The 281,665-nt window shown below is 50.9% G+C and overlaps 9 protein-coding genes and 3 long non-coding RNA genes across 28 annotated transcripts in view; 7 read left to right on the forward strand and 5 right to left on the reverse strand.

The window, feature by feature from the left end:
• The first annotated feature begins 1,747 nt into the window (after positions 1-1,747).
• Positions 1,748-8,813, forward strand: LOC120398640. The gene is made up of 3 exons (XR_005594592.1): positions 1,748-1,962; positions 3,228-3,296; positions 8,791-8,813. It is a non-coding gene; the product is annotated as an uncharacterized LOC120398640 (long non-coding RNA).
• A 14-nt stretch (positions 8,814-8,827) lies between these two features.
• Positions 8,828-22,419, forward strand: LOC120401932. The gene is made up of 4 exons (XM_039532220.1): positions 8,828-8,839; positions 10,189-10,290; positions 11,913-12,841; positions 22,358-22,419. The coding sequence occupies exons 3-4, from the start codon at positions 11,935-11,937 to the stop codon at positions 22,417-22,419; spliced, it is 969 nt and encodes a 322-aa protein (XP_039388154.1). The 5' UTR covers positions 8,828-8,839; positions 10,189-10,290; positions 11,913-11,934.
• Positions 22,420-41,563: 19,144 nt separating this feature from the next.
• LOC120398625 lies at positions 41,564-42,783 on the forward strand. Its single transcript, XM_039526174.1, has 2 exons — positions 41,564-42,300; positions 42,436-42,783. Exons 1-2 carry the CDS (start codon positions 42,025-42,027, stop codon positions 42,763-42,765), a joined length of 606 nt encoding a protein of 201 aa, XP_039382108.1. The 5' UTR covers positions 41,564-42,024; the 3' UTR covers positions 42,766-42,783.
• An 18,458-nt stretch (positions 42,784-61,241) lies between these two features.
• On the reverse strand, positions 61,242-85,443 carry LOC120396050 (short transient receptor potential channel 2-like). 2 transcript variants are annotated; one of them, XM_039520935.1, is made up of 14 exons: positions 85,343-85,443; positions 85,191-85,257; positions 79,662-80,354; positions 78,743-78,949; positions 78,125-78,289; positions 77,228-77,402; positions 75,025-75,225; positions 73,750-73,912; positions 69,668-69,760; positions 68,825-69,017; positions 67,725-67,852; positions 64,452-64,521; positions 63,300-63,432; positions 61,242-62,572 (listed from the first exon to the last, which is right to left on the reverse strand). In XM_039520935.1, exons 2-14 carry the CDS (start codon positions 85,203-85,205, stop codon positions 62,208-62,210), a joined length of 2,601 nt encoding a protein of 866 aa, XP_039376869.1. In that variant the 5' UTR covers positions 85,206-85,257; positions 85,343-85,443; the 3' UTR covers positions 61,242-62,207. The 2 variants fall into 2 exon arrangements, with proteins under 2 accessions (XP_039376869.1, XP_039376870.1); XM_039520936.1 differs by lacking the exon at positions 85,343-85,443 and having other exon boundaries at positions 85,191-85,269.
• Positions 85,444-89,088: 3,645 nt separating this feature from the next.
• On the reverse strand, positions 89,089-109,901 carry LOC120396051 (short transient receptor potential channel 2). Of its 3 annotated transcripts, XM_039520937.1 has the most exons (12): positions 109,801-109,901; positions 107,230-107,408; positions 99,355-99,472; positions 98,342-98,478; positions 97,757-97,895; positions 96,915-97,070; positions 95,407-95,564; positions 94,907-94,983; positions 93,902-94,140; positions 92,627-92,717; positions 92,174-92,292; positions 89,089-90,090 (listed from the first exon to the last, which is right to left on the reverse strand). In XM_039520937.1, the coding sequence occupies exons 4-12, from the start codon at positions 98,384-98,386 to the stop codon at positions 89,843-89,845; spliced, it is 1,272 nt and encodes a 423-aa protein (XP_039376871.1). In that variant the 5' UTR covers positions 98,387-98,478; positions 99,355-99,472; positions 107,230-107,408; positions 109,801-109,901; the 3' UTR covers positions 89,089-89,842. The 3 variants fall into 3 exon arrangements, with proteins under 3 accessions (XP_039376871.1, XP_039376872.1, XP_039376873.1); XM_039520938.1 differs by lacking the exon at positions 107,230-107,408 and having other exon boundaries at positions 109,801-109,862; XM_039520939.1 differs by lacking the exons at positions 107,230-107,408; positions 109,801-109,901 and adding an exon at positions 100,120-100,198.
• A 501-nt stretch (positions 109,902-110,402) lies between these two features.
• Positions 110,403-147,990, forward strand: RNF121 (ring finger protein 121). Of its 2 annotated transcripts, none has more exons than XM_039545077.1 (9): positions 110,403-110,537; positions 122,343-122,380; positions 123,565-123,706; positions 125,164-125,318; positions 126,013-126,120; positions 126,979-127,099; positions 136,934-137,067; positions 144,753-144,854; positions 146,500-147,990. In XM_039545077.1, exons 1-9 carry the CDS (start codon positions 110,481-110,483, stop codon positions 146,618-146,620), a joined length of 978 nt encoding a protein of 325 aa, XP_039401011.1. In that variant the 5' UTR covers positions 110,403-110,480; the 3' UTR covers positions 146,621-147,990. The 2 variants fall into 2 exon arrangements, with proteins under 2 accessions (XP_039401011.1, XP_039401020.1); XM_039545086.1 differs by lacking the exon at positions 110,403-110,537 and adding an exon at positions 112,184-112,272.
• LOC120408313 lies at positions 120,633-121,824 on the reverse strand. Its single transcript, XR_005600607.1, has 2 exons — positions 121,721-121,824; positions 120,633-120,804 (listed from the first exon to the last, which is right to left on the reverse strand). It is a non-coding gene; the product is annotated as an uncharacterized LOC120408313 (long non-coding RNA).
• Positions 147,991-149,897: 1,907 nt separating the features above from the next.
• Positions 149,898-165,243, forward strand: LOC120408318. Its single transcript, XR_005600611.1, has 3 exons — positions 149,898-150,300; positions 161,518-161,671; positions 165,190-165,243. It is a non-coding gene; the product is annotated as an uncharacterized LOC120408318 (long non-coding RNA).
• Positions 165,244-170,352: 5,109 nt separating this feature from the next.
• On the forward strand, positions 170,353-176,527 carry LOC120396055 (interleukin 18 binding protein). Its single transcript, XM_039520954.1, has 6 exons — positions 170,353-170,486; positions 171,814-171,882; positions 172,723-172,788; positions 173,348-173,477; positions 173,963-174,187; positions 176,011-176,527. Exons 1-6 carry the CDS (start codon positions 170,462-170,464, stop codon positions 176,027-176,029), a joined length of 534 nt encoding a protein of 177 aa, XP_039376888.1. The 5' UTR covers positions 170,353-170,461; the 3' UTR covers positions 176,030-176,527.
• Positions 176,528-177,200: 673 nt separating this feature from the next.
• On the reverse strand, positions 177,201-246,503 carry NUMA1 (nuclear mitotic apparatus protein 1). Of its 11 annotated transcripts, none has more exons than XM_039520942.1 (28): positions 246,407-246,503; positions 240,239-240,299; positions 231,851-231,879; positions 217,228-217,300; positions 215,381-215,466; positions 211,396-211,475; positions 210,426-210,508; positions 209,044-209,124; positions 208,384-208,468; positions 207,114-207,243; positions 206,356-206,513; positions 204,604-204,721; positions 203,358-203,475; positions 198,645-198,785; positions 196,550-196,672; positions 191,969-195,592; positions 191,066-191,107; positions 188,536-188,604; positions 187,824-187,934; positions 187,512-187,730; positions 186,537-186,694; positions 186,030-186,279; positions 185,132-185,423; positions 184,664-184,800; positions 181,269-181,481; positions 180,517-180,624; positions 180,053-180,226; positions 177,201-178,993 (listed from the first exon to the last, which is right to left on the reverse strand). In XM_039520942.1, exons 4-28 carry the CDS (start codon positions 217,267-217,269, stop codon positions 178,958-178,960), a joined length of 6,678 nt encoding a protein of 2,225 aa, XP_039376876.1. In that variant the 5' UTR covers positions 217,270-217,300; positions 231,851-231,879; positions 240,239-240,299; positions 246,407-246,503; the 3' UTR covers positions 177,201-178,957. The 11 variants fall into 11 exon arrangements, with proteins under 11 accessions (XP_039376876.1, XP_039376875.1, XP_039376883.1 ...); XM_039520941.1 differs by having other exon boundaries at positions 231,851-231,886; XM_039520949.1 differs by lacking the exon at positions 231,851-231,879 and having other exon boundaries at positions 186,195-186,276.
• LOC120396054 (leucine-rich repeat-containing protein 51-like) lies at positions 244,943-257,041 on the forward strand. 3 transcript variants are annotated; one of them, XM_039520953.1, is made up of 5 exons: positions 244,943-245,158; positions 250,889-250,986; positions 252,620-252,825; positions 255,334-255,482; positions 256,839-257,041. In XM_039520953.1, exons 2-5 carry the CDS (start codon positions 250,902-250,904, stop codon positions 256,978-256,980), a joined length of 582 nt encoding a protein of 193 aa, XP_039376887.1. In that variant the 5' UTR covers positions 244,943-245,158; positions 250,889-250,901; the 3' UTR covers positions 256,981-257,041. The 3 variants fall into 3 exon arrangements, with proteins under 3 accessions (XP_039376887.1, XP_039376885.1, XP_039376886.1); XM_039520951.1 differs by lacking the exon at positions 244,943-245,158 and adding an exon at positions 246,699-246,813 and having other exon boundaries at positions 256,839-257,038; XM_039520952.1 differs by lacking the exon at positions 244,943-245,158 and adding an exon at positions 246,760-246,864 and having other exon boundaries at positions 256,839-257,040.
• A 6,884-nt stretch (positions 257,042-263,925) lies between these two features.
• LAMTOR1 (late endosomal/lysosomal adaptor, MAPK and MTOR activator 1) overlaps positions 263,926-281,665 on the reverse strand; it is a 21,109-nt gene continuing 3,369 nt past the window's right edge. Inside the window, exons 2-5 of the mRNA XM_039519381.1 lie at positions 270,425-270,570; positions 267,399-267,476; positions 266,445-266,571; positions 263,926-264,698 (exon numbers count right to left, since the gene is read on the reverse strand). Of these exons, the coding sequence (XP_039375315.1) occupies positions 264,606-264,698; positions 266,445-266,571; positions 267,399-267,476; positions 270,425-270,570 (444 nt within the window). The 3' untranslated portion in view covers positions 263,926-264,605. The remainder of the gene's footprint in view (positions 264,699-266,444; positions 266,572-267,398; positions 267,477-270,424; positions 270,571-281,665) is intronic.

Consider the following 281,665-nt stretch of genomic DNA (forward strand, 5'->3'; position numbering starts at 1 on the left):
GGCTCCACCTAAACCAAAGTGGAACCAGACTGCTGGCACTAAACATTAAAAAGGTTGTAGAGCAGTTTTTAAACTAGGAGATGGGGGAAAGCCGACTGCTGCAGAGGAGCATGTGGATCGGACACAGACTTCTCTTAGAGGAGAGTCTGATGATAGAGAATCTCCAGGTTATAGTCAGGAGCAGAGGACGGAAGAGGATAATGTAAGGGCTGGATCAGATGATAAACAGTCACATAAAAAAGAATCTGGCACATCAGAAAAGGGCAGACAAATAAACAGGGACAAGTTTTTAAAGTGCTTGTACACAAATGCTAGAAGTATAAATAATAAGATGGGTGAACTAGAGTGCCTGGTGATAAAGGAGGATATTGATATAATAGGCATCACAGAAACCTGGTGGACTAAGAGCAATCAATGAGACACAATCATTCCGGGGTACAAAATATATTGGAAGGACAGAACAGGTCATGCACGGGGAGGAGTGGCACTATATGTGAAAGAAAATGTAGATTCAAATGAAGTAAAAATCTGTAGCAAATCCACATGTTCCATAGAATCTCTATGGATAGAAATTTCAAAGGGCAGTATGGGTTAGTAGACTATTAAACACATGAGGAAACTGAGGTACAGAGAGGTGACTCATCCAGGCTCATGCAACAAGTCAGTGGCAGAGCTGCGACTGCACTGAGGTTTCCTGACTGCCCAGCCAGTGCTCTGCCCATTGGAACACACTGTCTCCTCGATAGTACATTATATTCCCTGAAAATAAATTCTGAATAAGGAAAGGAGAGCATTCACGACCCAGTACATTCAGACATCACAAGTCAGGCCTCCCAAATCATGAGATTCCAAGATTCACAGATCTTGCTTTCACAGATTCCAAGGCCAGAATGCTGTATCACACAGGCCAGAAAACTTCCCCAAAATCATTCCTACAGCAGATCTTTTAGAAAAACATCCCGTCTTGATTTAAAAGTTGTCAGTGATGGAGAATCCACTACAACCTTTGGTAAATTGCTCCAGTGATTAATTACTCTCACCAATATCAATGTATACCTTATTTCACCAAGGCTCTGTTCAAGATGGTTTCTCTCAGCCACAGTCTCCCAGCAAAAGGGTGACTGGCTCTCCCCTTGCTCAGGCTCTCTTCCAGGGGCCCAAAGGTGCTGGTGCTTTTGTTTTCTTAGGTGAAAGAATGTGGGGTTGTCTGCCTCTTTCTTTTCTAGTCCCTTGAGTCTTGGAAGCTGATTCTTCTAAAGCAGTGGTTGTCAACCAGGGGCACGGGTACACAGAGGTCTTCTAGGGAGCACATCAACTCCTGTCGATATTTGCCTAGTTTTACAGAAGGCTACATAACAAGCACTAATGAAATAAGTACAGGTTAAAATTTCATACCGACAAAAGGAGAAAGTCATCAATTTGTCAGTAGGAGTGTGCTGTGACAGTATTTTAGATCTGATTTTGTAAACAAGTCGTTTCTAAGTGAGGTGAAACTTGGGGCTACACAAGACAAATCAGACTCCTAAAAGGGGCACAGTAGACTGAAAATGTTATATCCTTGGGGGCAGCCGGATTAGGAAGAAATCACTTGAGGCCAGACAGCAGACAGCTAACAAAACTACCATTTTATTTACAGACACAGAGCTCACTCAACCGGCCAAAGCTGGCCGGGCTATCCCCTAATAATCTAACTCAGTTGCCATAGGAACAAAAACCATGACAACCAAATACACAACAGAAAAGGTTGAGAGTCACGGTTCTAAAGGATCCCCTCAAAGCAAAGTTTATCCAAGCTGTGAGGAAGGCGACCTGAAGTCTGGTGGTGAAGGCTCCGTGTGTAACCCACACACCTCCTGGGTGTGGTGTCCTGTCCTGTCAAGTGGCACCAAGCCCACTTAATGAGAGGGAGATAAAATGAGCCTGTGCTGCAGCCTTTTAGCTCATGCGGTAGAGATTCATGCGGTAAGTTCTAGGTTCAATCCCGCTTGCCACCAACGGGGGTCTGTCAATGTTACAAGTGGGGGCTTGTCTGGGATTTCAACCGGGAAGTCTCTGAGCTCGGGACGTGCTTCCTCAGCGAGGGGAAGTCTGTATCCCACACACCTCCTGGGGGTGGTGCTCTGTCCTATCTAGTGGCACCGAGACCATTTAGAGGCAGTTCAATGAGTCTGCTCTACAGCCCTCGCTAACAGCTGGTTGGCTCTTAGTTCATGCAGTTGAGGCTCATGCACTAAGCTCCAGAAGTCCCAGGTTGGATCCTGCCTGCCAACAACCAAGGTCTGTCAACATTATTCGTGCTCTTCTCCCTCCCCCTCCCCCCACTTGCATTTGCTGAGATGTAAATTGCTCTGTTCACTACCATCTCCTTCCCCTGCTGTCTTAATGCCCCTGTTTGCTGCTTATCTAAACCCCCATTCCTTTGTTTAGGACAGACCTCTTTAACAGTGTTTGCCTAGGAGGGGCTGTCAGGTTTTCACAAGTAATGTCGTACAGGGGGAACTCATAACTCTATGTAATGTTGCATCATGATCTGATTGACCAGAGAGTTGTTAGTTTTCAAATGGTACCTCACAATCATATTTCGTACAAAGATTATTACCATCACATGCAGAGTGTGACTAGAGGGTGCTTTGGGTCACATATGCTCAGTAGGGCATCTCCAAGGGTGGAGGGCCAATTCCACTCCCAAATTTTAAAAAAAGAGGGTGCCAACCTGTTCTGCCAGTTCAGCCAGCCCCAGAGAGAGACAGCCATATCGGAAGGGCGCTGAAGATCTCTGCCCCGAGGGCTGATGTTCGCAGGCCTGCTTTGGCTACCTGCAGCAAGCGGATAACTGCCAGGAGAAGGATCCCAGCCTATTCAAAGAACAGAGTGCTTGCGGCTTGGTCAGCTCAGGAGGGTGTGAGGACATAAATGCCAAATAAGCAGCGCATGCTTTCAATGCATAGGATTAGTGGCCCGTGTACCTTTCAGTACTGAAGAAATCTGTATGTTAGATACTGTTATTTTTCTTTGACTGGTATGTGCTGTATTGCTGTAATGATAAGAGCATGTTTCAATTTATGAGGCGTCTTAGTTAATCCACAGATTGTCGTCAACAGAAGGATTTTTTTTGTTTAGTCTGAGCAGCTTTACTACACTCTGGTGTCTTTCCTCCACATCAGAGCAACTCAGGGTACTGGCATCCCCAACCGTCCCAATTTGAAGATTTGTGTTGTTCTCCACAGGTGGGCATTCCACTGAGAGAACAGACTGAACCTGCTCACTGTCCCTGCAATACAATGGAATTATTACAGGTACGGGTGTAATCAAAGTTTGGTGGGTTACACTCAGGCCAGGCCCTTGACTCCGGCTCTTTAACAGAGCCCTGACTCTGCTCTCCCAGGAGCCCCTCTCTGCCTGAACACAGGTTCTCTTACAGGCCCAGCTCACTAGGTGACATCTACCCTGGCATCCCTGCCCATCTTGGCTAATAGCCATTGATGGACCTATCTTTCATGAAATTATCTAGTCTTTTTTGAACCCTCTTATAGTCTTGGCCTTCCCAACATTCTTTGGAAAGGAGTTGACTGTGCATTGTGTGAAGAAATACTTCCTTTTGTTTCTTTTCGACCTGCTGCCTATTCATTTCATGTGGTGACCCCTAGTTCTTCTGTTATGAGAAGGAGTAAATAACACTTCCTTATTTACTTTTTCCACACAAATCATGATTTTATAGACCTCTATCATATCCCCTGTAGTTGTCTTTTCTAAGATGAAAAGTCCCAGTCTTATTAATCTCTCCTCCTATGCAAGCTGTTCCACACCCCTAATCATTTTTGTTGCCCTTTTCTGAACCTTTTCCAATTCCAAGATATCTTTTTGGAGATGGGGAGACCACATCTGCATGCAGTATTCCTACGCTTTGGTTCCTATGGTTCAGCCAGTTACTGATCCATGAGAGGACCCTTCCTCTTATCCCATGACAGCTTCCTTTGCTTAAGAGCCTTTGCTGAGGGACCTTGTCAAAGGCTTTCTGAAAATCCCAGTATGTCAGTGCACTGCAAGGCCTTCAGTGGCTTTTAAACTTTCCCATGGGGACATCGGAGACATGGTCCAGTTAACTTGTGTTCAGGCCTAACAAGAACTCAGATGCAACCTGCTGTGAGAAACTCGTTTTAACAAGGATGCCCCTGTACCAGCACAGACCACAGGTCAACATGTGTAACTTCAATAACAATGGTATTGGAATAGCCCAAAATAACCGCTACAGGAATGTAGTGACTATGACCCCTTACTTCAAATGCATTGTGGCCTAGTGGATAGAGCACTAGATGGAACTCAGGAGACTTAAGTGCTAGTCCTGGCTCTGCTACTGTCTTGCTGGGTGACCTTGGGAAAGTCACTGCTCTTCTCTGTGCCTCAATTTCCCATCTCGAAAAGGGAGCTAATGCTACAGACCTCCTTTGTAAAGGGCTTTGAGATCTACTGATTGAACATGTTAGATAAGAGGTAGGGCTCTTTATTATCTTATGACATAGGGTGCTTTTCTTAAAGCGCCCACTGCTGGAGTCAAGTGATTTCTCTGAGAATCTCTGCTCTTTCTTTTAGTTTATTTGTTAGCCAATTTTAAGCCCTCGTGGTTGCAAAGAGAAGCTGGAGAACATGAATTGAGTGCACCCTAGCGGCTCAGACACCAGAAGGCAAATGAAGAGTTCCCCAGATGAATGTTTTGTGAAGATCTCATTATTCTGAAGCCAATCTCATGATTTTGGTGGGGCCCAGCTCATGGTGTTGGAATGCTTGGGCTGGCGATACCAGGAATGTTTTTCTGCACTGGTAGCACTAGAGAATCACTTCAGGGCTGCTTCTCACTTCAGGCTGGGAGATTCTGCCTCAGTCACAGGGGTTTTAGGAGTTCCCACAAGTAGGGAAAAAATGTCCCTTGCCTAAGGGCTTGAGAGTCATAGAGCTCAGAAAAGACCCAGGGTTTTCCTGGGAAACCTGATGCCCTCTCTCCTGTCTTATTCTGAGCCCAGCCCACTTGGGCAGTTGCCCCATCCCATCTCCTGATCTAAGGACAGCATTGACACCTCACAGACTAGAGGGAGATTGCAGGAGGGCAGCCCCAATGTGACCTAGAGATGACATCAGCGCCTGCCTGATGCCAGAGCAGCAACCTGCCCTCAGGTGTAGCCTGGGTACTTGTTGCTGTTTTGAGAGTGTCTGTGTTGAGAGTGTCTTAGTGCCTGAGCCTGGGGAAATGAGTTCACTCCTCCTCTATCTGCTCTTTGTTGTCTTTTATGCTGTGATCAGGCTCGCCAGATCTGAGGTAAGTGAGACTCCTAGAGAGATGGAAAGGCTGGATTGATGCCAGCTGAATGCAGGAACCAAACAAAAGTATTTTTCAATCAGCAGGCTCGGATCATCTCCACCCAAGAGTCCTCAAAGAGCTGGCTCAGGAGGTTATTGGCCCACTGACATTAATTTTTTAACCAATGTAGGATTCTGAGGAATTCCAGAAGGCTGGAAGTGTGCTAATGTTTTGTCAATATTCAAAAGCTATGGGAGGTTGGCCTGGCTTCTTATAGGCCAGTTAGCCTGAAATAATGGACAAACTGATATGGGATTCAATCAATAAAGAATTAAAGGATGGGAATATATTTAAAGCAGGTTAACAATGTTTTATGGAAGATGGGCCATATCAAACATAGATGTGACAAACTTAGACTTGTGTAAGGTGTTGTTTTTCATAGATTCCAAGGCAAGATGGGCCCATTGTGATCTTCTAGTCTGGCCGTCCTGTCTAGCACAGGCCAAAGAACTTCCCCACAATCATGCCTAGTGCATACCTTTTATTAAAATGTCCAATCTTGATTTTAGAAATCCCCAGTGATGGAGAATCAATCCACCATGACCTTGGTCAATTGTTCCAATGGTTAATTCCTCTCACTGTTAAAAATGGACGCCTTCTTTCCAGTCTGAATTTGTCTAGTTTCAACTTCCAGCCATTGGACCATGTTAGACCTTTCTCTGCTAGGTTGAAGAGCCCATTTGTAATGATTTCTTCCCCAGGTAGGTATTTATAGACTTTTCCTCAAACCACCCTTAACCTCTTTCAGCAACATTGACCGAGCTCCTAAAGTCTATCACTACAAGGCATGTGTTCTAATCCTTTAATCATTCTTATGGCTCTTCTCTGAACCCTCTGCAATTTATCAACATCCTTCCTGAATGTTAGACACCCGAACTGGACACAGGATTCCAGCAGTGGTTGCACCAGTGCCAAATACAGAGTTAAATAACCTCTCTCCTCCAACTTGAGATTCCCCTGTTTATGCATACAAGTACCGCAGGACATTTGGATTAAAAATTAGCACTCTACAATATCAATGGAGCACAGGTTAAATGGATTGAGAACAGGCTAATGGCTAACTGACAGATCTCAAAAAGTAATTGTCAAAGGGCTCATCGAAGGTGGGTGTTTCTAATGGGGCTCTGCAGGGATCAGTACTAGGTCTGATGCTATTCAATATTTTTTCAATGACTTGGAAGTAAATACAAAATTGCTGCTGATAAAAATGTACTGATGACACGAAGATTGGCAGAATGGTAAATAACGATGAGGACAGGGCAGTCATACAGAGAGTTCCGGAGAGTTTGTTTGGCAAATGGGGCCCATTCAAACAAAATGCATTTTCACACAGTCCAACACAGAGTTATACATCTGGGAACAAGGAGAGCCTATTCAGCTTTGGATTTCACGATCTTTAGTTTTGTATCATCTGCAAATCTGGCCACCTCACTGTTTCCCCCCTTTTCTAGATCATTTATGAAGATGTTGAACAACTCTGGTCCCAGTACAAATCCTTGGGGGACCTTGCTATTTATCTCTCTTCATAAACTCACCATTGATTCCTACCTTTGGTTTCCTATCTTTAAACCAGTTACTGGTCCATGTGAAGACCTTCCCTCTTATCCCATGACAACTTACTTTGCTTAAGAACCTTTGATGAGAGACCTTGTTAAAGGCTTTCTGAAAGTTCAGGTACACTATATCCACTGGATCGCCCTTGTCCACATGTTTCTTCACCCCTGTCACATTACACCCCATATTCTTCATAGAAATATTCTATGAATATGGCATAACTAAGGTATGTTTTATGAAAGATGGGTCATGTGAGATATCATTGGAAAGGTTCTGATTTACTGAATGGGATTATCCTATTTGTATGGATTTATCATTTCTGTATCTGAAGTTAGGAATATGGGCTCTGTATCAATTACAAAAGTGCTTGCACCAGGGGAATGCCCCCAAACAGTGGGCAATCAGCCTGGATGGGCCATTAGGAAGGACAATAGGACTTTGAAAATACTAATCTTCCTCCTTCCTGAGAAGTTTCCTGAGATGCTGCTTTGACACTGCAGGGTCATGTGATCATGTCACCTCATAGAATCATAGAATCCATAGAATATCAGGGTTGGAAGGGACCTCAGGAGGTATGTAGTTCAACCCCCTGCTCAAAGCAGGACCAATTCCCAACTAAATCATCCCAGCCAGGGCTTTGTCAAGCCTGCCCTTAAAAACCTCTAAGGAAGGAGATTCCACCACCTCCCTAGGGAACCTATTCTAGAGCTTCCCCACCCTCCTAGTGAAAAAGTTTTTTCCTAATATCCAACCTAAACCTCCCCCACTGTAATTTGAGACCATTGCTCCTTGTTCTGTCATCTGCTACCACTGAGAACAGTCTAGATCCATCCTCTTTGGAACCCCCTTTCAGATAGTTGAAAGCAGCTATCAAATCCTTCCCCCTGCCCCCATTCTTCTCTTCTGCAGACTAAACAATCTCCTTTCCCTCAGATGGGCATCATTTTGGACTGGTGGTATTTTTTCACTAGGAGGGCGTGGGGGGGTCAAACTGGGAGACAAAGGATTCCTGTCATAGCCAAATCCTATTTAAGGCTTAGAAGGGAGTTAATCTAGGTTCTTCTCCACCACTTCCCTGCCCCAAAAGGAAGACTGCTGAAAACACCTGGAGAAATAAAGGAAATAAACTGTTGGGGAGGAGGGCAGGGGCTGAGCCCAGGCGAGAAAGCTCTACCCTGTGAAAGGAATACCTGGCTAGTTAAGCTGCAAGCAGTGCGGTTTACCTTCAAGAAACTTTGCAGCTCCCAGGCAAGTGGGCTGAACTCATGCCAAACTGTTATTGTTGTGTTTTGGTGTAAAAGAGCTGCCGTTTAAGGATGATATTGGGGTTATATCAGCACTTGCTTGGGTGGATTTGGATAACCCATTCATGGCTTCACCACTCAGGAGTAGCATGGCCATCCCAAATGCATGCAGATAAAACCCCGATAGTATGCACTCCCTAAATATGTATCTAGGAAACACTGTTGTCCAGAGGTCGGATTTCTCCCCCAAGGTCTGAATTCCGTGCATGGTATCTGGGGTGAGTTGCATACCCTGCAATCCTAAAACCTGCAGAGTTTTGTCATCTCTGCAGGAGAGAGAACTTTGCAGGCTCTCTCCTTCAATGCTTATAAGCTCTGCAGGTTCCTGGTACCAACAATCCCTGTTTCTCCAACCCCTGGATTGTTCCAGTGACCCCTGTTATGGGTTGTGCTCTGTGCCCTATATTGTCTGCATCACAGGAAAGCACAATGCCTACCCATGAGGCCTCAGAGTGCAATACTCTCCCAGAAGGAAAAATTTCCACATGGCCCCACATGGCAATCACCTATGGCTCATTGTTCTCCCGGGTTTATTGAGGAGTTCTCTTCTAACCCTGCAGCTTTCTCTGTGTGTGGCAGGCTTCTCCGAGGAAGAGGAGGCCCAGAAAGACAAAAAAGAAAGTGAAAGGTAAGCAGCCCCTCACCCCACAGCTGCGGTGGCAGACCCCGGCACCATGCAAAGCAGAGAAATAGGGTCCATTCCCCCACCTGCCTCCCCTCTTCCTGCGAAGGCTCAGTCGTGCCCAGAGTCGTGCAGAGGCACTGGCTGGGGCTCCGTTCACAGGCTGCCTCTGAAATCTGGGGCAATAGGCTGCTAGGAAGCACAGGGTGCCCAAGCAGCTCAATGTCTCCTTTATGTCTCACTTCTGGCAGCTTTTGGGTGCTGTGAGGAAGAGCTGGAGGAGGCTTCTGCATCCCCAGGGACGTGGTAAGCAATGCCCCCCTCCATGAATCTGCAGTGGGTCAGTCCCCTCCTTTAGCGCCATGCAATTCATCCTCACCCAGGGGCAGTAGCCCGAGTAATCCCTCCCCTGCCCCGACCTATGTACCACGCTAGCAACTCTTCTCCTTTAGACTCCTGCAATTCATTCCCACCCAGCAGAAGTTGCCATCTCTAATCCACCCCCACGCCTCATACAGTGGGTCATTCCCTTCCTCGAGCATCATACGATTCATTTAACCTGGGGCAGTGGTGGTGGGGGGGGTAGATTGTGTTGATTGGACTGGACCATCCTCCCCTCCCAAGAGGGGGAGAAAATGTTTTCTGGGAGCAGCCCCGTACACTCCTGGGAGGTGAGGTGGAGCGGTCAGGAGGAAGGCTGGGCTTTCTGGTATGGTGAGTAGGGTGAAAGGGATCCAGCAGCACTTGTGTAACAGCCCCTCCTCCAGTCCCCCGGCATGGGTTCCCAGCAGGATTTGAATCCTGGATCTTTAGCTCCGCAGCATAAAGCACCCCTTAGAGCTGAAGAGGTAGCTGCATTAGTTGGCAGCTATAGTAATAATAAAGGTAAAGGTAATAATTGGAGATATACCAATCTCCTAGAACTGGAAGGGACCTTGAAAGATCATCTAGTCCAGCCCCCTGCCTTCACTAGCAGGACCATTTTTTGCCCCAGATTCCTAAGTAGCTTTCTTAAGGATTGAACTCACAACCCTAGGTCTAGCAGGTTAATGCTCAAACCACTGAACTATCCCTTCCCCCCAGTAAGCTGTTATCCTATGTTTTGATTAGCTTCTGTGGGGGGCACATGACACACACGCTGCCAGTAGGATACACTCTCACCTCCTCAGCACTAGCAGGGCTCACCTAACAATCCTGCTAACCCCAAACCAGAACATCCAAGGCCCGGGTATTGCAGGGGAGGAGGCTGCCTCAGTGGATAATGGGACAGGGAGCCTTTCGATGCCGCCCCTCTGGGTAAAAGAGGGCCTGAGGGCAGGGCCTGCACTCAGCTATCTGCTCTCTCTGTTCCACAGCTGCCCTGTGCCCCTGGAGAAGCTCCGCTTGGCTCAGCGCCTCAGGCTCGTTGAGAGGAGGCTACAGGACGTGGCCAGACACCTGGATGAAGTTCTGATACCGTAAGGCAACTAACCAGGGGACACCAGACTGGGGGCTGGGTGGTAGGGGAGAGTGAATGTAGAGAGGAGGGAGCAGGGAAAACCAGACACTCCAGGATCCTAAAATAACAGGGAAAAAGCCACTAGGAGGCTTTAGCTTCCAAGGTGAGATACCAGTGAAAGTGAGGTGAGGGATTATCAGAAATGAAATGCAGAGACTACAAGTTGGGGTTGTGAGTAGGATCAAATCCTTCTGCAGGGCAATATCTGCCAGCAGGCGACTGTCTAGAACCTGCCCGTGCTGTGTTTGAAGGAAAAAGAAATCCAATGACACCCTGCGAGGGGGTGTCCACTCCACACAGCACTGGAAGGGGCTCAGGTGGCCAGGCAGGTCCATGAACTCCACAGAGTACACCTGCAGGAAGAGCCGGGGAGCAGGGAATTGATCCCAAGCAGGCTCAGCTGGCAGGAACAGACGGGGCCTATAAAGCCAGGAAGCTGGCACCAGACAGGGGCTGCGGCTGGGAAAGGGCAGCCCCTCCCTGGGAAGAGGGGGAGTGTTTGGAGCTGGTGCACCCAGAGCAAGGAGGGAACCAGGAGCAGTAGGAAGCAGTCCAGGCTGGGAGAGGAAAGCCCAGAACTGCTGGGTTGAGGGTCCCTGGCCTGGACCCCAGTGTGAAGTGTGGGCCCAGGTTTCCCTACCAGCCCCCGAGGGCAAGGCATGGACCGGCGGGGCAGTGAACAGGAAAACTGTCTGGGTCAGTGTGGGAGTGACAGTGATCACATGCGACAATTGGAAGGGGCATTGACCTCGAGAGCTAATCCCCAGAGTAGGCACCAGACAAGCAGTGAATGGGACACCACGTGATACACCCCAAACATGAGTCATCAGTTGGGTTCAAATCCAGGACTTTCAGGACCATAGCACAGACCTCCACCACCGGAGAAACTCCATTAACTGGAAGCAATGGTAGGTTGTTAGCCTCTAGTGTATCAGCCATTAGAACAGGACAGTTTTCCAGTGGGTTAGAATGTAAGAACATCAGAACAGCCAGACTGGGTCAGAACAAAGGTTCATTTAGCCCAGTATCCTGTCTTCCAAAACTGGCCAATGCCAGTGCAGCAGAGGGAATGACCAGAACAGGGAATCATCAAATGATCCATCCCCTGTCGCCCATTCCCAGCTTCAGACAAACATAGACTATGGGCCACCATCCCTGCCCACCTTAGCTAATAGCCATTGATGAATTTATCTAGTTCCTTTTATAGTTTATAGTCTTGGCCTTCACAACATCCTCTGGCAAGGGTTACACACACATGCTCACATCTTCCTCCCCCAAACCAATTGTTGTTAGCTAATCTTTCTATTAAAATAGCAGTAGATCCCCGATCATGCTCAAGGCCCCATTGTGCTAGGTGCTGCACATGTGCGTGTGACGAAGGGGTTATCGTTCTAGAGAAAATGAGTGCCAGCTCCCCCTCTCAGTCCTTCGTCACCCAGCTGATGTTCTTGTGTCAGGGTGTGGTGTGCAATGCATGCCTAGGCACTGCCCCATTGCACTACTGTTGGAAGGCTGTGACCAAGCCCTGCCTTTGCTCAGCAGGGCCATGTCCCATCTGTCCCTGTCTGCTCTCTCCCACAGGCCAAGTGTGTCGGCATCTGGGATGAGACAGTTCTGCTATTCCTCCATGGAATCCACCACCTCTCCCCTCTGGAGTCCCAGCTCCTTTTCCCTGAGAGAAGCCTCCGTGACTTGGTCAGGGCCCCTCTGCAACACAAGAGAGACCATGACTGTCGCAAGCTGGGAAGGATCCACTCATCCCATCCAAGCCCAGCCTCTCCCCAGGCCCCCTGCCCACAGCAGACGAGACCAGCGAGAGCAGAACATAGGTCTGGACCAGATGTCAGCCCATGGCTCAGACTTCAACATCCGACAGAAGCATCTGCAGAGCCAACTGGGGGCTCCACAAACCCCCATCCCGGGGGAGCCATTGCTGGGTGAGCAGGACACCAAGCAGCAATGGGAATTCAACACAGATCGGCCCGAATGTGGATTTCCAGCAAAGGTCCCAAAGCCCCTGAGATCCGACACCAGGCCTCAGCATGCACAGGAGATCCAGGAGCCAGGCGTCTGCCCCTGGGGACCCCTGCCCCAAAAGGCCCACAGGATCATGGCATCCCCTGATGCCATCCTGGCCAGGTTTGTGCCCACGGCGGGGGTCAAGCTGCAGGATCACGTGGCTCAGAAATGCTCGGAGATCCAAAGGAAGGCTTTTCCTAAGGTCGTGAGAGAGTCGCACAGAGATGCTCCCCTCCTGAGAGAGACTGCCCTGCCTGGGCCACTCCGCCCCCCTAGGGAGCCAGGCAAGCACAGGACAGCGGCATTCCCAACGATGGGACAACAGCCTGCCCACCCCATCGAACTCCACATAAGGCGTGAGCATCTCATCATGCAGAGGGGGCTGCTCACCCTGGATCCAGAGCCCCCGGCAAAGCTCCCTCACGCCGTCCAAGCCAGGGAAGCCAGTGTGGAGTTCAGTGAGATGGAGACCGATTTCCTGCAGACAGGAGGCAAAGCACAAGCTCCTCTTCTTCCACACGTCCTCCAACGCCAGTGGAAGATACCACCATGGAGACGGGCAGGAATGATACCGCGGCAGGAAACCAGACTAACCCAGATCGCTGCACTCTGCCAGCAGGGATGGATCTGACATCGCCACCTCCAGGAACCACAATAGCAGAGAAGACACTCGAAGCGACACTCCAGATTTATAGGAGCGAGTTGAGAAAGCCCCTTACCAGTGTGTGTGACAGCAAAGGGACTGAAGAGAAGCTGGAGCTGCACATGGAGAGGAAGGTTACCTTGGGAGAAGGCTCCTGCCTGGGGCCAGGGGCACAGGCAGGTGAGGGCAGGGCAGATCTTCCCAGGACCCAATGCCACCAGGTTGCCCCAGAGGCCCCAGGCTCTGAGCAGCTAACAAGATCCACCCTTGACTCTCTCATTGCTGGGCAGGCTGCACACGACCTGCAGATCAAGCACCTGACGGAAATGTTGAGCAGCTCCCGCCCCTTGGTGGCCCAGGTATCAGTTTGCCAGCAGTGCCGCAAGGCACATCCAGGAAAGATGAAGGGTAAGAAAACTCAGAAGGAGACATCTGCTGAGCTGCATGGTCTTCGAGACATCATGGATTCACATGGGTTCGATGGAACTGTGAATTCAAAGCTCTCCAGGGACCAGCCGCCAATCAAAATCTGCAAGAAGTGCAGTAAGCTTCGATGGAAGAGACAAGCTGGCTCTGCAGGTGCTGACTTGCCCAGAAGATCCCATGGAATTCCACAGCGATGGACTCCAGGAGACTCCTCAGCATCTGACATCAACCACAGCAAGATGGGAGTGCTGTGGCTCCTTCCAGCAGACAAGAGCAAGGCGCAGGATGGCATGGGGAAAACGGCTCCCACCAGGCAACCAAAGATGGTGTCCGTTGCTACGAGTACAACAGAGCTTTTGCAAGCTGGGGAGAAAGCAACTGGGAGTCCTGACGGTTCTCCCCCAAAGTCACCAAAGGCCTCCAGAGCTAGGACACCATCCCCTTCAAGGAGAAAAGTTCTCAAACAGATGTTAATGCGCCTGAAGCAAATCTTCAGCAAGCTTCAAAACAAAGTGAAGTCCCGAATGTCGAAGGACTTTTGTTCCAGAACACCCGACACTAAATTTACAAAGCCACCCTTTTGGAAGGAAAGGGCCTCCAAGGGTGTCCGGTTTCCATACTACTGAATCCCACCCTGCCAGCAGGCCCAGTAACAGAAGGGGCCCACAAATTCCAACATCTCCCTATCATCCAGTGGGTCAGGTAAGCATGGGCTAAAGTGGCTGAGAAGAATGGCTTGTTGTCCTGGGACACAGAGACTGATGTATAAGAGACTCTCCTTGGGGTATCACATTTAAACCCAGATTCCAAGATGAAGGGGGGCCTGGGGGTTTGGATGAGATTGAGGGTGTGGCTAGCTCACTGGATTTGTTACTTTACCTCCTGTGGTTCAAGAATCAATCCTTCCTTCAAGAAGAGCTGATACTAAATTTACAAAGCCCCCCTTTTGGAAGGCAAGGGCCTCTAAGAGTGTCCAGTAGTACTATTAGGGCCCTACCGTCAATCAAACCCAAACCAGCCCCGTGAACCCTAAAACCCCGCCCCTCGACTCCTTAAGCCCCGCCCACCTCTCAGCAGCAGCCCCACCCATGGGGGTATTACTTCTGGGGTCAAGGTGGACACATGACTGGAAGCAAAGTGTGTCATGTGACCCCTCTAAGAACTCCTCTCGCTGCCCTCTACCAATCAGGAGGGGTTTCATCCCCATAGGCCTGCCCCAAGAGGTGATTTGACCAATCAGCGGTGTTCCAAGATGGGGGGACCCATCCAGATGTGGCTCGTGTGACCCCTCTAAGAACTCCTCCCAATGCTCTCTACCAATTGCGATGAGTTTCGGCTGCATAGGACCACCCCCAGAGCAGATTTGACCAATCGGTGGTGTTCCAGGGCGGGGTGACCCACCCAGATGAGGGTCGTGTCACCCTTCTGAGAACTCCTCCCAGCGCCCTCTGCCAATCAGAGCACAACACTATCACCCCATAAGTCCCAGTGCCGGGGCAGAAGAGGCCATCTTTTACCAAGGATGCGTGCTTTAGAAATCATGGAAACATGGACTCCTTCACCACCTCGGTGAGCACTTTGGACTTTGTTTTAGCCCCGAGGGCCTTTGACTTGTGTGGAGAAGCGCTACATCAGCGACAGTTCCCACGAGGGCTCTTTGACTCAGCCGTTGATGGATACGCCGGAACCCGAAACCCAAACTCTCGTGAGGCACCCCAATGAGCATGAAGGCCTCTCATTGTTCGCCCCACTAGAGGTGGAAGGCGAACACAGCTCGGTTGAGTCATCGGAGGACAAGGTGAATGGAAAAGACATTGCGCAGGTAAATGAATGATGAAGAAGTGACTGTTGATGATGGGGTGTAATGGGGTTAGGAACCGGGGGTGGGGGGGTTGTGTATGTTTAAAAACAAGCAGTGGGAACTTACACTGTTTCTTTTCTGAAAATCTCTCAACAGCTTGATGATGCCTTTCTAGAGGACCCGCAGGCCCTGGACAGCGTTACATCAAGCAGCGAAGATGAACTGGCCTCTCCTTGTTTTTGCTCAATGCCGATACAAATTGTTGAAGAGGACTCCGAGGATGACAGCTATGAGGAGTTTATGAGGCTTGGCATGGAACTAACTGAGCCAAGGCCACGTCGTGAGAATAAAAAAGTCATGTGGTCTATTGTATGTGTTGCTGTTTATGCTGTCCTTAATCACTGCCTTAGGGAAAAGCTTTCTGAAGATTGTGAGGGCCGTGTCATAGAAGTGCCAGCCCAACGGCGCCATGACTGTGTGACTTGGACTTCAGTAGATATAAACTGCAAGCTCCGGGGCCTGTGTGCTGAGCTGTATTTGGAAAGCTTAATAAACACTGTTCTTGCCATAGGTTATGCTATGCAATGTCTGTGCCTAACCCAAGAACATTTAGCGTAAGGGGTGATCTTGATAAATGCTGTGCAATTTAGTGCAGACCCTGACCGTGTTTTAAAGAAAATGACCAAACCGGAAGATGCCTGTGTCACATTATTGACTTGAACTGGGACAGTATAGAACATGGTTGCAACCATGGTCCTGTAGTGGCACCAAATCTTATGTAAAGGGGGTCAAATAAGGGGTCTAAGACCAGGTTATGGGTTGCTGGTTATGATTATGCTGTCTGGGTGCGTGTGTCATTTTGTAGTTGAAGTTATGAATATTGGCTCTATCCTGTCTGTATTTCAAACTTATGCTATGCTTCTGGGTGACATCCCAATCGAGTTGATGTTAGCTCCTCCTAGCCTGCTTGATGGCCCATTAAGGACCATCAGCTACACAACTGACCCATTGAGAGAAGGCAGATGCGCCTTGAAAGTCAGCAAAGTATGCAGGGACTTGTCCATATGACTCCAAACTCCATTTTGCTTGTAATTTTCCACATTAAGGACAAAGAGGTGTTCTTACACCTGGAAAAGACTATAAAAGGCTGATGCCTCATCTCCATCTTGTCTTCAATCCTGTTTCTTACCTCTGGAGGGACTTTGCTACAAACTGAAGCTCTGAACAAAGAACTGATGTCCCATCCCAGCTGGGGATGTACTCCAGAGACTTCATTTAAACCTGCAGTTTATTCTATCACTGCTACAAGCCTGAACCAAGAACTTTGCCATTACTGTATGTAATTGATTCCATTTAACCAATTCTAGCTCTCATCTGTATCTTTTTCCTTTTATGAATAAACCTTTAGATTTGATAGATTCATAGATTCTAGGACTGAAAGGGACCTCGAGAGGTCATCGTGTCCAGTCCTCTGCCCTCATGGCAGGACCAAATACTGTCTAGACCAGCCCTGATAGACATTTATCTAACCTACTCTTAAATATCTCCAGAGATGGAGATTTCACAACCTCCCTAGGCAATTTATTCCAGTGTTTAACCACCTTGACAGTTAGGAACTTTTTCCTAATGTCCAATCTAAACCTCCCTTGCTGCAGTTTAAGCCCATTGCTTCTTGTTTATTCTTAGAGGCTAACTAAGGTGGACAAGTTTTCTTCCTCCTCCTTATGACACCCTTTTAGATACCTGAAAACTGCTATCATGTCCCCTCTCAGTCTTCTCTTTTCCAAACTAAACAAACCCATTTCTTTCAGCCTTCCTTCATAGGTCATGTTCTCAAGACCTTTAATCATTCTTGTTGCTCTTCTCTGGACCCTCTCCAATTTCTCCACTCTTTCAGTACCTGTTTCCCCTCAATTACAAGGTTTCATCCTGTGAGTTTATCGACGATGAAACCGCGTGTGTGTCTTGGAAGCATGCAAAAGACCGGTACTCTGTCTCGGGCAATACCAACATCTTCATAGCCTGTTTCACCACCGCTTATGCCTGCTTAGAACTATACAACCTCCTAGAGAGGTTGCAAGAGTGGTGCCTGTACCACGACACTGTCTTAGTGATATTTGTGAAAAGGAAGAGTGAGTGGAATCCCCCTCTGGGGGATTATTTAGGGGCAACAACCGGTGTTATTTTAAACCATCTCCGTAAGCCATTTTCCATACCTTCAAAGAATTTGAAGGGTTAACATCAGCGGGTCTGGTCTGTATAGTTCTGTGAAACTCTGGTTGTAACTCTTTAAAGTCAGGTAACACATCAATGTAGCAAAAGGTATTATGGGCTGTAAAATAATTCCACATCCTAGTTCTTAAAGTTCTGTTAAATCGCTCTACAACCCCTGCTTTGACTTCATTATTACTAACAAGATGGTGAACTCCATGCCACTTTAATAATCTGCTTAAAGGTTTGTTTAAAAATTCTTTCCCCCGATCGGTTTGTAATTTTTGAGACACGCGAACTTTGCTGAAAATAGCTTGAAAGACCTTGGATACTTCAACACCCGTCTTGTCTTTTAGGCCTAAGGCCCAGGCATATTTGGATAGAGTGTCTATCACTATTAAGATGTACTTAAAACGGCTGCTGCATTTGGAGAACCGGTGCATATCCACCAAATTTGCCTGCCATTGCACATCCACATCTGAAACAATGGTCTTGTTTCTTTTAAAACGTATTCGAGCCGGTTTGTGTAAAGTGAAAAAAGAACAGGAGGACTTGTGGCACTTTAGAGACTAACAAATTTATTTGAGCATAAGCTTTTGTGGGCTACAACCCACTTCATCGGATGCATGCAGTGGAAAATACAGTAGGAAGATCTATAGATATACAAATATACACAGAGAACATGAAACAATGGGTGTTACCATACACCCTGTCAGGAGAGTGATCAGTTAAGGTGAGCTATTATCAGCAGGAGAGAAAAAGAACTGTTTGTAGTGGTAATGAAAATGGCCCATTTCCAGCAATTGACAAGAAGATGTGAGGAACTGTAGTGGGGGGAAAAATAAGCATGGGGAAATAGTTTTACTTTGTGTAATGGCCCATCCACTCCCAGTCTTTATTCAAGCCTAATTTAATGGTGTCCAATTTGCAAATTAATTCCAATTCAGCAGTCTCTTGTTGGAGTCTGTTTTTGAAGGGTTTTTTTTGTAATATTGTGACTTTTAGGTCTGTAATCAAGTGGCCAGGGAGACTGAATTGTTCTCCGACTGGTTTTTTAATGTTATAATTCTTGACGTCTGATTTGTGTCCATTTATTCTTTTACGTAGAGACTGTCCGGTTTGGCCAAAGTACATGGCAGAGGGGCATTGCTGGCACATGATGGCATATATCACATTGGTAGATGTGCAGGTGAATGAGCCTCTGATAGTGTGGCTGATGTGATGAGGTCCTATGATGGTGTCCCCTCAATAGATCTGTGAACAGAGTTGGCAACAGGCTTTGTTGCAAGGATAGGTTCCTGGGTTAGTGTTTTTGTTGTGTGGTTGCTGTAGGTTTGGGGGCTGTCTGTAAGAGCGGACTGGCCTGTCTCCCAAGATCTGTGAGAGTGAGGGATTGTCCTTTAGGATAGGTTGTAGATCCTTGATGATGTGCTGGAGAGATTTTAGTTGGGGGCAGTGGCGGATTAACAAATTTGCCGCCCCTAGGCCCTCAAAAATTGCTGCGCACCCCCCCACGCACCAGCTCACCTACCCTCCCCCACGGCAAGCCCGGGAGGGAGGGGGGAGAAGGGGAGTTGTGGCGCGTTCGGGGAATGGCGGCGGTGGAGCGGAGATGATCTGGGGCGGGGAGCGGTTCCCACCCCCACCCCCGGTTTACTCCCCGCACCCGCGGGCTGCAGCTCACCTCTGCTCCACCTCCTCTGAGTGCACCACTACTCACTTCTCCCTCCCTCCCAGTGCTTTCGCGTGGCAAGCCTGGGAGGGAGGTGGAAGGAGGGAAGTGCGGTGCGCCTGGGGGACAAGGTGGGCCAGGGATTTGGAGAAGGGGCAGAGTTGGGGAGGGGGGTGAGCAAATTTGCCACCCTAGGACTAGGCTTTGTTGGCCTAGGCGATAATACACCGCTGGTTGGGGGCTGAAGGTGATGGCTAGTGGCGTTCTGTTACTTTCTTTGTTGAGCCTGTGCTGTAGTAGGTGACTTCTGGGTACTCTTCTGGCTCTGTCAATCTGTTTCTTCACTTCAGCAGGTGGGGATTGTAGTTGTAAGAACGCTTGACAGAGATCTTGTAGGTGTTTGTCTCTGTCTGAGGGGTTGGAGCAAATGCGATTGTATCGTAGAGCTTGGCTGTAGACAATGGGTTGAGTGGTGTGGTCTGGATGAAAGCTGGAGGCATGTAGGTAAGTATAGTGGTCAGTAGGTTTCCAGTATAGGGTGGTGTTTAGGTGGCCATCGTTTACTAGTGCTGTAGTGTCTAGGAAGTGGATCTCTTGTGTGGAATGGTCCAGGCTGAGGTTGATGGTGGGATGGAAATGTGTAAAGTGTAAGTGTCCTTCTCTGAAAGCCAAACTGTTACCTGTCTTCTATTTAAAGTTTTACTATGCTTTCTGGCCACTTGAGAAAGAGGGTTCACCCCGCCGATGCTCCCTACTTCCCCGGCAATGTAATATATTTTCTTTAACAGAGCTGCCTGTGTAGAAATGACTGTTACTGGTACTGTCTTTTACTAACACAAATATGAAGGGGGACACATTCATATTGACACATTTAAATAAATAAGTTTCATTAATTGCCTGCTTTAACACGACTTTTTACAGCCGCCTGTAAAAATGGACACCACGACCCCTACCATAAGGGAGTCTGAGCTGGTTCATTCTTCCATTTTGTCCTTTTCCGGATTTTCCTCTTGAGATCTGTGTCTCAGACATGAGCAAAAACAGCTGATGCACGTAGTGGTGAGCTGGAGCCAGTTCCCACTGGTTCGCAGGAACTGGTTGTTAAATTTAGAAACCCTTTTAGAACCGGTTGTTCCAGGAAAACCAGTTCTAAAGCAGCTTTTAAATTTAACTAAAGCTTGGGCAGCTATCCACCCGGCCCCCGGCCCCAGCTCACTTCCCTCTCCTCCCCTGAACACTCCGCCCTCCTTCTCCTCCCCCTCCCCTGCTTCCCGCGAATCAGATGTTCGCGAGAAGCCTGAAACAAGCAGCAGGCAGGTAAGCTGGGGGCAGGCGTGAGGAGGGCTCCAGAGAGGCATGGCACAGCCCAGTCCGGCTCAGGCCGAGCGGCTTCCTCTGGCCTCGCCCCCGGCCTGCCCCTGGCTGAGCTCCCCTGCTCAGTCCTGGCCAAGCTCTGGCCCCAGTGGCATCGGCCCGGCTCGGGTCCCGCTGCGCCGGTGCCGGTCCCGGCCATGCGGCTGCGGCTCGGCTCGGGCCCCGGGCCCGTGGTGCCGGTCACGACCGAGTGGCTCCTGCCCGGACCTCGCGGCACCGGCACCGGTCCCGGTCCCGGATGAGCGGATCCGTCCGCTGCTGAGTGGCTCCAGGTAGCGCGGTAAGGGGGCAGGGACCGGGTGTTGGAAGAGGGCAGGGGAGTTTGGTGGGTTGTGGGGGAGTGGATAGGGATTGGGGTGGTCAGAGGGCAGGGAACAGGGGGATTGAATGGAGGCAAGGGTTCGGGGGGGCAGTCAAGAAGGAGCAGGGGTTGGATGGGGTGGTGGGGGGCAGGAACAGAGAGTAGGTGTGGTTGGATGGGGCAGGGGTCCCAAGGGGCCCTCAGAAATCAGAGGAGGGGTTGGATGGGGCGGCAGGGGACAGTCAGGGGACAGGGAAGGGGGGTGGATGGGGCAGGGGTCCCGGCGGGCATCAAGGAAAATGGGGTGTTGGATGGGGCATGACCCCCGGGTGGGCACGACCCCCTCGTGGGGTGAGGAGGAGAGAACCTGTTGTTAATATTTTGGCAGCTCATCACTGCTCCCACGAGACTACCGATGTCAGTTCTCAAAGGCCTCTAGAAAGGCATCGTCGAGCTGTTGAGAGATTTTCAGAAAAGAAACAGTGTAAGCACCCCACTGCTTGTTTTTAGATTTACACAACCTCCCGGTTCCTAACTTCATTACACTCCATCATCAACCGTCACTTCTTAATCATTCATTTACCTGAGCGACATCTTTTTTGTTCACATTGTCCTCTGGTGACTCCCCTGAGCTGCGTTCGTCTTCCACCTCTAGGGAGGTGGACAACGAGAGGCCTTCATGCTCATCGGGTTGCCTCACAAGGGTTTGGGTTTCAGGTTCTGGCGTATCCATCAACGGCTGAGTCTAAGGGCCCTCGTCGGAACTGTCGCTCGTGTAGCGCTTTCTCCACACAAGTCCAAAGGCCCTCGGGGCTAACACAAAGTCTGAAGTTCTCACCAGGGCGGTGAAGGAGTCCATGTTTACATGATTTCTAAAGCACGTGTTCATGGTAAAAGATGGCCTCTTCTGCCCCGATTGCTGGGATTTATGGGGTGATAGTGTCGCGCGCTGATTGGCAGAGGGCACTGGGACGAGTTCTTAGATGGGTGACATGACCCTCTTCTGGGCAGGTCACCCCAGCCTGGAACACCACTGATTGGTCAAATCTGCTCTCAGGGTGGAACTGTGTTGCTGAAACCCATCGTGATTCGCAGAGGGCAGTGGAGGAGTTCTTAGAGGGGTCACACGAACCACTTCCGGATGGGTCACCATGCCCCGGAACACCCCTGATCGGACAAATCTCCTCTCAGGTTGGGCCAACGGGGAAGAAACCCCTCCTGATTGGTAGAGGGCAGTGGGAGGAGTTCTTAGAGGGGTCACATGACACACTTTGCTTCCGGTCGTGTGTCCTCCTTGACCCCGGAAGTAATATTCCCCATGGGTGGGACTTCCAGTGACAGTTGGCCGGAGCTTAAGAGGTCAAGGGACAGGGTTTAAGCGGCCAAGGGGAGGGGTTGGGTTTGATTGATGGTAGGTCCCTTATACTATTTCCGGTTTCCATACTACTGAATCCCATCCTGCCAGTGTGCCCATTAACAGAAGGGGCCCACTAATTCCACCATCTCCCTGGCAACCAGCAGGCCTTGTAAGCATAGGCCCAAGTGGCTGAGAACAATGGCTTGTTGTCTTGTGACACAGAGACTGATGATGTTATTGACTGTGATGTCCGAACAAACCAGCTTTATGACGTCCTGGTGTAGGCAGTAGGAATGGGAGAGGACATTGGCTCGAAAGAATCGGAACTGTTTCAGGAGAAAGGGGAGTGGAAATATTACTGCCACTGCTCTTAGCATAAACACCAGTCCCATCTTGGCTATTCTCGGCAGGGTTAAGATGGAGGCATATCTCAGCGGGTTACAGATTGCGATGAAGCGGACAAATGCCATCAACAAGAGCACAGGATTCAATTAATTGCAGAGAGTGGATGAAGAACATCTGGGCAAAACAAGCATCAAGGCTGATCTCTCTAGAGTTAAATAAGAATAGGCCCGGTATCGTCGGCATGCTGGCTATCAATAAGCCAAAGTCTGTGAGGGCCAACATGGAAAGGAAAATGTACATGGGCTCATGGAGGATTGGATCTGTTTTTATAATGAACAGAATGACTGAATTTCCTACTATCGAAATTTCATACATGAAGCAGAAGAGGACAGAGACCCAGAGATGGACGTCTTCCTGCCCAGGTATCCCAGTGAGAAGGAACACTGCAGGTGTGAATTTGGTGTCATTGACAGCTGACATACCATACTGGGCAGGTCCGAGAAGTTTTGAACTTTCCTTCCTGAATGGAAAAAGAACAGGAATGTAGATGATATTTAAGGAGACATCTTTCTGCTCTGAGTGCAAATCTAGGATTCCCAGAAGCTCAAGGAAGATCAGTAAAAACATAGATTTGGATTTACACCCCCAATAGGATATGCCAATAGGAAGATAGGCACTGCCAGACTGTTTCAGACCTGCAGTCCCTCTAGCCCAGTAAGCAGTTACACATGCGTCAGGGGAAGATGGAAGAATCCCTGCAATAGGGAGCTATGAGATTGACTGCTCCAAGGGAAAGTTTCCCCCAGGCACCCACTAGTTAGACATATTTTGTGGTGTAAATCCAGTCCCTCTTTGAATCCTGCTAATCCCTTGGCCCCATTGATATCTTGTGGATCAGAGTTCCACAGCCTACTTGAGCACTGGGTGAGTTTGCAATAATGACATTCACACAGACACCCTTTCTGGCCCTCAACTTCAAAGTGTGGCCCATTGTATCATGACAGGTGTGTACACATATGGCAAGTGCATGGTGAAAATGGTCATTGTGTTTATCTGTCCTGCATTTAAGTTATTCATAAACGTGTTTCATTGCCTCATTATATACATTATGTTTTTATTTTCTCTGCTCCTGTGAGTTCAAATTATGCCGCTGCCTCTTTGCAGCACATGGGATAAATTTTCAGGGTATGGTTCTGAATTCAATAACGGCATCGCTCCAGCCACATTGCGCGGTAGCCCAGGGCCCAGTCTGTGAGTGGGAGAATGGCGGGATTTCACCCCATGAGAAAGGAGGCTACAGAGCCTGACATTTGGCCCTCAGAAACCAGAGAAGGGAAAGAGATGAACATAGCCCTGTAATTCTGAGGGGTTTCTTCAGGGCAGAAGTGCTGGAGCCTTCAGCCAGTCAGGAAACAGAAATACAGGCAAGTCGCATCTTAGGCACATTTAACATGTGCGAATTCAGCTTTGTGCAGATGGTGAAAACAGGGGAAAAAAAGAAAAATTACAATATAAAAACTGCATCTTTAGTGCGGGCGATTCCTTCTGCCATTCAACTCAATGAGTGTTTCAGTAGACGTGGTTTTCCCTTTATGCGCTAACCGTGGAACGGAACCCTCGCATAAAATGAGACTTCCTTGTATGCCCACAGAGCAACACAGCTCTGAATTCCTGCATCCACAATCAAGTCAAAGAATAAAATTGTTGAAAATGCATTTGCTGATTAAATTTCCAGCAGCAAATATACCTGATACGATTTGGGAAGGAGTCACTGATATTCCGTGGGGTCTCTTCTTCCTCAGCCCCTGGCAGGATTGGGCCCAGAGCACATGGAACGTCTAAAAATGGGACTCCTTGAGAAAATCGTTACTTGGGGCATCAGGGTTTTAACACTGCAAGCTCGCTTTGAATGTCAGATTTCTGTGTAGATTAAAATACTCACCATGGAGCATGGGCAGATGTAGTCATCGGAGAGGCTGCATGGGCAGCAGGCAGCGTCTGTTCAGATAGGGAGGCTACTGTCTTTAAGAAGCCTGTCTGCACATTCCCTTGGGGGCCACTTGGCCAGCAGGGAACCTCAGCTGCTTGGCTTCGTGTGCACCAGCTTTAACCCCTGTGATAGCCAAGGGCAAACTGCAGGAGGCCAAATCACAGGGGATGTGGGGTGATGCTATCCAGCTGAACTGCAGTGGCAGCCCTGCTGCAGGCTCTATTCCTTATGGTTCCAATCAGTCACAAGGAACTTGGGGGTGGCCGAGTGGTAACAATGATGTTGTCACAGCTGTGATCTCGCTGAAATAAAATATAATAAAATATAATTATTATAATATAGGACCAGATTTTTCCCCAGCAGTCCCCTCTCCTCCATTAGAAACCCAGGTTTCAGGGCAGGCCAGGGAGATTCCACAAGGCTCCGTATATGGAAATTTCCCTCAGATTTTTCCAGGAGAGGAGGTCCCTTTCTTCTCTCTGAATGTAAAGGGGGACCAAGGACCCAGGGATCTCCAAAGTTATGCACAGATCTCAGTGATCCACTGGAGCTCAGCCCACCCACCCACAAACCCTGTGCCTCCACAACTGCTTTAGGACTCTCACCAGCTCCCTGCTAGCACAGGTTTATCAGAGATGTGCTACCAGGGCCTGTCCTTGAATACTGTGTGCAGATGTGGTCACCCCACCTCAAAAAAGATACATTGGAATTGGAAAAGGTTTAGAAAAGGGCAACAAGAATGATTGGGGTATTGAACAGCTTCTGTATGAGGAGAGATTAATAAGACTGGGATTTTTCAGCTTGGAAAAGAGGCGACTAAGGGGGGATATGACAGAGGTCTATAAAATCATGAGTGGTAGAGAGAAAGTAAATTAGGAAGTGTTATTTACTCCTTCTCATAATACAAGAACAAGGGGCCACCAAATGAAACTAATAGGCAGCAAGCCTACATGTACTACAACCACCGGCTCCTATAAGTCTGTCTAGGTGCCTCGAGAGATCCGCAACCTTCGCACCAGGCAGGCAAGTCACCATACGGTTCTCCCGGTTATCACAAACCCAGCTATCTATCTATCTAATAATCGAATCTCCCATTACTAACACCTGCCTTTTCCTAGAAACTGGAGTTCCCTCCCCCGGAGTGGTAACCTCAGTGCGAGAGGCAACCCCAGCACCATCTGGAAGGAGGGTCCCAACTACGGGAAGGTTTCCCATGCTCCCATTGACTGCTCTGCTTCCCTGGGCCATTCTTCCTCCTCAACAGCGCAGGGGCTGTCTGAGCGGAGGTGGGACAATTCTACAGTGTCCCGGAAAGCCTCATCAACATACCTTTCTGCCTCTCTTAGCTCCTCCAGTTCCTCCACCCTGGCCTCCAAAGTCCGTACATGGTCTCTGAGGGCCAGGAGCTCCTTGCACCGACTGCACACATATGCCACCCACCCACAGGGAGGTAGTCATACATGAAACACTCAGTGCAATAAACTGGATTGACCCCACTCTGCTGCTGGGCTTCTGCCTGCATTGTCTCCTAGTTAATGGAAGGGTGGGTTACAGAAAGAAGTTTTGAAATGTTGTTTGGCTTATAGGTTTTAAGGGGACTGCAGGGGAAGGGTTAGGACTGACAAGGGACTCCCGCTCCCCTCCCACTCCCTTTCCAAACTCCCTTGCAAAACTCCCTGTTTCTCCCTGTTAGCAGCCCCTGTTCGCAAAGCTCAAAGACATAGGGAAGGGTAGGAGAGATGTCCTGGAAGCCAAATTTAGGCTGCTAGGGAAGAGACTGAAATCCAGGACCTCTATGGTGGCATTCTCAGAAATGTTCCCAGTTCCACGCACAGGGCCGAGTAGGCAGGCAGAGCTTCAGAGTCTCAATGCGTGGATGAGACGATGGTGGAGAGAGGAGGGGTTCACGTTCATTAGGAACTGGGGAAACTTCTGGGATGGGAGGAGCCTATACAGGAGAGATGGGCTCCACCTAAACCAAAGTGGAACCAGACTGCTGGCACTAAACATTAAAAAGGTTGTAGAGCAGTTTTTAAACTAGGAGATGGGGGAAAGCCGACTGCTGCAGAGGAGCATGTGGATCGGACACAGACTTCTCTTAGAGGAGAGTCTGATGATAGAGAATCTCCAGGTTATAGTCAGGAGCAGAGGACGGAAGAGGATAATGTAAGGGCTGGATCAGATGATAAACAGTCACATAAAAAAGAATCTGGCACATCAGAAAAGGGCAGACAAATAAACAGGGACAAGTTTTTAAAGTGCTTGTACACAAATGCTAGAAGTCTAAATAATAAGATGGGTGAACTAGAGTGCCTTGTGATAAAGGAGGATATTGATATAATAGGCATCACAGAAACCTGGTGGACTAAGAGCAATCAATGAGACACAATCATTCCGGGGTACAAAATATATCGGAAGGACAGAACAGGTCATGCACGGGGAGGAGTGGCACTATATGTGAAAGAAAATGTAGATTCAAATGAAGTAAAAATCTGTAGCAAATCCACATGTTCCATAGAATCTCTATGGATAGAAATTTCAAAGGGCAGTATGGGTTAGTAGACTATTAAACACATGAGGAAACTGAGGTACAGAGAGGTGACTCATCCAGGCTCATGCAACAAGTCAGTGGCAGAGCTGCGACTGCACTGAGGTTTCCTGACTGCCCAGCCAGTGCTCTGCCCATTGGAACACACTGTCTCCTCGATAGTACATTATATTCCCTGAAAATAAATTCTGAATAAGGAAAGGAGAGCATTCACGACCCAGTACATTCAGACATCACAAGTCAGGCCTCCCAAATCATGACATTCCAAGATTCACAGATCTTGCTTTCACAGATTCCAAGGCCGGAATGCTGTATCACACAGGCCAGAAAACTTCCCCAAAATCATTCCTACAGCAGATCTTTTAGAAAAACATCCCGTCTTGATTTAAAAGTTGTCAGTGATGGAGAATCCACTACAACCTTTGGTAAATTGCTCCAGTGATTAAGTACTCTCACCAATATCAATGTATGCCTTATTTCACACAGGCTCTGTTCAAGATGGTTTCTCTCAGCCACAGTCTCCCAGCAAAAGGGTGACTGGCTCTCCCCTTGCTCAGGCTCTCTTCCAGGGGCCCAAAGGTGCTGGTGCTTTTGTTTTCTTAGGTGAAAGAATGTGGGGTTGTCTGCCTCTTTCTTTTCTAGTCCCTTGAGTCTTGGAAGCTGATTCTTCTAAAGCAGTGGTTGTCAACCAGGGGCACGGGGTACACAGAGGTCTTCTAGGGAGCACATCAACTCCTGTCGATATTTGCCTAGTTTTACAGAAGGCTACATAACAAGCACTAATGAAATAAGTACAGGTTAAAATTTCATACAGACAAAATGAGAAAGTCATCCATTTGTCAGTAGGAGTGTGCTGTGACACGTCTGTATTTTAGATCTGATTTTGTAAACAAGTCGTTTCTAAGTGAGGTGAAACTTGGGGTTACACAAGACAAATCAGACTCCTGAAAAGGGCACAGTAGACTGAAAATGTTATATCCTTGGGGGCAGCCGGTTTAGGAAGAAATCACTTGAGGCCAGACAGCAGACAGCTAACAAAACTACCATTTTATTAACAGACACACAGCTCACTCAACCGGCCAAAGCTGGCCGGGCTATCCCCTAATAATCTAACTCCGTTGCCATAGGAACAAAAACTATGACAACCAAATACACAACAGAAAAGGTTGAGAGCCACGGTTCTAAAGGATCCCCTCAAAGCAAAGTTTATCCAAGCTGTGAGGAAGGCGACCTGAAGTCTGGTGGTGAAGGCTCCGTGTGTAACCCACACACCTCCTGGGTTGCCAAGTGGCACCAAGCCCACTTAATGAGAGGGAGATAAAATGAGTCTGTGCTGCAGCCTTTTAGCTCATGCGGTAGAGATTCATGCAGTAAGTTCTAGGTTCAATCCCGCTTGCCACCAACGGGGGTCTGTCAATCTTACAAGTGGGGGCTTGTCTGGGATTTCAACCGGGAAGTCTCTGAGCTCGGGACGTGCTTCCTCCGCAAGGGGAAGTCTGTAACCCACACACCTCCTGGGTGTGGTGCTCTGTCCTATCTAGTGGCACCGAGACCATTTAGAGACAGTTCAATGAGTCTGCTCTACAGCCCTCGCTAACAGCTGGTTGGCTCTTAGTTCATGCAGTTGAGGCTCATGCACTAAGCTCCAGAAGTCCCAGGTTGGATCCTGCCTGCCAACAACCAAGGTCTATCAACATTATTCGTGCTCTTCTCCCTCCCCCTCCCCCCACTTGCATTTGCTGAGATGTAAATTGCTCTGTTCACTACCATCTCCTTCCCCTGCTGTCTTAATGCCCCTGTTTGCTGCTTATCTAAACCCCCATTCCTTTGTTTAGGACAGACCTCTTTAACAGTGTTTGCCTAGGAGGGGCTGTCAGGTTTTCACAAGTAATGTCGTACAGGGGGAACTCATAACTCTATGTAATGTTGCATCATGATCTGATTGACCAGAGAGTTGTTAGTTTTCAAATGGTACCTCACAAGGCATATTTTGTACAAAGATTATTACCATCACATGCAGAGTGTGACTAGAGGGCTCTTTGGGTCACATATGCTCAGTAGGGCATCTCCAAGGGTGGAGGGCCAATTCCACTCCCAAATTTTAAAAAAAGAGGGTGCCAACCTGTTCCGCCAGTTCAGCCAGCCCCAGAGAGAGACGGCCATATCGGAAGGGCGCTAAAGATCTCTGCCCCGAGGGCTGATGTTTGCAGGCCTGCTTTGGCTACCTGCAGCAAGCGGACAACTGCCAGGAGAAGGATCCCAGCTTATTCAAAGAACAGAGTGCTTGCGGCTTGGTCAGCTCAGGAGGGTGTGAGGACATAAATGCCAAATAAGCAGCGCATGCTTTCAATGCATAGGATTAGTGGCCCGTGTACCTTTCAGTACTGAAGAAATCTGTATGTTAGATACTGTTATTTTTCTTTGACTGGTATGTGCTGTATTGCTGTAATGATAAGAGCATGTTTCAATTTATGAGGCGTCTTAGTTAACCCACAGATTGTCGTCAACAGAAGGATTTTTTTTGTTTAGTCTGAGCAGCTTTACTACACTGTGGTGTCTTTCCTCCACATCAGAGCAACTCAGGGTACTGGCATCCCCAACCGTCCCAATTTGAAGATTTGTGTTGTTCTCCACAGGTGGGCGTTCCACTGCCAGAACAGACTGAACCTGCTCACTGTCCCTGCAATACAATGGAATTATTACAGGTACGGGTGTAATCAAAGTTTGGTGGGTTACACTCAGGCCAGGCCCTTGACTCCGGCTCTTTAACAGAGCCCTGACTCTGCTCTCCCAGGAGCCCCTCTCTGCCTGAACACAGGTTCTCTTACAGGCCCAGCTCACTAGGTGACATCTACCCTGGCATCACTGCCCATCTTGGCTAATAGCCATTGATGGACCTATCTTTCATGAAATTATCTAGTCTTTTTTGAACCCTCTTATAGTCTTGGCCTTCCCAACATTCTTTGGAAAGGAGTTGACTGTGCATTGTGTGAAGAAATACTTCCTTTTGTTTCTTTTCGACCTGCTGCCTATTCATTTCATGTGGTGACCCCTAGTTCTTCTGTTATGAGAAGGAGTAAATAACACTTCCTTATTTACTTTTTCCACACAAATCATGATTTTATAGACCTCTATCATATCCCCTGTAGTTGTCTTTTCTAAGATGAAAAGTCCCAGTCTTATTAATCTCTCCTCCTATGCAAGCTGTTTCACAGCCCTAATCATTTTTGTTGCCCTTTTCTGAACCTTTTCCAATTCCAAGATATCTTTTTGGAGATGGGGAGACCACATCTGCATGCAGTATTCCTACGCTTTGGTTCCTATGGTTCAGCCAGTTACTGATCCATGAGAGGACCCTTCCTCTTATCCCATGACAGCTTCCTTTGCTTAAGAGCCTTTGCTGAGGGACCTTGTCAAGGCTTTCTGAAAATCCCAGTATGTCAGTGCACTGCAAGGCCTTCAATGGCGTTTAAACTTTCCCATGGGGACATCGGAGACATGGTCCAGTTAACTTGTGTTCAGGCCTAACAAGAACTCAGATGCAACCTGCTGTGAGAAACTCGTTTTAACAAGGATGCCCCTGTACCAGCACAGACCACAGGTCAACATGTGTAACTTCAATAACAATGGTATTGGAATAGCCCAAAATAACCGCTACAGGAATGTAGTGACTATGACCCCTTACTTCAAATGCATTGTGGCCTAGTGGATAGAGCACTAGATGGAACTCAGGAGACTTAAGTGCTAGTCCTGGCTCTGCTACTGTCTTGCTGGGTGACCTTGGGAAAGTCACTGCTCTTCTCTGTGCCTCAATTTCCCATCTCGAAAAGGGAGCTAATGCTACAGACCTCCTTTGTAAAGTGCTTTGAGATCTACTGATTGAACATGTTAGATAAGAGGTAGGGCTCTTTATTATCTTATGATATAGGGTGCTTTTCTTAAAGCGCCCACTGCTGGAGTCAAGTGATTTATCTGAGAATTTCTGCTCTTTCTTTTAGTTTATTTGTTAGCCAATTTTAAGCCCTCGTGGTTGCAAAGAGAAGCTGGAGAACATGAATTGAGTGCACCCTAGCGGCTCAGACACCAGAAGGCAAATGAAGAGTTCCCCAGATGAATGTTTTGTGAAGATCTCATTATTCTGAAGCCAATCTCATGATTTTGGTAGGGCCCAGCTCATGGTGTTGGAATGCTTGGGCTGGCGATACCAGGAACGTTTTTCTGCACTGGTAGCACTAGAGAATCACTTCAGGGCTGCTTCTCACTTCAGGCTGGGAGATTCTGCCTCAGTCACAGGGGTTTTAGGAGTTCCCACAAGTAGGGAAAAAATGTCCCTTGCCTAAGGGCTTGAGAGTCATAGAGCTCAGAAAAGACCCAGGGTTTTCCTGGGAAACCTGATGCCCTCTCTCCTGTCTTATTCTGAGCCCAGCCCACTTGGGCAGTTGCCCCATCCCATCTCCTGATCTAAGGACAGCATTGACACCTCACAGACTAGAGGGAGATTGCAGGAGGGCAGCCCCATTGTGACCTAGAGATGACATCAGCGCCTGCCTGATGCCAGAGCAGCAACCTGCCCTCAGGTGTAGCCTGGGTACTTGTTGCTGTTTTGAGAGTGTCTGTGTTGAGAGTGTCTTAGTGCCTGAGCCTGGGGAAATGAGTTCACTCCTCCTCTATCTGCTCTTTGTTGTCTTTTATGCTGTGATCAGGCTCGCCAGATCTGAGGTAAGTGAGACTCCTAGAGAGATGGAAAGGCTGGATTGATGCCAGCTGAATGCAGGAACCAAACAAAAGTATTTTTCAATCAGCAGGCTTGGATCATCTCCACCCAAGAGTCCTCAAAGAGCTGGCTCAGGAGGTTATTGGCCCACTGACATTAATTTTTTAACCAATGTAGGATTCCTGAGGGAATTCCAGAAGGCTGGAAGTGTGCTAATGTTTCGTCAATATTCAAAAAGCTATGGGAGGTTGGCCTGGCTTCTTATAGGCCAGTTAGCCTGAAATAATGGACAAACTGATATGGGATTCAATCAATAAAGAATTAAAGGACGGGAATATATTTAAAGCAGGTTAACAATGTTTTATGGAAGATGGGCCATATCAAACATAGATGTGACAAACTTAGACTTGTGTAAGGTGTTGTTTTTCATAGATTCCAAGGCAAGATGGGCCCATTGTGATCTTCTAGTCTGGCCCTCCTGTCTAGCACAGGCCAAAGAACTTCCCCACAATCATGCCTAGTGCATACCTTTTATTAAAATGTCCAATCTTGATTTTAAAAATCGCCAGTGATGGAGAATCAATCCACCATGACCTTGGTCAATTGTTCCAATGCTTAATTCCTCTCACTGTTAAAAATGGACGCCTTCTTTCCAGTCTGAATTTGTCTAGTTTCAACTTCCAGCTATTGGACCATGTTAGACCTTTCTCTGCTAGGTTGAAGAGCCCATTTGTAATGATTTCTTCCCCAGGTAGGTATTTATAGACTTTTCCTCAAACCACCCTTAACCTCTTTCAGCAACATTGACCGAGCTCCTAAAGTCTATCACTACAAGGCATGTGTTCTAATCCTTTAATCATTCTTATGGCTCTTCTCTGAACCCTCTGCAATTTATCAACATCCTTCCTGAATGTTAGACACCCGAACTGGACACAGGATTCCAGCAGTGGTTGCACCAGTGCCAAATACAGAGGTAAAACAACCTCTCTCCTCCAACTTGAGATTCCCCTGTTTATGCATACAAGTACCGCAGGACATTTGGATTAAAAATTAGCACTCTACAATATCAATGGAGCACAGGTTAAATGGATTGAGAACAGGCTAATGGCTAACTGACAGATCTCAAAAAGTAATTGTCAAAGGGCTCATCGAAGGTGGGTGTTTCTAATGGGGCTCTGCAGGGATCAGTACTAGGTCTGATGCTATTCAATATTTTTTCAATGACTTGGAAGTAAATACAAAATTGCTGCTGATAAAAATGTACTGATGACACGAAGATTGGCAGAATGGTAAATAACGATGAGGACAGGACAGTCATACAGAGAGTTCCGGAGAGTTTGTTTGGCAAATGGGGCCCATTCAAACAAAATGCATTTTCACACAGTCCAACACAGAGTTATACATCTGGGAACAAGGAGAGCCTATTCAGCTTTGGATTTCACGATCTTTAGTTTTGTATCATCTGCAAATCTGGCCACCTCACTGTTTCCCCCCTTTTCTAGATCATTTATGAAGATGTTGAACAACTCTGGTCCCAGTACAAATCCTTGGGGGACCTTGCTATTTATCTCTCTTCATAAACTCACCATTGATTCCTACCTTTGGTTTCCTATCTTTAAACCAGTTACTGGTCCATGTGAAGACCTTCCCTCTTATCCCATGACAACTTACTTTGCTTAAGAACCTTTGATGAGAGACCTTGTTAAAGGCTTTCTGAAAGTTCAGGTACACTATATCCACTGAATCGCCCTTGTCCACACGTTTCTTCACCCCTCTGACATTACGCCCCATATTCTTCATAGAAATATTGTTCTATGAATATGGCATAACTAAGGTATGTTTTATGCAAGATGGGTCATGTGAGATATCATTGGAAAGGTTCTGATTTACTGAATGGGATTATCCTATTTGTATGGATGTATCATTTCTGTATCTGAAGTTAGGAATATGGGCTCTGTATCAATTACAAAAGTGCTTGCACCAGGGGAATGCCCCCAAACAGTGGGCAATCAGCCTGGATGGGCCATTAGGAAGGACAATAGGACTTTGAAAATACTAATCTTCCTCCTTCCTGAGAAGTTTCCTGAGATGCTGCTTTGACACTGCAGGGTCATGTGATCATGTCACCTCATAGAATCATAGAATCCATAGAATATCAGGGTTGGAAGGGACCTCAGGAGGTATGTAGTTCAACCCCCTGCTCAAAGCAGGACCAATTCCCAACTAAATCATCCCAGCCAGGGTTTTGTCAAGCCTGCCCTTAAAAACCTCTAAGGAAGGAGATTCCACCACCTCTCTAGATAACCCAATCAAGAGCTTCCCCACCCTCCTAGTGAAAAAGTTTTTTCCTAATATCCAACCTAAACCTCCCCCACTGTAATTTGAGACCATTGCTCCTTGTTCTGTCATCTGCTACCACTGAGAACAGTCTAGATCCATCCTCTTTGGAACCCCCTTTCAGATAGTTGAAAGCAGCTATCAAATCCTTCCCCCTGCCCCCATTCTTCTCTTCTGCAGACTAAACAATCTCAGTTCCCTCAGATGGGCATCATTTTGGACTGGTGGTATTTTTCCACTAGGAGGGCATGGGGGGTCAAACTGGGAGACAAAGGATTCCTGTCATAGCCAAATCCTATTTAAGGCTTAGAAGGGAGTTAATCTAGGTTCTTCTCCACCACCTTCCTCCCCCAAAAGGAAGACTGCTGAAAACACCTGGAGAAATAAAGGAACTAAACTGTGGGGGAGGGGGGCAGGGGCTGAGCCCAGGCATGAAAGATCTAGCCTGTGAAAGGAATACCTGGCTAGTTAAGCTGCAAGCAGTGCAGTTTACCTTCAAGAAACTTTGCAGCTCCCAGGCAAGTGGGCTGAACTCATGCCAAACTGTTGTTGTGGTTTTTTGGTGTAAAAGAGCTGCCGTTTAAGGATGATATTGGGGTTATATCAGCACTTGTTTGCGTGGATTTGCATAACCCATTCATGGCTTCACCACTCAGGAGTAGCATGGCCATCCCAAATGCATGCAGATAAAACCCCGATAGCATGCACTCCCTAAATATGTATCTAGGAAACACTGTTGTCCAGAGGTCGGATTTCTCCCCCAAGGTCTGAATTCCGTGCATGGTATCTGGGGTGAGTTGCATACCCTGCAATCCTAAAACCTGCAGAGTTTTGTCATCTCTGCAGGAGAGAGAACTTTGCAGGCTCTCTCCTTCAATGCTTATAAGCTCTGCAGGTTCCTGGTACCAACAATCCCTGTTTCTCCAACCCCTGGATTGTTCCAGTGACCCCTGTTATGGGTTGTGCTCTGTGCCCTATATTGTCTGCATCACAGGAAAGCACAATGCCTACCCATGAGGCCTCATAGTGCAATACTCTTCCACAAGTAAAAAATTCCCCCTGGCCCCACATGGCAATCACCTCTGGCTCATTGTTCTCCCGGGTTTATTGAGGAGTTCGCTTCTAACCCTGCTGCTTTCTCTGTGTGTGGCAGGCTTCTCCGAGGAAGAGGAGACACAGGAAGAAAAAGAAGAAACCAAAAGGTAAGCAGCCCCTGACCCCACAGCTGCGGTGGCAGACTCAGGCCCCATGCAAAGCAGAGAAATAGGGTCCATTCCCCCACCTGCCTCCCCTCTTCTTGCGAAGGCGCAGTCGTGCAGAGGCACTGGCTGGGGCTCTGTTCACAGGCTGCCTCTGAAATCTGGGGCAATAGGGTGCTAGGAAGCAGAGGGTGCCCAAGCAGCTCAATGTCTCCTTTATGTCTCACTTCTGGCAGCTTTTGGGTGCTGTGAGGAAGAGCTGGAGGAGGCTGGTGCATCCCCAGAGACGTGGTAAGCAATGCCCCCCTCCATGAATCTGCAGTGGGTCAGTCCCCTCCTTTAGCATCGTGCAATTCATCCCCACCCGAGTAATCCCTCCCCTGCCCCGACCTATGTACCACAAAAGCAACTCTTCTCCTTTAGACTCCTGCAATTCATTCCCACCCAGCAGAAGTTGCTATGTCTAATCCACCCGCACGCATTGTACAATGGGTCATTCCCTTCCTCGAGCATCATATGGCTCGTTTAACCTGGGGCAGTGGGGGTGGGGTAGATTGTGTTGACTGGACTGGACCATCCTCCCCTCCCAAGAGGGGGAGAAAATGTTTTCTGGGAGCAGCCCTGTGCACGCCGGGGAGGTGAGGTGGAGAGGTCAGGAGGAAGGCTGGGCTTTCTGGTACGGGGAGTAGGGTGAAAGGGATCCAGCAGCACTTGTGTAATGGCCCCTCCTCCAGTCCCCCGACATGGGTTCCCAGCAGGATTTGAATCCTTGACCTTCACCTCTGCAGCATAAAGCACCCCTTAGAGCTGAAGAGGTAGCTGCAGCTCCCAGGCAAGTGGGCTGAACTCATGCCAAACTGTTATTGTTGTGTTTTGGTGTAAAAGAGCTGCCGTTTAAGGATGATATTGGGGTTATATCAGCACTTGCTTGGGTGGATTTGCCCCCGTCCATGAATCTGCAGTGGGTCAGTCCCCTCCTTTAGCGCCATGCAATTCATCCTCACCCAGGGGCAGTAGCCCGAGTAATCCCTCCCCTGCCCCGACCTATGTACCATGCTAGCAACTCTTCTCCTTTAGACTCCTGCAATTCATTCCCACCCAGCAGAAGTTGCCATCTCTAATCCACCCCCACGCCTCGTACAGTGGGTCATTCCCTTCCTCGAGCATCATACGATTCATTTAACCTGGGGCAGTGGTGGGGGGGGTTAGATTGTGTTGATTGGACTGGACCATCCTCCCCTCCCAAGAGGGGGAGAAAATGTTTTCTGGGAGCAGCCCCGTACACTCCTGGGAGGTGAGGTGGAGCGGTCAGGAGGAAGGCTGGGCTTTCTGGTATGGTGAGTAGGGTGAAAGGGATCCAGCAGCACTTGTGTAACAGCCCCTCCTCCAGTCCCCCGGCATGGGTTCCCAGCAGGATTTGAATCCTGGATCTTTAGCTCCGCAGCATAAAGCACCCCTTAGAGCTGATAGAGGTAGCTGCATTAGTTGGCAGCTATAGTAATAATAAAGGTAAAGGTAATAATTGCAAATCTACCAATCTCCTAGAGCTGGAAGGGACCTTGAAAGATCATCTAGTCCAGCATCCTGCCCTCACTAGCAGGACCATTTTTTGCCCCAGATTCCTAAGTAGCTTTCTTAAGGATTGAACTCACAACCCTAGGTCTAGCAGGTTAATGCTCAAACCAATGAACTATCCCTTCTCCCCACTAGGCTGTTATCCTATGTTTTGATTAGCTTCTGTGGGGGGCACATGACACACACGCTGCCAGTAGGATACACTCTCACCTCCTCAGCACTAGCAGGGCTCACCTAACAATCCTGCTAACCCCAAACCAGAACATCCAAGGCCCGGGTATTGCAGGGGAGGAGGCTGCCTCAGTGGAGAACGGGACAGGGAGCCTTTCGATGCCGCCCCTCTGGGTAAAAGAGGGCCTGAGGGAAGGGCCTGCACTCAGCTATCTGCTCTCTCTGTTCCACAGCTGCCCTGTGCACCTGGAGAAGTTCCCCTTGGCTCAGCACCTCAGGCTCGTTGAGAGGAGGGTACAGGACGTGGCCAGACACCTGGATGAAGTTCTGATACCGTAAGGCAACTGACCAGGGGACACCAGACTGGGGGCTGGGTGGGAGGGGAGAGTGAATGTAGAGAGGAGGGAGCAGGGAAAACCAGACACTCCAGGATCCTAAAATAACAGGGAAAAAGCCACTAGGAGGCTTTAGCTTCCAAGGTGAGATACCAGTGAAAGTGAGGTGAGGGATTATCAGAAATTCAATGCAGAGACTACAAGTTGGGGTTGTGAGTAGGATCAAATCCTTCTGTAGGGCAATATCTGCCAGCAGGCGACTGTCTAGAACCTGCCCGTGCTGTGTTTGAAGGAAAAAGCAATCCAATGACACCCTGCGAGGGGGTGTCCACCCCACACAGCACTGGAAGGGGCTCAGGTGGCCAGGCAAGCCCATGAACTCCACAGGGTGCACCTGCAGGAAGAGCCGGGGAGCAGGGAATTGATCCCAAGCAGGCTCAGCTGGCAGGAACAGACGGGGCCTATAAAGCCAGGAAGCTGGCACCAGACAGGGGCTGCGGCTAGGAAAGGGCAGCCCCTCCCTGGGAAGAGGGGGGAGTGTTTGGAGCTGGTGCACCCAGAGCAAGGAGGGAACCAGGAGCAGTAGGAAGCAGTCCAGGCTGGGAGAGGAAAGCCCAGAACTGCTGGGTTGAGGGTCCCTGGCCTGGACCCCAGTGTGAAGTGTGGGACCAGGTTTCCCTACCAGCCCCCGAGGGCAAGGCATGGACCAGCGGGGCAGTGAACAGGAAAACTGTCTGGGTCAGTGTGGGAGTGACAGTGATCACATGCGACAATTGGATGGGGAATTGACCTCGAGAGCTAATCCCCAGAGTAGGCACCAGACAAGCAGTGAATGGGACACCACGTGATACACCCCAAACATGAGTCATCAGTTGGGTTCAAATCCTGGACTTTCAGGACCATAGCACAGACCTCCACCACCGGAGAAACTCCATTAACTGGAAGCAATGGTAGGTTGTTAGCCTCTAGTGTATCAGCCATTAGAACAGGACAGTTTTCCAGTGGGTTAGAATGTAAGAACATCAGAACAGCCAGACTGGGTCAGAACAAAGGTTCATTTAGCCCAGTATCCTGTCTTCCAAAACTGGCCAATGCCAGTGCAGCAGAGGGAATGACCAGAACAGGGAATCATCAAATGATCCATCCCCTGTCGCCCATTCCCAGCTTCAGACAAACATAGACTATGGGCCACCATCCCTGCCCACCTTAGCTAATAGCCATTGATGAATTTATCTAGTTCCTTTTATAGTTTATAGTCTTGGCCTTCACAACATCCTCTGGCAAGGGTTACACACACATGCTCACATCTTCCTCCCCCAAACCAATTGTTGTTAGCTAATCTTTCTATTAAAATAGCAGTAGATCCCCGATCATGCTCAAGGCCCCATTGTGCTAGGTGCTGCACATGTGCGTGTGAAGGGGTTATCGTTCTAGAGAAAATGAGTGCCAGCTCCCCCTCTCAGTCCTTCGTCACCCAGCTGATGTCCTTGTGTCAGGGTGTGGTGTGCAATGCATGCCTAGGCACTGCCCCATTGCATTACTGTTGGAAGGCTGTGACCAAGCCCTGCCTTTGCTCAGCAGGGCCATGTCCCATCTGTCCCTGTCTGCTCTCTCCCACAGGCCAAGTGTGTCGGCATCTGGGATGAGACAGTTCTGCTATTCCTCCATGGAATCCACCACCTCTCCCCTCTGGAGTCCCAGCTCCTTTTCCCTGAGAGAAGCCTCCGTGACTTGGTCAGGGCCCCTCTGCAACACAAGGGAGACCATGACTGTCGCAAGCTGGGAAGGATCCACTCATCCCATCCAAGCCCAGCCTCTCCCCAGGCCCCCTGCCCACAGCAGACGAGACCAGCGAGAGCAGAACATAGGTCTGGACCAGATGTCAGCCCATGGCTCAGACTTCAACATCCGACAGAAGCATCTGCAGAGCCAACTGGGGGCTCCACAAACCCCCATCCCGGGGGAGCCATTGCTGGGTGAGCAGGACACCAAGCAGCAATGGGAATTCAACACAGATCGGCCCGAATGTGGATTTCCAGCAAAGGTCCCAAAGCCCCTGAGATCCGACACCAGGCCTCAGCATGCACAGGAGATCCAGGAGCCAGGCGTCTGCCCCTGGGGACCCCTGCCCCAAAAGGCCCACAGGATCATGGCATCCCCTGATGCCATCCTGGCCAGGTTTGTGCCCACGGCGGGGGTCAAGCTGCAGGATCACGTGGCTCAGAAATGCTCGGAGATCCAAAGGAAGGCTTTTCCTAAGGTCGTGAGAGAGTCGCACAGAGATGCTCCCCTCCTGAGAGAGACTGCCCTGCCTGGGCCACTTCGCCCCCCTAGGGAGCCAGGCAAGCACAGGACAGCGGCATTCCCAACGATGGGACAACAGCCTGCCCACCCCATCGAACTCCACATAAGGCGTGAGCATCTCATCATGCAGAGGGGGCTGCTCACCCTGGATCCAGAGCCCCCGGCAAAGCTCCCTCACGCCGTCCAAGCCAGGGAAGCCAGTGTGGAGTTCAGTGAGATGGAGACCGATTTCCTGCAGACAGGGAGGCAAAACACAAGCTCCTCTTCTTCCACACGTCCTCCAACGCCAGTGGAAGATACCACCATGGAGACGGGCAGGAATGATAGCGCGGCAGGAAACCAGACTAACCCAGATCGCTGCACTCTGCCAGCAGGGATGGATCTGACATCGCCACCTCCAGGAACCACAATAGCAGAGAAGACACTCAGGCGACACTCCAGATTTATAGGAGCGAGTTGAGAAAGCCCCTTACCAGTGTGTGTGACAGCAAAGGGACTGAAGAGAAGCTGGAGCTGCACATGGAGAGGAAGGTTACCTTGGGAGAAGGCTCCTGCCTGGGGCCAGGGGCACAGGCAGGTGAGGGCAGGGCAGATCTTCCCAGGACCCAATGCCACCAGGTTGCCCCAGAGGCCCCAGGCTCTGAGCAGCTAACAAGATCCACCCTTGACTCTCTCATTGCTGGGCAGGCTGCACACGACCTGCAGATCAAGCACCTGATGGAAATGTTGAGCAGCTCCCGCCCCTTGGTGGCCCAGGTCTCAGTTTGCCAGCAGTGCCGCAAGGCACATCCAGGAAAGATGAAGGGTAAGAAAACTCAGAAGGAGACATCTGCTGAGCTGCATGGTCTTCGAGACATCATGGATTCACATGGGTTCGATGGAACTGTGAATTCAAAGCTCTCCAGGGACCAGCCGCCAATCAAAATCTGCAAGAAATGCAGTAAGCTTCGATGGAAGAGACCAGCTGGCTCTGCAGGTGCTGACTTGCCCAGAAGATCCCATGGAATTCCACAGCGATGGACTCCAGGAGACTCCTCAGCATCTGACATCAACCACAGCAAGATGGGAGTGCTGTGGCTCCTTCCAGCAGACAAGAGCAAGGAGCAGGATGGCATGGGGAAAACGGCTCCCACCAGGCAACCAAAGATGGTGTCCGTTGCTACGAGTACAACAGAGCTTTTGCAAGCTGGGGAGAAAGCAACTGGGAGTCCTGACGGTTCTCCCCCAACGTCACCAAAGGCCTCCAGACCTAGGACACCATCTCCTTCAAGGAGCAAAGTTCTCAAGCAGAGGTTAATGTGCCTCAAGCAAATCTTCAGCAAGCTTCAAAACAACGTGAAGTCCCGAATGTTCAAGGACTCTCGTTCCAGAACACCCGACACTAAATTTATAAAGCCACCCTTTTGGAAGGCAAGGGCCTCCAAGGGTGTCCGGTTTCCATACTACTGAATCCCACCTTGCCAGCATGCCCACTAACAGAAGGGGCCCACAAATTCCAACCTCTCCCTATCATCCAGTGGGTCTGGTAAGCATGGGCTAAAGTGGCTGAGAAGAATGGCTTGTTGTCCTGGGACACAGAGACGTATGTATAAGAGACTCTCCTTGGGGTATCACATTTAAACCCAGATTCCAAGATGAAGGGGGGCCTGGGGGCTTGGATGAGATTGAGGGTGTGGCTAGCTCAATGGATTTGTTACTTTACCTCCTGCGGTTCAAGAATCAATCCTTCCTTCAAGAAGAGCTGATACTAAATTCACAAAGCCCCCCTTTTGGAAGGCAAGGGCCTCTAAGAGTGTCCAGTAGTACTATTAGGGCCATACCGTCAATCAAACCCAAACCAGCCCCATGACCCCTAAAACACCGCCCCTCGACCCCTTAAACCGCACCCGCCTCTCAGCAGCAGCCCCACCCATGGGGGTATTACTTCCGGGGTCAAGGTGGACACATGACTGGAAGCAAAGTGTGTCATGTGACCCCTCTAAGAACTCCTCTCGCTGCCCTCTACCAATCAGGAGGGGTTTTGCCCCCATAGGCCTGCCCCAAGAGGTGATTTGACCAATCAGGGGTGTTCCAGGGTGGGGGGACCCATCCAGATGTGGCTCGTGTGATCCCTCTAAGAACTCCTCCCAATGCTCTCTACCAATCGCGATGGGTTTCGGCCGCATAGCACCACCCCCAGAGCAGATTTGACCAATTGGTGGTGTTCCAGGGCGGGGTGACCCGCCCAGATGAGGGCCGTGTCACCCTTCTGAGAACTCCTCCCAGCACCCTCTGCCAATCAGAGTGCAACACTATCACCCCATAAGTCCCAGCGCCGGGGCAGAAGAGGCCATCTTTTACGAAGGATGCGTGCTTTAGAAATCATGGAAACATGGACTCCTTCACCACCCCTGTGAGCACTTTGGACTTTGTTTTAGCCCCGAGGGCCTTTGGATTTGTGCGGAGAAAGCACTACATCAGTGACAGTTCCCACGAGGGCTCTTTGACTCAGCCGTTGATGGATACGCTGGAACCCGAAACCCAAACTCTCGTGAGGCACCCCAATGAGCATGAAGGCCTCTCATTGTTCGCCCCACTAGAGGTGGAAGGCGAACACAGCTCGGGGGAGTCATCGGAGGACAAGGTGAATGGAAAAGACATTGCTCAGGTAAATGAATGATGAAGAAGTGACTGTTGATGATGGGGTGTAATGGGGTTAGGAACCGGGGGTGGGGGGGTTGTGTATGTTTAAAAACAAGCAGTGGGAACTTACACTGTTTCTTTTCTGAAAATCTCTCGACAGCTTGATGATGCCTTTCTAGAGGACCCGCAGGCCCTGGACAGCGTTCCATCAAGCAGCGAAGATGAACCGGGCTCTCCTTGTTTTTGCTCAATGCCGATACAAATTGTTGAAGAGGACTCCGAGGATGACAGCTATGAGGAGTTTATGAGGCTTGGCATGGAACTAACTGAGCCAGTGCCACGTCGTGAGCATAAAAAAGTCATGCGGTCTATTGTATGTGTTGCTGTTTATGCTGTCCTTAATCACTGCCTTAGGGAAAAGCTTTCTGAAGATTGTGAGGGCTGTGTCATAGATGTGCCAGCCCAACGGCGCCATGACTGTGTGACTTGAACTTCAGTAGATATAAACTGCAAGCTCCGGGGCCTGTGTGCTGAGCTGTATTTGGAAAGCTTATTAAACGTTGTTCTTGCCATAGGTTATGCTATGCAATGTCTGTGCCTAACCCAAAAACATTTAGCGTAAGGGGTGACCTTGATAAATGCTGTGCAATTTAGTGCAGACCCTGACCGTGTTTTAAAGAAAATGACCAAACCGGAAGATGCCTGTGTCACATTATTGACTTGAACTGGGACCGTATAGAACATGGTTGCAACCAAGGTCCTGTAGTGGCACCAAATCTTAGGTAAAGGGGGTCATATAAGGGGTCTAAGACCAGGTTATGGGTTGCTGGTTATGATTATGCTGTCTGTATGCGTGTGTCATTTTGTAGTTGAAGTTATGAATATTGGCTCTATCTTGTCTGTATTTCAAACTTATGCTATGCTTCTGGGTGACATCCCAGATGAGTTGGTGTTAGCTCTGCCTAGCCTGCTTGATGGCCCATTAAGGACCATCAGCTACACAACTGACCCATTGAGAGAAGGCAGGTGCGCCTTGTAAGTCAGCAAAGTATGCAGGGACTTGTCCATATGACTCCAAACTCCATTTTGCTTGTAATGTTCCACAGTAAGGACAAAGAGGTGTTTTTACACCTGGAAAAGACTATAAAAGGCTGATGCCTCATCTCCATCTTGTCTTCAATCCTGTTTCTTACCTCTGGAGGGACTTTGCTACAAACTGAAGCTCTGAACAAAGAACTGATGGCCCATCCCAGCTGGGGATGTACTCCAGAGACTTAATTTAAACCTGCAGTTTATTCTATCGCTGCTACAAGCCTGAACCAAGAACTTTGCCATTACTGTATGTAATTGATTCCATTTAACCAATTCTAGCTCTCATCTGTATCTTTTTCCTTTTATGAATAAACCTTTAGATTTGATAGATTCATAGATTCTAGGACTGGAAGGGACCTCGAGAGGTCATCGTGTCCAGTCCTCTGCCCTCATGGCAGGACCAAATACTGTCTAGACCAGCCCTGATAGACATTTATCTAACCTACTCTTAAATATCTCCAGAGATGGAGATTTCACAACCTCCCTAGGCAATTTATTCCAGTGTTTAACCACCTTGACAGTTAGGAACTTTTTCCTAATGTCCAATCTAAACCTCCCTTGCTGCAGTTTAAGCCCATTGCTTCTTGTTTATTCTTAGAGACTAACTAAGGTGGACAAGTTTTCTCCTTCCTCCTTATGACACCCTTTTAGATACCTGAAAACTGCTATCATGTCCCCTCTCAGTCTTCTCTTTTCCAAACTAAACAAACCCATTTCTTTCAGCCTTCCTTCATAGGTCATGTTCTCAAGACCTTTAATCATTCTTGTTGCTCTTCTCTGGACCCTCTCCAATTTCTCCACTCTTTCAGTACCTGTTTCCTCAATTACAAGGTTTCATCCTGTGAGTTTATCGACGATGAAACCGCGTGTGTGTCTTGGAAGCACGCAAAAGACCGGTCCTCTGTCTCGGGCAATACCAACATCTTCATAGCCTGTTTCACCACCGCTTATGCCTGCTTAGAACTATACAACCTCCTAGAGAGGTTGCAAGAGTGGTGGTGCCTGTACCACGACACTGTCTTGGTGATATTTGTGAAAAGGAAGAGTGAGTGGAATCCCCCTCTGGGGGATTATTTTAAACCATCTCTGTAAACTATTTTCCATACCTTCAAAGAATTTGAAGGGTTAACATCAGCGGTCTGGTCTGTATAGTTCTGTGAAACTCTGGTTGTAACTCTTTAAAGTCAGGTAACACATCAATGTAGCAAAAGGTATTATGGGCTGTAAAATATCTCCACATCCTAGTTTTTAAAGTTCTGTTAAATCGTTCTACAACCCCTGCTTTGACTTCATTATTAGTAACAAGATGGTGAACTCCATGTCACTTTAATAATCTGCTTAAAGGTTTGTTTAAAAATTCTTTCCCCCGATCGGTTTGTAATTTTTGAGGCATGCGAGCTTTGCTGAAAATAGCTTGAAAGGCCTTGGATACCTCAACACCCGTCTTGTTTTTTAGGCCTAAGGCCCAGTCATATTTGGATAGAGTGTCTATTACTGTTAAGATGTACTTAAAACCGCTGCTGCATTTGGAGAACCGGTGCATATCCACCAAATTTGCCTGCCATTGCACATCCACATCTGAAACAATGGTCTTGTTTCTTTTAAAACGTATTCGAGCCGGTTTGTGTAAAGTGAAAAAAGAACAGGAGGACTTGTGGCACTTTAGAGACTAACAAATTTATTTGAGCATAAGCTTTTGTGGGCTACAGCCCACTTCATCGGATGCATGCAGTGGAAAATACAGTAGGAAGATCTATAGATATATAGATATACACAGAGAACATGAAACAATGGGTGTTACCATACACCCTGTCAGGAGAGTGATCAGTTAAGGTGAGCTATTATCAGCAGGAGAGAAAAAGAACTGTTTGTAGTGGTAATGAAAATAGCCCATTTCCAGCAATTGACAAGAAGATGTGAGGAACTGTAGTGGGGGGAAAAATAAGCATGGGGAAATAGTTTTACTTTGTGTAATGGCCCATCCACTCCCAGTCTTTATTCAAGCCTAATTTAATGGTGTCCAATTTGCAAATTAATTCCAATTCAGCAGTCTCTTGTTGGAGTCTGTTTTTGAAGGGTTTTTTTTGTAATATTGTGACTTTTAGGTCTGTAATCAAGTGGCCAGGGAGACTGAATTGTTCTCCGACTGGTTTTTTAATGTTATAATTCTTGACGTCTGATTTGTGTCCGTTTATTCTTTTACGTAGAGACTGTCCGGTTTGGCCAAAGTACATGGCAGAGGGGCATTGCTGGCACATGATGGCATATATCACATTGGTAGATGTGCAGGTGAATGAGCCTCTGATAGTGTGGCTGATGTGATTAGGTCCTATGATGGTGTCCCCTCAATAGATATGTGAATAGAATTAGCAACAGGCTTTGTAGCAAGAATAGGTTCCTGGGTTAGTGTTTTTGTTGTGTGGTTGCTGTAGGTTTGGGGGCTGTCTGTAAGAGCGGACTGGCCTGTCTCCCAAGATCTGTGAGAGTGAGGGATTGTCCTTCAGGATAGGTTGTAGATCCTTGATGATGCGCTGGAGAGATTTTAGTTGGGGGCAGTGGCGGATTAACAAATTTGCCTCCCCTAGGCCCTCAAAAAATTGCTGCGCAACCCCCCACGTGCCAGCTCACCTACCCTCCCCCACGGCAAGCCTGGGAGGGAGGGGGGAGAAGGGGAGTTGTGGCGCGCTCGGGGGATGGCGGCGATGGAGCGGAGATGATCTGGGACGGGGAGCGGTTTCCACCTCCACCCCCGGTTTACTCCCCGCACCCACGGGCTGCAGCTCACCTCTGCTCCACCTCCTCTGAGTGCACCACTACTCACTTCTCCCTCCCTCCCAGTGCTTTCGCGTGGCAAGCCTGGGAGGGAGGTGGAAGGAGGGAAGTGCGGTGCGCCTGGGGGACAAGGTGGGCCAGGGATTTGGAGAAGGGGCAGAGTTGGGGAGGGGGGGTGAGCAAATTTGCCGCCCTAGGCCTAGGCTTTGTTGGCCTAGGCGATAATACACCGCTGGTTGGGGGCTGAAGGTGATGGCTAGTGGTGTTCTGTTACTTTCTTTGTTGAGCCTGTGCTGTAGTAGGTGACTTCTGGGTACTCTTCTGGCTCTGTCAATCTGTTTCTTCACTTCAGCAGGTGGGGATTGTAGTTGTAAGAACGCTTGATAGAGATCTTGTAGGTGTTTGTCTCTGTCTGAGGAGTTGGAGCAAATGCGATTGTATCGTAGAGCTTGGCTGTAGACAATGGGTTGAGTGGTGTGGTCTGGATGAAAGCTGAAGGCATGTAGGTAAGTATAGTGGTCAGTAGGTTTCCGGTATAGGGTGGTGTTTAGGTGGCCATCGTTTACTAGTGCTGTAGTGTCTAGGAAGTGGATCTCTTGTGTGGAATGGTCCAGGCTGAGGTTGATGGTGGGATGGAAATGTGTAAAGTGTAAGTGTCCTTCTCTGAAAGCCAAACTGTTACCTGTCTTCTATTTAAAGTTTTACTATGCTTTCTGGCCACTTGAGAAAGAGGTTCACCCACTTGAAGCTCCCAACTTCCCCGGCAATGTAATATATTTTCTTTAACAGAGCTGCCTGTGTAGAAATGACTGTTACTGGTACCGTCTTTTACTAACACAAATATGAAGGGGGACACATTCATATTGACATATTTAAATAAATAAGTTTCATTAATTGCCTGATTTAACACGACCTTTTACAGCCGCCTGTAAAAATGGACACCACGACCCCTACCATAAGGGAGTCTGAGCTGGTTCATTCTTCCATTTTGTCCTTTTCCAGATTTTCCTCTTGAGAGCTGTGTCTCAGACATGAGCGAAACCAGCTGATGCATGATATATTTACTCCCACGTAGTGGTGAGCTGGAGCCAGTTCCCACCGGTTCGCAGGAACCGGTTGTTAAATTTAGAAACCCTTTTAGAACCGGTTGTAAAACAGCTTTTAAATTTAACTAAAGCTCGGGCAGCTATCCACCTGGCCCCCGGCCCCAGCTCACTTCCCTCTCCTCCCCTGAACGCTCTGTCCTCCTTCTCCTCCGCCTCCCTTGCTTCCCGCGAATCAGATGTTCGCGAGAAGCCTGAAACAAGCAGCAGGCAGGTAAGCTGGGGGGCAGGCCTGAGGAGGGCTCCAGAGAGGCATGGCGCAGCCCAGTCCGGCTCAGGCCGAGCGGCTTCCTCTGGCCTCGCCCCTGGCCTGCCCCTGGCTGAGCGCCCCTGCTCAGTCCTGGCCAAGCTCTGGCCCCAGTGGCATCGGCCCGGCTCGGGTCCTGCTGCGCCGGTGCCGGTCCCGGCCGAGCGGCTCTGAGCCGGCCCGGCTCGGGCCCCACAGCATCGGTGCCAGTCCCGGCCGAGCGGCTGTGACTTGGCTCCGGCCCCGGGCCCGTGGTGCCATTCATGACCGAGTGGCTCCGGCCCGGACCTTGCAGCACCAGCTCCGGTCCAGGTCCCGGCCGAGCGGCTCTGGCCGGCTCGGCTCGGTCCCCGCAGTGCTGGTCCCAGTTCCGGCCAAGCAGCTCCTGCCCGGACCTCGCGGCACCGTCACCGGTCCAGGTCCCGGCCGAGCGGCTCTGGCTGGCTCAGCTCGGGCCCCCCTCAGCGCCGGTCCCAGTTCCTGCTGAGCGGATCTGGCCACGGCAGAGTGGCACCAGGTAGCGCAGTAAGGGGGCAGGGATGGGGTGTAGGAAGAGGGCAGGGGAGTTTGGTGGGTTGTCGGGGAGTGGATAGGGGTTGGGGTGGTCAGAGGGCAGGGAACAGGGGGATTGAATGGAGGCAAGGGTTTGGGGGGCAGTCAGGAAGGAGCAGGGGTTGGATGGGGTCGTGGGGGGCAGGAACAGAGAGAAGGTGTGGTTGGATGGGGCAGGGTCCCAAGGGGCCCTCAGAAATCAGAGGAGGGGTTGGATGGGGCGGCAGGGGACAGTCAGGGGACGGGGACGGGGGGTGGATGGGACAGGAGTCCCGGAGGGCATCAAGGAACATGGGGTGTTGTATGGGGCATGACCCCTGGGGGGGCACGACACCCTCATGGGGTGAGGAGGAGAGAACCTGTTGTTAATATTTTGGCAGCTCATCACTGCTCCCACGAGACTACCGATGTCAGTTCTCAAAGGCCTCTAGAAAGGCATCGTCGAGCTGTTGAGAGATTTTCAGAAAAGAAACAGTGTAAGCACCCCACTGCTTGTTTTTAGATTTACACAACCTCCCGGTTCCTAACTTCATTACACTCCATCATCAACCATCGCTTCTTAATCATTCATTTACCTGAGCGACATCTTTTTTGTTCACCTTGTCCTCTGGTGACTCCCCTGAGCTGCGTTCGTCTTCCACCTCTAGGGGGGTGGACAACGAGAGGCCTTCATGCTCATCGGGGTGCCTCACGAGGGTTTGGGTTTCAGGTTCTGGCGTATCCATCAACGACTGAGTCAAAGGGCCCTCGTCGGAACTGTCGCTCGTGTAGCGCTTTCTCCACACAAGTCCAAAGGCCCTCGGGGCTAACACAAAGTCTGAAGTTCTCACCAGGGCGGTGAAGGAGTCCATGTTTCCATGATTTCTAAAGCACGTGTTCATGGTAAAAGATGGCCTCTTCTGCCCCGATTGCTGGGATTTATGGGGTGATAGTGTCGCGCGCTGATTGGCAGAGGGCACTGGGACGAGTTCTTAGATGGGTGACATGACCCTCTTCTGGGCAGGTCACCCCAGCCTGGAACACCACCGATTGGTCAAATCTGCTCTCAGGGTGGAACTGTGTGGCTGAAACCCATCGTGATTCACAGAGGGCAGTGGAGGAGTTCTTAGAGGGGTCACACGAACCACTTCCGGATGGGTCACCATGCCCCGGAACACCCCTGATCGGACAAATCTCCTCTCAGGTTGGGCCTACGGGGGAGAAACCCCTCCTGATTGGTAGAGGGCAGTGGGAGGAGTTCTTAGAGGGGTCACATGACACACTTTGCTTCCGGTCGTGTGTCCTCATTGACCCCGGAAGTAATATTCCCCATGGGTGGGACTTCCAGTGACAGGTGGCCGGGGCTTAAGAGGTCAAGGGGCAGGGTTTAAGCAGCCAAGGGGAGGGGTTAGGGTTTGATTGATGGTAGGTCCCTTATACTATTTCCGGTTTCCATACTACTGAATCCCATCCTGCCAGTGTGCCCATTAACAGAGGGGGCCCACTAATTCCACCATCTCCCTGGCAACCAGCAGGCCTTGTAAGCATAGGCCCAAGTGGCTGAGAACAATGGCTTGTTGTCCTGTGACACAGAGACTGATGATGTTATTGACTGTGATGTCTGAACAAACCAGCTTCATGACGTCCTGGTGCAGGCAGTAGGAATGGGAGAGGACATTGGCTCGAAAGAATCGGAACTGTTTCAGGAGAAAGGGGAGTGGAAATATTACTGCCACTGCTCTTAGCATAAACACCAGTCCCATCTTGGCTATTCTCGGCAGGGTTAAGATGGAGGCATATCTCAGCGGGTTACAGATTGCGATGAAGCGGACAAATGCCATCAAAAAGAGCACAGAGGATTCAATGAATTGCAGAGAGTGGATGAAGAACATCTGGGCAAAACAAGCATCAAGGCTGATCTCTCTAGAGTTAAATAAGAATAGGCCCGGTATCGTCGGCATGCTGGCTATCAATAAGCCAAGGTCTGTGAGGGCCAACATGGAAAGGAAAATGTACATGGGCTCATGGATGATTGGATCTATTTTTATAATGAACAGAATGACTGAATTTCCTACTATTGAAATTTCATACATGAAACAGAAGAGGACAGAGACCCAGAGATGGACGTCTTCCTGCCCAGGTATCCCAGTGAGCAGGAACACTGCAGGTGTGAATTTGGTGTCATTGACAGCTGACATACCATACTGGGCAGGTCCAAGAAGTTTTGAACTTTCCTTCCTGAAAGGAAAAAGAACAGGAAAGTAGATGATATTTAAGGAGACATCTTTCTGCTCTGAGTGCAAATCTAGGATTCCCAGAAGCTCAAGGAAGATCAGAAAAAACATAGATTTGGATTTACACCCGCAATAGGATATGCCAATAGGAAGATAGGCACTGCCAGACTGGATCAGACCTGCAGTCCTTCTAGCCCAGTAACCAGTTACACATGCGTCTGGGGAAGATGGAAGAATCCCTGCAATAGGGAGCTATGAGATTAACTGCTCCAAGGGAAAGTTTCCCCCAGGCACCCACTAGTTAGACATATTTTGTGGTGTAAATCCAGTCCCTCTTTGAATCCTGCTAATCCCTTCGCCCCATTGATATCTTGTGGATCAGAGTTCCACAGCCTACTTGAGCACTGTGTGAGTTTGCAATAGTGACATTCATACAGACACCCTTTCCGGCCCTCAGCTTCAAAGTGTGGCCCATTGTATCATGACATGTGTGTACACATATGGCAAGTGCATGGTGAAAATGGTCATTGTGTTTATCTGTCCTGCATTTAAATTATTCATAAACGTGTTTCATTGCCTCATTATATACATTATGTTTTTATTTTCTCTGCTCCTGTGAGTTCAAATTATGCCACTGCCTCTTTGCAGCACATGGGATACATTTTCAGGGTCTGGTTCTGAATTCAATAACGGCATCACTCCAGATTTACGTGTGTAAATTCAATCAGAACCAGGATCTATTAACTTTCCCTTACCAAATGCTCCCAGTGATACACTCTGACCCCCAAGAATCCCTCCAAGAGAAGCTGAAGTGCTTTGCCCGGCCTATGTTGACTGAATCCAGAGAGTTTGATCATCCTACAGGTTCCCTTTCATCCTCACAGGACCCGCATCTGCTCCCCCTGCAAGGGATTGTAGTTATCTGGTAAGTTACATGGTAACATGGACAGTTACTTCAGCTGGATGAGGGAGAGGTTGTCATCGCAAATGAGTGAATTGTGCAAACACTAGGTTTGCACTAATATCCAGTTGAGTGTGCTAGTTACTTCAGCCATGCTTTTTTAACAGGTGATGGAGGTAAATTACATAAAAAACTATTACACTGCTCTTTCCTGCACCTCAGCTTTACCCTTTGCTGAAACACAGACCAGCGGTTCTGTTCTCTCAGGACTTTTTGGAAAGTCTTGCACAGGTATTGTAGAGTTACTGTGTGCATGACCCTGAATGTAAGTATTACAAATGGCTTCTGCTCCATTAGCAGAGGAGAGTACCATACAGCTGTTCACTGAACAGAGAGTTCATAGCACAAACCCATTGCAAACAGTATGTGGGGTACTTCTGAAAAATTTTCTAAAGCAAAAGCCGTTAAGCAGTAAAGTTACCACTGCTCCTTCCTGTAGCAATTCCAACAACTCTGCCGCTGGCTTTCAATATGCATCTATGTCATGAAATTTTTGTTTGTAATATTTGTATTACAATGAAAAGTTTTGGCATAACATTTACACAGCTGTACTTTGGCACACACATGCCAGCCACAGGTACAAACCCAGCCAGACCTATTGAGCAGGCACAGTGCTCAGTGCTCCAGCCACATTGCGCGGTAGCCCAGGGCCCAGTCTGTGAGTGGGAGAATGGCGGGATTTCACCCCGTGAGAAAGGAGGCTACGGAGCCTGACATTTGGCCCTCAGAAACCAGAGAAGGGAAAGAGATGAACATAGCCCTGTAACTCTGAGGGGTTTCTTCAGGGCAGAAGTGCTGGAGCCTTCAGCCAGTCAGGAAACAGAAATACAGGCAAGTCGCATCTTAGGCACATTTAACATGTGCGAATTCAGCTTTGTGCAGATGGTGAAAATGGGAAAAAAAGAAAAATTACAATATAAAAACTGCATCTTTAGTGCGGGCGATTCCTTCCGCCATTCAACTCAATGAGTGTTTCAGTAGACGTGGTTTTCCCTTTACGCGCTAACCGTGGAACAGAATCCTCGCATAAAATGAGACTTCCTTGTATGCCCACCAAGCAACACAGCTCTGAATTCCTGCATCCACAATCAAGTCAAAGAATAAAATGGTTGAAAATGCATTTGCTGATTAAATTTCCAGCAGCAAATATACCTGATACGATTTGGGAAGGAGTCACTGATATTCCGTGGGGTCTCTTCTTCCTCAGCCCCTGGCAGGATTGGGCCCAGAGCACATGGAACGTCTAAAAATGGGACTCCTTGAGAAAATCGTTACTTGGGGCATCAGGGTTTTAACACTGCAAGCTCGCTTTGAATGTCAGATTTCTGTGTAGATTAAAATACTCACCATGGAGCATGGGCAGATGTAGTCATCGGAGAGGCTGCCTGGGCAGCAGGCAGCATCTGTTCAGATAGGGAGGCTACTGTCTTTATGAAGCCTGTCTGCACATTTCCTTGGGGGCCACTTGGCCATCAGGGAACCTCAGCTGCTTGGCTTCGTGTGCACCAGCTGTAACCCCTGTGATAGCCAAGGGCAAACTGCAGGAGGCCAAATCACAGGGGATGTGGGGTGATGCTATCCAGCTGGACTGCAGTGGCAGCTCTGCTGCAGGCTCTATTCCTTATGGTTCCAATCAGTCACAAGGAAACCTTGGGGGTGGCCGAGTGGTAACAATGATGTTGTCACAGCTGTGATCTCGCTGAAATAAAATATAATAAATAATAATTATTATAATATAGGACCAGATTTTTCCCCAGCAGCCCCCTCTCCTGCATTAGAAACCCAGGTTTCAGGGCAGGCCAGGGAGATTCCACAAGGCTCCATATATGGAAATTTCCCTCAGATTTTTCCAGGAGGGGAGGTCCCTTTCTTCTCTCTGAATGTAAAGGGGGGCCAAGGATCCAGGGAGCTCCAAAGTTATGCACAGATCTCAGTGATCCACTGGGAGCTCAGCCCACCCACCCACAATCCCTGTGCCTCCACAACTGCTTTAGGACCCTCTCCAGCTCCCTGCTAGCACAGGTTCATCAGAGATGTGCTACCAGGGCCTGTCCTTGAATACTGCGTGCAGATGTGGTCACCCCACCTCAAAAAAGATACATTGGAATTGGAAAAGGTTTAGAAAAGGGCAACAAAAATGATTGGGGTATTGAACAGCTTCTGTATGAGGAGAGATTAATCAGACTGGGACTTTTCAGCTTGGAAAAGAGGCGACTAGGGGGGGATATGACCGAGGTCTATAAAATCATGAGTGGTAGAGAGAAAGTAAATTAGGAAGTGTTATTTACTCCTTCTCATAATACAAGAACAAGGGGCCACCAAATGAAACTAATAGGCAGCAAGCCTACATGTACCACGACCACCGGCTCCTCCTCAGCACTACACATAAGTCTGTCTAGATGCCTCGAGAGGTCCGCAACCTTCGCACCAGGCAGGCAAGTCACCATACGGTTCTCCTGGTCATCACAGACCCAGCTATCTACGTTTCTAATAATCAAATCTCCCATTACTAACACCTGCCTTTTCCTAGAAACTGGAGTTCCCTCCCCCGGAGAGGTAACCTCAGTGCGAGAGGCAACCCCAGCACCATCTGGAAGGAGGGTCCCAACTACAGGAAGGTTTCCCACTGCTCCCATTGACTGCTCTGCTTCCCTGGGCCGTTCTTCCTCCTCAACAGCACAGGAGCTGTCTGAGCAGAGGTGTGACTATTCTACAGTGTCCCAGAAAGCCTCATCAACATACCTCTCTGCCTCTCTTAACTCCTCCAGTTCCGCCACCCTGGCCTCCAAAGTCTGTACATGGTCTCTGAGGGCCAGGAGCTCTTTGCACCGACTGCACACATACGCCACCCGCCCACAGGGCAGGTAATCATACATGCAACACTCAGTGCAATAAACTGGATAGCCCCCACTCTGCTGCGGGTTTGAAAATATTGATCACAGCTCCAGCCCCGACAGCCCCAGCTAAATTTAATCCCTGGTACAAAGCATTTCCCGAGTGAGGGCATCTGCTCTGCAGTGAGGTTCCAGAGGAGACTAGACTAATCCAGGTCTGACCACCATTAGGAAACACAGACATACCTTCCTCTTGGACAGAACTTCTCCACCAAACCCAGGACAACATTCCTAGCGTCAGCCAGCCCCTTCTACCTCCTCCAGTGCTCTCCGCACAAATAAACCAAGAGAAAACCCTGATCCAAACAGAGCTTTCTATAACCCCAGAAGAGAGAGGAGCCAGAGACTCCAGGAAGTCCCCCAAGGGACCTCACCATTGACAAATTCTTTTAGATGGAAAGTTGTCAGATACTAGGGTCAGCACAAAGATACATAACTAGATGGCATTGGGTCTCACCAACATTACAGCATCGATTGAGTTACCTGAGGGATGTCCATCAATGTGTGAGCGCAAAGGTAAGTCACGGTGATCAGCAAAAATGTCATCTTCATCTGGGGGACAGGAAGAAAATTCCACAAGACTCTCAACACCAACCAAGAGAAATGCCTGCCCTGGCTCCCTTGTTCCAAGGTGATTGGGGTCATCTATGGAGACTCCCCTGAGCCACCTCAGGAGAGGGATGGGTATCCGGAGAGCAGCAACCCTTGTAAACAAGCAAAGACCTTTACAGGCTGGGGAAAGAGTTGGGCAAAAACTTCCCTTTGTTTCTTTTTGAAGTTAAAATACAGACGTGTTTCATTTCCTTAGGACTAAATTTTGAGAAGTCACAAGTGATTTTTAGCAGTGTAACTTGAGACACCTTCAGAGCCTCCCACCCCCGAAGATCTGACCCCTTTCAGTTCTTTTCAGTCGGGTCTCCAAAAATCGTGGCTCCCAAATCACGAGCCGCTCTTAAAACCCTAGGTCTGAGTGAAGAGACAAGGTTGACCTGTCGCCATGCTTCCCCCCAGGGGGCTCACCCCAGGGATGGACCTGACCCAAAGAGTTAAAGATGTGACTGTACCTGCAGGTCCAAAGGCTGGATGGCCCTGGGAGGCTCAGAGTGAAGCTCAGACCAAGGGACTCACTCTCTTATACTGTGCTGAACCTGCAGAGACTGTTCCTGTGAGTCTACCCCCTCCTTCCTCACCCTCAGACAGGAAACCACCTCGCTACCTTTCACAGTCTCCTGTTTGTCGCAGGGGCGAGAGACCACGTCACCCAGATTCCAATACACCCGGGAGCCCAGCCAGCGCTGCCCAGGACATGCCAGTGTCAGGGCGGATCCGACAGACACCCATTGCAGCCCCTGGGAGCCTTCCCATTGATTTAAACGGGGGCCCTGGGTGGGGCTCCAAACGCACAGGCTGAGCCATTTCAATGGATGGGGGGGTCCCCCACCTCCCTAAAGTGACTATTTCCCAGGGGTCTCTCCTGCCCTTGCCAGCAGTGGAGGACACAGCTGAGCCGTTCTGAGCACAGTTCTCACCAGAGACCACCCCAGGGGAGCCCCCTACAGTACAACGTTGTCCCTTTTGGGCCCAGGGGCTAGTCCAAACATGGGGGCCCCCAGGGCATTCCAGCTGGGAGCAGCAATTGCTGGCAGTCGGGGATTCCGTGGCTGCGGGTCTGTTGATTTCCAAAGACTGTCCCAAGCCCTGTGTCTGCGAACGCACAAGGAATCAAACAGCACGAAACAATTTATTTTGCTCACAGCACCAAAAATGCTCCTTGCAGCCCATACCCAGGACCCAAAATCCTCTCTTCAGGTTTCTACCAGGGTCTGCTACCGGGCTTTCAGCTGCTCCTTTAGACTGTCCCTCTCTCCAGTCTTCTTGTCTGCTCTGTTTCTTGCCCTCCTGCCTCCTGCAAACACAGCTGACCACAGGTCTCCTAGTCCTTGCACTGGCAGGCAGGGAGACTCCCTCAGTCCATATGGGTTTGCTGCCAGCTGCCACACGGCTTCATGCCTTGGGCGCTTCCCTAGGGTGACCAGACAGCAAATGTGAAAAATCGGGACGGGGGTGGGGAGGGAATAGGAGCCTATATAAGAAAAAGACCCAAAAATCGGGACTGTCCCTATAAAATCGGGACATCTGGTCACCCTACGCTTCCCCCACCATCCTCACCTGTTTCTCCTCCCTAACGAGGTCTGCCTGCTCTTGCTGTCAGCATGGGTGTGCTCAGCACCCATTGGCTTTAACGAGGTTCGTGGTTGTCTGTGATCCTAGACCCAGCTGATGGCAGCTTTGCGCATCTTCCAGTGTAACAGTTTCAATATTTACAAGTCCTACCTCTGCCCCGTAGATGGCCACGCCTTGCCTGCAAGGTTTAAATTTAAAGAGGCGCACAGGACCCCAGGAGATCGTAGGGGTGGCAGCTGTGATGGTGAAGTTCGTTCCAGCCCTTTCTTTCACGGTAGCCCCCACAGTCTTTCCCACACAGTCTCTTGTGGCGGGCCCCAAAAGGGAACGGGCGGGTGGAATAGCCCATCCATCATTGCCTGGTCCATGAACTAAGCCTAATTTACAACACACCAATTCTGGTTCATCCACGTCCAGTCCCACTTTTCTTGTTTGCCAGGCACAATCTTCACACAGCATTTGAATTATATCAGGACACCTTTTTGTTTAGACTAATTCGGCGTGTGTCCCTTTGGCACCTTTTCCCATTAACATTTGTTGCTCTCAGTTGTTCTTACATCTCTTGACCTCTCTCACAGTTCAGCTCACAGTCTAGGTAAATTTCTAAGCCCAAGTATCGCAACACGTGTCAGCCCCCTGTTATCAATGCCACAGAGCTCACTCAGAATGACAGGGCCAGTTTCTATCAATCGTAAGGTCTCCTCCTGCTGCTCATCACTGCAGTACGTGAGCGCATCCTTCATAAAAAGTGAGGTAACAGTGACGTCCCTAGTGGCTTTCATGGAGGCTCTGTCTCTTCTCCATCTGCTGCTCTAGCTCACACCTTCACAGATTTGAAGGCCAGAAGGGAGCATTATGATCAGACTCTGACCTGTGACACTACATACAGAGTCTCACCTGGTGATTCCTGCATTGAGGCCAATCACCTGTCTTTGAGCTACAGCATGTCTTTTAGAGAAACACCCAGGCTCCATTTAAATGGAGAATCTGCCATGGCCTGTGGCAAACTGGTCCAAAGGTTAATTGCTCTCCCTGTTAAAATGTGTCTTCTTTTCTGTTGGACCTTTGCTAACTTCAATTTCCAGCCAGTGGGTCTCATCGCACCTTTGTCTACTAGATTAAATCTGGTAGTTTGATGGATTGTGTTTATGAAAACATTGATCAAATTTGGAGTGTGGAAGGGAGAAAAAAAAACATTCCAATAAACTTTGAAGGTGACTCTCAAAAGGAAAATAAGCAGCAGAACAAACCCTTTGTCATGGAGAAAGAAAGGAGGGGGTGGGGGTTATCCTTCACCTCCTCATTGGCAAAGTTTTTTCCTATTTTATTTTTATGTTGGAAATTCAGGTTTTGGCCACAGGAGAATTGGGAGATTTCTGACAACACAAGAACCAAGGAAGTGAAATCTGATAGAGACGGTTTAAAACTCCTTTAGTCTAATTTTTGAGCTGGGTGCCCCCAACTCCATCTGAAGTCATTGGGGGACTTAATATAAAAGCTCAAAGGCCTGATTTTTCTACACCCATGTCAGAGTTCCCTCCCCACTCTGAACTCTGGGGTACAGATGTGGGGACCCACATGAAAGACCCCCTATGCTTATTTCTACCAGCTTAGGTTAAATACTTCCCCAAGGCACAAATCCTTCATTGTCCTTGGATAAGTACTGCTGCCACCACCAAGTGAGTCAGACAGAGATTCAGGAAAAGAACCACTTGGAGTTCCTGTTTCCCCAAAATATCCTCCCAAGCTCCTAAAAACCCAATCAGATTCTTAAAAAACAGAACTTTATTATAAAGAAAAAAATAAAAGAAGCACCTTTGTAAAATCAGGATGGAAAGTAATTTACAGGGCAATCAGATTCAAAACACAGAGGATTTCCCCTCTAGGCAAAACTTTAAAGCTACAAAAACAGGGATAAACCTCCCTCTTGCCACAGAGAAAATTCACAAGCTAAAACAAAATATAATCTAATGCATTTCCTTGCTATTACTTACTATTTCTGTAATATTGGATGCTTAGTTCAGATATGGTTTAGGGAGATGTATTTTCACTGCCCTAGTTCCTCGCTGATCCAGAGAGAACACACAAAGGACAAAAACAAACAACCACAGATTTGAAAGTATCTTCTCCCCTTATTGGTCCTGTTGGTTAGGTGCCAGCTAGGTTATCTGAGCTTCTTAATCCTTTCCGGGGAAAGGAGGGATTAACCTTTACAGGTAAAGGAGGGATTTTATTCTACCCTTCGCTATATGTTTATGACAACCTACTTAACTCAAATGCCTGACACACACTTGGGAGAAAAACTCTCTGTGTGAAAATCCTGATGCCCTTTCACTGAGGGATGAAAAAACTCCTACTCTAGTTCTCCCCTCCCCCAAGGAGTTCTCTAGCAACAACAACAACAACAAAAAGACTTCATATTCTCCATATTTCTGAAGTACAAAAAGAACCAAGCAGAATTTTAAAAGATTCAGGTCTCCTTTGTCCATCTTAAAGAAGCAAAAGACAAACAAAATACAAACACAGTTTGTGTCCCCCTTTGCAAGTCACCTTAAACTCAACAGCAGCAGCAAAGGTGTGAACTCAATTCCTGCCCACCCCTCTCATCTTCAGGGAGGTGTGAAACCAGTAGCCCCCACCCTCCAAGTAACCACATCCTTCTCAATGCAGTGGAAATAAGATCAATCAGAGTGGGGGGACAAGGCAGTGTTAGCCACAGACCTCTGGAAGGAGCTAACCTCTGAAGCCAGCTGCTGCTCACAAGGCAGTGACACAGACACTCAGCTGGGGTCCATTAGTTTAAAACGTTTAAGAGACATTAGAAATACTTTTGAGGGTCTGGGCCAAAGTTTTTTTCCTCTGGGAATTCCCTTGTTTGTGTTTTTAAATAGGAATAATGCAGAGCTCAATCTCTACCAGACCCCTTCTGCTCCCTGGCTCTCATGTAGAACTTAAATGCTCTGCCTCTAACTTATTTTTTGTTGTTGCTGGAGATGGACGCTGGGGTTGGTCTATTGCTCTGCACACTCAGCCTTCCCTGATCAGTAGGATCATTAAGCAATCAATTTGCAAATACCTAGAAGATAATAAAGTGATAAGTAACAGTCAGCATGGACTTGTCCAAAACAAATTGTGTCAAACCAACCTGACAGCTTTCTTTGACAGGGTAACAAACCTTGTGGATAGGGGGGAAGTGTAGATGTGGTATACCATGACTTGAGTAAGGCTTTTGATACTGTCTCGCATGACCCTCTCATAATCAAACTAGGGAAATACAACCTAGATGGAGCTACTATAAGGCGGGGATTGAACTCACAACCCTGGATTTAGCAGGCCAATGCTCAAACCACTGAGCTATCCTTCCCTCCAAAGTCACAATTAATCGCACTGTAAAAAAGATAAACAAAAGAAAGAGTAGTTTTCAGTTCACCTCATACAAGTCCACTCAGTCCTACTTCTTGGTCAGCCAGTTTCTAAGACAACAAATTGTTTATATTTACAGGAAATAATCCTGCCTGCTTCTTATTTACACTGGTGCCTGAAAGTGAGAACAGGCGTTCGCATGGCACTGTTGTAGCTGGTGTTGCAAGGTATTTACGTGCCAGGGATGCTGAACATTCATGTGCCCTTTCATGCTTCGACTTCTAGGCTCTAAAGTTTTACATTGCTTTGGTTTTGAGTGCAGTTATGTAAAAAAAAAATCTACATTTGTAAGTCACACTTTCGCGATAAAGAGATTGCACAACAGTACTTGTATTTTTCAATTCCCCTCCCACTATTTCTTTTATCTTTTTTTACAGTGCAAATATTTGTAATAAAAAATAATATAAAGTGAGCAGTGTACACTTTGTATTCTGTGTTGTAATGAAATTAATGTATTTGAAAATGTAAAAAAAAAATAATCCAAAAATATTTATAATAAATGTAAATTGGTATTCTATTCTCGTTTAACAGTGCGATTAAAGCTGTGATAAATAGCAACTATATGTTTTTAATCTCACAATTAACTGTGATTATTTTTTTAATCGTTTGACAGCCCTAGTGCTTACATACAATGTTCTTTGCGGCTCTTAAAGCTCTTTACAGAGGAAGGCAAGTAGCAATGGGGGGAATAGCCGCAGAACTGATGGGACTTGCCCCAGTCACCCAGTAGGCGAATGGAAGAACCGAGAAAATCACACACGTCTCCTGATTCCCAGCCCTGGGCCCTCACCACTGGACCTAACTTGTCGCTCTCACAGATCCTGCATCAATCTGCTCACAGTGGGTCCCAGCTGAGCTCAAAGGGTTGGGAGATGGTCTTCCAAACCAAGCCCCCGCCTTATCCCCCAGCCTCCACTCCCAATGGAGATCTCGCTTTAGGACTGCAGATTTCACTTCTGCAATGTTAGACTCTTCCCCAGCGACGAATGACACAGCAGCGCAAGACTGGTATTTACTGGGACGAAACAATAGTTTATTCTACAATGTGAATACAAAGCGTTAAAGAAACAAAGCTGGGCTTGATTCACTCCTATTTCCGCAGTGAGATAGGATATTTATGAGCCCCTTTTCCATTGTGCATTGTTTTAAAGACCCAGGCGGAACCTACTACACTTTCTGGGCTACAAACACTAAGTTACAGATCGGAAGCCAGGACAGAGCCTGTCTGAATATTACATCTTCGAAACTTCCCGACAGCTCCCAAGCTTCAGGAATCTAGCTAGTCAATCTTCTATAGCAGACATAGCTGGGCACTAACTAAACTGGTGTGAGAAATGTGCTGAAGGCTTTGATCCTAAGCCCACTAACCTCCATGGAAATGTTCCCAGGAGCACGCAGAAGCAGAAGTTAACCCAGCTTGACATTCAGATCCCAGTGGGAATTTGCGGAGCTGGCGATTAGAGGAGGGGGGAAAAAACCCAAAGCAAAATATTCTTATCGCAAATTGAGCTGGAGTCATTGACACACAACAAGCACAGATCCCCCCTTCTGCCCCCACCACACACACAGGGCCAGTCGTGTCAGAGCAGAACCACACTTCCAGGCGGCAGCTGCCTGGGTTCATTAACTGGCTACCTCCTGATCGCAGAATTGCACCTATAACAGACTACGAGCAAGATCTCAGCTGCCAGGCCAGGAAGGCAGGGACTGGCTTCGGTGTCTCTAGGAATCCCCTTGATTTCCCTCCCAGACGGATACATGGGACAGTCTATACAATGGCTGCACATCACTGCTCAGCCTGTCTGTCCCACTCCAGCATCACATGGAGCTGGGCCCTAGAGGACAAGTCAATCCCCCGCCGAGCACCCTGCAGCACTCCCAGCCTGGCCCTGAGGCAGGGTCCCCAGCATGACAGTGCCTTGTGCTAGTCCTGTGCCACTGGGCCAGCCCCCTGCTCAGACACACTTCTGGCCCCTGCTCGCTCTCTCTTTCCACTGTGACCCAGGCAGCCCTCGGATCAAAAAATCGCTGTCAGTCAGCTGCCTCGTGGCACCCCAGAGGGGGAAGCATGTCACTGGTGGGACAGTGGGTGGAGGTATTTTCTCCAGGGCTTTATATTTAAGTTGCAGGGGCCCAGTCTGTAACACCCAAGGACTTGACATAAACACTGAATCAAAGTAAAAGAAACCCAGCTGGTGCTACAGCCCATCTGCCTAATAACTGGGCAGGGAGCTCGGCTACGCAGACACTGCTCTCTATCAAAGCAGCGGCTTGGTGGACAGAGAGCCTGACTGGGCCATCAGCCACGCTTCAACCCCCATCCCCGACCCCGTGTGGGAGAGGCAGCGAGCTCCCTGCTTGCTTGGGCTGGGGCACAAGCCAGCAGGAGCAGCATACAACGCGCTTTGGGATCCTTCGGCTGCACTAGAAGTGATGAGTGTTGCTATTATTGCTTGGCTCTGTGTCGCCGTGGAAACGCTGCCCTGAGCCACTAGAGGCTGGGGCCAGAGTCGGCTTCCTCTGCTGGACGGGAACTCGGGTCCTCTGGCTCTTCTGCTTGGTCCCCGGGAGACATCGCGTGCTGGGGGCCAAGGGAGAGCGCCTTGGGGTCGTTCCCGGCAGCCCCGTCCTGGTGCACCATCACCTGGGCGGGGGAGCCTGGGCTGGAGCTGCCCGAGGCCTGGCTGAAGTTCTGGAAGTTGTCCTGGACTCGCAGGATATATCTGTGCAGCACGCTGGCCCCATCCAGAGGGCTGGCGGGGGCAGGGTGGGTGGGCCGGCTGTGATGCAGGCGCTTCACCTCCGCATGCAGGCGCGACACCGACTTGTTCAGCTCGGTGATACGGTTCCCCAGGTCTGTGAACAAAGCGCAGGCACGGCCAGGTGAGGGCAGGGCTATGGGGAGAGCCAGCCCACCTTGCGCCCACAGCAGCCCACGGGTAACCATCACCTCTTAGGGCTCAAGAGCATTCCTGAGATTCGAGGATCCCCAGCTCTGCCCTTAGACACACCCACGTGTGGAGCTGGTTCTTGGGGTGAGCAAATAGCGTGGGCACGTTGGGCTCCAACTTCCAGGTGCCACTGCCCTTCTACCACATGGGGCGTCCGCATGGATCTTCTGCAGCGTAGCACAGACCATTACTGCCTGAGCTAAAGGAGTGACTCCACTGAATGGCAGCAGTAATAGGATATTATCCTTCAGGGCAATGGCCACTAGAAGGAGATGTGACCCACACATTGCTGGGGTGTGACACCTGCTTCTTCCTGACCCTCATCCTGCCCCCTTCTTCCCTCCCCTCCCCAGTGTATTATGGAGTCCCAGTCAGGCCCTCCTTGTTTGCCAGGGTGGAGGGGGCTCTCCAGAACTGCCAGTTAGTCACAGAATTTAAGGCCGGAAAGGACCTTAGAGCATCCAGTGTGCGCTGCCATGTATCACAGGCCACCAGCCAGACGCTAAGCCCAGCAACCGAATGAGACCAGAGTATCCCAGCCCACAGCAGACTAGGCTGGACGTGCCACAGGCAGCGAACAGGAGAGCCCGAGGTTCACCAGTGCCCAAGGCCCCGCGCAGGGCCAGGGTTACCTTTCCTCCTGCTCTCCTCGAACTCCCGCCTGGCCGTGTCGATGTAGCGCTGCACCAGAGCCTTAATGACCTGCAGCCGATAGGAACGGCGGCTCTCCCCGCCCAGGCCGACGTCCTCCAAGGCAGTGTTAGCCTGAAGAGGGTGGGAAACAAGGTTATGCAGGCACCAGGTACCAGCACGGCTTAGCATTTACCTGGCATCTTGCAACGCCGGGGGGCTCACTTGCCCTCTTCATGCAAAAAGAACAGGAGTACTTGTGATGCATGGAATGGAACATATATTGAGGAGATATATATACATACAGAGAGCATGAAAAGGTGGGAGTTGTCTTACCAACTCTGAGAGGCCGATTAAGTAAGGGAAAAAAATCTTTTGACGTGATAATCAGGATATCCCAGTACAGACAGTTTGATAAGAAGTGTGAGAATACTTACAAAATTGCCACCCGCAGGTCTGTCATTGAATGTCATTTGCAACAGAAAAGCTTCAAAAACAGACTCCAAGGAGAAACTGCTGAGCTGGAATTGATATGCAAACTAGATACAATCACCTTAGGTTTGAATAGGGACTGGGAATGGCTGAGCCATTACACACATTGAATCTATCTCCCCTTGTAAGTATTCTCACACTTCTTATCAAACTGTCTGTACTGGGCTATCCTGATTATCACTTCAAAAGTTTTTTTTCCCTTACTTAATCGGCCTCTCAGAGTTGGTAAGACGACTCCCACCTTTTCATGCTCTCTGTATGTGTATATATCTCCTCACTGTATGTTCCATTCCATGCATCCAAAGAAGTGGGCTGTAGCCCACGAAAGCTTATGCTCAAATAAATTTGTTAGTCTCTAAGGTGCCACAAGTGCTCCTGTTCTTTTTGCGGATACAGACTAACACGGCTGCTACTCTGACACCTCTTCATGCAGCCATTTTACAGTCCGTGTGGGTGCAATTCACCCAGACAGGATCTAGTCAGGCAGATGGAATTCTGGGAAGCCCCTGCCCCCTACATATCCCAGGACACGACTGGAAAAGAAGTTGTTTGCAACGGACTCCAGGGGAGCACAAGCCTGAGGATAAAGCAGCCTCACTGCCAAGGTAGCTTTCCCCAGGGCTTGGTCTGCAGACAGACAGACAGACAGACAGGGAACTTACGATGGTGGGAATCGGGGGGTAATCCTGTTGCCTCTTGGGTTTGGAGCAGCAAAGGAACCGGAAGATGCCCCTGGGGAATGCAGAAGGACATGTGTCATCGGGGGAGGGGGCTGTCACCGAAGTACAGCCAGCCCTGGGGACGCTACGCTCAAATCTGAATCCAGGTCCAAAGGGATCCAAAATCGGGGGGAGCCTGGAGCCGGTTTCTGGTTCTGGCCCAACGGAGAGATGAGCCCCAGCCACGATGTTCAGATCCGAACCGTTCCAGAATTCAAGTTCAGACCCTTCAGAAGAGATTTTATCCCCTAACTTTTAACCTCAACAGCTACCAAGCCGCGGCGCTGAGAGGGTCTGCTAGCCCCAGCTGCACTGCGGCCAACACGCCCTGAGAGCTAGAGGCCAGGGGGACACGCTTCACCCCACAGTGACTCGTCTCAGCGAGTGCTGGGCACTGGGCCGCAAATAGCAGCCTTTTAGCAACTGCCTCTGTATTAGGGTTGCCACCTTTCTAATTGCTGGTAACCAGCCCCCCGAGGACCTGCCCACCTCATCCCTTGAGGCCACGCCCCTTCTCCACCTCTTCCCCAAGGCCCCACCCCTGCCCCGCCTCGTCCCCCAAGGCCTCGCCCCATCGCTTTTCCTTTGGGGAACACTCCAGCGTTCCCTGCATTAGTTCCTTTCTCCAAACCCGTCTCGGTCTCCTCAGGAGAACTGGTGGAGAAACATTTCCGAAGAAAAACAATTATTTACTTGAAATGGTTCATGAAAACTTTCCAAATGTTCCAATTTTTTAACTTTTTTCACTTTTCCCCCCACCCTTTTCCCACTGAAATGAGGGGAAAGGGAGAGAAAGAGGGAAAAACCAGTTAACAAAAAAAAATCAATTTTCTGGTTTTCTGGGGTTTTTTGGTCAAACAAAATCTGAAAAACTTCTGAAAAAACAACCCAACATAATATTTTCCTCACAACTTTTCATAGTTGAAAAAAGGATATTTTGGGTTGAAAATAGATTTGAACAAAACCAGTTCAGCCAGCTTGGCACAGAAGTGACTCTCTTTGCAAAGTAGCTGATCCCCAGGCTGGGAAAGGCCAGTGGCTGGATGGCCTGGTGGCAAAGGCCCTGGATGAGGACTCAGAAGATATGGGTTCAATTCCCTGAACCACCACAGACTCCCTGTCTTATTGGAAACCCGGGGGTTGGCAGGCACAAGCCCCCACACTTCTAAAGCCCCCTCCCCCAGCCTAGTGGGAGGGACCACTGGACCCAGGGATCAAATGAACATGAGGGACGACAAATGAGAAAACCAGGGAGTGAGGTGAAGGTCATAGGTTCAAAATGAGGGTACCGGATGGGGACACTGGAGCAGAGAACCCCAGACAGCACCCACTGCTCTGCAAAGGTGTTGAGGGAGCCAGTGGACACTACCCAGTGAAACCCTACCCAGGTGACTATAGTGGGGTGGTTACCCCACTCCTGCTCTGAAGGGCTTAAACCAGCCCTGGGAGAGGGCAGTGGCAGGGGAAAGGCTGGGCTGATTGGAAAGCAGCCACAGCTGTGGCTGGCTTAATGAGGGCCCAGCTGGCCCTTATAGGAAGGCTGTGAGCCAGAGGCCCAAGAGGAGTCTCTCTGCAGGCTGGGAGAGAGCAGGGCCTGGCTGCCTACTGGAAGTGAATCAGGGCTAGGGAGAGCCAGGGGAGCTCCATGCTGGCAACTCCCCAGGCTGCAGGGGCTGGTCCGAGGCAGAGGAAGGCAGCAGGTCCGAACCCCCTTGTCTATGATGAGTGGTTTTTACCCTGCACTCTGCCCCAGGGAGCGGGGGCTTGATGTTGACTGGCAGTAGCCCAGACTGAGGCTGTGATGTTATGACTGTGATATAATATCTCATTGAAAGGTGACAGGGCCAGAAAGAGTTAATTAATTACTCCCTGACTGACCTGATGGGTGAGTGAACCCTTGAGGAAAGATAGAAAGATGAATAGATGAATAGATGAATGAATGCAAGTCTGCATTGTTAGTAGAAGGTGAGGGGTTTGCCTAGGGTTCTGATGTCAGCAAACAAGTGTCTTGTATATTGCTATAGTTTTAATTCAAAGATCAAAAAGAGATCAAAAATATATTTGAATTGATGATGAATGAGTATTATTTCTGTCTTGTCTCTTTGTCTAGTGTGTGTCTTCCTGAACTGTTTAATGTTTAATGGAAAACTGTTTAATGGATAAATTACTCTGTGCTAATGAGAAGATATTTGGGAGAGGGTTTTCTCAGCTGCTGCAGAAATGTAGTGCTGCTGGAATGTATCCTCCTTCATCCTCCCTCTCCTTTGGTTTCAAGAGGGGTGGGTGGGGAAAACTTTAAGCCAAAGATATGAGATCCCTTGACATTGACTGAGCCACCCTGAATATGGAAATTGGACTATGGACTACTATTATTAAAGGACTTTTCTTCTACTACAACTCTCTCTACTATGTATTTGAACCTCAGTCTGTGAGAATTGGTCTGTCTGTCTATTGATTCTGTCTCTTTTTCTTCTCTTTCTTTTTAATTTAATAAATTTTAGTTTAGTTTTACTAATTATGCTATAGCATGTATTTCTAAGTTATAATTGGGTATAACTGGGTGGTGTATTGGATGGGATTGGAAGAACCTTTTGATTTTTATTTTATAGTAAGATTTTTTGATTTTTAGAAATCATCAAATCATCACATCATCAAGGTCTGGGGAGTTGCGAGGCTGGAGGGTGAACTGCGGGAACTCGTGGTGGTGACTTCTAGTGAAGTGAGAGTAAGTTTGAGTTGTTAAGTGCTGGTAAATCTAAGTATTGAAATAACCACCAGCATAACCACCAGCATGGTTTTCTGCCCTTTTTGCCTGACCCTTGAGAGGCAAGTGGGGATTAGAGGGTTGGGGGTTTCCCAGAGAGGGGAGACCTATAGAGACTGGTGGGGGTATTGCCAGGGGGCAGCCCTCGGGTAAAGGGGCACTGGGGTCCAGGAGGGACACAGGGCCAGCTACAAGCAGGACACGAGCCTGCAGAGGGCGCCCAGGCTGGAAAAGAGCTAAGTCCCTGAGACAACCAGCAGGAGGCGCCACCAGGTGCGTCTGTGCCCCATTACAGCGACCTTGGGCAAGTTACTTTGTGCCTCAGTTTCCCACAGGTACAATGGGGATTATTCTGGCTCATGAGGCTGAGCTGACTAACATCTCTGAGGTGCTCATGTACTAGGGTGACTCACTGCCAACGCACGTGGTGCGGTTTGCGGAGCTGACATCACCTGACTGAGTAGAAGAGGGACTTTGGTGTGGGAATGATGTTAAACGGCACAGGCAGCGTCAGGCCCTCCCTGAAGTAGGACAGGTAGAGTTTGGAGCGGGCGAACTTCCACTCCACGTCCGCATCGTCCTGCAAAGCAAGGAAAGCAGGTTGTGATCTACGCTGGGGCCAATCCTGCCTCCTGCATTGGGCGGCCATCAGAGACCTTTGAGGCCGTGTGTGATCTTCCCACCCGCCCTCTAGAAGCCCCATGGTCGCTACCATTCTCTCAGAGCACGGCCAGCTGGTCTCACAACCTGCCCCATATAATGGGTGAAATGGTATTGAACGGCATCGGCACATGCAGGGGAGAGAGACAGTTCTATCACCGGGGAGAGCCATGGGGCTGAGGCTCTGGGATGGAGGCCGGCTCGGTTCCTGGGAACTGGCTGCAAAACTCATCAAGATCACAGGTGTGGCGCTAGCTGGTGTGACACCTGGGCATCCCCAGCTGGTGGGCGGGGCCTGATCCGCTTAAGGATGCACCCAGGGACCCTTCCCCAGCATGCGCCAGCCATTGTTCTGCAGCCGGGCAGGAGCGGGCTTGCTCGGTGACAGGAAAGTGCTCTCATGCCAAAGGACACATGCTAGGCCCACTGCAAGAGCTGTGCCCAGTGCAGGGTCGTCAGCAGAGGGACTCATACTGACTGGCTGCACAGAGGGGACTTTCACCCTTGTACAAGAAGGGTCCCCAGTGCATGTGTGAGGGAGAAATGCAGCCACTTCTGAGGTGGGGCACCAGACAGGGCACAGCAATACTATACCCAACAGGATTAAATGCAGCCACTTCTGGTGTGGGGCACCACAGCCCTCTCGATAGTGCACAGCAATACGACAAACAACAGGGATTGTATTTTGATGGGGGCTTGGGGGAGGAAGGAGGAGGGAGATTTAGGGGAGGCTGAATGGAATTGCCCCATTGCTGGTTATTTTAACAGGGCTGAGAGTGCCAAGGAGAAGAGAAGCTGCATAAGAGGAGGCCCATTCACCACGGGGTCACTCTGCTCCAGGGCGGGGCCCGGGGTGCAGCCACACTCTGGCGGGGCTGCCAGCAGCCCTAACCTCGATCTTCTGGAAGGAGTTGGTGATCATGGCGATGAGCATGTTGAGAAGGACGATGACCATGACGATGGTGAAGATCCCGTAGAGCGCCCGCCCCACGAACTCCACCAGGGCGTACTGGGGCATGTCCACCACGCTGTACTCCTCCATCCCAAACATGGTCCAGAACAGGAACTGGAACGTCTCGTTGAAGCTGACAGAGGGGGCGGCAAAGAGCAGGGCTTGGTTACAAGCCGGGCATTCCCCACCCTAACAAGTGTGCGAGACAGCCCCGATCCTGACCCCACCGACATCAGCAACCGCTTCCCAGGGGAGGCAGGATTGGCCTGTGTGTCCACTAGATCTTCCTGAGTGAGTCCTGACTCCTACAGGACCCTTCAGGAGGCACCTGCCAGCACCCACCTGGGCCCCCAGGAAGGTTTGACTGAGATGCAACCTATATTTTCACCCCATTATTCCTTGTTAAATCCCCACCAGCACCCCGCACAACCCTGCTCCCTCCTGAAGTGCCCGGACATCCCAAACACTGGATCACATCCCCTCTGAGTCCTCATCGCTGTCTTCAGCTTCATTTTCCCCATAGCCCACCCCCCACCGGGCTTCTTGGAATCCTCTAAACCAGGCCTCCCAGTTCCACCACAGGCTTCATCCGCAGAGCACCCCAAAGTGCTGCCCCTCGGCTCCCTGCTCACGCTACAACCCCATTCACGTCACTGGCATGTGCCCAGGGGCCAGGGATCGCCTGGATACTGCAGGGGCCTTTGACCCTTTCTCTCAGCCTCAGGCATCGCTATGCAAAGCATCTGGCCCAGCTCAGCCCTGCCCTGAGCCGGGAGGCCGTACTTCCCCAGCCGCTGGAACTCCTGGTAGTAAACGTAGGTGTTGTTGAGTCCGCACAGGAACGCGGTGAGAATGATCATGAGGATGAACATGAACCTGTGGGGGGAAAGCCCAGAGAGGAGATCAGAGAGGCAGGGAGCCGCACGGCCTGACCTGGAGGACTCTAGTCTGATAAGCCCTGTTCATAGTGGGGATGTGTCCAGCGCACAAATTCACCACTGGCCCACCCCCAGCACCGGCACCGTCTCAGCCAGACAATTATCCTTCTCACCCTTTGGTACGATGACACTATGGAGACTGTGGTGGCATACATAAAACCGGCCACACTGGGTCAGACCAAAGGTCCATCTAGCCCAGCATCCTGTCTTCTGACAGTAGCCAATGCCAGGTGTCCCAGAGGGAATGAACAGAACAGGGAATCATCAAATGATCCATCCCTTCGCCCGTTCCCAGTTTCTGGCAAACAGAGGCTGGGGACACCATCCCTGCCCATCCTGGCTAATAGCCATTGATGGACCTGTCCTCCATGAACTTCTCTAGTTTTTTTTTGAACCATATTATAGTCTTGGCCTTCATAACTGTTAGAGGGCTTTCCCTTCACCTCCTCCCCTGGTTCTTGTCATGCAGACAGAAAGCAGAAGACCAGAAGTGCGAAGTGCAGGCAATGCAACGTTTATTGGGGTTAGTTCCAAGCAAACATGGTCACAGCTCTACACGCCGGCAGAGTCTGTTCCCCAGTGTTCCGTTCCCAGCTCTGACACCGCAGAGCGTTTACCCCGTGTCCCCCTTCCCAGCTCTGACACCGCAGAGTGTTTAGCCATGTCCTCCTTCCCAGCTCCGATGCTGCAGAGCCTTGTCTGTTCCCCATTCCCATTTGCCCATTCCCTATTCCCATTCTCATTTCCCCTTTCCCTGTTCCCAACTCCTCCTCCTTAGCAGGCCCAGCTACACCTGCAATGCACGCCCACAGTCCCACCTCTTACAACTTAGAGTCATGTTCCATTTTGGGTCTGGGGTCTTCATCCCACCTCTTTTGTACCCCATGGGAGGAGTAAGGAGTGAGGTTGTGCTGCGGTCAGGGACAGGCATTTCTTTGGTCTTCTAGTGTTTTATACCTCCCCTCCCCAAAGCCCCTTTGCCCCTCCCAACTGGTTGCTTGACTTTGCCTTGAGATAGGGGTTGAGGCAACCTTAAAATGTGCTCTGGAGTAACACTTTAACTGCTCGTATCTGTTCCCATTGTACTAACAAATCCAGCTGGCTAGGCAGAAGCAACATCAGTGTCTTTGTCCCTTGTTTACACATTTTAGTATTAGAGTATCAAAAAGTCAAAACCAAAATTCTATCTCAGGATAACAAAAAGACCTATATACTAACAACAACATCCTCTGGCAAGGAGTTCCACAAGTTGACTGCGTTGTGTGAAGAAATACTTCCTTCTGTTTGTTTTAAACATGCTGCCTATTAATTTCATGTGGTGACCCCTAGTTCTTGTGTTATGAAAAGGAGTAAATAACACTTTCTGATTTACTTTCTCCACATCAGTCATGATTTTATAGACCTCTATCATATCCCACCCCCAGTCTTATTAATCTCTCCTCATACGGAAGCTGTTCCATACCCCTAATCATTTTTGTTGCCCTTTTCTGAACCCTTTCCCATTCCAATATCTCTTTTTTGAGATGGGGTGACCACATCTGCATGCAGTATTCAAGATGTGGGTGTACCGTGGATTTATATTAGGGCTGTCAAGCGATTAAAAAACTGATCGCGATTAATCGTGCTATTTAAAAAAATCGTAATTAATCGTGCAATTTTTAAAAATCACAATTAATTGCATGATTAATTATGCAGTTAAACAATAATAGAATACCATTCATTTAAATATTTTGGATGTTTTCTACATTTTCAAATATATTGATTTCAATTATAACACAGAATACAAAGTGTACAGTGCTCATTTTATTTTTATTGCAAATATTTGCACTGTAATAAACAAAAGAAATAGTATTTTTCAATTCACCTAATACAAATACTGTAGTGCAATTTCTTTATCAGAACATGCATCCGACGAAGTGGGTATTTACCCACGAAAGCTCATGCTCCAAAATGTCTGTTAGTCTATAAGGTGCCACAAGACTCTGCTGCTTTTACAGACCCAGACTAACACGGCTACCCCTCTGATATTTATCAGAACGGTTGAACTTACAAATGTAGAATTATGTACAAAAAAAACCTGCATTCAAAAATAAAACAATGTAAAGCTTTAGAACCTACAAGTCCACTCAGTCCTACTTCTTGTTCAGCCAATTACTCAGATAAACAAGTTTGTTTACATTTGCAGAAGATAATGCTGCCCGCTTCTTGTTTACAATGTCATCTGAAAGTGAGAACAGGCATTTGCATTGATGGCACTGTTGTAGACAGTGTTGCAATATATTTACATGCCAGATGTGCTAAAGATTCATATGTCCCTTGATGTTTCAACCATCATTCCAGAAGACATGCATCCATGCTGATGACGGGTTCTGCTTGGTAACGATACAAAGCAGTGCGGACCAACACATATTCATTTTCATCATCTGAGTCAGATACCACCAGCAGAAGGTTGATTTTCTTTTTTGGTGGTTTGGGTTCTGTAGTTTCCGCATCAGCGTCTTGCTTTTTTAAGACTTCTGAACGCATGCTCCACACCTCGTCCATCTCAGATTCTGGAAGGCACTTCAGATTCTTAAATCTTGGATCAAGGGCTGTAGCTATCTTAAAAATGTCACATTGGTATCTTTTTTGCATTTGTCAAATGTGCAGTGAAAGTGTTCTTAAAACAAACAACATGTGCTGGGTCATCATCCGAGACTGCTATAACATGAAATATATGGCAGAATGTGGGTAAAACAGCAGGGGACATATAATTCTCCCCCAAGGAGTTCAGTCACAAATTTAATTAATGCTTTTTTTTTTTAACGAGCATCATCAGCATGGAAGTATGTCCTCTGGAATGATGGCCAAAGCATTAAGAGGCATATGAATCTTTAGCGCATCTGGCACATAAATATCTTGCGACGCCAGCTACAACAGTGCCATGCGAATGCCTGTTCTCACTTTCAGGTGACACTGTAATTAAGAAGTGGGCAGCATTATCTCCCACAAACAAACTTGTTTCTCTTAGTGATTGGTTGAACAAGAAGTAGGACTGAGTGGACTTGTGGGCTCTTTTACATTGATTTGTTTTTGAGTGCAGTTATGTAACAAAAACCCTACATTTGTAACTTGCACTTCCACAATAAAGAGATCGCACTACAGTACTTGTATGAGGTGAATTGAAAAATATTATTTCTTTTGTTCTTTACAGTGCAAATATTTGTAATCAAAACTAAATATAAAGTGAGCAGTGTACACTTTGTATTCTGTGTTGTAATTGAAATCGATATATTTGCAAATGTAGAAAAACATTTAAAAATATTTAATACATTTCAATCGGTATTCTATTGTTTAACGGTGTGATTAATCACGATTAAGTTTTTTTGAGTTAATCGTGTGATTTATATAGAGGCAATATGATATTTTCTGCCCTATTATCTCTCCCTTTCCTAATTATTGCCAATATTCTGTTTGCTTTTTTGACTGCCGCTGCACAGTGAGTGGATGTTTTCAGAGAACTATCCACAATGACTTCAAGATCTTTCTTGAGTGGGAACAGCTAAGCTGGACCCCTATGCCACTGTGGCTCTGTCTGCATAACCCCATTGTGGAGATGAGGCTGTCAGCCCAGGAAGGGGTTTTCCGTCACCCTAGGAACACTGTCGCCCCGAGCGTTCTTCCCTGGACCTAGCTGGAACTGTGCCGGGGGGTAGGCTGGGGGGGTTCACACCCTGGCTCTGTTGTAGCTACGGCAACCTAAGTATAGACCAAGCCATGGACTTGGATCCACAGGGATGGGGCTAAGGCATCCTGCCAGGGAAACATGGGGCAACATGCAAGGCAGCTGCCAGTGGGTAATATGCAGTGCCAGCCCCCCGGGCTGCCCAGCAGCTCATTCCCCAAGGTGGGTGGGGGGGCAGAGGGTGGAAGGGATTCAGCCCCTACCGGATCATGTCGTCAATCATCTTCCCAATGGAGATCTGCAGGGTGCCCAGGGACTCATGGGCGGGCAGGATGTAGGCCAGGCGGGTGAAGCTCAGCATGCTGGTCACCGCAAACAGCACCTCGGCGACGAACTGGGGGTCTTCGGGCTGCCACTCGTGCCGTCCTGAACACGGGGAGAGGAACCTCAGAGACACAAGGCTGGAAAGCGGGGGAGGGAGGGGGCCTTCGTTGTGTGGCCTATTGGATAAGGCGCTGGGACTGAGGGCTATTCCTGGCTCCGTCACTGGCCTGCTGGGTGAGTCCCTGTCCCGCTCTGTGCCTCAGTTTCCCCACCGGTAAAATGAGGATAATGACACAGACTTACCATATAAAAGTGCCTCTAATTGTCATTCCAGAGTCACAGCCATGCTCCAGTTAGCTCCCCAAAAGCAAACCCTGCCCCCAGGGCGGGCTCCTCAACCCCCCCGCCCCTCCATCAGTGCTTCGCCAGCAAGAAATAATCACAACTACCAAGGCCCGGCTCTTACCACTTTATGCCAGATCCCCACAACCAGAACACTGCAGATTTGCTCCCTGCAGAACGGTCTGTCGCTGACCCCTGCTGGCGGCCGGGGAAATTTTCCTGGTTTATTTAAGCGACCGGTATTTTAATTTACTGTATTATAACGATCACGTTTTCTTTCATTAATGCTGTTTCTCTGCTAACATCAGTAAATGCGGGGGGGTGATGTGTTCTCAGAGCACCGCTTGGGCAGGGAATTGACGGATTCCCAGCTTGTGGGGCCAGAGAGATCCGAGTCTGATCACCCAGCTAATACAGGCCAGAGATTCCCTTCACATCGAGCCAGTGACGTGTGGGGGGAGGAAAAGGTCCAGCCATGAGCTGGAAAGGGAAATCTTTCAAAGCAGGGTATGCGGAGGTTGAACAGAGGGGATGGGACGGCTCGGGGGGAGGGGGCCTGGGGAAATGATCCAAAGCCAGTCGCCAAGCCACTGTCCCTGCCAGCACTGACAGGCCTCCTCGTTGGTAAGAGGCCAAGGAGCGAATAGGCCATAGAGAGCTCCTCTCCCCCGGAGAGAGGTGTCTCTGCAGGGCAAAGCCGAGGCCCAGCAGTGGGGCAGGGGGGAGTGAGGCAGAGCCATGCAGTAGCCGTGCTGGGGATGAACGTGGAGCACTAGACACGCCGAGCAGGAGGAGCGGGGCCGGGCCAGCGGCTGGAGGGGGCGGAAGGAGGCTGAGATCAAAGCCAGGGTGCCCCGGCGGTGGCTGCTCACCGGCTCTGGTGAAGTAGTAGCACTCCGGCGAGGAAGGGGCGTCCAGGCAGTGCAGGTGGCCCCTCCCGGCGACCAGCACCCGCAGGGCGAAGGAGGCCAGGTACAGGCTGAGGATGACGACGTCCAGGCAGTTCCACAAATCCAGGAGGTAGCTGTGCAGCCCCTCGATCCACACCTCCTTGCACTCGTACCAGAAGAAGCCTGCCAGGGCGGGGTGACGCGTGAGCACCAAGCCCCCTCGGGCTGACACCTCCCCAGGGGGCAGGTTGGATTCAGCCTCCGGGCAGAGCTTTCCCCTCTGCAAACTGGGGGGAGGAGGAGGGAGGAATCATCCTTTCTTCTTCTCCCTCGTCTGCCTTGCGTCTCTGCCCCGTCAGCTCCCGTGGGCAGGGTGTTCGTACAGCACCCGGCACAGCAGGGTCCTGATCGCAGCTGGGGCCTCCAGGGGCTTCCGCGATACAAGTCACGATGACTCCTCGCTACGGCCCCCTAAATGCTCCACCCCAGGGATCTACACCCTGGAGAGATCTGCAGGCCGCTCCCAGGCCCTAGACGACCCAGCACCCAGCCTTGCCCCCATGGGGAGGGTTTCACCCTGGACTGCAATGGATGCAGCATCCGGCCCTTAGTCCTCTTATCCCTTCCCCACGGATCGGTGCCTCCAGCCCTTTCATCCCCATTGCTGCTCTTCTCTGAATCCCCTCCCGCCGCCTGCATCCAGCAGCCCCTTGGGCACTGGGCTTAAAAACAAAAACAGCCCCGGGAGCACGTAGCCTGCGGCAGGCAATCGCTGCCGGTGCTCACGGGAGGATTCCGACCCTAGGGGCTCAGCTCAGCCGATTCCAAAGGGAGAGTGCGGCTCCCTTCACAGCTAATTGATTATCGCATCGTACCAGGGCCAGGGAAACCATCCACCCAACTCATTCCCGTCGGCTGTTCTCTCTTCCCCAGAGCCCTGGGGCCCGGCACATTCAGACAGTGTTGCCTGCTGGAGGCTAATTTCTCTCCCCACGTCTATCTGCCCTGAAACCTCCTGTCAATGTAGGAGCTGAGAAGACCTTAGGGACACAAAGCCCTTCGGGGGGCTGATTTGGGACTGAAGATTATTAACAGCCGCTGCCTCTGTGCTGGCTTCAGCGCGGGCAGTGAGAGGTCTCGGTCCAGTCCCAGACGGGCGCGTGTCCCTCTAGGAACTGCCACCAGGCCCCGTGCTGGCCGTCTCAGCAGAGGCGGCAAGAATTCAGTCAGCCCTGGAGAGGAAACCCCCCTTCACGCCTCTAGACCCAGCCCCCGCTGCTACGCATTGGGATGGGGGGCGGGGACTGTGCCCAGAGGGATTCAGAGGTCAGGGTTGCTGTAGCCAGAGGGATGGGGGGGGCTGTAGCCAGAGGGATTCGGGAGTGGGGGGGCTGTGCCCAGAGGGATTTGGGGAGGCAGGGGGGCTGTTCCAAGGGGATGGAGGGGCTGCGCCCAGAGGTATTCGGGGGCAGGGGCTGTGCCCAGAGGGATTCAGAGGTCAGGGTTGCTGTGGCCAGAGGGATGGGGTAGCTGTGGCCAGAGGGATTCAGAGGTGAGGAGGGCTGCGCCCAGAGGTATTCGGGGATGGGGGGGGCTGTGCCCAGCGAGATTCGGGGAGGCAGGGGGGCTGTGCCCAGAGAGATTCAGAGGTCAGGCTCCAGAGGGATGGGGGCTGTAGCCAGAGGGATTCGGGAGTGGGGCTGTGCCCAGAGGGATTTGGGGAGGCAGGGGCTGTTCCAAGGGGATGGAGGAGGCTGCGCCCAGAGGTATTCGGGGGCAGGGGCTGTGCCCAGAGGATGGAGGGGGCTGCGCCCAGAGGTATTCGGGGGGGCAGGGGGCTGTGCCCAGAGGTATTCGTGGGGGGAGAGGGGCTGTGCCCAGAGGGATTCCAAGGTCAGGGTTGCTGTAGCCAGAGGGATGGGGGGGCTGTGCCCAGAGGGATGGAGGGGTGGCAGGGGGGCTGTGCTCAGAGGGATTTGGGGATTGGGGGGGGCTGTTCCCAGAGGGATTCGGGAGTGGGGGGGCTGTGCCCAGAGGGTGGGATTCCCTGGGGTGCAGACAGTTGACACAGGGCCTAAGCACCCTAGTTAAGACAGCAGCAGCCACCTGCTTCTCCTTGAATCCTGTGCTTTTGTCGTCCCCTGCCAACACTCATCCCTGCCAGGCGACAGGGGCAGCTACCTACCAGCCACCCAGACCATGTGCAGGGAGTTCTCCCACACGATCTGACTGCGTCCCAAGAAGATGTGATGCTTGTGCTCCAGGAACAAGGACTCCACCAGCAGGAAGATCAGGAACCAGAGGTACGAGGCCGAGTGGAGGAGGAACTTGATCACTGGGATCTTCAGCATTTTGCCAACCTGCCCAGGGATGCACAGGCAGCGTCACACCTCAGGGCTGCAAAGAGTCCCACAGCTGCCAATGGAGGGAAGAGACCCACAGCCCCACGCTCATCCTGGCCTGCACAGGGACCCATTGAACTCACTGGGTGGGGCTGCACAGACGCAACGACTGCCTCTCCTCGGGTCATCAGCACCACCATGCAGAGCTAAGGGAGGGACTCTATTAGCAGACAGCAATAGTAGGCTGTTACCCTACAGCGAAGCAGCTGTTAGCGGAGGCCACGACACACACTTAGCCAGTGTGTTATGTAAGGATCTCCCCAAGCAGACTGGGGCTCAATATGCAACATACAGTTGAGCGAGGGGGAATATTTAAGCATAAATCTCCCCCTACCCGAGCATTTGCAGCAGCAAATCTGAAGTGCTGGAACAATGGAGAATGAACTCAGAAGGGGCAGAGATATGGTGGAGTTCAAATTCATGGGACATAGGTGGATAATTCACACCCACACATTGTTGGCTCAGTTCTAGGGAGAGAAATCAGTAGAGCTGCAATCAAGTTTCCATGGGCACGTAGGGATTGCCAACCTGGATGAGACCCGAGGTCTCTCTAGCCAGTCTCTGGTCTCTGAGGGCCCAGCACTGGCTGCACCAGAAGGAGATGTAAGAACGCTGCAGTAGCAGATGAGGGAGAATCTGCCCCCTTGTTGGGTCCCATCGCGGCCTGGAAGGCTGCTCACCCGCGACTTTGGGGCAATCCAGTACACCAGGCTCAGGAGGGGCATGGTCAGGAAGATGGAACAGGAGACAAAGAACTTCCAGAGCGTGTTGCTCCCGCGCCAGCCCGACAGGCTCCCGCACCAGATGGACGACAGCACTTGTTGGCAGATGGGATGGGCAACAAACTGATCCAGAAAGACAAGACGGGAGGAAATCAGTCAGTTGGGAACAAAAATATTTATAACCACCAGTAGCTTTCTGTTGCCCCAGCCCTTTCAGCCCCAAAGGTCCCAAAGCCGTACACAGGCACTCTCTGTTTCTAAGGAGCCCTCACCTACCAGTGACATGCAGCCACCTCTTGGGTGCCACATGGTTTAGCCGCTGCATAGCTGCACTGCACGAGGGCTATGGGCATGGGGTGAAGGATGATCCCACAGCCAAGTGATATTCGAGGGGGGAATTTAGAGAGGAACGGTGCACCCTGGAACCGGTCCCCGGGGTTCACACCCTGACTCCCAGGGATCGTTAGTGACGTCTCATCTGAAAGACTGTGCCTGCGGCGCCCCCTAGTCCTATGCTGAGGTATTGGCTCAGTGCTGAGCGCCGCCTAGGGACACCAGTCTCCTCTCTGGACTCACCCTCTTCTGGTTGTAGTTGACGGCCAGCCGGAGCCGGGCGAGGTTGGGGATGCCCTCCTCGAAGGCCTGGCTGTCCAGCTCCTCCTCCTCCTCCTCGCTGTCCCCCAGGTCGTTCAGCACGGCTGTCACCTCGCTCTGGTTACGGCACATCCCCAGCAGCTCAAAGGCGAACTCCTGGCTCAGGAGCTCCAGGCAGAGGTACTCTGGCTGCGGGAGGGGAACAAGCGGGGGCACAAGGGGACAGTACCTGAGCGCAGGTCCCATCCCCTTCTACTGCTGCAAGGATTTTCCTTGTGCTCTTTGTCTCTGGTCGGTCACGGCTTTGCCTCCTTTATTTGCGCAGGGGGCTGGAGTTGCCGACCTCTCAAGGTCCCTTCCAGCCCTACATTTCTATGACTGTATGACCGTAGTCAAGAGGGGCCATTTCTGTGGGGCCCCTGCCATAACAGCACAACAAGAGGTGCTCAGAGAGAGAGGGCCGCACATGTACATATGTAAAATTAACCTGTGGAACTCCCTGCTGCAGGGTGGGAGAGAGGCAAATATCTCAGCCAGGTTCAATAGAGGATTCGGCTCCCGTGGGTGCCAGGATGCACATGTTTGAACATCTCCCCGGAGTGGAATCAGGGGGAGGCAAAATTCATCCCCCCCCCCAACCCCTGGCTCACACTGGGGAGGGATGATGACTGTTAAACCCCCAGGGTCCAAATTCAGAGCTGGTAGAAGCAGGTGTAACTCCACTGAAGTCTAGCATGTTGCACCTGCCTCTCTTCGCTCCCTGGGTCCTGCAGACCCGTCACCCCAGGGGAGGTGGAACCCTGTATTCTGAGCACACAACCACGGCTACCCGCAGAACAAGGATGGACGGAGAGCGGAACGGAGACCCCAGCCTCAGCATGGAGACCGCGGAGAGCCTCACCTTGAACTCTGGCTCCTTGCAGGAGAGGCGCTGCAGCTCCCGGCTGAGCTTGAAGGCGGTCAGAATGGCATCCTCGCTGGCGATGGAGAGGTAGGCCCGGCTGGCGATGCCCTTGTAGGTGTTGATGCGGAAGAGGGAAAACTTGAGCAGGTCGTACTTGCGGCCGTTGCTGCACTCCAGGCAGGTGCAGGAGATCTTGTGGGGCCGGGGGATGGCGTGGCCTTTCTGCACCAGCATGTCCACGATCTCGTAGAGGTCCTTCTCGCAGGCCAGGGTGAGCGGCGTCACGCCGGGGGCGAAGCGGGCGTTGTCGATGGAGCGGTCGAAGAAGGCCATGGAGAAGGACTTGATGTCCATCTTGATGCTCTTCTCCTGGTCCAGCCGGTCCAGCAGCATCTTCACCACCTGGGGCTGGTTGGTGTCCACGGCGACCAGCAGGGCCTCGTGGATCTGGCGGAAGTCGAACTTGACGTAGCGCAGGAGGGTCCCGGTGATTTCCCCACCGCCCGTGCGGATGGCCAGGTTGAGGGCTTCCCGCCACGCGCGGTCCTCACTGTCGGCCTGCTGTTGCAGGATCCCGTCGCTCCCCTGCAGCAGCTGCCGCACCCGCAACAGGTCCCCCTCCTGGATGGCGTCGAGGAGCTCGCTGGGGAACTTCAGCTTCCTGTTGACTATCTCCCTCCAGTTGGGTTGCTGCGAGGGGCAGAGAGTGGCACAGTGGTGGGCATGCCTCTGCGTAACCCCCACCTGGAGCCAGGGCTCTGCCGCTGGCAGGCTCCCAGCACCAGCTCCTTGGAAAGGAGCCCGCCAGCTGCTGGAGCCCTGGCTAGAGGTGGGGACTGGGCGGCCTGAGAATGGCAAGCTCCTTTCTGCTGAGCAGAATTGATGTTCTCCTCAGTTTCATGCGTGCTAGGCAACAGCAGCCACAGACGGTCAATTTCACATGCATCTTTCACAAATGCCATCGTGTGGGGGGTTAGAAATGGAATTTTTAGGGCTCTCCAGTTTGCCAGGACATTTCAGTAAATTTGCTTTCATTCCAAATTGGAACAAATACCAAAATCCCCTGTGAACCCAAATCCCTGGAGCGTGGCCAGCTGCACCCAGGCGTTCTGAATTCCACCTCCTGCTCTAGCCACTAGAGCACTTTTCCTCCCAGACAGGAGCCCAGACGTCCTGAATCTCAGTCCCGATTTAGCCATCAGATCATGTCCCTCCTACGAGTAGCTAGTAGCATCCCGAGATCTGCAGGGCGGCTATTCCTGGAGAACTCGCAAACCCATGTAACCTGGATGTATCTGGCTCTCAGTTATGCTGGAGCAAAGCCAGAGTCGCTCCATTGAGGTCTGTGGAATTACTCCAGGGACGTACCTGAGAGCAGAACCCAGCCCCTCCCCACGGCTGTCAATTGGTTGGAGCTACCCAACAATGAATTTGGCTCAAGGATACGGGCTCGAGCTTCTGGCATCCAGTGGTTCTTTCCCATTTAGGGGGGCTGGGCTGGCTTGAACTCTCCCTTCTGCCCCCCATACCGTCAGCCCTTGCCATCATTGGATTGTTGTTGTTTTTTTTTACCTCAGTGCTAAGAGGCCCCCGGTGAGATCCGCCCCTCCTCTGTGCTAGGTGCTGTACGTACACACAGCAAGAGCCAGTCCCTGCATCCAAGAGTTTACAGCTCAAAGGGACAAGACGGAGAGAGGAAGCTGAAGTTTTATTCTTCCCTTTTACAGATGGGGAGAGAGATTAAGGGACATGCACAAGGTCTTGCCCCTGGAGTCTGCAGCCGAGGCAAACCCCTGTCCAGGGCCTCGCACACAAGACATCAGAACCCGAGTCAGGGAACTGAAATTCCCCCAGGTAGACAGGCCATCACAGGCCACCTCCTCACCCACCGCGCTCTCTCAGTTTGGATCCAGCAGCTCTTTTCAGACCCAGCCTCGCCCCTACGCTGCCATTCTCTCTCTGAGCAGCAGAATTGTCAGGAAAGAGAAGTATGTTGGAATGGGGGATGAGAGAGACCTGCTGCTAGCTGGGAACCCCTCTTTCCCTTACTCCTCCCCTTCCAGGCTCAGAGATTGCAGTTCCCCGCGTAACATAACACATGCCGCCTCGGGAGAAAGGTGGTGGCACTGCCTAATTACCTGCTGGCTAATTAGCTCCCCAGGTTTCATTAAGCATGCCTGATTGAATTCACAGCTTGGCTATTTCACAGCACCTCGACTGCATTAGAGCCAAATGGAGCTGGAAACCAGCCAGGGATGCTCTTTAAAGAACAAAAAACAAGGTGGGGGCTGGGTGCCGGGCTCAGGCACAGCTGCTCAGAAGGGCCCTGCCAGATACAACAACAGCCTGCGGTGGGGAGAACAGCTCAGAGCAGTCAGAGTGGCAAAGAGCTGGGAACGGCCCCTCTAGGGCAGGGGTGGGCAAACGTTTTGGCCCAAAGGCCACATTGGGGCTGTGAAACGGTATGGAGGGCCGGGTAGGGAAGGCTGTGCCCCCCAAACAGCCTGGCCCCCACTCCCTCCCACTTCCCACCCATGACTGCCCCCCTCAGAACCCCTGACCCTTTGAACCCCCCTTGCTCCTTGTCTCCTAACTGCCCCCTCCCAGGACCCCACCCCTAACCACCCCTGGGACCCCAACCCCTATCCAACCCCCCCTGCTCCCTGTCCCCTGACCCCCTCCTGAGACCCCTGCCCCCTGGGACCCCACCACCTATCCAACTTCCCGCCCCCCGATCCTTTCGGAACGTGGCCCTGCGAACGTGGGTGGAGGACTCAGGAGGAGCAGGGGCAGCCACGCAGCGGGAGAGAAGCGACGGTTTCCCCTTCAAAGCGCTGCTTCTCTCCAGCCAGCTGCGCGGCTGCCCGGTGCTCCTCCTGAGTCCCCCGGCCGCGTTCCTCGCACTCCCGCCACCTGCACCGCTCGCCTGCTCCCCTGCCTCTGCAGTGCAGCCCCTCCCCCCCTGCGGGGGGTGCTGCCAGCACGGTGAGCTGAGGCTGCAGGGGAGGGGAGACAGCAGGGAAGGGGCCAGGGGCTCAGGGGCCAGACAGGACGATCCTGCGAGCCAGATGTGGCCTGCGGGCCATAGTTTGCCCACCTCTGCTCTAGAGGCTGGTCCACCTGAAGGATAACAACCTACCACCACTGCCAGCAAATGGAGTCACTCCTTTAGCTCCAGTGGTAGGGGGCTGTGCTATGGCGCTGGTATTCTGAGGTTCAAACCCTGCTGAGTGGATGGGAACAAGCTGTATCCTTTGGTTCATATCTAAGTCTCTGTTGTGCTCACTTCCTAAGAATATGTACGAAGAACAGAAGAGGTGAAGGGGGATTGAATTCCAGGGGACTATCTGCACCAGGCACCTGATTGTGAGAGTGATGCTTATCTAGTCACGCAAGAGAAACAATGCCATGTGAGTGACTTCAACACCCAATTGGAACTAACCAACTCAGCTTGGTAACTGACCATTTGCAAGGAACTAGTTGCAAAGGAGCTCTGGCTGGAGAATAATTCAGCCTGTCACATTGGCTAAGATCAGAGAAGTCAGGAGAGCTAGGTTCAGCTCCCAGCTCCGCAACTGACTCACTAGGTGTTGTGAGGCAAGTCACATCCCTGCTCTGTGCCTCAGTTTTCCCATCTGTAAAAGGGGGGAAATGAAACTCAGAGAATGTCAGAGATCTAAATGGGCTGTAATAGCACTACACAGAAATGTGGCATAGGGAGATCATTGTAATTAACTCAGAAGGCCAGAAGGAACCAGCATGATCATCTGTTCTGACCTCCTGCACATCACAGGCCACTGAACCTCACCCACACACTCCTGTAATAGACCCCTAAACTCTGGCTGAGTTACTGATGTCTTCAAATCATGGTTTAAAGACTTCAAGTTACAGGCAATTCACCATTTACACTAGCTCAAACCAGCAAGTGACCTGGGCCCCACGCTGCAGAGGAAGGCGTCTCTGCCAGTCTGACCTGGGGGAAATTCCTTCCTGACTCCAAATAGGGGGCTCAGTTAGACCCTGAGCATGTGGGCAAGACCCACCAGCCAGACACCTGGGAAAGAATTCTCTGTAGTAACTCAGAGCCCTCCCCAGCTAGTGTCCCATCAACGGGGGGGGGGGGCTACTACTAGCAGCAGAGAAGCTCATGTGTGGCACTGTAGGCATCTCATCATCACAGACCTCCATCCTCTCCACAGTCCAGAGAACAGAAGTTGATCTCAGTCACTTGCAAATGACACAGAAGCAGGTCTGTGGGGAAGGACAGAGGTACAGTCTGGGATTCCAAAGAATGTCCTATGTTCAGGGGAGCAGCTGCTCAGATGGCTAAGCTGTTGCATCATTACCTGTTGCACAAACATAGAGCGAGAAATAGCTTTCCTGTTAGCCCCAGAACTTCTGCAGTGTCCTCTGCTTCTTTCGAGCGTGACTGATTAATATTTTCACCTCCGAGGTTGGGTTATTAACAGTAACTAAATACACGGGACAAAATATTCATTTTATATTACTAGATGCTCCTGTCCAGATCGACTCCAAAGCATGTAACATACAGCACCACTAAAATGCAGCCACCTCTGGAGTGGAGGGAAGCAGCTGAGCAGAGCACAGTACAACTGTGTGCATTGGGGGGTGGGGGATATTTTGGATAAGGGTTCCTGAGCAAATCCCCACCACTTACAAGCATGAATTCAAAAGCATGTTACTAATATCAAATCCTTAAAATTCACCCCAGGCCCGGGCAATAGTTCATTGGCCCCATTTTAGAGATGGGGAGATTGAGGTGCAAGAGAGGCAAATGATTTAGCAGCAGAGATGGGATTAGAAGGCAGGAGTTCCTAGCTCCCAGATCAACAGACTGCACCTCCCTCCCCTGGGTCCTTAAAAGATCCAGCCACACACTGTGCGCTGCCTGGAAGTCGGTACCTCTGCAGCCCCTTGGAAGGATGAAGGGCTGAGCCAGCTGTGATATGATTCAGGCCAGGGATTTGAGGGGCCAGACCACGCCTGCTGCAACTCCATTGATGGCTTGGTCTCATACTGTCTCAGACTTGGTGCAGAAACCATCACCCATCCCGGCATCATCCATGCCTCTCTCGCCCCACTCATCTTTTAAATGCCCAAGAGCGCTTCTTTAAATGAACCTCACCCCAGGGTTCTCCTGCTCTGTTCAGGTCACACACTGGTCACGGAGCTCTCACAGCCAGCCAGGGGGAAAGAAAGCAGCGGGACCCAGGAGAGGGCCTCTCACAAAGCGCTCTGAAGATCACAGTGGCTGAGAAGCCCCTTAGCACATGATCTCCATGTGCCACCCACATGCAATAGACTGGGTGAGCCAAGGACCCTCGCCGAGGAGAAGCCCCTGTCTTAAGTGGCCAGCATCATGTTGTTCAACCTTCCTACCAATTTTCCCTGCTCCTCCTCGGAGCATTACCCCACGGGGCACCGTGTGGCCCCAATGCTGGTACAGGACAGGCAAGGCGGGTCTCACCATGGCAGGGCTGTTACAGAGAGGACTCTGTTACTCACCATGATGCTTTCCATGGCCAGCAGATCACTCCGCTGCGCCGGTCGCTCCTTGCCTAGAAGCAGCCAGCTGGAGAGAGGGCAAGAGGATGCTCAGGGCCCTGGTCACCAGTGGGAGAAGCTCTGGCTCAGAGCCATTGCCCAAGGCCATTCACATTCACAAGATGAAGTTCCGAACTATGCCACGGCTCAGCCCAGGAAGCTCCGATTTCTGCCCTTCTCCCTCCACCTGGGCAGCAGCTGGCGTCTTATTTCCTTCCTCCGTTCTCCCTCCAGCACCCTGGGACAAGATGAGGTCTTGTTTGTCCCTGGCATGGGTATGACCAGGTAAGAGCAGCAGGACCCACCTGCCCCTTCCCCAGAGAGCAGGGCGGCTCCAGGCACCCAGAGGGCGAAATTAACGAGGGCAGAGGCAACTCGGCAACCGCCCTCCCACACTGCTGCGGGGAAACTACAGGTGTTTTTCTCTGGTTGTTTTTCTTTCCTCTGTCTCTCTCTCTCTCTCTCCAGCCCCTTTTCACACCTTAATCCTTTCCCTGCAGCAAATGAACTCCTTGCTTAGATCCAACAGGCCTCTCTGGAGAGCATCAAAAGAATGGGTTTGGCTGCTGGGGTACAGCCCTCACATTCAGTATCCAGGTTTATCTCAGACTCCAAGACCAGAAGGGATCATTGTGATCACCTTGTCTGACCCTCTGTACAGCACAGGCCAGAAAACTGCCTCACAATAATCCCTAGAGCGGAGCTTTTAGAAAAACAACCACTATTGATTTAAAAATCGTCAGCGATGGCGAATCCACCATGACCCTGGGTAAACTGTTCCAATGGTTAATTATTCTCACTGTTAAAAATTCATGCCTTATTTCCAGCCTGAATTTGTCTAGCTTCCACTTCCAGCCATTGGAACATGTTAGACCTTAGGCTGCTGCCAGAGTGAAGAGCCCGTTATTAAATATTTGTTCCCCACGTAGGTACTTATAGATCGTGATCAAGCCACCCCTTAACCTTCTCTTTGTTGAGCTAAACAGACTGAGCTCCTTGAGTCTATCACTATCAGGCAGGTTTTCTAATCCTTTAATCATTCTTGTGGCTCTTTTCTGGATCCTCTCCAATGTATCATCCTTCTTGAATTGTGGGCACCAGAACTGGACACAGGATTCCAGCAGTGCTTACACCAGAAGTAAAATAACCTCTCTTCTCCTACTCGAGATTCCCCTGGTTATACATCCCAGGGATTGCATTAGTCTTTCAGGCCACAGCATCACACTGGGACCTCATGTTCAGCTGATTATCCACTATGACCCCCAAATATTTTTCAGAGTCACTGCTTCCCAGGATTGAGTCCCTCAGCCTGGAAGTACGGCCTGCAGGCTTTCTTTCTAAATGGAGACATTTACATTTAGCTTTATTAAAACACAGATTGTTTGCTTGTGCCCAGTTTACCAACCGATCCAGATATCTCTGTATGAGTGACCTGTCCTCTTCATTATTTACCATGCCTCCAATTTGTGGGTCATCTGCAATTTTATCAGTGATGATTTTATATTTTCTTCTAGATCATCAATAAAAATCTTAAATTGCATAGGGCCAAGAACCAATACCTGCGGACTTCCAGTAGAGACACACTTGTTCGATGAGCCCCATTTACAGTTACATTTTGAGACCTAGCAGCTAGCCAACTATTAATCCTCCTTTAACCCTCCTTTAATTCTTTATTAATTGAGTCCCATATCAGCCGCTCCATTCTCTTTCCCAGGACTGAAGTCAGGCTGACAGGCCTATAATTACCCAGGTCATCCCATTTACCCTTTTTAAATATTGGCCCAAAATTAGCTTTCTTGCAGTCCCCTAGAACTTCCCCAGTGTCCAAGACTTATTGAAAATCAGTATTAATTGCCCAGCGAGCTCCTCCCTGATAGGACTTCATTCTTACCAGGATCAAGTGTCCCCTCGCCGCCTGCAGCCCCCTCCACTCTGATCTCTCCAGGTCTCTTTAGTTTGGGTCTTGGCCACCTGCACGTTTGCTCCCACCCCCTGATTTTGCATCATCTGCAAATTTGATCGTGGTTGGATTGATGCCAAAGAACAGCTGACAGATGTGAAGCAGCTGCTCGCAATCAGAGATGTGCTTGGTTATCTTAGTTTAGCCTCTGGAATCTTAGAGCCGTGGACTGGCCAACAGCTGACAAAAACATCCCTGCTTGGAGATGGACTGCACTACCACAGACACAGCTGCCCAGATGCCCTAGCAGGTCCCTGCAGCTCCCAGTGCTCCCCAGATCTTTCAGAACTAGTCTGTTAGGTAAAGCAAGGCTCTTAAACGTCTGGGGGCCAGCTCAGCATGGGACAGGACAAGACACAATGCTTTAGCTCTGCTAAATATCAGCACTAACCAGCCATGCCTAAACTGCATCAGCTTTGCAGTGCAGGATGAATGTCTCTCAATGCTTCCTTATCTCCTCTCTGCCAGTGCCAACCAGACATGTCAGCTCCCCAGAGAATCAGGAGGCAGCTGTGACTGTGTGTTTGCCTGTAAATTACCTATCGCCCTCCTGCAAGTGAGCAGCTGTGAAAGCAGGGAACCATTCTGGATCTACCCGTAACCACATGGGGTGGAGATCCCCTATTCCTGGGAATTCAGTTCAGTGTGACCCACACAGCAGTGCATCCTATGAGTTACATGCAGGGGATGGGAGCCATTACTATGTGTACTGAAGTGACACTTACAGGCCTCCACTGAGATCAGAGTCCCACTGTGCTAGGCACTGCACATGCTAACAAGCATTGCCCTGCCCTGAAGAGCTTTATTGTCATTCCCATTTCACAGATGGGAATTGAGGCACAGGGAGATGATGTGATAGACCCCAGGCAGCAGCACTGGGACTAGAACCCAGAGCACTGGGCCCTAGGCCAGTGCTTTAACCACAAGGCTGTCCTCCCTCTAAGTGGGCTCCCTGCTTCTGTTCCTACCTACCTGTCACCTTGGTATCTAAGGGTACATCTAACACGGCAGCTGGGAGTGAGTCTCCTAGCCAGGCAGACAAACATGCTTCGCTGGAGCCAGCACATGACAAATAGCAGCGTGGATGCTTCAAGCTAGCCACCTGAGCTTGCCTCCCATGACAACTACAGGGGGGAAAAGGAGACACTTTCCATAGAACATTCACTCCATATCTGACCTCTCAATTCCCATCCTCCAAGGAAACCTCCACAACACCTTCCAAAAGTGAGCCTGGGAGCTTAAATTCCTAACATCTTGAATAGTGTGTGTAGATGGTCGTTCCCTCAAAAAAAGATATATTGGAATTGGAAAAAGTTCAAAAGAGGACAACAAAAATGATTGGGGCACGGAACAGCTTCCATATGAGGAGAGATTAATAAGACTGGGACTGTTCAGCTTGGAAAATAGACGACTAAGGGGGAATATGATTGAGGTCTATAAAAGCATGACTGGTGCGGAGAAAGTAGATAAGGAAGTGTTATTTACCCCTTCACATGACACAAGAACCAGGGGTCACCAAATGATATTAATACGCAGTGGGTTTAAAACAAAAGGAAGTATTTCTTCACACAACGCACAGTCAACCTGTGGAACTCTTTGCCAGAGGCTGTTGTGAAGGCCAAGGCTAACAGGGTTAAAAAAAAAAAAAAACTCTGGAAAAATTCATGGAGGACAGGTCTATCAATGGCTATTAACCAGGATGGGCAGGGATGTGTCCCTAGCCTGTTTCCCAGAAGCTGGGAATGGGCAACAGGGAATGGATCACTTGATAATTGCCCTGTTCTATTCATTCCCTCTGGGGCACCTGGCATTGGTCGCTGTTGGAAAACAGGATACTGGGCTAGATGGACCTTTGGTCTGGCCCAGTCTGGCCATTCTTATGATCTTAACTTTGCTAGACATCAAAAATTACAGATTTTATAAAGACACCGGATTTGGCTCATTACAACAATCCATAACCCGCTAAGACTCCTTTGGCATGTGACTGCAGAGGTGTTAGCTGCCCACTTCACCTGGAATGGTCTCTTGCAACAGGTGTTAACTCCTTATACTCAACAGCCTGTCCCACCTTGTATTTAGCTGTGACAATGAAAGTGCCTTTCCCAGACCACCAACACTGCAAACAGGCCGCCCCTGCATCACAGGTGTATGTGAATGTGTCCATCTGCCTGGCTCTGGCTGAGTCATCATTGTCCTCCTTCCAATCCCCTCTCAACTCTCCTTTGCCGTGAGGCTGACAAAAAACTTGACAGAGGTCCGGCTACTGATGTGCTGAGACCCACGCCTGCCATGCTGGCTAATACAGTTTTTGTTTCTTTGTGCTCCCCCTTCAGTCTGTCTCTGTCTGTTGTCTCTTGTCGTATGCTTAGGTTGTAAGCAATTTGGGGCAGGACCATGGTTCTATTCTGTGCCGTACAGCTCCTAGACCATCCCTGCTGTGATCCTTCTGAAGTCAATCGAGTTGCCCCAGGGCTGAACGCATTCCAGGATGCCCATGGCATGGGGCCTGTGTCCCTGTGTCACCACGACGGCGATGGCTCTTCAGTCCAAAGGAGGCTCCAACCCTGCTGAGCAGAGTGACCTTAAGGCTCAGATACAGGGATACCTCAATACAGGGCTGATGGGGGAATAGGGGGGCGTGTGCCAGCCAGCCCTATTCCACCCACAGCCAGGAGTGGGGGGTCTCCAGGGCTCCTGCCTGCTCTCCACAGGTGCTGGCGTGCCTCTCCACCTCTGCCATGCTGAACGAGAACTCGCAGATTGGGCACGGCACCCAAGCCTCGGGGGGCTCCTCGCGCTGGGGATCTTCCCGTGGCGGGGATGGCCAGGCTGTGTCTGGAAGGGAGCCATCTTCCCCACAGGTGGAAGCGTGAACGGGAAGGAGATCTGTGCTGAAGCAGCCTGCAGCGAGGAGAGATGACAGCAGAGCTAACCCCGGCCCACCTGGACTTCCTGGCTGCCAATGTACTGCACGCCCTGGCCACCTGGGGCTTCCAGCTGAGAGCAAGATTAGAACTTGGGACCCCAGGCCCTTGCCACTCGATCTCTGTCAGCTGTTCCCAGTGTAGGGCCTACCGCATAACTGGGCAGTTCTGATTCCAGCCAGGAGAGGGCAGTAGCATGAACAGAGTGCAGTTTATTACTTTACAACACTCAACATGTATACAGTGCTTCTCATAAATTCCAAGGCCAGAGGGGACCATTGGGATCACCTGCTCTGACCTCCTGTATAACACAGGCCAGGGAACTGTCCCAAAACAATTCCTACAGCAGAGCTTTCATTCTGAAGGAGCCCAAGCCACTGTACATTCACCCGCCGTTGAAATGCAGCCACCTCTGGGGTGGCACACGGCAGCTGTTGAACAGCAGCGAAGGCTCCCATAGCCAATTTAAAGTGCTGGGGGAGAATCAGGTCAGTGGAGTGTAGTTGCAGCCTGCCTCTGAGCTCAAACCCTGGTTCCATGAGTTCGACAACTTCTGCAAACAAACCACGGGTACTGAAACCAACCTCACCTCCCTACACCCCTTTGGGTCTCCTTAAGCAGGTGTGACCGAAGCCGGCTGAACTGCTGGGCGCTTGGCTGCTCTGAAAATCAAGCCACTGGGGCACTCAAGTATGGGTTTCACTGGATACCTTTTAGTTAACCACGTTTGAATCTTAGAAACGTAGGGCTGGAAGGGACCTCAGGAGGTCATCTTTCTAGTCCACGTCCCTGCAAAGTCATGAATAAAGGTGGCAAGGCTGCGACTAAGACGGGAGAGGAGAGTGCAAGGAAATCCCTCGCAGCAGTAAAAGGTGATGGGAGTGGAACTCAGGAACTGAGCTGTTACTGGTGTTTTAAGGGCGATGTGTGAGACTTTGAGACGCCACATGGTGGTCAAATGGGTAACCATCCAGACTGGCTGTCTCTCTAATGGCCCATCTACACGGCAAGCGAAGGTGTCATTGTAGTACGGGTAGGCATGCTGTGCTAACTTTCATCCAGCTAGCCCGCGTAATAACAGTAGTGACGACACGGCAGCATGGGCTAGCAGCGAGAATACGTCCCCGGTTGTTAGCCCGTGCTGCTGGATCTTCACTGCTATTGTTACTCATGTGAGCTGGATTAAAGATGGCATGGGTCTGCCTACCCACGCTACCATCACACCTCCCCTGGCAGTGTAAACAGACCCTAGAGATACACACTAGTTCAGAGATACTCACACTGAGGCTCACAAGCCGCAACTGGCTCTTTAATGTGTCCCTTGCGGCTCTGTGCAGCACACAATATTAGAACACTGTGACTGAATTATTAATCAATCTAAGTTATTAACCCATCAGGATGCTTTTACTATGTCATTAACCAATTGTAGTTGTTAAAATAATAACATTTGGTCAGTCATTTTGCTGTGAGAATAATATATAGAGATAAAAGGTAAATATTTCCCTGTCATACTGTTTAAATCTGACTATAGTACTGAGGTAAAGGAAAAGCTGAATTCACACGACTGTAGCTCTTTTGGGTAATGTTGGTCACTAATTTGGCTCCTGAACCACTGAGGTCTGAGTACACTGCTCTAGGTCAATACCAAATTACTGGTATGACACACCCCTGGGGTGAGGTTCTTTGGCCAGTTTGCAGATCAAACTAGACAGATACAATGGTTCCCTCTCGCCTTGAAGTCTATGCTCACCCTCTTCTTTGAGTCCAGCTCTGGAGACAGAATCAGGCGAGTCACCAAGCTGAACACCCCACTGATTGCAAACCCACCAGATGGGCAGGGATCCCCTCACTCTTTTTACAACCAGCTGAGTTAATGGAGGGGCCTCCCATGCTCGACCCGAGAGCCAGCTGCATCTCAGGGGTGGATCATATGAGCTGTACAGATCCGGTGTGTGTGTGACAGACCCAAAGGGCCTTCCAAAGAGAGCGATTTAGGCAGGAGGACGTGCTCTAAGGCACTCATTATAGCTGGCAGCTAGCCTGCACTCCAGAACACTCACCTGCACAGATGGGGCATGTGCCCATCTCCCCGCCTGCCTCTCCACCATCATCCAGCTTACTGGGCCTTCCTCCCCAGCTCCTGGCTCTTCCTCCCTGGGTGCCAGGCCTGGGCATTGACCTGCAGAGAGAGATTTCAGGAGCAGCTGCTTCTCCAGTCTGCAGCATCCTTTGCACTCCCACCTCAAAGGGTTAAAGTATAGCCCAGGCTCAGAGAAGCTGCCCTGCCTGTTGAGACACACCAGAGGCAGCTGCTGGAAGGGCCAGGATCCCCCCATTCCTGCTATCCCGTCCTACGCACCCACTGGCTGTGATAGAGACCCAGAGGAGAGCCCCAGGAAGGCACTGCGTGGACTGGGACACTGGCTCAGAGAAGGAGCTGCCAGCTGGCCTCCGAAGGGGGAAATCGGGACATTTGGAGGGTTAAGGGGAACACAACAGGGCTGATCCGTTACCTTGCTGCGGTGCCTTGAGATCTTCGTCTCCTGCTTGGCTTCATCCGGACCTTCCTCAGGGGTGGAGCGTCATGGACATCCTGCACGGGGCCTGGAGAATAACCACCAGCAGCATTGTACCTAGCTCCTGCATAGAGCTTTGCAAAGCAGGTCGGGATCACTGTCCCCATTTCACAGATGGGGAAACTGAGGCAACAGGCAGGGAAATGACTTGCCCAAGGTCACCCAGCAGCCCAGTGGCAGTTCTGAGACTAGAACCCAGATCTCCTGAGTCCCAGCCCAGGGCTCTGCCCACCAGGCCACACAGCCAAGCCAAGTTGGCACCAACACATGCAGATGTGCCGCTGGCAGGCAGTTTGGTGGGACTGGAGACCGGGAGCTCCCCATGCTCCAGAATCAACAAGAAGCAGTTTTGAATGGCGATGCTGAGCCACGAACACACGGGGGAGGGACATGATTCACTGTCTGAAATGGACACCAGGTAGGCCCAGTCCATGGAGTCTGCACCAGGGGATCAGGGGCTGACGGTGCTTAGCTATCTTGGGGGGAGTGAGCTCTGCGCTAGGAGGGGCAAGACCCCAAGGAGAAAGGGGAGCTGGCTAGAGGGGGAGGGGGTTGGAATGAAGAGCAACGGGAGGAAATGGAACAGAAGCTGCTGACAGCGAGAGCTCCTCCAGTGGGACAGCCTCCCAGTGGAAAGCCCATCTCTGAGGGCTGTCGCCAGCCCAGAGATCAGAGCGGTTTCAAAGCCTTTGGTGCCTGCCTCTAGGGAAGAGATGGGCCAGCTGGCGGCTCCGCCAGAGAGCATAGGGCCAGTCCTGCCTTGGCCGTGGGGAGGGACAGCCTGGATGGGACCCAATAGTGCTCATCTACCTCGGACTCCTCTCATCCGCCCAGCAATGATGAGACCTTGTTGCTCTGTTGGCTGGGGACTGACAGAGCAGCCTTACCCAGGGCAGAGGTGGACATTCCCCACCAGCTGCCTGGGCACATTCCAACAGCCCCGGATCCAACCAGGCCCCTCGGGGTCTGTAGGCTGCACTTCCAGCAGTGGGGCCCCAAGGGTGCCTTTCGCCAGCAGGGAAAAGGGTGCCATGCCAGGTCCTCCCAGATGCCCATCGCTCTCTGGATCATTACTGGAGCAGCTGCTGATCCCACCCGAGGGGGCAGGACAGCTTTGGAGAGAGCTGCAGCGTCCCCAGCTCATCTGGGCAGAGAAGGAGCTTGAGGGATCCCACTCGAGTCCCCACACGGCTGCGACCGGCTCCCACTCACCTGCTGCTGCAGGGCTCACGGCTGGATCTTCACCCTGCTGCCCCCGGCTGCTCCCCTGTCTCTCAGCAGCCAAAGAGGTGGCGCTGGGGCCCGGCTGGAGAGTGCGGCTGCGCGACTGGGCGGCCGACAGCACCATCCTGGCTGTCCGGCTGAGACAGGTCGGGCTGCGGGGGTGAGGCCTGCAGCCGGGCTCCAGCAGCTGCAGTCGGCTTTTCAGTTCCTCCTCCTCCCCCTTGCTCCTGGGCACAGAAAGCCAGAGACCCAGTGATTCCTGCCGACTGGCCAGGGAACACCCCGAATGGGACAGACACTCCCTGCTCCCAGCCCTGGAAGGGATCTCCCCCAGGGCCAGTAGCACATCCCTAACAGCAGCAGCTCAGGGAGTGATCAGGACTTTGGTGTAGACCCCCACTCACCCCACAGCTGGGCGTGCGGGTCAGACAGTCTATCCTGCGGTGACCCTGAGCTAGGATACAATGGTAGCAGGAGGGGCTCGTTCGCGGGGAGGGGCGGGAGACTCCAGCTGGAAGGGGCTGCCATCAATGACAGCTTTGGCCTGGAAAGCATCCTGAGGGGCTTGCTCCCAATGCCAGCGGAACAAGTGGGCACAGAGCCCATGGGCTTCCATAGGCGTTTCGGGCCCTCAGCTCCTGTCCAGCTCAGGATACAGCACAGGGGTAGATACAGCTGGCGGAGAACAGCCCCCTGCAGCAGCCCCTGGCTGTCCTGCCCAGTTGATGGGGGCAGTGCACCGAGAGAGGCTGTGCCGGGAGAGGAGAGGGTTCCTGGGAGGGGAAGCAATCCTCCCAGCCTGAGCCACTAGAAGGGGGTTGGCAAGCCCCCAGCTGGGACCCACAGTAGTAGCTCCCATGCGAGTGTCACTGGCACCATGACAGCCCCAGGAGGGAGGGGAAGCCATGCATGCGACTGCCTTTGGCCCAGCCCCACAGCTCCAAGGCGCGGCCCCTCCCTCTGAAGGGTGATCGCTCCCCCAAGGGTACTTACGGCTGCACCTCCGGGAAAAAAGTCCTGCGAAAGGCGGGGCTGGCAAGCCAGGGGCTGGCGGCAGGCTCGAGACCCGTCTGGGGGAGAGGGAAACACGGCTCAGAGCTCTGCTCTCATGGGAGATATCCCCCATCACCCCCAGAGCCAGCACGCGCAGAGAACCAGTAGCAGTAGAGAGAGAAGAGACCCCCCCCCAGGTCCCATCCAGCCCACCCCCATGGCCAGTGTCCTAGAGCTCATAACACAGGAACAATCCTGCACTGGTCCCCGTCAGACAGCTAGAGGAGTGGACAGGTGTCCTCCCCCTCTGAACCTGGCACACTCGACTGCATAGGCCATGCAGCACCCAGGAGTCAGGCAGGTGGGCTGAGCAGGCCACTGGCCTATCCCCACTGTGGCCAAGGGGCGAGAGCACCAGTCTCAGCAGCAACAAGAGACCTCCTTCTGCCACCCCAGACCACCTCACCCAAAGAGCATGGGGACCCCTTGCAGGCACTGACCTGGGGCGGAGCTGGAGCCGCCTGGCTGTGATCCGGGTCCAACGGAGTGCGGATGTGGATGAAGGAGAGGCCAAACTGGGCCTGCTTGTTGAAGGGCTGGCTGCAGGTGATCCTCACGCGATCCCACTTCTCGCCCAGTGCTGCCGCCAGGAAATCCCCTGCGGACAGAACAGGAGCAGATGGGCAGCTTCACATCTGGAGCGAGACCCTGCTGCCTTCTAATGGCCTTGCAATCGACACAGGAACATGGCCCTGCCACCCCACATCCAAACACTGGGACCATCCCAACTGGGAGTCCACTGCCCCACCACACAGATCCAGTCCCTGGGACCACAGCTCCCCAGATCCAACCACTGGGACTGTCCCAACTGGTACTCCACCACCCCAGCTCTAACCGCTGGGACCTCCACTCCCCACAGCGCCAGATCCAACCACAGGGACCACAACTCGTCTCCACACCTAATCCAGCCTGGGAACACCCTGAGACATCCCAATCACTGTACAGGCACAGGGGTGACCAGTTCAGGTACCCAGATCCTATCATGCGAGGCCCGAGCTGTAGTAAGAGGAGCCCCTGAAATATAAACCTTGGTATCAGAGGCCCGGTATGAGGCCTGAGGCCTGAACTAAAGTAATGGTCAAGACTTTGCTCACATAAAGCAAAGTGAAGCTGTCAGCCAGAGGCAGGCCCTGCTCACAGAAGCTGGCAAGGAAAGGGCTGATGCTGCAATCAGAGACATACCTAAAAGGTACTGGGCACCAGATGTCAGAACATTCGCATACTTGTACACTCCACACAGATAACAAGGAACAAGCTGACCCATCCCAATGACAGGGCCAAAAGGGTACTATGATGGAGAGAGTTGTTTTGTTCGAACCAACATGTACAAGGTGAGAGGCGGCACCTTACTACGTAGAGGGGTTGTACCTTGCTACGTAGAGGGGTTGCACCTCAATTCATCAGGAGTGATGTGTAACTTGTTTGTACCTGTGTATAAGAATGCATCCCTGGGGCGGTGTCTTTGTCCAGCCTAGGGGGCAATGGAAAGTCCCGCCACTGACTGAGCTGAGTCCATTGCCATGGGGCACATACTCATAGTATGTCCTGTAGAGTAACATCTAGAGGGAACTATCATTGTGCTTCGTTTGACAATAAACCTGGCCGAAGTGCCTTTGTACCTTACTAGAGTCTGTGGTCATTGGGGGTTCTCTCGGGGTCTGCTGTGTCAGCTATCTGCGCAGAGCTGGGGCAGCACACAGAGGGAACACGCACGCAGCCGATTGATATCAACATTGAACAGAGCAGAGCACCACACCGGCAGCTTCTGACAACACGAGTGAATACATGGAGAGAAGGCAGCCCTGGAGATGGGATGACCTCCCATCATGAAATGTGATTACTTGCTATAACAGGGCTTAGACGAGTGGGCATGAGGCACCATCAGCCACGAGCCCTAATCAGTGATACCCCCAGCTAGTGACCCACGTGTGAGCAGGGCCCTCTTTACCTTCTTTAAACATCCGGACCCCGGAGCGGTTCCTGTCCAGCTTCGAGTCAGCTGGCGTCATTAGTGTAGTGCTGGGCACCACGGTAACATAGGGCTGCTCCAGCGGCCAGAAGGAGCGCCCCACGTCCACCTGGACGAAGGCACAGCCACAGTTCCCTGCGGGTGGAGGGGCAAAGGTCAGGCCTGGGCGGAGCAGCTGAACCTCCCTCAGCTCAGTGCTGCGGTGAAACTGATCAGCCAGATCTGGGCACTGAAACTGGAGCCCCAAAGAGCTGGCTGGGGAGCCACCCAGCGCAACGAGAAGTGAGCGGAGCTGTTCAGTCTCTGTGGCCTGTTCACTCTCTGTGGGGAGCAGCCGCAAGAGGCCCGCCAGGCACCAGCAACAGTGGCGGCTTTGAGGAGTGATGTTGTTCTAATCTGCACCCCAAGGACCAGTATCCCGGCATGCGACAGAGACTGACCGGAATTCACCCACTGGCACGAACTATGGGGTGAGCATTTTGCTAACAGGGAGAGACTTTCCCCTTGTGGCCAGCTAGTTAGAAAGGGGACTAGCAGTCAGACGATTTCCCAGCCCTGCCACTGTCTCACTTGGGCAAGTCACCTCCCCTCACCGTGCCTCAGTTTCTCCATCAGTAAAACAGGGACAGCTGTGACAAGAGACAAGTGCACAGTGTTACCATGGTAGTATGTGGAAGTAGCGAGAAACCTTTGGACTCCTCAGAAGACAAGCCCTTCAAGCGTAGAGACAAGCACGGTGGCACTGCAGGAGACCCCAGAGAGATGTGCAGATTAGACTGCCGCCAAGGGGTCAGGGGTCTCGGTTTCTCCCTCTCTCATACCTATGTCTATGTAGCCAATAGAACTAGCCCGTTCCAGCTGCAGCTCCACTTTCAGCTGCCTGCTCCGATCCTGGGGGCTGCTCAGCCAAGGGTGAATGCCATCATCGCGCAGCAGATTCTCCACTGGATACCTGGGGTCCTGCACCAAACCAATGGGGAGGGGAGAGAGCAGAAGCATGGTGCTTAGTAGAGGGTCAGCAATAGTTACTGTTCTCTAGTAATGATCTGAAAGCACATTACAGATTTTACAAAAGGGTCAGACCTTACCTGCTGCTGAAATGCAGCCACTGCTGGGGTGAAGTGTAGTAGATGCTTACCAGCACACAGAAACATTATACAACAGTTTATGGCAGGAAGAATACTGTATCCAATTCACAACACTTTCCAGGCCAGATCCTCAGCTGGTGTAAAGTGGGGAAGTCTGGATCTATGTCAGTTTATACCAATGGAGGATCAGACCCTCAATTTCTATAAGGATTCAAGGATCTCACAGTACTAGGGTATGCAGAGTTCTGAAGCAAAATGTAGCACCTCCTCGTGTCCAATTAAAGAACTGCAGTTGAAGATGAAAAGCATTATTATTACCTGAGAGGTGAAGGACACCACATGGTTGATTTTAACTGGAGCCATTTCTGATTCTTCAGAAACCCCCCTGCTGCCTGCTTGAAGCGTCCTCTGGGTTTCCCGGAAATACTCTCTCAGTCCATACGGTCCATCAGCATCTAGCAGAAACACAGACAGAATCTGGTTCTTTACAGAGATTGGAGCCATTTCCACTTGGTCTCACTTTGGGCACGTTTGCCAAGGGCTGTGTTTTCACAGCCAGTAATAAAAGTGGATTTGAATTTCACTGAACATTTATGATCCTCCCTCTGCTGTCACTGAAGGAGATGGATATTGTATATTACACACTGTGCTGGCCAGACGAAGTCTCAACAATGCAGAGTCAGATGCCTGTTTGTATCCCCTGCACCCTCCTTTCCACCAGATCAGAGGCCTTGTGTATATGGGACAGATGCCCCAGTTTAACTTCAGGTGGGAATGTCATGACTGGATTAATCAATTCAGTACAAACCTCCATGTGGACATTCTTATTTCAGTTTAACTTAAACTGATTTCCAAGCAGATTAAACTAAACCAAAAATAAAGCCACTCAACTGAAATCAGTGTCCACATTGGGTCTTTGCACCAGTTTATCTAAACCAGTTTAAATTTCCATCTTAAGTGAAGTTGGTCCAACTAGACAAACTGATATACTCCTTGGAATATTACTGTGATGACCAATAGGATTCCAATCAGGATCAGGGACCATTGTGCTAGACACTGACAGAAAGACACTGTCTCTGCCCAGGAAAGCTTAGCCTGAAGCCTGGGGCTACAGGTAGTCACAAGGGGCTGCCTATGTGGATCCAGCTGCAGGATCAGGACCCAAAAAGACGAGCATCATAAGAAGTTCGGGGGAGAAGGATACAAGGACTCCAAATCCTATAATCAGATCCATATGGACAGAACCCTCCTCAGAGTCCCACTGTGAAGGCAGATTGGAGGATTGAGGCCAAAGCATTTTCAGGTATGTATACTTTTAATTAAAACTGTACCTGACTGCCCCTCAATTTGTCTCCAGTTAGATGGTTAGTAGGTTTCATGGAAGAAGTAGGTCTGGAGGAGGACAGGAATTTTGTCTTCTTGTATGGATCTGCGAAGTACCACGTACACCTGTGATGGTGTAGAAATAATATGTAATTTTACATCTTTCCTTAGGCTTCACTCACTTCCTCTGTACCCTTTTGTTTCCCCCAAATCCAATCTCTCTACAGGTTCATTTCAGGTTACCCCAAGTTGATCACACAGCAAATTCTGTGAATAATTTGGGGGGAAAAATTACCTTTTTTTCAACTGCTGATTTTTTAGAACATTTGACTGTTATAGAGCACTTGAGCTATGCTTTAAGTATTTGTTTTGCTAAATAAATTCATCATGATGTTTTGATATACCGCCTCATTACATAAAGTCCCTATGTAATGTTACTGCACTGGCCTGGAGTTGTTTCAGGACATTTTAATATCCTAAAAGCAAGCAAGTCTGGCCTGTGAAAATCAGAATAAGTAATCACCTTAAGTGGTGTCTAAACAAACAACAACAAGTGAAACTTCAGCAAGGAAAAAATGACATCTAGGCTTTTCCACCAATGTTTACATGAGAAATTAATCCATCCACAGATTCAAGGATCAGTTAAAAAGCTGATGAAAATAGTTAAAGAAGCCAATTTTAATCTATTTCCCAGAGCAAATTCTACTTCTACAGGTTGTGGGAACCAATTCAATATAATCATAATAATAATAATAAAAAAAAACCTCCTCAACTGTTACTTCTTCAGGGAAAAAAAAATCAGGTACAAATTACAGCATCTCTTTTCCATAGGAACCTGAAACAGACACAAACCCTCCTTTGCTTTCACATCACCCCTTATCCCCAACAGCCCTCCTGTGTAGATGATCCCCAACCCCACATCCGCACACAATCCCCCGCCCAACCACCCCAGCACAACACCTTACCACCCATCCCCCAGAAAAGTAAGACTTTGGATCCATTCAGCTCTTTCCCTCCCAGCATTTCAAAAAGCTTTGCAGGCTGACCCCATCCCAAAGCCAGACAAAACCCCTTCCCCACCCCCAAACCCATCCAATCCCCACTTCCCAACCCCAAATTTCACCAAACTTACCCCATACATCCCCCACTCTTCCAAAACCACAATATCCTGATTCCCTACTCCCAGACCCCTAGCCCCCCAGTGCCCTAGATCCCCCCATCCCCGGCTACCCTCAAACACGGTTTTCAAAACAAACCCCAAAACAGCCCAATCCCATTTCAAGACAAGCCCAAAACAAGACCAATCCATTTCTGCTCGGCGACACCTAATGCCAACAAGCAAGCCCGAAACAAGCCCCAAACTTCAAAATGGGGTGTTTTTATAAAAATACCGTCATTTATTTTTAGCATTCAAATGGACACAACGAAAAGGTACACTATAACTTGTAACCATTCTGCCAGATAGATACTGCAGCAAACAGGAACAGGTTAAATATACAGGGGGGGTTTCTTCAACAACCCTTTGGTGGAAAACTATAAATATATGTATATAAAATAAAACATTTTGAGTGCATTTGAAGGATTTACTGAGAAAACCTCCCAACTGTGGAAGCAAGGAAAGAATTAATAAGGATTTGAAGGGGATTTTAATGCATGTTAGTCAGTTAGCAAGAGTCAGGCCATACTGTGACCCTTATGACGTGAGATTTGTAGAAGCAAGATAATGTAAGACAGAGTGAACTGTGTGAAAGTATTACGACCTTGCAATGTGCAGTCTTGCTTTTTCTAGTGAGATAGCAGAAAAGCTTATGTATAAACAAAATGTAGTTGTTGCTTTTTACTGTCTGTATTATTGCTAGAAATTGTCTGAAAAAAGGTATAAAGGCTTGATGTAATTGTTTACCAGTTGAGAGACCTGTCCAGGACCCTGTGTCCTATGGCACTCTCTCCCTCCATTGTAATTACTGGAGAAATAATAAAGTATTTGATTCTGCTGCACCCAAACAAAAAGCGAGAACTTAGTTTTTCTTCGACAATTTGGGGGCTCGTCCGGGATGGCAACGCCCACGGACCCACAGACGGCTACTACGGATCATTCCCCTTCGAACCCCATGGCGCCACATGAGAGGTATGAGACCTTTTGAAATCTCTATTGGGGTATCGGAGGAGGACTTTCCGTGAGGACGTCTGTCTCTGTTGGGCTCACGCCATCTGAACTTATTGACTGTGCAGCAGGATCAGATGCAAAGTGGTATTGGGGAGAGGCCCCAATAAGGTTAGTTTATAGCAGTACTGGGAACTGCTGAGTTGGCCAAGGAAATGCATAAGGTAATGCATAAGGTAATGCATAGGTAAATGCATTAGAATGCACCGGTGCTGAGGGGTTTTTACCGCCTCAAGAGGGGTTGTCATACCGCCTCATGGTATTGGTCCGGACCAGGTAAAGATGCATCATGGTTTAAAAAAAAAAAAAAAAAAAAAAATTAAAAAGATAAAAAGGTTAAAAAAGGGTTTAAAAAAAAAGAGGAAAGAGGCCTTGGTGTGTGTGTGTACACCAGTGTGAGTGATCGTTATCGGAAGACGCCCAGAGTACCCTGTGAAGCGGAAGCTAATGATCAGGACTGCTCTAACGCAAGCCCGGTAACTAGTGGATCTTTAGGAGATCCGACCCACGGTGGGCTGACTCAGCCTGGCATAGTCCGGCGAGGAAGCTGCCTGGGTCTAGGGGTGTGTGAACCCATCTTCCCTCCCCTTTCCCTTCCGTGTGGGCTACTGACAGTCTGATCATCTCCTTAGTTTTTGAGCCGCTAGCGCGGACAGGGCACCCTCTCTGTGTGTGTAAGTGGAGAATGGGTAAGGCAAAACTAGATTTGAATGGGTAAGGGACAGTCTAAATATTCCACCTTACCCCCTAAGGGTACCCCAGCATATTACATGTACGTACATTATGGTCCTAAAACCTGCAGGTATTTAAATGATTGGAATCTGTACATGCGTGAAAAGCCATCTAAATAATGCCCATTAGAAGGTACCTTCAATCTAGATAAGATCATATATCTCAGTGGAGCTTTAATCACAAAGAAAAACCTCTGACACAGTGTGAGCAATTTGTCTATTTTGTGAAAATACTCTGACCCACAGCTGAATTCCAATGCACTATTCTATAAATAATTTATTGAAACGTTCAACGTTTCAATAAAGAATCTCTCTAAAAAATCATGCTTACTAAAGAAAATCCTACACAAGCTTACATTTAGACCAGCTTTGATGGCTAACTGGGTCGTTATTTTAACAAACTAACATTACTTCATAATGTCTTGTCTTGGTGTGCAAATTGGAAGACATCATATTGTTAGACCAAGGTACTTAATTTGCTTTTGTTTCCGCTTGCACTGGGAATCCATTTTAGCAAAGGAGTTACTGAGTCCCAATCTTTAACATTAGTTTTACATACCCTGGCTGCCCCACCAGGCGTGTGCCTCCCACTGGTTTGGTCATCACCCTTGGCCGCTCCGCCAGGTGAGCCTCTGAGACAGTAGGACTTTTTCCCCTTGCACACCTGCACCACGGACCAAACATCAACTGCTTTGGTCCGGTGAATCACAAAGACCTGAGCCAGGAACAGAAGAGCAAGCTATGGGAGCTCAGCAAGGATGAGTAGAGTGGTGGGACTCCAACTTCAGTTAAATGTCATCCTCGCTCTCTACATCATCTGTGGTGGGATCAACTCCCTGTGTGTGGTACATTCCCATGGTAAAGCATTGAAGCATATCCTGGGGTGGAACAAAATCCTTACAGCACAGCCCCCATCATCTTAACTCGTACCAGATATGCAGTATACTGCTCTGAGCCTGTTCCGGTGCTTGGACTTAATGTTTGTCTGCAAAAACACTCGTTCTGCATCACCATTACTGAGAGGCATGGCAAGTAGAGAGAGCGCTACAGTCCTCAAAGTTGTAGACCTCCACCCAGAACTGCTCTGCTTGTTTGTCATCTGTGTTCTTCCATTTCTGGCAGCTGATGGCTTGATACTGGTTATCAAAGGCCCCCAAGTCACCTTTGAAAATGTTTACCATTGAGATCTTCGCTACTTGAGGTTTTGCCAGAGACAGAATAACCAATGGACTGAACACCGACAGAGTTCCACAGATCGACATTCGCTGGTAGTCTGCGCTACACTTGCTTAGCTGCTTCAAGAATGAAGTCTTGACATCTACCGTCTTGAACCGGTTTGTCAAGATTTGCGGCTCCTAGAGCTGTGGTGAACATTACGCCAAAATTAACAACCAGTGGCAAGTGGCTGGCTGTGTCACTCAAATGGACTTCCAGGAGTTTAGTGTCCGATACAGGGATGCTCTTTGGAAACAATATTCTAGCTAAAAGACCCCAAAAGAAAGACAGGAGGGCATCCAACATCTTGAAAGCATTACCACCAGATTCCAGTTGGAACAGTTTGTTGAGTCTGGAGAATTCCTGCAGAATCAATGTTAGAAACTGTAAATACAGTTTATTCACAGGGTCGCAATACAGAACTTCTGCTTCATAGCATCACGGCTTATCTTTGCCCAGTTGGAAGTGTAGCTTCAATGTATCCCACTGATCCAGTACACGCCCATAAGTCGTGAATGCTGACAGCTGAACAGGCTTAAGTGGCGTGTTGCCAGGATTCATTACCTGGAATAGCTGTGCATATGCACGCTGTCTCTGGGGGCTGTGAAAGAATCAGCTGTAGGAATGGGAGACTAAAAACTCTAGACTGTGTGGCAGCATTTCTGCGGCTTTACTGGCACACAGCTGGATGGAATCACATACGCATTTGATGAGACTGAGCCTGTTATTCTGCTTGAGCAGATGCATGTACATGGAATTTTTATAGCCGACCATGAGGCTACAGCCATCGGTGTCAATCCCAATAGACCTGCTGAAATCCAGACCTACACTGACAAGAAACTGAAGCAGCGCTGTGGCAATAGCTTCAGCTGTTTCACCTTCCAAACTGAATAGTCCCAAAAACATGGAGACAATCTTGCCTAAGGAGGGACTGGGATGATTTAGTTGGGAATTGGTCCTGCTGTGAGCAGGGGGTGGGACTAGATGACCTCCTGAGGTCCCTTCCAACCCTGATAGTCTATTATTCTATGAAGTACCACACTACAATGCAAAACTCCTTTACTGCAACAATGTCTGTGCTCTCATCGATAACCAGTGAATACTGGAACTCATCAATGTCTTTGATGCGGTCGTAGAACATGCAGGGAGAAATAACATGGTTGATTCATGCCCAGCGTTTTGTGCAATGGAGGTGGATATCTTTTTCAAAAGCTGATCTGGCAAGCTCACCGAAGTAACCCACAAAACTGACCACTGTGTGGCAGGCAATGTAGCAGACCAGTTTTAGCTCTGCTTGGTGCATCCGCAAGACAGTGAAATCAATATTTGTCAAGCGCATCATAGAAAATGGTTTTGTATTTGATATGTTTCTCAGTTGCTGCATGTTGCACAAGATCTGCACAATTTGCATGAATTAGGCCTTTGCAATATCTGCAAAAAGCTTTTGTGTTGTCACCAGTTGCAGGCTTCAGCCAATCTTTAAATTCTTATTCTTTTTCCCATTCCTTTGTGTATTTCTTTCCATAATTCGCCCATTTGCTTGTGCTTGGCTGCTGATGATCCATACTGCTCTCTTTTCTCTAGTGTTGAATAAGTCTCAAAATTGCCGACAAGACAGGCTAACCTGGAACATGATAGGAATTGATGTGTCAAGTGGGTGGACCAGGCCAAGAATGTCCATGATTTTGGCCCCCACCAACACCCACAAACCATGCACATTACAAGGACTCTGTGACGACTTCGGGGGGGGGGGGAGAGCGTGACTTGTTGAATGCAGCATCATTTTCTCCCCACCCCCCCACAGGGGGTTCTGGGGGAGGCCTTTGTCTGAACTATTTCCCTGCGTGCAGCAGCACCCCACTTTTCAGTCTATAGTGTATAGAGAAGGATAAACAAGTCATTTCATTCATTGTATGTATGAAATAATTGTACTTTATACTGACTTCACTAATGCTTTTTATGTACACTGTTGTAAAACTAGACATATTTGTACATGAGTTGATGTACCCCCTGGAAGACCTCTGCATACCCCCAAGGGTACACGTACCCCTTGTTGAACACCACTGCTGTAAACTGTCACTTAATAGTATTACGAATTACACCAATAGGCCATGCGCAGTTCGTTGCTAGGCTGAGGCACAAAGACCAAAGTTACGCAGAATGTTCGAATACCAGAATTTTATTATGCTCGAGCATGGTGCCCCCCTGCTAGCCAGGGGAGGACCTTGGCTGCAGGTTACAGAGGGTTTATATACCTTTTAGTAGTGCGTGCTGCCTTCGTGCATCGTAAGCTTTAGCCAATAAACAAGCCATTTAACTATCTTTAACCTATCATGACCAAATGCTTTGACGTGCTGGCTAGCGCTTAGGCAAGCAGTTATCTTGCATACCAGAACTTCCCTGAATTGTGGTGTTGCTCTCTGTTTCAATGGTTTTATTATGTTTTATTATGTTTCAGCACTGCCCTAGTGCTGACCCCGGTACATGATGTACTCGCTTTCCCTTAATGGTGGACCTAGGCCTTAAAAATGGAGTCACTCAAGCTAACTGCCCTCAACAGTCCCCCCTTTTCTTTTGTACGTCAGTAAGCTATATTGGGGCAGAATAGCCGCGGTGAAGGATTGTCGACAGCACATACTACAACACTGCAAGCATACAAAAAAGAATACAAAGAAAGAGACTACAAAAAGGATTAGGTATAAAATACGCCGAACCCACGCCCCCAAGTCTGGTAACCATGAAGTCAGCCAGTTCCAGGCCTTTTGGAATCTGGTGCTGGTATCGTCAAGGCTGATGCGATGAAATGAGGCAGCTTGCTGCATAATGGCATGGATGTTGGTCTCCACCCGTCGATGTTGATTCACGAACACACAACAGCTAGAGTTAACCAGGGCGCAAACCCCACTCTGGTTTGCAAGGAGTTAATCCAGGGCCAAACGATTTTGCCTAGCTGTCTGAGATAGCTGAGTCACTTCGGTTTGGAGGACAGATAAGATGTCTGCCGTAGCATTTCCCATGACTTCTAATGCTGTTGAAATATTTACTATAGCCTTCTCTAATTCACTTACCCCTAACCAAGGCAAAAACCAGTGTACGAAGGAATGAAAGCCCGTGGGCTGATCAGAAAGGGGATTCGAAGAGACACTTTGTCGGCTCCGCCATACAAGGTTGTGGATTTCTCCCTGGATCAAGGTTTGGTGTACTGTGACAGCAGGTACTATGGCCCCCAAGGTACACGTGCCACACCAACCCGCCGGGAGGGTCTTATAAGCCGTATGATTACATAGCCAATACCAGCCAGATCCCTCAGGGACCGGCCATGGGGCCCTGGAGTAATTGGAGGGGCTTGCCGCACCAGTATTGATCCGAGTGGTATCATTGCAACCCGTAAAGTTGCCCACAAAAACAGCATTATCTATACCCTTTTTCCGTGATATGCATAAAGCATAACTACCCTGGGCCACCATATCAATGGACCATGTCTGGATCATAACATTCCAGCTAAACGTAGTATTTATCCACAATCCGGCCTGGAGGGTTCTGTTGAGGGGGATAGGTACCCCTACTAACTGGACTCCCTGGCCTATGTGTGGGGGTATGAATGCAAATCCAGCATTGTGTCCGATTCACATTTTGTATTATAGCATGAGTTAAACTGAAGAAACTGTTACCCTCCCATCCTTGTATCGGATTTGTGAATAGGGAGAGGAACCCGCAGGCAAACCATACCAATAATGACATCCTTTCCTATACCACACAAAGAACAAAACTACCAGTGTAAGTCCAATTGATAGAAAAGCAAGAAGTCCTGGTGGAGTGTGGCGATCCCACTAATCGGAGGGTTCAGTCCACGGATTAGCAGTGACATTCATTCATGAGGTGGTTCGTCAGGAGGAGGAGCAGGTGCCGGCTTATCGTGGCTGTGATGAATCCATGAACTTTTACCTGCAACCTTTAAAGCAGAATAAGTACATAACAAAACCTGATACGGCCCTTCCCACTGGGGTTCCAGGGGATTGGTGCGGGGAATCTTTTTTACCAGCACCCAATCCCCTGGTTTAAAGGAATGGACCTGTAACCCTAATGGCGTGGTTTGGAATAATTGAGCTTCTGACTGATTGTCAGCCAGCTCCTTTTGCAACCCCACAACATACTTGGCCAGTGTTTCATCTCCATCCAAGAGGCCAGCATGTGCGGGAACATAAGTTCCCAGGACCAAAGCTGACCTACCAAACAATATTTCAAACAGGGACAGGCCCAAGGGCATACGTGGGGTTCGCCTTATGTGCCACAGGACTATAGGCAATATGTCTGGCCACTTAAGTCTGGTCTCCTTACAGTACTTTGCTATCATTGTTTTTACAGTTCGGTTCATACGCTCCACCTGTCCTGCAGACTGGGGATGATACGGGTATGCAGTTATCGAGTAATTCCCAGACACTGGTACAGTTCTTCCAGGATTTTTGCTGTAAAGTGTGAACCCCGGTCAGAGTCTATGACTTCAGGAACACCAAACTGGGGCACAATGTCTTTCATTAGAAATTTCACCACGGATCTTGCATCTGCTTTTCTAGTTGGTATTGCTTCAGGCCATCCCGAAAATTGATCCATTACTACAAGGAGGTGGTGAAACCCTGAGCTTCTAGGCATCTCAGCATAGTCCATTTGCAGGCGTTGAAACGGGAAGTTAGCCCAGGGTCTTCCCCCCTTTGAGTCAGCATGAAGCCGAGAACTTGCAGAAAAAGTCAGACAAGTAGAACAGGAACCGAGGGCCTGCTTTACAGCAGGGTAAACATAAGGCGCTGCCCAAAACTTAAGTATAGCAGTAGCCGTGCCCTGTATCCCAGCGTGGCCCAAAGAATGAAAATAACGGGCAGCTGGGAGTAGGTAGCGGCAGGGGAGAATAGGCTTATCCCCAATACGCCAGACCTTATCGGGGCCCTCAGATCCCTCCCAGCGTTCCCAATCCCAGAGTTCCTCCGGGGGCACGTCAGCGTATAACATCACCCAATCAGAGGGCGGGAAGGACGCGTCCAGGAGGAGGGAAGCCGAGACCAGGAGGGGCTGTAGGGCCGCGGCCTTTGTGGCCGCATCAGCTAAGGCATTACCCTGGGACACAGAAGTATCAGACTGCTGGTGCGCATAGCAATGAACCATTGCCAACTAGAGAGGGGCCTGTATGGCATCCAAGATACAGAGATCAAAGGGCCGTTGGCGATTTTTGTATCCGAGGAGGTCAGAAACCCCCGCTGTTTCCAGAGCTGGCCCGTGGCATGGCAAACCCCAAAGGCATATCTAGAGTCTGTATAAATAGTGACAATTTTCCCTGCAGACAGCAAGCAAACCCTGGTGAGAGCATGTAATTCCGCACCCTGAGCGCTAAAGGAGGGTGGTAGAGGGGCAGCTTAAACAATATCTCTCTGAGTGGTAACTGAATAGCCCGATACCCGCCGGCCATCCGAATAGTACGAGGAGCCGTTGGTGTAGAGGAGTGGGTCAGGATTGGCTAGAGGGGAGTCGCGTAAATCCGGGCGAGGCTTACCACCCTCAGCGATGACATCCTTACATACATGATGAGGTGTGTCATCCTCCGGGAGGGGTAGCAGCGTAGCGGGGTTGAGGACATTGCAGCGGCGCAAGGTGATGCTGTCAGCCGCCAGCAAAATCAATTCATATTTATGAGCTCGCTGTGGAGACAGCGCCTGCGTCGTACGCTGCTTCAAGAGAAGCTCAACCTCGTGAGGAACCCAGACCGTTAGAGGGGGCCCTAAAACAACAGGTCGCGACCGCTCGACCATGACGGCCGCAGCGCCGATGGACCGCACACAGGAGAGAGGAATGAGGAGGGGTTGGACGGGCCGACAGGAGGCTGTCAGGGGACAGGGATGGGGGGTGGATGGAGCAGGAGTCCCTGGGGGGGCATCAAGAACTAGAGGTGGGGTTAACATGCATCCGCATACATTACGCTATTTACGTCACATATAATTTTGTTATTATTTATATAGTCGTGGAAAGTAAATAATACCTGGAAGAAACAAAAGGGTTTTTTTTTTTAACGTGTTTTGTGTTTTTTAGTCATCTCTGCCGGGGCCCCGCCGAAGATGTTTGAATTGGGCCCCGCACTTCCTAACGCCGGCCCCGCAGCCAGAGCCAGCAGCACACACACACAATCCCCCCAAAACATATCCCACCCCCCAAACCAACAATCCCCGCCCCCAGAGCCGGGGCCTGCACCCCAGGGCAGCCTGAGGCACAGAGCCAGGCAGCTGCCCGCAAACACACAATCCCCCACACACCCCGGTCTGTACCCACCAACCCCCTCCCCCTTTACCCCCGAGTCGCACCTCAGGCAGGAGCCAAGGACTGGGGAACGAAGCCGCTATCTCCCGCCAAAACCCGCCTGACCTTTGACCTCCCGCTGGGAGCCGCGCTCAGGCCCCGCCGGGGCTGTTTGTAAATATTTTATTTATTTATCTCCCCCCCACAATTATTACGCTAATTATAAAGATGTTCCCATAATTATAATGTTTTTTTCTTCTCTCGGGGGGGCGGCCGCAGGAGGGGTTAAAGGTCAGGAGGCCCATGGGGCATGCCGGGCTTTGTAGTCTTTCCGGAGCGCCTCGTCACGTCCAGGGCCCAAAGTGAGGGGCGGGACAAGAGCAGGGAGCGTCTCCCAAGTTCAGCATCCCAGTAAAAAACGTAAATTGAACTTAGTGGAGAGGACGCTTGATCTTTACAGCGTGACGTCAGCAAACCATTGTGCTCTCCGATCCGAGAGGCGTCCGGGAAATGTATCACTTTTTTTTAAGGATTTTGCGTTTCTTTCTGGTGGTTGTAAATATCAGATGACCCTCAAACTCTGTGACAGCTCGCCGGCTGTCCGGGAGCCGTCCCGCCCCTCCATTCTCTGATTGGCTAGTGGCGGAGCGTCGTGCTCGCTGATTGGCGGACGTTAGGTCGACGTGGCCGGTGATTGGCGGGTCGGGGGGAAGTAGCTGGCCGGCTCGGGGGCAGGCAGGGTAAGATGGCGGCGGTGCTGGAGGTGGAGATTGGCGGCCCCGTCGAGCGGGACGTGGAGGAGGTGAGGGCGGCCTGAGGCGGGGGCGCGCGGGGCGGGGGAGACACCCCCGGGCTGTTGGGCGGGGAGGTGTGAGGGGCGCTGGGGGTCCCGGTTGCCGAGGACGGGTCACCCCAGGGCTGCGAGGGGCGAGCAGCGGGTGCTGGGGTGGAGGGGGGGTGGAACTAGGAGGCTGCAGGGTGGGGCCGTGGGGTTGGGTGGAGCTGGGGGTGATGTGGGGCTGCAGGAGGGGTTTGGAGGATTGGGGGAACTGGGGGTGGTGTAGGGGCTGCAGGGAGGGGCTGTGGAGGATGTGGGGGTTGGGTGGAGCTGGGGTGGTGTAGGGGTTGCAGGGAGGGGCTGTGGAGAATGTGGGGCTGTGGGGTTGGGTGGAGCTGGGGTTGGGTGGAGCTGGGGTGGTGTAGGGGCTGCAGGGAGGAGCTGTGGAGAATGTGCGTGGGCTGGGGTTGGGTGGAGCTGGGGGTGATGTGGGGCTGCAGGGAGGGGCTGTGGAGGATGGGGGCTGTGGAGTTGGGTGGAACGGGGGGGTGATGTAGTGAGCTGCAGGGAGGGGCTGTGGAGGATGGGGGGCGCTGTGGAGTTGGGTGGAACTGGGGGGGTGATGTAGGGAGGGGCTGTGGAGGATTGGGGGTTGTGGGGTTGGGTGGAGCTGGGGATGATGTGGGGTTGCAGGGAGGGGCTGTGGAGGATGTTGGGGGGTTGGGTGGAGCTGGGGGGGTGATGTAGTGAGCTGTAGGGAGGGGCGGTGGGGGGGGTGACCTGGAGGCTCTGGGAGCTTGAGGCAGCTTGGGAAGGGAACGGGGTGGGGCGTGGGTCTGGGTTTCTCAGGGGGGCATCGCAGGGCTCTGCGCCAGGAGTGGGGATGGAGGGAGCTAAGGGCTTTGTGCGGGATGAGCCAGGCAGTGAAAGTGTGACTGACCCCTTCAACACCAGGGTATAGGGGTGCTGGGGAAAACGAGTGAGCAGCTCAGACCAGGGTCTCTGGGACCTGTTGGGGAGGTTAGGGAGTCTCAGTGGGGGAGCAGCCAGAATATGGTTCTCAAGTGGTTTCAAGGCTTCAGCATGTGCTGGCAGGTGTGGTTAGAGTCACAGCTCTTTTCTGCCTCAAGAGTCGGACTGTTAAAACTTGACTCACTGAAGAGAGGCATAAGAAATAGGGTGACCAGACAGCAAATGTGAAAAATCGGGACAGGGGGTGGGGGGTAATAGGAGCCTATATAAGAAAAAGACCCCAAAATTGGGACTGTCCCTATAAAATCGGGACATCTGGTCACCCTAATTAGAAATGATATAATGTAAATTGTTTTTATCGGTGACATGATTCAGTGCTTCTGAGGTCTGTTACCAAAATAGCTTGGCTGGTCATGCACATCTGTGTGGGACTCATGTCTTTGACAGTAACTGGTGTACTTGGAAAGTATGGGCAGATTAACAGCGCTGGCAATAGTAATTGCTGGCAACAATTTTCTGTACTCTCATACAGTGCTTTGAAGGTATAGGCTCTATGCCTCACAGGTCTACAGAGTCAGGTAGCCATTATTCCCATGTTGTAGATAGAGAAATTGAGGCACAGCAAGGTTAGAGGATTGGCACCATATTGTACAGTGCTAGTATTAGAACTTGGGGATTCCTATCTTCTAGATCCCTGCTTGTTAAATCATTATTGCTGGCTGACAGGTGAAGAAGCTATGTTAAGAGCAAACTCCCTGATGTGCATTAGCTGGAGATGAGAAAGCAGGTATGCTTCCACTTTCTTCTATAAGAGAGAATTGCAGCCACAATCATAATACAGTGCTATCAAAGGGTCAGCTGCTCAGACATGATCTTCCTATCTAGGCTTTTTGCAGCCAACCTCTTACTTTTCCTACCCTATTGTCTTTTTTCAGCCTGTGAGGCAGATAAAAGCCTTTAGTCCTGCTTGGCATCTCACATTGCCACAAGCTATAGCACTCAATACAACTACCTCTTGCCTTAAAACATAGTATATTTACGTACTAACTACATATCAGGCAGATGAGTATAGCTAACGATGCTACTGGCCCTGCCTAAGCAGGGTCAAAGAGGATCATGGCAACAGATGTTGGTTCTTGCATGGTTCAATCCCCTGCCTTAGGACCAATTTTTTTCTTTAACATTGAAGAATTTTTGTAATTTGTAGGGTGTGATATTGGAAGGTGCCTTAGTACTTCCTTGGTTTCCAATTGAAATGTGAGCAGAGTGGGACTAAAGGTTTTCTGCACATGTAATAGCGGCAGCAGCAGCAAACTTTGTGCATCCTGTAGCCAATGTTCCCCCTAATTTTTTACTTCTGTGTGTGGAATGAATTTTATGTGCACCAACATGGAGGTGATGTGCGGAAGGGGTGGGTCTGAGGGGTTCGGAGTGGGAGCGGGGTTTCAGGGCTGGAGCAGGAGGTTGCGGGGTGGTGAGGGCTCCGGCTGGGGGTGCGGGCTTTGAGGTGGGGCTGGGTATGAGGGGTTTGGATTGCGGGGGGGGAGCTCAGGGCTAGGGCAGAGGGTTGAGGTGGGGGGGGGGGAATGAGAGCTCTGGGGTGGGGCCCGGAATGAGGGGTTTGGGTTGTGGGAGAGGGCTCAGGGTTGGGGTGAGGGCTCTGGGATGGGGCTGGGAATGAGGGGTTTGGGTTGCAGGAGGGGACTAGGACAGAGGATTGGGGTGCGGGGGAGTGAGAGCTCTCTGTGGGGCTGGGAATGAGGGGTTTGGGTAGCAGGAGGAGGCTCAGGGCTAGGGCAGAGGGTTAAGGTGCAGGGGGGTGAGGGCTCTGGGGTGGGGCTGGAGATGAGGGGTTTGGGGTGTAGGCTGCCCCATGGCTGCGGCAGGGAGAGAGGACTCCCCCCAGCCCTCTCTCCCTGTAGCAGCCCAGGGCTGGGGGAGAGTGCCTCTCCCCGGCTGCACACTTGCGCAGCCCTTGATAGCCTGCTGCGCAGCTCAGCGGGAACTTAGCCCGTAGTCATGATGCTCCTTGAAGCCGAGAAGGGAGGCGGCCATGCTCTCAGATGCAATATGTAGGAATGACCTGACAAGGAGTATGAGTGATGTAGCATGGCTGAGAGATGTCTCAGATTGGTAGAGTAGGTTGATCTAATTAAAATGGATCAGTTAGGCCTAAATGATCTATGTTTACTGGCATTGAGCTGCTCTATCTCTGTCGTCATTTGTCATACTTCCATGTATCCATTTGTGTATTAATAAGCCTCGTGCCTTTCACTCAGTGATACCTTTTTTCAGTCAGGCTCTCACTCAGTTGAGTGCTATCAGTGTGCTAGGTGCTGTAAAAACATGTAAAATGACAAATTCCCTCAAAGTTCTCATTGGACAGACAACGTTGCAGGCACCTAATAAGCTAGTGCTTACTATCAAGGAGAGCATGTCTTGAAGGGAGCATCATTGGAAGACCTGAGGGTAGAAAATGTCTAAGGGAAGGACTTGAAATGGAGAGGCCTTAGGAGTGGGATGTTGTCACAAGGATGTGGAGGTGCTAGGGGAGAAGACTTGAGAGAGAGAGAGAGTGGTTAGGAGAGGCATGGAAAGAATGAGAAAAGGGAGTAGATAGGGCTGGGCGGAGGAGTAGAGATGTTGGTAGGGGACACAGCTATGCAGTGCCTTGAAAACAAGGTGTGGGATTTGAGTGATTCCTTGTATGCATCAGGTTTGGCCTCTTACAGCTAGTTATTCCAGGATGAGAAGCATCTGAACTGTATTTTTAAGACTTTCTTTTTACATCTGGATAACTTCAGCAGTGGGCTGTTCATGCAAAATAAACTTCTGGGCTGAGTATTTGAGTTACAAGCAACTGTGCCATCTCAACCTTATCTAATAAGGCAAGAATAAGACCCACTGTACTCTGTATGCTGGAATCATCTCTTAAGGATTGTGGAAATCAAATGCACCCACTTCTTCTCCCTTTGCTCATGGCATCCGGTTGATCACTATATATGGGGCTTTGAAATCATAAGCTCCACAACTCTGACCTGGATAGAAGCAAAATCATCCCCTTGCTAGGGCAGTTATACCACTGAAGGCAAATTAATCAGGGTAAGCTAGCCTCTAACTGGCATTCCCACAAGCTGTTCAACTTGTTTTTTTTACCAGCAGTGGAGTGGAACTCAGGAGATATGAGACTTTTCCTGCATGTGAAACCATGAAAGAAAATCCATTGCATACTGACCTTTATAACTGAAAACCCTGTTGACCCTTCTGACTCTAAGATATTTGCAGTGCCTTAGAAATGTACTGAGAGGGCCAAACAGATCAGCACAAATAGGCATCAGCTTCTGGAAAGGAACATATGAACAATGCATATGTGAATAACCACTGTCCCTTGTACAAGCCTGAGTTGTTGAGAAGAATTTGTCTGCCCTTGTCTTGCAAATACTTTGTCTAATTGGGGATGGGTTTGTGGCATAAGCATCAGGTTTGAAATTCCTCAATTCCCTCTGAGTTCAAACCCCAGCCAGGTCAGCTCAGTCCATTGTCTTTCCAAGGCATACACAATGAATTGATAGCTTTTCATGTGTGGATTTTTCACGGGACACCTCAGATGTCTCTGTGGATACTAACAGTCCTGTAACACTTTTCATAAAAGCCCAGTGTCCTTGACCGAAATATCCCCTTCCTTCATTCCTGCTGTGCAGCATGCCATGTGCCTGGTTGCCACCATCTAACCCAGAAGTGGCTGCATTTCAATGGTAGTGTATGTATATAGATCTCGTGAGATGCTTTGGGATGTATAGTGCGTCATTGCTGTATCGGTGGGTCAGTATTGGCTATGTGCCTCATTCTGCATTGAAAAATGTGGCATTAACATTGACTTCTTGTACTCCACACTTTTCTAACAGCTTTCATTCAAGATCTCAGAGCACTTTACAGATACCTACTAGCCTCTCAACATCCTGAGAAACAGGGAAATTCTTTTCCCCACTCTACAAATAAGAGGCAAGATGAAGAACAGATTAAGGGACTTCCCAAAATCACACAAGTGCCAGAAGAGCCCTGCAAGGCAATAGGATTGCTGGATGCTCAGCACTTCTGAAGATATCAAGGTTTCACTTTAGGTACCCAGAAATGGACCTGTCTGAAAACATTTGCTGAAGCCTGAAGGAGCTAGGAATATGCTATTAGAATCTAGGCAACCTGAATGCTATTCCCTTGCTCTAACCATTAAACATCCATCTCTTCAGGCACTGAACAAACCTGTCATTTTTGGTACATGTAATACTGCAGGAATATCTTGCTTTTGGAATAGAAGGATCTATAGTTGGATATTTAAACAAGTAGCCACTTCGCCATTCTCAAGATTGGTTTCATTAGATCTTTTTTTAAGCCTACTAGTATAAAGTGATTCTGATCAACATGTTTCAGGACTTCTGCTTGTCTTTTCTCTCGCTGCCTGGACAGTACTATTGTTGGATTATAGGAAACAAATGTCTTGGTCGTTTTTGTAGTACAAATACTTGGAGCCTCTGCTGTTTTTGCTCTCCTGCTCTGAGGTTACTGGTTCCTTTATATCTTAAAATCTTCATTGTTATAATTTTGAACTGTTCTGTTAGATGTCACAGGGTAACTTTAAGGAATAGTAATAAAACCATATAACTATTGAACATAGTTGAGTGAAAATTATCCCCATTAATTAAGACAGCAGTCAAGCATGGTTTCTAGCTCTAAGGGAAGACTTTGTATTAAACAAATGCCTCAAGGATATTTGAAAACTCTTCTCCAGTCACCACCATATTTGCTGCATATACTATCAATACATTGCCTAAAATACAGAAATGAAGGATGAGTTGCTTGTCTCAAGGATTTGGCTGTGATTTCCCTAAGAGAAATGTGTACGATGAATCCTGTGAATATAGACTTTTAAAAATCTGACTTAATTGTGATTCAGAGGTCAGTGTTTTTATTAAAATACCTTTTTTGGTGACATGGTTATTAAAAGTGACTTATAAAATACTGACTTTTTGTCCTTTTTTGCCTTCTAGGTATCATGACCAGGGACAAATTTTTGTGGAATTCCACTTGACCTGGTAATCAGTTAACTCAAATTACTACAGTCCCCAGAACTCTCATCTTAAGGTTGAGAGGAAGGGTGGTCCTGTGAGACCCAGGGGACCCAGTCTTAGTTCCGTGCTCTTTCATAAACTTCTTGTGTAACCTTAGGCAAGTCACTTAGCCTCTCTGTGCCTCAGTTGCCCATCTGTACAATGGTAGCACTTCTATCCCACAGTGGTGTTGAGAGGGTAAATGTGTCCAAGATTGTGAGGTGCTTAGATTCCGTGTAATAATAGATGCTGTATAAGTATCTAAAATAGGTAACTAATGTAGAGAGGGCCTCAGTTGCTCCAGCTTCGCCATTGTGATGTCAGCCTTTTGCTGGATCTGTACTTTGTCTACAGTGGCAAACTTCTGAAGGAAAAAAAAAAACCTCGCGACTGTGCTACACCCATGTAGCAACAGTGGAGGCAAGGGTCAAGCCACCATCAGCGTTCTAATTGCCGTGTTGGCTAGACCTTAGATCAGCGGTTCTCCGACTGGGGGTCAGGACCCCAAAGTGGGTCACAACCCCATTTTAATGGGGTCGCCAGGGCTGGCTTAGACTTGCTGCAGCCCAGGGCCGAAGCCTGAGCCTCACCGCCCAGGGCCGAAGCCCAGGGCTCAGGTTATAGTTCCCTTGCGTGGGGCTGAAGCCCTTGGTCTTTGGCTTTGGCACCCCCAGGTCAACAGAGCTTGAGTGGGCTCAGGCTTCAGTCCCCCCTCCTGGGGTCGTGTAGTAATTTTTGTTGTCAGAAGGGGGTCACTGTGTAATGAAGTTTGAGATGATGCTTAGATGATGCAGGACCTAAAAGGCTGTGGGTGGGCTATACTCACTCTTCCACTGGTGGAGCTGCAGCCATTGGAGACCCCCTCAGATAATACAAATAATAGAATGGAGACCTGTCCATGGCCTTCCCACCTAGACAGGATCTGAATTTCTTTCTTTCTTTTTATATTTTTTTAACAGAAAAGGCAGGAGGGAAAACCCCGCATCTGAGATTTTTTTCAGTTCTTCTCCAAACGTCCTATTGAAGCAAAAAAGTCCATAATCCCCTTTAAAACTTGCTGTGAGCACCTTTGAGTGAATCATCTTGCTACCCAAGATCTGTCTAAACTGGAGAAAATCCTTATTATAGACTAATTCCTTTTCCATTAGTTAAGTCTCAAACAAGTTTAACAAGCTTTTGCTGGCCAGGCAAAGCACCATATATTTGGGTGAGGCTGACCCTCTTTCTGGATCAGACAACATGGACTTTTTTTTTTCCCTAGCATGGGTGAAATTTGTTAAATTACAAGGATAGCTGCATACAGAGAAGATTTCACCATCTTCATGAGATCTTTTTATTGCCCTCTTGTAGCTCCGAGCTCTTCAATTTAGCGATGCTCATTGTGTGTTCCAAACAAAAACCTTGAGCAAAGTACTTCCCACTCACCGATAGCTAGCTGAACGTAGTTTATTCAAATTAGTTTGGTTTTGTTGAATACTTGGGAGTGAAACCCTCTTGTTTAAGGATTCATTGCCTCCGCCCCTTCAGTGTAATTCTTAGAAACCTCTTAAGAACACAAGAGTGGCCATACTGGGTCAGATCAGAGGTCCATCCAGCCCAGTATCCTGTCTACCGACCGTGGCCAATGCCAGGTGCCCCAGAGGGAGTGAACCTAACAGGTAATGATCAAGTGATCTCTCTCCTGCTGTCCATTGCCACCCTCTGATAAACGGCGGCTAGGGACACCATTCCTTACCCATCCTGGCTAATAGCCATTAATGGACTTAACCACCATGAATTTATTCAGTTCTCTTTTAAACCCTGTTATAGTCTTAGCCTCCACAACCTCCTCAGGCAAGGCGATCCACAAACTGACTGTGTGCTGTGTGAAGAAGAACTTCCTTTTATTTGTTTTAAACCTGCTGACCATTAATTTCATTTGGTGGCCCCTAGTTCTTATATTATGAGGACAAGTAAATAACTTTTCGTTATTCACTTTCTCCACATCACTCATGATTTTATATACCTCTATCATATCCCCACTTAGTCACCTCTTTTCCAAGCTGAAAAGTCCTAGCCTCTTTAATCTCTCCTCATATGGGACCTAATCCAAACCCTTAATCATTTTAGTTCCCCTTCTCTGAACCTTTTCTAATGCCAGTATATCTTTTTTTGAGATGAGGAGACCACGTCTGTATGTAGTATTCAAGATGTGGGTGTACCATAGATTTTATATAAGGGCAATAATATATTCTCAGTCTTATTCTCTATCCCCTTTTTAATGATTCCTAACATCCTGTTTGCTTTTTTGACTGCCGCGGCACACTGCGTGGATGTCTTCAGAGAGCTATCCACGATGACTCCAAGATCTTTTTCCTGATTGGTCCATGTTTGTCATCTAAGAAATCCTCCAGGAAAACAGAGAGCACGATTGGATAATCCTAGGACCTCTAACAGTGAAAGGGAACATTTGTTTAAGGGGTCTCTTTTCTACATCATAAAGCAACAATGACAGACCCATTTTTCCACCCTTTGCAGGCTACTTTTCAGATATGTAATTTTTTTTTAAGTTGCCAAATGCATTTTTCCCCCAGAGGCAGCTCTCTTCTGCTCAGGTGGTACCCATTTACACACAAGGGCTGTCCGGCATTCTCAAACAACTGTTATGCTTATTGTAACATTCCCTTAAAAGCTTCTCTTGTCTAGTCGATGCATAACTCTATATGAGAAGCTGCTTGTCCCCTCTCCTGCGGGATGTTTGCAGGTGGGAACCGAAGAAATTTAGTCTTCAGTAAGAACTTTTCCATTACAGTGAGGATTAACTTTGAAAAAGCCTAACTATACTAATGGTCACATCTGGCTTTTTTACCCCATTATTTAAAATACAGTAGGGCTCTGATCCTGCAAACATTTGGTTACCTGAGAAACTTTACACATGGGTAATCTCGGAATGCATGGGACTAGTCTTATTGAATCAGTGTGTCTTGGATCACTGCTTAAATTGGCACCAACCTTTGGGTCTCTCCCATGTGTTTGCAAATTAGATTGTAAGCTACTGCAGGCAGAGATTGTATTATTGTTTTGAGTGCTGAGAAAATGAATCTGTCAGCACTTAACAGATTAAAAAAAGATGTTATGAAATCAGAGGTCACATTTGATCTATGGACTAATAGCTCATTTCCATTCTTCCTCATGTCTGCATAGGATTCTTTCCTATAGCTTATTTTCCAGTTCTCCTCTTCTCTTAAAATTTCTCAAGCAATGGGGCTTCCATCATTTGCGGGATTATTCCTCAGCCTGTCAAGGGGGTCAGATAAAACCCCATCTACACAGTTCTAGCAACAGTGGGAAACTTTTCTAAAAATTTCCCAACATAGACACTGTCAGTGGTGGGTTAGGGCACGTGGACTATATGGGAGGGACAGGAGCATACTTGCGTCAGCATGGAAATCCAGTAAGGACACTGAGGTAGAGAAGCTGCCTTGTGCTTGGTGAAGTAACTATTTTTCCAGTGTTCTGAGAAGAATGTCAGTGATTTCTACACCAGCAAAATCTAAGCAATTTAAAGCTGAGTGAGGCTAGGAATAGCAGCCTTATTCTTTTGTGCTTCTCCCACTCACAGTGAGTTGGGAACAGGTTATCTGCCGTACTGAATTTCTTGACTCTGGCTGTTTTTCGGGTCCTTACTGTTTAAACTGAATTCTGCTGTAACTAAAAGTCCTGTGGCTTCCTCTCATGATTCAATAAAATAGTATCCAGTAGTCAGGAACAAGTAGCATTGAGAGTTGCACTGATCTGAATACATCTCTTCAGCTCCTATATTAAATCTTCACCACCTACTCAGTCTCTTAAGCAAACCCTAAACGTTAAATAAAAGTTTTCTTATGGCGGTATCTTGCATTTATCCAAGTGCTTTCCAAAGCCTGCAGGGACTAAATCCCTTGTAATTCCATTGTTCTGGGGTGGAATACAGCAGCTCTTTGCACAGTGCGCGTGTGCACTGTTAACCTAGGACAAAGAAGAGATGGAAACCCTATCAGCAGAAACTACAGGGGACCCAGAATTTTAGCAAAGATGGAATTTAATCAAAACACTGGGACTCGTGTCACTATTTGATAGAGGGTCAGTGAGATCTTTAATGGTCAAACAAGTAGTTGAGCACTCAGTTCTGTATCTTGTTTGAAGGCAGGTTTATTGAGGGAAGTCAGCAGTATTGTGCAGACACGATCTAAGTGCTGTATATAAAAAGATTAAAGGGTAAAGGTTAAATCTGAACTTGGAATGTTAATCATCTAATGAGCTTGTGTGGAAAGAGGAGCTGCATGTTCATTTTTTTTTTTTTACACCGTTTGCACTGGGGAAATGCATGTTATGTCCCTGACGCGGCCTGTCTGCAGACTGAGCGGCTGTCTCTCACAATGGTGACATGTTTCATATGTACGTCACTTGGAACAAGCTCACCTGGCTGTTTACGGATACTATGATGTGAGGAAAAGCCAAGGGCCAATACAAATATCACATTGACTCCCTGACTTCAATAGTGTGCTGTCATGTACTCAAACAGCTGGCATGTGTAAACAGTTGTGTGGCAGTCAGTCGGTCTGGGCCCCAAGCAACCTGCTTTTGTTGGTTTTAACTGTTTGTAATATAAATAGAGTTAAGGATGAGCTGAGGTGAAGTCGGATCTATAGGATTTCATTAACCCAAAGTGACTTTGCCTGCCACGTCAGTGTTTGTGTTACCATAGGGGGAAACCATGCCCTCTGACCGAAGGAGAGTTCTGGATGAAGGTGATTCTTTAATCTAGCAAACAAAGGCATAAGGTGATCCAGTGGCTGGAAACTGAAGCCAGGCAAATTCAGACTAGAAATAAGGTGGATAATTTTTTTAAACATGCAGGGTAATTAACCATTAGAACAGTTTATTGAGGGATGTGGTAAATTCGCAATCCCCTGACATCTAACTCAAGATTGAATGTTTCCCAAAAGATGTTCAGGGATGATGGGTTTGCTGCAGGAATTACTGGGTGAAATTCTGTGACTTGTGTTATGTAAGAGTTCAGATTGAATGATCCTGTTGGTCCCATCTGACCCTTACATCTACAAAGCAGGGGACTGAATCATCTACTCCCTTGGGGTTACTAGGCTGTACCTGAGATTGCAGCCGCTGCTCAGAACAAACTGTCCTAAGTTGTGTATCTAGGTGAGATGTCAAGATGCATGTTTCACTCCTCAAAGTGGTGTGTGAGAGTGTACCTTAGACACCCAAGTGATCTAACAATTGTGAGGAGTGGTGCAAAGATTCTTTAGAACTTCCACAAGTGCCCAGGGTATAGGGCAGAGGTGGAAGTCCTAGGTTGCTAGCAGCTAATGTTGGGAGGATGATTGCTAAGGTGACTAATGAAGATGGCTAGAACATGGGGTTTGTGGCTTCTTCCTCTGAACCCCTTACTTGACTCTTAAGAAGTACTCTCTGACCATGATTCCCTGGGATCCATGATGACAGCCTTGCAATTAACATAAAACTTTTGCATTGCTTTCAGCCCTAGTCAGAATTCCAACATGATTACTGCGAGGCATGCACTAAGTGGTGGTTTCCTTGTTGGTTATGATCTTAAATTGCTTGTGACAGCATTTAGCCAGGGACAGTTCCTCTTACACAGAAAACAGCTTGGTTTTTTTCAACTGGTGTGTAAACAAAGTATTGCAATGATCTCCTCTGGGCTTTAACTGCCACTCTTGGACTTCAGTAACTGATTGTTTTTCCTCCCTAGGTTGATCTATCACGACTGTCCCCCGAAGAGAGATGGAGGTGAGTGGTGCATTGCAGTGGGTGTGGGAGAGGTGAACCTATGAGTAGGTCTTAATTTCACTCCAGTCTTACTATCCAGTGAGGCTGGATTGCTGTAGTTGTCAATGCAGAGCGATAGCATCTAATTGTGGACTAAAACCACTTGCCTTGCACAGTGTTACTAGATTATTTGCCCCACCACTTCTGTTAATCCAGCCAGTTTTAGTTGGATGTTTAGGATTGGCCTCACTGTACTCTCAGCCTACTTGAATTGTAATCACTAGAAATGTCCTGAAGGTTCATAGAAGTAGCTTTGTTTCATATTTTCAGTTTGCATTGTGCTCACTTGGTCTTAAGTGAACCATGAGTTAGGAGCATTTTCTCCTGCTCCCAAAGCGTGACTTGTAGCCCTGATGAGAGCAGCCATGTGCTTTACACAACTCAGTGGGGCTCATGTTTAATATAGTGGCGAGGCCCATGTAGCTTACAAGTCCCATAGTTCCAGCTTGATATGAGCTGGTAGCTGCCCTCAAATAGGAAGCATTGCATGCTGGGACCTGCAGTTTTTGAGAACTGTTCCTCTCTCAAAGACACAAGGGATGTCAAAATCTGCTGCACTTCATGCAGATGAGGTGTGAGCTGGGGCTCCTGTCCCCTTCATTGGGCAGGAGGGAGAGAGATGCCTCTTGCTATGCAAAATTGAAGTGAAAGGACATTTTGTCTATTCTGTTTGGGTCCTTTATATTTCTGCTGGGCTTCAGTTCATATCCTTGGGCCTCTCCTTCTAGCCATGATGGCAGGGAGCCCCTTAGCCACTAATGCTGCACTAGTTAACTGCAAGATTGTAGGTACAAGAGATGCAGTCTGCTTCTGCCTGCTCCCAAAGGCTGACAGCACCAAGGAGACACTTCAAACTTCATCTGTCCTGTCTGCACGGAGCTTGAGCCAAAGAAATGCCTGGCTTTTTATAGCTCTAGAATCTGTGAGAGCCAGACCAGATTTGTGTTCCTCTGCCCTTCCTATCTTGATTATAGCAACATCCTTCCCTGCTAGCCTCCCCCACACTACATCCTCCTCCCCCACATCACTTTCCATCCCCTGACATGGAAACTTCCCTGCAACCCTGCCGTGCTGCTCTATATCCCAGGTTCTTGCTGATCCCAGCCTGTGCACTCCAGACTTGACTTGCCTTGTTCTCCTTTCAGGGTCGAGCATGCTCGGATGCACGCCAAGCACCGTGGCCACGAGGCCATGCATGCCGAAATGGTCCTCATCCTCATTGCCACGCTAGTGGTTGCACAGCTCCTCTTGGTACAGTGGAAACAGAGACATCCTCGCTCCTACAATGTAAGTGTTTCCCACCCTGTTTCATCCACCCTCTGGCTGCAGGTGCTGAATGGAGCTGGCATTTACTGTATAAACAGTTGAATTAATGTCATTCTCTGACTGCCCTATGATGTTGGAATCTTCCCTGTCCAACAGTGCGCATTGGAACTGTATGAGACACATAGGCCACAAAAATACAATTTCCTTATCAGTGTAGCATATGTCAGGGGTTCTTAACCTTTTTCTTTCTGACCTCCTCCCCAACATGCTATAAAACCTCCACAGCCCACCTGTGTCACAGCAACTGATTTTCCGCATATAAAAGGCAGAACTGGCGTTAGGGGGTAGCAAGCAGGGCAATTGCTTGGGGCCCCTCGCCACAGGGGCCCCGCAAAGCTAAGTTGCTCAGGCTTTGGCTTCAACCCCGAGTGGCTGGGCACAGGGCCCTGGGCTCCAGCTTTCTGCCCTGGGCCCCGGTGAGTCTGATGCTAGCTGCTTGATGGGCCCTCTGAGACCTGCTCACAGCTCCCCAGGGGGCCCCGGACCCTGGCTGAGAACCAATGGCATGTGTAACTCTTTGCTAGTAAGGAGTTTATACCAAGTTGTGTTAGCCCTTAAGGAGGCAATGGAACAAATTGATCTCACCCCTGGTGTTACTCAGAACAATGTAAATGGAAGCTGGATTTCACCATTGTTACTCAGAATAACGCAGACTGGTTGAGCGGAAGCTGGATTTCATGGTCGCTGACCTCATTTGAATGCTCACGGATCCTTGTCCGATTGCTCGGTTTGCTGAATCCTCTCAAGCCTGTTGGTCACTCTGCTACCATTGATTTTGCTAACTTGATGCATCGGACTGTACATCAGGGAATATCGTTCCATTCAAGAACAAAGGGGATTCTCCACACCCTCCGCTCTTCCAAGCCTCATGATGCTAATTAACAGTGCCAGAAAATGGCTTGTTTCCTACATGGCGGTTTTGCAAGCAATTCCATTTGCATTGCAAAAAATTTGTGCTGGGAAAGGATCTGTATGGAATAGCTGAAGCTTATTGTGGTGAGCTCAGATCAAGTGTAGTATCTGCTTTGAGAGATGTGTGGGTAAACTCTTAAGAACCTCGAACAGGAGAAAATTGCTGTGGCCCTCTTACAAAAAATGATGAGGCAAGTATTGAGCAGATATGCCTCTTCTAGCAGAGATGAGCAAACCCCAGTAGCTCATTTACAATATTACAATGACTTCTCCCTCTGGTTTAAACCTTCCCCACAATCTGTTCCATCTCGCCCCTCGCTCAACCCACTGAAAAAACGTTGGGTAACATTATTTAATTCAGATTTCATAGTGTCCAGGGCTGGACAGCCAAGAATGTATTCTCTTTAAGAGAGGCATGGGGGAACAGCGGAGCAGCCAGTGTTGGTTTCAATGCCATTCAGTGTGAGCTCGGTCTTAGCTGAAATGCCTTTGTTTTGTTCTTGCAGATGGTGACCCTCTTCCAGATGTGGGTTGTTCCCCTTTATTTCACTGCGAAGCTGCACTGGTGGCGATTCCTGGTGATCTGGGTCTTCTTCTCTGCTGTCACAGCCTTTGTCACTTTCAGAGCAACTCGTAAGCCTCTTGTGCAGACAACTCCGAGGTTAGCATGATCGTCTCCTCATAAGCCACATGAACCAAAAACTAGGCATGGTTTTGTGCAGGCTGCCTCTGTGAGGGCAGCAGTTAGCTGCTTTATTCAGATTTCCATGCAACAGACCTACTGCTTTGCTTCAGCTTTGCAGTTCAGCTTCTGACTCCAGCAATATTCCCACCTTGTGCCGGGGGCCCTACGATGGGACTGTATTAATCACACTCCTTTGACCGTCTCACTTGGATTCTGCCCACTAATCATCTCTGTCAGGAGTGCTTCTAACATTGCTGATAACTGATCAGCTTCAAACAAACAAAATCAGCCTGTCACTGAAATATTAATTTTCCCCAGAATCTCTGCTGACCTGAGGAACAGGTGGAAAGCCTGGTAGATCGTAGCCCTGCTGGGCTATAAGTGGAGCCATGTCCTAGTGGGGGTATTTTCTATCCCTAGAAGGTCATGACATTCCATACGTCGTGATCTGCCAAGAGCCACAGGCAGAGTAAGTGCCAGAGCTGGGATTAGAACTCTGAGAATCAGCCAATGGGCAGCCCACTATCTTCCCTTGCATATGAACAGCTCAAATGGCCTAAGTGATAAACTAGATTTAGTTAGAATCTTTAAAACTCCTTCAGGTGTTCCATGAAACTCCCTTCAAAATACCTGTAAAATCACTTCACTGTTGGGTGTTTTTGTTTTACAGGCTGGTCTATAAATGGTTTCTGCTGATATACAAGATCAGCTATGCCACTGGAATTGTTGGGTACATGGCTGTAATGTTCACTCTTTTTGGTCTTAACTTGTTATTCAGGTGAGTAAATCGTAGCTGCTTAGCTCCCCTCAAAGAGTTAAAATGGCAAAGCTGTGTAGAGACAAGTGTTAGCTGTGGGGCTCTTTAAAACACATTGGGAAACAGGTACGGTCACATGTATTCCTAGTCGTGTCATCAATAAGGTAGGAGACCAAAGTGCTGACCAGTTTTTCTTTTGGCTGCAGACAGCGGCATGGAGAAGTTAGGCTCTGTGGTTTGTCTCTATTTTGTGCTCTACAGTTATTTGCCACTGTGTAACATCTCCAGCCTTGATGATCAAGGAGACTCCTGGCTATCTTTTTCTCTCCTCTTGAGAGATGTTGGTTACCTACAACAGCAGCTGAAGCCCCTGTCTCTCAGAACTACCCCTTAAATCTAGCTATGAAACACTGCCTGAGAATTCACAATTAGAACAAGCAAGGCTGTGGTCCTAGTGTAGCAGTGAAAGGTATGGACTCCATGCACATTAGGCAATTTAAGGATTGTAGATTCCAAGGCCAGAAGGGGCCACTGTGATCATCTAGTCGGACCGCCTTCAAAACAAAACAGATTCACGAGCACAAGATGCTACATTAATGCATATCACTGCATTTAGAAGATGGCAACTCTTGCCAAAATTCCCAAAGATCTGGTATTTACAGGGATTATGACATGGCAGTCGTGCATGTCACCACTATGTGTGGATATTTCAAGACTGAACGCTTACGTGGTAGATGAGGTTCCTAGTACACTATTAAATATTGCTAATGAGGCCTTTGATGCTATGTTTTACAGCAGGCTACCTTTGCATATGTTCAGTGAAGCCACTTTGTTTGACTGAAGAACTTATTTGGCGTTTTTCTGCCTCTTGCACTGCAGAATCAAACCCGAAGATGCAATGGATTTTGGTGTTTCCCTCCTGTTCTACGGCCTTTATTACGGAGTACTTGAGAGGGACTTTGCTGAAATGTGTGCGGATTACATGGCATCAACCATAGGGGTGAGTTGGCATGGGCACACCGTTTCTTAGAGCTGTGGTTATTCTCTTCAGTGGCGTGTTTAATCACCAGATGACTTCTTGTGAAGCTTGCTTCTGTAACACTATCTTTTCATGGGGAAGGGGGCTCAGAAATGATGACACATAAGAGCAGCTTCTTCAAGTTTGTCTAAAAGTGTCTAAGCACGGATGTTCCGTAAGTCTTCTGTGCCCTTCTGAAGGCTGCTGCTTGCTTTTTCTGGCATCCCACATGCGTAAAGATGGTTTAAGACATCATGTTAAGGTGGAGCCCACCGTTGATTCATACACTTTTACCATGCCTCTCAGCAGGTCCACATGGTATTACTATTAGACCTTAAGTGAATGATTTACCCTTTCCTTCAGTCTGTCACTCCAACCACTTCCCCATGTACCTGTTCCACGTTATGGCCTACAACATCTTCCTTTCTTCTTTGGTGCTCGCTGAGAAGATGGTTAGTAGTGTTGCTGAGTCAGGGTTCTCCACCTCTTAGTCACCCCACTTCTAGTAGCCAGTCCTCCACAATGAAGGTGCCGCAGGAGCCTGCACAGGGGGTTATGGGAGAGCTCTTGGCATGAGGCTGGCTCCTACTGCAAGCGATGGAGTAAATTTGCTTCAACAGACAATCTTAGATAGGAGGATGCTCATTAACCCCTTGTATTCCAATCCACAGGTTTGAGAGCTGCTGTAATAAATGGTGGAGCTGATCATTCCCTTAAGAGAACTTGACTCTTGAAGATCACAATTACAGGCAGTTTCTTTTCTACGTGAACTGAACAGGCCACTGAAGAAATGGGTAGAGTCTGTGAGTTTCCCTCATGGATAGGTTCTGTCTAATATACTCATCTATACAAGGGCAAAGAATCCCAGTAGCCCAATAAACTCTTCAGTATAGCTCCCCTCTTCCAGCTTTGCCATATGCTATTTAGCAACTTAAACAATGTGGGATGGAGTAGACCACACATCTATGTAGTCTAGTTCCTTCTCTTCAGGAATGTCTAACCTGTTCGTTCTTTTGGCATACAGCTCTGTACTAAAGTTCTGTCCTCTTTTGGAAAATGGATGGTTGTCTTTCTCCTCAGCCTCCCAGCACTAAAGCATCTATGGAGGATGCTTGGACTACTGTGGTTCTTAAGCTAGCACAAGAATCTATGGTTTTCAGGAAGTGACCTCCTACCTTCTGATCTGTTGACTCCAACGGAGGATATTCAGTTCCCACAGTGATGCCTTTAAATGTCACTCCTTCCAACCCCTTCTCTCAATCTTTGGTATATTAACCATGTCCTTAGTTTGAAAAGGAAAAAAAAAAGAGTGCTGGTTCCAAAGAATAGTTCCCCCTTTCCAGAGTTGATCTCATGGATCACACAGTGCACTAGAGCAATTCAAATTCTTTTTAGCTATGGCTCTGTCTTTGTAGTGTGAAATCCATCACTTCATGCAGCTGGCCTGAGGGCTTTCCTATCTTAAACAACACTGTTCCTTCCACTGGACTGGGAATTTAATCAGCCTTGAAAAATTCTTTGTGTCTTGGGCAAGGAAACTTTTTTTTTCTTTTTGGATGGGGCTAGTGGGTTCTCATTAGTTTCTTCTTAATAAAGGCTGCACAAGTGAACTTCTTGGGCTTGGCTTGATACGTTTTCATGGGTAGTTTTGTGAGGCTGCCGTACATCATGGAGTCTTCCACTAGCTGGCGCTATAGCTCTTAGTGAGAAGAATGAATCAGAGCAGCAGTGAGAAAAGGTGGGCGAAAGGGAAGATTTGATTTAAATCACCAGTCAGGAAGACTCGATTTTAAGCATGGATTTCTACATAAAAGTGCATTCTTGTTGGTTGTTATAACCTTAATACATATTCTTCAAAACTCAGAGATAGATGTAGGTTTCATTTTTAGAAGGTACACACTATACATTTTTTTAAACAGTGATATATTTTGAAAACTTTTTCAGAATAGTTTTACAGATATATCAGAAAATGAAAGATTGTTTGGTTATTTCATTGACCAAAGGTAATTGAAGCAGATAGTTCACCTTCCAATGACTTCATAAATATCTCCAATTCAACAGGTTCGTCATTTATATTTGGAGGGTTTTTCTTGCCATGGAGAACATCACCAGACAGACATTTCAATTCTTTTATTTACATAAAACAACACCGTTATGTCTTCTGGATTTTTTTCAACAGCAAACGTAATATTTTTACAAAACAAACATGAATTTTTGAATTTAAACATTCAAGTTTTTTAAAATCAGGTTTATTTTTGTTAAGATTGTTCTTAAAATAGTTAGATGAAGTATTTTTTAAAAAAAAAACAAATTAAATAGACTGTCAGACAGGTCAACATGAGAAACTTAAAATATTGGCTTCTGCAGCTAACTCAGTCATCTTCACCTTCATTTTCCTGTTTGTTCATAATCTGGAAAAGAAAAACAAGCTTTCCTGCTTTTTTCAGGTCCCAAACAATTTCTCAATTTGGAATGAATTAGTCCAAAGGAAGAAAATATTCTTTCTACACCGGCAGAAGCTGCTGCTGTTAAAAGTGAGATTATCACTTCAACAGTCTCTGAATCCAAATGCTTAAGTGACTTCCACCAGTTCACTGGTGTGACTTTCTTTAAAACATCGTCTCCAAACCATATTTCTTGAACGGTTCTTATGCCAAAAATGGGTCTTTCTTACGGACTGCTGCCATTATAGGTTTTCCCTCCTAGTGAGAGAATGGTATGGTAGATATCAAATCAATGATCTATTCCGCCCCCAACAACCTTCTATTCATTGAACTTTTTGAAACTGCACTTTTTAGAGAGGTAAGGAATTGACTCTGTGTACCCAAATTTGCAGAGGGACAATAGGGTTGAGGTCTGTTATCTGTCACCTCTATATATTTATTCATTTATTTATTTTAAAACATTTTTGCTGTTGTCTCTGGAGACACAAATCCACAGTTTGAGAACTGCAAAACTAAGCATCTCTGATGGTATGTTCTAGACTGAGCGCTGAGTCCCATTGAGTAGATAGATTATTTAGGTTAATCTCTACAGAAGCCCCTGGAGCCCCATAAGGTTGGGTCCGTAATCCATGAACTATTGGAACTCATCTACAAAACTTTTTTTAAACATTACATGACTATATTGTCTCCAATTCTAATTCTATAGTGTACAATCCCTATTCCATCTTTGAGCTATAATGTATCTTTAGAAGGTTTTTTCCTTAAAAAGCATTTTATCCAAAAAAAAAAAAAAAGACAAATCAAAATCTGATTTTTTTTGTTTATTTTTTAAATTATTGATTTTTATCCACCCTGGTGGATGAGGTAATAAATATCTGTTATTGGACCCGTTTCTCTTTTGAGCTAGTCGGAGCTCTTCTTCAGATCTGAAGAATCATAGCAACAGTGACAGGCCTGGAATTGAAGCAGGTCTTTTAATGCTGCTTGCCCCTCAGAATGAGGTTGGAGATGGTCAAAGAACTAACGAGTCTAGTCCATCCTCCCCGGTTACTTGTATAGACTTTATCCACTAGTGGTTTGTCCAGCCTCGTTCAGAGTGACACAGCAGCGACCCTGCCATTGTGGAATGGTCTCCCAAAGTGGACAATCTTTGTAGATTTCAACTTTAGCAAGTCTGGCTTGAAACCAACCTAAATGATCTCTCCCTTTTTGGTATTTCCACCCTACCAAAGACTTGTGGAGTTAACCATGGTTTTACATTTGTCATCAATCAGTCTGTCTAGCTCCTTAATCATGTGTTGCTCTTCTTTGAAAGATGTAGGTAAACTAGAAGGAATTTAAATACTGAAGTGTCCAGAATTAAGCCCCTTTGTTGCCCTAACACTTATTCTGCTACAGTCAGATCTCAAAAGCTGAACAGAACTGAGCTTGCTCAGTGTTTGGATTGGAACATAGGAACTGTAGTAATGGATCAAACCACTTCTTCTAGTCCATTATCCTGTCTCTGCCCGTGGCCAGTACCACCTGTCTAGTGGACAAATATAGAATAACTTAACCCCAGTAGGAAGCTTCTTTCTGGCCCCCATCAGTTAGCGGTTGCTGTATGCCTTGAAATCTGAGGGTTTATATCCCTTCTGGAGTCTTTTATGCTGTCTAGTTACCTATTTACATCTCCGGTCTCTCTTTGAGTTCTTAGTTCTCTCTCAATGATATCTGGTGGCGGTGAGTTGTATTAAAGCCCTTCTGTTAGTTTTACACTTGTTGCCTTTCAGTGTAACAGCACGTCATTTGTTCTTGGATTATGAGTAAAGAGCACCCCGTGTACCTTCTCCATACAAGTCACTATTGTGTGTGCTAGCTTATTGCCTCTTTCCATGTTTATAATCACTCTTCGTCTCTTTCTCTGAGCCCTGCTGGCTCTGTGACAGAGGGAAGTTCTTATTTCTTTTTTTAATAAACCACAGCTGGACACAGTATTCCACAACAGGGCATGCCGCTGATCTATACAATGGCATCACAATCAGTGTCTTCTGTTCTATTCCACACACATTCTAACGTCTTGTTGGGTTTTTTCCATTGAGCAGAAGCTTTCTATTGAGCTGTCCACAATGACACCTGAGTTAATTGGGAACCCAGAAGTCACTCAGCTTCTGAGACCTCCCTAAAGAACACCTGGGTTCTGCAGGGAATAGGTCTGTGAACCCTAGGTAGCATTCTTCCCTCTGAGTTGGTACCAAACCAATGTTCAGCATGGTGCTAATCTGTGCTATGCTGGAGGTGCTACTTCTGAGGGCATTCTACACCAAAAAATTAAATTCTGTGCCAAAAAACTTAAAATTCTGCACACAGTATTTTAAAATTCTGCAAGTTTTATTTGTCAGTAAATAAATGCAGAGGCTCCAGCATGGCAGTGGGGAGCACGGGCCTAATTATGTTGTAGTTTCATTTGCCTACACTATTGAGTTCCATCTCCAATCCTAAACGTGTTTCTTCTCAAAGGTGCTCCTCTTCAGTGTTGAATGAAAACCCTCTCTTGTGCTGGTGTGATGTTTGTATTTCTATTTATGAAGTGCTTTGAGGTCATGTTATGAAAGATGCTGTGGAAGAGCGAACAGTCCTAAAACCTCAGCTTCTCCAATGGATGATCTAATAACATGAAAACTGGCTGCTGAGTTTGGGGTCATAAGGGTCCCTTGTTATAAGAACCTAAGAATGGCCATAGCAGGTCAGACCAATGGTCCATCTAGCCCAGTGTCCTGTCTCCCGACAATGAGCTCTGCCAGATGCTTCAGAGGAATTGAACAGAACAGGGCAATTATCCACTGATCCATCCCCTGTCATCAAGTCCTAGCTTCTGGCAATTAGAGGCTTAGGGACACCCAGAACATGGGGTTATGTCCCAGACCATCTTGGCTCTCAAAATTAAGTCACCTTATTGAGGTGGCCTCTAACTTTATCTGGATTAGGATCTTTGGGCTGCTCTGATGGGGCACAGCCAGCTTCCAAAGAATCTAAGGGTGTTGTGCCTTTCCACTTTCCCAGAAGTATGTGCACAGACTCCATCCTCCGGGGAGGCAGACCATTCGTTCTATCACTGCATTAGGCCTTCACACCGTGAGCCCACAGAGCTAAGGAACAAAGGCTCCATCCCTTCCTTTCCAAGAAGGCCTTGCCAGTCCAGGCCTGGGCTCTGATGTCAGGTAGTCATCTGTCTGTGAAGGGACAGAAAAAGACCTGAGAGGTTTTGCGGGTGGTGCACTGAAAAAGTCTAGCTCAGTGTGCAGCCACTGAGGTTAGGATGCACGTGGAGTGGAATAAATAGTAAAACGACTGTGCAGTTGTATAAACCCGTTTTTTTGCCCTCGTGGAATAGCATGTTCAGTCGTGGGCACCTCTCACATAAAAGGGGTTCAGAGACTTAACAAAAGTAGCTAGAGGCATAGAAAGACTTCTTGTAAGAGACTGAAAAGGTCAGAACTGCCTGGTTTGGAGAGGAGATAAATAAGAGGGAACAGGGTAGAGAGAAGGTAAATTGGGCACTTCTCATAATACAAGAACGTGGGCACATTGATGCAACTGAAAAGCAGAACACTAAAACTGAGAGAAGGAAACGTATTGTACACAGAATAATTAACCTTTGGAACTCCCTGCCACTAAGACCAAGAGCTTTAGATATGACTAATCCTTTCTTGCATTCTGCTAATCTTCATTTTGACTAAAGGTTAAATTTAGGAAATGATTAGAAGGTTTACAAACCTCTCTCTCAAGATATAAGTCAGCTGCTCTCTGGTGAGGGTAAAGACTAAACTTCCTCAAGGGAAGACCATTGCATAATTGCTGCAGGGTTTCTTTCACTTTCCTTGATACAACTTGTACCCTGCTGCTGTTGGACACTAACAGTTTGCAGATTAGACAGCCCCCTGGTCTGATCCAGTCCGGCACTTCCTGTGTCATCAAACATATTTCTGCTGTTTCGAGAACTATTCTGTGACTTGGGTTTGAATGCTTTCTCCAGAGAAAGCAAAGGCCCTAAAATAGTAGTAGTCTTCCAGTCTCCGTCTTCGTTAGGGTTAGAGGCGCTGTCCGATCAGACACCGCTAAAGTGATGAACGAAGTGTGGGCTTGGTTAAAAGGCAGCGTGCTGGTTCAGGGGGGGGGTTTTGTTTTTAACCTGCCAACATACAGCTCAAGCTGTTATTTCATCAGCTAAAGAGTTGCAGGCCTGATTAGTATTGGAAGGGAGACTCCCAAGGCAGTCAGCCATTCAGATACATCGATTGATTGGTCTCATATCAACGCCTAGCTATAGCTAAAAGGGACGTCCTGTGTTGGTGACTCCTAGGCTGCCTTTTCCCTGAACTGATGCCCCGGCATGGTGCTAGGGGGAGCTGTGCTGCTGAAGAGGGGTCTGAGGTCTTGCTCAGACACTGGTCCTGCTCCCTTGTGGCCATTACAGCTCCCATGGTCCTCGCCACAGAACTCGGGGTGTCTTGCCTTATTTCCTATGTGGGTGGTCAGAGCTGCTCACAAACCCCACCTGCAGTTTCAGTTGGATTTGGTAACTGGCTCACCTCTTTCCCTAAATTAAATGGCTGCCTTATGCCAGCCTAGAGATGGCTGCCCTCCGGTAGTTGCTGGGTATGGCATTTATAAAGACCATTGGCCTTCATGTTAAACCTTACCTTCAAATAGCACCTTTTTATTTTTTTATTTTATTTTTTAACTCAGGCACTTTATATTAAATTCTAGGTTTGACCATCACTCTGCATAAGTGCCCAATTTATATTTAACCAGCCAAGATTTTTCAAACGGGACTTTGGGCAGCGTGGTCTTTGGGTATCTAGCATGACACGTGATTTTTCAGAGAGCTGATGCTTGGCATTTTCTGATAATCATGCCCCTCTAAGCTGTCTGGAGTTGGGCTCCCAAAATCACCAGTCACTTTAGATCTTGGTGCCTGCACTCTGTATAGAGTCCACAGTAGTAATTGGTTACTGCCCATCATAGAATCATAGAATCTCAGGGTTGGAAGGAAGGGACAGGGGAGGTCATCAACCCCCTGCTCTGAAAGCAACCCAACCCAACCAAATCATCCCAGCAGCCAGCTTGTTTTGTCTCCTGAAAAACCTAAGAAGGAGGGAGGAAGGAGACCTCCTAGGTAACCCATTCCAGTTCTTCACTACCCTACTAGTGAAAAAGAAAAAGTTTTCCTAATATCAACCCACCCCCACCTCCCCACTGCTCCTTGTATTGTTGTGTTCTCTCATCTTTCTTCTCTGAGAACAGTCCATAGATCCATCCTCTTTGGAACCCCCTTTTTGCTAGTTGAAGCTCAAATCCCCTCTCTTCTTCTCTCTCTCTTCTAAACTATCCCAGTTCCTCCTCCTCTCCCCTCTCCTCATCCTCACCCCTAATCATTTTGTTGCCATGCCCTGGACTCTCTCTCCAATTTATCCACATCCTTGTGTGTGTTGCCCAAGTGTGGGGCCCAAAACTGGACAGTACTCTCTTCATGAGGCCTGCAGAGGTGCAGATCATGATGATCTGATCCTCGCCTATGCCTGCCCCTACTTATACAACCCAAAAAAAACAAACCAAATGCCTTGGCAGCACAGGGCACACTATTCACTCATTCACTTTTTTTCTTTTTTTACCCCTAGCCTTTTTGCTGGTCCTTTTCTGCAGCCACTTCGGTCCAGTCCTGTCTGTAGTTCTCTTCTTCTGTCTTGCAGCTGCAGTCTGCTGCTTTTTTCTTTGAACCTCAATCATCTATTTTTCTTGGCTCATTCCTCTTTTTTCTAATTCCCTCCTCCTTATCTCCCCCCTCCCCTCCAGCCAGTCCCCTCTCCTCCCAGTCTATCAGCAGTCTCCTCAGTGCAGTGTGTCACAGATGCATAATTGCTAATGATGATATTGAACATCCTCACCTTTGTTGCACAAGATATTGCACACCGGCCTCCCACCAACCATTGATCCAACTAGACATGATACCACCCCCAAGACCCATGATCATCGACCGTTACAGCCCCATCTAGCCAGTTCCATTCCCACAGCCTCCTTTCTCATTTTGCCCAGAGAATACTACTTTGCTGCAAAGATTAAAGTGGAGCTAAAATCAAAAATAGCACATCCAATGCTTTCCCCATATCCACCAGATCCCATGCTTTAGGATAGGCCTGGTCAAAAACTTTCTGTCAGAGGTGTTTGATGGAAATTGCTTCTTTTTGACTAGATGAAACCTTTTCTGAAACGTGACTGGCTTCCATGGAAAACTGACCGTTTTTCATCAAAATACCAAACAACCACAATATTTTGATTCCAAAATGCCACTATGGTGCCTCATGCTTCCGTTCGCCTCAAAATCCAGCTGGGGAGCCCAGCCCATAATCTCCCCGATACACTGCAGACATGTTGCACTACCTCCCTTTGCCAACAGGAGAGACCGTGCTGCTTCATGGGAGATGTAATCTGACCAGTGAGTGTGAGCTGTACAGGAGAATACCGACTAGCCCATGGGGCACTGCAGTGGCATTCCAGAATCAACATATTTTGGGGGTTTGGTTTTTTTTTTTTACTTTTTTTCCCCCAATTCTACCTGCTGCTAGAAGAGAGCAGCCATGTTCTGACCAGCTCTAATGGCAATAGTGCTTGGCCTGAGGGGACCCCAGTGTGGTGTTTCTGGCAGGGAGGGTGTAACTGAGGCGAGTGTCTAAGCGTGTGCCTGCAGCCTCCCCATTTCCTACAGTAACAGTCTCTTGGACAAGGGTTCTCACAACCCATTTTTTGTTGGTGGCGGCTCTCACAGATTTTCCTAAAATACTTAATTAACTTAGGAAAAAAATAAATATGCACGTGTACGTGTCCAAATAAATCACTGTAATTTATTTATGTAGGATTTTTTTTGCAGACTCAACAATAAAAATGTCCAGTTGTATTTTTGTGCCCCTGGCCCCCGCTGCATCCCTGTGCCCCTGGTCCCGACTGCTTCCCCTCTCCATTGTCCCGAGCTCCCTTCTGCCGCCTCGCACCCCAGGCTCACCCCGCTCCTTGCCTCTTGACCGCGGTGCCCAGTAAGGCCAGACCTGCTGACGCCCGGAGCCAGAGCCCCACGGCTGGAATAGTGCAGGGTGTCTGAAGTCCACCCCTGAAGCCCCATGGCGGGGGGGGGCTGAATCAGGGGACAGGGGCTGAAGCTAGAAGTTCATATTCCCAGGTCCGTGCTGTGACCACTAGATCACTCACTCTGCCAGTTAAACTGTAATCTTGCCACAGACTCCTTTAGCTTGAACTGTAGAGGAGCAAGACTTAGTGAATGCACATTAATTCTGACTAGTTCTTGTCTTGTGTTGTCCCCTCCCGCCATCCTATTCAGTTTTACAGCGCATCAGGAATGCCAACGAAGCACCTTTCTGACAGCGTCTGCGCCGTGTGTGGCCAACAGATCTTTGTCGATGTTAACGAAGAAGGGATCATAGAGAACACATACAGGCTTTCCTGCAATCATGTGTATCCTTTTCTCTTCCTGGAGCAGCCGGAGAGCTAGCACCTCAGGTAGCCTGCTACCCACTGTGGGTCACTATTGGGATCTGGTCAGAATTACTGTTTGGGTAACTTCATTCTACTTCCCAGAATTCCCCCTTTCCTGACTTCATGTCTCTATAAAAAGAACAAACCTGAACCAGTTGCGTGGCAGCAGCTCTCTTCTGAGGTGGCTGCATTTCAGGAACGGGTTAAGCTATGGAGGAGCATACATATTTTCCAGGAATTGCTTCCCTCTGTCTCTGCTTTAGGAGCAGACACAGTGTAACTTTGCCTAGAACCAGACAGCTGAGTCACTAAGGGTTTGCCAGTGGAAGTGAGAACCTTCCACCTCTGGGTCACCAGTTCTAAACCAGCCCAAGCTGACAACAAGAAAGTCATTGCTATCTGATTGTGTGGTCATCTATGGGAAACAGATTTGGTCTTGGTCCAATTCTTAGTGAATAAGTGTCCGCACCGTCAAAACAGGCATTAAGAGACCCTCATTGTTGATGCACTTTGTCCAGAGGCCAAAGTTTGGGAATAGCCATTCAGCCAATAGAGGTTGTTCCTCAAGGCAAGTCTGAGGGGACTTGTTGGAGGAACTTGCACTGTTGCTTCTTCCCGTGTTTTGATTTTTCTTGGGCAACGGGGGCTTGTTCTACTTGCTTCTGTCATGGTTAAGTTTTGTTTTGTTTGCGTCTGATATAGGTGGTGGTTGAGGAAATCTTTAGAACACACATCAGATTGAAACCACTGTGGTTTTCAGAGCGCACCTTACTTTGCACGTAGTTAACCACGCAGTTCCCCAGTGGTGCTGGGCTTCCTGGTCCCGTGCATGAGACACTTTGTGCAGCTGTCTCTACTAAAGGTCTTCTGGGTTTTCTGCTGATAGCACAATTAAAAACCTGACCCGCTGCTTAGATTACCTAGCACAGTGTTGACCTGAACTTGATGGGTTAGTTATGGCTCGCCACTGATCACATCCAACCAGAAGATTTATAGGTTCTTGTCCAATTCAGACTACAGGGTTCAAGAACTCGGAGAGTTCTATAGCAGGAGAGGACTCTCGGGGTGCCTGGCAAAAACACTTACACTGAGAACAATACCAAAGTGACAGAAACTTTGAGATTAACAAAAGAATAATAAAAGTTATGAAACTTACAACTGCAAAACAGAATTCCAAAACTCCTGGTGGTAACATTCCTATTGTAAGTACCTTAACTTAACATACTCACACCCTTCCTTGAGGACCCGGTAATAGGAGGTGAAGGACCAGCCTCACTCCTGTCATGCCCCATAACACGATGATGAATAGTTAGAAATGCTGAGTAGCTATACTATAATGCGCAAGCTGAGTGTGATAGAAGATATTCTATAGAATATAGGAGAACAGACTAAAGGAAGAGCTAAAGACTAAAAGAGTGAGCTCAAAGAGAGCTAGAAGAAAAGCTTAAAGGCTGCTAAATAGAAAGAAGCTAGAAGAGCGCTCCAGACTTCTTCTGTACAAGGTATTTTATAGGATCCTGACACTGTAATTCAGACCCAACCTACTATACCCAATCTTATTTCTGTACCCTAAGAAATTTATGGGTACCCTTATCCTATAGGTTAGTGGATTATGACACTTAGTTTCTATATATTAATAAGGATTATCTCACTCCAAAAACTGCCAACCTAGGCTCTCTTGGCGACTTCCAAGTTGTGGTGTACCCTGTAGTTACCAACTGGTTGTAGACGCCGGATAAACCTGTTCAGTGTTTGTGTATAGTTCTCCCTTTGGTTCCCCAAAGTGCAGGGACCACTCCTATCTGTGCCAAAGGTTACCAGCCTTTATGCTGACTTACTCTTAACTGATTATACTTTTAGCTATATAGCAGATCTTACCGGATATTACAGGCCGGTAGGCTGCTTGCGTTTCAGTAAAACATCTTATTAGGAAACACATGCCTCAACACATCCTAAATTCAAATAAATTAATACTGATAAAATATAAGAATGAAATGGATTAATTCAGAAAAAGAAACATTAGTTGATATGGCTGGCTGGATTAGCAGGATATAAGAGCTAGCAAAGTAATCCTATGGGCTACACCAGTGGTTCTCAACCTATTTACTATTGTGGGCCACATCCAGTACTACGTGTATGGCCCTGAGGATGTCACATGGGCTGCAGGTTGAGAACCATTGTCCCAAAGCCAGGGTGTCTAAACTTGGCCCTAAATTAGGACCACATTGAAAACACGTCTGAAGCTATGGGCTGCACTTGTCTTTAGGCTATAATCACCGTTCTGAATTCATTTGTTTTGAATAAATGACTCTTCATCATGAGCTGAGCAGTTTGGGGGGGATCTAGGCCACCGTTTCTCAAATGCGGACACCAAGGTATTTTCTTCCTGCCACACCCACCTGGGCAGTGATTGGGGGAGGCAAAGCAGTGGTCCCTCCCCCAGGGCCACCAGCAGGGGTTGTACCCTGCCATGCACACTTCCCCCGAGGCACACATGCTGGAGGAGCAGGCAGCTAGTGAGTTCTCCACCTTCCCGGGGACAGTAGGGTTGGGCTCCAGCCCTGGGGTCGCGAGCAGCGGGCTCTGGCCACGGAGCTCCAACCCTTGGCTGCAGGGCTCCCCGCCCATTGTCCCTGGCCCCTACTGCCTCCGCGAGCCTGTCATGCTACCAGCACTCCTAGCTATCTTCAAGACGCCACTGGCTTCCCGAGGAAACTACAATGCATCAGTGATCTTCCAGAAAACACCATCCTGGCCACTATGGATGCAGAAGCCCTCTACACCAACATTCCACACAAAGTTGGACTACAAGCCGCCAGGAACAGTATCCCCGATACCACCATGGCAAACGTGGTGGCTGAACTTTGTGACTTTGTCCTCACCCACAACGATTTCACATTTGGGGACAATGTATATCTTCAAGTCAGCAGCACTGTTATGGGTACCCGCATGGCCCCACAGGATGCCAATATTTTTATGGCTGACTTAGAACAACGCTTTCTCAGCTCTCGTCCCCTAGCGCCCCTCCTCTACTTGCGCTACATTGATGACATCTTCATCATCTGGACCCATGGAAAAGAAGCCCTTGAGGAATTCCACCATGATATCAACAATTTCCATCCACCATCAACCTCAGCCTAGACCAGTCCACAGAAGAGAGCCACTTCCTGGACACTACAGTACTAATAAGCAATGGTCACATAAACACCACCTTATACCGGAAACCTTCTGACCACTATACTTACCTACATGCCTCCAGCTTTCATCCAGAACACATCACATGATCTACTGTCTACAGCCAAGCTCTAAGATACAACCGCATTTGCTCCAATCCCTCAGACAGAGACAAGATCTCTATCAAGCATTCTTAAAACTACAATACCCACCTGCTGAAGTGAAGAAACAGATTGACAGATCCAGAAGAGTACCCAGAAGTCACCTACTACAGGACAGGCCCAACAAAGAAAGTAACAGAACGCCACTAGCCGTCACCTTCAGCCCCCAACTAAAACCTCTCCAGCGTATCAAGGATCTACAACCTATTCTGAAGGACAATCCCTTACTCTCACAGATCTTGGGAGACAGGCCAGTCCTCGCTTACAGACAGCCCCCGCAACCTGAAGCAAATACTCGCCAGCAACCACATGCCACACAACAAAAACACTAACCCAGGAACCAAACCCTGCTACAAATCCCGGTGCCAACGCTGTCCGTATATCTATTCAAGGGACACCATCATAGGACCTAACCACATCAGCCACATCATCAGGGGCTCTTTCGCCTGCACATCTACCAGTGTGATATGGGCCAGCAATACCCCTCTGCTATGTACATTGGCCAAACTGGACAGTCGCTACGCAAAAGAATAAATGGACACAAATCAGACATCAACAATTATATCATTCAAAAACCAGTTGTAGAACACTTCAACCTCCCTGGACACTCAATTACAGACCTAAAAGTCACAATTCTTCAACAAAAAAACTTCAAAAACAGACTCCAACGAGAAACTGCAGAACTGGAATTAATTTGTAAATTGGACACCATTAAATTAGGCTTGAATAAAGACTGGGAGTGGATAGGTCATTACACAAACTAAAAACTATTTCCCCGTGCTAATTTTTCCCCTACCTTTACTCACATCATCTTGTCAACTGTTGGAAATGGGCCATCCTGATTATCACTAAAAAAGTTGTTTTTTCTCCTGTTGATAATAGCCCACCTTAATTGATTAGTCTTGTTACAGTTGGTATGGCAACCCTCATTTTTCATGGTGTGTGTGTGTGTGTGTGTATGTGTATATGTATATATAATATCTTCCTACTGTATTTTCCACTTCATGCATCTGATGAAGTGGGTTTTAGCCCACAAAAGCTTATACCCAAATAAATGTGTTAGTCTCTAAGGTGCCACAAGTGCTCCTCGTTCTTTTTGCTAATACAGACTAACACAGCCACCACTCTGAAAGATAAAAATGATGTCACTGGCCTAGATTATCAGATCTTTGAGGCTGGGATGGCCCAGTACTGTGGGGTTTTGGTTTAGGACCAGGACTCTGAGATGCTACCACAATACAAATAAAAACATCCTGAAGCTTGCAGACTGTAGGCAGTGTTTTGTATCAATACAGTGCATCCTCCTCAATCTAACAGCACTTGATCTGAGAGTAGATTGAATTTTCTAAGGCTTTACAAGTGAGTTTGTTAGTCTGAGTTAAAAATAAGACTGGGATCTCTACAGTTTTTGGGGAGGCTTTTTAATACTACTAGCAAATAAGGTATTGGTTTCTGAGAATACTTCAATCTCCCTGGACATTCAATAACAGACTTAAAAGTGGCCATTCTTCAACAAAAAAATTTTCAAAAACACACTCCAGTGAGAAACTGCAGAACTGGAATTCATTTGCAAACTGGGCACCAACCAAATTAGACCTTAATAAAGACTGGTAGTAGATGGGTCACTATGAAAACTAATTTCCCCCTGCTGATACTCACACCTTCTTGTCAACTGGTTGAAATGGGCCACTTTGATTGCACTGGCCTCATTAGGACTACAAAAGAGATTTTTTTTCCATCCCTTGGTATTCACTCCTTTTTGTCAGCTGTTGAGAATAGGCCACATCCACCTTAACTGAATTGGCTCGTTAACACTGCCCCCCCCACTTGGTAAGGCAACTTTTCATGTGCTGTGTATTTATACCTGCCTACTGTATTTTCCACTCTATGCATCTGATGAAGTGGGTTTTAGCCCACGAAAGCTTATGCCCAAATAAATGTGTTAGTCTCTAAGATGCCACAAGGACTACTCGTCATTTTTATCTTGGTTCATGGAACATCCCTACAGTACTATGTCCTTCTGCTTTGCTCTCTACCTGTCTTATACCTCTCCTCCTTCTCTCACCCCCTCATTTTTCTTTTCCCTGAGTTCTCAAACTCCACCTCCTCCTATCCTGCTACCCTGACTATTTTCCATGCTCTTACACATCTACAAGTCACCTGTGCCTCTCCTATTAACCGCTAGTTACAGCAGTTCTATTCCTAGCCCCGTTTTCCCTATCATCTCACCTACCTTCCATTCCCTGCTTCTTTCTAACCTTATTCCCATCCCTTCTCTGCTCCAACTGAAAAACAGTACTGCCATCAAGATATGCAAATACCCAGGTCTTAAATTCTCATATAGTATTTCCCAGAGCCCGGCACACAACCCCCACCAGGGCTCTGCCCCACACAGCTCTGACTGAATTTAAGCCCTGCAAATACCACACAATATTATTGGAATCCTCATCTTCCTTTTACCCTTTCTCCCTCTATACTGCTTGCTCTCACTCCGTGTCATGTCTTAATTCAGTTGTAAGTTTCTCTGGGCATGGACTGCAGATGTTATCTGTTCTATAAAGTGTGTGATATGCATAAGCAGTGTGGTGAACAATGGGTAAGCAAGAAGCAGCGTTCTAGAACTCAGTCATTAGAAGGTGGTGGTAGTGGGAGGTTTCAGCTACACGGAGGCATGGTGGGGTTCTGTACGTAGGCTCTAGCTGAACAGGACATGAGAGTCATCATTTATGGGTGTTGAAATGTGAAAACAAAAAGCAGAAACTACAAGGGAGCAAGCAGCACTTGACTTCATTTGGAGCTACATAAGATGTAATTAGTGATGTGGAAGTAGATGGTGTCTGTCATTAGTGACCACAGACTTACTGCGGTTGACATTGGACCGAAAGTTAGAAGGAAAAGAGAAATAAAGAATTTCTTAGAAGGAAATATTGTGCTTGTGTGGTGGGATGGAAACGGATTATACCACAGGCAGCAACCTGACCCTGAGTGACAGTTGCCAAGGTCACCATATATTTTTTCGTACTCTAACTTCCTTTCTGTAATTTAATCTTGAACTTCTAGAAATATGGGTTGTTAGTCATGGTTAGAATTTCCCCGGAGTGTGATGGTGCACTCGTGAAACCATGATGAGGGGTGGCCCAAGTACTAGACAGGCAGACTTAGAACCAGTTGATGGAGTCAACAAAATAGAAGATAAGGGTGCATCAGTAGATATAACTGGGACTTTTTAAAATCCTTTGATTAAAATCCCTCAAGAGTCTGTTAAAGAACCGATCTTGTAGGGTAAGAGGTAGAAGGCTGTAATGGTCTGGAATCTGGCTCAGAGAGTAGCAGGAATAACTAGTCAACTTTCGACATGGTGGGAGAGGCTAATGAGGTGCCCCAAGGAGCCATAGTAGAATCAGCATTTTGTTTTATCTTCTAGCTGTCCCCTGCCTCATTATCTACACTCCTTCCAAGCCAGGTGGTGGGAACTGCTGCCTCCTGAGGAGGGCCAGTCTGTACTCCACTCTGCTTCCATGGCCCACTGGGGATAGTAGTTGGCATTTCCTTCGCAGGGCTGTGAGCATGCGGGTGAACCTGGCGCAGTTCACAAGCTCCTCTCGCGTCAGGTCCATGCAGTATGGGTTTCCCAGCTAGTTGCTAGATGACAGAGGATTTGGGAATAATGGGCTCAATTCTAGGTTCGAGAGGGGAGCATTCTGTAGTGGTTCCAGGCCCTTGGCCCTCCAGCCTGTCCGTATGGCCGGTTCCATCCATGCTCAGCCTTAATTTCGTCCTGAATGATTTAGGTCTGGCGTAGTTATAAGCAACAGAAAACAGTGTTACAATGAAAACTGGGGGGCAGCCTTGACTATATGTGTCGACCTGCACCACCTGTAACCATCAAGTCATAGTGACTGTCCCACTATCTATCCCACTGTTAAACCTGTCCTATACACCAAATCCTGATGGATTAACTGGCCAGGTTTATGTTCTTGGTTCTGCCGGTGACTTGGCTACTCGGGTGGCACTGTTATATCCTAGGGGAAGGTGATGTGAGCAGTAGAGTACGCCTGCCCCAAGAGTGAGGTCAGTGCATAGCAGCAAGTCTGAATTCATGCAGAATTATTTCCCCATGTATAAATGTGGCTGCCAAAATGTATTTAAGTAGACTGAACAAATACATGGCTGCTCGTGCAGATCTGAACGGCTTCATCTGTGATTAGAGCAGCAGCTTGTGTATCTGGGTGTGCTGAGTTCTAATCCCAGTGTTCCTGCTCTTTTGCTGTGTTTTGTTTTTTTTTCCCCTCCCTCAAGAGCAGCTTCCCTTAACTTGTCACCCTTCAGATTCCATGAGTTCTGCATCCGAGGCTGGTGCATCGTTGGGAAGAAACAGACGTGTCCATACTGCAAAGAGAAGGTGGATCTCAAGAGAATGTTTAGTAACCCGTATCCTTTTCTGGCCTTGGGACCAAATCCCAGCAACTTCGTCTCTTTGGTTTGCCTTGCACCTTAAAGATTATCTGCAAACTTATTAACCAATCACCATGACAGCCCTGTGCTGGAGATGGGCAGGGACGGTTGGGTCTCCAGGAGCATCTTGCTTCTAATCCCAGCTCTTCCACTGATTCCCTGGCGTACCCTAGGTGCAGTTTGCTTTTCCTTGAAATCAATGGCAAAACTCTCCCAGTCCCTTAACCGCGAAGGAGGCACGGGGTGGAAGAATGAGCACACATGGCAGTAAGGAAGCCAGTAACTTGTATGGCCTTGGACATGACACTTCCCTGCCCTTCATCCCCCATCTGTAACTGTGATGCTTCTCTCGCTCCGTCACAGGGGTTGGGGAGAGGACTGGTGACCTTTGCCAAGTGCTTCAAAATAAAGCCCTGTGTAAGGGGGACCGGCGATATGTTTCTCCACCTCAGTTTTGCTTTCCCTGTCTTAAGCATCAACTTTCAATACTTCCCTCTCCCCCGTTGCATGCCAAGGGATGTATTGGCCACGGCTTCCTGCCCCCTCCCCCGCCATTGGCCTGGGACGGCGAACCGTGGCCAGTGGGAGCCGCGATCGGCCGAACCTGCTGACGTGGTGAGTAAACAAACTGGCCCGAGCCACTAGGTTGCTTACCCTGGTGAGCTGCGTGCCAGAGGTTGCCAACACCTGCTCTAAAAGATCCTACCTCCCTCAATGTGTACCCTGTTATCACACCCCCTCTGCAGGCTGCTCAGAGGGGTGAGGCAAGTACTTCTCTTTTTCCCCCCGCCCCCGGCCGTTAGTGCTTGTGTTTAGCTTTTATTCTGGCAGGTAAGAGTTGGGGGAATTTTATGTCTGGCTTGACTTGGTAAACATGGCCTCATCTTAGCAGATCAGCTCTACATGGGCTATTGGCTGCTTGTTCCTAGTACCATTGTAGCTGCAAAGCTGAGTTGAAAGGGCGAGGTTCTAATCATACCCTCATCAGAACAGTGCCTAAGGATATTCTACGCTACCCCGCCCAGCGCTGCGCAGCCGTGTAGCATAGCGCCTTATGGGGTGAAGACCCCTCCCCAGTACTTCCCTTGTCATTCTCCAGGCCAGAAACCCTTCCTCCGTCCCCAGGCTCCCATTCCAACACTGAGCTGTGGGGTGGGGATACCCCTCAGCACGTGGATTTCACTATTCTGAATGCCATTGCCAGGGGCTAGTGCCAGCGACTCCATCAGCAGGGCCCAGAAGGTCGCCGTTCTGGACACACAAGAAGGGTTACCAAGGGTGATGCTAGACCCCAGCCCTGCTGTTCTCCCCCACTGGCACTGCCTACCCTGAGCCCGTAGCCCACAGAAATGAAAGCCCAGCTGTATGATCCCTGCGGTGGAAGGCCCATCTTTATGTGCTATTATCTCTGGTTGTCATCTTGATACTGTGTGATAGGTCCACTTCCTCCAACCTTTCTGCCATAACCTATAATTCTGCCATCCTCAAGTCAGAAGTGCAAATAACAGGGCTGCATGCAGAAGGCTTCAGCTAGGTAAGACACCTGCCTGCAGCCTTCTGAGCCAGTCCCATGTTTCTTTCTGCTTTCCTGTTTTGCTGCTTTAACTCTTTCCGCGTACAGCTGGGAAAGGCCCCACGTCATGTATGGGCAGCTGCTTGACTGGCTACGCTACCTGGTGGCCTGGCAACCCGTTATCATTGGACTGGTACAAGGTATCAACTATATCCTGGGGCTGGAATAAATCCTGAGCGGCCAGTGAGCCGTGGACATCACAGCAGGACTTCGACAGCAGTGGCGGAAGGCAGCAGCTGGCCAGGAAGACTTGCTTGTATCATTCACCTCTCAGGATCTTACATGCCCACAACACGTCTCCGGGGACTAAGGGAAAGACTTGGCACTGGCCAGCTCCCAGCAAAGCGGGTTTATGCTGGGGTGGGGGAAGGGTATTCTTTTTTAAAACAATTATTTTAAATGAGCATATTTAAAACTTTATATTGCAGATTAAAAAGGAAATTAATGTTTGTCCCACTTCCCTCCTCCAACCACCTCTCCACTTAGTTGTCTTATTCCCCTAGAACAAAGAAAGCCAAGCTGGTTTTGGAAGCTAGCAGAAACCTCTCTCAGAAACCCACGGCAGCTTGCTAGGTACCTTCCCACCTCCTCTGGCTAAATCAGATCCCTCGCCACTTGCTCAGGTCTCTTCTTCACAGCAGTTGCCAGCGGCTCTGCTGTAAGCTGGTGGCAGAGGGCTCCTGTGGCCCTTGATCGCTGGAAAAGCCACCTGGATTCCCCCGTAGTCAGGGCAGGATTCTGAAAGAGTAAATGCAGTTAACCAGAGAAAAGGCGCCTGCTGCGAGCGAAGCTCAGAACTGTGCAGCTGGAGGCATGAGACCTAGGACTTAACAACTCATGCCCCAGCAAATGCATCTACATGCAGAACGACCTAGGAATCCACCTGGGGTTAGTGCTGCCCAGGAGAACAGATGCAGAGCGCTGGGCCCGTGAGTGGGGGGCTTGCTACAAAGGTGGAATGCAGTCAGGTAGCCGACTACAGCGAAGGGAGGGTAACGTCCCAGCCTGCATCGTGTGTTCAGTGCATGGGGGAGAGACTACACGTGGGGCATGCCGCTGCCTCCAGTGCACGACACTAAGGGATGAACGAGGACGTACTCGCCTCTCGACCTGGCGAGCCAGGTACTAAACTGAGGAAATGAACCCGCCCGTCTGACCTCTGTTATGGCCACAGTTTAGGGGGCAAGCCACCTCTGTCTGCACTCTTCCCTTTTTTGGAACGTTCAGGCTAATGTAACATTTTTCGATGGCAGTGTATTTTCTACTCGCTGCGCAGACCTGGCCCGGTTTGGGTTGGCCCCCCCGCCTCCTACTGTCATCCCAAAAAGGGGACGGCAGAACAGGCTGCTTGGGCTTGTTTGCTTTTCCCAACAGCTCAGAACAGACAAACCTACTTAAGGGATAAGTGTCAAATTGCCCCTTTTTTGAGCTTTCTCTGAATGAGGCTGGAGGGAAAAACCTGTTTGGTTGTGTTGAAATCCAAACATCCTACCAAAGGGCGTGTAAAGAGATGTTCTCTTCTTCTTTAGGAGGACAGCAGAACCTTGTTTCAGGCCGCCTGGGGCGCCCACTGGGGGCGACTGCCTTTTACTATTTGGCAAGTTTAATAAAAGGCTTTATCGATATATTCTGTTCACGTAAGGCCAGATGATGACTCTTCTTCACTAGCTGACTCAGCAGTCCCATTGAATTCAAGGGAACCCTTTGTGGTGTAATGCACTACGCATCTTGAGTCACGGGGTCAGAATTGGGCCCTGATAAGTTTCGCTTTACCAGCGGGTTGTGACGCATGAGTTACAGATTGTATAAGCAGTGGTGTCTTAGTAACTGGAGACCTTGCTGCAAGAGTTGACTCAGTCTCAGACGGGGATGAGGTGGCCACTCCTTGTACATGGCACACAGTGAGTGAGCTTTGACTGGAGCTTGCCTTACGGCATACAGATGAGCTCATGATTTAGAGAGACGTTTTCAGGAAACACAGTTCAAGCATCTTCCTGCCACATTGACTCTCTGTGAAAGCCTGGGCATGCTCAATGCGCAGCCCAGGAGTCGTCATGTTTGGTGGGCTTTCGTGTTAACTTCCCCAGCACATGAATGGGCTTGCAAGGTCTACCAACAAATCTGATGTCTGCTGGGAAAAAAGCTACATATATTATTTGTGGTGGTTACGATCCCCGTCCCTCTCTTTAAATTCTATAAAGAAATAGTTAATATCGTTGCCAAGTGTATGAATAATAAGGGACAAAGGAGCTGGGTGCAACAATCAGGTTGCAATACAGCCGCAGGAATGTTCTACAGAGGGATCTGCTAGGTCTATGGGGCCAGGTCTTTGGAAGTGTCTCTGGAACAAAAACTTTGACGTGTGTCGGAGAATAGGGACGTGGACAGCAATCCTTGGATGTATCCATCTGCCTGTGCTCCACAGCCGGACTCTGCAGTTCTCCAGGCAGCATGTGACCGGTTGTGGCAACGTGAGGTCCTGGCGTATTATGGTTGTTTAAGGCTTTGTGAATGAGCTCTGCCATCTTCCACTTCATCTTTACCGTGACGCATTTGCAAAGCGTTGATGCTCGCAAGCATGTCTTTCAGTGACCGGAGAGTTAGGAAGTCAGTCGCCCAGGCCCGTGGAGGGCTGCACATCTTTCTGTGCTAGGTGGCTTTCAGTAGATAGCACAATATTCTGATTGATCAATGGTTCTTTGCCGCATGGTTCCCCAGGCTAATGATCATTCCCATAAGACTGGCAGTGTCAGGAGAAGCGAAGGATGGTGCCGAAGGACTGAGGTACATTGGCAGATCTAGGCAAAGGTCCCAGGATCAGCAGAAGCATGGTCAGCCACAAGGGTTATTGAGGTGCATTGGCAGGGTTCTTGGGGAGAATGTTCTACTCAGACCACTGTTACTCCTTCATGGACACTCAGTTAACTCCAGGTTGGTTCTTATTGTTACATGGGCTGCATATTTACCTTACTCCATGCACGTACTGTATATATCAATAGAGCACTTCCACGGATGTTTGTTCTAACAGACATATTGTGGGGGTTTTAAAACAAAATAGTTTCTAAATCTGCCCACTGAACATGGATGTATTGTTACTTCTGGGGGCAGGGAAACCAGGTGAATTCAAATTGGGGAGAGCAAAATGGTGTCTATCAGTGACTGTCAGAGTTTACGGTGTGGAAAGAAGGGAAGTCCGGGAACAGCTGAAGCAGATCTCCCTCTGAACAAAAGCCATGGTTTTCCCCAACCTCTTGGTGAGCGCTCTGAAGCAACGTTAACTGTATCTTTTATTTGCTCTGGAAGAAATCAGACTTGACTGTAACCCTATTCACCGTTGATTCAAGGTTTTATTTATTTTTATTTTTTTTAAGTGAAATCTCAACCCTGGAAATTCTGTGCCAAAAACCAAAATAGAGTCCTTGATAGTAAGTAGTGTTGTGTTTTTGTTGTTGTTGTTGTTGTTTCTGTTCAAAGTTCAGGCAATGATAGGCCTTCGGATTGATACGTTAACCAGTTATTGGCATGGTTGGCTGTAAGCATGACCTGTGCCCACCCCACGTGTGGTTAATACTCCATTGGCAGCTAACCATATGTCTCCCCTAGTAGCAGTCTAGACTGTCACACATCTGGAAAAGGTGTCTTCCCTCTCTCTGCTAGACTGTGCTCAAGTCCCTCTGTATGAACATACTCTGACTAATCTATCCCCTACCCACGCTGGGCTGACTGGCTTTCCCCTTTTTCCTCCCATTAAACCCATGTGAACATGGTCATGCCGTGTGTAGATGCGGAGTCACAAACCCGGATGACACGTGGCTGTTACAAGAATGGTTGGTGGCCCCGACTCACCAGGTATGTGTGACACGATCTGGATGTCAAACCCTGGTTCTACTTGTTGCGTAGATGGGGGGGACGTAAAGTAACAGGGCAGATAGTGATGGGTCTAGGTCACGTTATCAGTATGAATTAGGATCTAGCTAGGTATTTACACTGTCAGAAAGGGGAGAAAATGTGGCTGTTAGGTTAGGTCATAAACACATCACCTTCCCCAAGCCCTGTGCTGCTTGCTGCTATCACAGAGTAGGTGACTGAACAGCACCTGACACTAGAGCTAGCCGGGCCGTCCCTAGGGGCATGCGGGGCCCAGGACAAATCAGCCTCCCTGCTAGTCTCCTCTCCATCCGGCGCACCCTCCGCCCGCCCACCGTTCTCCTCACTGTCTGCCCACCAGCCTCACCCCCCTCCTGCCTGCCACTCACCTCCCTGCCCGCCAAATGGCATCCTGATCATACATCAGTCGGGATGTGGGACAAAGGGCTAAATATCGGGGCAGTCCCAATTTTGATCAAAGCGTGGGGCCTGGGGCGGTCACCCCGATTCGACCGACCCGAGGGACACCTCTGAGAGCAGTTCAGACCAGGGAACGGCTGGCTTCTGATCTCAGCTGCTGGCTGAGTAACTCATAAATCCATTGTTTGGGTGACTGGGTTTGCAGCTACCTAGCAAGAGCTCTGGTGAGTACATGGGGTGGGGTCACTTGTTCAGGCCCATTGCCCCTGTCAGTTTTACTCCTGGTAAGTGAATTCCATGTGTCTGACGGTCCGGGACCAGTTTTACAGCCAGTCCTGGCTGGCTGGCTTGTCTCTGCATGTTCAGTTGCGGTAAAGTGTGACTTTTCTGAGCTCTAGGAGGCCATGTGGTATAGGGCTGCAGCAGAGGGCTGTTGGATTCTGCTCCCACCTCTGCCACGGGCTTGCTGTGTGACCTTGGTCAAGTCACTTCCTCTCCATGTGCCTCCGTTTTTCCAAGCTGTGTACTAAGGATAACTGTTAGCCATCCTTTTATAAAGCCCTTGAAGACCTCAAAGAACCAGAGCTATATAAAGTATTCAGATACTGTGTGCTACCACTTAGGCCTCGTTTTTCAAGGGTGACTAATGATTTTTGGGTTCCCAACTGCAAATGCCTTAACGGGGGCAGAGGCTCAAAGGGCTGAGCACCCAGCTTCTGAAAACCAGGCCCTGTTGAGGCATTTCCAGTGGAGCACCCAAAATCTCTAGGCCTTTCTCGAAAATCTAGACCCCTGTTTGGCCTGGTGTGGCTCCATAACACTTTTGGAATGGGGAGTGGCGGGGCTGAGGGGCTGCTCTACTCTGAAAGGTAGGAGGCAGGAGCACCCTGTGCCCTGACTGGCGTGGCTACTCAAGGGCAAAGACTAATCTAGCCTCTTTGATGGAGGCCCTCGCATCAGCATTTGAAAATGAGGCTCTGTCCATAGGAAGTAACTTAATTGTAACCAGTTCTGATACATGCCCGGTGCTTAATTTGTAATGAGACAAGTGCCAGGCCTTAAGCGATAGTTTTACATTCATACCTGACGTGACAAGCCCAGAAGTGCTGGGGCTATGAACTGCCAAGCCTAGAAGTGCCAGGGCTCAACCTGTACGCGTCCCATTCTGACGCTGATTACGCCGTCTCATGGACTCACGGAGATGGGGCCATTGCGGTCAAAAGTCTGGATCTTCAGAGGAATGTTTGCACACTCCTTTGTGCAATAGACATTGTTAAACTGAACCCCTATTAGGGAGTACTTCTGTCCGTATCTGTTCTGTGAAGCGCAGCAGATTGTAATGGTTCCTGGTGGCCTTCTATGATGGCTTCCCAAAGTGGTCCTGGTGTTACATAGACCACAGCTGGGAATTCAAGATTTAACCTTTTCCAGATCAGCTGGCTGCCTTTGGAGCCGTAAAGCCCCACCTGATCTGCTGTGTGCTTCATGGTGCATCTACCCTCCAAGGACTCATTTGGTTCTTGATACGTCAGTGTAAGCGGAAAGAGAATTGCAGGCTAAACAGTCTTTCAATTGGTATCTTGATGATCTCAGGTTTCAGAGTAGCCGCTATGTTAGTCTGTATCAGCAAAAAGAACGAGGTGTCCTTGTGGCACCTTAGAGACTAACAAATTTGTTTGAGCATAACCACAAGTACTCCGTGTTCTTTTTGATTATCTCAGTTCTGTGTCACTGGACCTAGGTAGTTGGATTTCCTGCTCTTCCACTGTCTGGTGCGGACGGGGCTTGGATGAGCAAGTGAATCCCAACGTAGGTGTTACTGGTCAGTTGTTGGAATCAGAGGCTGGTATCACCCCTGTGGCTGAGGGTAAGGGCCTGCCTGTTGTTACTCTGTCCATAGTCCAGGAGGCCCTTTGCATTCTAGGTGGCCAAAAAAGCCACAGGGGCAGCCAAGAATACTTTTTTGCCGTCTTCACTTGGCTAAGGAGGTCGACTGCTCCTATTGCACGTGGACCTCACCCCTGTGTGCCTGGGGCTACAGATGAAGACTACACAGAGACATAAGCTACTGCAGAATGCAGCTGCCTCTGTACTTAGAGTGCTGACCATGTGGAGCGTGCTACACCTGTGCACCAAAGATTGCACTAGCAGCTTATCGACCTGCTTCAGCAGCTTAAGGTGATGGGGCTTTGTAGCACAAAGCCTCTTGGTCCAGCGTTATTTCTGGGCTCCACCCCACCAGTCCCCTCTCTCTCTTTCTTCCCACCCCAGAGATCAATTGAGATACTGGAGCAGACTGTATGGCTGGGGCCCATTCTTGCTGGACAGACCTCAGCTTTGCAATTTGCTTGGGCCTTCGCAGTGCACACGCATCCCCTGGCTTTGCCAGAGCCAGAGCCAGACCTTGCAACGTGGTCTAAAAATCAATCCATTCACTCTTGGGTTTTTCCTGACAGGAGTTTGGGGTGTGGCCGAGGGAGATAGTTCAGACTGGTCAGCAGGGATTGGCTCGGCTGCCGTGTTAATGGTGTTTTTAGCTTTCTGTACATGTACCTAGTGGGCACGAGATGCATTTTTTTTTTATTTACACTGAAAAATAAAGAATGGTGGCTATCCACCCTCAACTCCAGCTGGAAATGGTTTGGCTCTGTCTACGCTAACAGCCAACTCTCCCCAGTATGTATTGAGGGAAGACCAGGAGCGCCTGTTTCTCAACAGGTCACTAGTGTGGACAAGACGTGTTTGTGGAACCATCCGGGCCCAACATGTCTTGCCCACATGCTCAGGGTTTAGCTGATCGCCATATTTGGGGTCAGGAAGGAATTTGCCTCCAGGGCAGATTGGCAGAGGCCCTGGAGGTTTTTCGCTTTCCTCTGCAGCATGGGGCATGAGTCACTTGCTGGAGGATTCTCTGCACCTTGAGGTCTTTAAACCACAGTTTGAGGACTTCAATAATTCAGACATAGGTTAGGGGTTTGTTACAGGAGTGGGTGGGTGAGATTCTGTGGCCTGCGTTGTGCAGGAGGTCAGACTAGATGACCATAATGGTCCCTTCTGACCTGAAGTCTATGAATCTGTGAACATGGTGTGCTGCTTAGAAAGGACTGCATCCAGAAAAGACGGTTACTCACCTGTAGTAACTGGTGTTCTTCGAGATGTGTTGCTCCAATCCATTCCAGTTAGGTGTGGTGCTGCGCGCGCGGCGCACGGCATCTCTTTTTTTTTCCTAGCAACCCGCGGGCGGGGCTGCTCCCCTGGAGTGGCGCGCCGCTGGCCATAATATATACCCCGCTCCCGCCCCCCCGCCTCCTCAGTTCTTTCCTGCCGCTACTGGGGAAGAGGGGAAGAGGGAGGGATTGAGTTGGACACATCAAACACATCAGAAGAACACCAGTTACTACAGGTTTCTTCTTTCTTCTTCTTCTCCAATGCATGCCAGTTAGGTGCAGTTAGGTGATTAGGCCTTAGGGTCTGGGGTGGAGGGGTCGTGGCGAGAGTGCGGAGTCAAGAGCTGCATCCCGCAAGGCGCTGCATGCTGCCTGCAGTGCGTAGTGAGAGGAGGGCGTGGCCGTAACCAGGTGGCCGCTCGACAGAGGTGGCCGATCGGGGCGTTGGCGGCCGGGAGCAACGATGAGGCGGCGCCGGCGTCGAGGGCGGGCGAGTGAGGCGGCATGGCGTGCAGCTGCATAGGCAAACTCGGTTCAGCATGGCGTCACCCAAATGCGAATTGTCTGGGAGGACGGACCCGGCACCGGCGCGCGTGGGTCGCGGACGGCGATAAACACAACTCGCGCCCGGAAAGGCTTCGGCCGCTTCGCTAAAGCTCGCGCCCGCCAGGCGGCCCAGCTGAAGTTGTTGTTCGGCGGCAGGCAGGCGTGCGCAGGCCGGGAAGACCGAGGAGAAGATCGAAGGCGGGTGGAAGGCCGATACCACCTTTGGGTGGAAGGCCGGATGTGCCCCGGGTTGTGTGCCGTCAAGGATGGCTGACGGTGGTGCATGGCCGCCGTAAGCGAGTAAGCTGGGGCTCCAATATGCGATGGGAAATGTGAAACTGACGAGAGGAGAGTGTGAGAGAGGTGGAGAGTAGGCCAAGGGCCCGACCGGGCAGGCGTGGGGGCCGGGCCAGGGTTCAAATCCGGCGTCGGGTCGGACGTTGGCGGACCGGGGGGGAAGGTTTGCGGGAGCGCCCGCGGTGGGAGAACAGCGATGGACAAAAAGATGGGGACCGAGCTTCCAGGACACGTCAGACAGCGACACTGTGTGAGGTGGTGAGTGCCCTTGCTCCTGAGGGTACCACAGGTAGTTAGGGTGGTAAGGTAGGGTAGGGAGCGAACGGATGGTAAGAGCGCTGATCGCGCACCATCACTCTGAAGGCTGCCGCACGTCTTTCGTGGACCAGCGCGTAAGGCGCTGCGGTGCACTCGGACTGGCGGAACTGGCGCCTCTCTGCTGGGTCGCCCACTCAGGTCAACCACTCCCACTGAGGGTGCATGGTGGGAAGCTGTAGGAGTCATGGAGGATCTGTTCGGATGGGGGAGGATGCGGGGTCGCTGGGTGAGGGGGTCCCCGTTGGGAGGGGAGGGGATGGACGAGAGCTCGTGGTTGAGCAGCAGGGTGCCCTGCCGCTGCTCGGCCGGCCATAGCAGGGGGGGCAGAATGACGGGCTCTGGGCGGATGCGCAGGGAAGGGGGGCAGGCGGAGGGGAGGGAGGGCGGGAGGGGAGGAGGCCAGGGAAACCCTGAGGAAAGGCGCCGCGGAGGCGAAGTAGCCTGGCCGACTGTTCCTGCTGGTGGTACTGGCTCTGAACTCTGGAGGCCCTGCTGTCTCCCTGGGGAAACCCCCCACCTCCTCGGCGTGTGTGGGGCGACGGGTGAGTGAGGGACCACACTGAGGACGTCGGGAAGTGAGCGACTGAGCCAGCGGAAAAGCGAAGGCCTGAAGAAAGGACGCTGGGTCAGAAGAGAAGTCCAGTGGAAGCATGAAGAGTCAGACAGAAGCAGGCCTGCCGCCTCAGCTGCAAGCGCCCCTGCTTGTGCTGTCGTATTGCTGTCACACATCGTCCTGCCATCGATGGCAGATGGGGTGGGGGCAGCCGAGGCGGCCTGGGCAGGAGATCGCCCACGCACTCGCGGACATTGATATATGCAGGGCGCAGTGGGGGAGCGACGGCCAGGCCTGGGGTGGAGATCGCCGAGTGGGGGCCCCGCCCGGCAAAGTGCCGCGCCGTGGTGGTGCGTGGGTGCGGCGCGGCGAGGGTGGTCGATCCCGGCACACGGTCTCCCGTGAGCCCACCATCGGACGGGACAGAGACGGGGGCCGATCCCACCACCACACCGAGGGCGGCAGGCAGCGGAGGCGTGCGGGGTGCCGAGCAGCCAGAGGAGGACTGAACGGGCGAGTGGGAGCCCGCCATGGCGCGGTGCAGGCGGGCCGCCAGGCAGGAGGGCAGGGGCCGGAGGGCGCACAGGCCGCCGTCAGGTGAGAAGGTCGAGTCGTCCATGATGAGGCGGGGATGGTGGCCGGGGCGCGCGAGGGGACCCCGCCATGTGGTGGAGGCGGGAGCCGGGGATGAACTCCGACGCTGAGAAAGGGGCGAAAGAACCACCGACCAGCGATGAGGAGGCCGGCCGGACCGAAGAGGAGAACGATCCCCCCACACCTGGCCCCACTCCATGCATTTGCCGAGAAGCCCAGCGCCCAGGAGCCACCGACCGCGCATCTGACCACGCGGCGAGATGCGGAGCGCACACGGCGGACGGCCCGCCATGCATTGGGTGGGGACCCCGTGTGGCAGCCGGCAATGGCAACACACCAATCAAAGCAAACTGGTAGGAGGGAGGGATGAGGGTATAGGAGCACATGGAACGGCGCCGAGAACATGGAAGTAAGCGGCAAACATGTCGGGGCGGAGGGGAGCCTCAGGATTCTCGGGGAATGATGGTCGACTTGGTGCTTGCCAGGAAACCATGAAAGCTTGGCAGGTCCAGGAGGGAATCAGCTGAAGGGACAAGAAATCAGAAAGAGAAGAGCCTCCTGGGGACGGGGAGGTGAAGAGGGACCTTCTGGCTCCGCTGGCACGAGGGGACAGGCAGTCTAGAGCTCTAGCTCACTGACTGTGAGAGGACTTGGCAAGAGGAGGGACTCGTGTGAGGGGGGGAGCAGAGGGGGGGAAAGGGGGGGAGGAAGGCGACTGAGAGAGGTCCCGAAGAGGGACGTGGAGGGTGAAATGAAAAAAGAAATGGGGGAAATGATGTAAGAAACCCGAAAGAAAAGAAATGGGATGGCCGAGCGGAGAATGCAAGAGGGGGAAGGGGCCCGCCCCGGCTGCCCGCGTGAGGGGCGGGGGGTTGGGGAGCCGATTGCCCCTGGGGCCGGATGGGTTCCGCTGCGCCCGACGGGCGACGACGGTTCTGGCTGGCCGGCCGGGTCTCTGCGACGGCGCGGCCGGGTGGCGCGCCGGCGCGCGGGCCGGCGGAAGGGGTTGGCGGCGGATCCGGGCGAAGCCGCGCACCTGCGCGCTGCGACGCCGGGCGCGGTGCGTTCCGAAAGGGTGGGTCTGGGGCGGAGATGGGCAGAAAATGGAAATGGCGGCGCCGAAGAGTCTGGAGAGAGGAATAGCGCCTGAATCCTCCGAGATGCCAAGGCTGAGAGATGAGCGCCTCCGCCATGCGCGCAGCCCGGTCCGAGCCCCTGAGAGCGCAGCGGTCCAGAGCAGCCAGGATAGAGGATCTGAGGGACCTCCAGCCTCAGGAGGCCCGGATAGAGGATCTGGCAGATGTTGATCGCAGAGGCGAGGGCGCGAGACGACGCCAGGATGTCAAATGGCAGGCTGGCGGCGAGGAAGGAGAGATGGTGGCAATCCAATGCGTGCAACCCGCGCGAGTAAGACCCGCCGAGTAGGTGGGTCCATGGGCGGGCGCCCTGGGGCTGCGGCATGGGGGCCCCAGCGGAGTAGGGCGCGCTCGATTGAACGACGGGGGGTGGCGAGGGTGAGTAGGAGGTACTCAGGAGTCCGTCGGGGGTCAGGCATAGACTATTTCCGAGTGGCTGTGGGAAAAGAGAAGCGGGGTGCCAGAGGGGCAAGGTGCATTTTTTGAATTATCCGCATGCTGAAAGGCCCATTTTTTGGCCTGAAAGGCCGGCATTTTTTGGCTCCCCGTCGTCCTCATCCTCCTCTGAAAGACGGTGTCGACGGCCGGCGCACTCGCACCCACGCCGCCGCCGGTCTGAAAGGCGGGGGCCCGGGCCAGCGGGGCGGGGGCCCCTTGAAGCAGGTGGGCCGGCGAGGACGGCCCGAGTGCCTGTGGGGGCGGGTCTGGCGGGGGCCGGGCTGAGGGGTGGCTGGACCCGCCTGGTTCGCGCGGTCGGAGGTGCGGGACCTCCCTCGGCGCGGCCCTGCGGAGGAGGCGGAGGCGGCGGAGAGCTCGCCTGTCTGGAGTCTGGGGGGGCGCAAGCCATCCGCCAGGGGCTGGGTGCCCTCGGGGTGGGAGGCCGAAAGCGTGGCCGCGGTAGCCTGCGCCCCACCCCGGGCGTCCTGCCCGGCCGCTGATGGAGCGAGCAGGTGGCGCACGGGCGCGAGACCGGCTCCGGGCGGCGGGAGGCGAGTGGAGCGGGGCGGCGCCGAGCGGCGGTGGGCGGACGGGCCGACAGACCGAGAGACCGGCGACGGAAGGGCGAGCGGGCGCGGCGACGGGGGACCGGGCACGGCCGGGACCTGCGGTGCCGGAACGCCGGCGACCGCGCGCCCGAGCTCGACGACCCGCGCCGAGTGCGACGGGTGATTCGGCGCGGACGGTGCCGCGATCGGCCGGAGACCGGCCGGCGCCGGGGATCGGATGTGGATTCCGCGGCGGTGCGGATCCGGACCACCGCGAGGAAGACGGATGGGCGGCGGGGACAGAGACCGTGCACGACGGGGGCGTGGGATGGGCGATGAGGAACGGGTGACGCGCGAGCGGGGTGCCGGGCCTCGAGCGACGGCCGGCGCCGCCGGACGAGCGGCGGCAGCCGGGGGGGACCCGGACTGACGGTCGGATGGCCCCGCGCGGGCGCAGCCCGGCGCCCGCGAGTCCCGGACCGCGCGGTCGCGGTCACGCACCGCTTCCCGCACCCGATGCGGTGCCGGGGCTTCACGGGGCTATGGCCCGGATTAGCTGGCGCTCGGCGGAGGATGGCGGCCGGCGGCGGGCCGGCGGGCGTCGCGGCACCGCGGGCGGCGCCGGGGGCGGGCGCCGCGGAGATGCAGCCGCGCGCGGCGACCGCGCGCGGCCGGCTCGCCGGGTGCCGCGCCGCGACGCGCGCGGGCCACTGCCTCGGCTTGCCATCTGCTGCTTCGGCGAGCCCAGGGCGCGGCTGCTGGCTGTCTGAAGGCACCGGCGGGGCGAGCGTGCTGTGTCGGCAGCACGCGGCAGGTGCGCTGGCTGCCGGCGCGCAGCACAGGAGGCCGGTGCTCCGCCGGCATACGCTGTCGCAGCGCTGGTGCGTGACGAAGGACGCGCTCCTCTTGAGGCTGCGGGACGGAGCCGCGCGCGCAAGGACGGAAGCCGGGCGCGGCAGCGCCAGCCTAACTGAGGCGGTGTCCTTCGCCCAGCGCCGACAGGAAGGACGGGAGAGCCAATAGCTAGCACAACCGGCACTGCTAACCTAACTCGGGGGCATGAGGGGGAGAAGGCCCGGGACGGGGGAGGAAGGGAACCCAGAACAACTAACTAACTACCTACTAAACTTAACCTTAACTAACCAACTAACTAACTACTAAACTAACTATAAGGAGCCTAACTAACTAACTATAGACACTAAACAGAGAAGACTCATACCAACTCACTAGCAGAGCCACGGCGGTAAGAAGGAACTGGACTGGCGAGCGGGCCGGTTGCCTGGGGTAGCGAGCAGGCGGCGCGCTAGAATCTGGGGTGCAGAGGGGGTATAGAGCATTGCCCCATTATTGGGAAGGGAGAGCAACAGCAGAAGCCAAGCTAGCTCCGGCTGCCCTTTGTGACTAGGAGCATGAGGGTACGTCCAGTGCTTTAATTTGTAAAGAAAGAGTTGCCGGGGGTCGAAATGGCAGGACCTTGCTCGCAAGTGTGGAATTGCCTGTGTTACTAAACACCACGGACAGAAGAGGTGCCGGGACTCAGCACCAGCAAACCCAGCCTGGGAGTGGGGCTTGGCTAGCACTCTAAAGATAGCGGTCTAGATCGGGTTTGGGCTGGAGCTCCGGCTCTGAAGCCCACCCCTTGCCTGTGTAGACGTGCCCGTAGGGATGGAGAGCAGTTCGGTCAAATGGGAGAATGGGACTAAATACAGGACATCATGAGGCCGGTGGTGTGAGCCGAGCTTGACTTTTATTCCAATTCCAGTCTTAATCAATGTCTAAGTTGAATTGAATATTTTGGCATATGTCTTACGTAGCCCCCTTCTACCTGACTGAATATGGGCATCACCAAACAGACCGGCCAGGCCAGGGACCTGACCCAGAGGAATGTAAAGCACAGGGTTCCAGCTACTCAGATTCTTAAACCTCTTTCATTGCCCTGTGTGTGTTAAGTGACATGAAAAAGGCTACTCATGATTCTTTCTCTCCAGTAGTAACCTGAGGGTTTTTTAATTAACTTGATTCATTTTATGTTTGCTGGGTAACGTGGTTTTATTACAGAAGGCCTGGTCAAAGAAGTGCATCTTGGGCTTAGAACAGAAAGTGATGAGGCTTGAGGCGGTGTTTAGCGCCTGTAGGAATATATTCCACAGCTGGGGACTAGCCCCAGGGAAAGCTCAGTGTCCTGCACCAATGGGCTCTCCCCTTGCAGTCGACAGCTCCATTGTGCCAGAGGAGTGGAGATGTTGATTGTGGGCCTCGTCCCAGAGCTTCAAGCGATTGTTTAGATAGCTTGGGCCCATGCTGTTGAGTGCCTTGGAGATGAGCACTGAGACCTTGAGCTTGACTCTGTCTATGGGAAACCAGTGCTTAGGGCCACGTGCTCATGATAGCAGGTGTTGCTGAGGAGCTGCCCTGGAGCATGTTCAGTATTTCCTGGAGTTTCCTAAGGGCTAATGGCTTCCTGCCCAGGTACATTGTATTGTTGTGGTCCAGCAGAGAGTTGCGTATCCCCAAGACAGGTCATTGTTCACCAGGGCGGGATGGAGTCCTCTTGCCAACCAGCAGTGGTAGAATGCAAGAGCTTAGCGTCCGCAAGGAATCCAGTCACAGTCCTAAACTATGGACTGACTTACCCAATGGTGGGTGGGTGCCTTCAGCCACAGGAGACTGCAGCAGTCCTCAAGCTCCTCAAAGGATGGTCGTTTGGGACTAGAGCCAAGGCCGGGGAGGAAGACCTGTTTTGGCAGCTGCGTTTTGTATGAGCCTGCAATGGGAGAGGAAGGAGTAAACGAGATGGGAGAGGAGGCGGCGGCTCTGGCTGAGCATCGGCTATCTAAGAGGCAGTGTGGTCTGGGGGCTAGGAATGATTGGAGACCTAGGCTCTATTCTCGGCTCTACCACCAACCTGCTGTATGACCTGGGACACGTCCTTTCCCACATCTCTGTTTCCCCTCCCACCCTTGGTCTGTCTTGTCCAGCTATTCAGTGCAGGGACCATCTCTTACTAAACAGTAGCACCTAAAGATCACAGCCGATAGCGTCTGGCCAGGCAGAAGGTGGCTGCTCTTAGAAATCTGGAGGAAGAGCTAGCCAGATGTGAACATAGCCTAGAGGTGCAACGCAATTGTGAGGGAGGTAGGGGGAGTATATTCCTCCTCACCCCCTCATTCTCTCTTCCATAGCCTGTTGTCCTCTTCAGTGAAGCTGCATCCAGCTCTTCCGCCATGTTGTAGGTGACTGCACCTCTGCTACTAACAGTGACTATTGAAAAGTCTCGCGGGCACTGGAGAAGAGCCGGAGGATTTGGGGAAGAGCAGCTGTGCTGATACTAAATGAGTGAGTGTGGTACTTACAAATGATCTAAGTTAGAGCTAATGTACAGGAGGTAATGAAACCTGCTATGTGCACACCCCTAAGTAGCTCTGTAATAGACCCGTGATCAGTGAGCAGCAGGAACCTTTTTCTGGGGGATGATTAAACTGGTTCCAGTTCCTGACACAGTGACTGGACAGCATGAAGCATTAGAATCATAGGACTGGAAGGGACCTCGAGAGGTCATCTAGTCCAGTCCTCTGCACTCGAGGCAGGACTAAGTATTAGCTAGACCATCCCTGACAGGGTTTGTCCAACCTGCTCTTAAAAATCCCCAATGAAGGAGATTCCACAACCTCCCTGGGCAATTTATTCCAGTGCTTAACCACCCTGACAGTTAGGAAGTTTTTCCTAATGTCCAACCTAAACCTCCCTTGCTGCAATTTAAGCCCATTGCTTCTTGTCCTACCCTCAGAGGTTATTAGTGTGTGGGCATAACGGGTGGAAACTAGTGAAGTATTCCATAGCTATGTGAAGTGACCACTCGACTCGGAGTATGAAAATATTGCATGGGGAAGCAGGAGTGAAATCAGGAAGGCCAAATCACACTTGGAGTTGCAACTAGCAAGGGATGTTATGAGTAACAAGAAGGGTTTCTACAGGTATGTTAGCAACAAGAAGAAAATCAAGGAAAGTGTAGGCCCCTTACTGAATGAGGGAGACAACCTAGTGACAGAGGATGTAGAAAAAACTAATATACTCAATGCTTTTTTTGCCTCTGTCTTCACAAACAAGGTCAGTTCCCAGGCTGCTGCACTGGGCAGCACAGTATGGGGAGGAGGTGACCAGCCCTCTGTGGAGAAAGAAGTGGTTTGGGACTATTTAGAAAGACTGGATGAGCACAAGTCCATGGGGCCGGATGCGCTGCATCCGAGGGTGCTAAAGGAATTGGCGGATGTGATTGCAGAGCCATTGGCCATTATCTTTGAAAACTCATTGTGATCAGGGGAGGTCCCGGATGACTGGAAAAAAGCTAATGTAGTGCCCATCTTTAAAAAAAGGAAGAAGGAGGCAGGAGCGGCGCCAGGGTTTCTGGTGCCCTAGGCAGAATTTAGGGTGCAGCATTTTCTGCGCTCCCCACGGGGCACGCGGGAGCTTCTGGTTCCACTCCCATTGCGCCGCCGAAGAAGGACCCTTCGCCGAAATGCCGCAGGCGACAGCGGCAGTCACTGAGCTGCTCAATTGCCTGCTGCTGTTTTCCGCGGCACGTCGGCAGCAGGTCCTTCGGCAGCGCGACGGGAGTGGAACCGGAAGCTCCCGTGCGCCCCATGGAGAGTGCACAAAATGCCACCCCCTGAATCCTGGCGCCCTAGGCGACTGCCTAGGATCACCTAATGGAAGCGCCGGCCCTGGAAGGAGGATCCGGGGAACTACAGGCCAGTCAGCCTCACCTCAGTCCCTGGAAAAATCATGGAGCAGGTCCTCAAGGAATCAATTCTGAAGCACTTAGAGGAGAGGAAAGTGATCAGGAACAGTCAGCATGGATTCACCAAGGGCAAGTCATGCCTGATTAACCTAATTGCCTTCTATGAGGAGATAACTGGGTCTGTGGATGAGGGGAAAGTGGTGACATGTTATTCCTTGACTTTAGCAAAGCTTTTGATACAGTCTGCCACAGTATTCTTGTCAGCAAGTTAAAGAAGTATGGGCTGGATGAATGGACGGTAAGGTGGATAGAAAACTGGCTAGATCACCGGGCTCAATGGGTAGTGATCAACGGCTCCATGTCTAGTTGGCAGCCGGTTTCAAGCTGAGTGCCCCAAGGGTCAGTCCTGGGGCCAGTTTTGTTCAATATCTTCATTAATGATCTGGAGGATGGCGTGGGCTGCACCCTCAGCAAGTTTGCAGATGACACTAAACTTGGAGGAGTGGTAGATACATTGGAGGGTAGGGATAGGATACAGAGGGACCGAGACAAATTAGAGGATTAGGCCGAAAAAAACCTGATGAGGTTCAACAAGGACAAGTGCAGAGTCCTGCACTGAGGATGGAAGAATCCCATTCATTGTTACAGACTAGGGACTGAATGGCTGGGCAGCAGTTCTGCAGAAAAGGACCCAGGGGTTACAGTGGACGAGAAGCTGGATATGAGTCAACAGTGTTCCCTTGTTGCCAAGAAGGCTAATGGCATTTTGGGTTGTATAAGTAGGGGCATTGCCAGCAGATCGAGGGACGTGATCATTCCCCTCTATTCGACTTTGGTGAGGCCTCATCTGGAGTATTGCGTCCAGTTTTGGGCCCCACATTAGAAGAAGGATGTGGAAAAATTGGAAAGAGTCCAGCGGAGGGCAACAAAAATGCTTAGGGGGCTGGAGCACATGACTTATGAGGAGAGGCTGAGGGAACTGGGATTGTTTAGTCTGCAGAAGAGAAGAATGAGGGGGGATTTGATAGCAGACTTCAACTACCTGAAGGGGGTTCCAAAGAGGATGGAGCTCAGCTGTTCTCAGTGGTGGCAGATGACAGAACAAGGAGCAATGGGCTCAAGTTGCAGTGTGGGAGGTCTAGGTTGGATATTAGGAAACACTATTTCACTAGGAGGGTGGTGAAGCACTGGAATGGGTTATCTAGGGAGGTGGTGGAATCTCCTTCCTTAGAGGTTTTTAAGGTCAGGCTTGACAAAGCCCTGGCTGGGATGATTTAGTTGGGGATTGATTCTGTTTTGAGTGGGGGGTGGGACTAGATACCTCCTGAGGTCCCTTCCAACCCTGATATTCTATGATTCTATGACTCATCTGGGGTCTACCCAAGCCACAGCCTTTCATCTTACTTCCTGGGGCCTTGGGCCAAACAGGAAAGCAGTAATGGGCAGTAAGCTCGTTTGCTCGGTGAAGGGGAAGCAGTAGCGTGACAGGGAAAGCTAGAATACTTCAGGGCTCTGTTCTTAGAAGGATTGCACCAGGCTCCCCATTCCTCTTTCATGACATTCTAATTGCACCTGGAACGCCGCCTGTTTTCTCTTGGTTTCTTTTTACTGGAAGCCAGTCGGGGTTTGCAGAAGGGAGATAGGGCTGGATAAGAGGCAGGAGCAACTGACTTTCAAAGAATGGAATTTAAATTGCAGTTGAGCTAATCAAGGGGAGAACAAGTATAAATATTTGTAGTGTATAAAAACCAGCTGGGGAGAGGAACTGCTGGGGGTGACTCCAGGGCATGGAACTGGATGAAAATGAGTAACAGGAAACTTAGAGTCCACACTGGAAAGCACGTGAGTGGCGACATCGTGGAATATCTCCTCTAGGAAATGGTGGAAGCCCTAGTGCAGCAGGGCCTGGACAATCCCCTGGAGAACACTCTGCAGAGAGTGAGGGAGATGGGGCGTCTCAATAGAGACAGAATTTATCCCCTGCCAACTCTACACCAGCAATAGACCAGATTCGTGTCAGGACCAAATTCCTGTGGAGAGGCCCCAGCTGCTGTGCCTCTGCCGTGACGTTAAGCACTCACGACTTCCCTTTCTTTCCCCTCTCTTGTGCAAGCAGAAGCAAATCCAAAATACAGGCACACGTACCACTCATCTTCGCTGCCAGTAGTCGTCGGTATACACAGTAAGCCTCGTGACCCCCTATAGATATTATCCTCCTCTTACAGATGGGGAAACGGCAACTTGCCCAGGGTGGATGCTTGCCATGGCAGAGCTGAGAAAAGAAGGCAGGAGCCCAGATTCCCAGCCCCCCGCTCTAGGGCAGGGATCGCAGTCGCTCTTTCCACCAGGACCTGCAAGACAGCAGCTGACGGTGATGATAGCAAGGAGAGGTGGAAAGCACCAGTTGGGTCACCTGGGTTCCATTCTCCATGCAGGATTGTTCCCTGCATTCTGTTGTAAGTGCTCAGAGCAGAGGGGGGCCCCATCCCCAGCTTCCCACCCAGCCCTGGGCCCCCTTGCCCCTGTCCCCATCCCTGCAAGTCACAGCCACACTCCTAGCCCTGGCTCCAGGGGGGCATGGACCAAGGGAGGGGCGGCATGCCCCTCAAAAGGGCTAGATAGTCTGTTCGAGCAATGGCGCTTCGGTGTGTTTGATGTTTCTGATATTAGTCCTGTATTTCCCATTGCTGGGATAGTTCTCTCTCCTTGAACCAGACTAAACCCTTCCCCTCCCCCTGTAATACTTAGTATTTGTGTAACTGCCCTTATTCAAAATGTATCCAAGTTGTAAGTATTTCCTGTAGGAGGTTCAACTGCACTAACAACTTAGCCCTCTCCAGTATCAGTACAGTAGATGTTCAATGGCGCAGCCAGCTGCCAGATCTCCTGATGAAGTTTGTGGGGTTTCACCATCCACTGGGGGTGTTTCCAGTGGGTTTCTGCAGCGAGCGATGCCACTCCTTACCCTGCTCGGTATTTTCCTCAACAAGCTGGAAGTGCATCTAAAATCACTGTTGATAAAACTCGCAGCAGCTAGAGGCTGGCGCAGCGGTAAATACTGGGGACAGGGCCAGCATGCAGAGGAATCTAAGAACAGAAGAACGGCCACATCCGGTCAGACCAAAGGTCCATCTAGCCCAGTGTCCTGTCTTCCGACAGTGGCCAGTGCCAGGTGCCCCAGGGGGAATGAACAGATCAGGTCATCACCAACTGATCCATCCCCTGTCGCTCATTCCTAGCTTCTGCCAGTCAGAGGTTTAGGGACAGAGAAACTAGATGGATTCTTTGCTTCAGTCTTCATGGCTGAGAATGTTAGGGAGATTCCCAAACCTGAGCTGGCTTTTGTAGGTGACAAATCTGAGGAACTGTCACAGATTGAAGTGTCACTAGAGGAGGTTTTGGAATTATTTGATAAACTCAACATTAACAAATCACCGGGACCCGATGGCATTCACCCAAGAGTTCTGAAAGAACTCAAATGTGAAGTTGCAGAACTATTAACTAAGGTTTGTAACCTGTCCTTTAAATCAGCTTCTGTACCCAGTGACTGGAAGTTAGCTAATGTAACGCCAATATTTAAAAAGGGCTCTAGAGGTGATCCCAGCAATTACAGACCGGTAAGTCTAACGTCAGTACCGGGCAAATTAGTCAAAACAATAGTTAAAAATAAAATTGTCAGACACATAGAAAAACATAAACTGTTAAGCAATAGTCACCATGGTTTCTGTAAAGGGAAATCGTGTCTTACTAATCTATTAGAGTTCTTTGAAGGGGTCAACAAACATGTGGACAAGGGGGGTCCAGTGGACATAGTGTACTTAGATTTCCAGAAAGCCTTTGACAAGGTCCCCCACCAAAGGCTCTTATGTAAATTAAGCTGTCATGGGATAAAAGGGAAGGTCCTTTCATGGATTGAGAACTGGTTAAAGGACAGGGAACAAAGGGTAGGAATTAATGGTAAATTCTCAGAATGCAGAGGGGTAACTAGTGGTGTTCCCCAAGGGTCAGACCTAGGACCAATCCTATTCAATTTATTCATAAATGATCTGGAGAAAGGGGTAAACAGTGAGGTGTCAAAATTTGCAGATGACACTAAACTACTCAAGATAGTTAAGACCAAAGCAGATTGTGAAGAACTTCAAAAAGATCTCACCATATTAAGTGATTGGGCAACAAATTGGCAAATTAAATTTAATGTGGATAAATGTAAAGTAATGCACATTGGAAAAAATAACCCCAACTATACATACAATATGATGGGGTCTAATTTAGCTACAATGAGTCAGGAAAAAGATCTTGGAGTCATCGTGGATAGTTCTCTGAAGACATCCACGCAGTGTGCAGAGGCGGTCAAAAAAGCAAACAGGATGTTAGGAATCATTAAAAAGGGGATAGAGAATAAGACTGTGAATATATTATTGCCCTTATATAAATTGATGGTACGCCTACATCTCGAATACTGCGTACAGATGTGGTCTCCTCACCTCAAAAAAGATATTCTAGCACTAGAAAAGGTTCAGAAAAGGGCAACTAAAATGATTAGGGGTTTGGAGAGGGTCCCATAGGAGGAAAGATTAAAGAGGCTAGGACTCTTCAGCTTGGAAAAGAGAAGACTAAGGGGGGGTATGATAGAGGTATATAAAATCATGAGTGATGTTGAGAAAGTGGCTAAGGAAAAGTTATTTACTTATTCCCATAATACAAGAACTAGGGGTCACCAAATGAAATTAATGGGCAGCAGGTTTAAAACAAATAAAAGGAAGTTCTTCTTCACGCAGCTCACAGTCAACTTGTGGGACTCCTTGCCTGAGGAGGTTGTGAAGGCTCGGACTATAACAATGTTTAAAAGGGGACTGGATAAATTCATGGTGGCTAAGTCCATAAATGGCTATTAGCCAGGATGGGTAAGAATGGTGTCCCTGGCCTCTGTTCATCAGAGGATGGAGATGGATGGCAGGAGAGAGATCCCTTGATCGTTGCCTGTTAGGTTCACTCCCTCAGGGGCACCTGGCATTGGCCACTGTCGGTAGATAGATACTGGGCTAGATGGACCTTTGGTCTGACCCGGTACGGCCGTTCTTAGTCTCTTTAAGATCTTAAGCTTAGTGTGCGTGTTTTGCTTTATGTGCTTTGGTTATTTGTCACTTACAATCTCTTACCAGCTCAGCACGGTTGGGGGCTTTCCCTGGAGCCTGCTTCTGGGCAGAGCTCGAGAGTGGCCGCGCCTCGGTGTGGTTTCAGCATGGGCCCCACTGCTTTCTAGTGCCAAATGAGTCAGCAGTTCCCTTGCCCACAGGCAGTGCAGGGACAGGAGGCAGCGAGCCCACGGCGCTGCCCGTGTAACGTGAACATGCTCCTCAGCACCCCACTGCTGCAAAGCTCTGCCCCTGCCCGGCGATGCCCCGTACTGGGCCAGTGGGGGAGTCCCCACACCGTTCAGTCCATCCTAACCCACAGCCCCTGCTTTTGTCAGGCCGGGCTCCCTCTATGCAGCGCAGCTGGTCCCCTGTGATCCTGGCCCACCCCTCGACCCACCAGCCTGGCCCTGGGCTCCCTGTAGCCAGTTCACCTGATTTAATTTTTAAAAATTACACCTCCAACTGTTTATGGTTGGAAATTAAAAGCTCTGCCTTTCCCCCTCCATGTAACCCATGCGGTGTTGTCTGCCACCAGCCTGAAACACGACATGTGAGAAGTGTGCGCTATCCTCTTGCCTGTCACTGGAACGTTAACCCTGAAACCTAATGATGACTCCCCTCTCCCTATGGTTAGCTGTGTCACTGCTGCGTGTTTTAGCAGAACCATCCAGCTCCATGGACTGAGCCCATAAGCCCAAGATGTTTCTATGCATTTTGCTTCACTGCCCAAAACGCCACCTCTTCCTTCCCCCGACAACTGCTCTGATGGCAATGCTGTGCTTTCAGTGCATGGCAGGGATGGCGTAAAATCAGTAGCCCTGACTATGAAATGAACAGACACATGGGCTTGACCAGCTATCCACCGTTGTATTTAACCCAGTATAAGCCCCTCTCTTGGGGAGGTTTGAGGGGAGTTAGCAGGTGGGTGGGTCTCAGGAAGATGAGGGGTATCAGCAGTACGATTGCACTTTATGAATATATCGGCAGGATAAATATCAGGGAGGGAGAGGAATTATTTAAGCTCAGTACCAATGTGGACGCAAGACCAAATGGGTATAAACTGGACACTAGGAAGTTTAGACTTGAAATTAGATGAAGGTTTCTAACCATCAGAGGGGTGATGTTCTGGAACAGCCTCCCAAGGGGAGCAGTGGGGGCAAAAGACATATCTGGCTTCAAGACTAAGCTTGATACGTTTATGGAGGGGATGGTATGATGGGATATCCTAATTTTGGCAATTAATTGATCTCTGATTATCAACAGGTAAGTATTCCCAGTGGTCTGTGATGGGATGTTAGATGGGTTGGGATCTGAGTTACTACAGAGAATTCTTTTCTGGGTGTCTGGCTGGTGAGTCTTGCCCACATGCTCAGGGTTTAGCTGATCGCCATATTTGGGGTCGGGAAGGAATTTTCCTCCAGGGCAGATTGGCAGAGGCCCTGGAGGTTTTTCACCTTCCTCTGCAGCATGGGGCACGGGTCACTTGCTGGAGGAGTCTCTGCACCTTGAGGTCTTCAAACCACGATTTGAGGACTTCAATAACTCAGACATAGGACAGGGGTTTGTTACAGGAATGGGTGGGTGAGATTCTGTGGCCTGCGTTGTGCAGGAGGTCAGACTAGATGATCATAATGGTCCCTTCTGCCCTTAAAGTCTGTGAGTCTATGAGCTGGGTGAGTGGGCCTCAGGGGGCATCAGCAGCCCGGGGGGGGTGCAGTGTCTCAGGGCAGTGGTTGGGCGGAACAGCAGCCAGGGCAGTGGGTCTTGGAAGTTGGGGGTCAGCAGCTGGGGAGGGGTCCTTGGGAGGGGGGAGTCAGCAGCCGGGGGGTCTCAGGAAGTGTCTGTGTGTGAGGGGGTGTCAGCAGCCAGGAGCATGTCTCAGGACAGGAGGGTGTCAGCAGCCGCAGAGGGTGGGTCTTTGGGTGATTGGGGGTCAGCATCCAGAGGAGTTGGTCTCAGGGCAGGGGGGGGGTCTCAGGGAGCCGAGGGGTGGTCAGCTACTGGGCCATTAGGTCCTGGGGGCCAGGTGTCATACCGCTGTGTGGGGATTGTGGCAAAGGTGATCAGGAACTCCCCCGCCACCACCACACACACACACACACACACACACACACAGGCCATGTGTGATTCACGCCCCCTACCCCTCCGCCCCCGCTCTAGGAGTGGCTGGGGACATCCCCCTTCTGAGGAAGCCACAGGATAAATACTTCCTCCCCGAGCGGCTCCGGGCAGACAGCCCAGCCTGGCAGGATGGACACAGCCCGTAGGCGCCCAGGTAAGGAGCAGCTGCTCGCACTTGGGGTTGGTTGGGTGGGTGGGTAGGGGAGGCACCTGGTTTCCCTTCAAGGCAGCTTTTTTGTCAGCCTGCCAGAAAGAGGCTGATTTGCTGGGGGCTCCATTCTTGGGACCCCCCAACATGATATGTTGTTGGGGGGGTCCCCAGAACAGAGCCCCCCCCCCCAAAAACCTCACTGGCTCTAACACGGGCTGGTGACGTCCTGTCTTGCTGCCAGGCGGGCTGGGACAGGCACTTTGGGGTTGGACTTGGGAGCTGGCGGGTCAGTTCCAGCCGGCACCACCTGGCTTTGGCCTTTGCCAGGGCGCTTAATTGCTGGTGGGGTCAGCGCAGTGGTTGTGCTCAATCCGTACGCCATGGTCCCTGCCCCCCAGCGCTTCCAAGCAAAACCAAGAGCAGTGGGAGGGGAAACTGAGGCACCGAGGGGCAGTGAGTGGGCAGAGGGGGGGATAGACCCCTGGCTGCCAGCCCAGTGCTCTAGCCATGCTGCAGCTCCCAGCCTGCCATGCCTCAGTTTCCCTATGTGTGAGATGGGGGATCACAGGGGGTTAGTGACTGTGCTCAGATGGGGGAGCCGGGGGTGGCAGGGAAATCTTATCGTGCCAAACTCCTTTGAAGGGCAGAAGCGATGGGGGGCTGGGGGAAGTGTTCCCGCCCCCCCCCCTGCAGTTTTGTTTAGGGAGACAGGTTCAGCCGTGAGGCCTTCGAGGGGATCGTCTCCATCCCCTGCCCTGCACGTGGCCCGAGCATGAGGAACAACAGCCATGGGGGCGGGGGGTGTCGGGGCGGGGAGGCAGGTGGCTGCTTTGGTTACATGGGCGCAGAGCCTCCAAGGGGTTCAGGGGCCGAGCTGCCATTGAGTTCGGTCCTCTGGGGCTCTGGGCCCGCGCAGCCCGTCCTGTGTCTGGAGGGTAAGAGGCCGGGGCAGCCGGTAGGGGCCCAGTGCGGGGACGGAGCCTGGAGGGTGAGGCAGAGGAAAGGTGCAGCAGGGTGAATGCAGGGCTGGGGGCTTAGGGTATTTATGGGTATCTGTTAGCAAGCTGAGCCCTGGCCACAAAGCATGGAGGCCCCTGTTGTATCATTACCCCATTGTACAGATTGGGGAAACTGAGGCACAGTGAGGGGAAGGGTCACACAGCAGCAGAGGTAGGATGAGTCCCCAGGTCCCCCTTCCATAGAAACAGGCTAAGCCCCCCTGCCTCTAGGTGGGGCACTGTGGCTTGGAGCACCCCATGGGCAGGGCGGGCTGCTCCCATTCCCCACCCCAGCCCAGTCATGCTAATGCTGCCTTCTCTTGTGCTCCCAGGTGTGATGGGAGCTGTTCCCTGGCTCTCTCTAGTCCTCCTCTGCGGCTGCAGCCACTTCCAGAGCTCAGGTAAGGCGAGGGCGGCCGGACAGTGTAGGGTCCTTGTGCTCGTGAACGTGTGGGACGAACAGCTCTGTCCCCGTTCCGGCGTAGTGGGGTGGGGACAGACGGACGGTGTGAGATCTCCGTGTGCTGCACCTCTGCCAAGGTCCCCAGGCCCCTGCAGATGCTGCTCTCACCCCCCCCCCCCCACAAAGTGTGGTGCTTTTACTGGAGCTGTCTAACCTGTTTGACTTCTCCATCACCTGGAGGCCAATCGAGACTCTCCGTCTGGGCTCGTGCAGGAGGGGGGTGGGTGAGCTCTCTGGCCTGTGTCAGCCGGGATGGGGAGGGGTAGGCTAGATGAGCAGAACTGGTGCCTTATGGCCTTAAAACTCTATGAATTCCCATCAATAATCTCCTGCCGCAGTGAGTTCCGCAGGTTAAAATGTAACTGCTGTGCCAACACTCTGACGAGTGGGGGCTTGAGGGACCAGCTCATTGGCTTTAAAAGGAAGGGTTCAGCTCCCCCTCCCCCTACCAAGTTGTGTCCATATTCCTGTCCCCTGGCAACTGTCATCATTTCTGAGCTCTGTTTCTTGCTGTGAAGTGGGCTGGGGTCCCTGCAATGTGTACAGGACTTGGGGGACTTGCTGGGAGCCTGGACTTGGGGGCTCTACTGCTGCCTCTGCCAGATTTACTCTATCACCACCTGGGCATGTGACAGCTCCATGCCTCAGTTTCCCCATGTCTAGCACGTGCTCTGCCCTCCTCTGTGTTGTTTGTGCACTGCCCAGTCTGTGGCACGATGGGGGTGCCCCAAGGAACCCCCCCCCCTCACTGCCTTTCACCGAACCCTTCTGCTTTCAGATGCAGCTTCCGGCCTGCGCCCAGAAATCATCACGCCCCTGAAGCCTGTGAAAAGTCCCACTCTAGGTAATTGACGTTCTCTGCCCAGCTGTGCACTGTGGGCACTGGGCAGGCGTGGGGGGGGACTCGATCCCAGCAGGTGAGGGTAGCACACGTGGCCCTGCACAGGGGGAGGCCAGCAGCCCTGACTCCCACTCGCACACCAGACACTCTACACCTGTAGCAATTCAACGGGGCCCAGCCGCACGCAGGCCCTGCCAGACTAAAGGAGAGACCCCTGGCTTGAGCGGCACGAGGGTGTCCAGCCCCCAGGGGGCTCTGGGATCTCCGAGAGGGCTGGCGTTCCCTCCACCAGCGGGGCCCACCCCATGGGGATGCAGTTGCCGTGGTGATGTTCCCCCAGCGGGGATGCAGTTGCCGTGGTGATGTTCCCCCAGCGGGGATGCAGTTCCCGTGGCGATGTTCCCCCCCAGCAGGGATGCAGTTCCCATGGCGATGTTCCCCGGGCGGGGGGGGGCGTTGTCCCACTGCTGCCAGGGGACCCCAGAGCCAGGCCCTGATGGGGACATGCCCTTGCCTTGCCCCCTGACCTCACGGCTTCCTGTCGCTTTGCCTCCTTGCCCAGGGAAACGCTTCAGCGTCAGCTGCCAGGCTCAGAGCCCCTTCCCGAGGATGACCCTCATCTACTGGCTGGCAAACGGCTCCTTCGTGGAGCACCAGTACCCGGACGAGGCAGTGAGCGAAGGGGACGTCGTGTGAGTAAATACCCCCAGCTGGGGGGGAGCTGCTGCCCCGTGCCTGCTAACCTGCCCTGCTCCCAGCGTGGGGAGCCCGACGGCACGGGGAGAGCCTGCAGCGGGGCTGGCTCGGGGGCCTGGAGCCGGCCCCTTCCCCCAGGAGCTCACCCCTTTGGCTCCAGGGCTCTGAGCAGTGGGAGTTTGGGGAGGGAGCAGCTCAGGCCAGGACTGGAGCTAAAGGAGAAGCGTTTGGGCTCAGGGGCTGCCCGTGAAGGTGCCCAGCGGCGCTGAGCCCCTGTGGGTCACAGCAAGGAGGGGGCGGCTCAGCAGCTGCAACTCAGAGCCCTGGTGCAGGGCCGTGACCCTGGCTTCACCCCCTCGCTCCCCTGCAGCTGTTTCTGGGGTGAGGGGGACGGTGACACCTAGTGGCGGTTTAGGCCCATGGCCGCTCTCCAGTGCCCTCGCTGACACCCAGCTCATGGGCCCTGCCTCTTCCCTCACAGAACGGAGCCCAGGGGCACCAGGGTCCTCCTGACCCGAGAGCTGCTCTTCCGCTCCTTCTCCCGGCGGGACTGGAGCACCTCGTTCCTGTGCATGGTGAGGAACCCAGCCGGGCTGGAAAAGGCCCTGGTCCACTGGGACCCTGAGCCACCAGCCCAGATCTCCGAGCCGCGGCAGGAGACCAGGCAGGACGTCCAGCTCCCGGCAAGCACCCCCACCGTGGACAGGTGAGAGCCCTTAATGGCTATGGGGATGGGGGAGGGGGCACAGGCCGGCCCCAGTGCAAAGCTTTGGACAGGGTCACTCACTAACGGCTCAAAATCAAAGGAAGCTGCCAGGGGATAAGAGGGACGGTTCTCTCCTGGGTCAGTAACTGGTTAAAAGGCAGGAAACAAAGGGTAGAAATAAATGGTCAGTTTTCAGACTGGAGAGAGGTAACTAGTGGTGTCCCCCAGGGCTCTGTTCTGGGCCCAGTCCTAGTCAAGGTCGTCATAAATGATCTGGAAAAAGGGTAACCAGGGAGGTGGCAAAGCTTGCAGATACAAAACTACTCAAGACAGTTAAGTCCCAGGCAGACTATGAAGAGCTACAAAAGGATCTCTCAAAACTGAGTGACTGGGCAACAAAATGGCAGATGAAATTGAATGTTGATAAATGCAAAGTATCAGAGGGGTAGCCGTGCTAGCCTGGATCTGTAAAAGCAGCAAAGAGTCTTGTGGCACCTTCTAGACTAACAGACGTATTGGAGCATGAGCTTCCGTGGGTGAATACCCACTTCGTCGGATGCATCCAATGAAGTGGGTATTCACCCATGAAAACTCATGCTCCGATAAATGCAAAGTAATGCACATTGGAAAACATAATCCCATTTAATTATGGGGTCTAACTGAACTGTTACCACTCAAGAAAGATCTTGGAGTCATTGTGGGTAGTTCTCTGACATCATCCACTCAATGTGGAGCCGCAGTCAAAAAAGCAAACAGAATGTTGGGAATCATTAAGAAAGGGATAGATAGTAAGACAGAAAATATCATGTCTCTTTATTGAAGATGGGGGCATACCATGGATTTATACTGTGTGCAGATGTGGTCGCCCCATCTCAAAAAAAATATTGAAATTGGAAAAGGTTCAGAAAAAGACAACAAAAATTATTAGGGGCATGGAACAGCTTCCATATGAGGAGAGATTAATAAGACTGGGACTTTTCAGCTTAGAAAAGAGACAAGTAAGGGGGGATATGATAAAGGTCGATAAAATCATGACAGGCATGGAGACAGGAAATCAGGAAGTGTGATTTACTCCTTCTCACAACACAAGAACCAGGGGTCACCAAATGAAATAAAGGCAGCAGGTTTAAAACAAACAAAAGGAAGTATTTCTTAACACAATGCATAGTCAGCCTGTGGAACTCCTTGCTGGAGGATGTTGTGAAGGCCAAGACCATAACACGGTTCAAAAAAGAACTAGATAAGTTCATGGAGGACAGGTCCATCAATGGCTGTTGGCCAGGATGGGCAGGGATGGTGTCTCTAGCCTGTTTGCCAGAAGCCGGGAACGAGCGACAGGGGATGGATCACTTGCTGATGACCTGTTCTGTTCATTCCCTCTGGGGCACCTGGCACTGGCCACTGTCAGCAGACAGGACACTGGGCTGGATGCACCTTTGATCTGACCTAGTCTGGCCATTCTTATGTTCTTAAGGGGTTGGAGGCACCAAGGCCCAGCTATACAGCACTTCCCCAGAGGTAGGGTAGGAGCTGCCCCATGCCACGGCCCCTACAGCCCCACACCCCTTCTCTTCGCTGTGAGTGGGTGGAGAGCTGCTGGGTTCCACCCCAGTGACAACTGCAAGGGGCTGGCTCAGAGTGCAGGGAATCAGCCTGCACCCCCAGAGCTGCTGGAGCCCAGAGGGAGGCAATCTCTGCATGGGGCACTGGGGGGGGGGGGGGCACCATCCCTCTGCAGGGCCCCATGGCCAGCTGGGCCCCAGCTGCGTGGGAACGGCAGGCACCTGCCAGCCTGGCACTAACCACACCTTGCCTTTCCCCAGGGCCGAGAGCACGGAGTGAGCGCGGGGACAGCAGTGCCGACCCGAGAGGCAGCGATATTGTACCCATGGCTGCCAAGCTCCACTTCCCTGCAAATCCCTGCCAGCCTCCCTCCCCAGCCCAGCTGCCCTCCCCATTCTCCCTGCCCCCACATGGAGCCCTGCAGGCCAGGGGCTGGATACAGCCCCCCCCAAACACACTGCACTGGCGGGGGAGGCTCCCGCAGGACTTGCCCTCAGGCCATGGCCTGGGAAAGCCCCTGTTTGCCCCCCACCCCCATCCCTCTTCCACTGGCAGGATCATTCTCAGCCCTAGTGACCAAAGCCGCCCCCTGCTGCCAGCCCAGCCTACGACTGAAGAGCAGGTTCCCTTCACTAGCTGCCAGCAATGCCCTGCCCGTTACATGCCCAGGAGGGCAGCACCAGCTTGCGGCAGGGGCTGAGAGCCCAGCACCCTCTGGCTGCCAGCGCTCCTCCCACTTCGCACTGTTTGTGTTAAATAAACACACAATGCTCTGCACTGGCTGCGCCACTTCCTTGTAGCCATCTCAGCCACCGGCGTGGAGGGAGAGGCCTTGTGGGTCAGGGCAGGGGGGCAGAGCCAGAGTGGGGTGAAGGCTTGCAGCACAGCAGGGGCAGGAGGTGCCAGAGGGGGAAGTTAATGGAGCCAGAGGGCAGCTCCAGGACAATGCCATGGGGGGGTGGGGTGGGGAAGGCCAGAGGGAAGGATGCAGCTGCAGCTGGATGAGGAGAAGGCTCCTTAACTCAGCCAGTAGAGAAGCAGCAGGCCTGAGCCTCAGGTGAGGGACACCGGGATGGGTGCGATGGGGAGGGGAGACAGGCCCGAGAGGAGGGAGGTGTGTGGGATGGTAGGAAAGGGCACAGGTTGCTGACATGCAGAAGCAGCTCGCTCCATGGAGAGGGTTGTGTGCCAGCAGCAGGGCTCACCCCATGTGTGCCCAGCAGACTGCAGCCCTCTGTGCGGGTGAAGCCGCTGCAGGTTCCAGCAGGCGACGCTGCAGCTGAGAGCAACCAGGCGGCCGTGGGGCTCTGGCAGATTCCCGCTGGGGCTGGGAGACGAGCCAGCAGCTCCCGCCTGCCCCGGTGGCTCTCTGGGCCTGCCTGGCCCCAGGCAGGGGCTGCTGTGAGGGCAGGAACTCGCTCCAGACAAAACGAGGCCTGGGAAGCAGCCGTCAGGAGAAAAATACAGTTTATTTACAAGTAGAAAGGGTTTAAAAATGACATGTTTCACTGACATGGAGACAGCCTCAGCTGAGCGCTCAGTGGGTCCCCTCCTGGCACAGCCCCCCGGGGCTGCTCTCTGCAGTTAAATCCAAGAGGATTCGAGACGTCATTTACTGCATCTGTAAAAGGAGGGAGCCCCAGCCGGGTGGGGAGGTGGGTGCAGCCTCCCCGCCAGCTCTGCCAGCCTCGCCCCTCCCGCCGGCCAGCACAGAGCTTCCGCTCCCCCCCAGCACTGACCCAGCCCTGCTCCCGGAGCACACGCAGCCCGGCCGCTCCTCTCAGCTGCCTGGGCCTTTGCTGGCCTCGGACGAGCAGCTTTCAACCATGATAAACCACGGGGCTAACACGGCCATTGGAACCCAGGCTCCGGGAAGCCAGCCCCCGTTCATTAGCTTGGGGGGAGCTGGAAGGGGGGACTGAGCGCAAGGTGAGGGGGGGGGGCGCTCTGCAGGGGGATACAGGAGAGCTCAGCCCTGGGAGATGAGTCTAAAACCCTGCCCTGCCCTGCCCTGGACACGGGGCACGGGCCATCCAGCTCTGCGGGGCTCAGAATCCCGCTCCTCGGGCTGCACACGCCCAGCTCCCCCTCCTAGCCCCAGCTGGGGCAGAGCCCACCCGCTCAGCAGCTCAGCCCCCGCCTGTTCCCCACCTCGCAGGGGAGCCCCAGCTGGCTGCATGGAACGACCCAAAGCAACGCAGCGGAGGGGGAGGGGATGCTGTGTCTGCTGCTGGCCCCCCACCCAGCACCTCTGCCCTGTACCAGGGACCCCCGCTGCCCTCCCTGTGTCCCGTGCAGGGCCAGCCAAGCAGAAACTGATCAGTCCCCCCCAAGAAGGGGGTGATCAGAATGATATGGAGGAATTCCCACTGGCCATAATCCTCACGCCCAAACCCCATAGGAAACAGGCTGCTAGTGCCACGCGGCTGCAGCCCCCACTTCCCTCCCCCAGGCGGATGCTAGTGTTTGAGGAAGGCAGCTCCCTGCAGGGAACAGCCCAAACTAGAGTTACATGCAAGAGACCCCGTGAGAACCCCCGCTCCCCACTAAGCCAGTTAAGAGCCAGTGGTGCCTCCCGTCCCGAGTCCTAGCTATAGGCACCCCCCAGGCAGGCCAGGGACCTGCTCCGAGCAGTTCTTTCGTGTTCTCCATGGGGAGTGTGAGGTCCCACTGTGCTCTGCGGGGGGCTGGCTAAGCCAGAGGGGGAGAGGAGCCCGGCCGTGCGGGTGAAGGGGGACACAGATGCTGAACTCCCCCCAGCTGGCCTACGGCAGGAGACAGCCCACGGCCACACATCAAAGGGCAGGGCCCTTTCCCTCGGGCTCTGCTCGGGGCTCACTGGGGAGCTCGCCCCTCTCCAGGATCCCCCTTCCGCCTCCCCAGCCAGCTCAGCACCCGCAGGGAGGCGCCCGGGTTTTCCTGCCCAAGCTGGGGCTGCTCCGAAGAGCTCCTCCGTTGTTCGGTGCCCAGCGAGCAGACTCGGTCCCTGGAGTCCTCCCCACACACTCAGGTCCCAGCTTCGCTGCCCAGCTCTGCCCTGGGGACCGGGGTCTCATGGGAACACACCGCTGGCTTCGGAGCAGGGAGGGAGAGAAAGGGCAAAAGCTTGATCCAGAGTGGCTGATGGAGCAGCTCAGAGCAGGATGGCGCCTTCGGGACAGCTTCACCCCGGCAGCCCCAGCACAGAGTGGGGCTCGGCCCGGGGAGTTAGAATTTCATGTTCTTGGGTGACTTGCGGCTGGCCTGCGGGGAACAGGCAGTCCAGTTAGTCCCAGCACTGGGGGGCCCCTCCAGAGCGACTGCAGGCCTTGGGGGGAGGGGGGGGAGCAGCCGAAGGACAGAGCCAGGGGCGCTCCCATGAAGGTGTGTTAAAGGGTGAAGCAGCCAGAGACCTGGGCCCGGATGTTCACCTGCCAGGCGGACGCAGGATAAAGGGAAAACCAGGAGAGGGCAGTTCCCCTCGCTCCAGGCAGAGGGATCCATGCACAGGCCACCCCAGGCCCGCAGCAGACTGGCTTCGGTGCAGGGGCAGGCTGGGAAGCAGGTGTCCCCACCCTCCCCGGAGGGGTCAGCAGCAGGGGAGGGAGTTACCAGCTGGGCCATGGGCTGAGTCCATCACCACAGCGAGAGCCCGGTCGTACGTGACAAGGGCAGGCCCCCACATGGGCCCCACACACCATCAGCCAGAGACTAGTGCATTTGCGGGGGGAGGGGTGACCCCTGGGTCCCCAGAGACGGTGCCGCCCACAGTGCTCGCAATCAGCAGCCCAGCCCCTCACTGCATCTCTACCCTGGTGGGCGGCTCAGGCAGCCTGGGAGCCCTGCAACACACAGGGAGCCAGGCGGCTTTGCCTTGCCATGGGGCCAGCCGCGGAGGTCTGTGAAAGGTCACACGACCCGGGTTGGGAGCCCCGAGGGGCTGTTCGGAGAGCCAGCTCCTGGCAGCGTTTGCTAACCCAGCCCTGCACCCCACGAGGCGGATGCCTCCTCGCCTGTGACGGGAAAGCCAAGACACTGTGGCTCCCCAGTCAGTGTCCGGGCACGGGGACCTCCCGGGGACAGACCGTTCAGCCCCCTGGCCTGCAGCGCTTGGCTGTGCCCAGCAGGGGACGCTCTGATTCAGCTCCAGCTGGGTCTCGCCAGCAGCTGCACGTCCATTAACTCCCTTGGGAGCTGGGGGCGTGCGGGGCTCAGTACAGGGGGACCCGGGAGACGTGCAGGAGATCAGGCGGGATCGGATGACTCCTGTCCTACAGGGACAGCCAGCCCAAGCCGGGGGCGGTGCGACGCCCTGCTCCATACCTTGCCCTTCCCCTTGGGCGACTTGGCCGTGGCTATCCTGGGGGACCGCCGGGCGCTGCCGCGGGGCGAGGTTTTGGGCGTGGTTTTCCGGTTGGTGCCCCGGCGCAGGAGGCTGCTGCCCAGCTTCTTGGGGGTGTTCAGGATGCTGAAGGCCATCGACTGGCGCCGGTCGGGCTGCGGGGAGAGAGAGAGCTGGGCCGTGTGGAGGGCTGGGGCTTTCCACACGGCCCGGCAGAGCCCCTCCGGCCTGGCCAGTCACTTCGCTCCCAGCGAGCCGTGGAAGGGACGGACGCTCTAGCTGCTGGCCGGAGTCTGGAGCAGGGCACGCTGCGGCGGCCCATCCCCCCCGCAGCTGGGACGCTGCCCTCCATCCTGACCCCGCCCCCGCCTTGCTAACCACTGCTGCTCAACCACGTCCCCGGGCTTCAAGCCAGCTCCGGCTCAGCCCCGGGGGCGTTGCTCACCTGCTTGCCGGTCGCTTGGGGCTCGCCCTTCCTGCTGCCACGCTTGCGCTCCTCGTTCCGCTCCCTGGGCGTCTGGGGCCGGGGGAAGCAGCTGGTTGGCTTCTTGGACTGGAGGGAGAGAGAGTCAGAGCTGGGACCCGGGCTGGCTGCTCCCCAGCCCAGCCCGGCAGAGGACAGCGCGCGTTATCGCAGCAGGGACATGCATCGCTGCACGTGCCCCATCCCCCAGGGGGAGCCGACAGCACCAGAGGTGACGGGAGGAATGAGGAGGGTCCTGCAGTGCTGCCGGAGTGCAGGCGGCAGGCCCAGGGCATGGGAATCCCCCGGTTGGTATTTGTATTTCCTGCTCGAGATCTCGCCCGTCAGCTGCCTGCCCCGGAAGAGCATTCCCACCCCATCAGCCGCATGCCCTCACCGTCCTGGTCACTCCGCTCTGTCTGCACTTTGGGGGGGCTAAATGGGGGGGGGGGGAGGAGAGCTCCCCTTGCTTGGGCCCGCCCAGAGCGGGAGCTAGCAGCCACTCTGACCCCGCCAGGAGCTGTGACGCTGTGCAGCATCAGCAGGAGTGCCCTCCGGGCCACCAGCTACGCAGTCCTGACCCCCAGGACCTGAGCCCCCCCAGCAATTCCCACTGCGAGCCCATCGCAGCCTCACCCCTTCCAGTGCTGTGTGCTCGTGAAAGTCAACGGACCAGCACTGCGCCCTGGGCTCACTCATGCAGCGAGCGGGGCAGGGCTCAGCTGGGCACTCACGTCTGGGGTGTCTGGGCCCTGGTGAGATTCATCTGAACTGCGCTTCCTCTGCTGCCGCGTGGCGATGCCTCCTGCCCAGCCGGTGCTCAGGGTGCTGCGACGGGCGGCTGCGCTCTCGATCTGCGAAGGTTGCATGCTGGCCCGGCGCAGCGTCTCCTTCGGGTCGCCCGTCTTCATCTCCTCGTCCGTGATGACGGTCAGGGACTGGGAGGGCTGGGGAAACAGGCAGACAGGAGACTGGTGACGCGCTGCCTGCAGCGAACACGTTCTCACACAGCTCGGTCTCAGACTAAGGCCAGAAGTGACCAGCGTGATCATCTAGTCTGACCTCCTGCACATCGCAGGCCACAGAACCTCACCCACCCGCTCCTGTAATAGACCCCAAACCTCTGGCTGAGTCACTGACGCCCTCAGATCTTGATTTAAAGACACCCAGGAAAAAATTATCTGGATCAACTCAGAGCCTTCCCCATCTAATGTCCCGTTCCTGCCATTGGGGAATTTTATACTAGCTGTCACAGATGGGCCACATGCCACTGTAGGCGCAGGCAGCCCCTCCGTAAACTTCTCAAGCTCAGCCTTAAAGCCGGTTAGGTTTTTTGCCCCCACTGCTCCCCTTGCAAGGCTGTTTCAGAACTTCTCTCCTCTGATGGTTAGAAACCATCTAATTCCGAGTCTCAGCTTGCTGATGACGAGCTTATATCGGTTTGTTCTTGCGTCCACATTGGTACCGAGTTTAAATAATCCCTCCCCTTCCCTGGTGTTTATCCCTCTGATGTATTTACAGAGAGCAATCATAGCTCCCCTCAGCCTTCGTTAAACAAGTCAACAGTTCAACAGTCTTGGCTAAACAAGCCAAGCTCCTTGAGTCTCCTCTCGTAAGGCAGGTTTCCATTCCTCGGATCATCCCAGTAGCCCTTCTCTGTACCTGTTCCGGTTTGACTTCATCCTTCTTAAACACGGGAGACCAGAACGGCCCACGGTATCCAGATGAGGTCTCACCAGTGCCTTGAACAGCAGCAGCAACACCACTTCCCTGTCTCTACTGGAAATACCTCGCCTGATGCATTAGCCTTTTTCACAGCCGCATCACACTGGTGGCTCATAGTCATCCTGTGATCAACCAATACACCCAGGTCTTTCTCCTCCTCTGCCGCTTCCAACTGATACGTCTCCAGCTTATAGTACAAATTCTTCTTGTTAGTCCCTCAGTGCATGACCTTCCACTTTGCACTATTCAATTTCATTCCATTTTCATTACTCCAGTTTTCAAGGTTGTCCAGATCTTACACAATACTCCTGTTCTCCTCCGTGCTGGTAATATCTCCCACCTTTGTGTCATCTGCACAGTTTATTAGCACACTCCAACATTTGTGTTAAGGTCATGAATGAAAAGCCTAAATAATATCGGTCCCAAGACTGATCCCTGCAGAACTCTGCCAATAACCTCCCTCCAGCCTGACAGTTCACCTGTCAGTATGACCCCTTGTGGTCTGCCCTTTAACCAGTTCCGTACCCACCTTTCAGTTCTCATACTGATCCCCGTCTTCTCCAATTGAACTAATAATTTCCCATGTGGAACTGTATCAAATGCCTTACTGACACCCAGGTAGATAGGAAATGCAGTAGATCCATTGTCTAAAAAAATCAGTTCTCATCTCCAAGAGATCTAGTTGGTCTGGCACAACCTACCTTTAAAACCATCTTGTATTTTATCCTAATTACCGTTTACCTCTATGTCCCTAGCTACTTTCTCCTTCAAAATCTGTTCCAATTGCATACAACCGATGTCAAACTAACGGGCCTGTAGTTACTTGGATCCCTTCCCCCACACCCTGCTTCTTAAAAATAGGTCCCGTATTAGCAATTCTCCAGTCATTGGGTAGTGCCCTGAGTTTACAGATTCATTAAAAATCCTTGCTAGTGGGCTTGCAATGGCACGTGCCAGTTCCTTGGATATTCCTGGCTGCCGATTACCTGGGCCCCTGATTTGGTCCCATTAAACTGTTTGAGTTTGACTTTCACCTCGGATGTAGTGATTTCTACTTCCATACCCTCCTTTCCACTAGCCGCCCTGCCGCTACCCCTACGCTCCTCATTACAAACAGAGGCACGGGATTCATTTCGGGGTTGGGCCAGGCCTCGATTATCTTTAGTCTCCCTCCCAGCCTCAGCTGCCCGAGTCAGAGCCAGTTAGCAGGTGCTCAGACTGCTGATAAATCCAGCACTGAAGAGGACAGGCTCACAGATAAGTCATGGGCTAGTCGTCCAAGTGCAGGTCTGAGAGCCAGAGCTCAGCTACCTGCTCCAACGCTGACCCAACATCTCGGGCAAGTCACTTCGCACCTCCTGCCACATCTCCAAGTCTGGGAGCCTGTTGCCCTGGTATCAGAGCACTGGTCGTTAATGCAGAGGTCCCCAACGCGGTGCCCGCTTCCATGTGCGCCCGTCTACTGGCCGCCGGACAAGCAGCCGCCGAAATGCCGCCAAGAAGTGACAACGTCAGGAAGTGCTACCGCCGAAATCCCACCGGTGACGCCTCTTGATGATGCTCCTTCACGGCAGCATTTCGGCGGCGACACCTCTTGAGGTTGCCGCTTCACAGCAGCATTTCGGCCACTGCTCGTCTGGCAGCCATGGTCCTCGGCGGCTAGGTGTCCGGTGCCTGCCCCACGGAAAAGGTTGGGGACCACTGCGTTAATGGATTTCTCCATCCTCACTACATCATATCACCCCGTTACACAGATGTGGAATGGACGGTCACAGAGTTAGTTGCAGAGTTCGGAACAGAACCCAGGTGTCCTGCATCCCAGGCGCAGCCCAACCAGCGGGTGTCTCTGCCAATGGGCTAACAGCTACCTAACCCCCGAGCGAGGAGAGAGGGCGGACTGGTCAGTGGTCAGCACTCCAAAGGGCCCCTGAGAGGAGAGGCAAAGGGTACTGAACTGATGCGATCTGGAAGCCGGAAGCCACAAGCACCAGCCAGGGAAAGCAGCTGAACAGAGGAAGGAAGCTCGTGCCAGCAGCCGAGGCTAAGAAAGGAAGCGCTACGCACTGGAGCCTGATCAGTGGGGTGGCGGTAGGGCATGGTGGGTCTCTCCCTCCTGCAGATTTCTGCTACTTCTCATGGGCCTCCACCCTCCCCAGCCCACCAACTGCTTCGTTCAAGACGCACTGCCATGGGCGGCCTACCAGGAAAGTCTCTTCCCGGATCGCTGGCAGTCCAGACTGCTGAGAGCCCACCGGCGGGGGAGCACACCCACCGACTGCAGGGGGAGGGGAGCAGGGAGAGCCGGGTGGTCTGGCCTGGCCCTGGAGTGGAGGGATCTTCGGGCAGGTAAGTCAGTGGTTTGTTTCTCTGGGGGAGGATTTGCCATACCCTCTCCAGCTCTTACCCTAGACTCCAGGGGGTAGCAGGTCTTCATGTGGGGAGGACACACCCGGTTGCGCTGCTGCAGCTCAGCAATTCGGTTCCAATCATCCAGCGGATCCGGCTCATCCTGACAGGTGCCCAGATAGAAGCTGCTGCGGCCTAAAGACCAGGGCAGGGGGCAGAGGCGGGAGCATTAGTGCGTCTGAGCTGAAAGACCCACTGGGAGACCCCACTGAGGCCACACTAACGTCACAGCAGGGGAGCGCCATCGTGCACAGACTACAGGGAGAGCTTTCCACTCCCAGCTCTGCTGGTGTACCCTGATCCTGCCCCACATCCCTGGACCCCGCCCAGCCTCTGCACCCTACTGCCCGCCCCGCCCACACCAGACTCCCCCCGGCGGAGGCTCAAATGGCTAACCATGCTCCGTAGCCAAGAAAGCGGCTGCCTGCCTCATTCACTGCACTGACCCCCCAGGCCAGGAACTCACTGAGGCTGGCACTGCTGCCCGCCTGAGAGCGCCTCAAGGAGCTGCGGGTGGCAGGCCGGTAGCCGGGTAGGCTGAGCAGCGCAGGGTTGCCCAGGGTCTCCTCGGGAGAGGCAGCTCCCAGCCCAGCGAGGGATTCCTGAGAGCGGCAGCTGGTGACGGAGCGGGTGGAGGCGGCCGAGCGCAGCCTGCTCCTGGCGGGGTTCTGTGCAGGGGCGTTCTGGTGGGCCTGGGCTGACTGCACGCTGTAGAAGGACGCGTTGGCGCTGTCTGGTTCCTCTGCCTCGGCCTGTTTCTGACGTGTTAGAACACAAGGCAGATCAGCCTCCTCGAGCCCTCCCCAGAAGCAGAGCCCCCTCAGCGTGGGCGGGTGGGTAAAGCTCGGGACAGCCTGCAGCAGCCCCCCCAGCATGGGCCTGCCATGGACCCAGCTGCCTTCCCTGCCTCTGGCGGGCACAGGAGAGACTGGGGCGGGTGTGGGATGAGGAACAGACGAACCACTCCAACCCCACCGCTCACTACAAGGGAGGGCTCTGCACTCAGACGGCTCCTCTGCCGCTGGCCATGGGGCCACGACTCTGCAAGGAGGCCAAGAGCAGCTCAGGGCTGGACTTATCCAAGCCTGGTGAGATGAGGGCCCAACGCCTGGGTTGGCCTCTAGAGCCGAGAGATGTGAGGAGCTCCCGCGCTAACACACCCTGGGCCTCCTGCCTCAGCAGATGTCCCACTTCCCCTCTGGCTGGGCGCAGAAAGCCCTCTGGCGTCGCTAGCTGGAAGAGCACAGGGCGTGATGAAGCAGAAGCATCTTCAGATGCACCTGTCCCCAGTGCAGCCCTGAGCCCTCGCTCCACCGGGCTCGGAGGGCCCTGCCCCCCTCCCCTCGCCAAGGACCCGGGGTTACTTTCGTCATGGTGATGTTGATGATCTGCGTGGTGCGCCGGCGAGCCGAACGGGTCTTGCAGCCCGAGTCGATGGACAGGTCGCCCAGGGAGCCAGTGCTGCTCTCCAGTTTGGACTGTGTGCGGGTGGGGATGGGGGTAAAATAGAGGCTCTCCAGAGACTCAACTTTACGCGGCAGCCGCTGGGATGTGAGCGATTCCACGCTGCCCGGCATGGCCGAGATTTCCGACTGGGATCGGCCAGGCTTCCTGCTGAGACGGGGAAAGGCGAATGCAGCGCGTCACGGTGCCCTGTCCGCTCCAGACAGCTCAGAGCACAATCTAGGCACGGACACCTGACCTGCATTTACCAGGCTGGCTGAGAAATGCCAGTGCAGGGATCGAACTTGCAGAGCTGGGCAGGAAGGGTCCCAGCTGAAGGATATCGCCTCTAACTCCCTCCCCAATTGGAGGCCCTGGGAACCCTGGGCCCAGATACTCTCGGCTGCCCCGGGTGGGGGAAGAGGTACCTGGTGGAGTTGAGCGGCAGCATCTCATCACTGCTCAGGTCCAGGCTATCTGTGCTGACGTCAGCCGGGTTCTGACGGAAGGTCTCCCGGCTCTTCAGCGTATCCGTAGCCACCTGGAACTTGCCAAGCTCCCGTAACTGGCGATCGGCAAACTCCACCTAGCGGGGAGGAATGGCACAGTGAGGCAGGCTGCGCTGCCCGGGTGAAGCTGAGGGACCAAGGGCCGGCCAAAAGTTGGACTGGACATGCAGCACAGGGGCAATAGAAACCCACTTCTGCTCCAGGAAAGGACTCTGGAGAGGTGGCAAGAAACCCTGGGGAACACAGCCTGACTCAAGGGGGATCTTGTCAAAAGCAACAGGCTGGGGCTCAAAGGGGCGGGGTTCCATTTCCAGCTCGGGGGGAGCTCGGGGAAATCACTTCCCCCCCTTGTAGCTCACTTCCTCCCCGCCGAGATCTTCCCCTCAGTCATGAGGCCTAATTCACTAGTTTGTGAAGTGCTTTGAGCTCCGGCTGACGGGCTGGAGGGTTACGGCATTACGGCCTCCGGCTGCGTGCGCGGGTTCTTGGGTGAATGCCATGCCCTGCAACGTTAGCTGGGCCAGCTGATCGCTCCTGGGTGACGGCTGCAACAGCTCTGCAGCAGAGAGGTTCTCCAGCAGAGTGGGGGAGTTAGTGACGACCGTAGGCAGTTGTTGCTTGAGAAGCGGGGTGAAGATGGAGGCCGGACAGCCGTGCTACCCCAACAACACACTCCATCACCGTTAAAACCCCGGCTCCCTCAACACTTCGGGTAACAAGCATGTTTGCTTCCCTGCTCATCCTGTAGGGTAGCCTGAAGCACCACGCTCCCCACCAGTGATGGACGGGCTCCCGATCTGCACCCAACCTTCCTAAACTGGGGTGCGTGTAAGGTAGATTGAAGGGACCCAGATCTCTGCCCCCGACTCCCTGCAAGGTGCAGCATCCCCGTACCTGTGCCTCCAAGCTGCGGACCTGGCTGGTCAGGTTCCTGCAGCTGAGCTCTGACTCCTTGGCCTGCAGGATGGATTGCTGCAGCTCCTTGGCCAGTCGCTCCGACTCAGCCTTGAGCTCGGCATTCTCCTTCTGCAGCTGCTCCATCCCCTTCAGCTTCTCCGCCAGGTCTTGGTTCTGCTGCTTCTTCGCCTCATAGAAAGTTTTTGCCTTCTCCACCTGGCAGGAGAGGAGACAGTCAAGCCACCGCCGCCTTCCAGTGTCCATGGGAAAAGATGATGGGCCCCAACGGAGGGAGCCAGCTGTCCCTACCTGCGCTTTATAGTGCTCTGCAGCCTTCTCCTTCTGGGCCAGCTGCTCCTGCAGCTCAGATATCTTCACCTGCTGGCGATCAGCCTCTGCCTGGAGCTCCCCTTCCCGCACCTGCGGAGCCAGAGGGAGATGGGAAGAGCAAGAATTTAATGGAGCCCAAGTGCTTCTAAGTCACCCCAGGCTCCAGCTGCATCATGGAGATGGCTCTTTGGCCATGCTTCCGAAGGGGGGTGGCCGCTGCTTGCTGAGGAGGATACCGAGTGCACTAGCAGCACAATCCAAAGGCCCAAACTGGCCTTTGCGCACCTGCAGAGAAGGCTGACAGCAGATGCAGCCCATTGGCACTCACGTTCCTCCCCTCGGAAGACCGGCTGCTATGGCAGGGAATTTTTACAGGGCAGATGTGGCTGAAACGAGGCTCCTGCAGCTCTCCCGTGCATCTACCCTCATCTGTGTTGTGAGGGGCATCCCACCAGACACAGGTCCCCTGTATTTCACCTGCCCCGGAGGGGCCCTCTGGTCAGCTGGACAGCACGCTGCAGGCGTTGTACTCGAGCGGGCTGCAGTCACCCCCTCTCTATTATACACAAGCTCAGCGCAGCCCTTGGGGGTCCCAGCAAGCCCCCTATGTGGCCTTGAGTCGGGCAGGTTGGTCCCCAAGCTTAAACACTGCCCTGGCCATGCAGGCCTCCTCCCGCCTACGCCGTGGTACCTTCACTTTCTCCTGCTGGGATCGGGTGGCTTTTTCATTCTGGGCCAGCTTTTTATTCAGCTCCTCCACCTAGCAGGGAACAGGAGAGTAGTTACACCAGCCGCTTGGAGCCTGCCCTCTCAAGGCAGCACCACCCCTTCGGCTGTCCAGGATTCCCCGCCTTGCCACAGTGCACCAATGCACTTCTCGCAAGCCCCCGGCCTGTAGGGCCTCCAGACAGCTGAGCCTTAATGCCTGGGGAAAGCAGTTGCCAATGCACCTAGCAATGGAAACCCTCATTGCATGAGCTAGATCCTGCTAGATCTCGAAAGGGGAGGAAAGCAGAGCGCGTGGCTAGTGCCATTGCCTCTATTCCTTAGTCCTGACCTCCCCGATCGCCTGTCACAGAACAGCTCCAGAGATTACCAGCGTTGCGAGACCTGGTCAGCACTGGCCAGCGGGTGGACATATTCCTTCAACAAATCCCCCCTGGAGGAATGTTTCAGGGGCATCACTCTTAGTCCCAGACCCCAGGCCCTTTACAGATGCACATTCCCACCCTTTCCCCAGCAGAGGCAGCACAGCCACCCTCAGAACCCAGCACAGACCCTCCTCTCAGCCCGGCCAGAGCAACCCCGGCGCAGGCCTCCACAATCCCGGGATTGGTTAGTGGCTTCTCCAAGCAGACAGCTCACAACTGGCTGAAGTGAGTCTTTCATGGAAGAAAGGTTTGCTTGACGCAGGCAGGAGAGCAGCTAGAAGCAAACAAGGTCTCTTAAGCCAAGACGTTTAGGGGCATGAGAAACCCGAGCAAGGAATGAAGGCATTAGATGCAAGAAAAAGCAAGCAATGACCCGCCCCGAGCGCCCCCTGCGGATCTAAGCTCCAGCGCTTGTCTCCATTGCCAACTGTTTGCCGTCCAAGCACCAACAGGAGGGGAGGATGCAAGGCCATTTTAACCACCGGAACAATTTACTAAAGGTCGTGGTGGAGTCTCCATCACTGACCATTTTAAAATCAAGATCAACACTTGAATGTTTTGCTCCAGGAATTATTGCGGGGCAGGTCTCTGGCCTGCGTGCTACAGGCCGGGTGATCACAGTGGTCCCTTCTGGCCTTGGAGTCCAAGGGTTCTCCTCCTTGCATTTGCCTTGAACCCAAGTCAATGGGGTGTCTCGGGATGATCACCCTCACCGGTACGAGCCCCGAGGGGATGTTCTCCGAGGTGCTGGGTTTGGACGAAAGCTGCATCTGCTTTGCACGGCACCGTGCTGAGAGAGCACGAATCAAGAAAGGGCTGAAGAGGCTAAGACTTGGCCATAAACGTGAAGGTAACATCAGCAGCTGTTAACATCCAAAGATCGGTTTGGATACTGGGGATGAGCAGACGCTTGGCCACTGCATTCTACAAGCAGCGGCCCTGTGGGATGCGTAGGGTTGGTTCTCCCAGCCTGTGGCTTCTTAGCAGGGGAGGGTGCGTGGCCCAGTAGCAAGGGGGGCCAGAGCAGACCAGAGGATAAGGGGCAAGGATCCAAACCCAGCCCCGTCTCCCAGCAGCCAGAGACCCTCCTCTATGAAACAGGCACCTAGTGGCCATGCAGTCCCTTCGCATGCAGCGTATAAGCACCCAAGCAAGGTATGCAGGGCTGGTGGGGCACTTCTACCCGGAAAAGGGACCAAGATGGCACCATGGGAGGGGCTTCACATGTGTCTCCCTGTGTTCTTTCCTACGTGCCATGCTGCAACCCGCCCTGCTCACACAGCAGCACCAGGACTACACGCTCTGCGGGGTCACAGCCCACCCCAAGTTACACCTCTGCCCTCCCTGGGCCTAGAGCTCAGTACCAGCTCTGGGGTGGTGCACACGGAGGTAACCAGCAACTCTGACGCTGCACACAGAGCAGGAAGGGGCTTTGTAGTCACTTTTCAGAGCCGATCTGTGCTAAGGCCTCACGCGGGAGACGCTCTCTGAGAGCCCCACCTCCAGTCAGCGCCTGACCGGGCAGTTTGGATTCACTTGAAGTGCAGGATCCACGTCTCGGCCTCACTGCTTGGGAGAGGACAAAGGGGTGGGAGCACCCTGGAGCTGATGCCCAGCCGGCAGAAGGGGAGCAGCGAGAGCAGGACACGGAGAGTCCCCGCACTCCTCAGAGGGTTGCTGGGGGTGGAGAACACCTGCATGGATGCCTGGCTGCTCGGCTCAGATCGCAGTGCAGCGCGTGGCTGTTACTGCGGCGGGGAAGGGAAGAGGAGGGAACGAAAGACACGCTGACCTGTGCGCAGTGCCGTTCCGTGCAGCGTTTTAGGCTGTTACATGGGCAGGTTTTGGTGAGAGATTTCATGGCCTGGGTCCTCCCCACACAGGGGTGAACGTGCAGCTCAGGGGAGGGCAGCCCAGTGGAGCAAACCAGCGTTCGTGGCTCGTTCTCCGGGAAGGCCCAGCGTCCCCACCGCAAACAGTTAACAGGAGACGGCGGCTGTGGCGGGAAGCGGCAGCAGCTAGAGTCATGCACTGTCACCGTTTAAGCAGCCAGCACTTCGCATGCGTTACCTGCTTAGCTTGTTCTTTCCGAAATACCTCTAGCTGCTCCACCTGTACAACGGGGCGGGCAACGAAGGCACAAGTGAACACACCACGCCCACCAGAAACAGACCGCCTACGACAAAGACCATCCCTGCTAAACCTCTACAAGGGGGATCTCCAGCGGGATTTACACTGTGCCCATCTCCTTGGTCTCTGGGTGCTACGACAAAGGGATGGCTGGCCCCTAAAGCGCAAGAGGAGTGCCGGTCTGTTCTCTCTCCAGATCCCAACCAGCCTGTGTTGTGCAGAAGGTCAGCCTAGCTCAACCCAGCAGTCCTACGGATCAGATTGAGGGGCCCAGCCTCTCTGCGATCTTAGCGACTGCTTTGCTGTGCCAATGGCCCCATCCGTCTGAAATCACGTCCATGTGCGACTGGCTCAGCAGGAACATAACAAGAGCTTCGAGCGATTGCACAGCAGAGCTGACCAGCAGCAGGGACAGATTAGCTCTCGGGAGCAGAGATGCTGCTTTCCAGGCCAGCATCACCAGCCAAGCTGGCCATGTAGTGGAATTAGCCGGCCAGCTCAACCACCTCTCAAAGGACTTGCCCAGGAGGCGTCAGTGGGCTGTTCGTGGGGGCCGGCACCGTTTGCTGCAGGTCTGGAGAAACTTGCTTCCCTTCTCCACTCCCAACTGGCAGCCCTGACACCCTCGGGTAGCGCTTAGCTGGGAGGGGCGGGGGTTGGCCTTTAACAGCAGACCCCAAAGCTCTCCGAGAGTCCTACCCAGGGCAGCTTCACGTCCAAACCGCTGGAGTCCCAGTAGGCGAGTCAGGACTTGCCCTTCCCTTCTCAGTCACTAGCCTTCTCCCTTCCTGCCTTCGGCCTGGGCAAGCCCAAGCCAAGCAGAACGCGTAGCGGGTGCCCTACCTGAGTCGTCAGCTTCTGCCTCTCCTCCTGGAACTTTTGCCTCTCCTCGAGGACCCTGACCTTGGCGTTCTCGTACTTGTTGGTCATGGCCTCCAGCTTCTTCACAGCGTCTTCAGCCTCTCGCTGGCTCCCAGCCACCAGTTTCTCAGACTCCACCTTGAGGGCCTCCATTTCCTGGCAGTGCTTCTCCTTTATCTGGCTGAGCTCGGCATCAAACGTCCGCCGCCCTTGGCTGGACTTCTCACTGAGCACGTGGTTCTCCTCCATCAGCTGGGCGTTGGCCTGCTGGAGCACGGCGAGCCGCTCTGCATAGCTGGCGTTTTCCCCCTGCAGCCGCTGCACGGCGCGGTCTTGTTCAGAGAACCTCCCCTTGAGGGAGAGGAGCTCTGCCAGCTCCAGCTTGGCTCTGGCAAGCTCTGCCTCCAGAGCACTGGCTGTTTTCTCCCTCTTCTCCAGCTCTTCGCGGTGTTTGCTTTCCAGGGAGGACTGCTCAGCCTGTTGCTGCTGGTAGAGGCGTTTCACTGGCATCAGCTCCCCGACCAAGGCTTGGGCATTTGTGAGCTCTAGCTGCAGAGAGGACAAGAGCTGTTCCTTCTGGAAGCACTTCTCCTGCCAGGCCTTCACCTCTTGGCGGAGCTTCTCCTGGCATTCGCCTTGGGAGCTCAGTTCCCTCTTCAGAGCCTCTATGGACATCCTCTGCTTCTCAGTCTCCTCCTGGTAGGCCTGCACTTCGGCCTTCATCCGAGCGCATCTCTCTGCTGCTCGAGAAGCGGCAGTGGCCGTCTCAGTCTGGAGCATCCGCAGCCTCTCTTCCAGCTTCTTGCTCTTCTCCGACTCTGCCATGATCAGGCGCTTCAGCTCCTTGCTCTCTCCCTCCTTCTCCAAGACCTGCAGGTGGAGGATGGACACTTCCTGCTCCAGGCTGCCAATCAGGCTGTTTTTCCTCTCCACTTCTTGACAGCACTGGGAAATTTGTTCCTTCCAGCTGTCCTCCGACGTGCCCTTCTCTTGAACTGAAGAGCGCAGAGAAGCCAGCTCCTTCTCTGCTGCGGCGATGGAGTCTTTACTCTGGGCCAGCTCTTTCCCCTTATCCAAGAGCTCTTTCTTCAGCATCTCTATGGTGCCATCTTGCCCAGCCTGTGCTGACCTAGAGGCTTCCAGGAGTTTCTCCAGCTCCAACACTTTCTGCTTCTGCTGCGTCACCTCTCTCCTCAGGGCCTCCAGCTGGGCTTCCTGATGCTCCGAAGTGGCTGCTTTAGTTTGAGCTGCTGCTTTTTCTAGGCTGGCAATGGTGTCTCGCTGTTCCCTGCACTTCTGCTCCATTTTCTCCATTTCAGAGTGGAGCATCTCGCTCTCCTTCAGCTTCTTCTGGTAGAGGTCTTGGCTGGAGCTGGATTCCTGTTCTGTGTGTCGGATCTTCTCCTCCAAGCTTTTGAGGGACATCTCCTTGGAGTACACAATGGACTTGATGCTGTCAATCTCGGCTTCTCGGGTCCTGGCAACCTCCAGGAAGCCCTGCAGCTCATTTTCCATCTTGGCCGCCCGCTCCTTCAGTGCCTCCACGGAGGCAAGCTCCCCTTTCAGCTTGACAACAGTCTTCTGCAGGTCTCTCAGCTCCTCGTTACGGGAGACATTTTTCAGACGGAGCTCGTCCAGCTCCCCTTCCTTCTCCTCAATCAATTCCAGGGACCTGGCCAGCTCCTGCTGGTGAGCAGAACGCTCGGCCCTTTGCTCATTGATGGAGTTCTGCAGCTGGACTTCCAGCTCTGCCTTGCTGGCTTTCTCCGCTGCGAGGTCTGCCTTGGCTTGCTCCATCTCCCCGGTCAGATGCTTCATCTCTGTGTCTCGAAGAGCTAGCTCCTGTTTCTGCTTCTGCAGCGTTTCTTCCAGCCTGGTGCTCAGCATCTTAACCTCATGGGACAGTTTCTCCACTTCTAGTTCTCTCTCCTTCAGGACCAACGCTGCTCTGGAGAGGTCAGACTCCGTAGCTGTTAGCTCCTCACGCTTCTGTTCTCCAACACGCTTCACCGTCGCTTCAAGCTCGGCCGTCTTGAGCCTTTCATTGGACAACTCCTTGGTGACAACCTTGAGTGTCTCAGCTGCCTTCCGTGCATCCATCTCCAGCCGAGCTATGCGCTGGGCTGCTTCCTGCTGGGAGGCCACTGTCTTCTCCTGCAGAGAGGCGAGATCGTCCCTGAGTTTTAGCGCCACGCTCTCCTTCTCCTTGACCCGTGCAACGGCATTGGAGAGGTCAGTCTGAAGCAGCGCCAGCCTCTCTTCTTGCTCTGTGGTCAGGCACTTCATCTGCGCCTCCAGCTCTGCCACTTTGCCCTGCTCCGCCTGGAGCTGCTGGCAGGCCTGTTTGTGGTCTCCACTCAGAGCTTTTATGGTCTTCTCCAGCCTCTCACGCTCTCCGTCGCCCCCTTTAGCGGCCGAGGACATTTCTGCCAGCTGGCGTTGCAGCCTCTCTGTCTTTGCCCTGTATTCATCTCCCAGCTGCTGCACCTGCAGCGTGAGCGCTTGTCTCTTAGCCTGCTCCTCGCCCACCTCCTGCATAGCCTGATCTCGGTGCTCTGCCAGCTGCTGCGTTCGGGACTCCAGCTCAGTTATCCTTTTAAGATTCCCTTCAAGGGTCTCCGAAGCCCTCCTCTTCTCATCCTCCAAGATCCCCTCTGTGTTCCGGACGGACTCTTCCATGGCCAGGAGCCGCTCTTGGAGCTGGGCGTTTTCCTTGGCCAGCCTCTCCTTGTCTGAGAGTTTCTGCTGACCTTCTTTCAGCTTGTTCTCTAGTTCTCGGAGCTGGGCTCTCAGTGACTCAGCAGCTGCTGCTTGAGCCTCGCTCTGCGAGCACCGGGCAGTGAGTTCAAGGACTCTGGTGTCCAGCTCTTGGACTCTCTGGCTTAATTCAGCTTTTTCCCTCTGTATCTCTACAGCAGAGGCCTGGCTGGCATCTCTGGCTTTCTCCAAAGTTTGCAGCTGAGCAGCCAGGGCTGCCAGCTCCGCTTCCTGTTCCTGCTGGAATTCCTGTAGCTGCCGCAGGGCAGACTCCCTTTCCTGCATGGCCTTCTCATGCTCTTCTCTCAAGGATGCCAGGTGTCTGGCTTCCCCTTCGCTTGTAGCTTCCATCTGCTGGGTGAACTGCACCAGCTTCTCCTCACTGTGCTTCAGGGTGTCACTGAGCTGGTCCACCTGGAGGCTGAGTCCTTGGATGGTCTCCCTGGAGGATTGCTCTTGCTTCTGGAGATCTTCGACCAGCTGTCCCTTCTGAATCCTCTCCTCCTCTACCTGCTGGTGAAGAGTCACCAGCTCCTGGTCCCTCTGGAGGAGGAAGCCGTTTAGCTTCGCAATCTCTGTGGTGAGTGTGTTTACCTGGGCGGTCAGGCGCTCCTCCTGCGCTCTGGAGTCCTGCTCCAGCTTCTCTTTAGCCAGGTGGAGCTCGGAGACTGAGCCCTGGAGGTTGGCGATGAGGCCCGTGAGCTGAAGTTTCTCCTCTTCAAAGCGGCTCCGTTCAGACTGAAGATCTGCCTCCCGGAGGCCCTTCTCCTCTTCCAGTTGACGGACTGTGGCTTGGAGCTCTATCCCTTTAGCAGAGAGGCTGGCCACTTCATGCTTTAACTCTTCAAGCTGATAAGAGAAAGGAAACACTCATCAGTGGTTTTCCACAACAGTTCAGAAGATCTAGACACTTCTGCCTCAGAGAGCTGCTAGCTCTTCCTCCCCGCGAGCTGCCGCACATTCATGGCAAACCCAACGCTCGTTAACTCTACCTGGCTCCTGTGTGTTTTTTAGTTCTCCCACCATTGCCATGCTCCAGAGCAAAAGCTGCCTTTACTGAGCTGAGACCTCTTGCAGCACCGCCACTATAGGGTAACAGGAGAGCCCAGCAGCCAGCGAGCACATCAGGGGCCACCCTCTGAAATACGTACTATGCAGAAAGGGATCGTGCTTGGGAATCTCTCACCCTCACCATGCCCGGCAGCAGGAGAGAACTGTAGCTTAGCCATCTTTGTTTCTGCCTCCCTCCATAACCAGGAGTGCCTCACCCTTCTACCACACCCCCTGCCCAGCCAGGAGAAAGAGGTCCTTGCCAATCATAGAATATCAGGGTTGGAAGGGACCTCAGGAGGTATCTAGTCCAGCCCCCTGCTCAAAGCAGGACCAATCCCCAGACAGATTTTTACCACAGTTCCCTAAATGGCCCCCTCAAGGACTGAATTCACAACCCTGGGATTAGCAGGCCAATGCTCAAACCACTGAGCTATCCCCCACCCCTCAATGCTGCTTGGTAAGTCAGAAGAGCTGTCAGTTACTTCTGAGCTGGGAAATGCAGAATCCACCTCAAAGGGACTGGGGTTCTCCTCAGCATGCAAGCGTTCAGCTCTTTAGTTTCTTGCTGCGGTGCTAGCAGGCTGGCTACAGACACCATTTCAACAAGGGGCTGGTTATGAATCTCTATGTACAAACAGATTTAGGCAGGGCTTCCTGTGCTCTGCTTTCCTCAATAGATCAGGGCATTTTTCTGAAGTCCTCTGCACTTGCTTCCACTGTAGTTCCTTCTTTGACTTGTGCAAGAAGCCATACCTTCAGGATGTCCCCCATAACCTCTCCTTTCTCCTGCGTGGCACTCTCCCCCAGCCTTGTCAGCTGGTCTTCCAGCAGAGAGATCTTCCCCTGCAGAATCTCCATCTTCTCTTCCAAGCATTTCTGGGGAATAAGACACGAGAGTGAGGAAGGTAGCAAAAGTGGGAGGGGAACAATCAATCATAGAAACGTGGGGCTGGAAGGGACCTTGAGATGGTCATACAGTCTACCTCCCTGTCCAGAGGCAGAACCAAGTAAACCTGGAACATCCCTGGCAGGTGTCTGCCTAACCTGTTCTTACAAACCTCTAGTGATGGAGATTCCACAACCTCCCTTGGACGCCTGTTGCAGAACTGAACTCCCCTGAGAGTTAGGAAGATTTTCCTAAGCTCTAACCTAACTCTCCCTTGCTGCAGACCAAGCCTTGTCCTACCTTCAGTGGACAGGCAGAACAATTGATCACTGTCCTCTTTATACCAGCCCGTAATATACCAAGACTTATCAGGTCCCCACTCAGTTTAGTTTTCTCAAGGCCAGTTTTTTTAACCTTTCCTAATAGGTCGGGTTTTCTCAAGCCTCTGATCGTTTTTGTATCAGAGGGGTAGCCGTGTTAGTCTGGTTCTGTAGAAGCAGCAAAGAATCCTGTGGCACCTTATAGACTAACAGATGTTTTGCAGCATGAGCTTTCGTGGGTGAATACCCACTTCTTCGGATGCAAGCAGTGGAAATTTCCAGGGGCAGGTGTGTATATATAAGCCAGCAAGAAGCAGGCTAGAGATAACGAGGTTAGATCAATCAGGGAGGATGGGGCCCTGTTCCAGCAGCTGAGGTGTGAAAACCAAGGGAGGAGAAACTGGTTCTGTAATTGGCAAGCCATTCACAGTCTTTGTTTAGTCCTAAACTGATGGTGTTAAATTTGCAAATGAATTGGAGCTCAGCAGTTTCTCTCTGAGTCTGGTCCTTTTTGCTGCAGGATGGCCACCTTAAAATCTGCTATTGTGTGGCCAGGGAGGTTGAAGTGTTCTCCTACAGGTTTTTGTATATTGCCATTCCTAATGTCTGATTTGTGTCCATTTATCCTTTTCCTTAGAGACTGTCCAGTTTGGCCGATGTACATAGCAGAGGGGCATTGCTGGCATATGATGGCATATATTACATTGGTGGACGTGCAGGTGAATGAACCGGTGATGGTGTGGCTGATCTGGCCAAACTGGACAGTCTCTAAGGAAAAGGATAAATGGACACAAATCAGACATTAGGAATGGCAATATACAAAAACCTGTAGGAGAACACTTCAACCTCCCTGGCCACACAATAGCAGATTTTAAGGTGGCCATCCTCCAGCAAAAAAACTTTAGGACCAGACTCCAGAGAGAAACTGCTGAGCTCCAATTCATTTGCAAATTTAACACCATCAGTTTAGGACTAAACAAAGACTGTGAATGGCTTGCCAATTACAGAACCAGTTTCTCCTCCCTTGGTTTTCACACCTCAGCTGCTGGAACAGGGCCCCATCCTCCCTGATTGATCTAACCTCGTTATCTCTAGCCTGCTTCTTGCTGGCTTATATATACACACCTGCCCCTGGAAATTTCCACTGCTTGCATCCGAAGAAGTGGGTATTCACCCACGAAAGCTCATGCTGCAAAACATCTGTTAGTCTATAAGGTGCCACAGGATTCTTTGCTGCTTCTGATCGTTTTTGGTGCTTCTCTGGTCTCCACCTGCAGCGAGCGTCTAACCCGAGCTGATAACGCATCCTGCATCCTTGTCTGGCGCTCCAAGGCTCCTCTTCCTACTGCTGGGATTCCAGACCCCCACCCCCTTCACGCTCTGCACAGCTGACATCTTTTCTCAGCAGGACAGAAAGGACTCCTAGCTAACGCTACGCACAACTGCGTGCTGGTATTACTGCTGATCCATGCAAGGCACCCCTCCCTCAGAGAGACGCTGCCTCCACACTTCTCCTTAGCCCAGAGGACACCAGCTTGGTAATCAAGTTTGGCGTGCTGGGTCCTTCATCACCCACCCTGTAGGACTCCTGATGTAGAGGACTTGCCTGGTTCCGTCGGGCGTACCGCACAACGTTCCCTACCTTCTCGTGGAGGGTGGTGTGGAGCTCGGTCTCCAGGCGGGTTTGTTTCTCCCCCGACTCCATCAGTGCCGCACTGTGTTCCTCGGAGAGTTCGTTCAAAGCCTCTTGCAGCTGCATCAAGTGGCTGGCGAACTCCCGCAGCTGGACCAAAATGAAAGACGCCCAAACACCGCCTGGTTATCAAGGGCATGCAGAGCAGGTGTTCAGCTCAGCCTTCCTTTCACAAGAGCCATGCAGGGGATTGTTTCCTGTTCTCTGTATGCCCCCCGGCACTGCTGTATCCAGCAGCCTTGCACACGCTCGTTTATTCTCTCAATCCCACCGCGAGGGAGATCGTAGTGGTAGGATTTTATGTTTGTATTTTGTGTAATTTAGAATGAAAAATAAAAAATGAGATAACATAGCACGTATTAAATGTATTGAGGTATGATTTGATCATATTCTGCCAGCCACCCTTTCTGAATAGGGGAAAGGAATGGCCTAAGGGGCCATTGGTAGAGATGCATCATTTGTGTCTGGACTGATTTCAAGGCAGTAACAGACCTTTGAGGGTCACCATTTTGTTGCAGGTTTAGCATTTTGAAAGATGTAAAAGAATGCTGAGAGTGTTTTCTTTTGCATTGCAACTTGATGTTCCCGTTCAAAATTCTGGTGTGTGTGTGTGTGTGTGTGTGTGTGAGAGTGAGGAATGTGTGCGTTAAAAAATAAGGGTGAAGGCCACCGCTGAACCAGATGGTCTAGGAAAGAACCAGAGACAGACGCAAGGGCGCCAGGAGGCTGCAACACGCCCCTACTGAAAGGTCAGAGGAGGGCAGATTGACGACTCTAAAAAGGAGACGGGTACTTATCAATGGGGACAGGATAGCTGTGATCAAAACCAGCCTGGGGTAACTCCCTAAGGAACTTAATTAAAGAACACGATCAAGAATGAGAAGGACAATATAAGAAAACGAGCACTCGTCAAGCAACAATCGCTTACGGCATGACGGTGCAAAACTCATTGGTCCCAATGATGGAAAATCACTGTATAAACAGGGTGCCTTGCCATGAAACTTTGGGCTCATCCTGCCAAGGCTTCCCCAGAGCATCGTGTCACGACCGATGGAACCCGGCTCCCCCCTCTCCGTGATCAAGCTAGCTGGCCAACAGACTGAGCCGGACTCTGGACTGGTAACTATAACATCGACTGGCGGGAGAGAGAGAGAGAGAGAGGGAGAAAGTGTGTGCGTGTGTGTGTGTGTGTGTGTGTGATTGAATGCATATGCTAATTATTGTATTTTCAATAAAACGCGGCGTATTGCCTTTTCCCCTGAAAAAGATCGTGTGCTTCTCATAAGCATAACATTTTTATGGAGAACTGCGAAAGGGGGAAGACACACACTGTGATTGCTAGAAGGTTATACCATACGTATAAAGTGATCGATCACTGAGGTGTGCACAGCCCCGGTCGAAAAAGTGCTGGGCAATAGGGGTAGGATTAGAATCCTCACTCCAACCCATCTGTTGGGGAAAACTATACAAATAAAATATACACAAATGGCCATAATTAGAGTCCTCGCTCCTACCCGTTTGTCGGGGGGAAATTGCATAGGTGAATATACCCTGGGTCGTAGCAGGATCGAGCCCAAAAGGTAGGGCTTAGTGTTTCCCCATCCTGCTCTGTGTTTTCAGTGGGTACAGACTTCTGTGTTTTGTAAGTCCCAGCACGAGCGTAGGCACAAAAAAGTAAAGGTAAAAGAAATTCATGAAGAAATATGTTTAGGCGAAAGGAGTCCCCTAAAAACAAAGCTAAAAAAGAGCAGAAAAAATTGCCATTCATACAGGAAATGACTCCTTTTAAGACAATTTTGCAAAAGTTTGGGCGCAGTCCACGGACTGAACAAGCATTACCCCATGTCCATACTGGAGCTGATTTGGAAGATAGGTTGGCAAAATATCTGTTGGTCTACAGGCCATCAGCCCCGATAAAGAGACTTGGCTGTAATCTGGCTATTGTGGGAAGCACGCAATGAGGCATTTCTTCGCTTGGCTAGCTGCCAGGAGGGGAACGCCGCACTGCATGAGAAACTCAGTGTATCTGAACAAAAAACTAATAAATAATAAATACTGGCCACTGGGGTCCAAGGCCAGTTAGACATTCTCAAAAATACCCCAAAAGAAGTTAAAATAAAAGAGGGAATTATCTACAACCAAAAAACAAGTGTAACGAGATCAGTATTAGCCACAGTTTAAAGACCGGGAATGGAGGTGCAGGATAGTTTAAGTCACTCAGGAAGCGGGTGGCAGAGCTGGTAACTCTCTTACATAAGAACAGCCGTACCGGGTCAGACCAAAGGTCTATCTAGCTCAGTATCCTGTCTACCGACAGTGGCCAATGCCAGGTGCCCCAGAGGGAGTGAACCTAACAGGCAATGATCAAGTGATCTCTCTCCTGCCATCCATCTCCACCCTCTGACAAACAGAGGCCAGGGACACCATTCCTTACCCATCCTGGCTAACAGCCATTAATGGACTTAACCACCAAGAATTTATCCAGTTCCCTTTTAAATGCTGTTATAGTCCTAGCCTTCACAACCTCCTCAGGCAAGGCGTTCCACAAGTCGACTGTGCGCTGCGTGAAGAAGAACTTCCTTTTATTTGTTTTAAACCTGCTGCCCATTAATTTCATTTGGTGACTTCTAGTTCTTGTATTATGGGAATAAGTAAACAATTTTTCCTTACCCACTTTCTCAACATCATTCATGATTTTATATACCTCTATCATATCCCCCCCTTAGTCTCCTCTTTTCCAAGCTGAAGAGTCCTAGCCTCTTTAATCTTTCCTCATATGGGACCCTCTCCAAACCCCTAATCATTTTAGTTGCCCTTTTCTGAACCTTTTCTAATGCCAGTATATCTTTTTTGAGGTGAGGAGACCACATCTGTACGCAGTATTCGAAATGTGAGCGTACCATCAATTTATATAAGGGCAATAATATATTCTCAGTCTTATTCTCTATCCCTTTTTTAATTATTCCTAACATCCTGTTTGCTTTTTTGATCGCCTCTGCACACTGCGTGGACATCTTCAGAGAACTATCCACGATGACTCCAAGATCTTTTTCCTGATTTGCTGTAGCTATATTAACCCCAACTATACATACAATATGGTGGGGGCTATTTTTTCCAATGTGCATTACTTTACATTAATCCACATTAAATTTAATTTGCCAATTTGTTGCCCAATCACTTAGTATGGTGAGATCTTTTTGAAGTTCTTCACAATCTGCTTTGGTCTTAACTATCTTGAGCAGTTTAGTATCATCTGTAAACTTTGCCACCTCACTGTTTACCCCTTTCTCCAGATCATTTATGAAGAAGTTGAATAGGATTGGTCCTAGGACTGACCCTTGGGGAACACCACTAGTTACCCCTCTCCATTTTGAGAATTTACCATTAATTCCTACCCTTTGTTCCCTGTCCTTTAACCAGTTCTCAATCCATGAAAGGACCTTCCCTTTTATCCCATGACAGCTTAATTTACGTAAGAGCCTTTGGTGGGGGACCTTGTCAAAGGCTTTCTGGAAATCTAAGTACACTATGTCCACTGGATCCCCCTTGTCCACATGTTTGTTGACCCCTTCAAAGAACTCTAATAGATTAGTAAGACACGATTTCCCTTTACAGAAACCATGGTGACTATTGCTCAACAGTTTATGTTTTTCTGTGTGTCTGACAATTTTATTCTTAAATATTGTTTTGACTAATTTGCCCGGTACCGACATTAGACTTACCGGTCTGTAATTGCCGGGATCACCTCTAGAGCCCTTTTTAAATATTGGCGTTACATTAACTAACTTCCAGTCACTGGGTACAGAAGCTGATTTAAAGGACAGGTTACAAACCTTAGTTAATAGTTCTGCAACTTCACATTTGAGTTCTTTCAGAACTCTTGGGTGAATGCCATCTGGTCCCGGTGACTTGTTAATGTTGAGTTTATCAAATAATTCCAAAACCGCCTCTAGATACACTTCAATCTGTGACAGTTCCTCAGATCTGTCACCTACAAAGGATGGCTCAAGTTTGGGAATCTCCCTAACATCCTCAGCCGTGAAGACTGAAGCAAAGAATCCATTTAGTTTCTCCGCAATGACTTTATCGTCTTTAAGCGCTCCTTTTGTATCTCGATCATCAAGGGGCCCCACTGGTTGTTTAGCAGGCTTCCTGCTCCTGATGTACTTAAACATTTTATCATCATCTTTGGAGTTTTTGGCTAGCCATTCTTCAAACTCCTCTTTGGCTTTTCTTATTACACTCTTGCACTTAATTTGGCAGTGTTTGTGCTCCTTTCTATTTGAATCCCAGTCCAGGGCTTTACCATCACCAGACCCTTCTTTCCCATCGCATCACAACACCCGGCCCACGCTCTTCCCCGAACACATCATTACGGAGGGGTCAGCTGAATGCAACCTACGCTGCCAACCCTTACTTACTCACAAGAACCTTTTATAAAAAGAAGCCGAACGGCAAAGCATCCAGTACCCGCAGATTCAAATGAAGTACGGCAAATTCACTCTCAAACAGACATCACTGTCAGGGCAAGGTCAGGCCTGGTATAAAACTAGCCATTATAAATGCAGTTACAGTACGGGTGCAAAGCTGTTGCTGATGCTACTCGTGCTCTGACCGCAATGGTTTGTACCATTACCGGGGGGAAGAAGGGGTGCCCCGTACCTTGAATGAGAGGTCCCCATTCTCCTCGGACAGCTGGTTGATTTTTCGGTCCATCTGGCCTTTTTCAGTCTTCAGGTCCTGACACTGCTTTAGGGCCTCATGCAAACGCAGGATCAAGCTGTGGGAGAGGAGATGGCATTACACTGTCTGCCTAGCGGAAGAGCGGCTTGAGAGAGGAGCTGGGAAGCTGCTCTCAAAGACAGAGTCATCTTAATCCTCCTGAGGACGCTGATGGGGAAACGAGGCACATCCCGTATTCTCTTGGCACCTCAATGTCACAATAAAAAGGTCACAGCCTGGTTTAGGATTCGGAGTTCCCGTCTCCCAGCCCCACAGCCAGACTATGCCGGCCACCAAGTCTAGAATAGCGATAGGGCAAAGCAAAAGTCAATTTTCAGACCTCCATGGAACGTATCACATCTACTCTGAAGGGGAAGCTTAGAGGCTGCTGCAGGATTCCACCTGGTAGACATCCCGGCAGGGATCACCCTTTCCAGGCTGAAGCAAGACAGATTTCTCCATTACTTCCTCAGCCTACATGTGCCACTGCAGAGTGAGCAACTTCTGCCAGGACTTCAGAGATAAGGCAGCATGCCAGGGAGTCTGGGAACACTAGCCTTCTCTCCCTCTCTCTGGTCACCCTGGATGGATGGGGCATGTCCCGCGAAGGGAGAGGTGCTGTTCATGGAACCGAGATTCACTCCCTAGAGCCAGAACTGGGGTAAGTCAACACCAATTTACACCCGCTGGGGAGCTGCTGCACGATCTTTGAGGACCAGTTTTCCGGCAGGACAGGAGGACAACAGTAGTCTTGGGGTTTGGCGAGTACCCAGGTCCTCCCCACAGAGCCAGCGCGAGTCTGATTACAACACATGTATGCGTGGGTGCTCACAGGCAGTCCAAGGAACAGAGACACTAAAAATACACAGTGGCAGAGATCCACCTCCTCTCTGGTATCAGAGAGATTACAATAGAGCCCACAGACTCCAACAATATGGACTGCAGCCTCTAAGGTACTTCTATGGGCCTGTATTATCCCAGAATCTCAGGGTTGGAAGGGACCCCAGGAGGCCATCTAGTCCAGCCCCCTGCTCAAAGCAGGACCAATCCCCATAGCAGAGGATGCAGAGTAGGGTGTCAGGCAACGTTTTCTAATCACTCTTGGCCCATGCATTACGTAAATGACGGGTAACACCTATCTGAAGGACCCACAAGCCCTGGAAAGAAGCTACTTCGGAGGAGTTACCTTTCATTCTTCTCCCGCAGCTCTTCCAGCTGCTTTGGCTCCAGCTGATCAGCAGCTTGTCTCTCATTGAGAAGAGTCAGGCGGTCGATCCGTTGCTGCATCATGGTGATTTGAGTCTCTGGGGAGGAGGAAGAGAAGCAGCTGTTACTAGCCAGCTGGAAGCCTAAACGACAAACTGGACCTTAGTCCACTTCCTAATGGGTGAGCATCCACACCACAAAAGCCATCCCAGCCAGCACTGATCATACCAGGAGACTCGAGTGTGGCCTGCAGCTGCTACTTGACTCCCATACCCAGGAGGAGTCGGATGACTCGTATGGCTGTGCTGGATGGAGCAGCTTTTCGTTGCTGGTAGCCAACAGAGAAAGCAGCCAAGAGACTGAGCTCATTTCAAATACAGGCGGTGCAGTGTCGCCTATTTGCTCTGGTCAGAACTTGGACGGGGAGAACCTGCATGTGACCACTGGATCCTTGAGACCAACCGGCAGAGGGCACAGGGTTTTTACCGGGATCCCCTGGGTCAGATATATGCATAACAGCTCACCAACAGGTGGCATGTGAGGTCTTTATGGATAATATTTAAGGAGTTATGTATCTACACTAGAAAGTACGTTTTTAATCCTGGAGTTAAGACAGGCCACCAGGAGGTGATAAACCTCAGCCAGGTTTTTTTCAGCTAGGAGGCAACAGTTGCTTATCTCTGTGTCCGGCCATGTGCACACTGTAGGCCTTACAACGGAGGTCTGTTTGCATACTAAGCCGGATACCAGTCTAACAATTGCAAATCCAAGAAAAAACCCCCAATGAGCGGGTGTTGTGCTGTTTGTGACTAAAGACAAAGGATCGTTAGGGTCTATCGGGGGATGCAAAGAGACACAGGATCCTCTACCTAGCAGGCAAACTGTTAGTGTGTTTGCTTCATGAAAAGGGAGTCCCAACCAGCCAGGCTGTACAACACTGCAAGGATTTGGGGATGAGCTATATTTTGTTAATTAACTGGATATCCTTATAGTTAAGTCTACGCTCTAGAATGCATGTTCTGATTTATTTTATACGTAAATCATTTGTTTCTAATACTTCCACTTGCTACTGGCTTGAATCTCCATGCTTTGTTAAAACAAATGTATACTTGATTTCACTAGAAATCGGTGTGTTACGTGGAGTGGTGATCGGAGGTGCACTTTGGAAGCAGAAAACTGTAAATACTGCGAGTATCTAGTGGAGCAAGGGCTGGGGAAACGCTCAGAGGGCTCCAGTGCGCCTCTCGCTAACCTGCAAAGTGACAGTGGGGCCTGCAGTGCCTAGATAATGCTAGTGCTGCCTGTGGAACTGAAAAGCTGACTTACAGACAGGCTTCCTCACACTAAGGGCAGGTGGTAGCAAGGTGCCTCGCAACGTCGGGTACCCCAGGAAGCGTCGCACCAAACCCTCTCCAATACATGCCTGCTCCACTGGCCATACTGATTGTCTGCATAGGCAAGTTCAATGCAGTCCTTGGGCTCCTGACAAATAGCCAGCACCACTGGAGGCCCTGCTCCTGGAACAGACAGTGCAGCCACCATGTACAGAAAGGGACTGGGTAGCTCTCTAGGGCTCCCTTCCAACACTGGAGAGCAGAGATGCCCAAGACCTGCAAGCCTTCAGCCTCCAACAAGACAGACCCACTGCACCAACACCGTGGGCTTGGCCGTACTTGCAGCAGGCAGGGGGTGCACATACACGATTCCCCAGATCACGCCAATAGCTACTGACCCTTCTCTGTGATGAGTTTGCGGTTCTCTGTCAGTTCCAGCTCCAGCTCATCCCGGTTTTCCCTCTCGTCTGCCAGCTGCTTCTTCAGCCGTCTCAGCTGGAACTGCGGGGTCTGCATGATGTCACCCATGGGGGAGGCAGGCGAGCCAGGAAGGAAGCTGAAAAGAAAGCACCAGCCACACAACACATGATACCACAGGCCAGAGAAGGTGGAGCAGTCACCTCACACTTACTGCTTAGCAGAATCTCAGACCTGTTATGGTAACAACATCTAGCGCAGTGACCACTTAATGCTGGGCACCACTGTGAAAAGGAGGACCCTTACTTCAGTCCCACTCACTGAACGGGGCTCAGGCCTGGGGCGGGTGCAGAAATACCTTCCATTCCAGGACCAAGTCCCTTCAATCTCCCTTTATACTGCAGGTCAGAGCCACCAAGGTGTGAGGGATTTTAGTTTAGTTCTCTGATCTCTGCTGCTCTCCCAGCCTTTCACAAGATGCTGGAGACTGGCCTTTGCTTCAGGGGGATGTGCTTTGTTTACTGGCGATCAGCGACAGGACACTGGGCTAAACAGACCAGTGGTTTGAGCTGATCTGACAATTACTGTGCTGAATAGATGTTTGCAATAGGAAAGGCCCAAGTCTCAGGAAGGAGTTTTTAATCTGCTGAGCACTCACCCTGCCCTAGGACCCAAGGATGCTGTTAAAGCCGGGCTCCCCCCCTGAAAGCCGGGCTCCCCAGGAAGGCTGAGAACATACTTGTTCATGCTGGATGAGGAGGCGATCTTCTGCAGCTCCAGGAAGCGCACCTCTCGCTTGTGCTGGCGGGAGAACACGGGGGACTGCTCCTCGGAACTGGTGCTAGAGATGCTGGAGGATGAAAGTGGCACTGGGGAGAGCAAACATGAGACCCTGAGTTGCCTGCTGTAGTGCCAGAGGGGACGGCTTCTAGGCATAAAGCCTCAGGTTTGAAATACCTACGTTTCTAGGAACACAGGTCAGCCCAGCCCTTCATCCTTCCAAACAGGTTACTGTGGGGTATCCAGATAAGGCCTTAAACCCCTCCTCCCCACGAGGTCTTGCTGCTCTACATGGGAATCCAAGAGTAAGGGGTTCACCCTGCCTACTTTGGTGGCTGAGGCAAAACGTCCCCTTCCCCCACAGCTGTGCTGCGGGCATCCTGCCTGGCCACCTCCCCAGAGGTAGCTGCCTTTTAGACGCACTATATGTTGTGCCATTTGCGAAACAGTTGGGATCCACCAGAATGTGAGGTGCCCATGCAGAATAGCCTATTCTTTTCAGAGCCAGCCAGAGACCAAGCGCTTAGCCGCGTCAACAATTTCTGTAATCGCCTGTTATTGTGGCAGCCAAGAGCTCTGGTTTTGGAAATACAGACAGTGCCACTTCTCTGAAGATTTGGTAGCTGTGGCCTGCGCTGTTGCAGCACAAGGAGAGAGAGACTCCCTGAGAAGAAAGGCCCCGTAGAAGCATTATACATCAGTGCAAGATCCCGGAGAAGGAGGGGTCACTAGTACAGAGCGCATACATGGAGTCGTGCCTGTGCGTGGCAGCCCCTGCCATCTCAGGGCTCCGTCTTGCGTCACGGGCTTGCATCAGAAGCATTTGGGGAAGTCTGCACTGCTGCTACTTTACTCTTGAACTGCAGCAGCTGGTCAGTTTCAGCACTTCAGTTTTCATGCTGCTAGAAAACGTTTCCCTTACTGACTAGAAGCAACAGTATTAACAGTAGAGGAGGACGGTGACAAAGGCTTGGGACATTCAGGAACGGTTTTTGCTGCTATCGTCATCAAGGCCAATCACTTTCTATTAACCTTCAGACTTAGTGAGGCTCTGGAGATGGGCCAGCATGGTGTTGACATCACGTCCAATGACTACTGCCCCTTACCCAGAGCTTGGCCACTTATTTAGGTTTGGTGCCAGCAGTGCATGCTACTTTGGGTTATAGGACTCCATCCAAGCCAGCCTGAATGATTCATTGCTTTTAACCTTTCGTCCACAAAGCACTCACCTTTCTTCTGCAGGAAGAGCTCCAGGTTCTCATTCAGGCTCTCTTCATTGTCAAGCACAAACTTGAGGACCGTGGCCAGCTCAGCCTACGACACAGACCCACCAGTGTTAGCAGATATGCTGCAGCCGCAGCCCCTGGCCTCAACAGGAGCAGCTGTTGCTTAGCGACGGTGCAAGCACTGGGAAGGCAGTTCAGTAGGACGCCAGCTCCCCGTACCCCAATCTGTCATGCTGGGAAGGGGAAAGTATTGGGGAGCTGACACTGTGACCCAGAAGTTAAAGCCTGGTCCAATCTGAGGGGTGTTTCTCTGTGCATTGAAACACAGAGTCCATATCCAAGTCTACCCACCAGCAGCAGGGGTTTGTGGATCCACTGGAAGGGGAGAAGGAGAAAGATTCCTCCTTTGAGACCATCCGTCTCAACACCTTAGTGAGGCAGGTCATTATTAGCCCCATTTTCCAGAAGATGGAACCAAGGTGAAGTGACTCACCCAAGGGCACACTGCAACTCAGTGGCAGAGATGGGCCTAGAACCCCAAGCCTTAGCCACAAGGCCACCCTTCTCGGGGAGAACCCAACCGGGAACCAGACTGCAGCAGAGGAAGGGGGACATCGTGCAAAAGCCTACAGCAGGAGTCTGAATGCAGCTGGCGAGGGCTACCTGGATTTTGTATTCAAATTCGTTCCAGTCCCTGGGGCTTTTGGTGCTCATGGAGGCGTGGTACAGGAGCAGCATGGTCACCTGGAAACAGACACTGCAGCGTCACAAAGGGGAAACAGGCCTCACAAATCACACATCCAAATGCAGAGTCACTCCACTATCCCAGCAGTACTACCTCGCTGCCTTTACTAGGCTGCTGGGAGAGGTGTCTGGAGACACCAGAGATATGCCAGATACACTCACCCCTTTGCTCAGGGGCATCTGGCAGGATCCCCTGCCCCGAGTTCTCAACCCCGCTAAGATTCTTACCCCAAGCGCTCTTGAACAAGGGGCAGGTTGAGATGCCCTTCACAGAGTGGCTCTGGGAGGGGAAGGAAATACTAAGCTGTTCCTCTCCAACCAGGAACTCCCCAGTGCATGGGAACCTCCACCTTGCACTCTGTACCCCTTGGAGTGCAGACCTTCTTCAGGGAGCTACTGGGTCTGTGTGGTGGGGCAGCTGCCCCACCCCCACGTGAGAGGGGGCTAGAGTAAGCCAGAGAAGCTGCACAGGCTGGCAGCCAATTAAAAAAGGGCTTACTGAGAGCCAATCAGGGCCAAGAGTAGAGCCAGCCAATGAGGGTTAGGCTGGGCCATATAAAAAGGCTGCCCAGACTAGCAGCAGGTAGTCTCTCCCAGACCTTCAGAGGGGAAGGTCTGTCTCCTGAGTGAGGAGACCAGCATCTGGGACAGCGCAGTGCCGGCTCGGCTCGGGGGAGTAGAAGGGAACTCCAGCCCACTACCTGGGGGCCAAAGGGGAAGCAGCCCAGGGAGAGAGGCGCACAAAGGGAGACAAGGAGGGCAGGAAGGCTGCCACCAAAGGGTCCCTGGGTCGGGACCCAGAGTAGAGGGTGGGCCTGGGTCCCCACCTTCCCCCTTGCACAAACACCCAGCCAGTGGATGTGGTGAGAGTGGACTGCACCAGACCCCTGACTCTAGGGGTTAGACTTTGGGGTGTGGTTGACCACGGTAGCTGGGGTGCAGAGAAGGACTGCTAATAACACCAGACCCCCGGAAGGGGGTGAGACTGGAGCAGTGGGCACTGCCGGAGGGCCGTGTCCTGAAGGGGACGCCGCAGGGCAGGAAGCAACGTGGGTCCAGACAACGGGAAAGGAGCAGAGGACGGACAGGACACCACCAGCAGAGGGCGCTCCTCCAAGGACTGAGCTAATTCCCGGAGTCACCAGTGGGAGGCGCCATGGTGGTGAGTCCCAACACTGTTACAGTCCCCGTTAGGACCAAGTTTAGATAAGATGGCTGTGACACGGAAGGTCCAGGAAGACTTGCCATCCCCGGATAGGCCTGTCTTTACTGAGTGCTGGTCCAGGTGCAAAGACAGGTACCTTGGCCAGCTCCAGCTCCTCTCCCTCTAAGAGTTTCGGTATGGACACAGGGCTTTCCATGGTTGACTTGTGCTTGCAGTGCTCTGCAACGAGAATCCAGAGAGTTCTAGACACACATCTTTGCACTGACCCCTGGGGGATGGACTAGCCTGGACCTCAGGGTCTCCTCCCTCATCTTCCATTTCCAACGCCATTGTGGGCCAACCTCCCATCCTAACCCCTACTTACCCGCCATTAGAGCGAGGGGCAGCGAAAACAAGACACCACTGATCTGAAACCCAGGGAGAAGGGAATCTCTGCCTTCGCTCCATAGGTCACGTGAAACATGGCGGCAGGCTCACTGACAGAGCCAGGCCTCCTATCTATAGGCACGGTAACTCAGCCATCCCCTGCCAAAAATCCCTCTGCTACACCCTTTAGTGTGCTTCCTGCAACCCACTCCTCCAATTAAACTCCCCCGGCACCACCTTTGGGATCCCTCTGTTCCCTTTAGTCTTCTACCACTAGCTCCCTGCAAACCATCATCTCTCAGCTCAGTCCCCACGTCCCCTGGGGAGATTCTGCTCAGCAGCTAGCCGGCTCGGGGTTTCCAGCTGGGTCTGGCTGAGGCACAAGGCGTCACGGACATGTCCCAAAGGTCCAGCCAATCAGTGGGTCAGGTGGCATTAGAAAACCAAACATTAGCAGCTCGTGTTTGGCACCGGCCATTGGAGCACAGCATCACCCTCGTCCCTGGAAGCCTGCCCAGCAGGATGCTTCTAGGGTGCTCGTTTGCAGGTGCCCCCAAGAAGCACTGCTGCTCGACGCCATGGATTCAGGGTAGCACTACTTACATCCAAGGGATCTAGGCTAAATTGATGACCCTGAGCCTGACCTATTCTACCTAGAACCACCTGGAATTAGGCCACAACTCCGGGGGTGGAACGCGCAGGGGAGTCGGTGAGCTCAGACCCAGCTGCGAGATTCTTACTCTGGAGAAAGCTCCGGATGAACTCGATCCTCTCCGGCAGGGGCTGCTGCAGAACAGACTGTCCCTCCTCAGAGCCATGGCTGGAAGAGAGCACACGGGTTACTCTGATACTGCTGCTTGTACAGGGCGTGTTGCTTTATTACAGACAGGCCGGCTGCTAGGCAAGACCACAAGCCTAGCCGGTTTCCTGTGCCAGCTCGAGTCACAAGCCCAGCCAAGATCGGAGAGTCCCCGTAAGGACTGGGGGAGTGCACCCACTTCATGCCGGTTACAGACCCTGACAAGAATGGCTGCAGCCCCTTACCACCTGCACGAAACACAAACGCTTCTCCACCGCCACCCCAGATTCCAACTAGGTCCCACTGGTAAACACAGACCCGCCCCTCCCTGTTTGTGCGGGAGCTTGACATTCACGTGGTTTTGTTTATTTCCTTATTTGTGACCCAGCCCGACAGCACAGCTCTGGGAATTAACGTTACTGCTGTGGACTAGCCAGCAGAGGGAGCTCTCAAATATACATGTCTCCACTAAATGAATTACGTCGTGCATTTAAAGCGTGCACCCCACCCCCTCAGCTCTTTCTAACCTGGTGGGAAGCAGCTTGCCGATTAGAACCATTTGGACGCAGCTCCACAATAGGACCTAGTGTGGAAAGTGCCTCTTGCTACCTGGAAAGCTTTGGAAATGTCTCCATTTGTGGTACAGCTCTGCTAGAATGGCTCAGAGCTTGTCACAAGGGTCTGACCATTCTGGTGCTTTAAAGGAGGTTTATGTTAGGAACCCAAACATGAACAGATTACAGGCCAAATTCTGCCATGGAAATGCACCTGCATACACCAGGAGGTGCCAGTGGAGATGCACTCTTACACCAAGCCTGCATTCAGTCTTAGATAGCTGCATTTAAAAGCTGCACCACATTTTTAAGAAGGGGAATTGAGAGTTAACTGCCAAGGCCCAGTTCAAGATGCCACGTTTCCCCTACAAGAGCCGATTGCATTAGCTCATGCGCGAATTGCTCACATGTCTGCAACCCTTCCTAGGATGTCAGACAAGCCTGACACCCTCTGCCCTTGCAGAGGAAACCCAAGGTCCTTGAACTCAGCGGCTTGGCCGGCAGTGAAACAGAATGTTGGATGCTGATTTTGCGTTTGGAATTTTGTAATCTGCATGTGGAGCATCAGCACTCTGGGATTTTCAAACCAGTCTCCTCCTACTTCAGAGAGTTCACCTGCAGATCAGCAGGTCCCACAACACCTTCCCTACAGCCTCCCTTTATGATCCTGGGTCCTGTGCTACCGCCAAGCCCAGTCGGCACATACAGCCCATGCTCCTCGGGCCGCTCCTCTGTTAATCTGAGTTAGAGATGAAGGAGATTAACCAGGGCTGACTAAATATATCCCCCTGCAGGCAGCTCCTTCCTCCACACACCCCTGACACAATCAGATCCCAGCTCAAGAGCGGGCTCTCCTTACGCAGTATGAGAGATAATTATAGATCACAGGCTTCCACCAAGACTCCTGAAGGAAGGATTTGAAATGCAGTGTGATGTCTGAATGTGAGTGAGTCTCGCTACACCCTCTCCTACCAGGGCCTCCTTTTCTAGTTCAATAATTACACAGAACTAAATCCTGGAGCATGCTCAGTTCTACCACTTCAGCTTCCATTATGTTTGACCCCATCACCCCAACTCGCAGCCAATAAACATTGCTCCCAAAAGAGCTACTCCTACAAAGCCATTCCCCAGAGTAACCCCACGTCCTCCCCCAGGTCTCTGCACTCCTCACTTACGGAAATGAATACAGAGCCCTTTGCGATATGGGGGTGGGGGGAAGATTTATCAATCCTGCAGATACACAGAAGCAAGCCTGGCATTCCCTGGGGGCAGCAGTGCTGGAGAACTGCCTCACCACTGCCAGGGCTCCCTTCCATGCAGCATTGACAGGGGAGCTCCCAGCCTTGGAATGGTGCCGCTCAGAGCAAGAAGTGTCTATGGGACCCGGCACCTATTTACTGCACAGAGCTGTCCTGTGCGATGCCAGCAAGCAGGAGGAGCTGAGCAGCTTTGACACCTGAAAGGTCTGAGGCCTTTTTCTGCAGCCACATTAGGACAGCGGCAACCATCAGCTAAGAAGCAGAAAGTCACATCCTCACATTCCATCTAAACTGCATCAAACCAATGTCATATCGGGCTGCTGAGAAGGCTCCTGTTCTAATACCCACCACCGCCAGATAAAGAAACAGAAACTGTCTGGCAAGGAATCACTTCCCAACAGCTGTGGTTGTGAAATGTGTAGTTTATTGTTTTGCCTTTATGGTTCCTATTTCTCTATTGTTTGTCTGTCTGGTTCTTTGATTGTCTGTTGCATAGTTAATTTTGCAAGATTTAACTCAACTAACGTGGTGGGGGTATGAGTGAGGAAAGAATAGTTTCACAGTATTTTAGGAGTGGACAAAGAATTCTGTTGTACTTCGGTTCAGGTAGAGCTAAGCAGGACTCAAGTTTCACTATATCAACTGGGGTCCAAAAGGAAGTTCTTCGGGAACCAATTCCAGGGCACAGCCCAAGATCAGAGCTGCCAGACCTCAACGCCCTGCCATGCAGAAGCTGGAGGAGCCCCAGAGAACCTGCCTGGCCCCCAGGAAAAGTTCAGCTGCCTTAGTAGTGGTGAGCACTGTATGCTTAGTGTGTGTATTCTGTTTTGGTAACTGTTAATAAATAGAGGTTAAGAATATTACTGGGTAAAAGCTCTTTCACTGGCAAACGGCCCTGCAAACCTGGGGAAGTTTAGGTCCTGAGCCCTAGGAACCGGGTAAAGGTGGGTGCCTTTTGCTCGGAGCCCTAGGAACGGGGAAAGGTTGGGGATGCCAAACTTCGCAGGCTTACGCCTTGAGCGCACGGAAGGGTAAAGGAGGAGTGCCCTTATGGGGGAAACACACCCCCATTAGCCCTTCAGAGCCAACAGCTACAGGAGGGTGAGCTGGACTCTATTGTGGATGGTGCATCATTAGAGGAGCTCCCAGAGTTCCCACTGCAGGACCAAATTCTGTCCTGGGTTACACCTGATGAAGGCAACTGAGCTGCACAGGTGTCACGGTAGGCAGGATTTGGCCAGCAGAACCTTAACTACAGAGCACAGTGTCTGAGAAAGAACGAACCCTGCTTGATTCCAGGGGAGCCTGCAGGGCTGCCAGTTAGAAAAACCACCTTTGCCTCCGTTTGCCGTGTTGGTGGAGCTGTGTCGATCACACTCTAGGACAAAGGGGGGGTTAGTGCGTTACGGATTGTTGTAATGAGCCATAAATCCAGTGCCTTTATGGAGTCCATCATGTTTAGTGTCTAGCAAAGTTTGGAATTTAAAGTCCCAGGCTCGCCCGCTGAAGGCGTTGTGCAGGTTTTCCCTTGCGGGAGGAGTAAGAAGTCCCGCATGGAGCGATCGTTTTGTGAAAAGCGTACACCAAGAGGATTGATGCTGACGTACTGGAGGCACAGTCGGTACCGAGCACCTCTCCAACCCCCCGGGTCGTTCTGCTTCCCAGGACAGAACTGCATTTTCACAGGGGTCGTCAGCACGGCGACAGACTCCATTTTAGAGGGGACTGGATTTGTAATAACCTAAGGAACCAAGGTGCAGGGGATTCAAACTCTCCCGTGGTGGGGGAGGTACTTCAGTGCTGGGGCAGCCGGAATTGCAACCAGAAAAAACTCCTGTGAATGAAAAGCCAACAGGCAGCAGAAGGAGGGACTTGAGAGCACATTGCACAAAGGAACCAGGGTACCAGCCACACCTTTCCCATCAGACCTCCAGGGACTCTCCCTAATACTCCCCAGCTGAGAGGCAGGCTCGGGACCCACCGCCCTTCCCCATGGCAGATAGGCTTAGTGCTCAGATATTACGGTGATGGGTGGCAGCCTAAAACCCTCTAATTCTTGGCCAGAGACCAGCAAGGCAGTTCGAAGGGAAACTCTGTAGTTGCTTCTACTCACACTTTGTCGATGATCTTGAGGAAGACGCTGCAGTCCCGGAGCTGTGACAGAGCACTCAGGGGATTGTCGACCTTCAGGCTGTTCACCTGGGGACAGGACAGGACAGGACAGTCAAAAACTAGGAACCTACTAGCAAGCACGTCGCCCAGCTCTGCCAGTGACTGACTTGGGTGACCTTGGCCTTGAAAGCTTAGATTCTAGGGCAGGAGCTGGTCCAATTCAAGCCTGAATCTGGATGTCCAATACGACTCCTGCACCCTGTGACAAGACAGTCACACAGCCAAAGACAAGACACTCACATGGGACTCATTCATAACGCGTTTCCCCGGAGATGCTCAGAGGCAGCATAAAGTCTGCCAAGGACCTTCTGCCTCATTTACAGCTAGACTGACCGGAGAGAGTCGTGTCAGTTGCACAGTTAGAAACCCCAGTGCAAGTCCCTGCTGGCCTCCTGCTGTGCTTTAGCCACTAGGCTCACGGCCCCTGCACTGGTTTCAGGGCAAGTTTCCAAGGCGGAACTGACCGGGCCCAGCGTTTCCAATTACAGTAGCTCCTCACTGAACGTCATCCCGGTTAACATTGTTACGTTGCTGATCAATTAGAGAACATGCTCGTTTAAAGCTGCGCAATGCTCCCTTATAATGTCGTTTGGCAGCCGCCTGCTTTGTCCACTGCTTGCAGAAAGAGCAGCCCCCCATCAGCACCCTGAAGTTCCCTGTGGGCAGTCGCCCAGCAGGCTTTCAGTTGCCGGCAGTTCAGCTGTCCCTCCCTGCATGGCCGTGTGCTGCTCCTGCCCTCTGCCTTGGAGCTGCTCCTGGGAGCCTCCTGCTTGCTGTACGGCGGTGGGTGGAAAGAGAGGGAATGTCAGGGTGGTCCCCTGCCCCCCCCCCGCTCCTTTATCCCATCTTCACAGAGTGGGGGTGGGGGGGAGAGAACAGACAACACGTCTCAGTATGGAGGGAGCTTGCTGGCAGCAGCTGCTGCCTCAACTCGCTGATTTACTTAAAAAGGCAATGTACGTAGAGTGGGGTCAGGGTACTTAAACTGGCAAGATAGGTCTCTCTGTCACTTGCACACACTGTGTGTGTCTCTGTCTCTTTCCACTGTGCTGTCTCCCCTCCTTCCATTCGTGCTGCCTTGTAGAGTGTGAAGCAACATTAACAACAACGTGTTAACCCTTGAGGGCTCAGCCGAGTGCTAGTTCATCATTTAGCAGTAAGGCATTCCCTGGGAAATATCCCACCCTCTGACTCCACCACCTCAACCAAGCTTCACAATCATCATTGCTGTGGACAGTATTAAACTGTTTAAAACTTATACTGTGTGTGTGTGTACACACACACACACACACACACACAGGACTTGTCCAGCAAAAAAAAATTTCCCTGGAACCTAACACCGCCTCCCCCCCATTTACATTAATTCTTATAGGGAAATTGAATTTGCTTAAAATCATTTTGCTTAAAGCAGCATTTTTCAGGAACAGAACTACAACGTTAAGCGAGGAGTTACTGAACTCATCAACAGGAATTGTGAGCAAACGTCCCCCCACCCTCACCTGCTACCCGGTCAAATCTGTAGAACTCGGAGCCTTACAGAGAGCAGCCCAGAAGGTGACATTACAAGGCAGGAAGGCTCCAGACCCACCAGTGCCCATCCAACTGCATTCACTCTAATGGCTGATCCCCGCTCAGAGCTGCAGAGGAGGTTCCCCACCCCGCATCCCCAGGGAGAAGTGCATGCCCAAAGAAGCAGGAGCAATTAAGAAGGCCTTGTGCCAAGGGGAGAAGAGCCTCTCCACTCATACTGCAAGGCAAGCAGGCAGAAGTAAGGCATGGACACTTTACCCAGGCCAGGAGAGCACTGGCCCTCGTAGCGTGAAGAGACATCTTTGTGACGCTGCCAGGTTACCCTCCAAACCTAAAAGGGCCAAGAAAAAAAAACAGTAGTTAAAGCCTGAATGGAACATGCAGCTTCATGTACAACCAGCACCGGCCATGGGTTCAGGTCAGAGAGGAACCCATGAAAGGCTACTCTGCTTCTATAGCCCCTTTCCTCGGAGTATCTCGGCACATTGTACAGAAGTGGTGAGACAGCATCTCAATTCACTGGCAGGAAGGCAGAGGTTAAGTGACTCTGCTATGGTACAGCCAAATACATGCCAGGTCTCCTGGCTTCCAGACCCCTGCTGCTGGGTATTGCTAGATATGTATTTAGCACCCTTCATCCTGAAAAGTCTCAAACTTCCTTATGAACTAGTCCGGGGGAATCACTTTATCCAGCCTACAAATGCAACCACCTCTGGGGTAGAACCGATGCATTTCTGCCACACACAACGATGTTACAACTGTTTAGGAGTAGCAGCAAAGAATGCCACATCCACCTGAATGCACAGTGGAGTAGTCGTCTGAGGACCTAAGTTGAAACACAGCTCAGATACCAATTAAAAAACGCCTTGGACCTATGTTGTCTGAGAGAGGTCAGGGCCTGAAGTTTACGTCTCAGCTGAAAGCCATTCCAAGTTCTACAGTGTGTTTATTATCAGAGGGGTAGCCGTGTTAGTCTGGATCTGTAAAAGCAGCAAAGAATCCTGTGGCACCTTATAGACTAACAGACGTTTTGGAGCATGAGCTTTTGTGGGTAAATACCCACTTCGTCGGATGCATGTAGTGGAAATTTCCAGTGTGTTTATGTCACTTCCCCAAGCTGTTCTCTCTATGGCGTAATCAATTTTATTACAGTAGTGTCTAGATACCGACCAATATCCGAGTCCCATCGTGCTGGGCGCCGGATAAAGACCGTAGTAGCCAGTCCCTTCCCCAAAGAGCTTCGGACTAAATAGACAAGAAATAGACAGGCACAGCGTAGGGGAAACAAAATCTGTAAAATAGCTGATTCTAAAGCAAACCACTGCCAGGCTGTCTGCTGAATCCCATCTTTGCTCCCAGGAGACCACATAAATCTTTGCTGGGAATTGTAAGTTATGCAGAGAGTGAGGGTTCTAGGTTAAAGGTGTCTCCCCACTGTTGATGTGGAGAGCAGGTGGTGAATGCCACGATGATGGGGAGACCAGAGAAATTTACTCTGAACTCTATCAGCCAGATCCAGCTCTGCTGGAAGCAGGGATTGGAGTTACAGTAGGCCTGGTTTTAACCCTCCATATCCATTTACAGAATACGGTTCCAAACTAGTCACCAGTTAAGCTTTAGCAGCCATCTGCGGTCTCCTCCGTCCCCACCACATTTGGTGCCACCTCCTCTGGCTCTTCCAAAGAAGGAACTAACCTACTCGGGGCGGTGGGATCTTCTGCTAAGATACAAGCACTACGGGAGGGGCAGGAGTCGTCGAATTATAACACAGTGCGAAGGACCACAAGCAGGGCTGCCCTGGATCCCTTTGTATGGCCTGAGACCAGTGGAAAAGAGCCATTACCACATCTTGGACAAGTACAAACACTGGAGTATGTCAGTACCCACAGGCGTGTGCTGTCCCCACGCAGAACACTGACTTGCCACTGTCGCTCAGTAAGGCAGAGACCAAGCATTTTTTTAGACTAGCCCTGTTCCCCAGCACCCCCCTTCGCCCCCTAATCACTACAGTGCCTTCTCTTTCATCTCCTAAGCTTTGTCTGACCCCCATTTCACTGCCACCCCGAGGAGCAGGTCCATTGACAGCAGTAGGTACAGGACTAAACAGAGAACTGGGGTCAGAGACTCCCAATTTCTAACCCAGCTCTGACACCAGCTCTTCCTCTGGCCTTGAAAATACTCTGCCTTCATCTCCCATCTGTGGGGCTAGAGCCTGCCTGATTCCCAGGGGGATCGCAAGGAGCAGCTGATGTTTGTGGTTTTCCATTGCATTTCATTCTGTCGGTGCGTGAGGTCCTCATTCAGACCCCCGAGACAGCTACAGCAAGACACTGTTCCATCGCCTTTCAGCCTAGGGGCTTGGTCCTTGGAGAGTTACATCTCAGTCCGGTTCCTCCCCACCCACCCTGAACGTTTCAAGCCAAGGCTCCACCATCAAGAGGAGGAGGAGGGGGTCCCCATCAGAGCCGTCCCTCGAGTCAGTGGCATAAAGGCCTTAAACAACTTGTTCTGTAGCAGACTGCCAGGTTTCCTTCACCGCTAGCGGCAGCTGCTGCCTCCCATCCTTCACCCGAAGGGAGCTTCTTAGCCCCACACCCAATTGCTGAGACCGAGCCCACTGGGGGAAGCTACAGGGGATGGAAGGGGGGCTTCTAACAGCATCCAGCATAGATGCTAGCAGCAGCTACTTCTGGCTCGTCCAACCCACCCCTCCCCCACTAAACGGCTGGTTCTGTTTCTCCCCACCCCGCCCCCACCCAGATCACAGCAGGGGGAGGATTTCTCTTCACTCCAGCAGGCTCTCAGCTTAGGAGCTGGCAACCTGTGAGCAGCAGCTGATTCCGCTTGGGTGACGGCCTTCGTGTCCCTGCTAAGCACCAACGCTGCTCTACCTGGAAGAGAGCAGGATCCCAGGAAAACCCAGAGGAGAGCTAAACATGAACTGCTAAGCTGAGACCTAGCAAAGTGTGGCTCAACTCTGAGGCCTCTGAATGTTAGCCAAGCTCCAGGAGAGGCGGGAGCAATTTGATGCTTTGCAGCAGCCTGGTAAGGCAGGCAAAGGGCACGTCGGGATTATTTCCCCCTTTGCTGAAACGCAACCACCACCGAGGCAAAACACAGCAGTCGTTTAACAGCACAGGGCAATACGCCACACAATCCAGAGGGCAGGAAACGCAGCAGAACACTCTAGCCAGTTGGAACTGCAGAGGGAATTTAGGTCAGCAGAATGTAATTAACCAAACCAGACACTAGCTAGGACACTCTCGTAGTGACAAATCTCATCTGAAAAGAGAGATTCCCTCCTCCCCAGGGTTGCACTGAAACATCGGCGGGAACAACGACCGAGGAAGGAATGGATTTTAGAGTTGTAGTGAGCACGATCGCAGGCTTCAGTGTACTAGGCTAAATCTCTCCCTGGTGAAACTCCATGGACTCCAAGGCCTTGTCTGCACTAGCATTCTCGCTCCGTCACGGGTGGGGTCGAACTGGAGGGAAGTGTCAGCAAGAACCTCTTGGTGTTCACAGAGCCCAGTTCACACCTGCCAGGGATGATCCTGGCCAATGGTCCTTCCTAAGCTAGGAGAGCACAGTTAATGAATTACTTTGAAATCAGCACCCTTCCTAGTTCGGCAAGTGCTGGCCAGAGATCAAAGCTCATGGGACCCAGGCTCCTCCCCTTTCCTCTGAAATCCCAGGAAAGCCACACCCAAGAGACTTGCCCATGGAAATGCACCCGGCGGAGCATACTAGAGGCTTTGCTGTGGCATGAGCCGAAAGCTAAGACCTGCACATATCTGACTTTCCTTAGCCACCTCTGAGCCTCCCACCCCTAAAAAGCTTCCAAGGCAGCGCTTTGTAACACACCCTTTAAGGTTCTTCAGGTTCTCTTCCTTGCCTGGGTTTCTTTGGAAGAATCAGACTCCTTCGGGGAGAGGAAAAAAACCCTCATAAAATTGGTCAGATTCCCGTTTTGCTGGAGACCTGGAAAGAGGTTCTGGAGAGAGCTGGGGAGGCTTGTTCTCTGGAGAGATGAAAGGGCTCCTGTATTGGGCCCTTCTCACATTTCAAACACCATGATAAGAAACTCCTCCCCTTGCTCCGCTCCACGGTCTCCTGTTAACTCTTTCTGGGGAATCGCAGCAGCACCAATGCTGTCCTGGGAGGGAGGGGAGATACCCCATCCCTACAGCCACCGCAGCGCCAGGGCACTGCTGTACTCCTACCTCTGGCATTTACCATGAAATGAGCACTAAGAACCAGTCCCTTTTAGAGCTGCCAGATCCATTTCCTTCTGATGACTGGAGCTAACACAAACCATCTGCTGGAGGGGATGAAATCGAACTCCCGGACTTTGGAGCCAATTAGCCGAGCTCTAGCCAAGGGAAGCTGCAGTAAGCACCAGCAGAGGAGACCCCCCCCACCCCAGTGCCACCGCCTATTACCAGCACGTTGGAGTAGCCTGCGTCTTTACCCCGTCTCACTCGGTTCCATGGCAGCTCATGGGCAGCGCAGCGACCTTTGCTTCCTGTGGGGTTGCCACACTGTTACAGCACAGCAGAGAATGAAGGCAGATAAAACACGCGCAATACTGGGCACTACAGAACGGAAGGGGGCCGGACGGCTAAGGGTTTGGGGAGGTGGAAGGAGTGGTTATAACCAGAGCTCAGAGGAAGTTCAGACACCTACCAGCCGGAGGATTAAATCTTCTAGCCAGGTGAGGAAGGAGGAGCTAGAGGGACACCCACCAGTGAGGTTCAGGCCAGCTGCCAGGAAAGGGCAGGGTGCTGTACTTTTTACCGACACGCTGTCCCTACCGGCTGCTTAGGGACACTCATCAGCCGCTGGCTAATAGGTACAAGAACAGGAAGGTCCACAGGCCCCTTCTTGCTGTTGGAAAAGCAACGCTGGGTCTCTGCTCCATGCTCCAGAGCTCCCTGGCTTCTTTAAGGGGTGCAAGACAGGCCTTCACTTGCTCTCTCCTTCAGACTTGTTTTGTTGCCTTCCTCCCCAGGATAACTCCACTTCCCAGGTTAGCTGCCGCTCCTCAGCGCTCTCCCAAGCAAGAGCACAAAGTGACGGATTTCTGACCGTGGCATTGTCGCTCACAGGTTCTAAACACCAGCAGTGAAACGGACGAGTCTGGTTCATTTCAATTCAGCTGTTTGCCACAGCCCCTGGGGCAGCAGCAGCGATAATGGAGGGTCTATCTACAGATGCTGAAAGACAGCACTGCAGCAGTTCACACTCCATTTCCATTGGGAGAGCTTTCCTTGTAGCCACCAGGACTTGGAACTTATGCTTGAAAAGACCAAAGCGAATCGATGCTGCAGAAGGTCACGGGTTAGACCCTCAGTCACCAGGGAAGATTTCCTTCTTGCTGCTGGTTGAGTGACTGCTTGGAGTTTTCAAGGTCTGCTTAGACCACGCCATTTCTCAACCCCGTCTGGTGAAGAGAGCAGAGAACATCTGCGCAAACCATGGCTTTGCTGGAAACACGCCACCTGTTACCACCTAAATTCCAGCACACAAAGGAATACTAACAGGATACAGAACCTATTGCCTCCAGGTCACAGATTCGCTCGTTCAAACCTGGCTCAGGCTGGCAGCACCAAACGTTTACCTTCTGATGGCTGTTAAGGCTGACATGAAGGGAGATGCTTTTTGATTCTCTTTGAGCTCAAGTGGCAGAGATTCAAGAGCTGAATGTCCAGGATTCTGCTCCCAGCTCCACAGGGGTCATGGTTTATCTAGCGATTATGCAAGAGTCCAGATACTCTGGTGATGAGCATCTTTAGTGCACCTGAGTTAAACAGTCTTGGTCTAATTCCTAGCAGGCAGCTTTTCACATCACAAAAACAACCATCACAATCAGCACACTTGATTGCCAAAAGATTGAATACCCCAGGGAAACTGTTGCCTCATCCCTAGAGGCAGCTTCTCCGAATCAGGACTGAGATGCAGCGGGAGCAGGGTAGAGACTTGCTGGTGAAAACTGCTGGACACTGCAAGAAATTCACATTTTTTTAAAAAACCCTCTAGGCTGCTATATTTCTAACTTGAATGCGTTAAGTTGTGCACCTCAATGAAGTGCCCCCTTTCCCACCTGCAGCTCCTGTTGACTTCAGTGGGATGCTCAGCACCTGTGAAAGTCTGGCCCCTCTTATCTGGGGAACACAAGATTGAAAATTTTAGCTTAAGTAACTAATCTTTCCAACACCTCTGTGGTGCTAGCCCCGTTATCCAGACGAAAAAAGCGAGGCACAGCGTGAAACAGCCTGTTACTACGTAGTCCTTCCTCCTCCTGTCCACTTGTTTGTCTCCCTTGCCTTTTAGATTATAAATTCTTTAAGGCATGAACTCGTTTAAGACGTAGGATGCGTAGCATAAAAGGGCCTGAACCTGGGTGAGCCCTTCAATGCAAATAATAGAATAGTAAATTAAGTGACTTGCCCAAGAACAGAGGAAGTCGGTGTCCAAGATGGGATTATAACTCCAGCCTCCTTCGCTCTCAGCCTTGTGCTCAGACCACTTCTTGGTCACAGCCAGCCTGTGGCGCTGCTGATGCCTGACAGACAGGTCTACGCCTGGCAGAGCGGCTCGCTCCCTAGGGAGAGTAGAGACCATATACTCCCTTGGAGGAGGAGACATGCCAGCCATCGATCTTCCTTGCTTGAGGCAGACATGCTCGCTGCGCTCTTCCTCACTTCAAGGATGGGAAAGAAAGGTCAGCAGCTCAAAGGGAAGAAAAATTTAATTTCCGCCGCAAGGCCACATTCATGGTGGCGGAATCGGTGTTGGTGATACCTGAATAAAAGCTTTCAAATGTGACGTGACAAAAGCCTCAGTCTTGCTACCGGTGCTTCACAACTGCAGGTACCACCCTGACACCCGAAGCCCCACACCACTGCAGAAGAAGTATCCTCCCCTGGGCTGAGCACAAGGGGAGTAAAATCCAACCCTGACAGAATACGCTGCACTAACGGTTCAATACGTGGCTGTTCAGGGGAGTTACAGCAGCACTGGACAGACACACGACTGGTTTTAACATGAGGGACTGTGCTCTGCTGCTTGACCCGAGTGGCTAACCCAGGCAAAACACCATGTTAGGCAAGGATGTTCCTTTGGATTTAGCAATTCTGCTAACAAACCACACACCCAGAGGAAGGGACGATCCACTCCCACTCCTCTAGTCCCCAGCATGGCTGCTTGTTTATATTCTCCCTCTTCTCTCCCCCCGCCCCCCGATTCCCTATTCCTCAGAGCTCTGGCCTGGATTTAGAGGAAAGAGGAGGAACGGGGGGCGTGATCCGTTTGCAGAAAGCACGCAGCAATTTGCCTGAATTTGAGCGCTTGCCACTTGGTCATTAACCAACACCACAGTCTTTCACGTACATCTCTCTCACCCCCCCCCTCCCCAAAATCAGGTTTGCGTCTATTCCCAGCCCCCACTGGCCTGATGAAAGGGGCCACCCCCCCACCGAGCGCAGTCAGTACAAAGACATTTATTTTGAAGAAAAAAAAAAACAAAAAACCACCCTCTCCACGGGAAGCCAAAACTCCCGGATGTTGGCAAATCAAACATAGCCTGTCGCTTCAGAGTTTAGCTACTTATTCGCACCTTTCAGGGCAAGCAGGAGATCTTGATCCTGCTGATTTTAAAGAATCCCGACAACCCATCCCGACTTTGGAGCTAGGAGACCGTGATTTTATTATTATTTTTAAAACACCCCCCTCCACGCCGCCCCCCTCCATCCATGTTTAAACAAACAAGGAAGACAGAGAAAGTCTTCGCTGAGGCCTTACCAGACTTCTAAAGCCACAATCTGTGTAAGGGTTTTAATCCGCCATTAGCATTTAAACCCTTGGAAGAGACCAAAAAAGGGAGAGTAACCCCACACAAAAGAAAAGTTGTTGGTTTTCTTCTCAGGCTGGCAGGAGATGGTTCCCCCGCTTCCTGGCCCACAGCCAGAGAGACGTCACAGCAAGGAGTCTGCTTTCTTTAAAGGCACACGGCACAAAAAGACGCGCGGCCGGAGCAGCCTCAGTAGGTGGCAAGCTGCCACCAAATTCAGAAATGGACAGTCGTGCTAAATGGACACATTGTAGGAAACCGAGCCGCCCCTGTTAAACCTTTTCCTAGATCTAGACGCTTGTTGCGACCAGTTTACGCGGCATTCCACCAGAGAAGGAATGATCAGGCTTGGCACCTACGCAGCGCCACACAGACATTAAAGGGAAATCCTTAGGCAGCCGTGTTCGTTTCATAGCTCCATGTGAAACTAGACAAATTCAGACTGGAGGTAAGGTGTGAATTACTCTCACCCTTAAAAATGTATCATTGGAACAATTTACCAAGGGAATTATTCAGGGGACCTGGCTACAAAGCCCTGTGCTACACAGGAGGGCAGACTAGGTTATCACAATGTGCCCTTCTGGCCCTCGAATCCAGGGAGAGTCATTTTCATTTTCGCCATTTAAGAGCAATACCCACCCCACCTTCAGCTCCAAAAGGTCTTGGAACCAGAGTGGGGCTAGTGATGGGGCATTATTAAAAACAGGCAGCTCAGAGACTTGGTGCCACTGTAACACAACTACTATCAAAAAAAAGGGGGCTGGGGCCCCAAGCCCCATTTTAAAATCATTTTCAGTTTGTGTTTGAGCGCCCGGATACTCTGCAATTCAGACTTGAAGACACAGATCCAGCTAACCTGGCTTTTCAGATGGTTTGGCTGGGAAAAGCCTTGTTTAAGCGCACCCGGGTTTCATGCGGTTGTGGACTGGCACAATTCCACTCGAAATCCGTGGAGCTGGAACTATGCTTAAGAGAGTTTTAGAGCTCCATGTTTAAACTCTCCACGACACAGGGACTCAAAAAAGGACCTAGCGGATACCAGATTTTTAAAAAAGCCAAACAGGATGAACATCCCAATTATTGCTGGTTTAAGAAGTTAGTGGGGAAAAAAAATATGTACATTCATGAAGGGTGAAAAGTGCCCTTCAACCTGGGCAGGTCGGTGTTTAACCCTTTCCCTGCTGTTGACTGAAGTTCGCAGACACATCTTTGAATTGATCCTCTCTGTTGTGGTTGGGTACATCCCAGCCTTCCCTTGGAAATATGGCTGCTGAAACCTACGCACATTCCTGCAGTGGCCAGAGGGTTTCTAGCTGCCTGCCCGCTCTGGCAACGACTGGGGAATTTGAGAGGAAGGGTCAGAGTTTTCCCCCTACCACTATTCAAAGGGCCCTCCCAAATGCATACCCACAGGATGTGCAACAGTAGCCAACCCAGCAGAGCTTTCAGCCCTAGGACGTGCCCTGTCAGTAAAGCAGGAGCAGATGCCCAAAGCTATACCACAGCTGCTGTTAAGTGTACAATGGCCACTGCATTAGGCTGCACAGTTGCTGCACACCCAGAAGCTAGATTACAGCCTTGCATGCACATTGGAGGATACAATAAGCATTGCAGACCTTGTCAATCTATACAGCTTCCTTTCTAAATTCAGTCTAATATAGCTAGACTTACCTCTCAGCTCAACGGCTGCTGATACATTTTAGGGGGACTGAAGGGCCAGCACGGCTGGTTGAATAGACACAAAGCTGTCAACAGAAGTTTGTGTTTTGGGGTCGACCTGTGGTCAGAGCACAGGACTAGGTGCACGAGACCTTGCTTCTGGCTCCTGGTTCTGCAAATGACTCACTGTATGACAGTGGGAAAGTCACAGCCTTTGCCCTCAGTTTCTCCCAGCTCTAGAAATGAGGACACTTCTTCCTATTTTGCAGATGGTTTGAGGTTTACTTCGTTAGCATCTGTAAAGCATTCAAGACCATCAGAAAGCAATATATACACGCTGCAGAGTGTTCTTACTATGTCTGGGCAGGGACAATGCTTTACTGTCCTCTAAGCATCTCAAAGTGCTTTGCAGACATCCCCTGATTAAGCCTTACAAATACACTTGAAGCAAGAATCCTCCCGTTTTTCAGACAGGGAAATGAAGGCACAGTTTAGTTACTTGCCCAAGGTCACACAGGTAGAGCCACTGTTATTTCTATTAGCAGTTAAGAGCCCTAGTCATGGGCCAGAATCCCACTGTGCTAGATGTTGTACGAACACAGAAGAAGACTGTTTCTGCCCTAGAGCTCAAAATAGACCCCAAGTCCAATTCCTGCTCCCGTTCGTTACAACAATGCCTCTGCTACATAGAAAGCTTTCCGTTTCCACCCTCTCTCTCTAGTCCCGTTCACCCTTGACAAGTAAAAGAATCACTTGTACCAATAGTAGGCAAAATGCTTTCAGACGAGTAACACCCAAGATCACTATAATTAGGCTTGGAAGGATTAGATTTTTATCGGTAAATGTCAGTAAAGGTCTATTTCACCACACACACAACTGACAGGAAAATATTTTCCTATCTGTATATTTCTATTATTATAGATAAATAAGAAAAATGCTGCTTGAGAACTTATGAGTCAAAATCCAGTCATTTAGACTTCTGAATTAGGCTTGTTACAAACAGACTAACGAATGAACAGTAAAAACAGGTTGTAACAATGCTGCCCCTGGGAGCCAGCTGAGGTCACTCAATTAGGGTGAACTGCAAACAGAACGGGGCAGACAAACCCCCAAATCTGGTGGATATTCCAATACTTAGATTTACCAACCAGCACAAAACAGCTCCTGTGTTACCTCACTGGTTACTCAGAAATCCAAACAATGCAGTTCCCTTAAAGAGTCCAGTTTCAGGCCTCCATCCAGACACACGTCAGATATGATGATGATTACTGAAAATCTCATCTCATCATATAAAAGAAAAGGTTCTTCCAATCCCAAAGGATCAGCCACACACCCAGGTCCAATTATAACTTAGATCTTACCCAAAATACACACTAGAGCCAATTCTTATTAACTAAGCTAAAATTCTTTTAAAAAGAAAAGAGAGAGAGTTGGTTAAAAGATCAATATAGATACAGACTTGAACTCAATTTTTGAGGTTCAGATACAGAGCAGAGATTAGCTTGTATTTACCAAGAGTCCCTTTGGACTATAATGTATGAACTATTTCTAATGTCCATATTCAGGGTGACTCCAGGGATGATTTAGTTGGGTTTGGTCCTGCTTTGAGCAGGGGGTTGGACTAGATACCTCCTGAGGTCCCTTCCAACCCTGAGATTCTATGATTCTATGATTCCAGTCAGTGACTGGGGACCTCAATTCTTATGGGTTAGGGTTTCCCCTTCTTGAAACCCAAAGCAAATTTGAGATGAAGCAGGATCATGTCCCAGGGTTTTTATACGGTTCCAGCAGCCTTTTGGCCTGAGAAAACAATAGGCTTAACTCTCCTTCTCCCAAACATCCTGGCAATTAGCACAGGGTAATTGATCCATTAAACAGTTCAGATACAGGTTACCACAACCTTCAAAGAGACATATAGACAATAATACTATTTCACTCAAGTATCTTCCTAAATATCAATATTCCTTTTTTGCTCTTTGAATCAAAGCTATGGTAATAGACAAGACTTGTTTGCTTACATCACAAGACCTGAAGCAAACATCTACTCTATCTCTAACAATGCAGATTTTCATTTCAAAGCTCTGTTTATTTACGGATCTTCCTAACCAGTCTTTAAAGTTGGGCCATGGGTCAGGTCAGTCTGTGAGTTAATTCTTTCTGGCCCTATGTCAACTTTCAGTGAGATATTATATTACTCTCATAACGTTTCACAGGTACCATTTTGTTTAAAGAATATTTACTTGGTATATTTTGACAAGTGATAGACAATTTGAGTTTCAGCGGTTTATAAAGCTTGAATTTTTTGAATCTCAACATCTATAGTCATTAAATAATCCTCTGGATCCTCCACCCACTAATTTCCCACAACTGTGAAAAAATAAAATCAATATAAATAAATAAAATGCTTTAAAAATAAATCAATATTATCTATCAAAATTACAAAAAAATTGAATTATGCTAAGTCTAACTATAACTGAAAGACTGGAGACCGTCTTTTTTCCATTTATTGTGTGCCAATTATAACACTTTGTATATGGCCCATTTAATTTCCCCTCTCCCCAACGTTCAGTTTCTCCTGTTTGAACCTTTTACGCAAGGGGGAGACCCATTTTTTAAAAACATTCATAAGTGTGGTTGTGAGACCAGAGAAGTTAGCACAGGCACTAATGGACAGGTACTAGCATATTATGATGGCAAGTGGTATTATAAATAGGGCTGTCAAAAATTAATCGCAATTAATTGCACTGTTAAACAATAATAGAATACCATTTATTTCAATATTTTTGGATGTTTTCTACATTTTCAAATATATTGATTTCAATTACAATACAGAATACAAAGTGTACAGTGCTCACTTTGTATTTATATTTGATTACAAATATTTGCACTGTAAAAAAAAGAAATAGTATTTTTCAATTCCCCTAATACAAGTACTGTAGTGCAATCCCTTTATCATGAAAGTTGAACTTACAATTGTAGAATTATGTACAAAAAAACTGCACTCAAAAATAAAACAATCGTGAAAGTGCAACTTATAAATGTAGATTTTTTTTTGTTTGTTTGTTACATAAGTGCACTCAAAAACAAAACAATGTAAAACTTTAGAGCCTACAAGGCCACTCAGTCCTACTTCTTGTTCAGCCAATTGCTAAGACAAACAAGTTTGTTTATATTTACAGGAGATAATGCTGCCTGCTTCCTGTTTACAAAGTCACCTGAAAGTGAGACTAGGCATTTGCATAGCACTGTTGTAGCCTGCATTTCAAGATATTTAAGTGCCAGATGCGCTAGATTCACATGTCCTTTCATGCTTCAATCACCATTCCGGAGGACATGCATCTATGCTAATGATGGGTTCTGCTTGATAACGACCCAAAGCAGAGCGGACCGACGCATGTTCATTTTCATCATCATGAGTCAGATGCCACCAGGAGAAGGTGGATTTTCGTTTTTGGTGGTTCGGGTTCTGTAGTTTCCACACTGAAGTGTTGCTCTTTTAAGACTTCTGAAAGCATGCACCACACCTCGTCCCTCTCAGCTTTTGGAAGACGCTTCAGATTCTTAAACCTTGGGTCGAATGCTGTAGCTATCTTTAGAAATCTCACATTGGTACCTTCTTTGCATTTTGTCAAATCTGCAGTGAAAGTGTTCGTAAAAACCAACATGTGCTGAGTAATCATTCGAGACGGCTATAACCTGAAATATGGCAGAATGTGGGTGTAAAAGAGCAGGGGACATACAATTCTTCCCCAAGGAGTTCAGTCACAAATTTAATTAACTTTTTTTTTTTTAAACGAGCGTCATCAGCATGGAAACATGTCCTCTGGAATGGTGGCCAAAGCATAAAGGGGCATATGAATGTTTAGCATATCTGGCACGTAAATACCTTGTAATGCCAGCTACAAAAGTGCCATGCAAATGCCTGTTCTCACTTTCAGGTAACATTGTGAATAAGACGCGGGCAGCATTATCTCCCATAAATGTAAACAAACTTGTTTGTCTTAGCGATTGGCTGAACAAGAAGTAGGACTGAGCAGCCTTGTAGGCTCTAAAGTTTTACATTGTTTTGTTTTTGAGTGCAGTTATGTACCAAACAAACAAAAAAATCTATATTTGTAAATTGCACTTTCAGGATAAAAAGATTGCACTACAGTACTTGTATAAAGGTAACTGAAAAATACTGTTTCTTTTGTTTATCATTTTTACTGTGCAAATATTTGTAAGAAAAAATAATATACTATGAGCACTGTACACTGTGTACTGTGTTGTAATTGAAGTTAATATATTTGAAAAATGTAGAAAAACATCCAAAAATATTTAATACATTTCAATTGGTATTCTATTGTTTAACAGTGCAATTAAAACTGCGATTAACCACGATTAATTTTTTTGAGTTAACGGTGATTAATCGACAAACCTAATTATAAAAAAGTCTTTACATACAGATCAAGAAAATCCTTTTAACTCAATTTTTAAAAATACCCTAGATTTCAAGGCGACATTGTCCCCTTAACTAACTTGAGTTTTCACATCAATTGGGCCTTGTCTAGACTTAGACTTTAGAGGTGTGATGTTAAAACACATTCTGGCACTTTTGAAAAATCTGGTGTAGATTGGGCAGGGTATACTTTAACATATGCTAACCTGGGCTTTAGCGTGTGATAGAAGCAGCGTGCCTGTCTTCACTTGACACTTCAAGTGAATTAGTTAGAGCAGAGTCACTTCAGATGAGGGAAATGACTAAACATTTCACTGGCACAATGAGAATAAATCACCACCGTAAGCCCCATCTGACCCCAGCGCAGCACATCCGCACTGCGGCTTTGCATCAGCGTAGCTGACCCAGTGCAAAAGAGATACCCAGTATAGACATGGCCTTTCAGAGTGTTGTCACTGTGATGGGTAACAAATGTAGCAAGTTTTAAGTGACATTTTACCAAGGTCTAGGTATTTCAGTGACCACCACCACCACATTATCCAAGTGCTTCACAAGCTTTGCTGAATTTATCCGTCACACCCTACCTTGCAGTGTGTAACTATGCTGGGTCTGACGGGACCCAACTGAGGTGCCAATTCAGGACAAATTGCTTAAAACAGGGCAGTTACAGCCCAAGGCTGGGGGTTTTTCACCTCTAAGGCAAACCAAACCAGCCAGACAAAGGGGACTTCGGTTTCACCCCACTGGCTAACCACAAGTCACACAAGCAATTCCCGTAGACACTCCAGTCTCCCAGTATCACCACCAGTGCCACTCATTATGGGGACTAATGGTTATGAAAACCAACACACCAGTTAAAGAAAAAAGGTTCTTCTGATCCCAAAGGACCAAGACCCAGACCCAGGTCAATATAAAAATCAGATCTTACCCACCAATCACGCTGTTGCCAATCCTTTAGAATCTAAAATCTAAAGGTTTATTCATAAAAAGAAAAAGATAGAGATGAGAGCTAGAATTGGTTAAATGGAATCAATTCTTGGTTCAGGCTTGTAGCAGTAATAGAATAAACTGCAGGTTCAAATCAAGTCTCTGGAACATCCCCAGCTGGGATGGGTCATTCAGTCCTTTGTGCAGAGCTTCTGTTTGTAGCAAAATCCCTCCAGAGGTAAGAAGCAGGATTGAAGACAAGACGGAGATGAGGCATCAGCCTTTTATAGTCTCTTCCAGGTGTAAGAACACTTCTTTGTTCTTACTGTGGAAAATTACAGCAAAATGGAGTCTGGAGTCACATGGGCCAGTCCCTGCATACTTTGCTGAGTCACAAGGCGTGTCTGCCTTCTCTCCATGGGTCAGTTGTGTAGCTGATGGTTCTTAATGGGCCATCAAGCAGGCTAGGCAGAGCTGACACCAACTTGTCTGGGGTATCACCCAGAAGCACAGCATCATTTTGAAATACAGACAGACAGTGTAGAGCCAATACTTATAACTTTAAATACAAAAATGATACATGCACACAGACAGCGTAATCACAACCAGCAACCCATAACCTGGTCTTAGACACCTCATTTGACCCCCTTTAGACAAGATTTGGTGCCACTACAGGACTTTGGTTGCAAACATGTTCTATATGGTCCCAGTTCAAATCAATAATGTGACACAGTGGAACTAAGGAACAGAGATATAAAGTGACTTGACAAAGGTCACATAAGGAGTCAGTGGCTAAGCCTGGAATTGAACCTGACTCTTGTCCAATGCTTTTATCCACAGGCCATCATATTCAGCACCCGTGTTCCAAGGGACTCGGACTCTGTCAGGTAAACACACGTGTATAAGTCCAGTGTCCTGATCCTCAAAGTCAGGAGACCCTAGATTTAATCATAGAATCATAGAACTGGAAGGGACATCGAGAGGTCATCTAATCTAGTCCCCTGCACTCATGGCAGGACTAAGTATTGTTTACATCATCCCTGACAGGTGTTTGTCAAACTTGCTTTTAAAAACCTCCAATGATGGAGATCCCACAACCTCCCCGGGCAATTTATTCCAGTGCTTAACCACCCTGACAGTTAGGAAGTTTTCCCTAATGTGCAGCCTAAACCGCCGTTGCTGCAATTTAAGTCCATTGCTTCTTGTCCTGTCCTCAGAGGTTAAGGAAAACAGTTTCTCTCCCTCCTCCTTATAACAACCTTTGACATACTTAAAAATTTATGTCCCCCCTCAATCTTCTCTTTTCCAGATTAAACAAACCCAATCATTTCAATCTTCCCTCACAGATCATGTTTTCTAGACCTTGAATAATTTCTGTTGCACTTTCTCCAATTTGTCCACATCTTTCCTGAAATGTAGCACCAAGAACTGGATACAATACTCCAGTTGAGGCCTAGCCAATGTGGAATAGAATGGAAGAATTACTTATGTCTTGCTTACAACACTCCTGCTAATACATCCCAGAATGATGTTTGCTTTTTTGCAACAGTGTTACATGATTGACTCATATTTAACTTGTAATCCACTATGACCCCCAGACCCCTTTCCGCAGTTCTCCTTCCTAGGCAGTCATTTCCCATTTTGTATGTGTGCAACTGACTGTTCCTAAGTGGAGCACTTCACATTAATCCTTATTGAATTTCATCCTAGTTACTTCAGACCATTTCCCCAGTTTGTCCAGATCATTTTGAATTTTAATCCTATCCACCAAAGCACTTGCAACCCCTCCCAGCTTGGTATTGTCCGCAAACTTTAACTGTCCTTTCTATGCAGTTATCTAAATCATTGAGGATATTGAACAGAACCAGACCCATAACTGATCCCTGCAGGACCTCACTTGATATGCCCTTCCAGCTTGACTGAACCATTGATCATTACTCTCTAGGAATAGTTTTCCAATCAGTTATGCACCCACCTCACAGTAGCTTCACCGAGGTTGTATTTCCCTAGTTTGTTTATGAGAGGGTAATGAGACAGTATCAAAAGCCTTAGTGAAGTCAAGATATACCACGTCTACTGCTTCCCCTATCTACAAGGCTTATTACCAACCTAACAGCTTTCTTTGACAGGGTTTGATATGATTTGTTCTTGGCTGACTGTTGCTGATATGCTGACTGTTACTTATCACCACCTCCCCATCCTCTTTAAAAGGTCAGTTCACATCTGATACAAAACAGAAGCTCTACAGGAATAAGGTTTTACACAGATCAAGACTATAGTTTCCATGATTGCTCCTTTTAATTCCAATGATAAGTTTAATCAACAATTTAATTTTTCCCTAAAGCGTGTACAACATATTGCAGCGCTGAGGCAGCGTATAAGAATTTGACAATGAAAAGGAACAGAATAAAAACAAATTGACTAGTTGATTTTTTTTGTCCAAGCCGAGAGCAATGCAAAAAGCAAACTTACACAATATCGAAGAGTAAATCAGATTTCTGTCATGAAAAGAACATCAATGGTTTTTTTTTAGTGGTAGATGAGGTGGTTTTTTTCAACCTCTGAATTTGTTTTTCATCTGAGACCCTATCCCAGCCCAAGGAGCAAATCTCTAAGTATCCATCACTCATCTGCTTACGGAAGAATGAAGCTTCCACATTTTAGCACCATGTCGCAATCAGCCCACTAGGATGACCACTTCCGGACTGTTAGTTTGACCTCCTTTATAGGGGCAGATTTGCAGCCAATGGGGACAAACAAACGAGGTGTTTTCTACTAGAATCTGACCATTTCGCTCACTGAGGTTCTAGAGATCCCAGGAGCATGTTCTGGCTGCAAGTAGAACCATGGTGGCACTGATCGCAAAAATCAAGTGGGGCCATTATTGTTCAAGTCTGTCACCCTTCTCTGTGGGAAGACAGGAGGACAGCTATCAGACCTCATTTTGAAAAGCCATTTCTCGATGCTAGCAGTCTCGGCAAACATCAACCTGTCTTCAACGTTCCCCATTTGCGAAGGCTGAGGCATGGCATCTTTGGCTGTCTCCGGGGTCGAGGAACTCTTGAGCAGTGTTCCACAAGGCTCAGTTCTGTCTCACCCCCACCCCAAAAGCACGTGAGGCCACTGAGAACGTAGCAAGCAGTCCTGGGGCCAGTTTCCCTCAGACTCAGGGATCAGACCATCTAGGCTTTCATCAGCCACCAGGGTATTAGTCACCAAACGTCAGCCCTGCCAGGAAAAATTCAGTCCAGACAAGAAGAGAAGTGACAGTAGTGGGTCTGAGGAGGAGAAACTGGAGGCCATGTCTCATCTATTGAGGGTTCATAATCTAAAGTACCAGGCCAGTCCCACAGTTCTCCCTCACAGATAGAGATATCGCACAGAGGTGTCGGGAGGATTAAATACTTAACGCCTGTAGAACTGACAAGGATGACAAGCACTGAGTAGTCCGTCTCCAGCCAAAAATCCCTTAGAGAAGAGAATGTCTAATCATTCCAAAGGCCTGTTAAATCAACATATTTAGGCTTTAAAGTGCAAGCACTGGTCAACTCTCCACTGAGGATCATCATGCTTCACCAGAAACACACAGCTGGATTTTCCTCATTATCCTCCTCAAAATTCTCCTTTTTCGCAATGCCGACAAAACCCTTGACAACGGTCAGGCTGCTGGTGTGCTGAGACTACAGCCGATCATGCTGACCAATATTATCCCCCTTCTGTCTGTATCCACCTGCCCTGTATCCGTCTGTTGCTTTGCGTCTTATACTGAGATTGGAAGCTCTTTGGGCAGGGACTGTTTGTACAGCACCTAGCACAATGGAGTCCTGGTCCGTAACTAGGACTCTGAGGTGCGACAGTAACGCAAATAATAAACATTTGCCTGTTATCTCTGAGGTCTTGTCAACACTGATTCCTACAGTAAAACACACAGCATGGTAATCCCACGAAATGGTTTGGTCTTGCACAGTGCACAGGACTGAACCATTATTTAACCTTGTTCTCAGCTGGACAGTTGTATGGCTCTAGTTATGGTTCAGAAACTGAGTTAGATCCCACCTACCTTACAATCATGTCATAACTAGATCAATATCTTCATTAATGGTCTGGAGGATGGCATGGACGGCACCCTCAGCAAGTTTGAAGATGACACTAAACTCGGAGGAGTGGTAGATACGCTGGAAGGTAGGGATAGGATACAGAGGGTCCTAGACAAATTAGAGGATTGGGCAAAAAGAAATCTGGTGAGGTTCAACAAGGACAAGTGCAGAGTCCTGCACTTAGGACGGAAGAATCTCATGCACTGTTACAGACTAGGGACCGAATGGCTAGGCTGCAGTTCTGCAGAAAAAGACCTAGGAGTTACAGTGGATGAGAAGCTGGATATGAGTCGACAGTGGGCCCTTATTGCCAAGAAGGCTAACGGCATTTTGGGCTGTATAAGTAGGAGCACTGCCAGCAGATCGAGGGATGTGATCATTCCCCTCTATTCAGAATTGGTGAGGCCTCATCTGGAGTACTGGGTCCAGTTTTGGGCCCCACACTAAAAGAAAGATGTGGAAAAATTGGCAAGAGTCCAGCGGAGGGCAACAAAAATGCTTAGGGGGCTGGAGCACATGACTGATGAGGAGCGGCTGAAGGAACTGGGATTGGTTAGTCTGCAGAAGAGAAGAATGATGGGGGATTTGATAGCTGCTTTCAACTACCTGAAAGGAGGTTCGAAAGAGGATGGATCTAGACTGTTCTCAGTGGTACCAGAAGACAGAACAAGGAGTAATGGTCTCAAGTTGCAGCGGGTGAGGGTGGTGAAGCACTGGAATGGGTTATCTAGGGAGGTGGTGGAATCTCCTTCCTTAGAGGTTTTTAAGGTCAGGCTTGACAAAGCCCTGGCTGGGATGATTTAGTTGGGGATTGGTCCTGCTTTGAGCAGGGCGTTGGACTAGATACCTCCTGAAGTCACTTCCAGCCCTGATACTCTATGATTCATTTCTCCCAACAGAGTAGCAATTATTTTGTAGATGGCCTCTGTCTACATTTGGACTTAAATGGGGTTGGCAAAACCTTAAGAGCTGACACAGGCAGAGAGTATAAATGCCCTGTCCCCAGGTTTGGAATATGGTTTGGGATAACGGTGTAACAGCTGGCCTCTGTGCGTGCTGACTTGGAGAATAGTGATATCACCTCGCTAGCAAGAGCAGTGCTTTTGCCAATGATGTTAACTGGGAAAAGGGTTCACTGTTCTCTACAAGCAATTCCTGTCTCAGGCCTGACAAATTCACTACACCTGATATACTGCTTGCATGGTATTTATCCAGAAAGGTAATTTGTGAGGTCTCTACTGAAAGCTTGTAACTTATCAATATCCATAATCATTGTGATGTGTGTGTATGGGTAATATGTAGGGAATAATGTAATCAAAGACAACCACAAACAATCAAAACCACTTGAAGGTAAAAAGGAACATTATAACTTGTCTACACTTGAAATGCTACAGCAGCACGACTACAGCTGTGACACTGTTGGGGCTTCAGTGTAGACACTACATAGACGAACCGGAGGGGTTCTCCGGTCAGCTTTAGGCAACTCAACTCCTGGAGAGGTAGTAGGTAGGTCAACAGAAGTCGTCTTCCATCAACGTAGTGCTGTCTATGCTGTGAGTTAGGTTGGCTTAACTATACTGCTCCGCGTGTTTTCCCGAACCCCTCCGAGAGATGTAGTTAAGCCAATTTAATTTTTTTAGCATAGACCAGGCCTCCGTATATAGCAGGCAAAGAAAGACCCTCTGCTTCCATGCACTGAGGCTCCCCTTGTCCATTCCCAGTCTTACAGAGAACTCTGAAATCCCACTCACCAGGCAAATGGGAACTTTGGATGGGTGTGCAAGCTGCAGGCCACTGAAAGTGCAGGGAGGCAGAGAGGAGCCATGGGGAAGAAAGCATGAAGGAGTTAAGATCATAGAAGAGCATGAGGTCGATTTTTGCAGATTTTTAAGGCCAGATGCGATCGTTATGACAGTCTGTTCTGACCTCCTGCATATCAAAGACCAGAGAATCTCTCCCAGTTACTTCTTTTTCAAACCCATAACTACTGTTTGGATTAAAGTATCTCTTTTAGAACAGGATCCTGTCTTGGTTCAAGAGATGGAGAATCCATCAAATCCCTAGATAAGTATATGGATTCCAAGGCCAGAAAGAATAATGGTGATCATCTAGTCTGACCTCTTGGATAACATAGGACACAGAACTTCTCCACAACAATTCCTAGTGCCTCTCTCTTAGAAAAACATCCAAGCTTGATTTAAAAATAGTCGGTGATGGAGAATCCACCACCACCCGTCAGAAATTGTTCCAATAATTGTTCTGTTAGTCTATAAGGTGCCACAGGACTCTTTGTTGCGTTTCCAATAATTAATTACTCTCACTGTTAAAAATTTGCACCTTATTTCTAGTCTGAATTGATCAAGATTCCACTTCCAGCCGTTGGACCATATTATACCTTCCTCTGCTAGACTGCAGAGCCCATTACTAAACATTTAATCCCCATGTAGATACTCAAAGAAAGAGAATCTGGGATTTCTGAGAGTAGCCAGTGTCACAGACTGGACTGTAATCAAGTCACCCCTTCACCTTCTCTTTGTTACGTTGAATAGACTCAGGAAGCTCAGTCTATCACTATAATCATTCTCGTGACTCTTCTCTGAGCCCTTTCCAATTGATCAGCTTCCTTCCTGAATTGCGGGCACCAGAACTAGGCACAGTATATTACATCAACGCCTTTATCAAACTTAAAATCTCATCAAAAGAAAGCAAGTTGGTTTGACAGAATCTATTTTCCATAACCCATGTTGATTTACATTAATTATATTACCCTCCTTGCTTCTTTATTTATCACAGGGTTTCTCAAACAGGGGTCACCACTTCTGTAGGGAAAGCCCCTGTCGGGCCAGGCCGGTGTGTTTACCTGCCCCGTCCTCAGGTCCGGCTGATCGCGGTTCCCACTGGCCGCAGATCACTGCTCCAGGCCAATGGGAGCTGCTGGAAGCGGCACTGGCCAAGGGACTTATTGGCCACCGCTTCACCATTTCAGCTGCTCCATTATCTTGCCCAGGACTGATGTCAGGCTGACAAGCCTATAATTACCCAGATCATCCCATTTACTCTTTTTAAAAATTGGCACATCAAACTTTCTTCCAGTCTTCTGGAACTTCCCCAGTGCTCCAAGACTTACTGAAAATCAGGAAGGTGCTCCAGTCATTAATTCCCTCACTTTCAAAAATTTGCACCTTATTTCTAGTCAGAATTTTCCAACTGTTGGCTCTCTTTATGCCTTTTCCTGCTAGATTAAAGAGCTGCCTACAATCTCTTCCCCATATCGGTGTTTGTAGACCACAATCAAGTCAGCTCTTAGCTTATCCAAGAGAAAGTTAAATAGATTTAGCTTCTTAAATATCAGTACAATGCAGATTGACCCGTGAACCATTCTTGTTGCTCTTTTCTAAAGATTTTCCAATTTTTCACTATTCTTTTTAAACTGTGGACATCAGAAATGGACACAATATCCAGTAATGGTCCTACTAATGCCATATACAGAGGTAATACCACCTCCCTAGTCTTACTTGACCTTCCTCTGCGTACACATCCAAGGATCATGTTTGCCTTCTTAGCTATAGCATCACACAGGAGTCCAAGGTGTAGGAGCAGAGGCCCCAGAATTGGTCTCTCTTTCAGCAAGGGAAGGGAGGCAGAGAATTCACGTCAGGGGAGCGAGCTGTGAAGAAGCGGCTTTGGGAGCGGTCGAGTGGAGGGCACAGGGCAGGGTATTCTTCACCCTGGCTAGCCGATTTACTCCTTGGGTTAGTATTTTTATGTTGGATACGTTTTTCCAAGTCCTGCTCAGCCCCCCCATGGACAATCGGATGTTAAATCCCAGAGCACAGCCATGGCAGTGAAAAAGACAGTCTTACCTCTTACCACTACAGCTTTAAGGTACATCATGATATAAAGAAGAGGCAGGCCTACAAATCCCACCCAACTCCTGCCCACTCCATTTCTATCCTAGGGGATAAGCTGCAGCATCCTGACCACCTCAGAACATAAATTTAATGGAAAACCCCAACATCTGCTGGCAAACCTGTTTGCCAGAAGCTGGGAATGAGCGACAGGGGATGGATCACTTGGTGACGACCTGTTCTGTTCATTCCCTCTGGGGCACCTGGCACTGGCCACTGTTGGAAGACAGGACGCTGGGCTAGATGCACCTTTGGTCTGACCCAGTAGGGCCAGTCTTACGTTCAAACAGATTATATTTACACTAGAGAAGCATGACACACAACAGTGAAAGTAGTTACTGGGAATATGAAGCAACATATGCAGAGGAGACACATAAAGGAGACTTACCTTAGAGAGAGAAAGACAAAAGGGATGCAAGTCCCCTTAGATGGGTCCAGCCATAAAAACACTACAACAAAAGAAAAAGTGTGATCAGCCTCTAACTGCTTTAAAAGACACAAGCAACCAGAACTGGACACCCAGTTGCCCTTCCAATTTCTGTGGCTTTACTATTACATTTCTTTAAAAACAGGGAAGTGCATCTCTCCCCCTGTTGCTGTGATGGATGAAAGCTAACAGGGGAGCTGGCTGACTGTACAGAGGAAACAGCAAGCCTGATTAGACAAAGTGCAGGCTTTCAGTTATACGGTAGCCTGAGGTGTTACCTGTAACACAGCAGATAAAACAACTGTACAGAGAGGTTATTTGTAGTGCCCCGCTGTGCTGGTTGCTGTAAGCGCACACAGGAACGGTCCCGCCTGCACTGCAGCTGGGAGGTTTAGTTCTCAGTCTGGGTAGACGTATACACTAAAAATAGCAGCGTGGCCACAGCGGTGCAGGCCGCGGCTCAGGCCAGCCACCCAAATACAATCCCCCTCGGCTCGCTCAGAGTTAGCGCACGTACGTCTACCCAAGCTAGGAATGACCCCTCCCAGCTGCCGTGCCTAACGCTATGTCTACGCTGGCAACTGAACGACAAAACTTGTGTCTTTCAGAGGTGTTGAACCCCCTCCCCGCCCAACAAGCGCCAGTGTGAACAGCGCATTGTCAGCAGGAGCTAGAGTGACCAGATGTCCCGATTTTATAGGGACGGTCTCGATTTTGGGGTTTTTTTCTTCTATAGGCTCCTATCACCCCCTACCCCCATCCCGATTTTTCACATTTGCTGTCTGGTCACCCTAGCAGGAGCGCTCTTCTGCTGACACTGCAAATGCCGCTCGTTGTGGGTGGAAGTTTCCTGTCAGCAGGAGAGCCGACAAACAGTGGCTACACTGCACGGCTGTAGCGACACAGCCATGTCGCTCAAAGCTGTGTAGTGTAGACACAGCCTAAGGGTACGTCTTCACTACCCGCCAGATCGGCGGGTAGCAATCGATTTCTCAGAGTTCGATATATCGTGTCTCATCTAGACGCGATATATCGAACCCCGAACACTCCCGTCGACTCCGGAACTCCACCGGAGCGAGTGGCGGTAGCGGAGTCGACGGGGGAGCCGCGGACGTCGATCCCGCACCGTGAGGACGGGTAAGTAATTCGAGCTAAGGTACTTCGACTTCAGCTACGCTATTCACGTAGCTGAAGTTGCGTACCTTAGATCGACGCCCCCCCCAGTGTAGACCAGGCCTCAGAGACAGTCCCTGCTCCAAAGACCTTAACATAGACAAGACAAAGCGTGGGAGGAGAGCGATATTTTGTTTCAGGGTTTGTAACGTCACCCAGAGAGAATAGGTGGTCCAGTGGTCAGGTCACTAGCTTAGCACTTGCGAGAGCTGGGTTCAACTCCCTGCTCCACTGCAGACTTCCTGTGTGACTTCGGGCAAGTCCCTTGGTGCCTCAGTTTCCCCACCTGTAAAGTCAGGATGATAGCACTGCCCTGCCTCACAGGGCTTTTACGAAGGGAAAAAAAATAGATTAAAGATTGTGAGGGGCTCAGATACTCCAGTGATGGCAGCCAGGTAAGTACCAGAGATCACTAGATCCTCACCCATCCCTGGAGCATTTATCGCCACTTTGCAGATTGGGAAACTGAGGTACGGCGAGTATGTCTACACCTTGCAGCTGGGACCCAATTTGTTGGGCAGGCTTGGACTCGGGTGGCACTTACACATTTGAAGTGTTGGACCCATTAATTCATGTTTCTTGAATAGCTCTACGCCAACAGAGAACAGACCTTAAGCTGCTTGGAAGATACCCAACTAAAACAAGGATCTTGCACATACCTGCCCAATAATCCAGGCTGCATGGAAGGAGACTTGCATAGTTTTACATAACCCCAGCCAATCACCTTCAACACATACATATTCAGCAGCAGACACTTGAAAATGGGGGTTGGTGGGAGAAGAAAAGATTTTAGGACTTGATATGAAAAGGGTAGAATCTCTCTAGCAGGCACAAATAAAGATGGGGTATTTATACTCTATGTACACCTCCACAAAAACACCTTGTTAAAATACTTCAGTTGCTTTAAATATGTACAATTTCCCCACAACATAAAAGGAAGTCTAGAGAGCCCACCTCCTCCAACAGGAGACACTAAAATACACCAACACTGAGCAGAAATGCCTTCTGCTAACTCCAGAGTGAGCTAGGAACAAGAGACATAACAGATGACTGGCAAAACTAAAGAGAAAGGAGAGCGTGCCACCAGAGAGGTCAACCTAAAATGTCTGTGTTTTGAAGTCAGGCCATGCTGGCCCCCAGCGAATCCCCCCCAAACAGAGCTCAAGACCACAGATCTTTGCAGGAGCTACCAACAGATGAAGTGAGAGAGTATGAGGGAGTCATTCAAAATACAGTAACACTTGAGGCATTTCCTGACAGATACAGAAAAGCAGGGTGGATAAAAAGCAATTATTTAAAAAAAAAAATCTGATTTTTTTATTTAAATTGGATTTTTTTGATAAAATGCTCTTTGAGGAAAAGCCCGTCTAAAGCTAGTTTTAATTAAGATACTCTGTAGCTCAAAGATCTCTCATCATGGAATAGAGATTATAAATTCTAATTCTATAGTATGAGACAATATTTTCATGTAATGTTTAAGAAAAGTTTTGTATATGAGTTCCAATAGTTCATGGATTAGGGACCCAATCTTATGGGGTTCCAGGGGCTTCTGTATAGATTATTTAGGTTAATCTTTCTAGCTACCCAAGGGGACTCAGCGCTCAGTCTAGAAGCTACCATCAGAGATGTTTAGTTTTGCAGTTCTCAAACTGTGGCTTTGTGTCTCCAGAGACAACATGCTTGTCAACAACAAAATTGTTTTTAAATACATAAATTAATTTGAGATCTACCATCCCATTCTCTCACTAGAAGGGAAAACCTATAATGGCAGCAGGCCATAAAAGAGGCCCAGTTTGGGAATAAGAACCATTCAGGAAATATAAGTTTGCTGACGATGTTTTAAAGAAAGTCACAGTGAACTGGTGGAAGTCACTTAAGCACTTGGATTCAGAGACTGTTGAAGTGATAATCTCACTTTTAACAGCAGTAGCTTCTTCTGCCGGCGTAGAAAGAATATTTTCTGCATTTGGACTAATTCATTCCAAATTGAGAAATTGTTTGGGACCTGAAAAAAGCAGGAAAGCTTGTTTTTCTTTTCCAGATTATGAACAAATAGGAAAATGAAGGTGAAGACGACTGAGTTAGCAGCTAATATTTTAATATTAGAAGACAATATTTTGTGTTTCTCATGTTGACCTGGCTGACATAGTCTATTTTAATTTTTGGTTGTTGTTTTTTTTTTTAACTATTTCATTTAACTATTTTAGTTAAAAACAATTTTAACAAAAACAAACCTGATTTTAAAAAATGTGAATGTTTAACTAAATTCAAACATTCATATGCTTGTTTTGTTAAAACAGGGGTAGGCAACCTATGGCATGTGTGCCAAACGCAGCATGCGAGCTGCTTTTCAGTGGCACTCACACTGCTCAGGTCCTGGCCACCGGTCCGGAGGGCTCTGCATTTTAATTTAATTTTAAATGAAGTTTCTTAAACATTTTAAAAACCTTATTTACTTTACATACAGCAATAGTTTAGTTCTATATTATAGACTTATAGAAAAAGACCTTCTAAAACGTTAAAATGTATAACCGGCACACGAAACCTTTAATTACAGTGAATAAATGGAGACTCGGCACACCACTTCTGAAAGGTTGCCGACCCCTGTGTTAAAATATGATGTTTGCTGTTGAAGAAAAATATCCAGAATATATAACATTGTTGTTTTACTTAAATAAAACAATTTGGATGTCTGTCTGGTGATGTTCTCCTCCTAATACAGCATGGCAAGAAAATCCTCCAAATATTAATGATTAACCTGTTGAACTGGAGATAGTTCACCTCCCAGTGACTTCATAAATATCTGCTGCAATTACCTTTGCTAAAATGTACAGTGTGTACCTCAGAATCATAGAATATCAGGGTTGGAAGGGACCTCAGGAGGTATCTAGTTCAACCCCCTGCTCAAAGCTTCTAAAAATGAAACCTACATCTATCTCTGAGTTTTGAAGAATATGTATTAAGGTTATAACAACCAACAAGAATGCACTTTTATGTAGAAATCCATGATTAAAATCAAGTCTTCCTGACTTAAATTTAAAATTTAAATCAAATCCACCCTGCAAAAAAGAAGTTTGCCTAGTAATTAAAATCATGCTAGGAAGAGAGAGAACAGGTAAGCAGCCTGGCACTTTCTCAGGGACTGTTTGGCATCTCAGATGTGCTCACAATCTGGAGGAAGGGTGAGAGGCTACAGGTACATAAGCCTCAGGTGCATGACAGATGCACCGTCAGTGGAGGAGTGGCTCAAAGCAAGGCCAGACAGCTTAACAAACAGATTAAATTGGAGCCATTCACAAAAACACGGGAGCCTCTCAGATCATGGACACGCACAGGAGAACCTTGGGTGACATCTGTCCATTACTGCGCATGCACATGTTCCAGCAAACTCATACCCAACAACACTCACATCCTCCTCACAGGCCATTCTTGCACAATCACACACACCAAGCCAACCCCCAGCATCTGGGAGGAAAAGCTGGCAGCTCCTTGCTCTCAGGGCATAGCTGCCTGGCCAGGAGAGGCCAGCAGGAAGCTTCCCTGCTCACTCCTGCAGCCATGGGGAAGGTCAGACACTTGCTGCCCAAGGCTGACACTGAGGACTCCTCCGTCCTGAGGCACCTGCAGGGCAGGAGCAGCGGTTTAGCTCTGCGAGCAAGGTGCAGTACAGAGCACAGGACAGGCAGGGAGACACCGATCTTGGGACAGGTAAATAGACTCCCTTCAGACCAAGTGTCCCCTCCGCCCCCCTCCTCACCGTCCTCTCAGCCCCCCACCCCACAAGTCATCATCCCTCCAGCTTCCCCCTCCCCCTGGTCACTGCCCCCCAGCTCCTCCCAAGTCATCATCCCCCAGCTCCCCTCCCCAGTCACTGCCCCATAGCTCCTCCCAAGTGACCTTCCCCTCCCCTGGTCACTGCCCCACAGCTCCTCCCAAGTCACCTTCCCCCCAGATCGCCCCTCCCCCTGGTCACTGCCCCACAGCTCCTCCCAAGTCACCTTCCCCCCAGCTTCCCCCTCCCCCTGGTCACTGCCCCACAGCTCCTCCCAAGTCACCTTCCCCCCAGCTTCCTCCTCCCCAGTCACTGTCCCCAGCTTCCCCTGGTCACTGCCCCACAGCTCCTCCCAAGTCACCATCCCCAGCTTCCCCTCCCCTGGTCACTGCCCCACAGCTCCTCCCAAGTCACCTTCCCCCAGATCCCCTCCCCTGGTCACTGCCCCACAGCTCCTCCCAAGTCACCTTCCCCAGCTTCCTCCCCAGTCACTGTCCCCAGCTTCCTCCTGGTCACTGCCCCACAGCTCCTCCCAAGTCACCATCCCCAGCTTCCTCCCCTGGTCACTGCCCCCAGCTCCTCCCAAGTCACCATCCCTCCAGCTCCCCTCCCCTGGTCACTGCCCCCACAGCTCCTCCCAAGTTACCATCCCCAGCTTCCTCCCCAGGTCACTGCCCCCAGCTCCCCATAGCTCCTCCCAAGTGACCTTCCCCAGCTTCCCCTCCCCTGGTCACTGCCCCCAGCTCCTCCCAAGTTACCATCCCCAGCTTCCTCCCCAGGTCACTGCCCCCAGCTCCCCATAGCTCCTCCCAAGTGACCTTCCCCAGCTTCCCCTCCCCTGGTCACTGCCCCCAGCTCCTCCCAAGTTACCATCCCCAGCTTCCCCTCCCCAGGTCACTGCCCCCAGCTCCCCATAGCTCCTCCCAAGTGACCTTCGCCCCAGCTTCCTCCCCGGTCACTGCCCCTCAGCTCCCGCCCCCATAGCTCCTCCCAAGTCACCATCCCCAGCTTCCCGGTCACTGCCCCAGCTTCCCCAGCTCCCACCGCCCCTCAGCTCCCGCCCCCCATAGCTCCGCCCAAGTCACCATCTCCCCAGCCCCAGGTTACCGCCCCGCGGCCGGGCGAGTCCCCTCCGCACCCCCGTACGGCAGCGCCGCCAGGGCAGGCCCCAGGCCCCCCTTTACCGTATTGCCTCGAAGCGGCGGGCGGGCGATGCCCTGTGACTCCCCCTAACCCCTGCGCGGCAGCGCGGCCCTCACCGATTCAAACAGCTGCACCGCCCCCCATTCGCCCCCTCCCTATTGGCTGCAGGCCGCGTGTACGTCATCTAACGCATAATACGTAGGGGGAACTACAGCTCCCAGGAGCCCTAGGGTGGGGCGGGAGTAGATCTCGCGAGAGGAGAGAAACTCGCCGCGATCCCCTCTGGGAAATGTAGTTCCCAATTAGCCCCCCCCGTAACTACACTTCCCAGCATGCCTTGCGGAGTCCGGGCTGGGTGGGGCTTTTGGTGTGGTTCTGGTTACCATAGCTACCCCGAGAGTTCCATATAGTGAGGGGAGAGAGACAGAGAGAGAGAGGAGCAGAGATGGTGAGTGTGAAAAATCTTTGCACTGAGTGTGAAAAGAGGGGCCAAGCACTGGTGAGTGTGAAAAAGATGCCTGGGGAAGGTGGGTGTGAAAATCTGTGCAGGGTGCTATTGAGTGTGAAAAGAGGGGCCAGAGCCTAGTGGGCATGAAAATCTGTGCAGGGCACTGGTGAGTGTAAAATCCATGTAATTGCTTGACAAGTGTGAAAAGCTACGCAAGAGCACAGCGTACGCGAAAAGCTGGGCAGTGAGCGTGGTAATTCTGCAAGGGCATGCCGAGTGTGAAAATACAGTGCTGTAAATGTAAACCTGCGATGTGACAGAGTGCGTAGCTCTGAACTGAGTGTGTAGCTCTGTGAATTGGGTGCGTAGAGCTGGGCAGGCAGCAGCCAGGGTGTGCAGCTGCAGGGAGTGCCCAGTTCCCTGGGCCTCACTTTCGGCGAAGCAGCGCTTAAAGCGAGGGTTCCATTCCCGGGTTGGCTCAGTGGAAACTGAGGCAGCTCCCCCTGCTCCCAAGAAAGAAAGGTTCTAGTTACCTATCCAGGTTCTTATATGAGCCTCATCACCCTGGTATCTGGGTGCCTTAACGTGCTTGTAGCCTGCAAGTTGTCTGTGTAAAAAGGGCAGAATTGGCCTCTGTCTCCCAATTGCCAAACCGCATTCTGCCCTCGCTGAGACCCGTTCAGCCCCACACTCCGGGGCGCTGTCCTTTGTACTCTAGTTGCTGTTTTCACAGCCTTGAGAAGGGTGTGAGCGCCTCTGGAACGGAGCCGTTTGCTCACACGGAGAGATCTGTATTAAAGAGAGCTGGGGGACCAGCTCACTGTGTCTTTCAGAAGGAACCTCACCCTGGTCCAGTGGTGCTGTTTGTGGAGCAGATGTTTTCAAAGCGTCCCCTTTAAAATGATGGGGTCTAAATTACCTGTTACCACTCAAGAAAGATCTTGGAGTCATTGTGAATAGTTCTCTGAAAACATCCACTCAATGTGCAGCAGCAGTTAAAAAAGCGAACAGAATGTTGGGAATAATTAAGAAAGGGATAGATAATAGGACAGAAAATATCATGTTGCCTCTATATAAATCCATGGTACGCCCACAACTTGAATGCTGTGTGCGGATGTGGTCGCCACAAAGGGCAACAAAAATTATTAGGGGCATGGAACAGCTTCCGTATGAGGAGAGATTAATAAGGCTGGGACTTTTCAGCTTGGAAAAGAGGCGGCTAAGGGGAGATATGATTGAGGTCTATAAAATCATGACTGGTGTAGAGAAAGCAGGTAAGGAAGTTTTGTTTACTACTTCTCATAAAACAAGAACTAGGGGTCACCAAATTAAATTAATAGACAGCAGGTTTAAAACAAATAAAAGGAAGTATTTCTTCACACAACGCACAACCTGTGGAACTCCTTGCCAGAGGATGTTGTGACAGCCAAGACCATAACAGGATTCAAAAAAGAACTAGATAAGTTCATGGAGGACAGGTCCATCAATGGTTATTAGCCAGGATGGGCAGGGATGGTGTCCCCAGCCTCTGCCAGAAGCTGGGAATGAGCAACAGGGGATGAATCACTTGCTGATTCCCTGTTCTGTTCATTCCCTCTGGGGCACCTGGCATTGGCCACTGTTGGAAGCAGGGGCGGCTCTAAGAATTTGGCCGCCCCAAGCAGGGCGGCACGCCGCAGGGGGCGCGCTGCCGGTCCGCGGCTGCGGGGGACCTCTTGCAGACGCGCCTGCGGAGGGTGCGCTGGGAGGGCGGCAGGCGGCTCCGGTGGACCTCCCGCAGGCATGACTACGGAAGGTCCGCCGGAGCCGCCTGCCGCCCTGCAGGCAAAATGCCGCCCCAAGCGCGCGCTTGGCGCGCTGGGGTCTGGAGCCGGCCCTGGTTGGAAGACAGGATACTGGGCTAGATGGACCTTCGGTCTGACCCAGTAGGGCCGTTCTTATGTTCTTTAACACCATCACCTCTTGTGCTGTATGCCAGGTGGCTGCGTTTCAATGGCACAGTGATCTCCTCATAGGAAAATGGAGGGGCCATTGTTAAATGCAGGGGAGCTGCAGTCAGGAGACCACCATCTATATCTGGCTTGACCTCTGGCTCACTTTGTGACCTTGGACAAATATCTAACCCCCTGTGTTCCTCAGTTTCCCCACCTGTAAAATGGAGGCAACCACACTGAATTCCTAACACGACACTTGGGAAGCTCAATGAATGAATGTTTTAAACAGCTTTGAGCCCTTTGGACATATCGTTAGTTTGTCAAGTGCTTGGGGACTGAAAAGCACTATGAGAAAATCAGCTCTTAGAAGATAAAACAACATCTGTGAAATCAGCGTGCCAGGGCAGAGGCAGCCGTGCATTTCCACCGGCGTGAAGGAAAGTATACAACAGCCGAGGGCTGCAAGGGCAAATCTGTGGAGAATAGTAACACTCCCGGCTTTCCAGACATTAGCTAATTAACGCTCACAACCCTGCTGGGAGGTGAGCATGGCTCCCCTTCCGCAGATTCATAGATCATCCAGTCTGAGTTTCTGATAGCACAGGCCAGAGAATTTCTCCCAGCCGCTGTGTTGGGGATGATAACCTGTGTTTGGCTAAAGCATCTTCCATAAGGCCTCCTGCCTGGATCGAAGAGATGGGAGAATCCACCATTTATTTCCCTGGTGAGTTTGTTCCAATAGCTAATCACCCTCCCTAAACATTGTGTTTAGTGCCTTATTTCTCATTTTAATTTGTCTGGCTTGAACTTCCAGCCGTTGGCTCTGGTTCTGCCTTTCTCCACTAGAACAAAGAGCCTGTGATCTGGCGTAGTCTCCCTGGGAAGGTAGTTACACATGGTAATCACGTCCCCTCTCAACCTTCTATTGGAGAAGCTAAACGGATGAAGCTCTTTAAGTCTCTCACTCACAGGCATTGTTTGCCAGCCCTTGAATCATTTTTTGGTGGCTCCTCTTTGAACCCTCTTCAAGTTTTAAACAGCCATTTACAGACGTGGCCAGCTGAATTGGAGGCAGTATCCGGTGTCCGGCAATCAGTATCCAGTCTCACCAATGTCGAGGGGAAATCGCTTCTCTAACCCTGCTCACTACTCCCCTCTTTGTACAACCAAGGGCCACGTTAGCCCTTGTGTCACACGGGGGACACCTGTTGTTCATGCACTGTGACCCTTAGCTCCTTTTCAGGGTCACTGCTTTCCAAGATAGTCCCCCATCCTGTAGGTGTGGCCTGCATTCTCTGGTCCCGTACAGGGAAACTGAGGCACAGTGGGATTAGGGAATTTGCCCTCGGTTGCGCAAGGAGAGGGTAGCAGAACTGAGAACAAAACTTCATTGTTAAATCCACAGGATTGTGCTAACTCCCCTTCTGGGCTGAGCTCACTGGCTCCGAGGGGCAGGCTTGTACTTCCTGGGCCAGGAACCAGCTAGCTGCGTCTATCCCCAGTGAATTCAGAGACCTGCGCTCCACAAAATTAAACGTGAAGTTAAATGTTGCCAACCTCAGCTCCCCTGCCCTTTTGATTGGATGCGGTATTCTTGTTCCTACCCTAACCCATCATGTGCCTCGTGCTCTTAAAGAGCTGCCAGTTCCACCCCAGAGGTGGCTGCACGTCAGAGGCATGGATGTGAAAGCCACTAGGGTCGTCTCGGTTGAATGGCGCCATCTGATGGTGTTGTAACATCGTTAGCTTGTGGTGCTGCAGGTGCAGCCCTGTTCATACTAGTCTGGTTGCTTAAGGGGGGATGCCATGATGCTGGGGGGGGGGGAGGTTGAAGACGAAAATGTCCTTTGATTTGTGCTCCACCTCAGCAGCACAAAATCTCGCGGGGAGCCAGCTAGTGTGTCTGTGCACCACTGTCCTCTCCTGGATGGAATTAGGACTACTCGGCCGTATGTCATGAGCCCTATACTGCTCGTTACTAAGGAAGAGGCTCTGGTAGCTGAGGTGGAAGGGCCCTGGACTTTGGACCCCTAGGAGCTATGTTCTAGTCCTGCTGTGAGGTGTGGCCTGGCTGTGTCTGTGACGCCTTAAGGGCTGTTCTGGTTTCTTTATTAAAATCCCTCTCCTGTGGTTTTTCCTAGCGTGGCCTGAAAGATGAGCATGCGATGGGATTGCTGTAAGATCTCACTGCAGGCCCCTCCTCTGGACTATTCCTTCCGAGGCATCAGCTTCATCCAAGGTGCGGCTCTTACTCTGCAGAGCAAACTAGCACAGACTTGTTTTCGGCGCGGAGGGGGTGGGGGGGGCGCTAGGGCTCTGTCCCCACCACAGCTGTCGCTCATTGGCTCCTTAGCTGTCCTGCCCAGCAGAAAGGCCTTTTCATGCAAGGACCAGTCTACCACTGGGGAAACTCAGGCCCAGAGCTCCAGTGACTTGCTCAGGGTCACGAGAGGAGTCAGTGGCAGAGGTGAGAGGAGAACCCAGGCATCCTGCCTCCCACCAGCAGCGCACGCCCGCTCTTCCAGAGCCGGAAATAGAACCGGGAGTCCTGCCTGGGGATTAGTCCTGCTTTGAGCAGGGGCTTGGACTAGATACCTCCTGAGGTCCCTTCCAACCCTGAGATTCTATGATTGATTCCTGCTCTAACCCTTCCACGCTGCTGCCCGAGCTGCAGCACAAGGCACCGGGAGCGACCGGAAAAGGATGGAGAGCAGAGCGGGACATAAGCCAACTGCACGTTTTAACGCTGCCGCCACCTCTGTTGTGTGACGGGATTCAGCCAGTGCAAGCATAGCGCACGGCCGTGCGTCGGGGCGGGGTCCCCCTGCTGGGCCAGCCTGGGCTGCTTTGAGTTACGCATGATGAAGGTGCCCTTAGTCCGCCGGCTCCCTGCTGTCCCGCCGCCGGGGGCTTCACAGACCCGGCCAGGGAAGACGGCCAGGTCCCGGGAGCTCTCTTGCAGAGTCCTGTTACTGACGGGATTTGCCCAGCCGCTGGCCGCCCTTCTGCTGCGTTCTAATCAACAGCAGGGACAACGTCAAGCGACGTTGTATTCAGGGGTGCAATGGGGCAGTGTGGGGGGGGGAGGGGAACAGGGGGGCCAGCCCTCCCCCTTGGCCAGATCTGAGTGGTGACATGGCAGTGCCCCTTCCCTGCTGCCATGCCAGAGGGCCGGCCAGGCCAGACTGGAGTGGCGTGGTGACCCCGTACGCCAGGTTGCAACACCACTTAAATTTGGGGTGACCAGGCACGTAACCTGGGCCCCTCCTTAGCAAAAAGCTGGCAATACCCCCAGCCAGACTCCGGGCCCTGCTGTCCGAGGTCTTGCACAGACATGTAGCCCCTGCCCTGAAGAGCCTGCAATCTCCCAAGACAGGACAGACACAAGTGGAAGGAAGGGTGCACCATGACGTGTCCACCGTGGCCAGACAGAGGGAGCGACTTGCCCGTGGTCACCCAGGAAGCTGGTGGCAGAAGCGGAAGCTGGGTCTGCTGCACCTCAGCCTGTTGCCTTAGCCACAGGACCAGCATTTCCACCAGCTTCGGAGCAACCAGCAACATGGGTCCCTAAAACCCGCCGCAGACGAGCCGGGAGCAAGGCCTGGAAACCGTGGCTGTAGAGAACCAGGCTGTGCCGGCACCGGCGCTGAGCGCAGGGAACCAGCGCCGCCCTCCCTCGCTGATCCTGCAGGGACCCCAGCACAGCTGCGGGGTGGGTTAACTAGAGTGCAGGGAGGTGCCCAGATACCACGGTGATGGGAGCTGTATCGGAACCAAGATAGACCGGGTCACTGCTGCCGCTGACCGAATCAGCAGCCGGTCATGCTCTTTCCCTAGGCTGCTCTAACTCCCCTCCCTACTCTCCCCACTAGACCTGCTGACAGAGGAGCCCCGGGCTGGCCTCAAGGTGATCAGGCGCTCGGCCGGGGGGAAGCTGCTGACCCAGGCGGTGCGCCTGAATAACAACACCATCAATGAGCTGACCGACTTCGCCTCCACCATGGAGCAGCTGCTGGAGTACCCCGCCGAGCTCTCCTGGGTCGACCTCTCCTTCAACGACCTGCCTACTATCGACCCAGTACGGCTGAGCGGGAGCACTGTGGGCTGGTGGCTTAGGGGGTTAGCCCTCAACAGGGCATGCTCCTAACCCCGCTTCTGACACCGACTCCCCCGAGGGCTCGGGCAAAGTCCTGCCCCTCGGTGTGCCTCAGTTTCCCCACCCATAAAATAATGGTGCTACCCCTCCACCCCCTTTGAGCTGTGCGGTTGAAGCAGCGCCACAGCCACGTGAGTACAGCTGGATTACACACTGCAGCTGCTCGCCTGTACGTGGGATGTACCAGGGCTAGCAGTGAGTGGAGGGGTTTGGGAGAATCCATTTCCAAAGTGCTCCCCGGTAGCCCCCGGCAGTGGCGCCGGGAACTTGGTCCATGCTGGTGTTACTGCTCCGCAGCCCTGACTCGCCAGACTTTGATTAGAGCCCAAATGCTGCTCACGGCCAGGTCCATTCTGCCCCCTGCCCCTGCACTAATGCAGCCCGGTGGCAGAGGGGAACAGCTGGCAGAGCAGGGTTGCTGTGGGGAGCGGGGCTGGTGCTCTGGCCACCTGTAGGGAACTCAGGTGATTCAGGGGATCCCCACCAGTCGGAGCTGCGGGGGGCTCGGAGGGGCTCAGCATTGGCCTAACTCTGCTGCCCTTGTAAAAGCCCCCCGGAGTTCAAGGGGGGCTGACAGGCCACTGGTGAGCCCTTTGGGAAATCACAGCCCCATTGTGTGTCCCCTAAGCTCTGGGTCAAATCAGGCTGCTTTTCCCAGCTGGGTCCCAGTGGGGCCTTGGGTGAGTCCCAGTGCTTCCTCGTGCCTCAGTTTCCCACTCCGCAGAGCTGGGCTAGTGGTCCTGCCCCACTTATAGAATCATAGGCGCCGACTTCCCCTCTTTCCTGTGGGTGCTTGGCCCTGCCCCCATTCCAACCCCTTCCCCAAAGTCCCCAGCCCAACTCTGCCCCCTCCCTGCCCCTATTCCAACTCCATCCCCAAATCCCTGCCCTGGCCCCGCCTCCTCCCCTTGAGTGCGCCACGTTCCCGCTCCTCCCCCTCCCTCCTGGAGCGTGCTAACACTGCCAAACAGCTGTTTGGCTGCGGCCGGGCTGGAAGCGCTGGGAGGTAGGCAGAGGAGTGGGGACATGGCGAACTCAGGGGAGGAGGAGGTGGGGCGGGGGGTGAGGAGAGCTTGGCTCCCGGTGGATGCCCTGCATCCACACATTTTTCCCCATGGGTGCTCCAGCCCCGGAGCACCCACGGAGTCGGCGCCTATGTATAGAATCATAGGACTGCAGAGGTCTTCTAGTCCAGTCCCCTGCACTCAAGGCAGGACTAAGTATTATTTGCATCATCCCTGACAGGTGTTTGTCCAACCTGCTCTTAAAAATCCCCAATGATGGAGATTCCACCACCTCCCTGGGCAATTTATTCCAGTGATTAACCGCCGTGACAGTTAGGAAGTTTTCCTAATGTCCAACCTAAACCTCCCTTGCTGCAATTTAAGCCCATTGCTTCTTGTCTTGTCCATTAAGGAGAACAATTTTTCTCCCTTCTCTTTGTAACAACCTTTTATGTACTTGAAAACTGTTATGTCCCATCTCAGTCTTCTCTTCTCCAGACTAAAAAAACCCAATTTTTTCTATCTTCCCTCATACGTCAGGTTTTCTAGACCTTGAATCACCTAGACCTTGTTGCTCTTCTCTGGACTTTCTCCAATTTGTCCCCATCTTTCCTGAATGTGGCGCCCAGAACTGGACAAATACTCCAGTTGAGGCCTAATCAGTGCGGAGTAAAGCGGAAGAATTACTTCTCGTGTCGTGCTGACAACACTCCTGCTGATACATCCCAGAACAATGTTTGCTTTTTCTGTAACAGTGTTACACTGACTCATATTTAGCTTGTGATCCACTATGACCCCCAGATCCCTTTCCGCAGTTCTCCTCCCTAGGCAGTCATGGCCCAGTTTGTATACGTGCAACTGATTGTTCCTTCCTAAGTGGAGTACTTTCCATTCATCCTTATCGAACTTCATCCTATTTCAGACCATTTCCCAGTTTGTCCAGAACATTTTGAATTTTAACCCTATTCTCTAAAGCACTTGCAACCCCTCCCAGCTTGGTATGGTCCGCAAACTTTAGAAGTGTCCCCTCTATGCCATTATCTAAATCATTGATGAAGATATTGCACAGAACCGGGCCCAGAACTGATCCCTGCAGGACCCCACTGGTTATGCCCTTCCAGCATGACTGAGAGCCACAGATAACTACCCTCTGGGAACGGTTTTTCAGCCAGTTATGCCCCCACCTTACAGTAGCTCCATCGAGGTTGCATTTCCCTAGTTTGTTTGGGGGACGGTCCCTGGTCCGTGCTCATGCAGCCCTGTGGGATCCGGGGGTGAAGGGGACTAGGGAAAGGCAAAGCCCGGCTGGGGCTGCTTTTGACAGGGGGGTGTCTCATGGCCCAGCTGTTACCCTGGGAGAGGTTTGCTTTGCATCCAGGCTCTCCGCTCCCTCCCTCACTGGGGCTGGGGGGGTCTGTGGCTGCAGGTGCTGACTATGTACCCCAACCTCCGGGCCCTCAACCTGCACGGGAACAGCATCCAGAGCCTCTGTGAGGTGGACAAGCTGGCTGTCCTGCCGCGCCTGCGCACGCTGACCCTGCACGGAAACCCCATCGAGGAGGAGAAAGGCTACAGGTGGGGCCGAGGGGCTCGGCCAGCTCATGCTTCGGGGAGAGGGAGGGACGGTGGGCCCAGCCCTGGGGAACAGCTTCCTCTCTGCTGCCAGCGCCCAGAGACACTCGCTGAGGGCCTCAGCCACCTCCACAGGAGTCAATAGGCTCCCACAGCCTTTGAGGGGAGCTGGGTCTGACTTGCCCTGACCCCGTGCCTCAGTTTCCCTTTGGGGATAATGGTCATTCCTTTCTCCCAGGGAGGATGGGAGGTGCTTTAAGATCCTCAGTAGGAAGGTCAAACTCCAGAGCATCCACAGTCTCAGGGGAATAAGGGAGAGGCCCCGGCTGCAGCCCTCTTTAGCTATCATGGCATCGACGCCAACCCACATAGCTCATTCTGTCCTGGCCCCTGCACAAGACCCCCCCCCCCGGGATACACGAACCAGGCCCTGCCAAGGAAAAACTTGTAAAAGGCTGAGCGTGGCTCCTATCACCCCTGCTCAGCAGCCAGCCTGCCCCATGCATGTGCATCTACAGATCCTCTCCTCAGTGCCAGAGGACAGCCAGGGCCAGAGACCCTCAGCAGGACCAGGGTCCCACTGTGCTGGGCCCCGCCCGTTCACACAGTGAAAGTCCATCCCCAGACCTCACCCAAGGTCCCCAGCAGGGCAGGGCAGCGGCAGAGAACCCAGATCCCCCGAGTCCCCGCCCGGTCTCCTCGCTCACGCTGGAGTTGTGTAGGCCTCAAGCAGTGGTTCTGGACTGGTCCTCGGCGCGTCAGTTGCCATCGCTCCGAGACACGTGATGGAGCAGGCCGGCCAATCGGATTTGAAATTCAGTGATGCCTCCACCAGCCGGGCTCGACCAGCTGCTCCTTAACCCTGCTCCCTTTCGGGAGACGTGCGCCTCCAGTCAGGCAGCAGGGTGCGAGAGCACGGAGCAGCGGCAGCAGGTCACGGAGGTGCCGCCAAGCTATATTTGTTCTTCAGGTCTAGTCTCTTGCAGCGTAGGTGCCACGATCCACCCAGCCAGGGAGGAGCCCATGGGAAGCGCATCACTGGTCTTGCATTTGATTTTATACACTCTGCTCTGCTGCAGAGGGGCCCCGTGGCGCCCCGAGCCGACACACTGTGCTGGCTGGCCCTGGGAGAGAGGCTGCAAGGAGGCAGATCGGGGACTCCTGGGCAGCACTGATTGCAGCAGTTAGCTCTGGCCCCCTTGGGAGAGGCAGCAGTGCCTCCCTCTACTACCGAGGGCTTCTCTAGGCCCAAGCTGGGGAGGAGGAGAAGCCGCCCCTGGCGTTGTGGTGGGGAGCCAGGGAGTGGCCCTGGCCTGACAGCCCACCCCATGCCAGGCCTGACCGGCCGCTCTCCCACAGGAGCTACGTGCTGTCCGTGCTGCCCCAGCTGAAGTCCTTCGATTTCAGCGGCGTGACGAAGCAGGACCGCTCCACCGCCACCTTCTGGAGACGCATGAACGTCAAACCCAAGAAGGTCAAGAAAAGGCGGGACGACTACTGAGGGGACGAGCTGAAGCAGCAGCTGCACCGTTCAGCGGGGCCCTGCCGGGGGGGGGGGGGGTAAAGCCCGCCTGTTAGCGTAGGAATAAAGGCTTCGAGCTCTGTAGGGCAGGACGCTGAATCGCTGCGAGGGGTGGGGCTCGGTCATCACTGGAGACGGACAGGGAGGCTGCCGGGGCAGCGGGCCGGGTACACACCTGCCATTGTTGGCACAGAGGGTCTGTGCACCAGCTCTACTGAGGGGCTGGGAAATGCCCCTCCTGTGAGCGGCAGGCAGCTGGTGGGGAAGAAACGGGGCCCTGGGCCTCCCAGGAGGTGCCTGACCCCAGGACCCCGTCGTGCCCCCAGCAGCGGATGAGCTGGCCTTGCCACGCTGGGCTCTTTTAAGATGTCCCAGCCCCGTTCCCGCCCAGCCAGCTCCTGCTGAGGCTGCCAGCGAGAGTCCATCTGTGGGCAGGAGGCGCTAGCGGTCCCACGCCGGCTGCTTCCTGCTCGGCTGAGGGTGGGGCAGCACCGCTCGGGGAGGCTCTTGTGCCCCAGGCTTGCTCAGGGGGTTTCTCTACGGCTAGACTGCAAAGTGCAACCCTCCATCCCCGGCACATCAAACCAAACGCCAGGGCACAGACCCGTCCCAGCAGAGCCCCCGGCTAGAGCCCAGGGGCTGAGGGGCCCCTACCGGGGAGGCAAACAGCTCAAAGTGCTCCATACGACAGGACTGTGCCTGCCACGCAGCCCGCCTCCCCTGGCCCCGGCCGGCGGGCTCTGCAGCGTGAGCCCAGTCGCTCCTGCGGGTACTAACCTCAGCTCGCCTCCAAACGCTCCGTCTCCTCACTAGCAGGGGTGGGACGAGCCTGAAGGCCCCTGACTCCTTTGTGGGAAGAAAGCTGGTAAGTGACTGTCCCACAGGTCCATTTGATTGACTTCACGGGCTCCCACCAGCCTGCAGCTTCTGGGGCTACTCAGCCCTGCCCCCCGGGCTTTAGTGCTTCATGCTCAGAGCCAGCCAGGTTCCCTTGTGCCCCAGGGTCCTGGGCCAGTCACCTCACCCCCATGCAAGTCCCTGCCTGTCACTGTCATCACTTCCCAAGAGGCTTCCAGCACAACTGCTCCAGCCCCTTTCTTCGCGCTCCCTCCCCCAACAGGAAATTGTCACCTCGCCCTTTGCCTGCCCCAGGCAAAGCAGCAGCTCAGCTGATAAGAGGCAAAGCTTGAACTCATCCCAGGCCAGGAGTGAGGCTGGGGAAAAGCAGCAATCGCTCCCTGACCATTAACTGACAGTGCCTGGGGCGAGCAATGGTTCCCTGCCGTCAGACCCATTCCCCTCCCAGACACCTCTCCCCCACCTCCAGCTGTTCACTGCCCCTACTGCTTCCCCAGGGCCGCTTCAGTGATAGAGAGACTTAGGTGAGGCCCCGATAGGGGTAGATATTATGGAGCTACAGATCAGGCCTAGGGGATCCCTTCTCCGGGAAGTACTGTGGGGAGGGAGCCAGGGTTCCAGCTGTGGCTAGTTCTACACTGGGTCTGACAGAGTTGAGAGCAACCTCAGGGCTGCTCTAAGCGACACCAACTGCTAACCGTGCCCAAGGAGCCATTGGCCAAGCAAGGGAGGGGTGTAGCATGGCACCTGCCTGGCTTCCCTCTGCCCTGGGGCAAAATGGCACAGCACCTGCTTCTCCACCCCTGAAGACTGCGCCACCTGCAGGGACGTGCGGCCCAGCGGATGTGCCTTGCAGCAGACAGCGTCTCCTCAGACTGAGGAAAAACGGTGCTAAAGGGATGAAATTCAGCCTGGCAAGGCCGCACCTCCCCCTCCCAGCTCTCCTTTAGCACAAGCCCCTGCCCCCACATTCCCTGTGCTTTCCCAGGGGCTGCAGCGCACTTAAGACCCAAGCAGCTGCCAGCCTTGCTAAAGCAGAAGTTTAAGACAACCCCTTTAGTGATGGTATGGGGGGGGGGGGGTAGAGAGCGCGTTGTGATCCTCTCCCAGGAGACCCTGATGTGTTAATGCTGCTGAGCCAGCCACCCGAAGCCACGGCTGCGTAGGACTCTGAGGCCAGCTCCACAAGCCCGAGTGACGGTAGGTGGTGATCGCCCTGCGTCAGTCCTTCTTGTGCATGGTCTTCCCCATCGCTTGTCCATAGAGCCAGGAATGAACTCAACCAGCTGGGCCAGGAGCAGGTGGTAGACACGCTCAGGGATACTGTGGAAGCTCCTGGGTTAATGGTCTGAGGGCCCCTTGCCCTGGTTTTGCTGGCGCACTATTAAACACGTCAACTCTCTCCCACGGGGAGTGTCTAATTTGTTTAAGTGGTCCAATTTCTTGACACAGCTCCATGATTCCCATGGGGGGCACTGACCATCGAGCCTGACGTGCACAGCCCTGGCTAGAGCAGTGCACCCCGTGCTCCTACAGCAAGGCCAGTAGCGTGTGGCTGAGTAGAGCATCTCTTAGGGTATGTCTACACTACCCCCCTGGATCGCCGCTCCGGAGATCGATGCACCGGGGTCGATTTAGCGGGTCTAGTGAAGCCCCGACAAATCCACCACAGATCACTCTCCAGTCAACCCCAAAAGAAGAAGAGTAAGGTAAGTTGATGGGAGAACGTCTCCCATCGACCCAGCGTAGTGTGGACCCCGCTATGGTAGTCACCAATCTGGAGTTGCGTAGCTAAGGTCAACTTACTGCGGTAGCGTAGACATAGCCTTAGAAAGCCAGCCAATGGCTATTTAAAGATTACGATGTGGAGAATCCGCAGCAGCCCAAGGGAGGCTGCCCCAGTTGCCCTCTCTGTTAAAAATCAGCACTTTATGGCAGGGATCCAAATTGTGAGTAATAATAATAATAAATAATAATAATTGGAGATATACCAATCTCCTAGAACTGGAAGGGACCTTGAAAGGTCATTGAGTCCAGCCCCCTGCCTTCACTAGTAGGACCAAGTACTGATTTTGTCCTAGATCCTTAAGTAGCCTCTTCAAGGATTGAACTCACAACCCTGGGTTTAGCAGGCCAATGCTCAAACCACTGAGCTATCCTTCCCTCCCCAATTGAGTAGAGCAATTGAGTGAAAAACCAGTGGATTTTTTCATGCCAAGAAGCTTACTGGAATAAAAAAAACTCAGACTACACAGCTTTTGCTGGGACTGCTCCAGCTGCCTTGAGGAGATGCGGTTTCATAACCTTGTTTTGCTGCAGTCACATAACATCTAGATCAGGGGTGGGCAAACTTTTTGGCCCAAGGGCCACATTGGGGTTGCAAAACAGTATGGAGGGCCAGGCAGGGAAGACTGTGCCCCCTCCCAAACAGCCTGCCCCCCACCCCTTATCCAGGGAGGGTGCCCAGGTCCGAGGGGCTGGGCTTGGAGCTGGGAGTCAGGGCTGGGTGGGGAGGATGGGTTTGGGGGGGTGCCCACCTCAGAGGGGCTGGGCTTGGAGCTGGGGGTCAGGGCTGGGCCTGGGGGGTAATGGGGTCAGGGGGTGCCTGACAACCACCTCCCTGAGACCCCCCCAATCCAAACCCCCCTTCCCTGGCCCCTGACCGCCCCCCCCCACAGAACCTGTGCCCCCTGAGTGTCCCCGGGACTCCCTGCCCCTTAGCCACCCCCGGCCCCGGCCCCAGCTGCTTACCCCCGGCTCACTGCACGCCTCGAGAAGCGGCCCTGCCCAGCGAGGCAGCCGCGTGGCTCCGGAGGGGGCTGAGCCCTTCCCTGCTCAGAGCCGCGTGGTGAGGGGGCGGGGCTGTGAGCTCCGGCCTGAGCTCAGCTGCCTCCGCTCGGCCCGGAGCTCCCAGCCCCGCCCCCTCACCACACGGCTCTGAGCGGGGCAGAGCTCAGCCCTGCCCCCCCAGCCAAGCGGCTGCAGCGCTGTTTAGGACCCGGGCGCGAACAAGGGGAGGAGGAGCGGCCCGTCTTCTGCAGCCAGGCGGGGCCGCGCTACCGGTAAGGGGCCATCCCTCTACCCCAGCGGAGCCCTGCCCCGGCTGCAGGGGATGGGCCGCTCCTCGGCTCGCTGGGGCCCCAGCTCATCCTGCCGCTGCCTTTTGCGGCCCCCTATATTTTGCTGCCCTAGGCACCAGCTTGTTTTGCTGGTGCCTAGAGCCACCCCTGCTCCTGGGTCAGGAGCTCGGGGGCCGGGCAGGACAGTCCCGCGGGCCGTAGTTTGCCCACCCCTAGTCTAGATTGCAAAGCAGCTCATCCCAGAGGGGTATTGCAGATAAATGCAGTTGTTCTATCGTTTCCACTGACGATCTGATCTGAAGCCAACACTGCTCGTCCACATCAACTACTTTGAAGTAGCTTGACAAGCAGTTCCCCAAAGCTGGGTAGGAAACAGAGTTCAGAGTCAGCAGTTGGCCAGGGTCAGAGGAGAAGATTTTAAAATCCTTCCTGTGAGACTAGAACTGTGCTAGAAACTAACATTGCCTGCTTTGATCACCAGACAGAGCACGTGTTAGATTAAAGACTGGCCCAACCACGTTTTACATGCAGGGAGCTGGTCAGCCCCACAGCCTGCTCTACAGACAGACAGGGCAGCTCTGCGATTCCCCAGAGCAGCATATTGGCACCAAGAACCTTCAGTGAGGTCATCACACACCAGGACAAGTCAACTGGCACCAACTTGTCCTGGGGGAAGGGGGCGGGGGGGGACGACAAGTCCCTTAAACCCCAGTGCCTCAGTTTCCCCATTGTGAAGTGTTTAATACTGATCTACTGCATGCAGAGAGTTGAAAGCTGCTTGGATACCCTTAGCTAGGCTGTGCAATAGCAGAGCAAACTATTTCACTGATAGGCCCTAAGGGAAAAGCTGGCCTTGCATTCTGAACTCCAAGTACCTCCATCAGGTGGTCCCTTTGCCTTCAACGAGGATGGGCGAGGGCAGCTGGGACAGGTTGCAGGCTTGGTTTAGGCAGAGTGAGGAGACCTTATGGCAGAGGAAGTTAGAGAAGCAGGTTGCAATTAGCCAGGCTAGAATTTAGGGCAGGACAACAGAACTAACTCCTCATCGCTTGTGAAAACTCAGTGGTCTCTTCAGCAACAGGTGGCCATCTGCCATCTCATCCGGGAGAGTGCCCCCGCAGCCGCACAGCATGCCTGGGCCCAGGCAGGCCCTGGGTCAGCACCTACGAGGGAGACACACCCCTACGGCACTAGCAAAGACAAGTACATCCCTGAGAAGTCCTGCTGGGATCCAGGAAGGACTAAAGGACCCTCCCCCCAGCCTAAGGGGAGGAGCCACAGGACCTGGAAGCCAAGTGAATGAAATAACAGGAACAGGAGTGTGGTCAAAGGGTCAAACAAAGGGAACCTGACGGGGGCACCGAGCAGAGAACCCCGGACAGAGCCCACTGCTCCTCGAAGGTGGCAAGGAGGTCAGCGAACGCCGCTCAGAAGAACTCTGCCCGGATGCGTGAACAGACGGAGGAGCGGAAATAGGCCCAGTGGGTGGGAATGCAAGACCCAGAGAGAGATCCACCACTCTGCACAGGGGAGCCTTCCTGCCACCTTTGGTCAACACTATTGAGACCATGTCTTTGCCAGGCAATTCACATATGATGCACGCTGAGCCAACTAGCACTAATGAACACAGGGCTGCAGGAAAGGACCCAGTATGAACAGGGCCCTACCACAATCATGGTCCATTTTTATCAGTTTCAGGGTCATAGGATTTTAAATAGCTGAAATCATGAAATTTACTATTTAAATCTGAAATTTCATGGTGTTGTAATTGCAGGGGTAGGGGGAGCTATCAAGATTATAATGGGGGAGGTCTGCACTGCTGGCGGCGGCGTTGCCTTCAGACCCTGGGCAGCTGGAGAGCAGCAGCTGCTGGCCAGGAGCCCAGCTCTGAAGGCAGAGTCGCCGCCAGAAGCAGCACAGAAGTAAGCAGCACAGTTTCTCCTCTCTTGGTTTTCATACCTCAGCTGCTAGAAGAGGGCCTCATCCTCCCTGATTGAACTAACCTCGTTATCTCTAGCCTGCTTCTTGCTTGCATATATATACCTGCCCCTGGAAATTTCCACTACATCCATCCGACGAAGTGGGTATTCACCCACGAAAGCTCATGCTCCAAAACGTCTGTTAGTCTATAAGATGCCACAAGACTCTTTGCTGCTTTTACAGATCCAGACTAACACGGCTCCCCCTCTGATACTTGAGAAGTAAGGATGGCAGGTATGGTATTGCCACCCCTACTTCTGCGCTGCTGTCTGCAGAGCTGGGCTGTCGGTCAGCAGCTGCCACTGTCTGGCCGCCCAGCTCTGAACCAGCAGCGCAGAAGAGGCCTGGTATGGTATTACTAACCTTACTTCTGCGCTGCTGCTGGCGGGGTGCTGCCTTCAGAGATGGACACCTGGCCAACAGTCACCGCTCTCCGGTCACCAAGCTCTGAAGGCAGTGCAGAAATAATGGTGGCAATACCACAATCCTCCCTAAAATAAACTTGTGACCACCCGAAACTCCCTTTTGGGTCAGGACCCCCAATTTGAGAAACTCTGCTCTCTGAAATCTGTATAGTGGAGGGTAAAAGCACACAGACGACCAGATTTCACGGCCGTGATATGTTTTCCATGGCTGTGAATTTGGTAGGGCCCCAAGTATGAATTATACCGGGGCGTTCGTCACCACCATTCAGCTGGAAGCCTTAGCATTTATAAGAGCAGCTCATCGCAGAGAGATCAGGGAACATGTCAACAGTGCAAGGTGAGGGAGGGAGACCAAGTCGGACAGTCCCAGCAACGGAGATGCATTATTTGACGTTTCTACTAAATCACAGCCCATCGCATGTGGTGTGACCACAACTCAGGCCACTAACTGGTTCCAAGCTCCATTATGCTGGATGACGAGACCAGATCCTCCTGGCAGACCCTGCCAGCTCCTCCTCCCCCAAGATCTCCACACAAGCTCCTCGGATGTGGCTTGGAAAGAAGGGACAGAGGAGACTGTGCGGGTTGGATGAATGTATTTTATCTATGGTGGCAAAAAAAAAAAAAAATTAAAACAAAGGTTCAACCATGTAAAAACAAGTGGTGTTAGAAACAGCCAGTCCTGCGAGCAGAGCCTCAGACCCGGCGGCCACAATTCCTTGCTAGGCTTCCTTTAAAAATACAACTCAGCCCTGCCCCACCCTGAAACTAACCATGATCGTCGTGGGAAAGCTTTTAAACCAATGCTATGTGGGGTGAATTTCCAATGTGTCACCGTGAACGCAGCCATTTCCCCCGCCCCCAACCGATAACGGAACAGGTGGCAGCTAGGTACAAATACTGCAATCTGCCCTGACTGAAGAGCCAGGAGGCCGCGCTGCCCCTACTCCTTCCCCAGGGCCGCTCCAGTGACTAGAGAGATTCTTCCCTTTGTGGTCAACACTGTGCAATAAAGGCTTCCTATGTGATAACGCCCCTCCCCCGAATCCATCTAGGCTGGCCTGGCCTGCCCCACCCCACCCCACAAGAGAAAGGGAAGGCCTGGAGCAGGCCGGCCTTCCAAGGGGTGGTTATTGTCTCCTTTGTGATTAGTCGGACATCTGGGCTATGTACAAGTTCCGTAGCGGCGAGAGGCCGATTGGAGGGAGGGAAAAAAGCAAAAGAAAAAACGAGTGAAAGAGGAGCTCTCGGGCGAGCGTGCTCACGGGATCCCAAACTGTACAACCAGTTCTTCTTTCGCGTCCACCCGGATCTGCGAGAGCGCGCTGAAGGCATAGGCGGCTATCCGGGAGACCTGTGGGCAAGAACCAGGGGCAGCCGTGTGAGTGACAGCTCGGAGGGGGATCGCTCACCTGCGAACGCCATTGCAGCCACTGCCTGCGGAACAGAGTCTACACCCCGTCCGGAAGAGCCCACCCATCTTCATCTCAGCAGAGGCCGCTGACCGAGCCATTCTAGGCTGCAGCACATCGGAAGGGCACCCCGGGGGAAGTTGGCACTGCTCATGCTCCGGCCACCCTCATCATGAACAGCCACCTTTTCCCCGGGGATGCTCCATTTATTGTTAGGCTGCTCCAGCCCAGAGGCAGGGAGCCCAGCTGTGCGCTCCCTGCCCAGAGATCACCTTTCCTCTTCCTGATGCACGCATGTGATCCAATAGCATTCACACGCTGCCACGGTACAGGCAAACAAAACGAGCGATACCATTGGCTGCGGCAGCACCAGGATCGCCCCACAAAGCTCTTCCAGCTATGGCAACTGAAGCAACATTTCCATGTAGCTACCAGCCCAAGAGGCCTTCAGGGCTCCCTAGAACTGTGGGAGAGGAGAACCCACCCGAGGCCTTAGTCACAAAGCTGACCGGACGCTCACTTTAAATTCTGGGGATCACCACAGTTTTAGAGCCTTCTACTGGTGGTTAGTGGAGCTGGTCAGAACAAGTGTCCCTCCCGCCCCCTGGAAAAATTCAACTGTGCTAGAAACCAGAGTGAACATTCCATTGCGTCAACCAGAATGAAAACACTTCCATTTGTCAGACCAAATCGCCACGTTGGTTTCAAGTCAGTTTGACATTAGACTGGGTCCATCTGAACAGCCTCATGAGAGTTATAGTTTGGGTGCTCCTGACTCCATTGTCTCCAGGGGATGGCTTGTCAGGTGAGACTACATTTCCCATGATGCAGTCTTCCCTCTTGCTGACCCATTGTGATGCATCTTGGGAAATGTAGTCCAGCTAAGGAGTTCAGCCCACAGAGGAAAATGGGGGTACAAGGCACTCAAACTACAACTCCCATGAGACATTGTGGCAGCTCAGAAGAATGTGGTTTAGCATCAAACAGAATTAAGAGAAACATCCTGATTTGGGAATTGCAAACATTGTGTTGATCAAAAAGTGTAGACATTTCTGAATGGAAAGTTTTGGTTTTCAGGTGTTTGACTTCTTAGCAAGAGCTGAAGTTGCCCACAGAAAGCAGCCATTTGCTACAAAACATTGTGTTTAGTGGTAAAAAACAGACTACTGTGATTTTTGGCAGGAGCTTTTCGACAGCTCCAGTCGGAGACGTCTAACTTTTCAACTGTACAAATCTGACCTGCAGCGGAAGGGAACCCTGAGGCCACGATGCCACTTTTACAGTCAGAAGATCCACATTTGGCAGTTTGGAGGGAGAAGGGGGGGGGGAGGGGGGGGGAACGACAGGAGGGATGAGCAAAAACAGAATCTGTAGAGCCTGCACAAAGCATCTAAAGAGGAGCAGGGTGCGGGTGGTGGCGTAACCAGCACGGAAGGAGAGGAAGGTTTGGCGTTCATGTAGTAAAACTAGGAACGGGATGAAACTGAGCAAAGGAAAACTGAGGCTGAGGGAAAGATCAAGAGCAAGATCTCTGGGACAGGGGAATCATCTCCCAAGGTGATCCCCAGTGCTTGGAGAGTTAGAACTGGACAGACCGCAGGGGAAAGTGGCAGAGAGCCAGCCTGCCTGGCCCTGGGACGGACAAGGGCACTCAAAGATCTTTGGTATCCCTGCCCCAGGCTCCTCACCTGCTGCAAGTCTGGATAAGGGACAGTCTCGCTGGCTAGCACTTGATGCGGTTGGCTGGTCAGAGATGGCAGAGGCGGGAGCTTCTTCCAGTGCGTCAGGTTGTTACTCAGCATTGCCAGTCGCGTGCTAGAGCCGGGGAGAGCAGAGAGAGCCGGCAGTGAGCTCCCAGCGGACAGAGTCCCCTGCAGTGCAGTCAGCCCCCCAGGGTAACGCAGAACTGACCGCCCCTCTGCAGGGCAGCCCGAGGGAAAGGAGTCTGACTGCACTCCCACAGTGCGGGGCCAGTCCCAGGAAGGGGATCGTTAGGGGGCATCGCACACCCAACCAGCCTTCCAGCTGTGGAGGGGCCCGCTTGGATCTTCCCCGCTTTCCCTCAGACGGAGAACACAGGCATTATTCACGCAGGAGCAGCGTTTAAACATCCCAACGCCCGGCACATGAGGCCTGTCCCGAGGGCCAGCCAAGCGCAGCTGCCAAATACCCAGTTCATTAGAGTGGAGCCAGATGGCTCAGGAACCTGGGGCCTTTGCTTCCATCAGGAAGATGCCCAGCAGAGCTGGGCTTTAGCGTCGGTGGGTTGGACAGCGGTTGATGGAAGACGGCAGGGCCTGGGTTTCAGCAGTATCAGAGCCCGCTCTAAAGGGCCCAGGAAAGGCAGGCCAGTGCAACCTTTGGCATGAGGCCGGGTGGGTGAGGATGTGGGTTGCTAGATGGGAGGGCCCCTCTCCCCCATCTCCTGCCACTCGTTCGGTTTTGCTGGCACTTTTAGATGCCTCCCCGCTACCCTGGGGCCCGACACGCAGCTGGGATTCCCTGGCCAGACACCCACTGCTCCCCACGGTGCCTCGGGAGTGAATAACGGATGGAATGCAGGGCACATTACACCCCCAGTTCTTCCACCTACAACCGGGCAGCCCTGGGTCCAATCACCCCGCACCGGGACAGTGCTTTACCTGTATTGCCTGGCTCTGTCCATGTACTCATGCTGCTCCATTCCCTGGGAATCTGCAGCCGACACATCAATGATATTACTGGGGAAAGATACGAGATGCAGGTTCGGCTGTTAGTGGGTGGCTCTCATCTCCTGCTCCAACTCCCTGAGACATCACGGCCCACCCACGGCCTTGGATCAAACACTCGCCAGTGCAGAGAGCCAGGCACCACAGTTGGTGAAATACCCTCCCCTTTGAAGATGGAGGCAGCAGCCCCACACCCTGACATCCCTGAGGTGGCAGGGGTAGCTTGGTTCTGTTATGAGCCAAGGGAGGATGACCTAAGGGGGATGGTGACCTAAGCCCTGCGGTAAGTGGGATATTGGGAGGAAACACGAGGAGGAGGGTGCAACAGGGGAGGCCTCCTGACTCATACTGAGAAAGCAGGACAATCGACTAGTTATCCTAGGGGCCTGCACATGAACGCAAGCACCCTGGGAAACAAGCAGGGAGAACTGGAAGTCCTGGCAAAGACAAGGAACTATGATGTGACTGGAATAACAGAGACTTGGTGGGGTAACTCACATGACTGGAGCACTGTCATGGATAGGTATAAACCAAGGGTGGGGAAACTACGGCCCACGGGCCGCATCCAGCCCATCAGGCCTTTTAATCTGGCCCTCGAGCTCCCGCTGGGGAGCGGGGTCAGGGGCTTGCTGCGCAGCTCCCGGAAGCAGCAGCATGCCCCCCTTCAGCTCCAACACATAGGGGCAGCCAGGGGACTCTGCACGCTGCCCCCGCCCCAAGCACCGCCCCCTGCAGCTCCCATTGGCTGGGAACCACTGCTTCTGGGAGCTGCGGGGGCAGCGCCTGCGGACAGGAAGCAGAATCCTGACAATGGTACTGGTCAGTTACTAGATGGAAATAGTAGAATTATCTATATTAATGCAGAATAGGCAGAGATGTTCAATAAATACTTCTGTTCTGTATTTGGGGGAAGACAGATGATGCAGATAATACACTGTCCATTCCAGCAGTATCTCTGGAGGATGTTAAACCAGAAGCTACTAAAGACAGACACTTTAAAGTCAACAGGTCTAGATAACTTGCTTCCAAGAGTTTTAAAAGGTCTGGCTGAGGCGTTCGCTAGACCATTAATGTTGATTTTCAGTAAGTCTTGGAGCACTGAGGACGTTCTGAAAGAAAGCTAAATGTTGGGCCAATTTTTAAAAAGGGTAAATGAGAGTCCTATAATTACTCAAGTCATGTCAGCCTGACATCAATCTGGGGAAGATATTGGGGCAGATGATACAGGACTCAATAAATTAGGAACTGAAGGAGGGTAATGTAGTTAATGCAAATCATCAGTTCAGGGAAAATAAATCTTGTCAAACTAATTTGATATAAAAGACATTACAATGTTGGTTGATAAAAGTAATAGTGTTGACATAAGATATTTTTATTTTATGCCGCACGACATTTTGATTACAAAACTGGATCAATATAAAATTAACACGGTGCACATTAAATGGATTAGAAACTGGTTAACTGATTAGTTACATTCTGAGACTTAATGCGGAGTGGCCATTGAGCAGGTGTGCTGCCAGTGGACACAGTGCTCCAGCTGAGACTTCACTACTGCTGAGTAGAGTGGGACAATTCCCTACTGTCTCGTACATACAACACTCAAGAATTACATTAGCCTTTTTTGTAACTGCAACACCTTGTTGACTCATTCAATTTCTGATCCACCATAACCTTCTAGGATCCTTTTCAGCAGCACCACCACCTAGCCAGTCGCGATTTTGTAGTTATGCATTTGATTGTTCCTCCCTACATGAAGTACTTTGCACTTGTCTTTACTGTATTTCATCTTGTTGATTTCAGACCAATTCAGATTTGGGAAGGCCCTTTTGAATTCTAACCCTGTCCTCCAAAGTGCTTGCAACTCCTCCCAGCCTGGTGTCATCGGGAAATTTTATAAGCACACACACTATTCCATTATTCAAGTCATTAAATGAAAATATTGAGTAGTACCGGGCCCCATGACTGACCCCTGAGAGACCTCACTAGATACCAGTCCTCCCATTTTGACAATGAACCACTGATAACTACTCTGAGTATGGTCTTTCAGCCAGTTGTGTCCCACATTATAGTAATTTCATCTAGACCACATTTCCCGGGTTTGCTTATGAGAGTATCATGTGGGGCTGTGTCAAAAGCCCAAGATCTATCACCTCTACTGCTTCCCTCCCCATCCACTAGGCCAATCGCTCTGTCAAAGAAGGAAATTAGGTTCGCTTGGCATAATTTGTTCTTGACAAGTCCACGTTGGCTATTCCTTATAATCCTATTTATACTCTAGGTGCTTACAAATGGATTGTCTATTAATTTGTTCCAGTATCTTTCCAGGTATTGAAGTTAAGCTGACTGGTCTATAATCCTCCAGGTCATTTTTGTTCCTCCCTTTGAAAACCAGTACTATATTTGCCCTCTTCCTGTCCTCCGGGATGTCACCCATCCTCCATGAGTCCTCAAAGATGATTGACCATGGTTCTGAGATTGCTTCAGCTAGTCCCTTATGTACCCTAGGGTGAATTCCATCAGGCCCTGCCGACTTGAATACATCTAACTAGTCTTTAACCTGTTCTTTCCCAGCCCAGTGCCCTATTCATCGGACAATGCGACTTCCCCATCTCCCATTGGCTACACAGGGAAACTGAGCCACAGCGAGGTTGACATACTCAAGACCACACAAGTCAGTGGCAGAGGTGCGACCAGAACCTACAGTCCTGGCTCCAACCACACCATGCTAGGATGATGTGTCCCGATGGCATTTTGACACCAAACTAAGCGACTTGCCACAGTGGGTGTAATGTCTGAGTGCTCGGACATCTGTTAGCATTCAGGCTCCCTGACTTGGCAGAGAAAGGCATCCCATTGGCACATGCCCTGGCTGCTGCCGGAACAGGCCCCTCCACCACTGCCCCAAGCTGGCATACACCTCTACCCCACGAGCAGGGCCGCGGCTCCAGGCTGTGACTTACGTGGCCGTCTTGGCGAGAATGGACGACAGCATGGCCTGCTCATCCGTGCGGGCTGACGGGAGGCTGTGATAGTTTTGTTCAGCTCCATTTAACACCTTGTTGGGGGGGCTGGCAGCAGGCTCCAGCAGCCGCTTCGTCTCCTCTTCCTGGTGGGGAAGAAGGGGAGAAGGAGAATCAGCTCTGGTTTCAGAGGAAACTCACCTGTTCCAGACGTGAGTAACATCTTAGATCCAGAAGCAACCCTCCCAGGGCCGCTTGAATGGGTTACTTTATACATTTGGATTACACTGACCACCCCAACATGTCCAATGCCTCTCCCCTTGCCCCCAGAATCACTTTGCCATCCTGCCTCCTGCCGGGGCCATTTTCGCTAGCAGCCCCCAAGGCCTGTTTCAGTGGCAGGAAGAAAGCTACTCTCATGCTCTCTGGGTACCTGGAGATCTTTGCAATCCACACCAGTGCGACTGGAAAAACCAGGCTGCCCCTACTGCCAGTAAATGAACCATGCAGTCCCCAGGGAGGTTCATCCACCCCAAGGCCCGATAAACACTGTGATCATCTCGTCCAGTGGTTCTCAACCACTCAGCACATAGCTGTGGCCCATGTGATGTCCTCCAGGCCATACAGGTGGTATATATCGTGTGTGGATGCGGCCCACATAACTCAGGGAACTGCATATGTGGCCCATAACGGTAAATAGGTTGAGAACCACTGCTCTAGTTTGACCGCCTGCATAACACAGGCCAGAGAACTGCCCCAAAGTAATCCCTAGAGCAGATCTTCTAGAAAAACAGCCAGTCTTGATTGAACAACTGCCAGTGATGGAGAACCCACCATGTCCCTGGGTAAGTTGTTCCAATGGTTAATCGCCCTTCACTGTTCTAAATTTACGCCTTATTTCCGGTCTGAATTTGTCTAGGAGGCTACAGGAGCAGTTGTGGCCAACCAGACGGGCTGTTACAGATGCTCGCTGCTTATCTAAGCCACTCGGAGGGGCAGTGATCTGGAGTGATCTACACGAGAAGAGGTTTTTGCCAGTATAACTACATCCGCACACTTTTGCTGGGTCTATGCTAGAGCTTTCGCCTGTGTGAAGTGTTGTTTAAAAAAAATCATCACCCCTCTAACAGACATCACTGAATCAGCAATTGTAGACCCGGTCTCAGTCCGTGATTTGAGGTGAAAGGTGTCAGCTGACAGCTCTGGAGACTCAAGTCCAGTACCCACAGCTCAGATATAGCACAGGCATCAGGAGAGCAAGCCTCCCCCCTGCACCCCAATCCTCTGCCCCAGCCCTGCGCCCTGCCCCACATGAAGAACCCTTCGGCCCCACCCCCACCACATGAATTTTGTTATGGTGCACCAGTGTGGAGGTGAGGTGTCACACATCACCTCCATATTGGTGCAAATAACAAAATTCATTCCACACTCGGGTGGGAAGAATTAGAGAGAAACGCTGTACAGGACCCAAGAGGAGGGGAGGGGAGATCCCTCCCGGCATATAAAACTGTATCACAATCCCAGATCTCGCATTGTCCAATGAAAACGGCTCTAGGAAGCACAGCCTGTCTCCCATGGAGACATCTCCTCCTTCCTCTGACACTTCCTAGGCAGGCAAACACAGATTTAAAAAAATGTTTTTATTTCAGTACTAAAAAAGAAGCTTATTTAAAATTAAATGCAACATTATGACAATTTACCACCTAAACTTGTTCAAAACATTAAAACAAATATCCAAACAAACAGCACGTTTGCTGCCAAACTCAAACCACTGAACTGGTGGAAATCACCGAGGAAGCACCTGGAACCAGAGTTGGCCGACGTGTTAAACCAGCTTTTGACAGCAGTCACCTCTTGTGGAGATGCAGAGAGAATATTCTCATCAGTTCAGTTCATTAAACTAATGCAGTTCAATGACCAGCTCCCTCAAAGTCCAGAAACCTATTGGGGGTTGAAAAGGCAGAAAGCTTGTTTTCCCTCTGCCAGTCTTGGAAGAGAAACAAAGTGTGAGAGATGAGACCTGCCACCTTTAAAAACTTGCAGAACAGGGTGACCAGGAACAGTGAAATTCAGTAACTACAGGTTTCAGAGTGGTAGCCGTGTTAGTCTGTATCAGCAAAAACAACAACGAATCCTTGTGGCACCTTAGAGGCTAACAAATTTATACCCCAAATAAATGTGTTAGTCTCTAAGGTGCCACAAGGATTCCTCCTTGTTTTTTCAGTAGCTACAATTAATACCTTATTTCCTTTCATTAAAAGTGCAAAAGCTTTAAGTGCAAAAGCTGTTTTGACACTTATTTTTCCTCTTATGTATCCAGGACATTCAAAGTAGTTTTGCTGAATACAAACAGTTTGAAAATACTGTTTATGGAATTAACTGAATTCCAATTTCCATCCAAATGCAGCTCGACACAGATAAAAAAATGAAGTAGCGTTGTTCACTACCTTCTAGTGTAACAGAGTAAAAACTAGGACACTGAATAAACTGCTGTTAAGCTACAGAACTGCTTAAATAAGTGTGTCGAGAGAGTATAGCAAAAAGTACCAAGTTCTACCAGTCAACAAGAATCAGCCTCTTTTGGCAAAGAACTCAAAAACAAAAATGCAAAGCAAGGACTATAGGCTAGGACTATCACAGCGTTTAAAAGAGAACTAGATAAATTCATGGAGGTTAAGTCCATTAATGGCTATTAGCCTAGCCTCTGCTTGTCAGAGGGTGGTGATGGATGGCAGGAGAGAGATCACTTGATCATTGCCTGTTAGGTTCACTCCCTCTGGGGCACCTGGCATTGGCCACTGTCAGTAGCCAGGATACTGGGCTGGATGGACCTTTGGTCTGACTCAGTCTGGCCACTCTTATGTTCTTATGATGATTTAAAGTTTCCTGCTTGCTGATTTATGTGAATCCAGCCTGTTTCTAAGGCCTATTCTAGCTTGGATACAGAACAATGTGCCCCACCAATGGGCACGACTAGGGGCCGGCTCCCCAAGCACGTCCAGACGCTGCGTAGGCCGCTCCCCGAAGTGAGGCCTTTCGGGAACACAACTGTTGAAGACTCGGCTAACCTGCGAAGGTTTGATAGCAGCCATGTTTGCTATGAGTCCCGGTTACATCAGCTGCTTCCCCAAATGAGCCAGCAGCTATTTAAAGAAATGAGGAGCGTTTTGCCGGCTGCTCTGGGGTGACTGTGCAGTTGAGGGCGGCATGCCTGCTCTCCGCTACTTTGTTTTACTCTGATTGGGACCAGCCCATCGCACGCTCAGCGCTCTCAATTAGAACCGACTTGTTAGAACGTAAAGACACCCCAACCCACCCACCCACAGCACCAGCTCAACAAGCAATGACCCCAGAACCTCCCTTTCCTGCTATCCCTGCAGCCACCCCACCAGTTCAGCCTTGCAGCCTGTGGCAAGTGCATCCTACAGCGAGTAGGTCGGGGTCCCTCCCCAGATTCAAATGGAGAAGTATCCCCCAGGGAGAGGGGCCTCGCCTGTTGGCTGAGCCAAGGCCTATCGCAGTGAGGAACGCAGCTAGTCGGAGTAGCCACTCCTGGAGTTAACAGGCTGTCTCGGGACCCCGTAATTCTTAGGCACAAAAGCAGATCACACGGTTAAGCAAACGCACCCACATATCTGAGAGAAGCCTACGGATACGCAGGGGAACACAGGGTGGGAATCTGAATCGGACCAGGGCAGTTACGGGCGATAAGACAGCTCTGCCTAGACTGGGGAGAAGGGTTGTCCTAGGGTCAGCCCTGACCAGATAACACATTTCAGGGTGTTCAACTACTTACACCAGTTGTAAAGTAGTGTTTTAAAAGGGACAGTTAACATGGTGGATGGTCTAGATAACAGTCCTGCCTTGAGTGCAGGGGACTGGCCTAAAAGATCTCTTGAGGTCCCTTCCAGTCCTACGATTCTCTGTTTTAAACAGGACTGATTTCCTTAGCCCAGACAGGGCTTCCGACATTACACTGCAGAGAGTTCAGATGGCCAAGAGCATCTCGTTCTAAGGCAGGGGTCAGCAACCTTTCAGAAGTGGTGTGCCAGGTCTTTATGTATTCACTAATTTAAGGTTTCGTGTGCCAGTCATACATTTTAATGTTTTTAGAAGGTCTCCCTCTCTAAGTCTATAATATAGAACTAAACTATTGTTGCATGTAAAGTAAATAAGGTTTTTAAAATGTTTAAGATTAAAATTAAAATTAAATTAAAATGCAGAGCCCACCGGACTGGTGGCCAGGACCCAGGCAGTGTAAGTGCCACTGAAAATCAGCTCGCGTGCCGCCTTCGGCACCCGTGCCATAGGTTGCCTGCCCCTGGTCTAAGGCAAGGCATGCAGATAGCTGAAAGAAGGCTGGATAAAGCCCTTGTAAGTATCCAGCAGGGCCATTCCTGCAGTCAGCAGGGAGCAGAACAGGCAATTGTACTGCTGGTGTCTGATTAATCTGATTAAACAGAGACCAGAGCACAATCACAGAGCAATTCCACTCAGGGGGCGGGAGGGATTAGCCGTGGACCTCGCCCAGCAAAAACAACAAGGAGGCAGGAAACAGCCAGCTAGAAGCATTGATAAACTCTGAAGGGTGTACGAAAATCTGGGGTGAGACATTATCCTTAGGAGTAGAGGAAAAATTGAAGAAAGGGAAATGTAAAGCATGTGTCAGCCTGAGCTGCGAGACTGCGGAACAAGACGCTGGAGAGCAGACTGTATGGAACAAGCCGGCACTCCTCGGGAGATGCCCCAAGGGGCTTTTTCCATTTCTAACTTAATAGTTCAGATCCGGCGACACCAACAATTAGGCTAATGGCCCCCTGGGTCCTTCTACCAGTGGGCGTTAGGCAGCCCTGGACGGCACTGCCCCACAGCCAGGTTCTCATGATCTTGCTGAGGCCAGCCAGGTTAATCAGCAGCGACTGGGCCTTTGGGCAGATCACAGAATATCAGGGTTGGAAGGGACCTCAGGAGGTCACCTAGTCCCACCCCCTGCTCAAAGCAGGACCAATCCCCAGATGTCCCAACCCCTAGCAAGGGGAGAAGGGGAGCTGTGATGACACAGTACATTCCACCCAGGCACAGCTGCGCATGACTGATGAGCCAAGACCAGCAAAAGGAGGGGCACAACCTGCTCATCGGGATTTTCATTACCTCAGGCCTCACGCCAAGCTCCCCACGTCTCTGGGGACGGAAATCAAACACCAGAGGGGTCAGACTACAGGCTGCCGTTCTAACTGGAAACGGGCTCACTCCTCTGCCTCGAGAGCCGCTGGGCCAGAGCGCCGCACACCCGCTAGCAAGCAGATCGTGGGCACTGGGCAGAGGCGCTGACCCCAAGCTGCCCCTGTGGAACGCAACCCAAGCCCTTTCGCCAGCACGGACTGGGGTCTGATTTGTTCAACAGCCTCTGGCCCATCAAACATGATTCAGCAAAACTCCTTCCTCGCCGTGTTCAGATCTGGGAGATTCCCCCTCCCCTGGGGGGATGGAGAGACCAACAATGTAGTAACCACATCCCCCGTTTCTTCCTCCACTGGCTTGGAGATCGGCGCCCACACACACCACCCTTCCCTCCCAGCTCTCAGGCCTGTGTTGCTTGGGGCTGGGTGCGGAAAGGGAGGTACGTGAGGGAGGGATTAAGCAATGGGCAGGAATCACACATAGTTAGGGGCTAAATCAGGGAGCAAAGCGGAAAGCCCTGGGAGCCCAGCAACCGAGCCTGCGGCTGCCAGACAGCATGGCTGGGGCCGGGGAAGGAGAAGAGTGAAAAGGAGACTGGCCAGGCAGTGGCAGCAGCACGGGGAGCCAGGCGCAGCAGCACCCTCTCCCCAGGAGCTCCGAGGCAGAGCGGGCACCCGCCAAGGGAACGATCGGGATGTCGGCGAGGCAGCCCCTCCGCCCAGAAGGGACACCCGGGTGATCCTCAGCGACAGGCTGGGCCCGTTGGGTGCTGAGGGAGGGGAAGCTGGACAAGCCCACCCGTCTGCTTTTCCTTCCCTGCTCTCCCGTAAGACTCCCCTGAGCGCCGCGGGGGGCCATCCGGCTCTCACCTGGCTTCCGCAGACCCCAGCTACACAAACTCCATCCGCCTCTAAACCGACTGGCGCAGCCAAGGCCTAAGTTGCTCTGAGGAGCTGATTTTCTGCTCGTCCGTCTTTGCTCCAGAGGGGGGCTCAGGTTTCCTCTCCCCGCAGTTTCAATCTTGTTAGCGTAAGACAGCCGGGGGCACCTCGAGGGCCCAGGCTGGCACTAACCCAGCCTCCTTCCCCAGGGAGCTCTGCCTTCGGAAAGGACCTTTTCCGCAGTCACTAGATGACTCAGCTCCAGCCCTGCGGCTTTTGCTGGGAAGGGTCCCTGGGAGGCCATTGCCGGGGGGACTCATTACGCAGCATGTTTCACGCCACTGACAGGGATGAGTCCCATTCACTGTGCCCTAAACTATACACACAGGTGATCTCCGGCTCAGGGCTTGGAAAAGCCAACTGCCAGTAGGAGACCCCCTCTCATTGGGAACAAGGCAGAAAGCTCCTCCAGTGACTAGAGGGGTGCAGAAATTCAGACGCATCAGACAATGACTAGCCAGGGGCAGACAGGAGATGGAGCCCAGGGAAAGTGCCCTCCTAGAAATTCCAGCAGCCTTCTCCCCAGCAGCTGACTAACATGCGAGTCCTGCTGACTTCCCAGGTGAAGTATTTCCTCGGCGGGCCACAAGGGGGAGCTTGCACTTCTCTAAAAATGCAGCACAGCTTCCTTGATTGTAGGTGTCCTAGAACGGTGGTTTTCAACCTTTTTTTCTGGGGACCCAGTTGAAGAAAATTGTTGATGCCCACAACCCAAGGTTGCTGGGGCTGAGGGGTTTGGGGTGTGGGAGGGGCTCAGGGCTGGGGCAGAGGGTTAGGGTGTGGGGCTGCAGGGTTCAGGGTGTGGGAGGGCTCTGGGCTGGGGGTCATGGTGCAGGAGGGGGTCATAGCCCTGGGCTGCAGATGCAGGCTCGGGGTGGGGCCAGGGATGGAAGGTTTGGGATTCAAGAAGAGGTTCTGGGTTGAGGGCTGGGACAGGGGGTTGGGGTGTGGGAGCGGGGCAGGGCTCTGGGCTGGGGATGAGGAGCTTGGGGTGCAGGAAGGGGGTCCAGGTTTAGGGGGCTCAGGGCTGGGGATTGGGGTGCGGGGTTGGGGTGTGGACTTACCTCTGGCAGCTCCTGGTCTGCGGTGAAGCAGCGGGTCTGGCTCCTAGGTGGAGGCACGCAAGTGGCTCCGTGTAACTCTCCCACAGGCACTGCCCCCCCAGTTTCCATTGGCCAGTTGCTGGCCAATGGGAGTGTGGAGCCGGTGCTCAGGGCAGGGCGCGGAGCCCCGTGGTCCCCCTGCCTATAAGCCGGACCCCCTGCTGGCTGCTTCTGGGGCACAGTGTGGTGTTGGAGCAGGTAGGCACTAGCCTACCTTAGCCAGGCAGCACCGCCGACGGGAGTTTTAACGTCTCGGTCCGCGGTGCTGACCAGAGCCAGGCGAGTCAGCGCCTTACCTGCCGCGACCCCGACCCACGGTTTGAAAAACACTGTCCTAGAACAGGGGTTCTCAGTCTTGTTCTGAGCCCCCACCCCCAACATTGCTCAGGCTTCAGCCCCGGGTGGTGGGGCTCAGGGACCTGCGTTTCAGCCCCATGCAGTGGGGCTTCGGCTCTCTGCCATGGGCCCCAGTGAGTCTAATGCTGGCCCTGCTTGGAGGCCCCCCCATAAACCTGCTTGAGGCCCCAGACCCCTGGTTGAGAACTACTGTCCTAGAATTTGGATCTCCGTTTTTTAACTGCAGCAAAGAGTCCAGTGGCACCTTATAGACTAACAGACGTATTGGAGCATCAGTTTTTTAACTGAATCTCAGCTGAAAAATAAAATCCGTTCACATTAGTCGGTGAGCTACTGAACTCCATGACTCTCCTCTGAACCAGGGACAGAAAAGCAGATGTGTCTCTAACTCCTCTGCCTGTGGAACCCCCTGCCACAGGATGCAGAGCCCGATACTGCAGCGGGAGAATTTAATGTCTTCTATATAACATGGCCAGAATAAACAGTGTCATGCTTCAGCTGCTGCTCTGATGGCCAGGGGAGACCATTCCCCTCTCCCTTCCCCACCTGGTAGCATGGTATTGTATTACATTCCCACACCCTCCGCCTCTCTAAAGCATCAGGGGATATTGCTGCAGATGGATTCATAGTGTAAACTGGGATATCAAATCCCTCAGCCAAGCTGTAAGAAGAACATCCATTTTCAGGTCTGTGATAGCTCAGTATAGGGTCGCCTAGCCTTGCTTCAAACTTTGTATTTTCCCCTTCCCCTCCAGCTTCTTGCTAGCTACTAGCAGCAGTATCTCCACACCTCCAGCAGCACCACTGCACTGGCGTTCGTTCAAGAAAGGCAGGCAACTTCCACAGGGCACCTCATTACCAGGAAAGCACTGACAAATTGCAGAAGAGAGCGCAGTGATCAGAGAGCAGGAGAGACCACAGGAAGGAAGGTGAAGCTAGCTAAGCTTGGCTGAGCAATGGCTAAGGGAGAAAGAGGCAGGTAGCTAAGAGGTATAGACACCAAGGAGCGGGGAGGTTAGCAGAACGAGGGTCACATGAGGGATGAGGTCGGAGGGGGAATTCATGCTGTCTTGCGCTTGCAGGGAGTTGGACCAGATGAACAGTTAGATCTTTTTCTGCTCTACTTCCCATGAGTCAGTTTCCTCCAGCCTGGAGGTTGGCCTGACTTCTGGATTCGATTCAAGTTATTTCCAAGAACGCGACACGACAGAGAAGGAAGATTCTGAGCCATCAGGCAGCCGAGCGCAGGCTCCTGCAGAGCGTCAGCTGTCAAGGGTTACCACAGCTATTAGGACAAACGCATCAGCAACCCTTCGCCATCACTTCCCCCATCTTCAGGCTGGCGGCGGATCATACGCTTTGCTGTGCTGCATGGGAGAGCAGGGCTGAGCTACCCTTGGCTAGGCAGGCTCGCAGCACAGTGCACAGGCAGCATCCCAGCGGGAGGAGAGAACAGCACCACCTTAGCACACCAATGGGTGCGTTAGAAATCCCTGGTCTGGAGCAGCCAGGGGGTGATTGGAGGCCTGCAGCATCAGAGAAGCCAGCCAGCTCCCAAAGCCAAACGTCCAAAGCTGAGCCCACCTCTAAGAAGAGGGTTTGATGCAATCATACCCTCACTAGACCGACCCATCTTATCTCAGACCTCCTTTGTGCCTCCATAACTAGTCTTTCCTCTTCCTCACTTGTGAAACACTGGGGTAGCTCTTCATAGCACGCTCCTCCCTCTCCTTCCTCCCATGCTCAGCGGAGCTGTGAAACAGCTTACCGTAAAGTGCCAGCGGCACTAGAGACGCCTGGGGCAGCTCACACCTCAGAGCTCCTGTTTCAGGCCTTCTGCAAACTCAGGAAGACGTCTGTAACTCACCTCACAGTTTGGAGAGGTTTTGCCCAGCCAGACCAGCCGGAGATTTGTTTATTTTAGAGATGAAGGCTGAGAGTTTGAAGAGCAATAGAGAAGTCTGTCGACACCTGCCTGGCTAGTCCAGTCCTCTGCACCTGTTTACACCCTTAGTTCACGGGTGGGGCTGTATTTTGCATTCAGTACTCGTGGGATCATAGAATCATAGATTATTAGGGTTGAAAGGGACCTCAGGAGATCTTCTAGTCCAACCCCCTGCTCAAAGCAGAACCAATCCCCAAATGGCCCCTCCAGGACTGAACTCACAACCCTGGGTTTAGCAGGCCAATGCTCAAACCACTGAGCTATCCCCCACCCCTTGGTTCCATGGTGATTCCACAGGATCAATGCACCTTAAACTTAGTCCCCAGTCTGAACAGTCCCAGTGAGATTGCATTCAGGTCTGGACAATACCGGAAAGACTGATAGAGAGGAGAACAAGGTGATTAAGGGAGAGGCTAGTTTATGAGGAGAGATTAAAGACGAAAGGCCAGATCCACAAAAGCTTTGCCATTTACTTCAACGGGAGAAGGAGCCAGACCTAAGTGCACACCGCTTGGCAAAATGAGGGGGTGCAGGGGGGGTGTCTGCAGTGGTTCCACATGATAAATGCAAAACAACTATTTGGACAGTGCAAACCCGAGGAGGGACAGGAATGCAGAGGCACTTGGGTTACAACCCCAGACTAAAGCTGCCATGGGATGTTCCACTCATCCATTTGTCCGGCACGTCTGACTCAGCCAATCAACTAAGCTGCCTTGGCTTTTAATCACGGCAAAGGGTGAGTGCCTGGCCAGATACGTTTCCATGGTGATTCCGCAGGGCTAAAATAATGACATGAAAGAAGATTTAGGCTGAATCTCAGGGAGAGCCTTCCTCAGGATGGGATCTGGTCAGCTGCACACTAGTGTCCATGGGGAAGCCGTGACAACTCCATTGCTGAGACAACTGTGGTTTCATTTGACTAAGGGAAAAGATCAGTTTCGGCCAACACATGCTAGCTACATCCTACTCAAGACAAGCCCATAGACTGGGCAAGACAGTAGCGACGACACTGCAGAGAATAATCCGACACTGACCAGAGCAGGTGGGGCGGGAAGCATCCCACAAGCCTCTGCTCTTATTTCTAGGCTTCTGTACCTGATTTCAGGTCCGGTTTGCCATGTACTGGGAAAAAAGCCAGTTCTACACGGCTGAATGTGGTGATTCTGCTGCATTCTCAGCAGGTGACTGCTGTGTATCCCAGGAAAAGTAAACAGTTTTAACACCCACTTGAAACAGAAGATTCCCCCAAGGCCCAGGGGCAGGGAGCATCAGCTGGGGAAGTAAACAAAGCCTGAGGAGCAGCTGCTCACTCTGTGGCCAAGGATGAGCCTCTTTCATTAAAGTTCAGCTATTTATAGCTGTCCCACCAGCAGCTCCATAACCTTTTGGCTTCCACTGGATGGCTGCGTATAGTGGCGCCTGGGCTGAGAACCGATGAATGGCCATTTGGGATGGCACCGAGCTAGACAGCTACAAAGAAAAGGACTGTGGAATTCAAGTCACTCCTGCCTGTCCAGTGTTGCGAAAGTTTCTGAAGGCAGAATGACTGGTTCTCATTCCCACACTGGGACAGCCTCACCCACTTGCTGCTCTGGGCGTACACTAGTACCACACACCCACAACCGGGCTTTTACGTAGCTACGTCGTTACTGACCACCTGAGTGGGAACAAGGCCTGAATCTCTTCGCCCTACATTCGCAGCCAGGGCTCTGTC

Source organism: Mauremys reevesii, linkage group 1 (assembly GCF_016161935.1).
Source record: "Mauremys reevesii isolate NIE-2019 linkage group 1, ASM1616193v1, whole genome shotgun sequence".
Lineage (NCBI taxonomy): Eukaryota > Metazoa > Chordata > Testudines > Geoemydidae > Mauremys > Mauremys reevesii.

Coding starts and splice junctions, on each gene's coding strand:
- LOC120401932 (XM_039532220.1), top strand. CDS start 11,935: ATGAGACAGTTCTGCTATTCCTCCATGGAATCCACCACCTCTCCCCTC. Junction 12,842..22,357: donor CGATTTCCTGCAGACAGGAG/GCAAAGCACAAG, acceptor CTTGTGACACAG/AGACTGATGATGTTATTGAC.
- LOC120396051 (XM_039520937.1), bottom strand. CDS start 98,386: ATGGCTCCAGTTAAAATCAACCATGTGGTGTCCTTCACCTCTCAG. Junction 92,293..92,626: donor TCTCAAGGCACCGCAGCAAG/GTAACGGATCAG, acceptor CTCTCTCTGCAG/GTCAATGCCCAGGCCTGGCA. Junction 90,091..92,173: donor CACATGCCCCATCTGTGCAG/GTGAGTGTTCTG, acceptor TCCTCGCTGCAG/GCTGCTTCAGCACAGATCTC.
- LOC120396055 (XM_039520954.1), top strand. CDS start 170,462: ATGGACACAGCCCGTAGGCGCCCAG. Junction 170,487..171,813: donor CACAGCCCGTAGGCGCCCAG/GTAAGGAGCAGC, acceptor TTGTGCTCCCAG/GTGTGATGGGAGCTGTTCCC. Junction 172,789..173,347: donor TGTGAAAAGTCCCACTCTAG/GTAATTGACGTT, acceptor CTCCTTGCCCAG/GGAAACGCTTCAGCGTCAGC.
- RNF121 (XM_039545077.1), top strand. CDS start 110,481: ATGGCGGCGGTGCTGGAGGTGGAGATTGGCGGCCCCGTCGAGCGGGAC. Junction 123,707..125,163: donor GACATCCTCGCTCCTACAAT/GTAAGTGTTTCC, acceptor TTGTTCTTGCAG/ATGGTGACCCTCTTCCAGAT. Junction 125,319..126,012: donor CTTGTGCAGACAACTCCGAG/GTTAGCATGATC, acceptor TTTGTTTTACAG/GCTGGTCTATAAATGGTTTC.
- LOC120396050 (XM_039520935.1), bottom strand. Junction 78,290..78,742: donor TCAACTACAACCAGAAGAGG/GTGAGTCCAGAG, acceptor TTTCTGGATCAG/TTTGTTGCCCATCCCATCTG. Junction 75,226..77,227: donor GCACATGGTCTGGGTGGCTG/GTAGGTAGCTGC, acceptor CCGCCCTGGCAG/GCTTCTTCTGGTACGAGTGC.
- NUMA1 (XM_039520940.1), bottom strand. CDS start 217,269: ATGTCTCTTCACGCTACGAGGGCCAGTGCTCTCCTGGCCTGG. Junction 210,509..211,395: donor CATCCGGAGCTTTCTCCAGA/GTAAGAATCTCG, acceptor TTCTCGTTGCAG/AGCACTGCAAGCACAAGTCA. Junction 191,108..191,968: donor GGCAGAAGCTGACGACTCAG/GTAGGGCACCCG, acceptor CCCGTTGTACAG/GTGGAGCAGCTAGAGGTATT.
- LOC120396054 (XM_039520953.1), top strand. CDS start 250,902: ATGAGCATGCGATGGGATTGCTGTAAGATCTCACTGCAGGCCCCTCCT. Junction 252,826..255,333: donor ACCTGCCTACTATCGACCCA/GTACGGCTGAGC, acceptor CTGTGGCTGCAG/GTGCTGACTATGTACCCCAA. Junction 255,483..256,838: donor GAGGAGGAGAAAGGCTACAG/GTGGGGCCGAGG, acceptor GCTCTCCCACAG/GAGCTACGTGCTGTCCGTGC.
- LOC120398625 (XM_039526174.1), top strand. CDS start 42,025: ATGGACTCCTTCACCACCCCTGTGAGCACTTTGGACTTTGTTTTAGCC. Junction 42,301..42,435: donor ATGGAAAAGACATTGCTCAG/GTAAATGAATGA, acceptor ATCTCTCGACAG/CTTGATGATGCCTTTCTAGA.